Source organism: Vicugna pacos, chromosome X, assembly GCF_048564905.1.
Source record: "Vicugna pacos chromosome X, VicPac4, whole genome shotgun sequence".
Taxonomy (NCBI): Eukaryota; Metazoa; Chordata; class Mammalia; order Artiodactyla; family Camelidae; genus Vicugna; species Vicugna pacos.
In genome coordinates, this window is record NC_133023.1 from 16,287,167 (window position 1) to 16,575,524 (window position 288,358).

A 288,358-nucleotide genomic window follows, 5' to 3' on the forward strand; every position below is an offset into this window, starting at 1 on the left:
GAAGTCAGACGAGCCCACGGCCGAGGTTCAGTGCCACCAATGGAGACATCAGTGATGGAGAAGCAACTTCAGAAGCTGTCATTTCCCAATCAACGTTTACACCGTTTTCCTCTCACTTGCTTCCTCCCCATTCCCAATTTCGCGAAAAAGTAGGTAACAAACTTGAAAATCCACGAGCTTTCTCTTCGGTGCTGAAATGCAAAGCCGGCCCTGGCTCCTGATAATGGACATGACAATTCTAATGGATTAAACTGCAGCCTTAGAAGAGTTAAGAAAAAGGCGGCAGTACTTTTAGGCTCTAGGGTGGATCCCAGCATTTTATTTTCTGGGCTTGGCCAGGAAATCAGAGGGGCCTGGGCTCGGGGGCCAGTCTGGGGAAGTGCAGGGGTGGGCCCCCCGGAAGTCATGCGGCGCTGTTTAAACCTAAGGTGACCTAACGGATGGTGGGGACCGCCCGCCCGATCCTCGGCGCAGGGCGCGGCCATTGGTGACGCACGCCAGGGAGCACAGCGCCCACGTTTCCACCATTGCCTTAGCGCGGCCTCACACCCGGCGCTCGGAGTTCGGGGCGGCGGGCGTCCTCAAGTCCTCCCTCCCGGAGGCGGGCCCGACCCCGCCCCCGCGCCCCGGGTGGCTCCCGGCTGTCCCTCCCACCTCCTACCCTGGGCCTCCCCGGCGCGGCGCACTCCCCGCCGGCCGCAGCCTGACACGCCTCGCGGCCCCCTGTCTCCCCGGCCGCCTGCCCTAGGCATGGCACAGGGCCTCGCCTCACTATGGCAGCAGCACGGCACAGCACCCTCGACTTCATGCTCGGCGCCAAAGGTGAGGGTGCGCGCTCTCCACCTGCCCTGCTAGGGCCGGCGCCGGCGGGGCCGGGCGGGGCCGGGCGGGGCGCGCGCCGCGGGCCGAACAATGCGGACGGCCGCGCGGCCCCGGCTCCGGCGCGGGCGTCTCCGGGGCTGCCGCGTGCACCGGCGCCCGCGCGGAGGCCGCGCTCCTGCTCGCACTGCGCTCCGTCCAGCCGGCGGGGGCGGCGCGGGGCCTGGAGGGGCCCGCCAGGTCCCTCTCCGACCCCGATCGAGCCGCCCTTTGGGGCCCGGGTCGCCCACCCGCGATCCCCGCGGGCTTGGCTGCCCCCCGCGCGGGAGGAAGACTCCCGGGGTCCGCAGGCCCCCGCCGGGGCATGGGCACAGGGGCGGGGGGCGTGCAGGGCCGCCCGCGGGACCTTTTCCCGTTCCCCGAGGCGGGTAATTCCCCCCCGGGGGCGGGGGCTCCCCTCGTGGGAGCCGGGGCTGGGGCAGGACCGCGTGGTGCTCGCAGAATTCTTAGCTGTCTGCGTAGGAGACAGATTCCCCGGAAAGGGACGGGGCACGGGAAAAGGAAACGATGATCATATTATTGGGGGGGTTGGTGAGGTCGGAGCGCGGGAACTGTAAACTCCCCGAATCAGGGAGGCTCGGAAGAACTGATAGGCGACCAGAACAGAGGGCTGGGAAAGTTGGGACTGACGGTAGGAATTGTGGCGAGGAAGGGTATTTTGCATGCTTTTTTGTGGGTGCGTCTAACACGGTGGGGGGGAGGGGTAGGACTTTCTGGTGGCTTTTAAACCTGTGACTGCCAAAGACTTGAATCTGCTTCCCGTACCTCCCACTTGGAGCGTTGCGTCCAGGTCTTGCTTTTTCAATTGGCTGGAGCCACCTTTTCTGTTAGTATTGAAAACATTACTGTCACACTTTCTCTCCTTTTTTTTTTTTTTTAACTTCTGAGTACTCACTTTGCGTTTTTCTCCCCCAAATTGAAAGGATTTCCGAAGGCATAAAGTGAGAAAAAGGAAAAAGGCTTTGAGGATTTGGAGAAAGACGTAGGTTTGCTCCCTGTCTTGGTGAGCTCTGCTTGGGACTTCGGCTTTATTTCTCAACCTTTCTGAGCCTCATTTTCTCTGTGGTAAAAAAGGGAAGGGTGGTGCACACTTCATAGGGCTTTTAATATTAAGGGAGTTGCTGTAAAACACCACGGGTTGTTAAGTAATATCAGCGTATTTGGGTGGGGGGAGGTGACGAGGAGAAGACAAAGCATTTCTTAGTTTCCTCCTTTCTTAGGTGCGGCTGCAGGGGAGGGAAGCGACTGGGGAGAATCAGGAGATAAAATGGTGATTGGAGCTAGCTAAAAGCTTTTGTTGACTAGTTATCCTGCCAGCTTTAGGGCTTAGTGAAGGTGCTAGCATACTGAATTTAGAGTTGAGGAGGGTGAGGCTTGAGGAAGAAACCGTGGTTCAGGGTCACCCAGGTGCTAAGAGTTGACTCTAGGAAGTCTCTCTGGTGGCAAACACGTGGGAGCACTCACCTATGCTTGTTGAGCGTGGGTTTTCTAGGCTCTGAAGAGGGTAATCTCAGGATGAGGCCGGAAGCTTCTGGCACTTCCCTCAGTCTGAGTGTCCTTGCCTGAAGCCTTAAACAGTTTTTAGCTTAATTCAGGTGTTGTCTGTTGAAATTGTTGCCCACACTGGGCTTCTGTGCTTTGCTGTAAAAGCGGGAAAAACCTTCACTTAACTGTATGAAGAAAAAACGAGAGAACGTGAACATCTTGGGTGGACACTGGCTAGAGAGGGAGAAAGAACCACGCATGGACTGTTTGGAAGGGAGCAGGGGGAACTGGCAGGTTCTAGTGGGCAAAGTGTGGAAGTGGCATCTAAATAATTTAGTTGTGCCAAGGGAAAGTTAAAATAAGAGAGAGAATTCCCCGCTAGTTATTCTTAATTCCCAGATTAATTTTAAAGATGGCAAGATGAAAAACATTCTAGAAAGAAACCATATTAAGGGGGATGTGTAGGTATGCATCTGTGTGAGAGCTTGAGTCCCTACAAAACTGGGAAGTAACAAAGCTGATTCTTACTGCATTTCCCCCAATCACTTGGTTTTGAGGGGATGCATGTCACCCTTGCTGTCCGTAGGTATCTACAGTTGTAAAGGGGTCTGGCTAAACGAGAATCTAAGGCTTTGGTTTTCATTAAGGGACGCTTGGTGAGAAATCTACCACCTGTGAGGTCTCCCAAAACATTTATTTTAATTGATGATAATGAGTCAAAAGGCATTACTCTTGGCATGTGAGTATTGGATGTGACTCAAGGGTGAGTCAAATGCCCGTGGAGCCTGGAATCATGTTCTTTTTCCCATTTGTCAGTAATCCTTCCTAATGCTCCAGTTCCATGATGTGATTTTAGAGGAATTAAACTTGAACCACTTTGTTATGTTATTATGTTGCGATTCTGTATAACTTAGTTACCAGTGCAAGCCAGCTAGTATCCAGCAGCCACTGGGCCACTGAGGGCAATTATAGGTTGGGCTGGCGGTACCTGTTTGGTTCAGGCTGATGAGGTAACTCAGTGAATCTTAATTTCTGCTGAAAAAAAATCTCATCTTTGATCATGTAAGTGAAGTATTGGACTCGAGGACTCTCAAGCCCAGAAAACATTTTGTGATTTCTCAGCCTGAGGCAAACAAGAATAAACACGTCCTACATTTGTATAGTTGAAGCATCTCTGGGCTGGTGGAGGATACATGGTTGGTTTATGCGCAGCAGTGAGCGAGCGTGCTGCATGGACGGCGGTGAGTGAGGTATGCCCGGCCTCTGCCTACCCTGGAAAGGTAGCAGTCCTCCTTTCCATGTCCACTTCTTCTGGGCTGGGAGTGTCCTTGAAGACATACCTTCAGGGTCTATCCTAAACACAGTTCTGATACATCAGAGATGTTTGAGAAGTCCTGGTTAAATGAACCCGGTGGGTGCTATGGTAAAGGTGGAAAGCTAGTTCAAGTCCACTAGGTGAAAACAAAGCACACATTTATTTACCTTTAGAATTAAGAAGATAGCGAGTGGGGGAAACCTGGCTGATGCTGAGGGTCTTTTGGATCACTGATCTATAGTTTAGGGAAATAAAGTGACTTGTGCCGTTCAAATCAACAAATTAGTTTTATAACAATAATCGTGTTTAAAACATTAAGAACAGAAGGCTGCTTGGGAATTACAGGCTTAGCTGAAAAAGGTTTAGCATGGGGGTTCTTAAGTTGTGTGCCTTTGACCCTCATTGGGGAAGCCTGTGGAGCACTTCTCAGAAAGAATTTTAAATGCATAAAATAACTCAATTATTTAAATTAAAAATTCCAAAATAAGCCCCAAATAGGTGACATAGTAAATAATCATAGGTGCTTCTTTAGTAAGAGATTAAAAATGCGGTCTAGCTGCAGGCCTTCATGACTTTCATAATTTTGCAGTAGTGCTGAGAAAGTCAGTATTTCAGCTGTTGTGTGATCATTGGTGACAATGGCCAGATATAGTTGATGTGTGGTTTTACAAGCATAACTGAAGAAAATGTTAAATTTCAGTTAGTGGAAAATGTTTTCCCATCCAAGTTCGCAGACCCCCTGAATTGTGTCCACTGGCCCCTTCGGAGCCCTTGGACCCCAGGTTCAGACCCACCCCCCACCCCCACCCCCCGCAAGGAGCTGGAGAGATAACTGGGACTATCATTTCTGTTTGTTGTTCCTTTTGGGAGTCGGTTTCCATTCAGGCCAAAGCTATAAGCAAATACCCCTTGTTTCTCTTCAGAACATCTTTTTGAAAACAAAAAAGGCCAATATTTACTAAGTGCCTCCTGGGCTAGCCATTGCCCTAAGCGCATAACACATTTTATATAATCCTCATAACATCCCTATGGTAAGTCCTGTTATTTCCATTTTGAAATTGAATAAATAGGCCTGTTGAAGTTTTTCACCTTTTAAGTGGGATATCTGATTCAAAGCCATGTCTATTTTATTTCAAGGCCTTTGGTAATTACACTACTGCAAAGCCTTTCAGTAAAGGCAGAGAGTTTCTATGCCCCTGTTTCCCTCTTCCGTCCCCCCCCCCCCATTTGATACTATCTGGAGGCATTTTTGGTAGTCTCAGCTTGGGGACTAACATCTAGTAGGCCAGGGATGCTGCTGAACATCCAGCAGTGCACAGCATTGACAGCTCAAAAGAGCACTGGAGGATCCCCAGTGTAAGTTCTAACCAGTTTGGAGTGATCTGGATGACAAATCATCAGGAAAATTTATCTGGTTCTTTTCGAAGTCTGCGCTGCGGGGAGGGAGGATGGGCCAGACCTTCCTCCGAGTTTTGCGCTGGAGTTGGTTAGCACTTCCTACCCAGCCAAGGCCTGTGGCTTCAGGTGACCCTCCCTCCCTGAATTCCTGTACCTCTCCACCAAGCTCCCTCTCCCCCACGTATTTATTGAGCTGCTTTCTGGTGGAAGCATATTGTCTTTGTGTATTTAAAAATAGCTATAACTTTAAGCATAAAACCTAAAACAATCCAGGTTTGATTGCATCTAGCTTTTTTGTTCTTTTGTTTAAGAATAGAAAAAAACTTTCTCCCTACCCTCTTATCACTGTCCCTTGTCCCACCACACTTTACCCATCATTTTGATAGACAGCAGCACACCCACACAGCCGCCTTAACAGGGAAACCTTGGGCGGCTGGTGACTGGGAGTGGGAAAATGGATGCGTGGGCCACACTCTAGACTGGCTTGAATAACAGTGTTTGAGGGGAGAGTAGTACCTGGAGTTTGCATTTTTAACCAGCTTCCTCCCAGTAATTCTGATGCTGATTAAATATGAGAACCACTACAACTGGATCTTCATTAAAAACAAAAAACCCCTTGTACCAGAAACCTTTGAGGCACCCATTCATGTCATTAAGTCCTGTGGGTTCTACCTGCTACCCTCTCAAATTCCTTGCTCCCTCGGCTACAGTTCTTAGCCATAATCTCCCTCTTTGTCTCCATTTTTGGGAAGGGCTCAATCAACAGGAGCTCAACAGATGCCTGTTCCTTTCTTCATTTAAAAACCCTGCCGTGGGTTGAAACTCATTAACAGCATTCACAAGGTCCATGATGGTCCAATTCTCCCTCTTCACCCAACACACTTGAGTCTCATACTTCTTTTGCTTCCAAGTAGCCAGGAGGCACCTGCACTCAGAATTTCCTAACAGCTTTGGGGAATGTGTTTTTTGTCCATTATGTAGCTACCTTTATTGTCTTTGACGATGTTTTCTGGACTGCTTGGGGGAGGTCCCTTGTTGGAGTCCACCTTTGACATGTTCTTTTGCTTTGTTGGGATTTAAAAAACCCTCCCTTTCCCCCAACTCTGCAAAAGATTCTTAATTGCGCTGATCATGCACTATTTGACTACAGGCTGAATAATTGCACATTGCTGGGAATTCATTTTGTGAGATTGCCATTAAAAAATTGTGTAAACCTTAATGGGTTTTTAGAGTATAGTTCCAAAGTCGTAGCCATGTCTTTAAACCTGTAGAGTATGGTAAACCTGTAGTGTATGGTAAAATTATTTTGTGTTTTATATCAAAAAGCTACCTCTAGTTTTCACTTAGTAATTTTCTATTGTTTTAAAATGCTTTGGAAGGGATAACAGCTGTTTAAGAAATTGATTTCATAATCCAGGCACTAGAAACAATCCCCACCCCAAGAGAGAAATATTTTTTTCAAGTAATCCAAAGCTCTGCATGTGGTGTTTCTTAAAAAAGAGCATTTTTCAGTTTAATAACGAACTGGTAGATGATTTGTCTTGTGATTTTTGTTTGTTCTGTGGAGGAAAGCTGGTTTTGTTTGGCAGTGGAGGAGTTACCGATTTGGAATCTTCTTTGTAGCCTCTTACTTGTATATAATGAAATTGGCCGTATTTGAATCAGCACTTGCAGGCCTTTGCCTCCTTCTTGGGAGATAGACTGAAGTCCTGTGGTCTCCCATAGCTGTGAAAAGCTAGAGCTTTTGGTGTTGGACTTGGGACCCTGGTAAGATTTGGAATTACAGGCTTTATAGTTTGAATTGAGACCACTGTGGTTATACTAACCCTTGGCAGGTAAGGATTAGTTAGAAAGTGACTGAGTTGTGGTTGGGCGTCTGTTTAAAACCATGTTCAGTAAAGCTATTATTGAGTTTAGTTTTTGGAGTCACACACATTCTGGGCATTTTAATCCACCATTTCACTGCAGTTGTAACCCAAGCTTGCTGGTGTGCGCTGCGGCTCCAACCACCATTTCATGGTAGTTTAATTACAGGCTCAGTTCTTTTGAAAAGTTGGGAAACCTCCTCAATTGAATTCTGCAAACCAAGTATGTAAACCATTGCACAAATGCTCTTTGAAACCCTTATAACTAGGCACTTTTCCAGACCCCATGAAAAAGGATTCTGGAGCCCTGAGTTGTGGTCCGCCTGCATTTTGGTAAACAGATAATGTCACCTGTGTCATGGAAAGAGCTGCTGAGCTAGTGGCCATGCTTACGATCAAAGGCATTTATATGCTAAGTCACAAAGTCAAAAGGAGCTGATAAGAGCCAGTAGAGCATTCTAGGTTCCTGAGCTGAGTTGACCCTCTGGGTAGTTTCCCATGCACCTTAATTTCACCCTTTGCTTGAAGATGCTAATGATACCAAAATCCCACACACTGTGTTGTTGGGTGGGATGTCCAATAAAATGTTTGGAAGAGTGTCAAATGATACATAAAACACTTAACACCAATTGCAATACTTAGCGCTGAGTACTTTGAAATGGTGCCAGTGGATAAAGATGCTCAGCTATAAAGAGGTGTAAATTTAACTTACTGAAAGATAAGGAAAGTTCTTCTGGCAAAAGAAGAGGCAGAATATAATGGGTTGGCATGTGATTTGAAGGTTGATCTACTTTATTTAAAAGACCTCTCTAAGTTATTAAAGCAGAATTTTAAAAAGATGTTGATTTTTAAGATAGCACTTCCATGGGTTTGTGTTGCACGACTCCATTTTCCCTGGAATAGATATTTCTCCAATGAGACTCCTGAGCAATTTCTAGGATATTGTTAATAACCAAAGTGTCTCTTCTGAAGGACTGCAGGTCATAGTGGTCAAGCAAAACTGATAGGCTAACGGGCATTCTGAGTTTCTAGAAGTGAATATTAGGAGATGTCTCAAATTGGGTTCAACATGGGGCCCTTCTTTTTAATTGAGGTTATTGACACGTAACATTGCATTAGTTGCAGGTGTACAACATCACAATTCAGTAGTTGTATACATTGCAAAATGATCACAAGTTAACATCCATTAACATATGTAGTTTCAAAAATTTTTTTTATGATGAGAACTTTTAACATCTATTTAGCAATTTTCATATATGCAATACAGTATTATTAGCTATAGTCACTGTGCTGTACATTACATCCCATGACTTATTTATGGGACCCCTTTTCTTAGAACTGGAGCCGTGGGTCATGCTTTGAGAAACAGTAATGGTGTAGGTTTTATAAATGGTTTAACACTGAATCTTTGAACTGTTGAGTGCTGCAACTAAGTGGCCCAGTCGGTTCTGGGGTTTTGAGGAAGAGGGTCATGGGCCTGTCTGTCCAAGCGTTTGATGTTCCTAAGTGGAATTTGTCTAGGTTGGAGAGAAAAAGTGCTTACCACCAACTTGGTCCCTTTGGAATAGGATAGGTCTTAAAAAATTTTTTTTGGTGAATGTTAAATTATTAATAGAGCCCCTGTGTGTGCTTTTTTTTATCACCTTTGAGCAAAGGATATGGCTTTACTTGAAGAAACTGCAGAAGCTGTTCAAGTAATGGTTTATGCATTTGTCTTTCTACATTCTTGTTGTTGTCATTTAGGTCATGTGCTGATTTCAGACGAGTACAGGGTGTAGAGAAATAGAAAGAAAGGGGGAAAGCCAGATCTCTAATCTTAGCACACGTAGATAACCACTGTTGATGTTTTGTGTATAGGACAAGGGGCTTATTCTTGTTCCATCTATAACTAAGGGAAGCAACACAATGTCATGGTTAAAAGCACTGGATTTTGGAGCCCAGCTGCTTTGCGTTTGGACCTAGCTCTACCACCTACTGGCTGTGTAACCTTGGACACATCTTGGCCTCTTGGCCTTATTGAGCTGACTACACTTTCGTTACTTGGTTGAGTAGCAGCAGTGAGAGCGGACGTCCTTGCCTTATTCCTGATAGCACTCAGTCTATTGTCATTGAAGACGGTGCTGGCTGTCGGTTTTTTGTAGATGCTCCCTATCAAGTTGTGGACATGCCCCTCTGTTCCTATTTTCTGTGTGCTTTTCTTTTGAATGGGTGCTGAATTTTGTCAAATACTTTTTCTGCATTGACCAATACCACGTGATTTTTTCTTCTTTAGCCTATTAATACGGTGGACCACATTGCTTTTTAAAAAAAACTGAACCAGCCTTGCATATCTGGAATAAATCCCACTTGGTCATGTTATATAATTATTTTCATATCGATAAATTCTTATTAAGGATTTTAAGGATTTGTTAATGAGTTTTGTTTCTGTTCATGAGGGATGTTGGTCTGGTTTGTAGGTTTCTCTTTTTGGATTTTCTGTGGTTTTGGTGTTAGGATAAATGGCTTTATAAAACAAAATGAATTTGGAGATATTCCCTCCTTTTTTATTTTATGAAAGAGATTATATAGTATTGGTGTTAATTCTTTAAATGCTTGGTGGAATTCTCCAGTGAAACCATCTGGGCCTCAAGGTTTTTTTTGTTTGTTTGTTTGTTTTTTGGCGGTGTTGTAAAATTACACATTTAATTACCTTAGTGTGGTTATAGGGCTGTTGAAATTATCTTTCATATTGGTGAGTTGTGGTAGTTTGTGTTTTTTGAGAAATTTGCTCGTTTCCTTAAATTATCGAATTTCTGTCTAGAGTTGTTTGTAGGATTCCTTTATTATCCTTTTGGTGTCTGCAGTATCTGTAATGATATCTCTAATTTGATTCCTAATTCTGGCAATCTATATTTTGTCTTTTTTTTTCTTTGTCATTCTTGCTCTAGTTTTTCAATTTATTGACCTTTTCAGAGTAATAGCTTTTAGCTTCATTGATTTCTCTATAGTTTTTCGTTTTGTTTTTCAATTTCATTGATTTCTGCTGTTATCCTTATTCCCTTCCTCTGCTTGCTTTGGGTTAATTTTTTTTCTAAGTTCTTGAAGTGGGAGCATAGATGAGTGATTTGAGACTTACATGGAGGCTGGTACTCCTACACATTCTTATTCTCTGGCGTGAGGAAGTTCCCATTAGCTGCTAGCATTAGTTCTCTGTAGTTCTTAAGACACGGAGGTCCTAGTTACATAGCTTATTAGCTGTAATTTTTCCCACATTTACTAAGTTGCTCAGTTAAATGTAGGAAATGTAGGAAATGTTCTCAGATTATTCTCGTCTGAAATTCTAGAAGGTCACTTCTGGAAATCCAGAATTACAGCTGAGTGTCCCTGTTAAGAATTTAGAGCTGGAAAAGATTTCAGACCAGGGATCAACAAACTAAGGCCCTTGGGCTAAATCCTGCTCTTCTGGCTTCTTTCTGTACAGCCCTCCAGCTAAGAATGATTGTTGCCTTTTTAAAGGGCAGTAAAACACGAACATACATTGGTGACAGGACCTGACGTGGCCTGCCAAGCCTGGCATCTGTCCTGTGTGGCCCTTTGCAGAGCGAGCCTGCCCACCTCTGCCTTTAGACCATCTGAGTCCCGTGGCTTGCCTCAAAGCCACCTGGAAAAGTGCACAAGTACAGAGCCCAGGCCCCTCACACGGACTTGTGGCCTTTGCATCATCTGGAATCTGCTGTAGCACAGGCCGCGTCCCAGTGTCTGGGGAGTTTGGGTCCTTTTCTGTACCGTTCTCCAGTCATGCTTGCCTGCCCAGCGCCTCCTGGGTGCAAAGCAGTCTCCTTGGAGGGCCCTTCTGAGGGGCACAGACCTCAGTGCTGACCTGGTTGAGTCTGCCCTGGCCAAAGCCAGAGCAAGGGACTTCTCTGAGGCAAATGTGATTTTTGACATCACAGATTCACAAAGTCTAAACTGCTTTATCTCTGGAAATACTATTTTCATTGTTGATTTGCAGTCTGGCATAGCAGCTCTGGCAGAAACCTTAGAATTTTTTGTATAGAAATACAACTGCTAAGAGGTCTGACCTGTGAGGGTTCTGCCCACCTAAAGTTAGTGGCAGGAAAGCTGGAGATTCAGTGTTTAAATGCTCGGAAAACATACTTCATCCTTCCTGGATTAAAAAAAAAAGTCCTGCCATTTCTACTTTGGGAAAGAAATCTTGTTCTCCTTCTGGGTGGAGCTGAAGGAAACCATTGCCAGCCCACTTGGGGCCCGCCTGTCCCCTGTTCTCATCCTGCTGCTCTGTGAATTGAGGGGAGGTGGCACGTGGTGGTGGGAACCCTTTCCATGCCTCTCAGTGGACTGTGGACAGCAGTTTTGAACTAAAGGTAAGGGCTTGTCCCGTTTCCTGGGCCAGATGTCTTAAGTCTTCTGTCCTGTACCCTCAAACCCTGCAAGTCCCCTCTTGCCACCTGCCTGTCCCTTTTATGATGCTGCTGGGCCTGGTTTCGCTTCCTTTAACTCCTACTTCCTGTCAAGTTGAGGCCGGCCCACAAGAGGGTTCACTGTGTCGTGACCTCTTCCTGTGTCCTCTGCCCGGCTCTCTTCCCCAGCTCCAGCCAAGTTGACTCCTTCCCACGTTCCATGGGGTCGTTGTCCACCAGATGTTCCTCCAGTGACTCCTTCTGGGAGAGGGCAAGTGGCCTGGTGTTCAGTGTGTTGTGGCCACAAACTAACATGTCAGCTTTCCCCCAGATGAAAGCCAGGGTTTTGCCTGATCTCTCTTTCCTGTGCCTTATTTTAAAACTCTTGGTTAGCCTTCCGGGTGGGCTTAGAATGTGAGGACAGGAGAGTTGGAGCCACGTGACAGCTCCGTGGAGGTAGACCCTGCAGTGCCACCTGTTGCTTGTGGCTACTTTTAAGACTCTCCTAAGCAGGCTCGCAGGGCATCAAGGCTTTTGCTTTCTCAGTGCTCTGTGTTCTGATGAGCCTGCCTGTAAAGATAGACTGAACCTTTGACTGGACCTGGGTTTTTAATTCTCCCCACTGCCCACTTGGGGTACAGGGAAGTGGGGATGCTGGGAGGGATCTTAGGGACAAAAACATCTGGAATGTGCTCTTGATGTCTAAAATAACACTCTACCTTTGATTAAAGAACACAAAGGAAGAATCCTTTTCATCTTGTTTGACTTAGAAAACAAATAAACTCTATAAACATGGAAAAAAAAAAAAGACTCTCCTAGTCCTGTGGGGGAAACTGGCTTACCAGGAAGAAGATCCAATATTGTATTAGCGTTCTGATTCCAGACTACAGAGGGATTAGCATTGTCTCATAAAATCTTTGTTTGTTTAATAAGCACTTTAATTTCTTTAAGGAGATTGGCTCTGGGTTGGTGTTATTTTAAAGTAGAGTGAGGCTCCTGCCCCCTTTCCAGTAGGTGTTGGGGGCCCACGTGTCTGTGGGAAATACCCCTTTAACTGCTCTCTCCTGCAGTGGGAAAGGGAAGGCAGGGCAGTGAGATAATTGACAGCATGTTTACAGTATACCAAGCGTACCGCAGTGTGAGTTTTAAGAAATAGTCATTGTGGCTGGTAGTGTAAACAGTCCCATATGGTTTTCCTTAAAGCACGATTGCATGAAAAGAGCTGGGGTGTCATTTCTGTGTTGTGTGGCTGTCAGTCCAACTTTGGTAGGTCTTTTTTCTTCTTTTCTGTAATTAACTTTTCCTGGTTGGGTTTCTCTTCTCTGTGAATACCAAAAACTGCTATGAAAATAAGCCCTCCACGTTGTTTATGTCGTTGAACCTTTCAGTATTTTGCAGCCCCACTTCTGCTGTTAATTATTTTTAATTGAAATATAATTGACCTATAACCTGTTTCAGGTGTACAACATAATGATTCAATATGTGCTGGAAAATGGTCTCTGCAATGTCTTCTTAACATCTATCACCACACATAGTTGCAGATTATTTTCCTTGTGATGAGAACTTTTCAGATCCACTCTCCCAGCAGCTTTCAAGGATACAATTCAGTATTAATAACATCAGTCACCACGGTGGCGGCGGCTGCTGTGATGGAGCCTGAGGCATCGGCGCTGGCCGCAGGCACGCTTTACTGGCTGCAGCCCTGGGATAGTGCCCACACAGAGCGACGGGTCAGAGACAAGCTATTCAGGGGTGGGTGGGGATGGACAGAGAAGACTGCCTCTTGAAGCCCCTTTAACCTTGTGCCTGGAGCCTGTCTTATGGTTGATTGAGGGTAGAAACTGGCTTCTGGAACTTTCTGTTGCCTTGATTACCTCACAGTAACTGAGAATCTAAAAGTGCCCCTTGTTTGGATGTTTTGGGACAAGTTTATTGAGCTATAACTGATGTTTCACACAATTTGCCTATCTAAAGTATACAATTCAATGGTTTTGGTATATTCAGAGTTGTGCGACCATCATCACAATTTTAGAACATTTTCATCACTCCGGGAAGAAACTCTGTACCCCTTAGCTATCACCTCCATTCCTCCCAGGTCCTGGCAACCACTTAATTTGCTTTATGTCTCTAGGGACTTGTTTTTTCTGACCATTTCATATAAATAGAATCACAATATGTGGTCTTTTGTGACTGGCTTCTTTGGCATCGTGTCTTCAAGATTCACCCATGTTGTAGTATGTGTTGGTACACTTCATTCTTTCTTTGGTTAAATAATAGTCCATGGTGTGGATATGACCACATTTCCCTTTTCCACTTACACCCTGATGGACAATTGGGGTGTTTTCACTTTTTGAGTATTATGAGTCATGCTGTTTTGGACATTCCTGTTGGCTTGGGTTTTGTGTGATGAGATTAATCATCCTGCAGCTGTTGTAAAAAGGACTGGATGTAGAATATAAGACCAAGCTGTTGTACCTAAGACAGGCCGAGGAAGCACCTGCTTGATCTTCACTTTAATCCCTGGAAATTCATTAGGCTTTTGAATGTCTGAGAAATCTCCTGAGGCACAGACTCTTTGCTAAAATTTAAAAAGATAATAAAATATAATTTTACATTTAAGTGTTAAGCTGTTTCTGATTGTGAAATACGAAGTCTATTTCTGTATATCATTTGATTTCAGTAATCTAGATTTGTTGCCTCTCAACATTAATTTTGTTGTTGTTGTTGTTACACCTAGCATATTCAGAATGAGTTCAAAAGATGTTCTGGAACTCAGGCTGTTGTGAGCAACTGGTGTGGGTGAGAGGGGCCCATGAAACGAACGTTATGCTCGTTTGTTCTCAAGAGTGGTTGTGTCAGTGGTGGTGGTAGCTGTGGAACAGATTTTTTTTACCTTGATATATTTTACATAGAGTAAATTTAGTGTACAGTTCTGCGTTTTGATCAAGGCATAACACTGTCAAGATGAGGACATCTGAGAGGATTTTTTAAAGCAGATACTTGAATGATTCCAAACTATTGGAGTCCAGTTTCCCTTCTTTTAGATTTGAGGTTCTATCAAGAAGATCAGAAAGCTGGTAAAATGGGCACAACCTAAGTCCAACTCTTAGGTTCTCTGACATCAGAGTCTCAGGTTTGGGGAAGGAGGCCTGCATTTATGCTGCCCCTTGGAGGGAGGAGCAAACGGATCTGCCACCAGTTTCAGGGCCATTCTCTCACTAAGAGAGCAGATCTCTGAAAGGAGGTGGCTGGGCTCCCTGACTTGGATGGTAAATGGAAAGTGTGCGTGGAGAGGCAGCAGATCAGAGGGAGCCAAGAGGTGCGGACAAGTTAGGGCATGGAGCTCTGGAAATGTCGGGGTCTGGGGAGTGGAAAGTGGGCTGGATGGATGCTGGGCTTTGGGCCTCACCACTTGGGCATGGTGCAGCCATGGGAGTAACTAACCACCCCTGGGAACTTCAGTTGTTTGAGCTTTGTGGGAGGGAGACCTAGAAGACAATATAACTGGGGTAGGGGGTGCGCTTGGTGGTGAGGGGTGGAATTTCCAGCCCATGTAATTAAAGATATTCTTGGCAAGCATAGGAATTCATCTCCTAATTTCATAAGCCAGGTGCTGCTTGAACATGAGGAAGCAGGAAGGCCCGCAGCAGCCTGACCCCCAGAGGAGGCGGTGCAGCCCGGGCCCACAGCTGGCAAGGTGATGGCCCCGCAGGCCCTGAGACTTGGCCTTGTGGAGCTTAAAGCCCTCTCACCTTCTGTCCAGAGTTCTCGTAGTTGAAGCTTCTGCAGCTGAGAAAGACTTAAGAGGCACAAGTCAAGGTCAGGAGTGAAGAGTCCAGAGTTTTTCTGGAGGTGTGAAAATTGCTTATTTGTTGAGGGCATCCTCTCTAATGGAATTCACTTTGTTGCGAAGGTTATAGTATTTAGCTTCTTAAAACTGAAGAAGTGGGAATCTAATGGAAGCATGTTTTCCTGTCTTTTTGCCATGGTGCCTGGTGTCTTAGGCTGTGGTGGAGGGCCTTTGGGGAAACGTCTGGGGCCATGAAGGAGGATCTTAAGCAGCAGGGGCATTGTCCATTGATGGGAAGGTGTAGGGAAGTCTGAAGCCGGATTTTGATTCTAGATTTGAGATTGGGACAGGGTGGTGAGCATTTGTGGGAGGCAGATTCCAGCTGGATGTAGACATTTGGGATTCGGCCCCAAATTTGTGATTGGTCTAGAGCTTATGGTCAGGGTCCGAGGAATGAGGTTCATTATCCAAGAGAGCCCTGTAAATGGATCTCGGGGAGAAATTGAGGCTTTCTTTTTCTTCTTTGTATCGAGTGGTTTAGATCAGTGGTTCTTAACCGTAACTGCACATTGGAATTTCCCAGGGAACTTTAAAAAATCATGATGCCTGGGTCCCACCCCCAGATTTTGATTTAATTGGTCTAGGATGTGGCATCAGAATTTTAAAAACTTCCCAGGTGATTATAATGCACAACTCGGATTGAAAACCACTGGTCTAGGTGTTCTAGAAACCCTGCAGAGATACAGTAATAAGGATGACTTTTTTTTTTAACGTTTTTTATTGAGTTATAGTCATTTTACAGTGTTGTGTCAAATAAGGATGATTTATTTAGCCGAACGCAATTTTCCATTACCCCGAAACACTTACTGAGCACTTAAGATCAAGATGACCAAGGAAGCCACCTTGTTAAGGCTAGTGAGCCCATGTCTTTGGCTTCCAGTTTTCATTTTAAAACTTTGATTCTGGCAGAGAGCTGCTAAGCAGTTGTTTCAGCTCCAGCTCCCCTTTCTGGAGTCTTCCCCAAGGGCTGGGAGTAGTGTGGGTGATGGGAATGCCCAGGTCAGGAGGAAGGTGACTATGAGGTGAGGGGAACAGTAGACAGAACGTGGTCTCCCTACCCGTGGCTGGGCCAATGCACACAATGGCCGCAGGCACTGGACAGTGACAACAGCCAGAAATAACATTTAGACCCAGTGTATTTCTACTGAACCGTGGGGTTGGGGGTGGGGAGACCACAGAATAGAAATAAAGTAAACCTCTAAATTGCATCTCTTTTGTTATGTGTTGTTGTTGTTGTTGTTGTTTTCCACTTGAAACCTGGCCGGAGGGCCTCCATTATCCCACTCGGTGCCTCTCTGCTGATGGTGCCAGTTGGAAAACAGGGACAGCCGCCATGCTGGGCTTGGCCAGCAAAGACACCCCTTTCCCTGCCCAAGGGACTGAGTTTGCCCCAGCTCAGCCCCGGGGCCTTTGTTCACCACACAGCCTGGCCAGTGACACGCAGGGTGGCCCCCGCCTGGACAGCCCCTTCACCAGCACACGCGGTTTTGTTTTGCAATGTGCCAACACTACCCGATCTTGAGGCCATTTACCGGGAGTCATGATTTGTTTTATACACTTTCAAAACAGAAAACATCTGTTCTGGCCAAGGAGGGATTGAATAATTGCATAGTGGCTTTCCTGTTCACGGTTCAAGGACGTGTGGCACGCCGGCATGCTGGGTGCGCTGGTCGTCACCGCCCTGCAGCTCGGTCACTTCCACGGTGGCCTGACTCCACTGGGCTTCATTGACAAACACTAATGGAACAAGATCAGTTCTTTGCATTGAGTTTGAAATGGAAATTTTTTTTAGGGGGACAGAATTCAGTCTTAAAACCACAGTTCTGAGGGATATAATTCAGGTCTCCCTCTTTTAATTTGCTGAAAGCAATTTCAGAATAGTGAAGCCAGCTAGATTATTTTTTGCCAAATGAGTTTCCCAAAGGCATGGTTTGCTGGGACCGAGTGAGACTTGAATGAGACCTGAGGTCACTGCTCGCCTTGGGTGATGCTTGTGTTCTAATGGGGCTGCGTGGATGCAGCTCCAGTGGTCCCTTTCTGATGGGCGGCTTTTTCCTGCAAGAGGCCTCCATTCCTTTTGGCCGTTCACAGGGCTGCGCTACCCCGACACTGCCCCTCCCTACCCAGGTCCCCGTTCTCATTTGTGTGGCCTGCTGGGCTCTGCCTCCTCCTCAGAGGAGGCACCTTCCTCGCCAGTGAACCCTTGTTGGCATTGGGGGGGGGTTGCAGTCCCTCTGCTCTGCTCACTGACTCCTGTCAGAGTTGCTGGTAGCACAGCGGTCCCTGGGCTGAGCTGCTTGTCTCCACCTACTCCTTTCGTGCTGTTAGGGAATACAGTGTCATTTAATTTTGAAATTTTCATGTGAATGTTGTCTGTGAGGTTTGGTTGTGGTATCCTAATTTCTCTCTGGAAATTGAGATTAAAAAAAATCACTCCTTCACTGCCATTGATACTACTCCATTTGCTATTGTTCATTAAGCAAAGCTAAAATCCGCATTTTGGTGAATGTATTAGCCAGGCTAGGGCTGTTGTAACAAAATAACTACAAACTGAGTGGTTTGAAACTACAGAAACTTGGTCTCCCTGTTCTGGAGGCCGCAGTTCTGAAAACAAAGTATCCACAGAGCGCCCCTCCCTCTCAGGGCTCTAGGCTCCAGGGCAGAGTCCTTGCTTGCCTTTTCCAGCTTCTCTTAGGCCCACGTGTTGTTCCATGCCAGTCTCTACCTTTGTCTTCATCTCGCCTGCTCCTCAGTCTCCCTGTGTCTTTCAGTCTTCAGTCTCTGATAAGGATACTTACTGGATTTAGGACCCACCTGGATGATCTAAGATGATCCACCTCTCTAGATCCTTAAATTACCCACGTCTGTTTAAAAAAAAAAAAAAAAAACCTTTTCCAGATAAGGTCACACTCCTAAATTCTGGGGGTGAGGATATGGATGTATCTTTTGGGGGGGGCACTACTCCACCCCCTGCCATGGGGGTGATGAAATCTGTTTTTTAAATGGCAATTAACTTACATTTAAAAAAAAAAAGTTTGTGCAGGCCAGAATAACACATCTCTGCTGCCCAGTTTGGACTCTGAACCCAGTTTGTGCTGGAAGGTCTTGGGAGCATAGTTCCACGTGTCACTGGAGATGGACTGGATGGAATTTTTCAATCTACCCAGAGTCTAAGTTTTGGCACTCCTTAGTTTATGGAAGGCATTCTAGTGTAATTTTCTTGTGAAACTGCACTGCGGTCAAGTGTGGATCTTCTTGTTTTTTTTCTTCTGCTCTCAGTTCAGTTCACAGGGATGCTTCAAAACGAGGCTTTGCAGCCTACGCTATTTTTTCTTTCATGTGGAAAAAGTACCAGCCTGTGGAGGGCTTATGGGACAGTACAGAATCATTATTTTTGTCTCATCTTGGTTCTTTATCTTACCCTTCTCAGGAAATGAATACTTTGGCAGATACAACTAGAGAAGGATACATTGTATTTTGCCTTCCATCCATTCCAAGTGTTGTAATGTTGGATGTTCTGGCAGATGAAGGCTTCATGTAAACCTGCAGAGGTTAATGCATTATCAATAACCTTGACTAGTCCTACCTGTGATCACTGAGCTCCATTTGGGTAGGAGAGGGGGTCACACACCTAGCAGCTTGTCCCTTACTGAATTGTTGCTCAGTTTCTGCCATTTAGTAATAGGTTACTGAGTGGTACCAGTTATTTTTTTTTTTCCAGTTATAAAAGCAAGCCATCCTTACTGTAAAACACCTGGAACATAAAGCCAAACGTTTTGAAGTCATTTATGATACCCATTAGTGGTGGATGGAATCTCTTTTCTAGTACTGTATATCCTCATTAATTTATTTAAACTGAAGTGGAATGTCATTTACTGTGTTTGTATTTCTGATTGCTGGCTAGGTGGAATATTTTGTTAGGCTATTTCTGGTTGGCTGAACATCTGTCTGCATTTCTGGCACAGCTGTTTTGTGGTTGGTGTTTGTGTGCTTATTGTGTTACCTGGTAATCTGCAGCCTATCCCTGCAGGACTGAGAATGTTCGTAGCTCATAATGAAGGGGATGAATGATGCTGGCTACTTTGTTCAGGTTTCCTTAAAAAGTTAAGCCGTCAGACTGCCTCACTGACTTTGCTTCTCAGCGGCTCACCCTGACCATCTTGCCTTCTCCCTGTTCTCCAGCTGATGGTGAGACCATTCTGAAAGGCCTCCAGTCCATTTTCCAGGAGAAGGGGATGACGGAGTCGGTGCACACCTGGCAGGACCATGGTTATTTAGCGACCTACATAAACAAAAATGGCAGGTGAGGTGGCGGTTGAGTGCTCGTCTTCAGATCTCAGCACTTCAGCGGTGTGAGGGTGTGTGGGGGTTGTGTGTGTGTGCACAAAGGGTGGTGGTGGGGTGGCATCCAGTTTTTTTTCCTTTCCTCTTTTGACATCATTAGGGAGGGGGCTGGAATTCAGTGCTTCTCAGCTCTGGCTGCACAGCAGAGTTGCTGGAGCGCTTTCACAAAATCCCAGGCCCAAGCGCTCCCTGCAGAGGTTGAGGTCTCTGGGCACCACTGTTTCTCCAGAGCCCCCCAGGTGATTCTGCTGTGTGGCCAAGACCCAAAACCCTTGGGCAGCATAAGCAGCGTGAGCCCGCAGGCAGTAATCGGAGTTGTTTAAAACACAGCTTGCCATGCTGCGCTCCAGAAGTTGCTGATGCCGCAGGGCGGGGGAGCACCCCAAATAGCATTTCTGACAAGCTCCCAGCTGCCAGTCAGCTGGCCCTGCCGTGAGTAGCACTGTAATAACTGATCATCAGTTAATGCAGACTGCAGTCAAATGTGGGATGGGAGTCTGCAAGTAGCTTGATAGGAAACTGAGGGGGGATCCAACAGTTAACAAGTTTTTTTTTTTTTTGCCCTTAAGTCTTTATACCTAATCAATATGTAAATGAAAGTCACCGTGAGAGTAGGAAAGGAGAAGATTGACACCAGAAGAGACTGGTGTCTCGAGCATTTTGTAGTTTTGTAGTAGGTTTGTATCATCTGGACTGTTTGCTGTACAAAACTATTAAGATTCTTAGTAATTCACACTATTAACTTTAAAATGTGAATTCTTGGATGTTTTTGATGGCTTTTATTCCATTCTCCCAATGTATACTAAGTACTAGAATTCCTCATGTCTTCATTAATGTGCCACATTCTCTCCCTTGTTTTTCTAATTAAAAGAAAACACCCTCTACCCTCTTCTTACAGAGGCCCAGAAGACAGTGCTGTAAGATGAAGGAAACTTGCACTTTTGAACTCACCCTTCCCTTTCCATTGTTCTCTTTATAAGTCTACATACATGGTCCACCCCTGTGGCAACGATTGGTGTTTCCTACCCCGATGTCTCAGAGACATCCTAACCCCTCTCCTCTAAGACCAGATTTGTATTTCTGGTGACATAGCCGTCCTCAGTGTGAGTAGCAGCTATCTCAGAGGTATCTAGAAAGATGTCTTCTCAAGGGTGACCCCAAATCAGTACCACTGCAGATCCTCCACTGCCTCCGTCCTCGGGCTCTGGCCCAGTTAAGGTGAGTCTTCTGGAAGCAGAGGTCTGCAGCTGGCCTTAAGCCATCCAGCTCCGCAGCCCCTCTGTTTGGTCCTCTTCACCCTCCCTGCCATCTCGCTGTCTTTGTTGTGGTCCATCCTTTGGGACTTTTCCTCTCTTACCACCTCCTAATGGCCTTTGCAACCTGGCGAGGCCAACCTCTCTATGTCACTTCTTGAGTCTTCTACCCTAGCACCAATCCCAGCCTTCCAGAAGGCTTAGAATTCTTCCTGGAAAGGAGTTTCTGAGTGACAAGAGGGGTTTGGAAATTGCTTCTGAAAGCAGAAAAAAAGTTAACATGCTTAGTTAACAAAAAATTGTTTTCAACGTTGGCCTTTCTCTTCTCTTACTTGGCCATCTGGGCCCCATCTCCATGCTGCCTGTCTGAATCCTCACTTTTCTTTTCCACGCCCAGGCACTGGCCCTGGGGAGGGCCTGCAGCTCCACACCCCGGCAGCTTTTCCTCTTTCTTAATTTTGGTTTTAAATCTGGTTTTAATCTCATGATTAACACTTCCAGTGTTCTCCATGTTCTGCGGTTCTCAGGCATAGGACTCTGCTAGAAGCAGCCAGGTGGTTAAGGGCTGGCATTTCTCTATCCTTCACCCCTGGCTCCTCTTTTTGGAGGAGGGGTGGGGGGGATGATCAGCTCATTCAGGTGTAGTAGATGTCTGTGGAGCCCTGGGCCCTGAACTTGATTTTGAGGCTATCTAAGGGCTGAAGGTGAAAATTAACTAGTTGTATTTATTTCTTAATCAAGGCACACTACCTGTATTCTCTGAACAGAATTCTTCATCTTAATTTAGTATTTTTCAGATGTTCATATCATAGCCCTGCACACACATCTGCATATGTGCGATACAAAATATATATGTTTAATTGAAACAAGTTTAAGATAGTTCTTAAGCATGTGACACTATTTTATTTTTACTTCATTAAAAAAGCTGCTTAGATCCACTAAATTAGGGGTTAGAACCTTTTCTGTAAGGAGCCACATAAGGTCCCTGTCACATTCTTTTTTTTTTTTTTAAAAACAACTCTTTAAAAATGTAAAAACCATACTTCGTTTGCAGGCTCCACAAAACGTACCTTTGCAGGCTCCACAAAACGTACCGCGGGCTGGATTTGGCTTGGAGGGCCCAAACTCAGTGGATTTTAGCCACCACCTGCTTGCAGTCAGAAAAACATGGTTTTGAACTCTGGAGGGTATTGGGAAATCCCAAATTGCTCTTCCCCACCCTCCCTTCCTTTCAAGTAGAGCTTACTAAGGCTGGCGAGTCCCTGCTGGGGGGCCTTCAGAAAAATCAGCGTCATAGAACTTGCTGCTGAATCACTTTTTGGGCCCAAGAACCTATTCTGAAAACCCTACCATTCAGTGACCCTAAAACTTTCCCTAAATGATTGCCTTCGCTGCCCCCATGAAGAGGCTCTAACAAGAAAGCAGCCGGGTTTATATAATTAAGGGAATAAGAGCAGTGGCTTTCCCTGTTAACTGGGTGGGCGTCTTTCCTTTTGAGTGCGATGATATCAATTCTTACCCCCTAAAATTATGCTTTCCTCTGCAGCTTTGCCAATTTGAGAATTTACCCACATGGACTGGTGTTGCTGGACCTTCAGAGTTACGACGGGGATGCGCAAGGCAAAGAAGTTGACAGTGTCAGTTGTTCACTTTCATTTACTCAAGTATTTGAGAATCACAAAACTGCTCGGTTTAATGACGTTAAAATTAATTTCATCGAATTGCTGACTTCCCAGTTCACTGAATTTTAAACTCGTCTCTCTTCAGATAAGTGGTTTTAGAAGAAAAACAGTTGTTTTCCAGTAGCTTTTAGGAATCTAGCTGTCATGTTTCCCTCGACTGCTTGAGTACTGAGTAATGATTTCACCTTCCACTGAAGGGAATGTAAGCCTTTAACCAGGATGTTATGTCTGCAATATCTTTGAGCCTTCCCATTTCCCGTTATTCTGTTGGTACTTTAGGCTGAAGTTAGGCTGGCACCACGAGGGCTGACTGTGTGGGAGTGTGGAATTGGGCCAGGCCTGCAGGCCGCTCTGTGTAGGGCCGGGGGAGGACAAGTGTGTTTGGGTGTCAGCCAGTATCACAGCTGTCAGCATGGTCTCAACCTCTTGGTCTGTACGTTAGCTGTTCCACTCGGCTTATTCTATAAGCCCATTAATTTCTTTTCTTATAATTGTAGCTTTTGAACAAAGTAGAAGAAAGAATGAAAGAATTGAGTCAGGACAGTACTGAGCGGGTGAAGCGGTAAGTCCATTCCTGAATGCCCTTTTATATTTGGTTAATCGATAAAAGAATCAGAATGGTGAGCAGTGTCTGCTTAAGACATGGAGAAGATCAAAGTCAACTACTGCTCTGGCAGCAAGGTAGACGGAGAGAGTAGGTGCCTCACCCCCAAAGGAGACCAAGTGTGTACGAGAGAGACACAGACACAGACACACAGGGAGAGATGCTGAAAGGAGATGATTGCAGAGGCAGAAATGGAGTGATTCCAAGGAGCTGGAACTGTATGAAAGCAGAGGACCACATGGGCCTGGCACCTCAAAGGGGAGCCAGAAAACTCTTCCCCGACTCTGCCCAGTAAAAGAGAAAGGATCTTCTGCCTTTTCTCAGAGTTCTGGGCCCCAGAGTGGAATTAAGCAGTGTTAAGAGACTTTGACAGGATGGGGTGACAGAACATTTGCCTCAGTGCTTTCAGGCTGAGATAACATTTGAGGGTACTAAGAATCTCTGAGGCCACCCACCTTGAGCAGCTGCTGGTAGGTTCTTTTCAAATGATAATTAAGACAATTAAGCTTTTGTTTCAGAGTGCAGCCACTTTGCCACATGTGACTATTTAAAACTAAGTTAATAAAAACAGTTCCTTCCTCAGCCTCACCTCCTGCGGATAGCTAATGGCCAGTGCCTGCCATATTGGATAGCACATATACAGAACATTTCTGTTGTGACAGATATGAAAAGAGCTTTGATAGAAGTAACAGTTTTGACCTTTATGGGGAAGGATAGAGTCTGGTAGGTCCTGGGAACTGAGAATGTGAAGTCAACATGGATGCCCAGCAAGTAATTCTGAGCAGTATTCTCTTGCACTACCTGGGTGGATCCTTGTCAGGCCGCCCAAAGTAGACCCATCCCTTGCTCCTAAAGACAAATACATACATGCAGAGACACGGGGAGTCTTGACCAAGATCAGGCCATCACTGATGGAAATGACCAGAATACAGATTTCTCCAATTCAGGGCACACTCCAGAAGAAGATATCTTTGGTGGCTGGAGCTAGGATGTTTGTCCTTAATGACTCATCATGCTAAGTTAGATCAGCCTGGAGGAAAGCCCTGGGGCAGATGTAAGATGACTGGAAAGTTGGATAGAAAGCCTGGAAACTGCAAGAAACTTGGCCCCTTTGTTGAAATCTTTCAGAGCACCCTGACTTGTTGACCCCACCCAAGTTCAGTTTAGGTTTCCTCAGGCCCTTCCCCATCCTTGAAGAACTTATTCACACCCGTACTTCTTTCAGGAATTTCCCTTTTTCTGCTTACAAAGTTTTCCTAATCTGCATTCATTTGAATTGAATGGGTTCCCACTGTGTCTTCAGGGCGGTGATAATGAATTGGCCAACATCAAAATGCCTGATTTTCTTTTTTTCTTTATTGGTCTGATTTTTCTCAGGGTTACTTCTAGGAGTGAGTAAATAGATGGAGTGCATTTATTGTCTTCAGCATTCATGACAAGTCTAGATCCTTGGTGGTGTTGGTTTGGGAGTTTTCGAAGTGAGTGGAGGTACACTGCAGATTTTCAGTTCAAAACACAGCATAGGCCTTGTTTCTGCTTGTTGCTGTTTTTACATCTTTTCATAAAATTAGAGTGGAGAGAACAGAAAGTTGTAGGCGCTTTGTTTTTGGCCTCAAAAGGACAAGAATGGTGCCACTTTTCTATCTGGGGAATGACTTTGTTAGAAATTGAATCATTAAATGACTCAGTAACACTAGCTAAAATGATTACTCCCCTGTGATCAATGAATTACATCTAAATTTTCAACTTAGAAGCCATGACTTTTATGAGAAAAAATTTTTTTGCTTTCTACTTTTCAGAAGAAAAGGAACAGGAAAACGAGCTCGCATCAGTTGTTTTGTTGAAAAGACAAATTCTTGTAATTTACACAGTGTACCTGAAGCCTAGGGCATATTCTAACTTCTTCTCTATGGTCCAGTTTCAATTTTCAGCAGTGAAGATTGAAACAAGAGCTGTGTAGGACTCCAGAATATCTCCCAAAGCCCATTTCAGGGAGATACACTTCCTGGTAGGATGAGTACTTCATCAAGGTGATGCTTCCCCATCCTCAAAGATCGTTGCTTCTTTGCATGTCTTTGAAAAACCATTGTGTTGTATTGGAGGAAAGAGTTCTGTACCTGAGCCAAGGCACCATTGACACAATTGACAATGGGCAATGTTTGTTTTCGGTGGGTTTGATTCAGTAATTGCCTGTAGCTGGCTGTCTGTCAACCAAGGGGTGGGTTCCCTCCCTTGAAAGCCTGTGACTTGTTATTTGTCACCGTCATCCAGTGTCACAGGTGGCTCACTCTCCCACCTCATTCCACCCATCAGCCAGGGGTAGAAGAGGCTTTCCCCCAAGTCCTGTTTGTCTGATGGGGGCTCCATGTTTTACAAGAAAAACCTCTGGTCTTCTTCATTCCAACAGCTGAATTTGTTGGCTTGAAAGATGAAGTAGTTAAACCGGAAGTTGTTTGGATTAAATGAGAATTTATGGGAATTTGCTTTGTAAATTCAGTGCTTTTTACAGATACTAGTATTTCCTCACAGAAGGCCTCAAGCACCTGTGACAGGTTCAGACTGTACTCTTGGAAACAGGTGAGCGGGGAGAGCAAAGACTCATCTGAGCAAGTCAGAGGTAGCTGATCCCAGTGTTTTAGGTGCCTGTGGCTGTCTTCCTGTGAATCCCACTGTACTTGAGAACACAGGACTTGCATGTGGTTGTGTTGTGTGTGTGCTGAGTTCTCGTATTGTTAGTTCCTGTTAGAGTTGCCAAGCCCCTTTTCCAGGTCTGGTTTTCCCGTCATGTAGTGTCCTCTGCTGGTAGTTTCTAGTACATTCACCCTATCTAAAGCACTGAGTATTTACAAAAGAATGGAATTAGAAATCATCGGTTGGCAGCCACTCTAGTAAATTATTGGTTCAGGCAAGAATCTTCTAGATGCCAGAGCTACTGGTGAAGGTTTATTGGGAGATCAGGACCTTCACCCAGTTTCAGAGGACTGCCTACTTAGTAATTTCAAAGGAAAAAAAGGTACCTTTGCAAATGGAGGGATCTGGTTGGCATCGCCTGTAACTGCATGATCACTCTTAGCATCACCACCAATAGGACAGGCAAACATCTCATGCCCCTGATGTGATGCTTGTTATAATATGTGCCAACCTGACACTAATAAAGAGATCCTCAGGCAAACCTACTTGAGGGATTGTCTGCAGAGCACCTGGTCTGGACTTTCCTGAGATGTGAATGTTATGCAAGACATGGCAGGGGGAGAGTGTCAGACTGTTCTAGATTAAGTGAGGGTTAAAAAAAAAGAAAGAAAAAGGGAAAATACAGTATACGATTCTTCAAAAGTAGAAGAGCTATGAAAGGGATTATTGGGGCAGTTGGGGACACTTGAACATGGATTCTGTGCTAGGTGACGGTATTCCATCTGTGTGCACTTGCATGGATGTTGGAGTGGCAGTGTACACAATCTTAAGAGATCCTTGCTGCAGTGTTTGGGAGTGAAGTGTGATGTCTGCCATGGTCATTTTCTCCTTTAACTTTTTATTAGGGAAAATTTACAGCTTGTCAGAAAGGCTTTTTAAAAAGTAAACTCTTACTGTACAACAGTGTTGAGGTTTGGCAGTGGCCATGTTTGTATAACCTAAAAACCCCAAGCTTTAGATTTGTTGTGTACTCTTTAGAAGTCTGCCTGGGGTCATGTGGCTCCTGCGTACTCTGGCTCCCAGGTCCTCTTTTAAGGCAGCCTCACCGTAAGAGTAGCATTTGTTGTAAGACTCATTCCTGTTTCCCTTATTTTACAGCTTACCACCCATAGTTCGAGGAGGGGCCATTGACAGATACTGGCCCACTGCCGATGGCCGTCTGGTTGAGTACGACATAGATGAAGTGGTGTATGATGAAGACTCACCTTACCAGAACATTAAAATTTTACACTCGAAACAATTTGGAAACATTCTCATCCTTAGTGGGGATGTTAGTAAGTATTCCATCCCTAGCTACCCCAATCATGTAACAGAGCGACCGTGTGTTAGATTAGGGTGCTTTCCTGACAAATACCACTGTTGTGGATCTGTCCAGGTTTGTCCTTGGCCCTGCTTTTTTTGTTTGCAATGAACATTTGCATCGGATTAACCTGGGCTTTCATTGTCTGGGCTTTCATGTTTTATAGCAGAGCTGTGGAAACTTTGTCTTGATAATCTCTTTTTTTCTCTTAGTTTCTTGGTGATGAGTATTTCAAAGGAATGTAATTACTTCTTTTGTTGTTGTTTTTTTGAGGGGGTAGGTAATGAGGTTTATTTATTTCTTTGTTTTCAGAGGAGGTACTGGGGATTGAACCCAGGACCTTGCGCATGCTAAGCATGTGCTCTGCCTCTTGAGCTGTACCCTCGCCCTCCTTTTAAGAAGTCTATGTTATGGACAATTTCAAACCTAAGTAGACCAAATAGTATCATGAACCCACATATACTCACCATTGAGTGTCAACAATCATCAACTCCTGGCCAGTCTTGTTTCTCCTAAACTCTAGTCCACTTTCTCTCCCTCTCATTATTTTAAAGCAGCTCTGACATCTTATTTCATCTAGAAACACATAATTGCTTTTAATTATTTATCATATCAGAAGAATCTTGAGACTGAATTTTCTTCCCACTGACTAAACTATGTATGTGTATAATCTATGTAACATATTGGGTGTTAGATGAGCAGGGTTAATGAAAGGTCCACAATCCAAAAAATTAAAAATACCTCTGTACATTGTTGATAGTTTTTAAACATTGAAAATGAAAAATTTTGCATTTTAGGCTAGATTCCAGCACTTTGTAGTATGATAAGTAGGGTGGTGTGTACGTTTGGGTAGAGTCACCATTTTGGATCTGTTTCTCCTCCCTAGATTTGGCAGAAAGTGACTTGGCGTATACCCGGGCCATCATGGGCAGTGGCAAGGAAGATTACACCGGCAAAGATGTACTCATTCTGGGAGGTGGAGATGGGGGCATATTATGTGAAATAGTCAAACTGAAACCAAAGATGGTCACTATGGTAGAGATATCCTTTGTTATATAAGAGATCCAGTTAAGTGGGCTTCATTTTCTTCCTCTTTTTTTTTTGTCTTAAGACTCCAGTTAATGTTATGAGGCAAATGTGTTACTAAGACTACCTTGAACAAACATTTCAACTTAGTATCAATAGCCTTTTTATGTGGCCACCAACTAAGAAACAGAGTTGAGAATTAAAAAGTAACCTTTGTACCATGCCTACCTCTCAGCACTTGCTGAAATGGCTTCTTCATTAGAAGAATATTCAATTCCTTTTGAGTGTTCTTGATGCACAAATTAAATCATCTCATTCATCTTTTTTTTTTAAACTTGTGATACCCACATTAGTGTTGTGTTCATCTTAACCTTTTTTTTTTTGAGGTGTTATATTTCAGAATTCTTTCATAAATCCAATTACAGGGGAAATTTCTCCTTAACCTCTTTTGAACATTGACCAAATGGTGATTGACGGATGTAAGAAATACATGCGAAAAACGTGTGGCGATGTCTTAGACAATCTTAAAGGAGACTGCTATCAGGTAATGTTCACCAAATAATGATTTTATTAAGTGAACTGATAAGATTATTGATCAGAACTGTGCTTTCTTAAAACTGCTCTAAGTATGATTGGCCAAGAACGTAAATCATCAAGGTGATAGATCATCTTGTAGGGGAGGAAAAATTTCCCTCTACTCTTCTGGTTCTTGCCTGAGAACCCCTGTAATAAAGATTAACAAGAGGAAAAACAAGTTTATTAACATGTTTAACTCATGTATATATGGAAAATAGGCAGAGAAAAATAACTTAGAAGTAGCTTTTGAATTTAGCTTAAATGTCATCTTAATAGGGAAAAGGGGGCGTAGGTGTCTTAGGGGGGAGTATATGACTTAGGAAAAATGAACAGTGCCCTTAGAAGTGTAGATAAGGAGGTGTGATAGTTTGTGACAAAGTTTGTCTGGGTGTGGTGTCGGTCTCCTCTTCTGTGATAAGAGGCCAGCTACCCTGGATGAATCTCTCAGGAAGGGGATCTATGACAATTGAGTTGCTTTTGGAGGCTCTGTCTTCAGATAAAGAGTTCAGAGAAAGTCTCTGGCTACATTTGCTTTTTTCCAAGTGCTTACAGCTCAAAATAGTCAGTATGCTAAAGCTTCGTATTTTGAGGTGGCCTGTTCTGCCATCATCCTTCATTCTCTCTTCTCTGAGTTCTCTATACATTTGTATTCAGGGAAGGTGTGTACCTATCATTAAAAAAGGAAATTACCAACTCCAGATTCTCTGAATTTAATAACATTAATTCATTCTTGTATAAAAGATGTCATGTACCTTTTTATGACCTGGCATTCCACCACCCTTGTCCCTCTAGCCTGATGCTCTCTGTGAGTCTTTCAGAGAGAATTCAGAGATTTAATTGGAAGGCGTAGATGATTAAAATGTTTGATGTTGAAATCACTGCTTCTTGCACAGCAAGTTAGTTTCTGTCCTAAATTCTGCTGTGCTTCCAAGTTATCCAATCATTACAGTTTGTAGGATAGCTCTTATATTGCACTTGCAGGATGCATATGTTCAGTGCTCATACCTACAGTGCTTGGTAGAGCAAGATAGCTAAGCAAATACATGTTTTATTTGACCGAAATCTTAAATGTGTATCTACAGTTTTATAAACAATCTCGATGAGTGCTTTAATTTGATATATAAATAACTAACTTACCCTATGGCATCTTCTGTGTGTGCCTCCAAATTTCATTTCATAGTAATTTTTTCATATCACATTAATTTTTTAAGCCGAGAGAGGAATTATGTCTATGTTAAAATGCAGTTGAGATGGTTTTATGGGGAAAAGGGAAAGAAAGATACATATTTCACTCTCACTATTTGAAAGGTTAAAAAGGGAGGGAGGATCCAGCAATTCCACTCCTGGTTATTTATCTGAAGAAAACAGAAGCACTAGAAAAGATACATACACCCCCCCACCCCATTCATAGCAGCACTATTGACAATAGCTGAGATATGGAAGCAACCCGAGTGTCCATCAACACATGACTGGATAAAGATCATGGTGTGGTATATATATGCAATGGAATTCTATTCAGCCATTTAAAAAAAAAAAAAGAAATCTTGCCATTTGTGACAACAAGGATAGACCTTGAGGGAATTATACTAAGTGAAATAGCCAGAGAAAGAAAAATAATGTATGATTTCACTCACGTGAAATATAAAAAGATTTTTAAAAAATAAATGAACAAACCAAACCAAACCAAACAAAAATACATAGGTACAGAGAATAGAGTATTGCTTCTGAGAAGGCGGTGGGGTGGAGATGAGGGGGTGGGGAGGGTGAAATGGGTAAAGAGGATCAACTGTATGGTGCTGGGTGGTGAGAAGGCTGTAGTGTACACAGAAGTCAAAATATAATGTACACGTGAAAGAACAAAAGGAGAAATGAGGGTCTTTAGAGCATGATAGACTTGTTTGACTGTGAGCTAAAAATTACCCTGCCTGAAGTGTTTAAACGTTTAAACCTCACTCACACCTGTGCCAAATGTTTCTAGTCTTATGGAAGACAGTAAGCGGAGAGTTTTGAAGGACATTGATTCAAGGTTGTGGGGTAACTTTAGAGGAGTGATTCAAATTCATGTCTTCCTGGCTCCTTCTGTGGCTTCCTTATATGGATTAAGAAAAAACTAACTAGGACCACAAACCCAAAGCTGCAGTACTGTGTTGTAGACTGCTGTAATTAGAGGCCAGATACAGATATAAGTGGGAAGATTTACAAATGGCCCCAGCAAACAACTTCTCACCTTGTGGCTGCATCTGAAGGTAGAGTACCAAAGGCAGATAGTGACATAAACAGAGGGGCATTTTAGAGAACACAAAATATTTTAAACCGCACCCCGTCCCCACCTTTCTGGAACAAAACCACCACCAGGGGGAGCCTGGAAAATTCTTCTGAGGCGGAAGAGTTCCTGGAGCTCGAAGGGTGGGTATTCCTGCTCTGTTGGGCAGCAGTAGACAAACCCCTTAGCCATTAAAATACTGCTATTAAAACAAACCAGGTCCTTGCAGCTGTTTATCATTGAAAAAATAGTTAATTACTGTGTTAACCTTTTCTAGAAAATAAAAAATGTTTCAAAGCACTCCTATTCCTTTTATAATGATAGATTTTAATACTAAAATCATTAAGGCAGTACAGAAAGAAAACTAAAGATTTTTTATATATGCACAGGATTTCCAAGTAAAAGAGCAGTAGGTTAAATCTAGCAGTTTAAAGACTTACATATTATGTCCAAATAAGATTTAGTTAATAAATGTAAAGATAAGAATCTTAACACAATTTGGTATATAAATAGTAACATTGGTATTTACAGATGACAAAGCACTTGGGAATATTTAGCAGTCTTAATAAAGACTTGTTTGGTAAGATAAAATTGTAACAGAAGGGAAACTACCTAAACATAATAGAATCAAATGTAAAAATGTTATATATTTTGCCATTTGATGTAAGGCATTTCCACTAAAATTAGGAACAAGAGGAGGATTGTTTTATTTAATGTTTTTTTTGAGTCATTAATGCAGTAGGGAAGGAAAATAGTATGAATATAGAAAAAATCAGATTACTTGCAGAGGATATGAATGCTCAGAAAATTCATCAGATTTTGGTGGTGTGATTGGATAAAGGCAGACAAACTTTTTTCCTTATTCTAAATGCAAAAGCTTAAATGGAAATTGAGCATGGAGGGTGGGCCGGAAATCCTATTCAAAATAATGACCAATTGTTGAGTATGGAGGAATAAATTTAACAAGAATGGTATTGTGAGGCTGATAAGAATTAAGATCTTGTTGAAAGACAGCAACTAAAGTGTGAGTACATGGAGAGAGATGTTATTTCTTGGATGAAAATCAGAATTCCAAGGGGGTTTTTAGAATTAGACCAAATCATTTTGAAGTTCATTTATAACCATAAATATCTAAGAATAGCCAAAAAAAAGTTTTTTGAATAATCATAGTGAAGGAAGATTGGCCCTTTTATTTACTGTGAAGCATAGTAGACAAGAAGTATGATGAAAAAGAAAGAGGGATGGCACAGAGACTTGACAATGTCTGAGTGTGTATTTGTACACGCAAAGCTAATATACAGCCTAAGGTGTCTTCAGTTTGGGAAAAGGAGATTTAATAAGTGATGTCGACACACTGGGCCGTCCATCTGCATGAGAACAAACTTAACTGTAGAAGGCAGAGGAAAACTAATTTCAGATGGCTTAAGCTCTAGATACAAACACTGATACATTTAGGAAAATTTAGAGTATTTAACCTTGGAATCGGGAAACTTTTTAAAGAAAGCCAAGAAATCCAGAAACTGATGCCAAGTTAATACCATAAACAGCCAAAAGACAGACTGAGAAGAATACTGGCAACAAACATGACAGGGAGTTAATCCCTTTATTAATGCAAAGAGCCCCTTAGTACTTAAAATGTTTAAGAAGTTAAAGGTGTGAAGAATAGGAACTGGTGGTGGTGAAGCCAAGTTTGTGTGCCCAGTGAGGACAAACCAAAACATCGGAGTTTGGAGCAGAGAAAGGTTTATTTCGGGGCCAAGCGAGGAGAACAGGCAGCTCATGTTCTGAAAACCTGAACTCCCTGATGGTTTTGGGGAAGCGTTTATTATAGGCAGAATTTGGGGGAAGGCCTGTAGGGTGTGTGACCTTCCTCTGGTTGGTGGTGTTTCTGAAATCTCAGTCATCAGCCTTCTGGTTCCAGTGGGTCCCGGGTCCTTGTGCTTGTGCTCAGCCAGAAGTTACCGGCCTCCCCCTGAAGGCCTTCATTCCCGTGGAAGAGCTCAGGGTTACATAGCAGGTTGTTACGTATAGGGACACAGAAGGGCTTTTGTACGCGGGAGGGACCTATAGAGCCCTGCTCAGTTTCACTTACTCCTTTTCTTTGATATTTATGAATCTTGATGGGAAGAGATGAGGGACAAAAATGGAATAAAATTTTCGATAGAGAGGTCAATCATAAACTCGACAGAGGGATTCGGCTCTAGGGGGACTTGATCTCACTGTTAGTTCTCAGAAGATAAAAGTCAAATAGCCTGCAAACTTAGGACAAAATGCTCACTCCCGTTGGTGGCCCATGAAGTTCTTGTGAAAATTTTTGTAAGGAACTTGACAAAATATGAGAAAAGGGACAACCTCCAGTACTGGGATGGATGCAAAGACACAGGTGCTTGCCTGCATTGCTGGTTGGAGCAAAAATAGCCTTCAATTAAAAATGAAAGTACACATGCCTTTGTCTTGGCCACTCAGTGTTTGAGCATCCAGGCAGCAGCCATCTATACAAGGAGTTTTGTTTTGACTGTGTTTAGGAACCAAGGCTTGAAGGGTACATTTTTAGTGGAATGATACCCTTAAAAAAAATCATTACCTGGAATGGTGTTGGGTGAAAATTTCCGAGTTTACAATGATGTGTGTGATCCTCGTTCTTACAAAAGAGTACAAGCATTTGTGCTTATGTGCAGGTGAGTGTTCACAAGAGTCTATGTGAGCACAGGAAAAAACAGCATATTAAATAGGTCTGATACATAGATTGAAGGCAGCTGGGGTGTTGCTGCCTTCTATGCATGGTTGCACTTGATGAAATTGAATGAAGCAAGTTATAAAACAATAGGATGCTAAGATTATGTTTCTTTAAAAAATTTGTGATTTTTGAGGACATTTGTAAGAAAATTTCTACGAAAAAATCTAGAATGGACTATTTTAGGGGATTGGATCAAACTTGATTGAAACATGTAGTTTGTAGCCAGAAAAATCAAAAGACTAGGAGAACAACTCCTGTCCAGGTGAAGAAGTTGCCTACAGTTGGGTGGGTCTCCAGCATATAGCTTCAGTACTTCAAAGACACAGCAAACCCCAAACTGATGTCCTATGACAATTCCCGCTTCTGACTGCTTACCTGCGCTCTGACGGGGGACTATGGCAGCCACCATTTATTACACGGCTTTAGTACCTGCTGTACTTGGAGTGTTAGAGGAAATAAAAAAACCATAGGTTTTTTTTTAATAGTTCAAGGTAAGATGCAAAAATAAATCCATAGACAACAAAATCACTCAGCGCTTAGTATAAAAGGACAACTAAAAGTAGAACAATGTACGTACAGTAGAAGAGGCAGCATAGATGACTATGAACTTGGTGTTCAGATCTAGGTTTACTTCTTGGCTCCATTTCTGATTGGGTGCCTTTGAGCAAACTTGGTGACCTTTCTCGTGTGTTTCTTCTCCATTTGTAAAATGGGGATGATCAAGAACCTGAAATGAGTTCAGGGTAAATGAGAAGCACTTAAAGCCAGCGCTGAGCCCTGAATTTCAGCCAGTAGCAGGCGTGAATGGAAGCCATTTCTGTTCAGTTGGCAGGTGCTGTGGATCTCAGCCCCAGTGTGCATCTCCCCCTTCCTTCTACACGGGTTTAACTACTTCCACGTGTGTTGGCTCACCCATCTCTCTTCCTGTTCTCTCTGGAAGGTTCTAATAGAAGACTGTATTCCAGTCCTGAAGAGGTACGCCAAAGAAGGGAGAGAGTTTGATTATGTGATTAATGATTTGACAGCTGTTCCAATCTCCACATCTCCAGAAGAAGGTAGATTCTGTTTTGATTTTTTTTGTTTTCAACCAAGGTAATGTTGATGGAAATGTTTTTCTTGGCACCATATGAGAAGGAAAGGATCTTAAGAGATTATCTAGTGAAGTTCCTTCATTTATTAAAGGTAGTTAAACTGAGGCCCAGTGTGGAAAGATGACTGGATGTGGCTTTGGTCAAATCCTGTTCTGCCACTAAATGAACAACATTAACTCAGTCATTTAAAGCAAACATGAAATAAAATGATTCATAATCATACCATTGAGGCATTAGCTTGTTTGATCATTGATTTACATAATCTGATTTTTTTACCTTATACTGGGACAATCTGGTGACCTTTCTAAGCAACACCAGACACAATTTCCCTTCTCAAGCTATACACTCAAAATCACTGCATGCTTAGGATTTCCATGTTAATGTTTTTTTATTACCTGGTCTGCCTGCTGAGTTGCCAGACTTGGGTCCACACCTCGTGACCCTTGCTGACCCTTGGGGTTTCTCTCTCAGGATGCTGCTGCTTTCCCCCTTACTTAAAGCTGTTGTCTTTCAGATTTCAACCACTGCCTTTGTGTCAAATCTTGCTGGGTATTGTGAGAACAGTGCCACGTACACGCACGTTTGCTTTTGACTTTGCCTGTACATGCATGTATGTGCACGTGTGTGCAGAACACAGAATATATGACGGTACCTTACCATCCACAAATAAGCTCTCGAATATTAGATCTTAAGCGCATGACTATTTTTTTGTATTGTTGAGTATTCATGTGAATGTTGGACTTTAGATGTTTCTGAGGCATGAAAAACCTACGTTTATAAAACAATTTTTTTTTTTAACATCCAGATTCCACATGGGAGTTTCTCAGACTGATTCTTGACCTCTCAATGAAAGTATTGAAACAGGATGGGAAATATTTTACACAGGTAAAGACTACTTAACTGTTTTTTCCTCAAACTCAAAGATAATTTTGTATTTTGTGTTTCAGACAACCAAAATACCTAGAGAGACACTGACATGAAGACTAAGTGGTAGCACTAACTCTAGTTAACTTGGAGATGAAGGTTAAAAGGAAGGAGGTACAGTATATGACGGCTATGTGCTCTGACAATGTAGAGGTGGCACAACTACTACAAATAACGGTGGGCGGGAGAGAATGGGACAAGCATATGCAAACATCTTTATGCATTTTCAGTAATCATATTGGAGGTGATAGAATTAGTATTGTTATTCAGAGGTGGTTGTATTTGTCATGTGGCATACAGCAATTGAGCAGTTATGCAATATTTTAATTCCATCATGCCCAGCATTCTCAATATGAAAGAAGGTAGTTGAAGATGTAGTATAGAAGTGGATAAATAAAGCCCTATTGTACCGGGGGAAAAAAGAGATTTTATATTTTGAAATTTGAATGCGTATTGTTGAAATTTAGGTTTGTTAAGGATAGAACAGCATAATTGGATTATATTCTCTCAAGCACTGAGTTTGTAAATCAATGACACGTTATCTTTCGGGAATTAATGGGTTCAGTTGTGTCCTGTTAACGCAGCTGCCCCCATTTATCAGCTTTGGGCTTGGGCTGTAGTATGAGCTGCTGCCACCAGATGGAGACAGAGATTGTGTGTTTTTTTTTCCCCCTCCCTACTCATCCTCTAGGAGATTCTTAATGGAAAAGCCATCAACAAAAATTTCGTAAACTGCTTTGGCTGTAGTATGAGCTGCTGCCACCAGATGGAAGCGGATTGTGTTTTCGTCATTTTCTACAGGATTCTTAACTTTAAAAGAAAGGTTGAAGTTAGTGTTTCTCCTACTGAAGTTAGTATATCTCCTACTGAAGTCCTGAAGCAAAAGCAGCTAATTGATGATTCATTCTCTTTACTGGGTACAAAGATCCCTTGATCCCTAAGCAGAAGAGAAGCATTTACTTAGTATTGCCCTCTGGTCCCTGTAATTCTTAAGCATTTTCAGGAGACTCCTACATCCCCCCCACCTTTTTTTTTTTTTTAAAGCACTGGTATATTTAAAAGTCAAGAACTGCTAGAGAGAGCCTAACCTTATTCTCTTGAGGAGGCATTTTTAAGCAGACCCTCGACAGCTGATGAGATCTAAGATAATCCCGAAAGCAACTTGGTAACTCTGAGAGACACCTTGATTTAGTGTCTAGCCCAGCCTGTTTTCTTCCTCCTCCCCCTGCACGTAAGCCCCCCCAACACGTGGCAGATTATTGTAGACCTCACACTTGGTGACAATGTTGGGAAGCTTTGAGAAGAGGCAACTGTCTGTGAATGGATTTTTTTTTAAACCCCTGATGTTTTGAAATTTGAAACACATTCTAGAACTGACTGTTTAAAAGCAGGTATTTGTGAAGCATGGGCCACATCTCACCTGCTGCTTGTTTTTGCAGTTTTCTTGGCACACAGACACGTCCGTTCATCACAGCAGCTCTGGCTGCGTTCGCGCTCCAGCAGCAGCTTGGAATACCCGTGATGAACAATAGGACCTGCAAAGCCTAACATGTTTTCTGTCTGGTTCTTGACAGAAGTTTGCTGACCCCTGCTTTACAGGAAATCTACAGTGAAACCTGTTCAAAGTCGTCTTATTCTTGTAAAAGCAACCCAAATTCATTGAATTGTGTTTTTCATGAGTGGATATTTCTCAATCAGAGCATATATTGATAGAATTTAGTTCTTTTTATGTTCCTGCCAATAGAAAGACATCTCAAGGAACTTAACTGGAGGGAGAATGAGGCTCTGGGGTCTTTAATCCAAAAAGGCTGAAGAAGTTGGGATCTACTGCAGACCGGTCAGTTTGTAGAAGACAACAGGTGTAATGAGGAAGAAAGCGTGACTATTGTCTTTTGTTGTGACTATTTGCCTGGTAGACTGCTTTTTTGGGGGATTGGCTTTCTCAGTATGGACTAGTCATGGAAATGCTTGCTTGACAATTGACCACTGCCCATTTGTAATTATAATGATCGAGGTTTTGATAACTTCCCCTTGCCAACCAACTTTTACCAAAAATGCCATTAAATACTCAGGGCTGTGCTGGTTTCTAAGAATTGTCCGAAACATGTATTAGGACTTGTTTTATGTCCCTCTGTTCATAACACTTGGAAACTCAAGGCGATCCTATTTTATGATACCCAGGAATCCCACTAGACCTTGGGTTGTTGAATGTGTCACGCAGACTGGGGTCATAAGCCTTTGAAGAAGCAGTAGTCAAGTCAGGAGCGCAGTGTGGTTTGACTTGGGATGTACTGATGTCATTGCCACAGTGTAATGTTTTCTTACGCTGCCACATGGTATGCTCAGGAGATGGCCTGGATTCACAACCACCCTCTTCCCTGAGCCTGTAGCTTAAGAATGGAATAAGGTTAAAGATGGGATGAAAATGTTGGGCCTCTTACTTGGTGACAGACAAAAGCTAAATGTTCCTGCCTAAAATTGCTTGCATTACAGTGGTGAGTTCCTGGTGTCACTGGTGTCACTGTGGCTACCTGCAGACAGCCTTGTCAATGGGCCACAAAACTAGGAAAAGTGTCCTGGAGTGTGGGGGTGCAGCCACCTCTGGCAGGTTGGCCAAGGCAATTTGAATCTGGGGAAGAATTGCTTTTAGGGATGACAAGTCAGATTCTGTGGCTTGGCCTCCCTCCCCCTTTTACCCTACTCCCCATTAAAAACAAAACCAAAAACTAAGTTATTTGAAAGTACAAAAATATGTATGCGACATTCATGTGACATTCATGTAACTTATGATACAAAAATACTAATCGCTCACCCCCTGCAGACCTGGACAGTACCAGTACCCCTGACATGTCTACTTCCCCCCCCGATCTCTTGCCCACCTTCGGGAGTAACTCATCTTTAGTGTTATTTTTTTTCTATTATTCTGTGCTGTTCTTCATAGATGTTTCACGTATGTGTGGTTTCCTAAGTCATCGTAGTATTTAATTTTGCTTGCTTTTGAACTTGATAAAGATGGTATTACTAAGGATATATTCTTCCAGAGCTGTGCTGTTTTTTTTGTTTTTGTTTTCTTTAACATTACAGAAATCACACAAGGTGTTTAAAAGGTACAATACTGAAATCTATAAAGTAAAAAAGCAAATGTCACCCACAGGTAACTTGGGGCAAGGAGAACCTTCTAGGACAGAAACTACTGTATTGGGATTTACCCACTAGGGGTGCCTGTATCTTGCCACATTATTCCCTTCCTCTCATCCTTAATAGATTAATTATTTTCTATTAGATTTTTGTTCTGCATCTCCCATGTGCCTTAAGAACAATGTAGTTTCATTTAAATACCCAGGACAGTGAAATGTATCACATCACTTTTTTGGGTAGGTATCTATGTTTTTTCTTTTTCTTTTTTAAACTGCTTTATGACAGTGTTGGGGAAAAACAAATTGAAACTAACCTATTTCCTTACCACATTCTTTATTAGGCAGTCTTCCCATATACCCTCTGTAAAGAGAGAGTGTGGTGTCAACTTTAAGATGGCAAGGAAAATCTTAAACTGTGAACCTTGGTGGCATTTCCATTCTATAGCTTCCCTAGGAGTGAGGTGTTCTAAAAACAACCAGGCAGTGTTTTCTATTTGTGAATCTTAAATTACACATGTGGTGTTTATATACTCTCGTGGTGAACTTGATGTTGAAACCAAATTATATGCTGGTGAAGGGCACTTTGGCCAAATCCCACTGCAGGACCCTAGATGATGGGTTACTAAACAGGCTGGCACTGAAGGATGACAACATGCTGAGCGAATGTGCTAAGTTAAAACCGCCAAGGCCAGCTCTCGGAATAGTTCTGTCTACCCACTTGCCCGTGGCTGGCTGGCTGGTTGGTTTGGAAATGCCATCCTGAGGAATGCTTACATCACAGGCTACTTTATTTGTGAATAATTTTCATCTTACACATTGTACTTGGTTATCTTGAGGCATACTGATAGTGAAGTTCTTATGAAGGAATGGGATCAGCACATATATTCAGTATTCTTCCAAATGTTAACTTCAGAGGTTAAAAGGAAATAGGTAATATTAAAATACCCATCATGTTTTCCAAATCCATTATGAGAAGCCCTTGGGGGAAAATTGTGCTCAAATGATAAGCCCTAGCCCAGACCTACTGAATGAAAATCTGCATTTTAACAAGGCCCCCGCTATGATTCATATGCACATTAAAGATTGGGAATCACTGCTCTAGAACTAGGCAGATACTGTGTTTGTTCAGCAGCTCTACTGTGTCTTGGTCAGCATCTGATTCTCTTCATCTTTTTTTTTTATTTTTATTTTTTTATGGTCACAGTGGCTGTTGCAGCTCCAAATAACACATCTAAGTTATAGGCTGGAAGAAAGTTGAAGGAGCGGGGGTTTATACTTGATTGTCCTGAACCAAATATCACGTATGTGGAACCTAAAATATAATACAAATGAATTTATATACAAAACAGAAGCAGACTCATAGACATAAAATTATGGTTACCAAAGGGGAAGAGAGAAGGGGAAGGATAAATTAGGAGTATTGGATTAACAGAGACAAACTATACATAAAATAGATAAGCAACAAAGATTTACTGTACAGTGCAGGGAAATATATTCAATTTTTATAATAACCTATAATGGAAAATAATCTGAAAAATATGTATATGATTGAATCACTTTGCTGTACACCTGAAACTAACACAATACTGTAAATCAAGTATACTTCAACAACAACAAGAAAAACTTTCCTGGCAGAATTCCACTGTCTCTTTGACCACCCTTAGCTGCTGGGGAGGCAAAAACAAACAAAAAAACTGACAAGAAAGGGAAAAAAGAACCATGAAGTCAAGAGAAAATGTTTGATAAACACTAGAACTGGGGAATATCCTTAGTGTATATATCCTGAACAGACTTTTGTTCTCTTATACCTTAAAATAAATCTCAGGTTTAGGGGAAGGCACAGGGGGTATGAATATAGTTCTGTGTCAATGTCTTAGACTCTTAGGAGGGTCATAGTTTAAGCCATTCTGGAAATCCAGAACATTATCTTTTTGATACTTCACTCTCAACACAGTGGCGACTATCGGGAAAACTTATTTTGAATGGATTATGTGTCTGGATCTTTGCTAATTGCATGGTGTTGATATAATGACTGTGTCACTAATGAGAAATTGGTCTCACTGCTTTCTATTGCTTCAGACTCTAATACTTTGAAAATGGCTCGGTAAATGAGGTAGAAAGATAATGAGCGGATGGGTCTATAAATAGAACTCCGTGCAGTTTGTGAAAGCACTAAAGCCTTATCTCATTTTCAGAGATGAACTCTTACCTAAAGCTATAATTGTTCTCATTTATTGGAGACCTTAAAATGAGTGGGACCCTCAGAAGGACTTAGGAATCCTATTGTTTGCTTCTCTCTCTTTGATTTAGGGGAACTGTGTCAATTTGACGGAAGCCCTGTCACTCTATGAAGAACAGCTGGGGCGCCTGTATTGTCCTGTGGAATTCTCGAAGGAGATTGTCTGTGTCCCTTCATACTTGGAATTATATCCTTTGACCATATCGTTCTGTTGCCAAATCAGAACATCCATATAAATCCCATGCCTATTTAACATTTTAAACAAACAGAATTAGTTCTGTAGTATATAAGACCCTGGTTTCCAGACTTGGCTGCACATTGGAATTCCTGGAAGCTTTAAAAAAAATACTGATTCCTGGGTCCCACCCTCAGATTGTAGAGTGCGGCCTGCCACAGCTTCCCAGGTCGTTTTAACGATCTGGCCCCACAGGTTCTCACAGGCAGTCCCTAGAACTACGGCATCACCTGGGAACTGGTGAGACCTGCAAATTCTCCAGCCCTATCCTAGGCTGCCGCCCAGTTAGAAACACTGGAGAGCGGGCCGGGACCTGTCTCCAGCAGCCTGCCCAGGGATTGATGTGTGAGGTTCAGCCCTAAAACACCACCCTGGCTGTAGCAGGCTGACTGGAGAAGCTCATTCTACTTTCATATGAAAATTACCCTACTTTAATATTCACTTCAATTGATTCTGGCTTGCGGTAGAGACAGAGCTAAAAATAATGCTGAGGATCGCCAAGTTAATGTTGGGGTTCTCCATTAGTTCACTTAGTAAAGTTAGTCCAGAGAGATAAGGGAAGAACCCAGAGAAGAACCAAATGAGAGCATGGTCATTGGAAATTTATAGTGCATTTCCTCCTAAAAAATGGACTGGAGTCTGTAGACCAAAGCCTCCTTACTGGAGGTGGCAGGGTCCAGCTTCCTGTGACAGCAGCTTTCATTCTCCAGGGAGACCCTGTGACTGCTGCTGGCTGCCAGTGAGGCCCCAACCTGGGAGCCTGAGCTCTGTGACCGAGGTTGGGGGGTGGGTGGCGGCTGGCCAGGCTCCTCACAGCCTGTGGACCTCCACCTTCGTCAGGGTTCCTCTCCAGAGCGCTTGTTACAGTCAGGTCTTGGTTGATAACAATGTTGAAAGCCTTTAGAAATCAGGTGATAGCATTTGGAGAAAAGGCTTCCACCCTCCGGCTCCCCTCCTCTTACTCTCCATGCTCCCCCCTTTTTTCCTCTTCCTCACTCCCTTGCCTTCTCCCACATCCCCCTTTTCTCTTTTCCTCCCATCCCCCCTATACCCTACCTTTCGCCTCCCTCTTGTCTTTGTCTCCCCACTCCCCAACCAATATGATTCCTGAAACCATTTTAGAGTCCTTGTAAGCAGTCGTGTGACCTGAGAGAATATTTCTGTCCCTTTAACCTTTTCTCTGCTCTCCCCCCCTCACCCAGTGTCACAGGTGGTAGGCGGCCTGGCTGCAAAGTGGCCTTGTTTAAGGGGCCTTCGTTCTCATTACCACAGTGCTGTAAGCACTGAAGCTTTCATCCATCTTCCAATTTGTAGGCCAGTAAACAAATTTTAAGTGATGCCTATTCTTCGTTGAATTACCTCCTCTTATTCCTTGACTCCCTGTCCAGGTGGGTATTTTACACTGTTTGGAAGAAAGCTAAACCTTGAAAATCAATTTCCCCTAATCATGTGTGCTGCAAATAGCCTTCCTGACCTTCATGTGCTGTATGTGACATCGAAACGAGTCAGGCAATTGATTGTGAATTCCTTCAAGTTTCTTTTTTTAATTATTTTTTTAATTTAAAAATCAAATGGAAAATGTATATTTTGATGAACTAGGGTGTTATTTTTTTGAAAGTCAGCTGAAGGATGATTAGACAGCACAGTGAAGGCTGCTAAATGCACTGAACCCCTAGAATGTGATTTTTGTTATTTTTTTTCTGTGTGGGCTTTTTTTGTTTTGGTAGACTTTGAATTGGGTTGTTTGGAGGGATAAACATTGTTTTCTTCTGGAGGGAAGTTCTTGATGGAATTTCTTCCCCCCCCCCCCCCGCAAATTGATACAGATATTAAAATTTGGTGCTTATAAGAAAAGACTTAAAAAAATGAATAGCAATGCTTCGATTAAAATTAAAATGAGAAATTTTGTGTGTCTGTTGTTTTATTTCGGCCAGGTCCCCTCTTTCTCACTTCTGATCTCACAAAATAAAAGTGTCTCCTGGTCTTTTTTCAGTTCTATCACTGGGTGCTATTTATCTCTTTATAATAGGATGGCCTTGGGGCCTTTTTTGAACCATAGTAATGACTTCATTTAGCACTGTGGTAAATGGTAAACAACCTATTGCATCTACCAGCTCTTCATTATAGAATGGACCTGAGGATAGGAAAGGATTTGGCCTTACTGTAAACTTGAAAATCAAAAGCTTATTTCTCTTCCCACTCTTAGCGGCATATTAGATGTAAAGATAAAGATTGCTTTGAGTTGCTGCTGTGAGATTTTTTTGAGAAGTTTTTTGGATGATAGATGTTCATTTGTGGAGAGGCCCACAACCACAAGAGCAACTTAAACTCAACTAAGGAGGCGCATGTAACAGCTTGGTGGTGTGTTTCTGGGTGCACAGTCCACATCAAGGGTGAGGTTATATTGACTTGGATTGTTAGAAATCACTGGGTTATGCTGTTGTTTTATGAAAGGTTTATGCTTTATCAATGGAATGATTTCATTTATGGTGAATTTGCAGTGAGCAAAACATGAAAAATGAAATAGCCAATGTCTGTTTTGAGATAAAATTAGTGTCAGCCTGGAGCACTTCCTCCTGAGAGAGGTTCATGGTGTGTAACATTCTTTAAAAAATAAATATATGCCTGCTTTTTCTTTTTTATTGGTTTGGCACGGGAGAAGAAATAATAACTAATAAAAGGAGAGTCATGTCGGAACTAGATTGGCTTTCAGCAAATATTTTTCTTGCACATAGAGGTGTTAAAAATGGCATTGGAAGTCCTACTCACCCCCTCAGACTCCTCTAGAATGCTTTTTAAAGTCTCTATACTGTGTAAGATTAAAAATGATGGTACTATTGTAATGTTAGAACACAGTTTTAGGTAAATAGAATTTTTTTTTTCCATTTTAGAAATAAGCCAAGTATATCTGCCATCTGGATATGTTGTTGTTAATATGTGGCATAACTTTATATTTGAAGGCTAGCTTGAGTCTGAGGCTAAATCTGCTGGTGAATTTGGTGACACACAGGTCCTGCCAAAAGCTGAGGGTTAGAAATGAAATGTATCAGATTGGGCCAGGCGGTGGAAGACATCTCCAGGAGACAATAAGGTATGTAGTATGTGAGGAAGAAGGGAAAGAAACACATTTTTGACTTTGAGTGATAATGGTGAATTCTGACCCAGTTCATTTCTTTGTATTGGAGAAAGGGTGTCTGATTGTTTTAAACATCTTTGTAATTGTTTTAAAAGAAAAGCATGCAAATTGAACCCTTGATAACTAAAACCAACCTCAACTTTTGCTGCATTTTAAGGAAATGTTATAAGATCTAAGCAGTTATATTACTTTAATGGCTGTAGTGTTATTTAGTGTTGTAGTCTCCTTTATAATCTAAAATAGAATATACTGTAGTATATAGCTGCTTTTTAATTAAAGACAAGACAAATGTGGCTGTAGTTTAAATTCTATTCACATCAGCAGGTATCAAGTATTCATTTATTTAAAAAAAAAAAAGAAATGCTGCTTTCTCCTGAAAATGTGATTGAATATTTAAAAACCTTGATTGATGGTGATCTGCCTGGGCTGGAGGAGGCTGGGCTCACGCTGTTTCTGCTGGGCAAAATTAAAATGCTGCTACTTCCTGTGCAGTTGAATAGTCTTTGCTTAACTGTTGCTTATGTCAGAGTGTGTGTTCGTCTCAATTGATCAATTTCATTCTTTTCCCATGACTCCTGGGATAGGGCGAAGGAAGTGTGTGTGTGGGGCGTGATGTGATGTATCCTTGGCCTGTGCCCAAGACTCTAGAGCAGTGCTACTCAAAGTCCTTCAACCAGCTCTTTATTTTCTAAGCACTTTGTTCTGTTTGCTTTGGCTGAAGCTTTTCATCCCCAGCAAGACTCCCTCAGTGAAGGAAGCAGTATGTTGGTCTACACTGCAGCACACACTCCTTACCTGTCTTGGAACAGCACCATGTGAGTAGCACTGTTCTCCAGGCTGGTTGGGCAGCGTTATTTGACATGAGCTGCTATGAGGCCTTAAAGAAACACTTAACCTCCTTCTATTTCACCCTGTTGCTGCGTGCCTTTATACCACGTCATCTTTTACATCACTGTGCTTTGGGTTAATACACAACTTGCCTTTACATTCTCTTGCTTAGTCTTAAAATATCTTTGTGAATTGAAGGTTAACATCACTGAGTAGGCCAGCCGTCAAAATCTGAAATGTGCCCAGGGATCTCGTGGCTAATAACAATCTGAATTTGCTGTAAGAAAGCCCCCATCCGGGTCCTTAACCTTTTTAGTACCATGGACTCCTTTGGCCGCCTGGTGAAACCTGTGAGCCCCTCCTCAGAAACATGTTTTTAAATACCTTATAATCATATCTGCTTTACATAACAAGTTACATTGTTTTTCAAAGACTTCAGGTTTAATATTTGTGCTTTAATAACTTGCTATACAACTGGATCTAGTTGTGGGTCAAATACAATTCTGAAGCATAATGAGTATAAACAAGATCTGTAGCAACTGAAATATGGCAAGAATGCATGTGACTTCTCGTTAACAAAGTCATAGGTACTGCCAGTGCTAACATGGTTTGTCACCTACACTCATGCTTAAAGGAAATGCTGGATTTCAGTTAGAGGCTAGTGAAAATAAAGCTACATAGGTTTTTCCTATCCAAGTTTAGGGCCACAAAGAATTCTGTCCATAGATGTCAGGTTAAGGACCCCTGACCTACAGTTTTTGCTTCCATCGTTTCATTGTATTTAGATGGTGGGGAAGGGAGGCTGGGTCCCTTCACTCTGCTGTCACAATCTCAAAGCATTACTGGCAGATCAGTTCTACTCGGCCAGAACCATTTAAAATCTCAATTACCTAGCTCAGTCATTCCACTGATTTCAGGCTTTACTTGTTATTTCAAAAATGAGAAATAGAACATGGGTGAGAAATAGCCCAGTACTTTTGGAAAGCTATTTGAATACTCTCAGATGTGATTTCCCTGGGAAATCAGATGATAAATGTGGCTGGACAGGTATGCGTATCCCTGTATTTGGGGGTCCCAGCGATGCCCTGGCCAGCTAATTAATAAAGACCTCATCGGTGGGTGGCAACCAATCACATGGTGGTCATTTCAGTGAATGCTTCCTTTAAGGTGAAGTTTTAGGGAACAAGGCCCTCTCTGTGCAACAATGCATGGTAATAGAATAAAAGAGTCAGGAGCTCTCCTGGGTGAAGCAAGCTAAACAAGCCAGGTCAGTTTTGACAGAAGCCCTCCAAGATCCAGAGGGAGGACTGGGGGTATTGCCCCCCACCCCTCGTTGCCTAGAGATGAAAGGCCAGGACTGCACACGGCGAGGCACTGTTTTCTGTAGATGTGGGTTGTGTTACTGGAGTTAACTTGGTAGAGATCATTCCTGGTTCCGCCTATTGGAAAATCCTTTTTTCTTGTCCTAGTTCTGAAATAGTCTTCACTTAGTGGTAGATGATGATGCTGGTAACTCAGGTTCTCAGTAAGTGATTCTGACAGCTCTAAGTTCATTGCAAAGGGACAGATATGCTCCTTAGACTCCATGCTGTGTCCTCTACTTTCAGACAACCCTGCCTTGCCTGCTTCCAGTTGTCTAAGTTGAATACGATACGTAAAATTACCCATCTGTCCTTCCTCCTAGGGCTTAGGGAGCTTCAGATCCTGTGTGTTCATCCCGTGGTCCCTTCACACTCAGTGTTTCTGTTTTTTTTCTTCTTAGTCTTATTAGTCTTTATCCCTTATCTTATTGGCCATAGATGGTTAAATGTTTCATGTCTGAAGAGATAGTGTGTCCTGCTGGGAGAGGCCATGTGAGTGTGGTTTCTGGCTCTGCCACGTGAGAGCTGGAGGCCTTTTATGGAAGTATGGGGGCAGGGAAGCCAGCCCTTCAGCCCAAGTTCAGTTGACTGAGGCTGGAATGGAAGCTCCAAGGGCCGTCACTCGGTATCTCTTGCTCAGGCTGGTCTGGTGCTCTGTGCACGTAGTTAAAGTGCACTCTTTCTGTAGTAAAAGGGAACTCTTTGAATTTGCCAGGTGGAACCTAGAAGAAACAGGCCAGTGTGAGGAAATGACGCAGGGTTGGGAATGTTCAAGAAGAAAAGCAGTGGGGGAGGGCAGAGCTCAGTGGCAGAGGACCTGCTTAGTGGGCATGAGGCCTCGGTTCAGTCCTCAGTGCCTCTGTTAAAAAATAAATAAATAAAAACCTAATTATCACCCTCCCCCCAAAAATTAAAAAGCATTTTTTTACATCACAAAAGAAGAAAAGCAGCCAACGATGAGATGCTAAAGGGAGAAGCTGCTGGGGCTTCAGGCATCGAGGGAGCGAGTCCACCTGCCCTGCCCTGTCCTGCGCAGGTGAGAGTGCTGTGCTGGTGAAGGGGGTCCTTTCACCAGGGCCTTGTCTTACGGGCTCTTTCTGGGTACCCCCAAAGGCTGAAGAGGAGCAGAAACTCAGGAAGGTGTGCCCGGAAAACCGAAATGGTGTGTGGGATCTGCGGCCATTTGGGTGTCAGCCATTGCTGTGAGTCTTCTTCATGTTTGTTTGTGCCCCACCGTCAACTATGTCATTTTTTGTTGTTGGGTTTTTTTGGTGGGGGGAGGGAGGTAATTAGGTTTATTTACTTATTTTTTTAATGGAGGCATGGGGGATAACTGTCATTCTTGAACGTCTCTGCCCTTGGTGACGTCCTACCCACTGGCTGGAATCCTTACACCGGCCTCCACTTTGGTCTGGATCAGCCTACGGGGGGCTGTGGCTTGGGTTACGGTGCCAGTTCCTGGAGGCCAGGCGGCAAGGCCACGACACTGATCCTGTCCGCTTGTGCTTAGTTTGAGCCAGCCCTTGGTTCCCACTGGGTTAATCCAGAAGGGTTTGTGCCCTAAAGGAAAAGCATAATAAATTGTAAACCATCAAAAAAATTGGAAGTCATGAGATTGTATGGAAAATAAATACATAAGTAAGTGGAGGACACGAATATACAAATAGGTGAGACCCTTACTATAGAAAGCTCAGTGCCAACCAGTAGGGGAGGCAGCTGAAAAACTAGCATTTTGTAATCACAGTGGAGACTGAATCAGGCAAGAGTCATCCACTAATGTAAATAAAATCTTGGGGTAAATTGTCAAGGAGCATATTTGTGTGGTTTTTCAAGTGTCACCAACACATTGCTTATGAGTTATATAGCAGATTCCTGTTTCCACTTGAACAAATTAGCAAAAACTTAGTTCTTGAAAAAAACACAAATTTACCAGGCCACAAGTCTGAAATAAGTCTTCCAGGGCTCAGGTCAGGGTGTTGGCAGGGCTGGTTCCTTCTGGAGGCTCTAGGGGAGAATCTGTTTCTTGCCTTTTCTAGTTTCTAGAGGCATTCTTTGGCGTCTGGGCCCTTCAGTCTCACAGTCGGCAGCATAGCGCCTTCAGATCTCTTTCTCTTGTCACGTTACCTGCTCTTTCTGACTCTCTCTGCATCCCTGTCAAGGCAAAGTCCCTTTTGCAACATAAGGTAACATAAATTTCTTGGATTAGGATGTCAGCATCTGTAGGGGTCATTATTCAGCTTACCACGTGTTGCTTCTGTGGAGAAATGGAACAACACCTTGACCAAGTGATGAAAATCAACTAGGGTCCGTAGCCACCTGTGCAGTGCTAGGCTGAGGCTGTTACCTGAATGAGCATGAGGGAACATTAGACCCAAAATGAGAAACATACTATTTTTAAAAGGTCTGTATTCTTTAAAAGTACTAGTGTCAAAAAAGAAAAGGCTGTGAAGAGGTTTCCAGATTAAAGGAGGCTAAAGAGACAAGGCAACTAAATGCAGTATCTGACCCCACACTGGCTCCCATATTGGAGGACAGATCCTTTAAAGGGCATTATTGCATAGAAAAACAAATTGCTATATGCATGGTAGTTTTGATAAAGTACTGTATCAATATTAGCAAGTTCTTATTGCAGCTTTTCTCTATGCTTGGAACTATTTCCAAGTAAAACGTTAAACAGTAAGAAAAAATAAGGGAGGAATTCTCATGGCACAATTGGGCTCGTGTCTGCCTGTGGGACGTGAGAGCAAGATTTGTGGACATAGGATCAGAAACCTAAGAGTAATGAGGCTCAAGGGGCCAGGGAAGTGCCCGCATGAGCACATGCTGCTTTTAAGATCTAGCTTAGGACACAATAAGTGTGATGCTCCTGAGGCAGCAGCAGTTCTCTTGGCTAAATGATATCTTGTGGGCTTTCTGATGGCCACACAAAGAAAAAACCATACCTGTGAGGTCTCCCACCGGCGATCCCTAAGGCCAAGGGCAGTGGTGTGCCAGCGGCCGTGTTGTCTGCTGTGGTCCGTCTAAATGGAGATGCTGGTGAGAATGGAGGACAATGTGGCTATTGGCTCCCTGTCTGCACTCGAGTTCTTGCGGGTCCCACTGGCTTAGAGACAAAAGGCCCCCTGGCAAAGATCTTGCTCCAAAGACCCCCCACTGTTTCTTTGCTGTTAAATGTTCCTGAGCTTCTGCTAAGACACTGCAGGGCTGAAGGGTTTTCTGTTTTTCTTTCCCCATGTATATGGCAGAAGAGGAGAATGCAGAGTGAGAGTTGGTCTGAAGCCTTCTTTTTACTTATGGCAAAAAGCCCTGTTTTGTAACATGTTAAATTTGAAAACAGGGTCACGTTAAAAAGCTATTCAATTAGTTTTAGGAGAAAACTTGCTGAAGACTTAAAAGATTCATCTGGAACAGTAGTTGTCCTGCTATTTAGAAATAGGAATAGAAAAACTAGGGCAGTGCTTCTCAAACTTGAGTGCGTATAAGGAGTACCAGAGGGTCTCCTTAAAATACAGTCTGATTCAGGAAGTCTGGGGCAGGGTCTGGAGTCTGCATTTCTCACAGTCTAATCAGCGGATGCTGCCGGTCTGCGGACCACACTGTGAATGTCTCTGGGCTAGAAGGCTGGTAAGAGGAAGGTCAGGTAGGTGGCTTTGCAGGAAAAAACCACAGAAAGCCATTGCATGAACCACTGGGAACTGAAATGTTTTTAAATATCAGCATTGTTAGAGGCGGCCTGAAAGCAATAGGTGTTGCCACAGTAATTGCTACAGTGAGTTCCTGTTTGACTTCCGAGGGTTAGGGTTGTTCTCATGTATTTTGTTACAAAGGCAATTAGATAAACCATCTAGGGCTCGATTTTAACCTCACAGTGCTCCCCAAAGGGCATTTATACCCCCAGCATTTGAAAAATTACAAGACTGGCGGTGGATGGAGGCCAGTTAGTGGAGACCCTGTGCAGACAGTGCAGACAGTAAGTTGTCCTCATAATTCTGAAAGGATGTTTACCCGGTTCAGTGTGCAGACATTGCCCTGACAGCTAGGAGGTTCTGAACATAAGGATAAAGGATTCTGCTTTTTATTCAACTAAACATTCAACTTCCTGAAGCCTGGATTGTGCTTTGATTTTATGGGTTTAGGTAAGTTTGTTTATTTTTGCAGAGAGTAGAACCAGAACAAATTTTAATTCGTGCTTGGGTCTTTTGCAAGTTTATTCAAAATACAAAGAAAAATAAGGAGGAAGGATTAGAGGTCACATGATTCAGTCCTGACGTTGTATTAGAACAGCTCTCAGTAGCATATCTTGGTCACTTTTGCCGCAGGCTCTGCTTAGAGGGTCCTAGAAGACAGTGTTGGATATTCAGGGCAATGTGTAGAGCAAAGAACACGTGGGTGGCCTCTTATGCAGCAAAGAAAAATAAGCAGAAAACACCGGCCCAGAGCAACAGGACACTGTGAGGGCTGCTGGAAATAGAAGCATGAAGGCGAGTCAGTGTAGATGTACTAAGATAAAGGCTATGAAGAAAGTACACATGTGTCATTTAAGGGAGGAGTAGAGATGAAGGTGATTTACTGCAAGTGCTTTAAACATTTATGAGAAGACAGCAACACCTAATATGGTTGACCCTTGAATAACCCTGGGGTTAGGGGTGCCGACCTCCCACACAGTTGAAAATCCAAGTATGACTTTACACTCCGCCCTCGGTATCTGCAGCTCCACATCCTCGGATTCAGCTAACCCTGGTGGATAATGTGGTATTTACCACTGAAAAAATTCTGCTGGTAAGTGGACCCAGGGAGTTCAAAGATGTTGTTCCAGAGTCAGCTGTTCTATTTCTCTGCTCTACAGCTATCTAGAGATAAACTCTTAGGTTTTCCATTAACCTAAAGGCCATCAGGCCCATCCAGTCTTATTTCTCCCCCACCAGAAAGACATCTGGGATGGTGTTATGGGTTGAATTGTGTCCCCCACAAAAGATGTTGAAGTCCTAACCTTCAGTACTCGTAAATGTGGCCTTATCTGGAAATAGGGTCTTTGCAGATGATTAGGATGAGGTCATTAGGGTAGGCCCTTATCAAAATGACTGGTATCCTTATAAAAAAGGGGAAATTTGGACCTAGAAACACGTATGATGTAAAGACACAGGGAGAACACCATTCTACAAGCCAAGGAATGCCTAAGGAGAAAGGCATGGAACCAGTTCTCCCCACTGCCCTCAGAAGGAACTGAACCTGCCAAGCCCTTAATTTCTGACATCTGGCCTCTAGAACTGTGAGACAGTGCATTGTTTAGGTCACCCAGTTTGTAGTACTTTGTTACATTAGCCCTGGGAAACTAATACAGATGGTCTTCAACATATGGCAGATGGAGGAGGGCTTATGTATTAGTCAGCTATTACTGCAATAACTGCATAACAAGCAAACTTGAAATTTCAACAGCTTACAGCAGCAAGTGTGGATTTCTCTCTAACCCATCTGTGGGTTGGCTAGGGTTCAGCTGATCTAGCCTGGGCTCTGCTGTCAGCTGTGAGTTGAGTCAAGTCTATTCCACCTCTCTCTCCTCCTCCTTGGACCAGTACCTACCTGAGACATGTTCTGGTGAAAGACGGAAGTGCAGGAGGGCAAGCACGATGATGCAGGCAACTTTTCCACCTCTGTACCACATCTGTCACTGTCCCATTGGTCAAAGCACATTGCATGGCCAAGGCCAAGGCTGAGAGGCAAGGAAGTCTGCTCTGTCAACCCCAAAGCCATGACCATGAAATGAATGACAAGGGAGTGAAAAATTGAGAACAGTAAGTCAATCTACCATATTTGACTTCTGAATGTAACGTAAAATCCAAGGAGTGGTAATGCCCCCTGTTTAGAATTCATGGTGTTGAAGGAAAGGGGAAAATGTCTTATTCAGCCATAGCACGAATGGTCCACCTTGACTCTGACAAACATGTGAAGACTGAATCTTATAGCTCTGGATGGCACTTTGAGGGAAGCAGGCAACAGATGACCTCTTATTAGCAAAGAGATAGTAAAATCTTTGAAGGAAATAACCAAAAGCACTAACAGGTACATCATGAGTAAAATAATACCATGAATTTCACAGGCACCCTACATTGGTGTGAGGTGCTGAAGTCTGTGGCTTCCTGGAAGGAACATTGTTCTGGAAACTTAGGAAAGGTGCCATTTGGTGAACATATTTTCTTAGTAATTAGGGAGCCCAAAACACAAGACTGAATTGTATTTGCTCCTTGGACATGGAAGTCACGAGTTCCAAGCATTCTCTCCACTCCTTACTTTTAGTAATATCAAGACTGGCTTGAGAAACCACCCTGAATTTCCAAAGAGAAAGTCAGTAGTGCTTCACACGTATTAAGTGTTGTTACAGTTTACTCATCACATTTAGGACAAGCAGTGCCGACTCCTGCAAAAACAATTTACTCATGGGATATGCAGGATGTAAAAGTGGGCCCAGACCACTGGATTCATTTGTATCCTGGCTCTAGGGCCTTGGCCCTCTGTGCATCTGTACAATAGGGATGATAATGGCTCCTCTGTCTTACTCCTTTGGGCTGCCATAATAATACCATATATATATAGAAATTTACCATTATAAATAGAAATTTCTTTCTCATACTTCTAGGGTCTGGGAAGTCCAAGATGTTACACCAGCAGATTTGGCATCTGACAGCTGTCTTTCTGGGCCCTCAATGGCAGATGGGTCAAGGGGGCTCTCTAGAGTCTCTTTTCTAAGGGCGCTAATCCTATTCATGCGGGCTTCACCCTCATGACCTCGTCACCTCCTAGGGGCCCCACCTGCCAATACGGTCTCATTGGGGGTTAGGATTTCAACATACAAACTTGGTGGCCACGTAAACATTCAATTTGTAGCAACCTCCTTCTGGATCATGTCAGGATCAAATGAAAAAAATCTATGCTTAGAGCTGTGCCTGGCAGAGTAAGTGCTCAAATGTTAACTCTTTTTTTTAAACATTTTTTATTGATTTATAATCATTTTACAATGTTGTGTCAAATTCCAGTGTTCAGCATCAAATGTTAACTCTTATTATTTACAAGCAAGTATCAGCTTTCAACAATGAGTTATACAAAATCACAATTTATACTAATGGCAGTCAAACTGCCTGTTGTGTTAAGATACTGCTGCTTTTAAAAGAAATTAAGTGGTGGAATCTTCCCACATGTTTGCTTCTCCAGGCTTCAACTTTTTTAGATATCACCAAATTGCTTCCAAACTGGGGTACCAGTTATGATCAGGGCATGAGAGTTGAAGTTGCTCCATTGCTAACACTGGGCCTTGTTAGACTTTGAAATGTTTGCCAATCTGGAGGTGTGAAATGGTAATTTCTTGTGGTTTAAATTTTTATTCACCTGATTATTAATGAGGTTGGGCCCATTTTTATAAGTTAATTGGTCAGCCAATGTTCCTCTTTGGAAAAATGCCTGTCTTCTGTCCATTTGGCTTTTGGGCTTTTATTTTCTTATTGATATACTGTATTTACATCTTCAGGACTATAGTCCTGTGTTGCTTATATAGTTACAAGTATCTACTCCCAATCTACGCTTGTGAAATCTTTTTAAGATGCACTTCGTTTTTTGGTTTTTGTTTTTTTTTTAATTTTTTGGTGGGGAGGTAATTAGATTTTTATTTATTTTAATGGAGGTACTGGGGATTGAACCCAGGACCTTGCGCATGCTAGGCACACACTCTACCACTGATCTATACCCACCCCCTGCACATTGTTTTAATTACATTTTATACTCATCAGGAGACTAGTTTTGGCTATGCTTTGTCTTTTCATTTATTAATGATATTTTTGATGCACAGGAATTTTTTATTTTAATGTAGTCAGATTTGTCAGTCTGCTTCCTTTATGGTTTCTGTTTATTGTGTTTTATTTTAGAAACCTTCCCTGGCCTGATTTTCTCATACACACACACACACACACACACACACACACACACACACACACACACACACACAATTCCTGCCCCCCCCCGCCCAGTATTTTACACTTGTGCTTTTCATAACTAGGTCTTTCTCTTTTTTTTTAACTTTTTTTATTGATTTATAATCATTTTACAATGTTGTGTCAAATTCCAGTGCAGAGCACAATTTTTCAGTTATATATGAACATGTATATATTCATTGTCAACATTTTTTTCTCTGTGAGCTACCATAAGATCTTGTGTATATTTCCCTGTGCTATACAGTATAATCTTGTTTATCTATTCTACAATTATGAAATCCCAGTCTATCTCTTCATAGCTAGGTCTTTCATGATCTGGCATTCCCCACTCCTTTTTTTGGTAGGCTGTGAGGAGGATTTTTTGTCTTTGTTTTTGGTGTGCTATGGATTGTGAGGGTATTTATTTCCGTAGTGATCATCACTTGTCCCAATACCCTTGATCAAATTGTCCATTCATTCCCCAATGATTTGAAATGCATTTGTTGTCCTACATTAAGTTATTCATTTATTCATGGGCCTGTTTCTGGGTCTAATGGTGTTTCTGGACTTTGAGAAAGTGATAGTTGGGGCTATGCCAAAAATGTACTTTAAAAAGATACACAGATGGCCATAGAATGCCAATGGATTATATTTTATTTTAGAATATTACAGAAAGGAAAAATATGTTGATCACAGTCTAGATGAAATTTTTCCTGATGGCCCACTATATAATTTATTTTTAAACATTAAATTTAAACATTTAACAGCTAAGTTATGTACGATTGGTTCTCATAGGCTAACTAACTGCATTGTAACAAATTACCGAAGGTGCTCTGAATAAAATATTTTACCAAATGTGGTGGTTATACCTGAGATTATTAAGTTTGTGGACAAAACACTTCAGCATATGAAATCCACCAAAAAAAATAATAAAACTGTATCTTGGGAACAATTCAGATGCTAGTAAAATGCACTAAGCCAGGCCCCACCTTAACAAAGAAACATGACTTGGTTAGTAATGACCACAAAATTGTGCTTAGCTGAGCACAAAACCCACGTGGTTATCTGTGTTTATTCATGCTTTATAACCCTTCTATTCCCCAAAGTGATCAGAGGCCGTGCACAGTGTTAAAACACTTAGAAGAGGAGAGCTGAATGGAGAGGAGAGGAAAGGCGTCAGCTGCTATATTGTGTTGGTTACTTATTCCAGCGCCAGAGTGATTCCCTTTGAAGCATTTCCAGAATCTGATGTCTTTTCAATTTCACCTCTAAAAAATAACCTTGGATTAAGTGCAACGTTGTACAATTTCTCAAAGCATAGCCAAAGCTAGTCTCCTGATGGTTGTAAAATGTAATTAAAACAAAGTGCATCTTAAAAAAGATCTCACAAGGGCATGTCTCGTCAGCCCTGTCTTTGCCACTAAGTTCTGGGAGTTCTCTGTATGTCATTACCTATCTGGTGGGATTTGAATGAAATCAACCAGAATCTTCTATCTAGACTTTCTAATTTTTAGAGTCTACACTTCAGGGGTCATGCACTGGGTTCATTCATTTCTGTGGGGAACTGATTCTGATATTCTTTATGCCAGAATAAGTCTCAACACTACATAGTTCATGAAGGCCACAAGGTGATCATGTGTTTCTTCAGTGACATTACAGATACTTCCATGTGTCAGGCCCTGGCAGGGTACCAAGCAAACCAAGATGACTGCAGGCCCTCAGAAATGTCCCCCAGTCTACTTGGGGGACTACCTCACAGACATAAAATAATGGCTGGTGTCTCATAATCCTGCATGGTGTGCTCCATGGACATTTGAAACAGTGCAAATGGCCAATGAGGGAGAGGAAGGAGGGAGGGAGTCTTTTTCAGCACTGGAGCGGAAACTCTGATGGTTAGGTGGACGATACAGTGAAGGGTTAGCTGTATATTTTCCAGGTTTCTGGTTTTTTTTTTCTTCCTTCATCATTTCAGATAGAAATGTTTAAGGGAAACAGCAGGGAAGGGCTGCCAGGAACATAGCAATTTGGTTTACCGAGATCATTATATTTAGTACTTTAATGTCTAGCTTTTGAGGTGGGGGTGAGGGGTGTTGAATTTAAGAAAAAGTAAACAGTTGTTCTTAATTATACCATGCCACAGGACGTGGTGTGCCAGCTTCTAACAAAAATAATCCAGCCTTTTCACCATGACAGGAACATCAGTGATTCAACGGAATCGATCGTCTGAGTAGTTACGATTGGGGGTTATTTCAGTTAAATAATGCTAAGCCTTTGAGATGAGCAGTAAACTCCAAATGGAATTCATGGCTAATAATATCAGTGAGGCAGTCTGTTGTGTAATGTAGTATTTATCACCTCCTTAGGAAGACAAATGGTCTTTACTGTTTGGATAATGTATTAGATTTTTAAAATTCATATATCACCTGATGAATTATATACAATACTAATATGAAAAAATGTTCCTGGAATTCGACACTTTGAAAAACATTGTCTCCTTAAACAAATGAACTTGTGTGGATTATTTAAGAATGCCTGGGGTCTTTTCCTTTTGGTTTGAGGTGTCACAGCCCTTAGTTGCAGTGGAGCTCATCCCCAACACCTGAGGTCTGTATTTCTCTTTTAAAAAAACTTCTCATAGTTTAAATCTATTTGGATAGGTTGAATGTGAAAGGCTTTAAATTGTAAGCTGTGGGACTAGGGCTACAGTTTTGCCCTGAGAAGTGGTCAAGGAGGATCCTGCCCTGGGGCCTGGGCTCAGGAGGGCTTCACTCAGGCTCTCCTCCAGCCGTGCCCCTCACCACCAGGGAGGGGTCCGAGGTGCCAAGGGGATGTGCCTGTGTCCCTCCCAGAACACAGTTTGTATTCCTAAGACTGGAAACTTCCTGTTCAACTGCTCAGCGCCCACTTCCAGGGCTCCTGGGGGTCTCTTTCTCAGTTTAACAAACCACAGCCTGTTGGAAGACTGCCCACTGCCCACGCTGAGGGGCTGCTTGTGGTGGGGGTGTGAGTGGAGAAAAGGGGATGCTGACATGGTTTTGCATGGAACTTCACAGAGTCTGAGAACTTTGAATTGGAACCTGACCTTCCAGGTGGGTAAGAAGTGTATTTACAAATTAGGGGGTTAGAGTGTGTTTAGCAGTTTATAAACATGGTTTCCAGCTTGAGATGATATGTGGATAGACCTGCATTGGTACTCTGTTCTCACCATGTGAAAATGAGTTTGAGGAACTGTATTGTAATTTTTTAAAAATATAAACAGTAAGGACTCATGTTTGGAAAGATAATGGCAAATATTATGTTGTGTCAAACGGAGCTCCTTTTAGAGTACAAACCTTTAAACTGCATTATGAAAGTGAAAAGAATCAGTTGAAATCTGAAAATCTTAGTTCCCTTCCTCCATTTTTAGAAGATACCCTATTTAATGTGCACCCATCCTTTTTTTTCTTCTTCTTTTCCAATGAGTATTCTATTGACAGAAATTCTAGAGAACAGGGATATGTCTTCATTTGATTAAAAAAAAAACAGGCTCTGTGCACCCAGAGAGCACTTGATATTAAGAAATCCAATGGCGAGTTATGGTAGAAGAGATGTGAACAAGTTACGTCGGCCACTATCTTGAAAGAAATGATCTCTTTTGTCTTTGATCATGTCTAGTAACTCCAGAGAAAGGATCCGTTATTGCTCCTCTCAATTCCTTACTCTTCTTCCAGCTGCAAAATCACATTCCAAACCTAGCCTTTCAGGCTGACTTCTGTCATCTCATTGGGATTTCAGTTGCATTCATCCTGCAGTGTTAAATGCTTTCTTCCTCCAGTCCTAGGGGTAAAAAAAGTATCCAGATTGTGATCTCAGCCAAGCAGCTCAAAGATGAGAGGAAGCAGACAGGTATATATTCACACTTTACTACCAATTGGGAACACACCCAACTAGGATTGGAGGACAACCGGGTCTGTGGTGAAGAGACCAGAGAAGAGGGGACATTGTTGTTTAATTTGCATTTCCTCAGTGACTAATGAGGTTGAGCATCTCTTTGTGTGTTTATTGGTCACTTGGATAACTTTTTATTGAAGTGTCTTTTCAAGTCTTTGGTCCACTTTTTCCATTAGGTGACCTGTTTTACTGCTTTGTACATGTTCTTTCTGTATTCCGGATATGAAGGACAGGCACCATTTTGATAAACCCTTTGGGCAGAGAGAAAACCATTAGGATTGGCTTTGGCAGATTTAATCTCTGCATCTGGTGTTGGAGAAGAATGGGAGTTGGTGTGACTTGAAGATCACGGATGAGGAAGGGAGCCACCAGGCTCATGTTCTGTTGGTAAGCAAGTGTGTGGCTATGCTGAGTCTTAAAATAATGAAATAATTCTATGCTGCTTAGAAAGTAGCTGCTCCCCTAGCCCTCAATCCCTTCCGTTTCATGGGCCCTCTCCCCTTCCCTTCTCCTCTTCTCTCTCTTCCCCTTCCCTCCCCTCTCCTCCACTCCCTTCCTCTTCCCCCTCCTTTTCCTTTCTTTTCTATCCCATTCCTCCTCTCCTCTAGCAAATTTGCACCGAATACCTCCCACGGGCATAGACAGCCCTGAATGAGAATTTAAAAAAAAATAGAAAGCATGTACAGGTATATCTATGGGTAACAAAACAGACGACGTAGTGCTGGCAGCGAGCGCTTAGCTGAGCTACTCCATGGCGCTGCCTGCCCTTTTGTTTGGCCAGGCAGCCTGTGGGGGCCTGAAACTGACAGCCACCCCTCGTGCAGGCATGCGCCCTAGGTAACAGCCCGCACTCTGCACAAGCAAATGGAAGTTCCTGATGCAACTGCCCCTCCAAGGGCAGCCCTTGCGATGAACAGTCTCCCCGCCTCCCAGTGCCGGCCCCTGGTGCGCCCCTTAGATAAGACCCTTGTGGAGCTTACCAGCCCTGCTCCTTTTGGATGGAATTGACCACTCTGGCCTTAGCTCAGTAACTCCAGAGCACTCCACCTGAGGGTCCTAAGGAAGGTACGTGCACCAGGTCCTGCCTCTCTGCATTCACCTCCCCGGGTGGCCCCTCAAGGTGTGCCATGCACTTCCTCCAGGACCTGTGAGGAATAAACTCCGTTTCCATTTCTCTTGCGGTCTTTTGTTGAACCAGGCTCACCATCTGGCACTCTGAGCTCCACTTCACACGTGTGAATTTAACATAGTTGTAACCGCCTTGCCACAGCAGGGGTCCCTGAGACTAGCCCCAGTACCCTGGTCAGTACCATGCCATACTGATTGTTAAATATATAAATATTTATTGTTTTCTGCGGGGGGGGGGATTAGGTTTCTTAATTTATTATTATTACATTTTTTTATGGAGGTACTGGGGATTAAACCTAGGACCTCATGCATACTAAGCATGCACTCGACCATTGAGCTGTACCCTCCCCTCTAAATATATATATATTTAAAATTTATTTTATTTAATTTTTTTTTTAATGGAGGTACTGGGGATTGAACCCAGGACCTTGTGTATGCTAAGCATGCATTCAACCACTCAGCTATTACCCTACCCACATTTTAAAAATATTTTATTGGCTTTTTTTTTTTTGGTTAAATATTTTGAATGTCATCCCTGGTTTCACTACATACGTTTAATGTTTAGATTTGTTAGTTCTTGAGTTTACCTTGCTGCACTATAGTCAATAGTTTCTCTAAGCCAGTGGTTCTCAAAATGTGGTCCTCAGGCCAGTGGTGTTAGCATCACCTGGGAGTTTTTTAGAAATGCAAATTTCCGACCAACTCAGACCTACTGGATCAGACACCCGAGGGTTAGAACCCAGTGGTCTGTGTTTAACCAGCCCTCTCGAAGATTCTGGTGCCTGACCACTCACATTTGAGATCACTTTTCTATATGCCCCTTCCCTTCATAAACATCTGCATAAGCCATCCTTGAACAGTTGGCTGTGACTTCTGTAGGTTAGTAGTCTAACTGAGGGGTCAGGGTGGGTCTGATCAGTTTGAGGATGTAGCCTGTAAGCACTAGCTTACAGGAATAGTTACTACATTCTAATAGAAGTATGCTTTGGAAAAGAGCTTATGGGTTTTGCAGCTGGTAATTGTGTTTTTTATTTTATGAGTTTTTGACATATTGAGGCCTTTTGGACCCAGGGAGGGACTGCCCCTCCAAGGGTTGCTAATTCCTAGAGAGAATGAGTGACTTGCCTTCCACAGTGCCTCTGAAATGCAGACCAACCAATCCCAAGTCCATGCCCCGCACCTGCGTCCTTTCATCAGGCTCGGGCAGTCCAGGACACTATCCCCCTGCCCTAATCACCCCAGGGCCAGGTACTGGACAACTAGAGACCACTCTTATAGACCAGAGCCTGCTGACATGATTCCGATCCTAAGCCTGCCCAGTTGCTTACCCTGCCTTGCCCACTTCTTCTCTTGAAAACTACAATGAAAGCTTTTGCCTATACTTTCCCCTCACTCCTTCTGCCACCTGACCATCCCTGGTGCTTCCCATGTGGCCCTGTGTGACATGGCGTGCCCCTGCCTCTTGAAAACTGTGAGCAATGAACCCTTCTTTCAAAGCCTGTCCCTCTGTCATCATATCTGTTTAAAACATGGCAAAAGATTCTTATCATAGAACTGCTGTAAGGATTGGTGATAATACACTAAGGGGAGGCCATACTGAAGGCATAGTAGCTGTCTGGCCCTGGCGGTGAGAAAACTCGGGGGTAGAATTCCCCTCTAGGCTCAGAAGTAAACAAGTACAATTGTGGATAGATAACCTTTCAAATGTTTACATCTTTCTTAACACTCAGTACTAGCAGAAGCAACTTGGGAGATATTTTATGTATTGCTATTTTTGTCTCCAAACTGAAAAAACTCCCCCCCCCATATTAAATGATGGCTGCAGTTCCTGTTAAGGAGATAAAACCTGATAATTAGTCTTTTCAACAAGAGAATTAGAGGAAGCATAGTTTATCGCTTTTTCTCTGTTCAGGTGTCATTTTGACGTGCTATACCTACCTCTGCTAATTACCTGAGGTAGATAAACAAATTTATCAAGTAACATGGCACAGAGAAAAGGGGGTTGAATTTGAAACCCATCAGGCCTTAAGACAAATACCTGCTCTGTGACCTTGGCCAAATCACTTAACAGCACCAAATTTCAGTATCCTCATCTGTATAAGGAGAGAGAACACCTAGCTAAGAAAGATATTTGAACAGATCAGATACAGTGTAAGTGATGAGTCTCATTAGTGGAAGGGCCAAGACTCGAACCCTCCAGAGGCTGAAAGACCAGCCAACAGGTAATAGAGCCCCACCACAGCTCCCAGCTCTGACTTGTCAGCGTTTAGCGTCTCTCTCCATTGCTTCCCTTCACTCTCTCTCTCCTTCTTCCAGGGGACGGATGAATACATTTTTCAGGATTTGAATCATTTCCTTCTTTCTTACTGAAATTGTGGCCCATGTGGGATTTTATTGCCAGAAACAGAAGCCCCCGAACATCCAAGTAATGACCAGATGCATTCATGTCTAGCACAAAGGCTCGCCTTCAGTTGTCCCCCCTGTCCTGGAGTTGGGCTGAGGTGGCAGGATTCACTTGTTTTGGATCAGTCATCTCACTGATGAGTCCTGCAGGTGGAGACGTACATGCCCAGGCAGGCCCCATCTCGAGGCTGGGTTTGACCTGTCCAGAACCCTTCCCTTTTTTTCCCACAAGCTATCCATTCTTGCGGGTCCTCCTTCTGGAAGTCTTCCCAACAAATCTACCACCCAGGGATTTCTCTTTCTCTGGACACTTACTGGCTTTTAGTATTTCACTAAGTGGCCAAGGGCTTTGCATAGTTTCCTGTCCAAGCCCAGTTTGCCCAGTTCACCAGTCCCACATCTCAGGCACAGAGCTTCTTCGTCTTCCCTCAGGCCTTGCACAGGGCCAGGCATCCGAGCAAAGTTCAAGAAGCTTCTGTTGACTCATTCATTGATTCCAGTCAAGGTTCATGATAGTCCTGGAGCTTCTTAATTGAAACAGTTGAGTGGGTGCACAACAGACTGAATAGGCTTATGTGCCCAGTGACTTTTCACATAACTTTTTACAGCTCTTGAAAAAGTATTTAAAAATTTTTGACAACCCCTCCCCTCTTTATACCACAATAATGACTTTTCACCTCAAAACACACTAAATAATATGCTGTAGTTTGAATATTGCAGTTTCAGGCAAAGACATGTGGATGAATTTCCCTGACACACCAGCTTGTATTTAGAGAACATTGAATGGAATGATTTTGAGAAGCAGGTCGAGTGTGGATGAACGTTTTGCTTCATGTCTGTGGGATGAAGAGGCAGCATCTTGTATTGCTTGTTAGTCCAGGGGTTGGTGAACTTCTGTAAAGGGCCAGAGGGAAAATATTCTAAGTTTTGCATAATATCTGTATCACGAGACTACTCAGCTTTGACTTCGGAGCCTGAAAGCAATCATAGATCATACATAAACAAATGGACATGACTTTGTTCTAATAAAACTTTATTTATAAAAACAGGCAGTGGGCCACATGCCCTCGTTTGCAGATGTCTGCTTTTGTCCTTTGTGAGTGCTCGTTATTTCTCTGTACTTGGAACTTCTTTATTTGGCTCTAAAAGGGTTTTTCTGTGTTAAATGACTATATTTTTAAGTGCAGTTTGAGTGCAAAATAATCATCATCTCCCAAAAGGTTGAAAAATTAATGCAGAAAATGGCAGAGAATGAAGAATGTGCCTGATGATGAATGACTCACCTGCAGCCTTTTTTCTGCCAAGCCCCACCCACTCTCAAGTCTTCCTTTAGTCCTTTGGTGAGTAAACAAACCTTCATTAGATTATATGATATCAACAAACTATTTATTTTCAGCATCTTAAAATAGACTATTTTCACTGTTCAGTTACTACTTTTTTCTGTCTGCATTTGCATATCTTAGTTTGGGATAGAATGCATCATAATTTCCTATTAATTCATGGGAGTATTTTTTGGTTTAATGGCTTTTCACTTAGCAGTTGAATATTCAGGAATGAATTCATGTGGTTAAGTGATGGATAGGTGTACTTCAGAGTAAGACCCAATTGCCCTCACCTCTGGGGAAACTGCCAGTTAAAGGTGGGTGAAGGTGACTCCAGCGGGCAACTCACGGTCACCACTGCATAGCAGTCTGGACCGGGAAAGGTGTGAGGAGATGTGGAGAAGGAAGGAAAGAGGAAAGAAGCGGGCCCTGGTGTCATGCTTATGTGGATGTCGTCTCCCTTGTGCACAGGGAGACATGCTGTGTCTGGAAGATGCTCTTCGCTATCTTTCCATTTCCTGGTTTTCCTCTGTCACCTGAGGCCAGGCCTGGGGTCGCAGTGTTCTTAGGGGTAAAACAGAGATAGAAATACCTTTGCTAGCAAGTATGTAGGTTTACCAGGAGGTTAAAATAGGATATGAAAGTGCTATACCCATGTGAAGTATCACTATCGTTTAAGCATTTAGAAGGAATTAGGAGGCTGACAGACCCCAGACACTAGCATCTGAGGGTTATGAAGCTGCTGTTTAGGAGTCAGTGGCTGGGGCTAACTCGTATAATGTTCATTTCTCAGCTTTCTCCCTTCACTGCTATAGGCCACAAACTGTAGGTGATGGGGCTGCAGCACTGAACTTGATGGACATGATTCCTGACCTCATGGAGCTCACAGTCTAAGTATTACAGAGTCAAGTCCACAACCTCCTGGGAGGACCCCATCCTAGGAGCCAAAGGCCTGCTGGGCTGTGTTACGGAACAATCACCAAATAACATCAGCAGCTAATGAGCACACAGTGTCCTACGAGACACCATGACGTCGTAGTTTGGACACAGGCTATGCTTTTCTGACTTGGGGGCAATATGAAATGAGCAGAAAATGAAGTAGGGTGGGTTACAGGGCCACGTCATACTGGACTCATCAGTGTCCCTGAGCTTTGGTGTGACCACCACCCTCCCACCCCCGGGCCTCGGGCAGAAGTTTTGCATGAGAAAAGTGCTCTGCTGGTTTCTAGAGGAGCCAGAGCCTCCAGCTCCACTCCTACTGTCCTATGACCTCCAGCAAAACAAAAACAGGGAGGTGGTAATTGTGTTGTGAATTAGTATCTGTAGGATTGGATAATAAAGTCTATTTCATTTCAACAGCACTGCAATATTGGTTGCCCTGCCCCATGGAGAGAGCAGATTTTCATAATTAAATCATTAATATAATCAAAGAAATCAAAGACCCAGTTATTAATCAGTCTTTTCGGTGAAACCAGTCACCTTTGAATTCATCCTGGGGAATCTGCTGAAATGGGCGCTTGATAAAAACAAAAACATACTAACCAGTGGTCGGACTGGAGGACGAAATACATTGGTGCACTTTTCATCAAAACGTGCAGAGAAAAACCTTTTACTGTAACTTTTGTGGTTGCTAATGAGCTTAATTTGAACACTTCCCTGCCTTTTGTACAATTCTTAGCACCACAGAAAGGAAGTGCTTTTCCTTCTTCCTTAAAAAAAAGTTCCAGTCCAAACCATCAGCCTCTGTAGGTTGTCTTAATTGCTACTTTGCACTGCACTGGGCTGTGACTCTGATTTTTGGCACATGCTGTCATACACAAAGTTCCTAAAATAAAATGCTCCAGGATATCCCAGGAACTCTTAGAAGGCTTTAAAAAGGGACTCACACACTAAAAGAATATCTTTGATGAGGACAGTTCAGGCGAGCAGAATGATTATGGCAAAAGAATGATGTGATTCATTGATCTTGAAGTGGGTCCGGAGCATCCTTGCCACCTAACTTATCATGGTTTGGGGGATTTTGACGAGAATCCAGTTTTGATAAAGACAATTGTTTTTTCCTCCCCAAGTGACTATACATTTAAATCGCTAAAACATCTGTTCAGCAACCTAGTAAAACATGTACACTCGGAACGCCTGAGAGAAGAGGCTGCCAAACAATCGGTTGAGAGGGACTTTGCTGGGGGGAGAGCACCAAGATAAAGCAACCGCTGTTTGTTTTGTCTGGTCAGGGGGAAAGCCAAGGCAACCAATATTTCGGGTTTCTTTTCTTTCATTTGTGAAGAACTATTTGAGAAGGGGTGGCGAGAGGACATTTCCTGACGGGATCTTTTTTAACCTGTCTATTAGTAGAAGAGCACGAGAACCTTGGATGTCAACACCTAACAGGCTCTTGAGACCAGCCACCAAACCACAGAAAGCAACTTTCTTCTTGCCTGGCCTCTACATCTCTCTCGATGGAGGCAGAAACGGGGAGCAGCATGGAGAGTGGAAAGACGGCCAACAGAGGTACTCAAATCGCCCTGGTCGTGTTCGTTGGTGGCACTCTGGTGCTGGGCACGGTCCTCTTTCTGGGTAAGTGGGGGCGCTGGAGGCCAGGGAACTGGGTGAGTGCAGTGACGTTTCCTTGTGCTTTATTCTGGCAGACCTTGTCAGGATGCAGGTGGAGGGCTGTTTGCTTGTGCTAGTAGGTGGTGCATCCTTAGTTTCTCTTGAGTATGCAAATGAAAAGAAGCTGTTTCTTTAGGAGGGTAAATGAAGAAATACACCCAAGTACCAAATGCATAGTCCAGGATGTGAAGTGGGTATAAAGTGGCTTTAAGTGGCTGGAGGATCTGGTGGCACTGGGCAAACATGTTTTTTATGCATTACATTTAGCAAAATGACTATTTATGATTTCATAGTCAGATACTTTCATTTATTTAGTGAGGAAAGACTTTATATCGTGATCAAACCATGTTGGAATTTCTTTCCGTTTGATTTCTGTCAATGTTTGCCTGAGTCAATCATGAAATTTAACTCACAAAACACAAAGTCTTTAAAAATGCACCTTTAATGATATTCAATTCATTTCTAATCCAGTGAGTCTGGTGGAATAAAAATTTAACTCTGCCTTTCTATTAGATTTAAAAATTATTATGAAGGAAAACAGAGGTTTTCCTCCCAAGATTTGAAAGGTATTGTGATTCACTTATTTTAATGAAGTACCTAGGGAGTATATATGATGATAAAAGCATATTCTTATGAGAAGAATGAAGTGTCTTAGAAAGGGGAGAGGGACGCTCTAAAATTTTGGGCATTTTGAACCCTTGACTATTCTCCTTTATTTTTCTCATCCAGCCCATACTATTTCATTAGCTTGAACGTTATATAGGACCAAGCCCTGTACTTAGGAGATTCTCGGTGCAGTTTGAAATGCAGCAAGCCTGGAAACATACCTTGGCATATACAGGACGCAGGAGTCTATGTTTATCTTGGCAGGGAAAAACCAGTAATTAAACTTTCAAAGAGTTCGGGCTGTGTGGTTGAAAAACTCTACTAAAACGAGCAAACCATCTTTCCATGTTTTCTGTGGCTGAAGATTTAGGAAATTAGGTGGGTTTCTTGCTTTCTGGTACAGCTAAACCTCCTACTCCTGCAACTGGATTTGAGGCTCTCAAAAACTGTTGTGAGATTTCTTGGCACTTTGGGTTTAAGGGAGTGTCTTATCCTGAAATTCAAAACTGGAGGAAAAATACTATGGGCATGCCAACGGACTACGTACTATGTGAGAAGTGACTACAAAGTTAGACTACTTGTGTTCTGCAAATACTTCCAAACTTAAAAATCCAAATGATTATTGTTGATGTAAAAATATGTGCTCTTTTTAATGATGTTACTGCTGCTTGAAACTTTTTCAAAACTCACTGTTATGATTACATTCCGAGGCTGTAGGATACTAGGCAGAATATTCTTGAGGACAGCAAATCTTTGTTTGAGAGAAGATGATTCTTTGGGATCAGCTCTAAAGGTTTTAGAGCACAGTAAAATTCATCAAGTCAGGCAATACGGATAAGGAGGCCGCATAAAATTGAAAAAGTAACTTTCCAGTGTGCCCAGTAACTTGACTCTCACCTCACATCTTTAAGAGGAGCTCTAACAGTACTAGACAATAAGGATGTGGCCTCTCTCTGCCTTTGCGACTCAAAGTGTGGTCCACAGACCAGCAGCATCACCATCACTTGGGAGCCTGAGCTCCACCCAAGACCTACCAATTCAGAATCTGCATTGTCACAAGATCCACAGGTGATTCATTTGCAAATTAAAGTTTGAGAAGCACTGCTTCAGGGGACCCCGTCCATTTGGATGTATACATTCAGAGACATTTGCTTTAAAATAAACACACTCTCAAATTAAAAAATAAATGATATTTTTGGCAAATGTCTCTGCACTATTTCTGACTCCCTCCCTTCCCTCCACCCCTTTTCACTGTGCCCAGTCCCACAGGCTCTGCTGCCCACCTCCACTGTGCACCTAGCAAAGTCCTTGTCTGCAAGTCTCCTGAGACCTGCCAGGCAGTGCTCTTTATGACAATATTCTGGTTAAGGTCCTCTTCTCTTCCAAGAGCTTCCAGGTAAACTTCTGGTGTATTTTTCTGCCTATGCAAGTTCAGCCACATGATTGTAATTTCTAGCATTCCTTCCTACCACTTTTTTGTATTTCAGGCTCTGGAGTAATCTCTGTTTTTAAACTTCAGTGTTTTTACAGTAATTGGTGTATAACATTATATAAATTTCACATGTACAATTATTTTTGGCTTTCTGGGCCATATTGTCTCTGTTGTGGCTACTCGACTGTGTTATAGCACAAAAGCAACCGCAGACAATAGATACACAAATAGGCTTGGCTGTATTCTGGTACACTTGGATTTCTGGATATTGAAATGTAGATTTCAGATCATTTTCACATGTCTTGAAACATTCTTACGGTCATTCCCATGCTCTCCACCTATAGACGACCGCACTGCATTCGGAGGTCATTTCTGCTGGTTATAGAGCAATCCAAAATAAGAAACCAAACTGCTCTTTAAGTTTTTTTAAAGTTCCTAACCAGTCAATAGTGATATTTTCATTTTTATATTAAAAATGTTTTCTTTGTTGTCACTGTTTCATTGACTTAAACCTTCACATTATCTGGGCTTGTTGACCCTTCTTCATTTGCAGGATCTTAAGATAATTACTCCTGGATATAATGCTCTTCCTTGAGGGATTGGGTTTGTCTGTGTCTCAATAAATTTAGCTTAAACTTTCCTTTAACTCATCATCAGGTAAAGATATTTTAGTTCTGCTTCACTAGAGGTTTTGGGTCAATAATTATTTTCCATGAAATAAATCTTTAAAACTTTTAAAAATGAGATATAACTTATATATAACATTATTATATTGGTTTCAGATATACAACATAATGATTCGATATTTGTATATATTGTGAAAAGATCACCATAAGTCAAGTTAACATCCATCACCACACATACATATTTTTTTCTTGTGATAAGAACATTTAAGATCTACTGTCTTATCAACTTCCAAATATATAATACAGTATTATTAACCATAGTCACCATGCTGTACATTATATCCACATGACCTCTTTATTTTATAACTGGAAGTTTTGATCTTGAAAGGAATAAATTTAGATTAACCATTTCATTATCTTTTTTCTAAAATAGAATAAGGCTACTATCAAGAAGGTATTGTCCAGAATCTTAAAACTATTATTATTTACAGTAAAGTTTGTTTTCTCATTATGAAAAAACCCCCACATGCTCATTAAAGAACATTTGGTAAACATATAGAAGGAGACTGAAGGGAAAATTTACCCCATGGCTCCACGGCCAAGGCATATTGAAGTATTCCCTACTAATCTTTATGCTGCACGTATATTTTTTCACCTTCTTAATTTTTTTGCTTTCTAAAGAAATCAAAATGTAACTTTACGCTAAGATACTTCTTTTCTCAAAAACAGGCCTGAGATGTTCTATAGGCAGTTTTCTTGAATCTCTAATGTAACACAGGTAAAAAGGCTGTTTGGAGGATGGCAACAGAGAAAAGAACAAAGGAAAAGCAGGCTCCTCTTAGAATGTGGGTTAAGAAATAATACAAATTGCCACACTGGGAAGTGATGTACAGGTCTTCCATCTCCAGCAGAAATACAGGTACCACCATGCTTTCTGATCCTGTTTCTCTGCTGAGGATACCATGAAAGGCCTTGGCCCCCCCTTTACCCACCACCATCCATCTCCCCATGGCCACATCTCCAAATGATTCCTTATTTCTGCTCCCAGAGTACAGCAATAATGAATCTCCACAATTTCCTTGGCTACCAAAAATACTTTTGAAATCTAAACTCACATCTGCTAACACCCAGGTGCTACCTGAAGTTTACAAATAGGACACCCTTCTATACTTCTGCAGAAATCCATTTAGATGATATTACCAGCCAGATTGGGGGGAAATTGAGCCACCATCTCGCAGGGTTTTTGTTTGGTTTTGTTTTGGTGCAAGTAGTTGGAAGCTTGGTCCACAAAGCTGCATCTGTCTGGTAGCTAGACGGGGTTTGGTGGGAGGACGGTGTGTGGGATATGAGGCAGGTAGATGACAGAATTATATATAGTATATTTTTAGTCTCCCTCCCTTTTATGGGCCGCATCTGTATAGATGGTTTAAATAAGATGCAGAACTTTAAATGCCACACCTGCTTGCTTTCACCTTCAACTCTATATTTGGTCCAAATGACATAGTCTGTGTCAATTTTCCCATCACTAAAATGAGAATGTAGTTATAAACAAAAAGTGAAATTATGAGACTTAAGCCACAGATAATCAAAGATAGAAAAGATTAGGGATCATTTAGCCCAGTGGTTCTCAAACTTGAGTGCATCAGAATGACCTGGAGGGCTTGTTAAAACACTGATGGCTGGGCCCCACCAAACAGTTTCTGATTCAGCAGGTCTGCGTTAAGGCTCATTCCTAATTAGCTCCCAGGTGATGTTGCTGCTGCTGCTGCCCTGCCCCTGCCCCTGCCCCAGGGACGACCCCACTCTTAAGAAGCACTGGTCTAGTTGTGCCCACTTGTCGAGAGAACTAAGTTTGAAAACAACTGAGAGTCTCACCAAAGTTATTTAGCTAGTGACCAGAGTCTGGTTCTGTGATACTGAGCCAACTGGATTTTTGAATTCTGTTGTGAACACTGAGAAGGATGAACTGATATCAAATGTGTCGCATATGTGTCTGACTACAGTGGGTTACCTGCTGGTGGTCTGCTGCGAGCCAGTCATTTCTTTATTTTGGCCTGTTTTTTTTTCAGTGAGTCAAGGTTTCTTAAGTCTCCAAGCTAAACCGGAGTACTGCCTGAAGCCAGAATGCATTGAAGCTGGTAAGTCAGTTTTCCATCCTGTGTCAAGTTATAATTATAGTACCTTGGGGAATGGAAGAGAAAACAGGTGGTATTTTTAGTATTCTGTTTGCTTGAGGTTTACCAAGTATGAAATGCAATTCTGATGAAATTTTAAGTTTACTTGCAAGTCTTGGTGTGAAGTCGTGGAATGTAAGTTTTCTTTTTTTTCTTGCAATAAAACAGCTGTGCAGCATTCCAAGTCATTAGAAGGAAATCAGGAAGGGGCTTGGAAGGCTGAATGGCTTCTCTTGAGACCTGAAGACAGAGATCATCAACCTTCCTATCACTTTAGCTGGATATAGATTCCTATTTATCTTAAGCAGTATTTCTGTATCAGTGGGTCTGACTTGCTTGCATCTAAGCAGGGACCCTCTGTAAATCCACCCTTTCACTGTCACCTGGAATCCCTTTGGGTCTTTCATTACACATTACAAGTTAAATTTTTCCTGAAGTGATAGGCTGTGTATCAGTGGGTACCCCAAAGTGAAGATGAGTGGTTAAAGTTGCCTCAGTTTTACCACCTCTATTAGATACCCTCCATAAACCAGGGTTAGGGCGTAGAGTTGCAAGACCTGGATTCCAGCCCCAACCCCATTTTCAAAGTGGCCAGGGACTCTAGCGTGTTTTCCAAAGGGAAAGTGATAGGATAAGTTAAGCACACGGCCCTCTCACTTTCGTCTTGGCTTTAACAGAAGAGATTAATGAATTAATTCACCAAATATTTATTGCACTCCAGACACCGAGTTAAGTTTTAGAAATTCAGCAGTGAGACAGAATGGTCAGGTAAGGGAAGAAAGAGACAAACACACAAGGCAATTAATGCACAAGAAAAATATTAGCTGATAGTACATGTTAGACAGAAAATTATTAAAATAGAATAATGTGGGGGCAAGTGGTAGGATGGCTAGATTGAAAAGTCTAAAAAAATAATGATGTTGAAGTGGCCCTTGAATAATGACAGGGGAGTGCTGTGTGAAGATGGAGGAAAAGGCTTTCTAGGGTAGGGGGATGGGGGAAGAACCCGGTAGAGGAAAGAGCTTGGTGGACTTGAGTAGGAAGAGCATCTGGGTAAGGGGCAGAGTGCAGGTGATGAGAAACAGTGGGGAACCCAGGTGCCAGGGAGTTTGAGGCTTTCCTAAGTGTGTTCAGAAGACCCTGGAGGGTTTTCAGAGGCATTATCTTATTAGCATTTAAAAAGATCTCTATGGATAGCCAGACTCAGTGGAGTCTTTCTGGGTGGAAGACCGACCACAGGGAGCAAGAATGGAAGAAGGTCGCTCAGGCAGGTGGTCACTTCCGTAAGCTAGGTGAGAGGTGATAGTGGTTTGAATTCAAGAGATGGGAAGCGAGACTGGAGGGTTTAGTAGGAGATAGAAAGCTTCCTGAAGGGTTGGATGTGGGCTGTGAGAAAAGGTGACGCTTAGATTTAGAAGCTAAAAGCTGCCCAGGGTCATAGCTTGAATTAATGGCGGGCTGGGCTTCAAGTTCCCGTCTGGCTCCTCTCCAGCTGTGCCTTGGTGCTAGAGGCCATGCCAGGTGACTCTCTTTGACCCTGGTCCTGTCTTGCTTTTTCATAGTATTAGAGCTACTAGTCTAGTGACTAGACAGCCATTTCAGCTTTTTGATCTTGTCCGTGAAAAGGTGAGAAAGATGTGGGAATTCCCAGGCCCTTTGCTTTTCCCAGCTTGAGCAGCTAGCTGCCCTAGGGTTTTCTCCAGCGGAGCGAGGGTGATGTGGAGTCGGGTGTGGGACTATCAGAGGACAGGTCTTAGAGGTGATAGCACCTTGTGCTTTTGTTGTGGAATGCTTCTTGCAGATGTGTGAAACTGAAATTTTTGAGCTCAAATTTTCAATTTGCCTTGAGTCAACTTTTTTTACACAGAGCCATGCATTTCATGAGTTTTGTGTTTTTATTAGAATCATAATAACGCTGAGTAAAATTTAAAGAATGACACTGATAATGTTGCCTCCTGCCAGCTAGCTTTTTGCCTTGCTGTCCTGTTTTTAATTTTCACCTTGGTGAATGGCTTTCTAATATTGAAAAGGATACTTTTGCTGTTTCTGTAGCGAATGGCTCGCCAGGGCTAGTCGTCTTTGGTGCAGCGTGAGGCTCGCTGTGCGTGTGCGTGGGTGGTGCGTGCGTGGGCGTTGCGCTGCGTGCGTGCACGTGCGTGGGCGGTGCGCCGCGTGGGCGTTGCGCTGCGTGCGAGCGCGGTGCGTCGCGCCGTGTGCTTGGTGCGCGGCGGCTGTGTGCTTAGGCGCCGCGGTGCGTCTCTTCAGGATGAATTCCGGGAGAGGTATGTTCTGAATCTTTTCTGACCAGTTACCAGTCCTTTCTGAGCAGGTGCCAATCTTTTCTGAGGTGCCTCATGCCTTTAACTCTTTCTTCCTTGTCTCTTGTTTCCATCTATCCTAGTCCTTCTTTCAGAATAAAAGGTGGAGAAAGAAAACAAACAAACAAGGAAACAAGGGCATGCTAATGATAGTGGATAGGAGCAGACAGGCTGACTTGGGTTGGAAGCGTGAGCTGGCCTCTTACAAGCCACATATCCTAGGCTAAATCCATAAAGCATCCTAAGCCTCAGTTTGACCGTCTGTAAAGTGGAAGTAACCGTTTTTACTTGTCTTACTGGTTGTGAGAATAGAAAAAAATAGTGATGGTGGTAGTACTGGCAGTCAAGGTCCACAATGCCCAATCCTTCACCCTAAACCCAGAGAGCATTGTGACTCTTACTTGGCAAGATTGGACCCAACTTCAATTCTTGTGATGGCAAAACGGGGTCTTAACTCATGTTAGGCTGTTTTAGGCTTTGTTCATCCCACTTTATATATGCATTTATTTCCTATGTGGTTATTAATGTGCTTGCTTCAGGAGTGCAGCTCCAGACATTGCTGGAGGTATTGTATAATCTATAGTATATGCACTGTATTGCTTTTCTAGAATCTATGAGCTCTGAAACATTTGGCCTCAAGAGTTTCAGATTAAGCGTGGAATTATAATAGCAAATTTATATGTACGGTTGCCAGATTTAGCTACATGCATACATTCAGGATGCTCAGTTAAATTTCAATTGCAGATATACAGCAACAATTTTTTTCATAAACATGTCCCATGCAATATTTGGTAGTACTTATGCCATAAAAGTAGTCATTTATCTGAAATGCAAATTTCACTAGGCATTCTATATTTTATCTGGCAACCGTATTTATTTGGCAATGTACCTGACGCAGTTGGAAGCACTTTACACATATTTATTCATTTAATTTTCAAGAAGATCCTGTGTGGTGCTAATATTATCCACATTTTACAGATGAGGAAACTGAGAGGCCAAGTAACCTACCTAAGGTTACAGGGTTATTGTAGGGTGTTGTTGACATTCAAACCCAGGTGGTCTGGCTCCAGAATCTGTGATAAGTCTGTACTGCCGGGAGAGGGCTTAGCATAGTTCCTGGCACAGAGGAAACGCTCAATATTTCTAATTTTTATTGTTACCACCACCACCCTCTCCCTGAGCCCTGATTAAACTTAAGAAGTCAGGCTGGTATATGGGGCAATGCCTCCGCCTGTACTGCATAAACCTAGTTGGAGACTGCATAACAATTTACCTTACATACAATGACTTGAGGAAATACACAGTCTGGCTTTTCACAGACTTCCTTCATCGTCATATTTCTTTTATTAAAACAAGACTCTCTGGGGTTTTTTTTCTCCATGGAGCTGAATGGGGGTAAAGGAGTTTTGGGGTCTTGACAACTATGGTCCCTTGCAATTAGAATTCACAGTTCCCTTGCAGAAAGTGTAGCCTTGTGCCCAGCTGTGGATTGTGAGTGATGAATTTAGAGGCTGAAGCTAGAGTTTTTCCACTTAGTGGGCTCAGCTCCAAATTCACTGTGAGTGATGTATTCTCCCACTTTGTATCAGGGTTGAGGTCAGAGCTGATCTTGCAGCTTAGGTACCTGCAAGAACACTGAGAAGATGGAGAGGTTACATTGGAAGGTTGGGGGCAGGGGGAAGTTTGGGAAGGTGGCCAGAAAACAGTGTCCTTATGTGAATAAAAATGTGTGGGAGGGCGCCTCTGTGTGACTCTAAATATTGTGTGGGATCGCAGCATGTCTGATCCATGTCCCTGAGGTGTCACATAGCAGATTCATTCTGTGGTTGCAGAGCCAGAGTAACTACAAATACAAACTGAAATGAAGATTTTATGTATTCTAGCATGTTTGCTTATTAAATAGTAATGATAAAATTGTAGCAGTAAGTAAAAATCGGAGACAGTTGAATTAATTGTGAAAGATGGAAATATTAAGACAGTTTTAAATTTATCAAACTTAGATTCCAAACCAATTTTTGTTTTTTTGAGGTGAGGTGGGGAAGGATTGGGAATGGTGGGGATTTTGAAGTTCTGTAGAGATTAGGACGTCTGTACTATTCACTTCATCAAAGACAAAAAGCTGTTTGAAATTTTCATAGAAAGACTAGGCTAGAAAACTATGTAGCCTTACTCTTAAACCTGGAGGAATCACACATATAACCGAATTGTAATATGTGTATCTAAATTTATGCAGATTATACTTTTTTGGCAAATCATTCATATTTAGCTGAAAACTCATTGGGTTTTCATTACTTCAAACAAATGTATTCTGGCATTAGAGTATGAAAATTACCCAGGATGTCATCTTTCTAATGCCATTAAAATATTGGCTGCCTTTAAAAAAAAATCATTTGGTGCATATCTTTGTGCTTTATGAGGAATTTTGGGGTCTTATTTAGTAATGAAAGACTTTTTCTAAAGCTCATGGGTATATATTTAAGTATGCACAAACTTCCTACGAATTGACTGTCTTACATATGTAATCAGTTGTGGGCTTAAGAGGAAAGAATGGTAGATCAGTCTCTTGTGTTTTTCTGTTAGGTTACACAAATACTCAGTTCTGCCCCTAGACCTGGGCCCTTCATTTAGAATGTTCCACTTTGCCCTGCTCTGGCCATACCTCTCCCCGGTCGAGGAGTCTGTGAGGCCAGGGCAGCAGCCCTTTCCTTCTACAACGTGACATACCCTGCCGCATGGCCCCAAGCCTCCTTTCAGGGCCTGTTTGGGTCCCTTCCAGGGAGTCATTCCTCCATGAGCTGCACTGTATGTCAAGGGCCTCAAGAATTCAGACCTGGCTCTGGAGGTCTTTATGAAGGTATGTTGTAGATAGATCGGTTCAATACTTAGAAATGACATGTGGGCCTCTGTGTCAACCTTTGTTGTGGACCAACCACCCCAAACCTTAGAGACCTGAAACGAGAGTGATTTAATGTTTCTCTTGATGCCTTGAGTTTGGTGAGGGTTCTTCTGCTGAGATTGCCTGGGTTCTTACAGCTGCATTTAGCTGGATCATGACCTGGAATGTCCATGATTGTCTCAGTCATGTGTCTGGTAGTTGATGGTGGCTTGGTTCTTTATGTGGCCTCACCTCCTCCAGGAGGCTTCTTTAAAGGATGCCCTTGGGGCTCCATTCAAAGGGAGTTAACATGGAAAGTGAAAGGCTTCTTAAGGCCTGGCTTCGAAACTCATGAAAAGTTTCTCTGCCACACTCTCTTGGCCACATCAAGTCCCAAGGCCAGCCCAGATTCAAGGCAGGAGAAATAGATCCTTCTGCTTGGTGGGAAGAGGGGCAAAGTCACCTTGCAGAAGGACGAGAGGATGGAAGGAAATGTCACACGCATCCTTGCAAACAATCTAACATACACTCCATTTGTATTCCTGTCCCAGGCCCCACAGATGTTAGGAGCAGTCTTGCAGAAGCCAGAAACAATAATACCACCAAACTTTTATCTGCTCACTCTGAATATAATAATTGAATGTAGTCAGGTTGACTTAGGGAGTCATTTGAGGGGAAATGTAAAAGCCAAGACTTGGGAACTGGTTGATATGAAATTGTTGTTTAATTTGGACAAGGCCAGTACACAATATTCAGTGCTTGTCATTAATCCTATGATTTTCTTTTTAAATAGCTGCTTCCATCTTGAGTAAAGTAAATCTGTCTGTGGACCCTTGTGATAATTTCTTCCGGTTCGCTTGTGATGGCTGGATAAACAGTAATCCAATTCCTGAAGATATGCCAAGCTATGGGATTTATCCTTGGCTGAGACGTAATGTCGACCTCAAGTTGAAGGGTAAGCTTCTGGTGGGGTTTGGTGATGCTCTTTACAGAGAGCAATATTTGACACGAAAAACATAGTTTTGGGTTTGAAGCATGACTGCTCACTTTTTAACTATACTAAATTCATTTCTAAGATTTTTTAAAGTGGAAGATTGAAAGGAAAATTGTGGAATTCCAGTCTCCCAGATTTCAATGCAAGCCTAGTGTAGCTCGTTATGTTCAAGTTTGATAATAGTAAGTTCTGCTACTGAAGGATAAATAGCATTTGACTGAGGTTAGGAGCAAAGGGATAGTTAATGAAAGTCATGTTATATCAGTATACTTATTTGTCTGTTGTGTTCAGAACAAACTTCATCACTTGCTGATTGTGTACTGGATTTTCATAGTTCACAAAATGTACTTTACACTTCATTGTCTTTTGACATTACTTTTGAGAACTCTGGATGACCTTGTGTTTGTCATATTGTTCCTCTTAACTTCTAAGTTGGCTCTGGGGAGACTGTCCTTTCTCGTGTGGCCTCTCTAGCAACGACAAGCTCACACACACATACTCACATATGCATGCGTGCACACACACTTTTCAAAAGCTGGGAATGTCTTTTGCCAGAGGATCTTCTACTCACAATTGATCTATTTTTTTATGCTGAGCTGCTGTAGAAAACCACTTCGGGTTGGAAGTAGGGAGATTTCAAGGCCAGGTAAGGTATTGTTTTGAGAAGGCAAAAATAGTATTTTTTTTTGTCCTCTTTCTGGTAGCTGTGAATTGTGCCATGTAACTTGCATTCAGTAACACATCTGCAAAGAATTTTTGAGAATCATTATTTTTGTTTCTTCCCCATATCCTTTTCCCCAAGACTTTAAGTGTATGAAAGTTAAATATGTATCAATTTATATATGTATAACAACTGAAACCACTGGCAAAATACCTATTGTCAACTGTAAGGGAAAAATGTGCTTAAATTTCACAACTGGCTGTCAATCATATGGACTTAGATTTTCTAGTAGGAGGCTCAAACTTAGTCTTCATAAGTTATAAATGAGAATTCACAAGAATGTCAGGGTTTGTCCATAACCCCACAGGTGAGGTTTCTGTACTGCAAAACTGTAAATAGGACCTTAAGGAAAGAATTTACTAAGATTTATTTCCCTGTAGGACCATCTTGTGTTGGTCCTTTACCTACCATTCTTGCATATTTCCTTTTTCCCTTCTCTAGCTCTTTTCTTCCTAGACAGAGACATGGTGCATGCACACTCACACACACACACAGTCACACAAGCCGAAATACCGCTGAAGGATAAGAAAAAGTCAAGCTTTCCAGGTAGGTGATCCTTTTATATTAGTTATAGCCCAAAGATTTCTATCTTTATATATAACTGCATGAAGCAGTTATAGTAATTTAAAGAACTTTCTGAAAATGTCTTAATGTAAAAACTACAATCAGTATCGATGAACTTTGTTTGAGGAAGATTCTGTATATGGGCTAAAATTCATAAAAATAAGAGTAAATTATTCAGAGCAGCACAAGTTTTTTTTGGTTTTTTTTTTTTTTTGCTTGCTACTTTTAAAAGTGAAAAATTTTATGTCCAAGTGAAAATAAAAAACAAGAATAGCATGCAAAAAATAAGAAGAAAGTGGTACATAAATCCACCTCTAGAAATAACTGCTAATAAAGCAATTGGGTATATATCTTAACAGTTTTTTTTTTCTGTGTGTGCACATGTGCATAATCTCGTATGCAAGCCCCTATATTTTAAAAAATTAGCTGATTATGCATGCTACTCTGTCACCTACTCTAACAAACGATGCATTCCTCATAGACATTGGTTATGTCAGTAGATATCTTCTATTATAAATAACACTATAATAAATAGCCAAGTTTACACATCTTTATGGCCTTATCTAAATGTATCCTTAGGGTAAATTCCCAGAAATGAAATTGTTGTGTTGAAAGAGTATTCACTGTTTCATTTTTGTTGCATAAAGCGGAATTGCCCTTTAGAAAGTGATTTCTAGGTCTTTATATAGTTTCTTGCTGTTTTAAATGGTAACTTTTCTTTATCAAATTTTTTTGTTTGAGGGAGGGGTATGACGTAAGAGTCAGCAAGCTGTGGCCTGTGGGCCAAAATCCAGCCTGGTTTTGTAAATAAAGTTTTGTTGAAGACTGCCATATCCCTTTGTTTGTGCTTTATCGATGGCTGCTTCTGCACCACAATGGCAGAGAGAGTTGAGTATTTGCTACAGAGACCATATGGCCTGCAAAGCCTAAAATATTTACTGTCTGACCTTAATGGAAAAAGTTTGCCAACTCTTGATGCCTGTTACAAACCTTTGATATATCTATATTGGATCCTATTAGAACTATTTTATTAATTAATAGCTTTTTGGTGGCTTCTTTGGGATTTTTTTGATAGGTAATCGTAAAATTAGAAGTAGTTATAATTTTTGTCTCTCCCTTTCCTTTTACTGTATTGACTGGAGCCTCAGATCAATGTTGAATAATAGCAATGATAATGGGTATAATTTTCTTATTCCTAGTTTGGGTGGTAATGCTTCTAGTATTTCTCTCCAATGTATTTTTCCTTTGTTTCTAATATTTTTTTAATTGTGTTCTGTTATTCCTACTATGGAAAAAGGTGTTGCTCAAGAAAAATGTCTCTTCACTATTAAGGGGGTATCTTTACATGGAGTATCTTTCCTCATGCTGAATTAACCATATAATCTTGAAATAGATCCTACTTATGAATGGCTTATTATTTTAAGACATTGCTAAACTTGAATAAGCTAGTATCGTTTCTCACATTTGTGTCTATATTTATGGTTTGAATTGATCCATGGATTTTTGTATGCTAGGTTTGTCAACTCCTGTTATCAAGGTTGTATGGCCTTGTGAAACAAAATGGGAGGCTTCTCATATATTTCTATGCTCTGGGAAAGACACAACCCAAATAAACTCCAAGTTTATTCTGTGACAAGCACTGTGAAGGATGCATTCAAAAATCAACTATGGGGCTCTTGCTTCAAGTGCCAAGAAGGAGAGCAAATGGTAGAGTAGGATCTCTTTAAATTAGCGTCATCTTGTACCAGTTGTATGTGTTTGAAATATAAAATATGTATTAGTTCTTTAAACATTTAAATTTTGAGGTAATTCAGACTTAGAGAAAGTTGAAACAATAGCACAAGGAACTCCCATACGTCCTTTACCTAGATTCCCTGATTGTTATTGTTTTGCTTTATTTGCTTTATCATATTATTCTTTCATTTTCTCTGTCTATAAACGTATAGATATTGTCTCATTCTCTGTACCTGTACATTTATACAGATAGAAGTACTATATAAATGTACAGATGATATTATTGATAGAGATTTATAGATATATGTATTTTTCTGAACTCTTCAAGTATGTTGCGGATAATTAGATATTCTTAAAGTGTATAAATAGAGCTTTTCAAATATCAGATATACTGACAGTCTTATTTTTTTAAACACCAGATTTTTATTTATTTATTTATTTTGCATGCAAGTTGTTTATTTTGGGAAGTGATCCCGGGAAATAGAGGTGGGGGACTGGAAGGAGTGAAAGAGGGAAGGGAGGAAAAGCCAATCCAAGAATTAAATACTAGATCTTTAAACTCTATCTGTATCTCTTTATTCTGTGTATATCTGTGTATCTCTCAGTCTGTCTACTCACCCATCTAACCATCCAGGTAACATAAGCTCATTGTAGACCAACTATAAATAACTAACAAGAAGAAACATCAGATCCCAGTACCCCGTGATAACGTTTCAAATGGAAGTATACAGGAAAAATTATATATATAGATCTCAAAAAGGATCATATACTCTATTTTTATGAGCTGATCTTTTTCCTTGACATGTTAATGTCTTTTCAGGTCAATAAAATAGACCTATACCATCATTTGCCATGACTGCTTTATACAGATATATTATAATTTGTTTAATCAATTCCTGTGTTGCCATTTAGGTTGTTTCCAGATTTTTTTCTCATTGTAAGCCAGTCATAGCATGAGTTTTGAAGCCACAGAGCTAGATTTGAATCCTGTTCCCTTTCATTCCTCTTCTATGTCACTTTTGGTCAGTTATTTAGCTTACCAAGCTCAGCTTTCTTGTGTTTCAAATGGAGAGAAGAATACTCATTTCATAGGATTTGTGAGGATAATGGAGATGACCTACATAAAGTACACAGGCCAGGTTCTGCCATACAGCAGGCCCTCAATTAATGTTTGTCCTTTTGCTCCTCCATTTTGTCTCAAAGATAGCTCTAAGGCTCATGAAGTAGTGTCTCTCAAGTGCTTTAACTTTTTTTCTGGTCTTATCCTCCACAAATATCATGTGCTTTCAAAAATACTGAATCCTGTCTAGATATTTTTCCTCACCCTTCATAAAAAGAGAGAACATCCAAAAATAAAACCCAATACTACCAATCAAGAGAATACCATTTTCTTAGGGCTGATAGAGAATACACAGATACGGCTGTCCAATTTGTGGAAGAAAATGGATTTGACAGACCTGGCTGATGAAAAATTGCCCTCTATTGAAGTCAGTAATCTGGCTTCATGAATTTTTTCTTTAAATGGCATATAAGGCTCAGATTTCTACTTGGAAAATAAAATTATTTCTTGTTTGCTCCAAGACTGGTTTTTTGTTTTTTTTTTTTTAAAAAGGCTGAATTCAGTCATGTGTTTGAATGTATTAGAATTTGCTTCCTATAAAACCTCCCAAATTTGTCTTCATGTGACTATGAAGATGACACAGCATGCATTGCTTATGAACGAGCAGATGAAAATTTTGCAAATGAGCCCTTATGAAACATGAGGCAATGAGTGAGATAGAACACTTGTGTCAAACAGAAGACAGATGAGTCAGCGTAGGGCCAGCTCATCTCTATTATGGAATAGCGATCTTTGCCAATATTTTATAAAGAAATGCAGTACATTATTATGTTCAAGCATAGACAGCACCAGCAGAACAGTAAGATGAACTAGGATCTGTGCATTAATGAGCAGAGAAAGATGATTTTGATTCATAGATTGGTTATTTATTTGTGAATACCTGCTGGCTGAGATTCAGATGATTCTCATAATTAAATACCCGCCCCCCATAATCTTGTTTTTCCTATTAGTGATCTTAGCCCAATCATCTTTTGCAGATAATAAAAAGCTGAAGACTTCAGTTCATCTCCTGTGAAGTCATTTGATAATTAGAAAGTTCCTATTACTGGAAACATTGTGAATTGTGTCATTTTAGTCACTATAATGATGTACCAAATTGAGCCTTGACATCGTTAAGCTTTTTGAAACAAACGATTTCAGACTGGAAAAAACAAAACAGGGATGTGGTGGGGAAGTGCTAAGGAGCAGTCAGCCACTGTGGTGCACTTTTTATTGCTGATGAAAACTCGACTCCTGTCAGTCTCAGTGAGTCTGCTGTTTGGAGTGAGTGTGCCCACTCAGAGCAGATTCCTGTTTTTCTGACCATGCTGGTTCGTTGTCATGTGGCCATACAGGGAGCAACACATTGCTGGATTCTACATATGTCATCATTGGTCCTGCATGCACAGAGGGGTGCTGTGTAAAGATGTGGGCTTGTATCGAAGACTTGTAGGATATGAAATGAAATGATTTTACTTGAAAAGTCTGTTGTTGTTGTTGCTTCCATTTTTCTTAATTGCAGTGCCCCATTTCAGCATGAGTAGGGTGGCAGTGTGAGGAAGGGGAAAGAAGTTGTCAAATTTTTAAAAGTTTTGCAATTTCCTGTTGGGAGACATTCACTTCAAATACAGAAATGGGTGGGAGGTGTAGCTCAGTGGTAGAGTGCATGCCTGGCATGCAAGAGGTCTTGGGTTCAATCTCTGGTACTTTTATTAAAGATAAATAAACAAATAAACTTAATTACCCACCCCCCAAACCAAAAAAAATTTAAAAAGAAATGAATTTCTTCTGGAAGGCTCTGTGAAAAATGTGCATTTAGCTCTAGGGTATGACCTCTTTCTAAATAGATTAAGGAAGTAAAGAGGCCATGAGAATGGCCACTACGTGTAAAAGCTTGTGTTATGGTAGTTCCGACAGCATTTTAGATTTTCTTCTTGTGTGTACATTCCACCCCCCATGCATGTCCTTGTCTTACTTTTTGACTCTCTCCTGTTCCAAGCTTTTTATTTTAAGATCTAATCTTTTCCCTTGTGGCTTTAATGTAGCTTTTCTTTCATAGTGGTTTATATTACAAATAAGTTGGGTACGGTTGATAAGAACCAGACCTATTCAATTACATTCATTCTGAGTTGTATGTTCTTTAATATGAGGGAAATGTGCTCACTTCAAATAGATTGAACTACACAGCATTTTGATTGTATTCATTTATCTGTGAACACAGGACTCTTTACTGAGCTTTTACTTTTTTCCTGGCACCAGTTTCTTTTAGTCACAGGTAACAGAAACACCAACTTAAGAAAGAAAATTTGTTGGCTCATGTAACCAAAATGGCTAGTAATAGTGTGGCCTTCAGGTAAGAGTTGATCCAGCAGCTGAACTATGCCATTAAGGATTACATTCCTTTCTTTGTGTGTACATCCACTGTCTCATGCTTATTTCTAAGTCTGCTTGGTAATACGATTGTTGCCGGTAGCAACCAGAATTTGCATCCAGCAAGAGGCATTGTGTTGGGCACAGGAGGTTGCAGAAGTTAATGAGACCCCCAAGACTACCATGTGGAAATTAAAAATCTGCACATCACAAGCTATCTCAATAGGTATTGTAATCAAGACTCTAGAGCCACTGTTCAACATGGTAGCAACAAGCCACATGTGGCTTTTGAGCCTTTGAAATATGGCTACTTGGAATTGAGATGTGCTATAAGTGTAAAATACATCCAAATTTCAGAGACTTCGTTTAGAAAACATATAAAATATCTCACTAATAAACTGATGATTTATTTCATCAATTCCATAATGAAGTGATATTTTAAGATACATTGAGTTAAATAAAATCTGTTATTAGATATAATCTCACCTGTTTGTTTTACTTATTCAAATACAGTTAAAAGAAAAATAACTATTACATATGTTGCTCAGATAATATTTCTGTCAGACAGTGCTGTTCTAGTGTCCTGAACAGGCCATTAGAAAGGTAAGCTATCTGGGAAGAAACTCAGATTTTTTCCACTGATAGAGAAGGATCAGAGAACACCTTTATTAAAAATAGCTCTCTCCTTCCGTCTCCAGTTCCTCTCTTTCCTGTTACCCTATCAGTGTCCTCTGTGGTACTTATAACTGTCTGAAATTATCTTGTCTCTACACTTGTTTACTTGTTTTTCTCATCTCTGCTTGCTGCCCTCCCCGCTTCTCCCATGGTATATTTCCTGAGAGCCAGAATCTTGTCCATTTTAGGCTTCACTGTAACTCGGCACCCAGCATGGTGCTTGGCACATAGTTGTTGCTTAGTAATACTTGTTGAAGAAAGAGAAAGATCGTGCCCTCTATGAGTGGCTGAGTGCAGTGTTGGGGTGAGTGGCTGGGTGGGTTGGGTGGCTTTCTCTTCTCTTTCTCCCCTCCTTCTGTGCCTGGGGCTGGCATGCTGTCCTAAAAGAGCCCTGAATTGCAACCAGAGCTTGCCCCTGATTGGAGGTGAAGGCTAATTGTCAGTTCTTCATTTGTGTTTTAGGTATCAGGAAGGCAGGACAGGGGAGTGGATAATGAGATAGGCTAGAGCCCTTCCCGGGACTCCAGGACTCCCTGGCGGTGTGATCTTGTGTAAGTTACAGCAAGAAAAATAAGAACTCACAGGATGGTATTCAGGTTTGGGCTCTGAAAAGAAATTGGGACTCTGCCACTTACTGGCTATATGATCACAGGCAAACCACTTCCTTCTGAGCCTCCTTTTCTTATCTGGCAATGCTGTTGAATGAATTCAGTGAAATGCATCGGAAGTCTTACAGGGTTCAAAAAGTGGCATCTGTTGTTATTGTTAATTTCATGAGGATTAAATTGACATTTTAAAAGCACTTGGTACACTTGATTCAGGACTCTAGGTGCTTAAGAAAGGTTAGTTTCCTAGTCAAATAAAATTAGAACTTTAAAATATGAAAACAAATATATGTACATTCATGACTGGGATATTATGCTGTACACCAGAGATAGATTGTAATTGACTGTACTTCAATAAAAAAAAAGAACTTTAATAGATAAGAAAAATTTAGCAACATTATTATCGAGTGAAATGTCGTGATCTAGTTTTTTCCAGAAGTCTCATTATGCCTGTAAATGAGCAGCTAATCCTGAAAGAAGCAAGCCCAGGCATGAAAACAATAAATAGGTTAGGATATTTGTGTATATTCCCAACGTTTATTGCCAAACCTTGGTCATGAAACCTTGGACGGTCTCGATAATAATCTATTGGTCAGACAACACACTCATTGGTGTACATGAGTTTTAAATCTCTCCTACAGGGGAACAGAGAAGAGGAAAGGGGAATTGGTAGAAGAAAAAATGTCATCTTAGGCTGTTGTAAATCCTCTCAGATACCACTATTTTTTGTTGTTGTTGTCGTTTTTGTTTACACCAATTTCCTTTCTCTCTCTTTTTCTCATCCCTAGGGGATCTTTAACGTGGACCCATGTCTTCTCAAGAGAGCTTTTGATAAAATTCAGGGACTTGAATAGGGGGGAAAAATGCACCTTTATTTTTGCAAACCTCTGGTGGAACTTTAGCATCTTCTTTAATTATGAATGTAGGCTACAATCTCTGGTATTATTAGCTTTGACTTTGTTACCAATGGGAATCGCTTTTAAAAATTTTAATACAGATGTTGCAGGTATCTTGAAATATTATCTACATACATCACCAATTGAAAACCATAGTAGTGGTTCGACTTGATGCTAGGTCTTATTTAGTGAGTTAATGAAGTGACACATATATCACGAAGTCAAACAGTAAAACAACTGTTTTGTTAACTGTGTTGTGAAATAACTGATTCCCGTTGTAAACCTGTATTTCTTATGTTCTTACAAACATTATTTTGAGAATGGCCCATAGGTTTTAAGAACCTGTCCAGGGGGATGTATGGCATAAAAAAGATGAAGAACCCCTGCCTATGTAAAGATTGCTGGGGCAGGCCTCAAGAAGGTATAGTTTTATTTCACTCCAGCCTTTCAGTGCATCTTAATTCAGGTGTTTCTGCTGGAGATGACTAACTATTACATGGCTCCATGAGTCCACTCGTATGCAAATCTTTGAACAGTCCACTGTCTAGAATCCCTGGATAATGAGCACATTATATTTTATTTATTTATAAGGATATTAGGTGAAAACAGAGGTATGTGTTTGGAGATTTGTGCCAATGCCAAAGCTTGCACTGATTAAGTATGAGCTTTATGGGGTTGCCTGTGTCATGAAACAGATACATTTATGGATGAAATTACTGTCTGTTCTTACATACCTATTATGAAAGCAGAGAGTTAAAGGTCAATGCCCAACTAAAGATGATACAGCTTTTGCCATGATGTAGTTAAAAATAGTTATAAACAGTGCAAATAATTGAAAATACTAATACACAAAGTAGTGTCTTCAGAAGCACATGTTATGTGGTGTATGAAAGAGCTCGCTTGTTGTCTGATCTTGAAGACAGGTGCTCTTGTTTGAACTTGGAAGGACGGGGTAAAGGGGAACTGGAGGTGCTGGCGTGAAGTTCCAAGGAGGAGACCAAATCAGTATAACTTGGCTCTGTGGGAAGGAAGGAATGAGCAGGGCTGTTGGTGAGAGCTGACAGGAGTGAGATGGGCGGATGAAGGAAGTCAGAATCCATTTGTGAGATTTTTGACTTGTGGCAGGAGATGCTGAAGTTACTGAGAAGTGGAGCGACAGCCTGGAAATGCTATGCATGGGACTCTTGACTGAAAAAAAAGGAGTGGAAAAACAGATGAGGGGGCATTTTTGTAGCATAAATATTGCAACACATTATGAAAAGTTTCCTGCTAGTTAGCTTGAATGTTGTAGGAAGATTAAAAACATTTTACTGTAGAAGACTGTCAACTAAATTTAAGTTCTTTGGACTAAATATAAGTTTTTTGGCACAATATGCACATCCTGAGAAAGACATATACACCTACGACACCACTTCTCAACCTGCCCACACCCATGCCCTGTTTTGCATGGTTGGCGTGTATAACGTATTTTACTTTGTAGTTGTTCAGAAGGGTTGCGTATTTTTGAAAAGCCACTTCCTGAAAGAGGATGACTGAAAAGGGAAGAAAAATCCTAGCTGGCTTTAGTGGTTAGAATTCGGAGGCGTACTCACGTGAGCTTTGGTGGTAACTATTCCTGATGCTCCCCTAAGTCCTCACGTGTTCCTGCTGTTCATTGCCAGAAGCCAGAATAAAAATGGAGCTGAGAATACAGGATTTTTGCAGGAACTTCCAGGGGTCATCCAGATTTCACTGCAGAAGCAGATGACTCAGATTTCTTGGGCATTGAAACCTGTGTCTTTGAGAAATGGAATGATCACTTACTTTTACTACACTCCTTTTTTTTTTTTTTTTTTTTTTTGTGGAGATACTGGGGATTGAACCCAGGACCTCGCGCATGCTAAGCATGTGCTCTACCACTGAGCTATAGCTACCCCTTGCTTTTACTACATACTCCTAACTGGTCAATGACAAAACTCAGGCACCAGAAAAATTAAAAAGTTGGTTGCACACAAATGCATGCTCCAACAGAGTTGAAAATTTGATCCTCACATTTCCAAACTCCCTGATGGGATGGCTTCAGCTGTGTGCTCACCCTCAATTCTGAAAACTTTTTAATGGCAACTTGAAGGTGTGGATGAGTTGAGCGTTTTTACGAAGTGGAAAAATTCCCATTTTCCCGATTTACTACTAATGGGGGTATTTCTACTCATTACTGTGAAATGACCCTTTAACATGCCAAAAAGAAAAAAATGTTCACAAATTTGTAAGAGTACATCACATAGAGAAGGGCCTAACAGTCCAGGCACATGTTAGAGGTGACTTTATTTAATAAATACCCTTGTTACCATTTGTTGAACTCTAACCTGAACTCAACAAGCCTATAATATGGAAGGTTTATCCGCATTTTGCAAATAAGAAAACAAAAGCAGCCCAGCAGGACAATAACCAGCCCAAGGTCACACAGCTAATAGGTGATGGAGCTAGGATTAGAATTCAGATGGTTTGACTCTTAGTACCCGATAAAACCTCTGAAAACCGGTAAGATGGTATCATCCCACTTTACAGCTGTGAAAGTTGAGGCTTGGAGAGGTTAAGTAATTCATTCATATTCACAGCTAATGACCTATAAAGGTACCTTCCAGAGCAGTGATGTCCAAAAGAAATGTTGAGTCACCACAAATGCAACTCACATGAAATTTTACATTTTTTCTTTTTTTTTTTAAATAGATTGAACCCAGGCCCTAGTGCACTCTCAGCACGCACTCTGCCACTGAGCCATACCCCACCTCAATTTTACATTTTCTTTTTTTTTCTTTTATTGAGTTATAGTCAGTTTACATTTTCTAATAGCTACATTAAAGTAAACAGGTGAATTTATATTTTATCTAACCCAATATATCCAAAATACAGTCATTTCATGGAATCAATATAAAAACCTTGTTTTCAAGACATTTTATATTCTTTTTTACCTATTAAGTCTTTCAAATCCAGCTCGCATCTTACACTTGCAGCACGTGTCTGTGTGGACCAGACACATTTCAGGCACTCAAGCACCCTTGTGACTACTGCTTTTGTGTCGGGCAGAGCAGTTCTAGACCAGTGCTTCACAAGCCTGGCTGCACGCTGAAATCACTGGGGAGCTTAAAAGACGCAGATGGGGGAAGGGTATAGCTCAAGTGGTAGAGCACATAGTTAGCCTGCATGGCGTCCTGGGTTCAATCCCCAGTACCTCCTCTAAGAATAAATAAATAAACCTAATTACCCCCCCAAAAAAATAAAGACACAGGTGCCCGGGGCCCATCCTCACAGGTTCTGATGTAATTGGTCTGGGGTACAGCCTGGGCTTCTGGATTTTTAACCACCCCTCCCCCACAGGTGATTCTAACATGCAGCCAAGTTTGAGAACCTACTCAAGGGCAATGTCCAAACTAACCTAGTAGAGAACTGTAGCTGCTGTCTATTAGAGAATATTCTGTGAGTTTTGTGAAATGAGATCCATTCAAAATAACCAGTCTGGCAATATGCTTTGCTAGTTGACATTAAAGAATGTCGGGCAGTACCCCAACTGTTTTATTAATTTCTCTCAATTTGCGTTTCCCAACATTTTGGTGAAGTCCTGGATAATGTAAGAAAAGAGACTTCTTTTTCCTCCCTTGATACACACCAGTGCAAGTTAATTAAGACATACAAATTCTATTATTTTAATTGACGTCAGAAGTGTTGGTGCCAGTCTGGAAGCTCTAAGCTGTGGGGAAGAGGAAGTTGGGGTTTGAAAACTGCAAGTCATTGCCAGAAGGAGGCATGTCTAGTGGGGACCGCGCGGGAAGTGCTGGGTGAGGAAAGGAGGCGATTGTGGCTCTGGCTGAGGTCTGAAGGCTGCACAGCCCACGGGGTGGCGGGACGCCCACGGGGCTGCTCTTGCCAGAGGCCTCACGCCTGCCTTTCTGCTCGGCCAAGCTTGTATTTTTGCCCCTGAGACCTGGATGTGAAACCCAATACTCAGGAATTAAAATGTCTCATCTCACCCGGAGATTCACTTGTCCTTAAAATGCTCTTGGACTCATTTGGAGTAATTTTTTATTGCTTTCTTTTATTCAAATCCAAACACAGCTTGAATATTCTGGACACATTTATTATTTCCCAGAATGAAAAATACTGAGTCTTCTGTAGTGGTAATGCTATAGTGACATGCAATTTTGTTGGTTATATTTATTGACTTAAAATTAAGCAAGAGAGCACACAAACACTGCTGAGTTTTTCATAGCCTCAACTAAATTAATACCATATTTCATTGAATCAAAAAGACTGTCAGCTGTAAGATGCACTGTTGTTTCATGTATACGAAACAAGACTAAGCTATTACACATTGGTTTCTTATAACTTTTTATTTCATATTCATTGCAGGTTCTTTTAGACTTAGACATTAATTTTTATCATATATTACTCTTTTGCATTAATTAAAATAGAATATGCAAGCAAAAGAAATGGGCTAAGTTATTCCAAAAACTTCCTCACAGTATTTTTTGATTTGAAATCATCAGTACTTTTGTTTTCTCACAAAATATTATTCTCTTTCCATCAATAACGGCAGTGATTCAGCATTTCTCTAAAACATGCTCTCAATCATCTCAGGGATTTTCCTCCAAGACTGCCTTTTTGAATATGTAGTAAGTTTTAATTTCATTGCCAAATTGTAGGGAATCTTCCTGAAGAAACGTTAAGTGACAACTTGCTAGCCATGCAACCAACTCATTTGAAGTGCCGATGATGAGAGCTGCTAGGTCAAGGTCACGCGTGGGCAGGTAATGGCATCTACGTCGTGACTGTGCCTAGCTGACAGTTTTAAGATGGATTCCAATTTCAGAGATGTTAAGATGTGAAAAAAAAAGCTGCTTAGATTTCATGAAATGTGATATGTAAATTGTATTTCTAATAATCCAAGTTCCCCAACTTCTGTCATATCCACCTTGTTTGTGTACCTTGAACAGTTTCAATGAGATTTGCATGATTTCCATCCTCAGCACACCTAGGCTTTAATGTTTAGTGACGTATAAGCAACACTCCCCCTCTTCCTTATATGCTAGTTTGTAGCTGCAAAGCTGTACTTTGATACCATTCTCAACCTTGAATGTGTATGTGGATAACATGGGAATCTTCTTAAAAAGCAGATCATGTTTCAGTAGGTCTGAGAAGGGACCTGAGAGTCTACATTTCTGGCAAGTTCTCAGGTGATGCCCCACTGCTGTTCCAGGGACCAAACATTGAGCAGCCAGGCTTTGCTACATTTGAGGACGTGGTATATCAGTAAAGCAGCACCTCTCCAGGGTGCAGGGGTGGTTTGTTTTTCTTCCGTTTATATTACTATTTTGATGAAACCCTATATATTGCAAGTGTCATTGTATTGGGTAAGAACAAAGATTTCTTAGGATAAAAAGAAAATAAGAATTTTGTGTGTCCTCTCTTATGGTACAGGGAGAGGTATTTCTTCCCTTTAATTTGTTTTCTGAAAGATTTGTTCATTTTGTTTTCCTTTGCCTTTCCTCCTCAGAAAACTTGGACAACTGGAATTTATTAGGAAATCTGCATGTAATTGCAGATTAATAACCCACCCATTAATACCACATTAGTTCATTGTGATTAATAGCATCTGTGTGAATACTAAATGAATTAGTAATGACGGACTATTTGCTTTAAAGTGTCAAGAGAACATTCCATGTAAAAAGGCACTACCCATAACAGGAAAATTAATTGTAGGCTGGTTGGATAATAGCTTGTCACAAACAAGATATGTTTGTTTGGAAAGCCTCATCGGTGTTGATATTTGTGCAGTGACAGATACTTTATAAGACATGCGTGGACCTTTTAACTTATAAAACGAGAGGGGAATTTTATTTTCAACAACAGTTGAAATACGTGTGGGAACTTACATTTCTGGGAGAGAAACATACACACTCACATACATGCGCTAGTACACTCACAGGTCTGCCTGTGGCACTAACCAGAGATTTCCTGTAGTGGCCTTTTAGACTGAGTTCCAAATTGAACTACTTCTCCTACCTGCTGTCTGTTCTGAATTCATAAATTCACTTCCTCAAGGCCCATGCATTTCTTGTTACTAATTTTATTCCTTTAGTGAATCATTTGTTTTCTCTATGGTTCCTCATTCTAATTCTGTGATGTTGGCCCTCATTGTTTATTTCTGTCTTTGCCCTACATCTGAGGAAGCGAAGGTCAAGAAAATTATGTGACTTGCCCAAACCAATCCAGCCATATAATTTGTCCCCCACAGATTATGGGTCTAACATTTCAAATGTCTCCAATTTTAACCCACGCGGAAAGAGCTGCATGAGCAGAGCCTCTGTCCAGCTGGTGCCTTTCAGGAAACCCAAGAAGCCCGGTGTGATTGGAGCTCAGAGCTGGAGGGGAAAGGGGACACAAGATAGAACTGAAGGGAGAGGAACGGCTGGAGCTCGCAGGCCTTGTAGGCAGTGTAAAGATTTCAGCTTTTATCCTCGGGCAACAGGAAGCCATTTGTAAATGTCATGTCAAGGGGGCAGTGAGTGATGCATTTTGCCGGAGCACACGGACTGCATATGGGGGATGGCTCAGAGGAGGGGATTGATGTATGAAGATAGTTCAGAAGGCCCTGGCATGCTGTTGTTTTCTAGCTTGGGACCCAGATGAAGGTAGAGTTTGTTTTCCTTGTTACAGAAAACCTCAAGTATTATTTGGCATCCTTTTCTCTCTTTTATTCTCAGTTCAGCATGAAGGGTCATTTTCTCTTCTTTGTGGCCCCTGTTTTTTTTGAAACACCCCCAGGCACTGGGCAGAATCAGTGAGGGGAGCCGAAGCCACAGCCAATGGGCAATGAGGTTAATTCTGGTCCCCCCACTCACCCACCCAGCCCTTTGGTCCTTTGGCCCTTTGGGTCCTCTGCTCCTGCCAAGGGTGCTGTTGCTTCCCATCTTTTGCAGGAGAGGATTCTGGATAGAGAAGGAAAGAGAGCCCAGCTCCGAACCCCTCACTGTCAGAAACCCACTTTTAGAGGACAGCCTCCCTCGACCACACACTGTGGTTTGAACAGCCAAGAATAGAACCTCTGCTGCTCTCACCTCCTCAGGGAAGGTGGGAGTGAAAACAGGGGTTAGTTGGGAAGTGGCTTTTTAAACCTATGTTTACAGTGTTTTGATGCCGCTGTCGTAGATGAGAGAGGAATCATGAAGTCTGGAGCTCAGATTTTTTAGGATCCGGGATGCAGTATTTCTTCTTCTTCGTAGGGTGTGGTATAAGCAGGAGTTGAAAATAGCTATCCTGTGTTGCTTTTTCATTTTGGAAGTCTTTCCGGCATAGTGCTGATTTTTTTTCTCTCTTAAACCAGTGAATCGACTCTCACCTCAAAACCCTGTTGCATTTCACCTTTAAGAAAGGAACTTTTTAAAGCTGAGTTTTGCAGAACTGAGGACTAACTTAGACCTAAATGGGCCAATGCAAGGAGAGTGTTTCCAGGACAAGAGAAAGTAATGCTCTCTGTAAAGAATGTTGACACTGAATTAAAATGGAGCTGCAGAGTGAGGAAATCAGCAAAGAAAGGCTAAAACTCCTGATTTGACTGGGTCACTAGGGAATGGGGGAGGAAGGAATCTGGGCTAGTTAAGTCCTGGGCTCACAGACATCAAAGGACTGCTAATAACTGTCAACTATACTTCAGTAAAGTTTGGGGGAAAGGGATGGCTGGTGAGTGCTGTTGGTTGAAAGTACTGGTTCTCAAAGTACGATCCTCTTCCTGTAGCATCAGCATTTGTTTGAAATGCAAATGTCTGGGCCCCACCCCAGACCTGCTGAATCAGATGCTCTGGCAGAAGGACCCAATACTCTGTGTTTTAACAAGCCCCTCTGATGATACTGATGCATGCTCAAGTTTAGAAACCCCTGGTTTAGTCTAGGACATAATGTAAAGTCATGCCTTAGGGATCAGCTCATTTTCTTTTGATCTAACCTCACCAGGGCTCCTGCCTCTGGCTAGGTGCCTCAGGAGTGTGTGTCCCTGGTCACAAATAGGGTGACAGGGCAAAGGGTGAAGATGGCTTAGCACAGAGTCACTCCACTGCAGCGAAAAACAAGTCTTGGTAAAACCAGGGAAGGCCTTTCTTCCAGTTACAATGGAGAGATCTGTCAAGAAAGTCCCTGAGTGCGTTGCTGCCTCTGGTTTAGCCATCTGGGGGCCTTGTTCTCATGCAGGAAAGTGCCCTGCAGAATTTTACTGGTGGGTACCTAATGGTCATCTGAGCAAGAATCAGAGACTTGGGTCCAGATCCAAGCTCTAACCTTTACTAGCTGAGTTTCGTTGGACAAGTTTTTACAGTTTTCATGCCTGTAGAATAGGGTTAATGGTTCATGCTGTTTAGGGTTGGTGGGGGATTAATTGAGGTCATTAATACAGTACGCCTTGTTCAGAGCAGGTGCTTAATAAATGAACACTGTCACCAGGATCCTTGGATGTCTTGGGACTGCTCAGGAAGGACCACTGCAGGGACCATATAGCCATACACGGACTTTTCCTTGTAATGTTAAGATGGTAGAAATAAGCAGGTGATATTAAGGTTCTTATTATAGGAAAAAAACTGAAGATGAATTTTAATGACATTGAGTTCAGCACAGGCCTTCCTTACATTAAATTATCTGTTATGATACAAATTATCTGAACAGAGAAACTTTTTATGAGTTAAAATATCATGTTGGCAGAATCATTGTAATGATATACTATCAAAGTAATCTTAAAATTTAAGTTAAATTATTTTGAAGTGTGACCCTGGTAAGTGTAATCCTTAAAAATTCACTTATAAGTCAACATAATAAAAGAGTTGCCTTCTATTAGACTTTTGTAGTGTCTGGCAGTTGTATAAAATTGATTTCATTATGGACAAAGAGGTCTTTTGTGTTAAAAGGGGGATATTTTTATGTTATTTGGTAACCCGTGATTTAGATCGATGACTTAGAGGTTTTTAATGCCTTTAAACTAATCCCTGTCCCTTTTTCTTAAGCTAATGCCAGCCAACAATGATCATGTATGAGGTGATCATAAAAAATGAACAGAGAAAAGCATTCTGACAGCTTCTCTCCCTATATTTAGGTGGGAGTTTTCCAGAAGAATGAGAAATATCAGCTCTTATTGTCTTTTCAGTATGTCAGACAGACTCAGTTAATCCCATGCTTGACCGGCTATGTGGCTGAAGAACTGCAAAGTTGAGTGTCACACAATCCGTGGTGAAAACATGAGGGTTATGGGATCCATAGACCATGACTTAGTTAACTGGAATTTTATTTTTTAATGAGAATAACAACGGCCTTTGCAAGCTGATTTAGAGTCTCCAGGTCTAACTGCATAAGAATTTAATACCCATGCAGTGTGAGTTAGAAAAATGAAATTTCTCAATATGGTAAATAAACTGAGGAGCCTGGAAACCAGATTGAAGTCTGCAGCCTGGAAAATCAACAGAGACTAAAAATAGTAAGATTAGAGGTGACATTAGAGCCGTGGACCATCCGAAAGTAGTTTTAAAGTACCACCAAAGGAGAAACCAGGCAGGCTATGATATGATAGATTTTTAAAAAAATATATGTCTAGAGAGCATTCTGTTTCTTATGTAGGTGTGGAAGGACACACCTTCCCTTAAAATGTAGATTTGGTTTTCCAGAGTTGATTTTTCATGTTCTTTCTCTCACTAGAATTAAAAGGATGCTCCCCCTGATTTCTAAGGGAAATGTTGGCATAATCTACATGAAATTGAGAATGCACCTGGATGATGTTTGACTGGAGGTTCTAGAATGCAGTTGTTGTTTCTATTAAGCAAATCAGGCAAACAGCTCCAGCATTCATTGATCTCTTAGCACGTAGCCAGAGGATCCCCTTTAGAATAGGCACATAGAGGGATTACAGGGTCTGGAGAAAGAACAGAAAGGAGGGTGTTTTGAAAGAGTTCCCGTGCTCTGAGAGCTCTCTCCTTCAGATGGCATCAGCTCAGTGCCGAGGTTCTTGGTAGGTGTTTGCTCACGGGCCTGAAAGTTTGTGTGTGTGGAGTTTTTGAAAACAGTGTTAGTTAGCAAAGTCCTGAATATTTCCCAAACTCCACATGACTGGCCTGAGGTGTTCGTGACTGTTGTGAGCTCTTGCCTTACCAGGGGACTTCTCAGTCCTCGGGAGTATTGTCCTTCTTCCTTTGGAATTTCTTCTTCCTGTTCCAGAGCTCTCAGTAAAGCCCCGTCTGAGCAGGAGAAATGGGATGAGTGAGTAGAATTAGTAATCTTACCTGGCTTCTGAGCTTAAAGGAGGTTCAGTGCCAACTAAGTATTCAGCACCCCCCTCCACAGAAGAGCAGGAAAGTGGAAGTGGCTGATTAACCTGAGACCAGTGGTGAAATAAGACTTGGGTAGCATAAAAACTGGTATTTTCAGAAACAGACACGACCTTGGATGTCATTGTATTGTTGCTACAGGGACTGGAATGTGAGAAAAGGAGATCATGGATGTTTATGCTATCAGGACACTGCTGATTATAAAAAGAAATAATAAAAGAAGTTAGTCCAACTTCTCACATTTCCTTTCCATTTGGGTGAAAAACTCTCAGACTTTCTTTGCCAGGAATTTAGCTGCGCAAACATTGAACACCAGCCATGCCAAGCACTAAGCCCTGGATGTTCACAGATGAATGTGAGACCCAGTGACCAAAAATACCTTCTTTACTAAAATTTTCACATGATTCGTCCCCTTTGAGGCCAGGCTTATGTTACAATGGCATGGCTGTCCACAGTGGGTGGGCAAAACCAATTTCTATATGGACTGTGGATCTAAATGTGAAACAGTAAAGATTCTAGAGGAAGACATTAGGCAGGATCTTCATGACCTCAGGGTAGGCAAAGATTTCTTAAATAGGACACAAAATATGCTTGCCATAGATGGAACAAATGGTCACACTGGACTACATTAAACTAAGTTCAGTTCATCACATGATACCGCTAAGAAAAAATGAAGTCTGTGGAATGGGAGATTTTGTAATACAAATATTCAACAAAGGACTTGTGTGTAGAATATATAAAGAACTTCTATAAATCAATACGAAAAAGGTAGATTACCAATAGAAATGTGGGAAATAGTTGAGGAAGCACTTCACAAAAGAGAATGTTGGTTGTCTTGATTGGAGATGGTGACTGGAGGGAAGCACAAGGAGCTCCTGGTTCTGGTCATAATGTTGATTACATGCATACGTTAACTTTGTGAAAGTCCTTCAGATTTATGACAGGTGCACTTTTCTCTGTATATGTTATAATTGCACTGAAAAAAGTTTACAGAAGGAAAAGACTTTGTTGTCTGTGATGAGGAATGGAGCCAGATATTTTCAGAGTTTCTCTCTTGCCGGAGCATTGCCACTACTATGGAAGCAGCAGAGATGCTGAGAGCATGGGGTTTTGCTTGGCTCTTAGGGCAGGTCCAGTTGATGAAAGAGTCCTGCACAAGGAGTACCAATGTCTTAGGTTAGCAGAAGGCCTTTGGAGACCAGCATCCTGAGAAGGGAGGAGAAGACATTTACGGAGGAAGCACTAGAAACAAGCTTGATGACAATTTTGTGTATGGCTGACTCAGCCTGGAAGCCGGTTTAAGCCACCATTGATTGACTGATCACTTGCCATGTGTTATGGCATTGAGATAGGGACTTTCTGTGCATTAAAGTGTTCACTCCTCACCACAGCCCTGGGAGGTAGGCACCAGTATTTATCCAGATTTACAGATGAAGAAATTGAGGCTTAGAGAGATTAAGTAACTTGCTGAAGTTCCAGGTAGACAGTAGCAGCAAGCTGCATCTGGAACCCAGGTCTTTGTGAGTGAGAGCTCACCCCCTTGACTATGTCTATTATTTTGCCTTTTTTTTTTTTGGTAAAACCAATTTTATTTGAGCATAGTGAGAAGAAAACATACTTACATTATGTATACACAGATATATACATATACACACACACATATATACGTGCATACACATACATACATATATATATATATCAAATTTTGATGATCAGAGACACTTGAAACTGATTTTAGAATCTGAGGTTTGTTGCGCTATAGGTTATTATGAACTAGAGTTTCCCTTTTCTGTTGTCACTTGGTTAGAATACCTGCATGGGGGTGAGGGGAGACTGAGAAATCTTCCAAGAAACAACACAGATTATGATGGGAAAGCCCTTGTATGGGTGACCCATGAGCCCGTCTCAATGCTTTAGGGACATTTTAATAACCTGAGTAATTGCCTTTGAGAGGCTTTGTTTTCTGCTCATTAATGACTCTCCAGGCTAGATTGAATTCTTCTTGCCACTAATTCAAATACAGAGATAGATAAAATGGATGCTGCCAACTGATTGTCACAACACTATGTGCATATCAGTGCTCTCCTGCCTGCTTGGGTATGAAGAGGAGGAGAGGAGAAGGGGAAGGGTATAACAAGAAACCTGTGATAGCTGAATGTGTTTTAAAAGCCAAATTCTGGCACAGAAACCAGAATTCTGATGTATACAAATTATTGATGGTTGTGCATGGCCAGGGTTTGGGGATTGCCCTATTTTGTATATACATGTCTTCCATCTTCTCGTGAGACACAGTGCCTTGGGTGCACACTCAGGTACGTACTTAATACTTTAAGTTCTTTTGTTCTATGGCTTGTTTTTGGTCCTCAGGGTATTCATGCTTGCAGCCTGTGGAGTGTTTATAGTATCAGAATAATGTTACATCCCGAAATGAAATGAAATTTGGATTACTTTCAAATGTCTCCCCCCAGCAATCCAGTGACTGTGGAAGCAATATGGTGGAAAGGCACATGATCTAATTTGAATAGAAATATATGTGGCTATGGTTTTAGAGATTTCTGTTCATTAAAAAAAGTCTCCTTCCTTTATCCTTGGGGCTAGTTATCCCACTTTTATTGCTATGATAATACATAAGAAATGAACAAGTTGAAATAATTGATAGGCCCATATCCAGTTCAACTTTAATTGCATCTATCTAGTTATATGAACTTGTTTGATGTACAGGTGCTTATAGAAAACTGGACAGAAGCTCTGGGTTGCATTGTTTTTGAAATGTAGAACTTCTAGTTTAGAAGTAGATCCCTCTTTAGGGAATATGTAATTATTTAACTTGATTACCACTGTACGTTGTATCTTGAAAGCTATTCCAAGTATTGTAGGAGCATCTGTTGTACCATCATTTGGAGGCTGCTAGGGTGTTTCAGAGGTAAATACCAAATGCCTTGACAATTGCAGTTTGACATAGCTCGATGAAGGGAGTGCCGTGGTGCTTTGTGGGGATTCTTTGTATTGGCTTCATGTCAGTAAATTGATACTCTCTTATACATCTAAGGTGGTATTTTTGGGGCGGAGGGTAGTTTTTATTGAGTCTTGGCTTTCCTAGTTCCTTATTTCATGAAATAGTGACAGGTATCATTTTCTACCTTCAAACAATAGCATCAGTGATTTTATAAATAGAAAGTCATTCTTCAGGTGGGCTTATGTCCATACTGGCGACCATTTTATATACATGGCCTCATTTTAAATGGCCAGGACTTTGAATGTGTAAATGGGCAAGTTTTCAGGCAATCTGGGTAGGCTTTCCATTCTTGCTTCTCCATTTCCTGTCTAAACAACGTCTTTCGTGTCCTCAGTGTGTTTATGCAACATTGAATAAAACTTCTAATAGGAAATTTCTTCCCGGTGACCTCCCTGAGGGGCCGGGCTGTTAAAAAATCTTAAGAAACTCGACCCTGATGAAATTGCCTCCGTTGAGAATATTACTCAGTGCAGAAACAAGAAATGGAGTTCAGTTGTTTTTGGTTCTTAAATAAATGAATTCTGTTTCTTTTTGTGTAGGTGGGAGAAAACATTAACCCCTGTGGAAGGTCCAGTCTCAGTTGGAAATTGAACTTTTGGTTTCTTTGAATTAGGAGAACCTTGGAGAAGAGAATGTTAAATATTTTTTATTCAAACCTCAAGCAACTTGGAATAGGTTCTTCTGTCTGAGTATCTTTTATAGATGTGTCTTTTGCAGAGTTGTCTGTCTTTACATTTAACTTTCTGGAGACTGTGACTATGATTATTAGATGACCTCCAACTCAGCACCATGTGTAGGTGGATACTAATGAATCCCTTTTTACCCTTTCTAGTGCTTTTGGAGAAATCAGTCAGTAGAAGGAGGGACACTGAAGCCATACAGAAAGCCAAAATCCTTTATTCATCTTGCATGAATGAGAGTGAGTAATAAAGAAAATAAATAAAATATTTACCACCCTTATTCTTCAGAGTTCTATTAATGGTTATAGATATTGTTTAAGTAAAAAGATAACTACTAAGATTTCTATTAAAATGTTGTTTAAGGAAGGAGCAGTTGTCCGAGACTGAATTTTGACTAGCCTGGTCTTAATGTCCTGTTCCTGGCTTGATGGCGAAAATAAGAAAATTTTATTTCTGTGGGTGGTTTGGATTCTTTGGGTTAGTTGGTCCATGAGAAACTTGGACAGGGTCAGAAGGGCAAACCCTCCTGCATGTGGTGCAGAAACCGAAATCTGGAGGCTACGTCTGATTTGAGGAGGAGCCTGGGAGGGAGGGCACTTGAGACTGTTGCTATGTCCCATGGAACCTCCTGGGGCTTAGAGAAACCCAGATCCCCAGGTGGGCCAGGCTTCTTCTGCTTCTCCATCAGCCTAACAGGCATCTTTGTTGGGTGCTGTAGGCTGGTCTCAGCATCCTGGGTCTGATTGGAGTTAAAGGAGACACTTGGACATTTTACCTGGTTTGTTTTGTCAAGACCATTGCAGGAAGAAGCCAGTACCTCTGGGAAGCATGTTAACTTGTTTAGGTTTTGGGGTATTACTTGGTGAGCTAGAAGAGGGCAGTCAAAGCTGATGAAAGAGTCTGAGGCAGTGATTCATTTTTATTGGGGAATGATTAGTTTTATCGAGCAGTTTCCTTTAGTTAGGACTATTCTATAGTCTTGCAGAGTGTTGTCAGCTTCACAGTGCTTATTGGCTTGGGTCGATATAGTGAGCCTGCCTTTTATTGGAAATGTTGGGCAGGTTCCCTAGTCAGTTCTCCTGACAAGAACACTAGGTTTAGACTGTCATGTTGAAGTGTGAGTCATGGGTAGTTCTGTCTCTGTGGTCATGCTCAATCCACTGCACCTCTCCCAAAAAGTTAGGTCGGGGCCTTACTGGAATTTTCTCTTGAGAAAGATATACTTGCTTTCTAGTTTGGTGATCCAGTTCTTTGCAATTCTAACTCTCCCTTCATATTTGCTCCCTTTCAGAAGCGATTGAAAAAGCAGATGCCAAGCCACTGCTACATATCCTGCGGCACTCACCTTTCCGCTGGCCTGTGCTTGAATCTAATATTGGTCCTGAAGGGGTTTGGTCAGAGAGAAAGTTCAGCCTCCTGCAGACGCTTGCGACGTTTCGTGGCCAGTACAGTAATTCTGTGTTCATCCGTTTGTATGTGTCCTCTGATGACAAGGTGTCCAACGAACACATCTTGAAGGTATAGTGAGGACTTGTTCATGTTCTCTGTTCAGTCCGAGGTTGACCTTTTGGGTTGCCTTCCCAGGGAAAGAGACTCTTACCATCTTAGTGAAATGATAGGGTTAAAAATTCTGTTAACCGCTAGGATCTAGACTATCCCCTCTCCCTCCCCCACATTTACAGAATGTATATCAGGAACAAACTGGTTTTGTCAGTCTTTCAGGAAGCCAGTGAATGAATTTCAAGTGATCTGTGATCTGGCCCTCAAATATCTACCCTGAGTATGTGTGGGGCCCCTAAATTCCAGGGGGGACAGACCTGCAGAGACTTTCTGAACTACTCTTCCTCTGATCTCCTCCCTCTCCTGATGGAGGAGTGAACCTGTGCTGTGAGTCCTTGTTTTCCTTTCGCTAACATCTTGTGTACATGCCTGAGATTTCATTGTCAAGTATAGTCTTGAGTCTCTTGTCCTTCCTTTCAAAAGATAAGAGAGCTTGCTCTGGTCTAAGTGGTTGGGTGCATTTTTGGTTGGGAGAGTAAACATCTCTTCCATAAAGGAATTGGCCATGAGAACATACTGCGAGGTGGAGTATTACATTGGTCAAATCAGGAGACTGTCGGAAAACTGCCAACAATGAGATTCATCAATGAAAGAGCTTGGCAGGAATACAAATAACACTTCTCAAATTGCTTTGTGTTTTGATCTTGTATTTTTTTTTTTTTTTTTTGGCTTCATAGTTACTTTGGTAATGAAAATTTTGTCGAGTCAGTGATTTTCCCTCCCAATTCTGTTCTTTGTTGAACCAGAAAATAATGATATATTGATATTTAAATCATTGAAGTATAAAACCTTTAGACTGTATTATCCTCTCTTGCTACAAGTCAACTTTTAAAAATTGACACCCTGGAGTTTATTTTTTGATTTATACCAAGGGGCATTCAAATGTTTTTCTGTAAAGGACCAGATAGTAAATATTTTAGGCTGTGTGGGCCATGCAACAACTCTGCTGTTGTCCCCGGTGAAGCAGCTGTAGGCAGCGTGAACATAAGTGCGTGTGGTGTACGGCGGGCTAGCCTGCGGGCTGCGATTTGTCATCTCTAGTTTAGGCAGTAGAAGTCTCAATAAAAAAATCTTTAGTCACTGAACGAATTCCCATCTACTCAAGAGCAAATTCTTAGTTACAGAGACAGCTGTATTTCCACGTTGGGTGATGGAACAACTGCATGGCACTGAGACATATTCTAATACTATCCAGATGAGACCTGCTCTTCAGTGGTCTACATGATGGTGATGGTCCAGGCGACCGCTGTCCCATGTTGATAGATTGCTTACTTAAACAAACACACCAGGTTTTAAGACTTTCATGCTTAATTCCAGAACTAGTATGATATCCTTTCTAAACTCCTTAAGTGGTGTTTTGAAGTAGGCTGGAGACTCTTTCAAACCTAAGTTTATGCACTCTGTTGCATGATGGAAGATCTTGATTCACACACAGGCAAATGATAACCATTTCATTTTTTGCCAATTTCTGGACCTAGTCTAACGATTGAATTTATTTATTGAAAATAATACAAATAAAAGTAAGAAGAACAGTACAACAAACTCCCATGTACTCATCAACCCAACTTCAACAGCCAGCAACTTTTGGCTCTTCCTGATTTGTCTAAACCCCTCCTTTTGGAGGGGAGGCTGGAGCATTTTATAGCAAATCCAAGGTATGAGATGATTACACTAGTAAATGCATCAGTGTTTATCTGATGGAAAGGACTATTACCACAACCAAAAAAGTAATTATAATTCCATAATTAACATTTAATACTCAGTTAATTCTCAGTTTTCCTAATTGTCTCAAATACATCCTTTAAAAAAAATTAAACTGTTGGTCTTTGATTCAGGTTTCAAAAAAGAATCGCGTTGTGGATTTGGTTGATATGTCTATTTTAATATACAACATACTGGATTTGACTGATTTCAGGGTAACCTAATAGCTAATGAGGGAAAATTCTTTTTTTGTAGGAGAATCAGTTTTAAAAATGCAGGAGGAATAATAGGATTAAAAAGTTACCATTTTTAAAGATCCCTAATGAAATAAAGGATCAAGGCCGCTATCACCAATAGCTGCTGAAACTATTAGATGAATGGTTGTTGGGGAAATTCAGGACAAGGAGATCAGACTGACATCAGAAGAACTCATGTATCAAATGGTAGCATTGCTAAAAGTGGGGCAACCAGATTTTGTGTGCCTCCTGATACCACGTGGTGGGAAGCATACACTATCACCAGTGATGCCAAAAGAAAAGAAAAAAAATGAACCCGGATCTAATCAAGCCTCTAGTTTTACTATCAGCTTATAGGAAGCGTGGGAAATAGAGGAACATGGTAATCAGTTTTTAACAGCTTGCCTTGCACGCTTAATATTCAATTAAACTGATCCTAGAAACACTGAACTGTCAATGGTGGAACACTCTCAAAATGTAAAGAGGCATTCATGTGCTTACTGCTGCTCTCGTCTGCCAAGATGGCAGCTTCTTCCAAACTGATGTTTGAGTGTGGCCTGGCATTTGAGTGCAGTGCACGTTTGCTTTAGTTATATCCCTGTTCTTCCGTGTGGGTACCGTTTTATATGTGTGAATATTCAGACACCTGCATTAACAGAACAAAGCTGCAGTCATCCTAATGATGACACAGCTGCAAGAAGTTCAAGCATGTGTCTAGATACTGGTAGGAAAAGCTTTCTTCTGAGAACGGCATAAAACCCAGTGAACCTGACAAAAAAAAAAAAAACTAGTGTATTGATGGCTGCCCATGTAGTTGCTTTTATTAGAAATAGTTAAGACTTTAAAAAAGCTAACAGCATATTTGGAGCCTTTGAAGCACCTTTTAGGTTTTGTGGAACATAGTTTGAAAATCACTGCTGTAATGTAAAAAAGAGTAGGCTTTGGAGTTAAAGAGATTAGGTTCATGGTTTGGCTTTGTGATTTATTCATGGAATGTCTTTGAGCAAATTGTTTTACGTCTCCCAGTCTTTTTCCCTGTGTGTAATGAAGAGAGAATTAGAATTTACTTTTCACTGTTGCTGTGAGATTTAAATGAGCTGAATTTGGTGACAGTTTACAGGAGAGATACTAGTATACAGTGGCACATGACAAAGGTACCTTTCCCTTAAAGCATGACCAGGCAACTGGTCAGAACCATTTGGGGAATGTTTCTCTTCAGTTTTTGTGCCAAACCCACCTCTCAGATCTCAAGTTCAGATGTGTGAGAAATAGGCATTTTCTTTAGTCAATCTCATCTCTGATTCTGAGCTTCCACCTCACCTTTTAGTTGGAAACAGAACCAGTCTCGGCCCTTCCGCACCTCCCATCTACCCCATTTCTCAGGTTTCTCCAAGGGCACTGGGAGGAGTACCCTCCGATCATCAGTTACCTGTTTCTGAAAAGAAACCTGCCATCCCAGCCCATGTGGCCCCTTCAAGTGTGCCTCTCTGCTGCTGGGGCCCTGGACCTCCCACCCCCTCTCGAATCCTGCCATTTTCTGGGGGCACTGACTGGTCTCTCTGCTCACGAGAAACTGACTTCTTTGGCTGTCAAGGAGATTCTCTTTTTGCTCTGGGAGAACTCTCTCTTACCCCAAACTCTCCTCCCTCATTGTACTTAGACTTCCTTTTCTGTCATGTTCTACTTTACTCAATGTTCCTAGCTTTTCTAATCTTACAAACCCATGGAAATAAGAAAAAGGACTCCTTCGGGAAGACACAGCACTGTGGGCATACTGTTGGGTGAGCAGGTGGCGCCTTTGGGTAAAGAAAAAAGGCACCTTTCCAATGGGCAGATGCACTCTCACACCCAGGACATGCAGTTTGGCAACAAGGGTTGCTCAGATGCACACAGTGGTCCTCTGTGAAGTTCCCGCTGTGGCAAGGTGGCGCAGAATTGGCCGCAGGCTTAAATGGGAGAAAGGAAGTATAAAAATGCAGGAAACAACAGAAGTTAATGCCTCAAAACATATTTTGCTACATATGTTTGGGTTTATTTTGTGTAAGGAGATAGCAAGAATAAGGATTTAAGGAACAATAAAAGACTTGAATATACATGATCCTGAAAGAGTGTTTGGAAGGCCAGAGTTGTCTCAGTATTTGTTACTGAAACAGTGACTTAAAGTCATCATCACCCAGTGGCCTGCAAAATCCATAAGGATGACAAGGAGAGATTTCCTTGGAAACGAACTTTTTCTAACTTCTTTGTCCTTTTTCCTACATCACAATTTGTGTGATGTTTCTTTTTGTATTACTACTTTGTTTCCTAATCTGTGGTTTATTGCAGTTGGCAAAAAAAATTCATATTTGAGTTCAAAATATTGGATTTCCTAAGCACATATTTCCTACTTGCAATATTCATATTAGTTATAAATGCTGGGATTAAAAAACCTCAGGTAGCATAGTGTCCTAATATTGGCCTCTTGAGAAAGCCTTTTGCCTCAAGAGTTTGTATGTGTCTAATGAGATTTGGTTAACTGACTTTATTCAATCTGTTTGGTATATTTAAGATGTTCCCTAGAAACCATAGCAATCTGAAGGTTTAAAAAATGTCTGGTAACTTCACTTGGATCGTCTAAACTTTTATAATAAGGGGATTTAACTTCATTTCATCAGAGGGAAGCTTTGGCTTTCTTGATATTGTCTACACAGTTTCCTTTCCTTTGAGACTAAAGCTTAAAAAATTCTCCAAGTGGTCCAAATCTAATTGAAAGCCAAAGCATCTTAATCATAATATTGTGTTTCATCTTCCTGGCTTACTAAATTTTTGGAAGAAATGGTGGTATACTGGGAATTGGAATACAGTGAAGCCAGGCCGGCTTGTGACTTGATTGTTTGAGGTCAATTAGGGAAGATCGAACACAATAATTTGAGGTTTTTAACAATACATACAGGCATGATGGATGTTATAAAAACATCTTCTTCCCCCTTGAAACAAGAGCAATATGTTTCCTTGAATTTTTCATAACTAACTCTTAACTTGGCCTTTGTGGAATTTCTTGGGTATGAAGGGGATTTTCATAGAAAATGATGATCCTATACAGAGTTTATGTATTAAAAATTTTTTGAGATTACAGTAAGAGAAAGACGAAATTAGAGGAGATAGATCAAAACAACGTAAAGACATATAAACTTATGATAGGGGCATGTAGGATCCAGTTTTTATTCAGGTGCCACTAACTTTAGATTTATCATTTAGATTTTGTATTTTATTAATGTGGCTTAACTTTTTTTTAAATGTGAGTAAGATTTAAGTTATAAAATCTGCTGTTGGGATCAGTTTTACTCAGTCCTTGGGCAGTTACTAATATTCAAGAAAGAACAGCCATAGATTTAGAGAAGTTCCTGGACCTTTAAAAAATTTTACTTATTTTAGAATTTACATACAGTTAAATTCACTTTTTGTGATGCACAAGCCTTTTAAGTTTTTACAAATGCATGGAGTCATGTAATCACCACCATAACCAAGAAAGAGAATAGTTCCATCACTTGCCCCAAATTTACCTCATGTTGTCCTATTGTAGTCATCCACTTTCCCCATCCCCGAACCCTATTTTCTGTCCCTGTAGTTTTGCCTTTTTTTGGAATGTGATTAAAATTTGCCCATGTTGTTGCATGTATCAGTAGTTCATTCCTTTTTAGGACTGAGTAGCAGTCCATCGTGTATCAGAGTTTATCCATTTGCCAGTTAAGGAAAATTTGGGTTGTTTCCATTTTTTGGTGATAATGAATAATGTTACATGTAGGTTTTTGTGTGAGCATACTTTTTATTTATCTTGGGTAAATAGCTAGGAAGTGAGAGGTCATACATAGGTGTATGTTTAACTTCATAAAAAACTGTCAAACTGGTTTCCAAAGTGGCTCTGCCATGTTTCATTCCCACTAGCAGTGTATGAGTGATCCAATTTTTCCACATCCTTGTCAGCAGTTGGTATTACCAGGTTTTGGGTTTTTTTTGGCCAATCTAGTAGCTGTGTAGTGGTGTTTTATGTGGGTTTAATTTACTTTTTGCTAATAACTAGTGATGTTCAGCATCTTTTCATTAATTTATTTTCCATCTGAATATTTTCTGTGGTGAAGTGTCTGTTCAGATCTTTTGTCCAGTTTTAAATTGGGTTTGTTTTCTTACTGAGTTGTGAGGGCTCTTTATATATTCTGGATACAAGTCCTTTGTCATGTGATTTTCAAATATTTTCTCCCTGTCTGTAGCTTGTCTTTTTCATTCTCTTAACAATGTCTTTTACAGAACAAAAAATTTTAATGATGATGAAGTCCAATTTATTTTTTCTCTTATGGCTCTGATTTTTGTGTTGTTTCTAAGAACTCTGTCTAGAAAGAGTTTGGGGCACTGGGAGTAAAGAAAAGTCACCTTATGGGAAAAAGATTTTCCTCTATGTTTTCTTATAGAAGTTTTATAGTGTTAGGTTTTACATGTGGGTCTGTGATCCATCTTGAATTAATTTTTGTACAAGTTTTGAGGTATGGGTTGAGATTAATTTTTTTGGCAAATGGATGTCCAATTGTAGCACATTTTGAAAAATTGAAGTATAGTTGACTTACAGTGTTGTGTTCGTTTCAGGTGTACAGCAGACTGATTCATTTATATATGTATATTGTTTTTCAGATTCTTTTCCATTATAGGTTATTACAAGATTCTGAATATAGTTCCCTGTGCTATACAGTAGGTCCTTGTTGCTTATCTGTTTTATATACAGTAGTGTGTATGTGTTAATCCCAAACTCCTAATTTATCTCCCCCCCCTTTTGGTAACCATAAGTTTTCTATGTTTGTGAGTCTATTTCTGTTTTATAAATAAGTTCTTTTGTATCTTTTTTTTTTTTAAGATTCCACATATAAGAGATATCATATGATATTTGTCTATCTGTGTCTGACTTCACTGAGTATGATAATCTCTAGAGAAGAAGGGTGGGTCTGGTGACAAGAGACAATGATTCTCTGAGCTCTGCCTAGCTGTGTTACTGTTAACTTGGGGAAGTCACATCACTGCCCTGGATTTTGTTTCTCCACCCATCAAATAAGGGGGAGAATCAGATAATCTCTAAGACCTATTCCAACTCAAATAGCTTTGATGCTATTCAATATTGATAGAACCTCAAAAGGGTTAGAAATCATGAAGCAGGGGCAGGTCTCTGATACTTTATACTATCTTTCATTGCTGAAGTGCCTGTTTGCAAGTAACTCTGAGCGTAGTTAATTGTTTTTCTAATGGTGACACATGCTCAAAACATGGCTGGGGTGTAGATCTCTTGACTCTTGTTACCATGGTACTTGAGAATTTATGCTGCAAGCAAAATGCTTTGTATTTTGTTTCAACAGCTGGACCAAGCAGCGCTCTCTCTAGCCGTGAGGGAAGACTACCTTGATAATAGCACAGAAGCCAAGTCTGTAAGTTTGACTGCACCTTGTCGGGCATTGTTGGGTTCGTAAGTTGTTCTCGGATCCCTGACTCTTTACTAGAATTGAGGGAATTGAGCAGTGTGGGTGTTTGATGACCATCTTCCCAATGTAGGAAGCAAAGTCCTTTTATTCAGGCCGATAAATGACACTCCCTGTTTCCTGAAAGTCTGGGAATGAAGGCTGTACAAGTCACTGTGCTTAGTGCCCTCATGGTTGAGCTGGGAAGACACCCAAAAATGGAGTAACCAAGGAATGAGCTTGCAGCCATTCCTCACAAGTGCAGAGAGCTCACAATATATTGTAGAAGTGTGGGGATGGATACCCAGTCGACAGTGGTTCCCAAATTGATCACCTGAGAAATTTCTATTCAATGTTCGTTTTTCGGCCTCAGCCATGGAGAGTCCAATTTAGTAGACTTGAAGTGGGGCTCAGGAATCTGTTTTCTTAACTTGTGCTCCAGGTTAATGTAAGGTTAATGAGAAACAGATGGGATCAATCTGGTTCGACTTCTTGGGTTGGCTTGGAAACCTAGTAGTTTCCTGGAGATTGGATTAGAGCTGGTTTATTCCTGACACTTTGAATTCATTTTGGAAACTTTATTAAACTTCCAAAGGAGCCTCAGACCCAGGGGACCCTTAACCAGGGAGCTCTCAGGTTTCTGGCTCAGCCTAAGAATGCAGGAACTTAGACTGGGAAGTGCAGGCTTGCAGTGGAATTCCCTGTTCCTTTGCTGATAGGAAACCCTGTATCTAGAAGGGTCTGGCAGGCAGAAAGCTAGCCAAGATCCTAGGCAACTTTCTGGCTGAGGGCACTCATCCGAGAAAGTTGGCAAGTTTTTCTTCTCGATAGTGGACAGAGTGAACTTTTGCCAGTCTGTTTGAACTTTTGGCATCTCTGTTTCTTCTGGGGTCACCACCCTATAAACAACCAGGCTTGATATCTTCTCCCCGCCCTATAATCAGTCAGTCAGGTCTTGTAGATTCTGCCTTCAAAATATCTCTTCCACCTGGTCCCTGCTTTCCGTACTTACTGCCCTAGGTTAGAGCCTTGTTAACCCTGACTTGACGATAGCCAGTAGCGTTTTAACTCTTTCCTCCTCCCCTTCATTTCTTTGCCTTCTTAGCCCCACTTAACAAGTTCTCTTCTCAAAGCATAGCTCCCAGCATGCTTCTGCTTATAAGCTAGGCTCTCAGTTCCTGAGGGGGAGTTCAAGGCCTCTTCAAGACCTGGTCCTAAACCACCTTTGCTGTCTCATCTATTTTTATTCTTCCCCCCAACAAAGGCAGCTCACCCACCTCACAGGACTCCTCACTGCTCCTGAACTTGTCTCCTTCAAATACTATGTCCGTGGTTTCTCAAGGCTGAAATTGTCCTGTTCTTGAGTTTCCAAGCACTTAGCAACTTTATTAAGAAACTTATTTTGGTCTTGCTAGTGTTACAGTTAATAATGACCTGTTTATCTCCCTCACGGGATCTCACACTGAGGACCAGACTCGAGTATTATTTAATTTTTCATCTGTACACCTCATGCGCACAGAAGGACTAGCAATACATCTTGCATGTGTACTGACTGAATAAATATTTTTGGAAATGAACTGCGAATTGCAAAACATTTCTAATTATAATTATTTGCAAAGCTTGCTTACTGATTCAACAAATATTTATTCAGGGCCTGCTATATGCCAAGCACTGTATAGGTCTCAAAGTCATGAACATTGTAAGAACAGCTCTACAGAATCAAGGTGTTTGTTAGAAAATCTTATTCTCATAGCATAAGTATGAAACAGTTTAACACCTGGTGTATTGAGTTCTCACAAATATATCTGAAAGGGGAGGTGACCTCCAACAAGATTCCTCATTTCCCATAAAGTAAGGTCCCCCACTCCAGTAACATATGAATAGCTTGAAAATGGGTTTATGAACATGCAGGGAGGAAATTCTATATTTGCTAGGTTTCTCTTCATCATTCCTCTCTTCTCTCCCTTTTTCCCCTGAGTTAGTGAGGAGGACTTTGTACAAACCATACAAAACTGAAAAGACATAGGGCTGTGATCGCTTGTCCTTTGTTTCTTAGTGTGAAGGTGGGTAAATTGAGCTGGAAGAGAATGAATCATAGTTCCCACCAGTCTTCATGGATCATGCCTCCTGCTTTTAGCAATAGTTCTTCCCCATTAATTTTTTAGAGCCTTACTTGCCTGGAAAGAGGAGTCTGATTTTTAACTATTCTGGGCTCATTTGGAGATGTTTCATGTATCCATAATATCTGTGGTTGCCAGAAAACCAGTTCTCTGGTGGCTGGACATCTCTGTCTCTCTTGGAAGCAGTAACTCAAGGAGCCATCACTCTTCTTTGTCCCAAGTTGGCAGGTGGGTAGTTGGTAGTGCATAATGCCTATACCACACTTTGAGAACAGAGTGAAAATAAAGGGCATTTATTTCCACCTGCTGTTTCTGCTCTTCCGTGTCCCTGAAACATACTTCCTAATAAGCTGTTGTCATGGTCACTTGCTTTTTTATCTCTTACAGTATCGGGATGCCCTTTACAAGTTCATGGTGGATACTGCCGTGCTTTTGGGAGCTAATAGTTCCCGAGCAGAGCATGACATGAAGTCGGTGCTTAGATTGGAAATTAAGATAGCTGAGGTAAGTCTTAATCTAAAATCTTTTTTTTTTCCTTTTCCTTATTTTAAAGGCAGTATACCCTGAATGAAAATATGAATAAAGAAGTGTTCTGTGACATTGTCCTTTGGGTCTAAGGTAGAACTAATATCATCCCCACCCCTCCTCCCTGGGAAGTAACAGGAAGAAAAACCATGACAGAAAGAAGAGCTCTTCATTCCTCCTGCCTCTCTGTTTGAAGCCCATTCAGGACAGCAGCAGGGAGAGACACTTATTTTCCTACAGAAACTCCTATTTGGCTTCAACTGAAGAATATATATTTAATACATCCTTAGTGATTTGGCTTGAGTAGAAGGTTATTTTTAGTCTAGTCCACTCTATACACCATTCCTACTCAGAGTCAGTCTGATCTAAGATTGGAACTTTGGGATGTCTATATCCACCCATAGTGGATACATAATTTGATACAGAAAGTGTATTCAAGCATGTTGGTAAGTATTTTTTAGCTGTCTTTCTATTGCTGCTTTGTCCCCAGGCCTGTTTTTCATTCTTTTCTTGCCCCAGTTTAACGAATGTCATTTTGTCATATGCTGTGTTCTGTATAGGTCACCTTTTAAATTCGTTCAGGCTCATGGTGGAGACAAAAAGATATAAGAAAAAACTTATGGGAGAATCATGAGAAATCCTAAAAGAATAACTTTTTCTAGAAGAAGCAAAGTATAAAGTCTGTATACATTCCCAGGACCAGAGGGAACAAATATGGTGAAATCTGCTTGTGTAGATACCTGGTAGTGAAAAAAAAATGATCCTTTTGTCAAGAAACTGTTGCATATTGGTTGGTAGTGTTTTATAACAGAAGTTGGCCAAAACCCTGAAGTGCATGTGAGTCTGAGTGTTGCTGGGTTTGTGTTTGGCGAGGTGGTGGTGGGGGGCGCCGAGGTGAAGAGTGGGGTGATGGGCAGGGTCAGGAGGAATTGTTCTCTCGGCGGCGGCGGTGTGTGTGGATCTTTCTCCAGATGGCTCCTTGCAGCGCAAAAAGTTCATTCCTGCATGTCACCTTTGAAGACTGTGCAAGGACCGCTGCAGATGTCCTGGAGTCACACACTGCCTCTAAGCCATGTCTAGAGGCCATCTGGGTTCCCTTCCCAGGCTAATTGGAGACCCAGAGATCCAATTTGGACTGAAGCTCTGAACAGCGGGAAAGGCCTTGCTATGAGCCAGGGATTTGGACCAAAAAGGGAACTAAAAACAGCTGGGCTGAGGCAAGACTGGGAATTGTCAAGAGGCTAAATGAAGTGACAAATACATGGGGTGGGACAATGTAGCTGGCAGAGAGCTGAAAACAGCTTTGAGGCCAGAGGGCTCCAACCTGGGCCTGTGAGCCTGAGTAGAGGGAGGAGGAGTGTGGATGTTCTCAGAGGCAGTGCCTCACCTAGAGCCAGGAAGCTGTTTATAAGTTACATGAAGTCTCTCTAGTTGAGGGCGAGGAGGGAGAAGCTGAGGGCACTGAAGCATTTAGGAAAGAGGGGCAGATGTCTGCCACTCAGCCCTCTGTGATTTTGTCTTGAAAAATTTGTGATTTGAGGATTTTTGGTCCACCAGTAATGCTCACCTTTGTCTCTTAAGTCCCAGGTCACTAGGGACATTGAAAATTAGTGGGGCACGTAGTCCTAGGGAAATTTCTGAAGCTGGGGAGACAGGAAAACCTAGCTAAATACAAAAAATGTAAATACAGCCATGGAAGTTTGCATTAACTGATCCCAGCTAGAGAGGTGTATATAAAGGGAGGTCTTGTTGATGGCGTGTCCCTTGAGATTAGAGCCAAATGGAGGCTAATTGGAAAGACTTGAAAGAGAAAATGAATCACAGGCAGTCTTGAATTATAGTTCAAACCATGAAGGTGGTGATGGTGGATAGGGATGCCAGGGTAAGGAGAGTCCTGTGTGAGTTGGAAGGTGGCAAGTTTAATGTAAGGGACTCAGGTGATGGAGGGCCTTAAGGCAAAATCATAGTGTGGCTCAGGGGCATGGGGAGCTGCTATCTGTCCATGGAAGTGATTAAGATGGCCCTTGAGGAAGGTCATCATTGTTGCTCTTCTTAGATCAAACATGGCAGAGGCCAGAAGCTTAGATTTGGCATTGGCAAGTTGGCCAAGAGCATAAGTACTGGGAATGGAAAGAGCCAGGGCTGGAGATGGAGAGTTGGAAGTGTGTCTGACTGGTGGCTGAACCCACACCCCTAGCAGTGGGGCCAGGGGAGTCTTAAGGCCAGAGAAACCAGAGGGAATAGGAGACGTGAGGAAACGAGCTGTGGACAGAATGGTCACGGGTGGCAGTGCTGTTCAGACAGCTCTTCAGTGACACTGTTCCTCTAGGGATGAAGGGGTGGTCTGTAGTCCATGAACTACTGAGGTCATTACCGGGACACCACAGGTGACGGCGGGATGTTTGTTTGTCTCAATTGCCCAACCTTAGTTTGGCTGTCAAACCTGAGCCAGTAATAGATTTTGTTCATCCACATTATAGGTTAGGGAGGGCTTTGAGTAGTTATTTTTGTACCAAGGACAGTGTTTCACACTGAACAGGACTGGAAAATTTCTTTTTATTTTCTTAATCTTGCCTAAAGTGGTATCTTTTTTTCTATGTCTCAGATTTGGCAGCACACCAAAATCTTAAAAAAGTTTATGATACTATGCAGATGTTTTGGCACATGTAGAAAGTAGTCATGCAGTAAGAAATGGTTCATTTGAAAAAATAACCAAAGTCTCTTTCCAACAGATAATGATTCCACATGAAAACCGAACCAGTGAGGCCATGTACAACAAAATGAACATTTCCCAGCTGAGCGCTATGATCCCCCAGGTTGGTGAAAACGATCGAGGAGATTTTATCTTAACTGGTCATTTGACAAGCAATTCTTTTTCACCTCTTTGTAAATTTTTGACTCGTAAAACCTACCATTGGTCTCTTGGGTCATCATCCTCTTTGTCAGTCATCACGTAAAATACCTCTTATCTGTGCATCAGAATGCCTTCTTTTAAAGGTTTCAGAAAACCTTTCCAAGAGTGGCTTAAAAACTTAAAAGCCCATTTTCTTATTTGACAAAAGTCTAGACGCAGGTGGCTGTACTGGTTTTGCTGTTGCCCGGTGTTGTCAAAGAGCCAGCTTCTTTCTTTCCACTCTACTCTTCTTAGTGTGTTGGCCTTTTGATGTTGTGTTAGATAACTCACAGTTGTAAGGTGGCTGCCACAGCTGCATATGTCACATCTGCCATCAGGGCAGGAAGAAGGAGGAAGGGCCAGTGAGGGCCATGTCTATCTCTTATACCAGAAAAAACCAGAGCCTTCTAGAATATTCCCAGATGTCTTCCCTTTTTTTCTCACTGAGTAGGATTGGGGCAAGTGGCCATCCCTACCTACAGGGTAGGCTAGGCGAGTGAGTAATTGGTTTTCCATTTCAAAGTAGAGGCAGACAAGGGAGGAAAAGAAGAGAAAAAGAGTGGAAATGACTTTTGGAGTAGCCAGGTAAAAACACCAAGATAGTGGTGCTGTGAGAGGGGACACCTTTTTGTTGCTGTTTGTGTCCCCCTGTGTAAGAAAGACCATGCCAGAGAGAAGACCAGAGGTGTGCTGGGGCATCTGTGTCTGTGGAATAAGTATGGTGGGGGGGGAGTACAGGGGGAGGGAGGGGAGGGAGAGTGCCAGAAGGAAGGAGGGAGCACACAGGAGAGGAGGGGAGGAAGGGGGAGAGGGAAGACGGGGAGGGAGAGTGGAGGGGGTGGAAGAGCAGGGAGAAGAGCGCTGGAGGGGTCAGGGGAGTGGGTGATGTGCGCTCGTGCGGTCCATATTGCAGGTGGCTCTGAACACGTGCTCCATTTATGATTCCAGCGATAGGTCTGGTCTGGGTGGCAGTGATCAGGCATTCGTTTTTTAGATTTGAGCAGTTGCATCTTTAATTATTTGGTCTGACATCACAAAGTGTGGATTATGTTCACTGGACTCTATTTTCCTTTCTTATGGCTTGTTGCCCCGCAGAAGTTCACTCACTTGGTTTTTTTTTTTTCTCTCCTTAGTTTGACTGGCTGGGCTACATCAAGAAGGTCATCGATACCAGACTCTACCCTGAGCTAAAGGACATTGGCCCCTCAGAGAACGTAGTGGTCCGTGTCCCTCAGTACTTTAAGGATTTGTTTAGGATATTAAGCTCTGAGAGGAAGAAGTAAGAGCTTTCTTGTGCATTTTACCATGACTTTTATTATTCCTTTTAAATTATAAGGCCTTCCCTCTCATGTCCTTTGAAAACTGTTTTTAAAGAAAGTTACCTCACAAGAGTCTTAGGAAAAATAGTGGTGCCCTTTGTGACAAATTGGCCAAAACCATTGTCCGGTGTGATTTACTTGCTCTGATGACAACAAATACATAATGTTTTTGCCCCTTATTTCTGTTCTTCATACTTTTCTCTCTGAAAGACGAAATTGTTTATTAGTTTGGGGAACTAGTTATGTAATGATGTTATTTTCTGAGATTTCTATATGAAAATCTTTTCTGCCCCCTGGTTCATTCTTGGTCTTTTGCTGCTGGTTTTTTTTTTTTTTTTCCTTATTTCTATTTAGCCAGTAAGTCGCTTTGTGGCAATAAACCTAAGTACCTATACTGAAAAGATGTAAGACCACTCTGAGAACCGTAGAAAAGTTAAACTGATGAAACAGTGTCAGAACTGTCAGGTTTTTCTTATTTTAAAGAATGTTTTAGAATTTGTTGCTTTCTTCCTTTTAGCACTATGAAACAAGGAAATTCTGAAAATATCCAGGGAAGACTGGAGTCAGATCTTCATGGAGCCATTCAGATTTGACTACAGAAAATGAAGCACAGGAAGGTCAACTAGTTTACAAAGACAGTTTACTAGGCTAATTGCCTGGCCAAGATTAAAAATTATACTTTCTTATTTGGACTTAGACAAGGCTGTGTTGCTGGGAATCATCATTGCCAGGAATTATATTAAAAAAGGCACCTGCAGAAGTCCTCAGAATAAAATTGAGCATCCACCCCACCTATGAAAACACTTAGACACCTTTGAAGAGCTGTTCATTTTAAGATGATTTTTTTTATGATGAAAGCAATGTGTTCATTGAGGAAAGCATATAGAAAAGTAAACATACAGAAAAGGGAGATTAGAAACAATAAATTCACTTTAGATTCTACCACCTAGAGATAAATAGTGATTCTTTAAAAAAATTTCTAAGTGGCAATCGAATCTAGAGGTAGGTAAGTATACGTGTGTACTAGAGCCTTACTCTTCAAAGTGTGCTCCATGGACCAGTAATACCAGCAGCATCACCTTGGGCCTTTGGTAAAAATACAGATTCCAAGGCCTTCCCTCCAGAGAGACCAACATAGTAGATCTGGGGTGAGGCCTAGGAGTCTGTATTTTAACAGGCACCTCAGGAACCTTATAATTAGTTTTATTCCCACAAAAGCCTAATTTATAACTAGGGGATAGATAGGCCCTGGTTTACTGTATTAGAAAAATAATCTTATGGTGACAATGATACTTTAGAACTGCAGGACCTATCATGACAAAAAGGACCAAGAAAGACCATGATTGGAGGGGGATTTTAATCTGCTTCTTGTCAAAATCATAACTTGGACAGGTGTAAACATAATGAACTACAGTAGAAGAAAATGTAAATAGAAAAATTACCTGCAGAACATTATATACATAACAAAAAACCCTCAGATGTTAAGAAACTTCATTTTTAATTAAAGACAAAAACCAAGTCTCTTTCACATAGTTTACTCTTCAGCAACCAGTTCATCAAAAACAACTTACGTTCTGTGTATTTTTTATGTGATTTCAAAACGCTGTATGAGAAGTTTGATAACACTTCATTTGCATAGCACAGTAAGTGTTTTAGACTGCTAATCATCTTGGAGTCTCACTAGTGTTGCATCACGAGAGTGATGAAGGAGATGTCCCCTTAGCTTCCTTCCTGTTGTTAGCATGTTAGTCAGGACAAGCCAGACACTGTAATAAGCCCCTCTAAACTCTTGTTGGCTCGTACAATAAAAAATGTACTCTGTACTTATGGAAAGTACAACGTGGGTGTCCCTGTAAGGCAGCTTTCCTCCAGGTAGGGACTCGGGAACCCAGGCTCCTTTCATCTTGTGTCTTTGCCTTCCTCGGGAATTTTGGAATCCTCCCCATTCAGCTGGTGGATGGGGAAAGAGAGTGGAGGATTGCACAGGAGGTTTTGTGGGGAGGCCTAGGAGTGGTGTGTGTCACTTCTACCCATATTGCTTTGGCCAGAACTCAGCCACATAACCCATTTAACTGCAAGAGAAGCTGGGAAATAGAGTCTGGCAAAATATCAAAAAAGTTATCCAGTTTTATTATTTAGTCCCCCCATCCCCACCCCCATGACACAGTGAGCACCTGACGGTGGGCACTCTTGTATTTGCCTTTGTAACTTCAAGGCCTAGCATGGTACTTTTCATATAGAAGATACTTCCTAAAAATTTCTAGAAGTAAAGCAGATACCTCAATCACCACTATACAGGAGGTGACAGGAGCAGAAGCTGAAAGGATAAGGAGGGGTTTTCCTTAGGGGAAAACTAGGGGCCAGGTAGGGGAGAGTGGGAAAAGAGGATGTTGAGCATGTTGGGTTATGCAACTGGCGTTAACCTAGATGTTGCCTTTGAAGCAGGAGTCTGGAAAGCTGGGGGAAGCTTCAAGGGGCTGGTTCGGGCTCAGGATGTATAGAGGAAAGGCATCAGCTTCTGGTTTCCAGCATCCTTCTGCCTTTCCCCTGGAGGCACCACTGAAGAGAGAGTCAACCTGTCTTCCTCAAGTTGGGTGTGTCTTCCATGCCTCTGTCCTGAGAATCTGCCTATGAAAATCACATATGGGTTATGGTCACGTTAACCACCATTATGGTTAACAGTTATCTTTGACCCTTAAAATAATTCTGTGTTGTTCCCATTTTACAGATGAAGAAGCTGAGGTTAAGCAATGTGCCCAAGGACACATCTCTAAGAGGAGGCAGAATTGAAATTCTAAACCTTCCCATTTCTGCATCCTTTCTCTTTTCCATACATGTCCCTGGGTAGAAAAGAGATGCTTTTCAGATACTTAACTGCTAGTTTTGAAGATAGACAACACTCCTGCCACTTTCAGGGTTACAGAGCTGTCCTGCGGTGGTGTCAGCTGCATTTCTTGACTGCTGCCCCCCTCCTTTATCATGCCCCTGCCAGCTGGTGGGATTAGGCCCCCCACCTTCTGACTGACTGGCTGTGGGGGTGGTGGCACTGGCTCTGGCAGGTAGTGTGTGGCACAGAAATTGTGTAATGACATTCCCCCAGACGTGGTGCCAGAGACTGTTGGCCCTTGTGGTTCAAGGGAGTACGTGACCAGGCAGGGCCATTTGGAGGCACGAGCTGGAGGCTGCCAGTGGGGAAAAGGAGTTGGTGTTCAGGGTGGAAAGAGGGTGATGTGATGGGTCCCTTGAGTGACGAGCATCTCTTTCCAACTTCATGTTGAATGATCTCATGTGCGTAGTTTGAAATCACCTCTGGTGGGAATATTCACACCAGGGAAATTGACACATGCTGTGAATCATGTTTTTCCCCTTGGCAAGTCGACTGTGAACCGTGTGCCAGCACGTTGCTGCTTGAGGGGCGCTGCAGACTCCCCTCCCTCTCTGCCTCCCTCAGCTCTCCCCCTAGCTCTTGAGGCTGCCTCACATACTCACCATTAATTTGGTCTGAGGAGCACGAATGGCAGTGGGGAGAGTCTTAGGAAGGATGGGTTAGAGAGATTTGACTTGGGGTGTTCTTCCCGGCAAGGTCTGGCCTAGTGGTGGTCATCTGCAGCAGAACTTTCTTTTAGCCATCTGGGCTAAAACAAGTCTCTGTGATCTTTCCTGTCTTCAGTTCGACAATCATATAAAACATTAAAGTGAGATGATTTGTGCTGGACGTAGATGCTCCTGGAGGCTAACCTGGAAAATGTGCCCTTCCGTGGGGCTCAATGCTGCTGAGAGTAATACGGGGCTTTGGTTTTCCAAGTATGGCCCACAGAGAGCAGTGTTGGCCTTGCCTGAGAGCTTGTTAGACACACAGAATCTCAGGCTCCGCCCTAGACTCGTTGAATCAGAAGCTGCCATTTAATTAAGATCCCCATGGGATTCATACACACATTAAAGTTTAAGAAGCACTGATTAGGGAAGTCCTAGTTTAACTGTGTACAGAAAGGTGAGAAGATGATGTTTTCCTTGACCAGTGGTTCTCAAAGCTGACAAGCATCAGAACCCCCTGGAGGGTTGCTTAAAACCAGACTGCTGGGCCCCACCCCGCAGTTTCCGATTCAGTAGATTTGGGGGGAGGTGCAGGAATTTTCTTTCAAGTTTTCTGATGACACTGAAGCTGCTGATCTGGGGACACACTCAGAGAATCACTCACTGCTTGAGGCATACCTCTGGGCAGTCTCTAGGATTTAGGAAGATCTCTTGGCTTTGAGAACCTTTGAGAAGTACCTGTTCTTACTTCAGGTAATTTGGCTCAGAGGAGCACACTGCAAGCTGTGGAATCTGAAGACCCAAATGTTAGTCCTGGAGTTGATACATACTTGGAAGTCCTTTGACTTCTGACCTTGCTTTTTCTTCATCTGAAATTTGGGGTGATAATAGTAACTACCCCATAGCTTCCTTCTGAGGATCAAAAAAGATACTTTATGATAGCTTAAATGCAATACAGATGTCAGTTGTCACTGTCACTAACTGACAACAAGGGGCAGCAAAATCTTAAAAATCTTCCTAGTCGGAGGCTTTGAGGAAATGATTTCATGTTGCCCTCCTAGTGGTGGATTCTCTTCTGAGATGCTTTGCTTTCCTCTACTTATTGCCATTTGGGGAAATTACCATACTGCTGAAAATGCTTTTTTTTTTTTTTTAAATTATGTGTTATTTTCAAGGACTATTGCTGAGTCTTATTTTTGTTTCGTTTTTTGATGCACCTGAGCATTAACTGGCAGTGATTCATTCAGTGCGGTCAGATCTGTTCCTGGTGTGGTAATATTAGCATGCCAAAGCTGTGCTCCCCAGCATTCTGTCTTGTATTTATAACACGCTGGAGCAGCTCATCAGTGCCATTGTCTCACTGTGCAAGCTCCCTGGATTCTGTCTTCCAGTTCCCATGGGTCTTGTGCTGTTGTCTCAGTAATGCCTTGCCTATGAAGGCCTCACACACTATTCTTCCTTCATATCCACGGATTTCTGTGAAGTGCCTTTGTCAGAGTGTTTTAGGGTCTCCGTGACTGGCTGGAAGTCTTTGCAGAATTAGAGGTGTGGCTTGCACGTTGAGGTGCTAGGATCTGCCAAATCATTATTTAAATACTTGCCTTATTTCCCCTGCTTGGCTAAAAGCTCCAGGAGATCAGGGACTTTATCTTTCTTGCCTTTCCATCTGCCCAGCACCTAGAACTATTAGTACTTATCTGGGTGCTCAGGATGTGCTGAATAAGTGAACGAAAGAAGGATCCCTTATGTACTTACTGTGTATCCCATTCAGAAATAAAACCCAATTTTATAAACAAGCTGAAATCAGAAGTCCAGTGTCCCCTAACTAGACTCTAAGTTCTCTGAATGTAGATGCTGTGTTCCTGTTTCTTTACTTTCCTCATGGCATCTGCAGTGATACTTGGCCAACAGGAAGTGCTCAGTGAGCACTTCTTATTTTGCTCAGGAGTAGGGATGTGAATTCAAAAGATCCAAATGAATGACCTAAAACTACATGTTTGTTATAGTAGCCTCAAAAGAGCATGGACATGGGTCAGACTTTGCTGATGAGAGTGGTGGTCTCCAAGGGGAAGTGTGCATACCTGAACAAGATCCACTGGGTCTGAGAAGAAAATTTTAGAACTTTTATGTATATTTTTTCCATTGAAAAAAGCCTAGGCTATATTGAGGTCTGCTGTGTAGATGGCCGTGGACCCTTCATTTGATCTCTAGGGTATGTGGAGGGGGACAGTGTCACCCTCACTGGTTAGTTTTCATTCCCAATGCTGAAAATAATCTCACATCATTTACATATACCTTTAGATACATGAATTCTATTATTGGTTTAATCCTCACAAAATGGCCAAGTGATTTAAAAAATTGTTGCAAAGAACCAGGAATCGAAGCTGTTACTAATAGCGAAAGCACAAAGTGAATGGCAAGAATAGCAGAAGTGGCCCTTTTCCCACTCTAGTTATGCCATCTTGGTTGGCCAGATGACAAGGTGAAAATAATGGCGGTCTAACCAGATCTGGCAAGGATATCGTCAGAATGTTGTGCAGTAGTCAAGACGATTATATGAGATGTTGATTTACGTTGACTGTCATTGTATTGACCTAATCCTATGTGCATAATGTGTCTTGAGGCATTAACTAAAAGTATTTGAAGAATTAAATAAGGGCTTTTGAAAATAACTTTATATCATTTTCTTTCAAAATTTCTCTATTAAAAACATTTCTGATATGTTAGTCTATTAGTATATTTCTACGTAAGTTAAAATAACTACATAAATTTGGTATATATGCTGAAGTGTATTTAATTGCTTAGAGTGTACATCCCCTGGGTTAGCATACTATGCAAATGAGAGTGTGGGTTGTTCTAGATGGGCCAGTTACTACCATCATCATGTCACACTGCTCCCACACGGCTGGCTGACCCGAGAGCCATCTCAGGAATATGTGTTATTAGTCACCATGGAAATGGCACAGCTGGGAGGGGATAGGTCATTAAAAATTCATCATCATTATTGAGTTAGAAATTAACTCAGATCACACATCCTTCTGAGGTCAGGGCATTTTTTTGCTTAGAAAAAAGGCAACACTTAACAAAATGTAATAGATTTTAAAAAATATGTGTTATGGACATTGCACAGTGTATGGGGTTGTTCATATGTTTGGAAGTGAACAATGATAAAAAAAATCCGAAATTTACTCTTAAGCACTTTGTTATTTATTTTAACTTCATAATAACCCTATATGGGAGGGGTCATCCTCTTTGTATGACAAAGGAAGATAAAATCAATGAGCTTAAGTGACTTGCCGAAGCTCACACATATGGAACCAGGGCGCATATCTAGATAATTGGTATTAGCCAGTATATTGCTGTTTGTTTCCAAAGGTAAGAATTCGTCTGCATTTTATCAAGTCATCTAATAATTCAAAGGTATTGACAATTTCTAGATGTGAAAGGTAGGGCAACAGTGGACTCCGTATCCTGAGAGAGAAACCAGGATGTTTGTGCTCAGGCCTGGGGCTGGAATCCTCATATCCTCTATCTGTATTAGGTGGTGAAAAGCAAGCCAATTTTGGTTGAGTTTATTGACGTTGTATCATTTTATGTCATTTCTCAAGTGAAAAAAGTTCTGTAGTTTTGTATGAGTAAGAGGTCCCTCCATGGAGTTTTGCCAACACATTTCCCAAGGTGTTCTGCAGAGCATCAGCTATCAACCTCAAGACAGTAAATGTGCATCTATCTCTGTTAACAGGACCATTGCCAACTATTTGGTGTGGAGGATGGTTTATTCCAGAATTCCAAACCTTAGCAGGCGCTTTCAATATAGGTGGCTGGAATTCTCACGGGTAAGTTTTGAGAACATTGCAGTGTTACATCACTGGATAACTTTACATGCCGGAACAGTCTATATATTAACTAATCCAGTAAAAATCATCTTTAGGGATTGGGCAGAGGGAGTTTTGCAGCTCAAGCTCTACTTTTTTTTTTCTTTATTTCTTTTTGTTGAGGTAAACCTTACATACAGTAAAGTATACTCAAGCTCTACTTTGATGAGGCTATATAAGGATATTTAGGGTAATACTTAGGACCACCACATTGTTTTGACTTTACTATTCTTATCAATTTATTACCTTTTGCCCCAGTGTTTTTAACTGGGTCACTGTAATTATAATTGTAATATTTCTTAGTGATATATTTGTAACTATCTTTCATTTCCAGTATTCTGAACATTCAAAATATGCATGATATATGTATTAGATGATAAAGTTTCATCTTCAGGATAGAGTTTTGTCTTGAACCTTACCCTGATCTTCAGTTTTTCATTCATCCTAATTCTGCTAGGCCCAAGAGGCCTAAATTTAGTCTCCTGTGAGATGTGACTCAGCTGCCCAAAACACTTTTTTTCTCCCCTTCTTCTCCAGGCTCTGAGACCTTCTCTTCCACTCTTGGTCTCCTCTGAACTTATATACGTGTGACTCTTTGTTTCGGAGGCTTTTGCCTATGTAATTCTTCTAATTCAAGACTTAAGAATTTTGTGGGGTTTTTTTACATTTAAAAAATTTTGTGACTTAAAAAATACTTTAAGTTCATTTTTCTCCCATTCTGAAATTAAGTAATGACAAAGTTTATAAGCTGTAATTTCATTTAACAGACATTTTAGTTATTAGAGAAAGTGATAGGTAGAGAACTTCTTAATGGGTCATTACTCTTGAGGAATAGCAATTATTTTGGATATATTGTGGCCCTTCAAGTCACTAGAATATTGAGCTTTATAGAGCACATCATAAAACAACTATATATACTGAGGTCACATCAAAGGGTTAAGCTACAGAACAAGTAGATTATATATATGTGTGTGTCTGTCTTTTTAACTCCCATGGATCACATAAAAGATGGTACCCAGCTGCTTTCCACCCTCACTGGGAAGAGAATAAGAGGGAGAGGTGTCAGAAGTAGTGTGTGAAAACTTGAGGTTTGGTATGAGGGGATGTTTCTTGAGTGTAAAGTGCTAAATATAATACTGAATTGCCAGAGAAGATTGTAGGATCTCTTTCTCTAGAGGTTTTAAAAATAGATTCATTTCTTACCTCTGAGAGGGGTTGTGTTATCAGAAAATAGAGGAGGTATATATGTACTTCATTGTTAACCCCATCTGCCCTGTACCAACAGCCTGTGTCTAACAGTGTTCAAGGGACACCTCCAGCCACCATTCTCAGGGCCTCGCTTCCTTGCTGTCTGCCGTCACTTTTGCATTATGAGTGCGCCAAACTCCCGACCTACAAGGGCAGTTTAAATGAGATTTTTTTCTTTGCTTTCATCCCCAAGAGTAAACCTTTGAGCCTTCCAAGTCCTGCTTTGGAACCTCTTTATTTGTTTGTAAATGTTTTCTTAAAGCTATTTGATTGGGACAGATGGGAAAAGCATTTACATGTGTTTTTTACTTGGTCATCAGTATGTTCTGTTACGACACAATGTAAATACACTTCCTGGGTGGTTCATGGTGGGCGTGTTCTCCTGGTCTGCCTTGTGAGTGTACTTCCCAGAGCTGGGCAGGAACTTTGATCATCTATTGATTTTAGACCTTTTGTGGTGGAACTTCAGTTCTCAATAGATATTAAATACTATTATGTGACAATGAGTGTGTATATGTCCATGAATGACTGAAAAATTGTGCTGAACACTGGAATTTGACACAACATTGTAAAATGATTATAAATCAATAAAAAATGTTAAAAAAAATAAAAAATAAATAAATACTATCTGGGCACTTGGACAGCATCCCTCATGTCCCTGCTAACTGCAGACAAGCTATGCTGTTGTCCAAATCCTTTGTTTAATGGGGAAAATTGGAAGGAAAGGAGGACTGTATTAATTTCCATTCTCAAAATATTTTCATTTAGTTTTAAATATAACTGGGACAAACAGTAGTTTTCTTTGATTGATTTTATCTTTCACTTTACTCTCTGACACATGTATATTGGTTGGAGTATGCAGTGTTTTGTACACTGTTTTCTTCAGATTGTTGGCATTTTTTCAGCCATGGGTTTTATCTAAGTGAAGCTCAATCTGGATCAATTATCTCCCACAGGTAATCCAGGGGACCACAACTTTGTTGCCTCAGTGGGACAAATGTGTAAACTTTATTGAAAGTACCCTCCCTTATGTTGTTGGAAAAATGTTTGTGGATGTACACTTCCAGGAAGACAAGAAGGAGATGGTAAGTGCTATTCTGTAGCTGATAAAAGCAATGCTGGTCAACCAGATTTGGCATGAATAAGGTCAACAGGCCAGTGTCAGCTTTCCAGCTCTTAGAGTGATGAATCTTGTTAACAGTTTTCCTTCAAAGAGGAATTCCTGCAGTACCATATTATCTAAAAACTCAAATTCAAATGTAGAATGTTACGAAAATTAAGAAAATTTAGAAGTGAGTCAGTAGGGTGAAATCATGCCACATAGAGCCAGAATTTCTCCTGTAGAAATTATTTTACTTTTTTGTCGGAGAAGGTAATTAGGTTTATTTATTTATTTACTTTTTAGAGGAGGTACCCCCAGTACCAAATCCAAGACCTCGTGCATGCTAAGCATGCGCTCTACCCCTTGAGCTCTACCCTCCCCGCTTTCCTGTAGAAATTAAATGTGTTAGGTCAATACTTAGGAAAAGAGAGGGCCTAGATAATTTTATGATTGGATATTTGAACTGTTGTAATTACAAAAAATAGAGATTTTTCCAGTCAGACTTCCTTGTTTTAGAGTTGAGGAAACTGGAGACCCAGTGATGAACTGATTTGTAATATATTTAACACCTCTTAAGTGATTTAGAAATAGAAATAAAATGCAGGGTTTTTTTCCCCTCTCCTTACATTGTCTTCTCAAAAGTATAGAAGTGTGACATTTATCTCACAGAAAACACTGTCAGACCTTCATAAACGTAAGAAATCCTTTTATTTTGTAAATTTCTAAACTTATATGAAAATGGAAAGAGCATTGTAATATACTTCCAGGTACCCACTATCCGTGGCTATTTGTAGTTGCTGTAGTGGCATTAATGGCCCAACCAGATACACCTACTAATAAAAGCTGAGCTTTAATGCCATTCATTTATTCAACTAATATTTATTGAACACCTGTTATAGACCAGGCACTGTTCTTGGCATTTGGGATGCAGCAGAGAACAAAGATCCCTGAGCTGACATTCTATTGCGGGGGAAAGACAAAAAATCAACATAATGCATATGTTAACAAGTGTATTAGAAGATGATGAGGACTCTGGAAAAGAGAAGATCAGGATAAAGACAAATAAGGAGTGCTGCAGGGTATGGTTGTGTGGAGTGGGTTGTAGGACTGAATAGGATGGTCAAGGAGAGCCCCACTGTGAAGATGACATTTGGCAAAGATTTGAAGGAGGTGAAAGAATTAGATATGGCAGCCATCTGGGGAAAGAGTGTTCTAAGTCCATGAAACAGCTCTAAGGCAGGGGTGTGCCTGGAGGCCTCAAGGAAGAGCAAGGAGTTCCACGTGGCTGGAGCAGGGTGAGTGAGGGCGAGAGAAATAGGCACTGAGGTCAGAGCAGTAACAGGGATGGTGGCATTTTATAAGACCTGCAGGACATTGTAAGAATGTTGGCTTTTACCCTTAGTGAAGTGGGGAAATAATGCAGGTTTTCGAGTAGACGCCTGATGCAACTTGATTACGTTGAGAGTATTATCCTGGCTGCTGTGTTGAGAAGAGATTGTAGCAGGTCAAGAATAGAATCCCTGTGCTGTATACCAGAAACTAACACAGCATTGTAAATCAACTGAACATCAATTTAAAAAAAAAGAATAGAAGCAGGGAGGCCAATTAGGAGACTATAGGTGGGACCAGGCAAGAGAGGATGGTATCTTGGACCAGGTGGTAGCAGTGGACGTTGTGAGACAGGGTGGTATTCTGAATACATTCTGGAGAATAGAACCAGCACATTTGCTGACAGATTTGATGAGAGACCTGAGAGTAAGGGCTCTAAGTCTGATTAAATGGAAATCCAGAGCTACTGTTAACTGAGAAGGTGAGTACTGTGGGGAGAATCAGGTTTGGAAGGAAAGATCAAGAGTTCAGTTTTTGCCATGATGAATTTGAGATGTTACCCAAGTGGAGATGTCGAGACATTAGGGTATGAGTCTTGAGGACAGAGGTTGAGTTCCAAGGTGGAGAAGAGGGAAGGATTTCTCATCTTGGCTGTGTGTTCTTTTCTGTCTGTTTCAGCTGTGTTGGAGGAGATGGTCTATTTTGAATTAGACGTTTGAATTTAGTTAGGTTTTTTTTTTTTGGTATGCATTTTCTTTGTGAAGAATTATATTTTCCAAATGATATGAAACAAAATATTCAGGCATGATTAACTAATAAACGGGAGGAAAAATAATTTTTCCCATGTTGTTCTAGGTTCTTGGCTGACACCCCCTTGTAGTAAAAGATTAGTAGGAGATAAAAAAACAAGTTCAATAACATGCATACTTCCTGTATACCTGGGAGAGACCCAGGAAAACTGAGTAAATTCCAGAAATAGCCCAAGCCACCACCTTAAATTCCAAGTCTAGCTAAAGATGAAAGAAGATGTTGAGGGGTGGGAGAAGCCAGTTATGGGTTTTACCAGACAAACCACAGTAAATAAGGGTACGAGTGTTATACAGATTTAAGTCCTGGCCTTCTCCAATGGTAAGAATTTCTTGAGATTTAGCTCTCTTCCTCTTCTTGGTACAGAGAGGGACATACCCTTACAATGGAGATTTCCCTTATAAATGTTAGTTTCTCTCACAAAAGGGTAACTTCAACTCTGTTTCCAAAGATTGTCCTGTGTCTGCAGCCTCTCAAAAATAATCAGCCCCAAATAATCAGTATGCCAAAGGGGGATATTTTGGGGTGATATATTTTGCACCCATTCACCGATAGCAATCCACTGTGGTCAGTCAGAGACAAATATGTAAGCAGCTAGGATACAGGTGGTCATTAAACACTGAATTTAAAGGCAGAGACATAAAAAATCTGTTAAGTCACAGTAATTCAACTGGTTGGTATCATGTGTTGCTATGTATTACATAACTATGTACTAAAGTTTGCTTTGGAACACCATACATCTAAGTGCATTTACTTGAATCTTTCTGATTTTTGTACTTCGGAGAATTTTCTGCCAAGTTTGATACTTTATATTTGAACCTGAAAGTCCTCTTCTTGCAAATAATTCCACTGAAGAATTAATGTCTTATTTCAAAATACTCAGTATTCCCTTTGTGTGTGTTTTTTTTTTTCACTCTTTGGTCAGAGTAAAGGGATTGAGAATTTATCAGATAATCACAGTGGTTACATTATAAGCCCTGGGAAGGATATAAAAACAATTAAGGGATAATGGAGGTGTTTTTTTTTATATAGCAGGATTTTTTTGGCGGTAGAAGACTTTTAAGTAATATGAAAGGTATGTGGATTGATTTGTTTTTCTCAGTTTTGGTGTGAAAGACCCTTTATCATGTGTCAGGGTGTGACACTCTAAAATTAAGTTGATTTTGGCAGTTCCCCCCTTATTTTGAGGTACATGGGACACGGAGGTAGTGTGATAGTTACGCAGATACTCATCTGTTTTACAGAAAGTATTTTGCTCCTTTAAGCAGAAGCTATTTGCCTGAGGGAATACTTAAGTTGGAAACTTATAAGAGAAATATCTGGCTTTTTATAGCCATGTTACAGGGCTCCCATCCAAGAACCACCTGGAACCACTGATTTACTTGAAAAACATTCCGTATTATTAGCTACAATCCAAAGAGAAAAACAGAAAGATCCCAGTGGGACAGATTTCAGAGATACTAACTCAGATGGAGGGCTGCCATTGTTTTATTTTCAAAAACAGTTGTTAGGCAAATGAATACAGTTAGAAGGTTAAACTTCAGGTACTTTTAAAACTTTAATGTGTTCAGGAATCACAGGAGGATCTTCCCGTTAAAATGCAAAATCTCGTTTTATTTTAATAAGGATCTTTTAACTGGGTCTGGGTTAGGACCCAAAAATTTGCATAACTAACTCCCAGATGATGCTGATGCTGCAGGTCCAGGGATCACACTTGGAGTAGCAGGGTCTTTGCATCATTCATTGGTTTGCAAGCCGATACTAAATGCAGCCTTGCATTTACGTCATGTGAGTAGGGCAGGCATTTGACTCGGGACAGCAGTACTTGGTTTACTAAAACCTATTGCATTAGTGCAAGTGACCACTCCGATTTTCAGATCTTTGAGAATTTCCCTGATTTAGATTGGTTTAAATGGACTGGGCCAAACCCTGTGAGGGCCTCCAGGCTTGTTGTTGCTGTTGTTTTCACTGAGCTATTTAGTTTTCCTTTGACAACTGGTACCTAGGTACCTGTTTCCATAGCTTGTTAATGGTGGGTTGGCTCAACTGCCCCTGGTTGGCACCCTTACAGAGAGGGCGGTTCACTTTGTTTCCTTTCTAGAGGAGAAAGCATCCGCCCCCATTCTCCCAACTTACCAGGGTTCTCTTCCTTTTCATTGGGGAAAACACAATTTCGCATTACTGTTTCCTTATGACTTCCCGTATGCAAGTCTGCACGTGCACACATATACACTCATATTCATTCATTCACTCATGACTATGGGAGTTTTACAAATTTAATTAGAAACGGTAAGAATAGTGTTAGTGGATAGTAAGACCCCTAAATTAGGAAGCCCACCAAAGTGTGGATTCTTGCCGCTGGCTGTGAAAGAATTCTCAGAAGAGGCAGAGGGACAAAGTGAAAAAAAGCCGCTTTATTTCTCAAAAGAGGAGAACGAAAGAAAGTGCTCAAGCGGTGGGAGGCAGAGCTGGGGTTGTGGGGGGAGAGGGGAGGCAAGGCACTCAAGCAGTCAGCTGCCCTCCGGACATTTATGGGAGATTTCTGCCATCATGTCTTCCTTCTGGGCCAATCGCCTTGTCTTCCCTCCTTGTATGGGCTTTTCCGGTTGCTGTCATGGCAGTTTTGAGCTGTCATGGCCCTGGTGGGTGTGTCATTTAGCATGTTAATATAATGAGGCTTAAGGTCCACTGGAAGTCAAATCTTCCACCATCTTGGGCTTTGAAGGTTCTAAGCAATTCTTACTGTTTCTCTTTGCAGCTGCCTCCAGAGACTTAGATAAGAGTAATTGGTTTCTATTTGAGGGAGGGGCAGGGGTATGATCCTAGGAGCCACAGTCTTAGTAACAAAAGGAAAGTTGCTTTTAATCAGAATGCCTGCAACCTGTTGGACCCAGTGTCCCCCAGAAAAAAACTGTCTCTGAAGGTTCTCATCAGCTATAAACAAGAGGCAGGGGTTGGGGGGCCATAGTTCCTACAGAAGCTGAAGATACTGAGGGGGAACCAGGACTCTGCCCCAAGGCTGCGCTGTTGTTTCCTGGCCCTTCCTTCTGCATCCCCTCCCTTCCCAGATTAGCAACTGTTTGAATCTGCCCTTTGGAACTCAGGGATAGTCAAGGAAGCCTATTTCCTACAAACAAGAAACGGGGTGGGGGGGGGATACGGAAAGATTTGTACCAGGGCGGACTGCACAGGGTCCTGCTCAGTATCAATACATGTAGAGAAAGGAGAATCTTTCCACAGAAAACTGTGTAAAGAGGCCATGTGGAACAATCTCCTATATTTCAGATAGTGAGACAGGGCCTTAATCCACGTGGGACTGCCCGCAGACTTGACCTGTCTTAGAGGGACAGGTCCCTGGAGTGAGAGTAGGGAGTCGCAGAACTCTTCGGACAGTGGTTACCTTTGTTGCCTAAAGTAGCACTATCCAACAGAACTTGGTATAAGCCACTTAGGTAATTTTACATCTTCTACTAGCCTTATTTAAGATGTAAAAGGAAGCAGGTGAAATTAATTTTAATATATTTTGTGTAACCAAATATATCTAAAACATTATTCCCCATGTGTATTTCATATTTCTAGCACATCTCAGGTGTTCAGTTCCCATGTGTGGCTACCATTTTGGACATGTGGTTACCATATTGGACAGTGCCTGTCTAAAGAATTGAAGAGGGACCCCTTGAGTTCAGCATGGCAGAGCTTAGTCCCTGGGTGAGTGAGTGCTAGTAACCAGGACTGGGAAGGTGGAGTTGCTGGTATCTGACCAACTGGGTTTCTTGGAGGGCTCAAATATGAGAGGGGAAGGACTCAAGCAGCATCACACGAGATTCATGATCTGGGAACAGGGTTGGGAATTGGAGTCAAGCTGCTACTTGGTGAAGATGTTTTAGGTTCTCTGAGATACCAGCTTAGAGGAAGAAGCAAATTCCAGACTCTCCTCTGACCTAAACACCTTGGAGGCTTGGTTCTCATTGGCTTAGGGACTGGGTGGTATGGATTTGGCAAATTAAAGGTGTTTAGTGCCTGAAAGGTGCAGAGAACTTGGTCAAGTCAAAAGCCAGGGGTTCCAAGCTCAAATACCCTCACAACCCACGAGGAACTTCAAATAATGTACAGTAGTAAAGCTGGCTGGGTGTCAGCAGAAGCCAGGGCAAGGGCAGTGATAAGTGACAGTTGCCCCTGGTCGTCGGTGTCTGGGACACAGTAGTGGTGAATAGGAATGAGTGTGCTATTCAGCAGTCGGCAGGCTGTATTCATGCAAGGTCTCTATCGAGGTTTGCTAGGTTTCTGGGTTTGTGTTTTGTTTTTTGAGAGAAGTCAGAAATACGGATTTTTATGTGAAATCTCCCACATTTTAAATCTTGGTCAATACTTTGGAAGCCAAACTGAATATGTCCTTGGGATACCATTTTGTGCCTTTTATACTAGCATTTTCTTGCAGTTCTCAGAACCAAAAATCAGGACTTTGTCTGTCAGAGAACTTCTTTGATTTTAAAATCTTATTTAGAAAAAGATAATACATATTTAAAAAATACAGCATATTAACTAAACATTTAACAAGTTGCTTTTGTGGAAAGTTATATACAGGATATGAAAGTGGAACTCTCAGAATTCACACTGGATTGTCACTATAAACAGAGATGATGCTCTCGTTCTACTGTGACAACTGATCTGTAGGCTCATGACCTAAATGACAGGAGAGGGGATTTAGAGGTATGTGTGTGTGGGCAGGGATGCCTAAAGTTGTTACTTATTATTTTTCTCTTCCATTTCCTTTTTATTATTAATGATAGTTTGTATCTGTATTGTATGAGTAAATGCCCCAGATAGGTATCCATGTCCATGTGAAGATCGCAATGATGGATATATTATGTTCATGAAATCTGGTGATGATAATAAAGTAGCTAATTTTCATTGAGATTTAGTTGACTGTCTAGTACTCATTCTAAGTGCTTCTGGTGTATTAACTTATGTAATCCTCACAATGGCCATACAATTGCTATTATTGCCCCCATTTTCCAGATAAGGACACTGAGGCTCAGAGTTTAATTCCCCAACATCATACAGCTTGAAAATGGTTTGGGTGGGAGTTCAAACCCAAATAATAATTTGTCTTTAAGCCAGTATTCTGTTACATTGCTTCTCTCAGAAAAACACTCGAGTCTTCACCATTTTTTATGACTGGAATGAGAACAGTCATAATGAGGATACTTCTTAGTGCTTGTCCTACAATTAGTTCGCTCTTATTAGGGAATTGTTTATTCATGTATTACAATCTTATAAAAGGCACATATTTCTTATTTCTTAGCATTTTAGAGGTAAGGAACAGTTGGAATAGATTTTTCCTCTAGTATGTCAGTATTTTAAAGACAAATAGAGTGAAAGCTTAATTCATTTAACCAGTTGACATTGCATTTTTTGTGTTCATTTAATTTTTAGAAGAAAGGGAAACAATAAGAAGCAAGCTGATTATCAGAGATTGCATCTAAGAGCAACATTTGAGGTGTATCTTTGACTCAGTCCATACACTGAGCTCAATTTCCAGTATCTTCTACATATATCATTCTGAGGAGTGATCCCTGATGTTTGGAATGGTGACCCAAGGCTCTGTAGGATTTCTCATCAAAACAATCTCTTAAAAATGTTTACCCTTTTTCAATTACTAAGGCAGACACAGATGTAAACATCTGTGTCAAAGAAAAATTTTCTTTTGTATTGATGATGAAAAGGGAAAAAAAAGATCTTTATGCTTTGTGCTTTAATTGTAGTTCTAGAAAATTTAAGGAAATTGGAGTTCCCATTTGAACATTTTGGCTGAGCTAAGTTATTATACCACATGATTTCATTTCACTTTAGACCTGTCCCCAAATTACTTATCTTTATTCATATATCTCAACTCTGCCAATAGGCATTTTGTTGCTAATCCCTCATATTTTCTGTTTTTGTTATAGGCTCCTGTTAAAGAAAACATTATTCTGATACCTGTTAAAATGATAAGGAAGACTTTATTCACAACTATTGCAAAGGGTGTTAAGACTTTCAAAGTAGGGGAGAGAGATTGGGCTCAACTCTGAATATGACAAGGACAGCTGGGGATTTATGGCCAATGAGCAGAGTGAGAGGGCCAGTGGGTGGAAAATTACTACGAGGAAACCCTTAAGGGTCAGGCGACTTTTGCTGAAGGCAGGCCAGGGTGCTGAGATGTCACGGGTTGGGTATAAAGAATTTGACCAGGTATGGAGGGTGCTCAGATATCAAGGGTGGAGGGAATTCTCTCTGAATTGACTTACCAGAATTCTTGCTAAAACTGGGCCATGCAAACCTGGCGAGGACAGGATGGGGCCAAGGTCGAGGCCTGGTCGAGAAGGGCTCAAAGGAACTGGACTGAAGTTTGGTTAAAGAGAGACTCTTTCTCAACCCTCAAATCAAAGGTAAAGTCACCCGTCTCCTATTATACATTAAAACATTCTGTATGCAGAAGGTTAATTTAGTTAAAGAGGAATGAATCTTTCATTATCCTTCAGATTTAGACTTTATTAAATGCAAAATTAAAACTTTACTTAGTGTGTAAAACAATTCACTGATTTCTCCTGCACTCTAGCAGCTTATTCCTTTTTCCCTTTGTGGTAAGGACATTGTTCATGTCCCCAAGTAATGCCATAGATGACCTGCAGTATCTTCCAATTCTCTGAGTGCTCTGCATGAGCAATTCTGGTAGTAATTCTTACCCCAAGAACAGTTTTCTCCTCCCACCCCATAGTGCTGCAGCTGGTGCCGAAGACTTAAGTACCCACATGGGTCCAATAGCAGTGGTGGAGTTTGAACTTGCAACCTCCCTACACTAGGAGTTCACCTCATTAGTTAGCCGAGATAATTGAATTGATGTACTGCCACTAATATTCAAGTTCTTCAATTCCCCTGCTCACCGTTTCTCTCAGTGGTTGAGTAAATGAGATGTAACTCTAACGTTAGTGGCAGAAGTCACATGAAAGTCAGTGTCATGCATTACAGCAATGCCCTTATACTGAGGGGTTCTTCACTCCTTGAGGATGCTGCTTCTCTCAAGGGTTGCTCTCAGTCCAGCCATTGTACTGATAAAGATAAAGCTTCCTTCAACACAGCTCCTACTAAGAAAGGGTATTCTGCCAGGCTATCAAGTGTCCCTGTTTCTGTTTGCCTAGTTGATGGTATCAGCTATAATGTCAGGATCAGTTTCTATGGGTCTTTACGGAAGACCTGTCTGAATTAAGGCAAACGAAATGATTTGAGTTTTAAAGGGCTTTAATATTGACCTCATGGAGAAGTTATATCTGATTTTCTGAAAACTTGAGTTAGCGTCTCATAGTGTCTCTGTCTGATGATACATGAGTTTCTGCTGTTTCTGCTACAGTAGTAATGCTGGGTACCACTCTCAAAGCTTCAGTGGCCTTCACCAATCAGCAGTTATGGCTGATGCATCTGGAGTCACTTGGTTGTCCCCTGGGCAGCTCTGCTTATCTTGGCTAGACTTCTTGAATGTCTAGGGGTTGGCTGGTCTTAGCTGGCTTCGGCAGAGGGGATCAGGATGACTCGGCTCTGCTCCATGTGCTTTACCTCCATTAGCCGGCTAGCCTGGGCACGTTCTCCCGGCCATGGCAGACGTGCAAGTGAGCCTGCTGAGGCACATGAGGCTTCCTGAGGCCCAGGCTCAGAACTGGCATAATGTCATTTCTGCATTCTGTTGTCCAAACCAAGCCACGCGGCCAGTCCAGATCGACAGGGGGGGAAGCAGACTGCGTATTTAGCTAAAGATCTCACAGCGGAGGCCGTGGCTAGAGGCAAGGGGGTATAGAGTTAAAGCCGCTGCTGTAGTGAGTTGTAGATAGGAATACAAACAGTGCCTACCTGGCTAGTTTGTGATGAGGCCTGCGTGAGATAATCCACGTAGAAGGCATAGCACCATGTGTGCCTGGGGATGTCAGCTACTGTTAGTGCTGTGTTCCGTGCCCAAGGCTAATCCTGAGGGGAGAATTCACACCGTCACAGAACTGTGGCAACTCTCCTGCACTGCAATCTCTTCTTTCTAATTTATCTTCAACAGAGTGAGGGTGAGGGAGCTGCCTGAGGGGTTGGCTGGTCTACTCCATACGTGCCCAGTGCAGTAGCTTCCGGTTGGGATAAAGGTCCTTTTAATGCTAGTGCCCTGGCCACGTTCCAGAACCTGCCCTATCATTTAATGCTAAATCTGTCTCATAGGAGAGTCTCATGAAACTACGCAAGGAGCCAAATATAATTTCTATAACAGATCCAGGTTTCACAACTCTATGCGGGCTTAAATCTTATTATAGCAGATGTCATCAGACCCCAATCCTGACAGCTCTTTTTAAGCATCTTTTGGTAAAATGACATCCAGCAAAACAAGTAATTTAGAAAGCTCATTGGGAATTCTTTCGAAAAAAGTGTGGACACTGCTTGTACCCTTGTCCTCAACTGTGCTGTCATGGTGATGACACATTTGGCCCAATGTTCTTGTTTGTCATCTCCATCTCTGGATAACGCTGGATACTGTTGCATTTGTCACATATTATCAGCCACAGTCTTTTCAAGCAGATCCGATCAGACCTGTGGGCCATGAAGACCTTGTACTGGAAATTCATTCACTGAAAGAAAGCACTTGGACCCTGCAACAGAGCTGAGTTTTGGAAGTGACCAAGCAGAATTCCTTGCTGGAGGGAGTTTATCCACAGCCAAAGGACTAGACCATTGTGAAACTGGTTGACTTCTTTTTTTTTTTTGAGACTGGTTGATTTTGAAATATTATTCTACTCTCTGATCCGTTTCCTCTCAGAGTGGGAAAGTAGGAAATAGAAAAAGATGAGTTATAAAATTAGAACACAGTCTATCTGTTCATACCCAGTAAATATGATTTACTTTTATTACCTGCACCCTAGCCTTATGCTTTTTGGTAAAAGGACATGCTAAACTCCTGCACCACCAGACTAGCACATAGCTTTATAGCATATCTGGGGCCAAAATAACCTGATATTCTTTTTTTTTTTCTTTTGCCAGCATTTTTAATAACTTTGCAAGTTTGTTGATCCTGACAAATTGGTATGATTTGTTTTATAGCTCGCATGGCTGCCAGAAACCTCAGCATTTTCTAACTATCCTTAGTTTTTCTGACTCTACTACTTTTCCCAACCTTAATATGGATCTCTTCTTTACTTGTTAATTCAATGCCTTTATTATATTTTTATCAGGAACCAATTCAAACTCATTTTTATAAATAGTTACAGTATAAATTATGAGTCAGTGGACAGTTAATATTTATTAGTACATTGATATATTTAATGTCTGTATTTCTAGTAAAGTGACAGTTGCCAGAAAGAAAAGTTTTAGGAACTTCCCCTAGATTAGAGCCTATTCCTTCAGTTAGTCACATGAATTGTTGATAATAATTTTCATTTCTCACATTCACTAATCAAGTGGTTACAACTTAAGGAGCCATGTCCTGCTGTAGACCAATGGGGAGATTGGAGACTTTTTAATCTTATGTTTTATTAAGATACTATTTATAATTTCTGAATATATTAAAGAGAAAAATCTCTTCAACATTAGGCCTTTTAAGAATTTCATTAAAATTACATTATTTTAAGATTAATACACATAATTAAACTTGAAGGTTTTTTTCTTTTTCTTTATGAACTCTATCAGCCAACAGCTATTTCTATCAGATATACACACACACACACACACGTGTGTGTGTGTGTGTGTGTGTATATATGTTTTTTAATCCATTCTTAACTATCTGTCCTGTACTACACTGTCATCATCAGTCTCAGATGGACTGGACTAACTTATGGAGTCATTTGATTTCCATTAAAGTTTATATTTGGAATAACTGCTAGAATAACTGTTGTATACTAACATGATATTTGATTAAATTTTACTTCTTTGCTAGATACCCACATCTATATATGTATTATGTGAGATACGAAATTATATCATGTGCAATGTCGTATCATGTGAGATATGAAATCATAAAACTTAACAGTATAAGATATGAAATCATAAAATTAACAACATAAAATTTTCAGAACACTGTAGGGGAAGAAACATTTTTCTCTTTACCCTTCTACATTCTTGTTTGAGACCTCTCTGTAATGAAAAAAAAAAAAAGACGCATTATCAGGAAACAGACGTTTTATAGCATGTATACTTCCTGTATACGTGGGTGAGACCCGGGAGGACTACCTAACTCCCCCAAATGGCCCAAGCCATCCTCTGAAATACCATCTCAAGAGTCAAAAGATGTTGTGGAGGAGGGAAGCCAGTTATGGGAGATTACTGGGCAAAGAATAGTAAACAAGGGTATGGTTGTTATACAGATTTAAGTCTTGCCTTCTCTGTTGATAAGAGCGTCTAGAGATTTAATCATGACATCTTCAGAGTACAGAGGAAGATACTCTTTCAAATGATGATTTCCCTTATAAATGTAAATCCTCCTTATAAAAGGGCAACTTTTTCATTTTCTGAGCTTCTCTTAGACTGCTGTTTCCTAAAAATAATCAGCTTAAAATGTAAAATAATCCTCATGCCAAGAATGTGTGTTTTGGGGTGGCAAATTCTGCTCTCCTTCAACAGTTTTTAGTTTGCTTACATGTCCATGATGTCATTTGATCTAAATCATGATTCCTGTTCTCATAGGTTGTGGATTTGTTGGGGAGACCAAATAAATATAATGGCAATTAAACACACATCTATATTGTTCTGATTATAAGACTAACAGGAACTCAGAGAAGGGACTGAAAGCGTGGATTTAAGTGTTTTGGATTCATAGGTATGAGGTAGGATCTTAGTTGACCGTGTAGGATTTCTTTATTGCCAGAGACAAAGCTTTGGAGGAAACTACAACTGACAGTGAGGTGAACTGACCTCTTCTGTTATCGAACTGAACTTGAATTTGCTCCCCCGATGTGCAGCAAAGTCAGTCTACTGATGCTGGATTGTGGTGAATGAAAGTACAGCATTTATTTGCAGGGTGCCAAGCAAAGAGAGTAGGCAGGTAATTCTCACAAGACCCATACTTCTTGATGGATTTTGGACAAAGGTTTTAAAGGAAACATTAGGAGTGAGGGTCGCAGAGTGTGTGATCAGCTCATTGACATTCTTCTGATTGGTTGGTGGTGAGATAACAGGGTGATGTTATAAGAATCTGTCATCAGTGTTCTGGTTCCAGATAGTCTGGGGTCTACATGCTTGTGGTCAGTGGTTTCCATCTGGTGGGGTCTTGGTTTCTATAAACCACCTCAAGGTTATGTGGCAGATTGTTATTTATATCCCTTGAGGAGGAACTAAGAGTCCTGTGACTCTGTTTCTGAACTATTACTTAAACTATCATTACTTTTTGCTTGATTGATTTTCCTTTGTTTATGCATTCCCTCACTTCTCTCATTATTAACTGCTTGAGTCTGCTGTTTGGAACTTGGGGAAGGTCTGGGAGACTAAAGCTTTTTCTTCAAACAAGAAGCACGGAACACAGAGGGGTCTGTCACCAGGAAGGCCCTTCAAGGCCCAGCTTGGTTTCACTTATTCTCAAAGCAATATTGGCATATGTCCCTTCAAATGCATTAATAAACCCATCTTGACCCATTTGTATAGAACACAAAGTTCCGATGTCTAAGTGAGGGGAGAAGGGGTAAAGAGGGGTCAAAAGAGGAAGTTGAGACAGTTTTAATGTACTAACTCAGAAGAATCTCTTTTTAAAAAAAACCTTTGCTGGAAAGGTAACAGATGTATGCATATGCATTTGGGACTCACCAGGGTCTGGTGTCTGATGTAGGATGCTGTGGGCAAAACCCTGGAGTGCAAAGAGTGAAAAGGGAAAATCACTTTTAAATAACATTAATTGAGAAAAACAATTACCAACTGCCCATAGGCTGACCAAATGAGCTCTGTTTTCAGTGTGGATTCGTAAAATCTGAAAGAAGTAGATGCTTAACAAAATGCTGCTTTACCTGGAGGACTCTTATCCTGAATGTGGCAAATTTTGCCATAACACTTGGGTTAATTTTTATATGTTATGTTTTGATTTTTGACTCTAAATAAATATTTTCTATGGATAACTTCACCTTATGACTTCCAATTTAGGTGATTTCTATTAATGTTATAGGCTGGCTGGTTGGGGCATTAGGTCAAGTTTTGGTGAAGAAATAGTATTTCTGTCTTTTTTTCTTATTTAAAAATTATATCAGACTTTTTCTGCCTCAGGGAACATGACTTGACTGAAGGCGATGTTATTATGTGATGGTGTAGAGTAGTCTGAAGATAAAAATCAGAAGGGTTCGGTAATTTATCTTCTAGATCCAGCATACTAAAATCATTATTTCTCTTATTTGCATTGACATGCCAACCAATGACATTAATCACCTTCAGAGATTTCCCTTGTTCTTAAAGTCTCCTGAGGTAGTTCAGTACCATTTCACAGAAAATGTTATACAATAAATGTGTAACGTGTGCAGAAAGAAAAAAGCTGAAAATCTGTGATGGGGCCTGGGATGGGGAGTGGTGGTGCCTCAGAGGACTAGGGCAGAGACCAGCCAAGGCTCACAGGGAAAGAAAAGAGGAGAGCGATTACAGCCATCCCTCTGCATTCGCGGGTGATTGATTCCAGGACCCCCTGCGGATACCAGAATCTGTGGATGCTCAAGTCCCTAATATAAAATGGTGTAATATTTGTGTATAACCTACACATATCCTCCCATATACTTTAAATCGTCTCTGTGTGTTACTTATAGTATCTAGTACAATACAAATGCTATAACAATAGTTGCTGGGAGGCTGCAAATTCGAGTTCTGGTTTTTGGAGCTTTCTGAAAATTTTTTCCCTAAATATTTTCAATTTGTGCTTGGTTGAATCCATGGATGTGGAACCTGCAGATACAGAGGGCTGACTGTGCTTCGATTTTTACATCTGTAAGAGGGTCACAGAAAGATTGAGCTATCAAAGCGCAGGTTTAGGGAAGTTAGAGGTGGTAATGATGTTGGAGAATATAAGTTCTTGTTTTGTCGCACAGGAAAGAATTCAAGAGCGAGGCATAGTAAAGTAAAAGCAAGTTTATTCCAGGAGATATGTACTCCACAGACAGAGTCTCAGATGGCAAGAGAGAGCGAGAGCGACTGTGAGTGGGGTTGTTAGTTTTCATGGGCTCAGTAATTTCATATTGCTAACAAGTAGGAGGGTTATTCCACCTATTTTGGGGGAAGGGGTGGAGAGTTCCAGGAATTGGGCCCCCGCCCAGTTTTTGACCTTTGGTCTGGAAATTGTCATGGCACCTGTGGGTATGGCATGAGGCTCAAAGTCTACTGGAAGTAGAATCCTCCACCATCTTGGTTCTAAACAGTTGTCCTGTCCTCAATGGCTGTGTCATTCCTTCAGTGGTTGTGCCCTGTCTCCTTTCCTCCTGTCTCAGTAAGGGGAGGGAAGGGTGCAAGAAGGAAAGGAAGAGGAGGAAGGGAGCTGCATATGAATCAACTGTTAGTCATTCTTCATCCCAGCAATAGGCTGAAATGTTTTTGTCACTGTATTTCCATTTAGAATGCCAATCAGCAAGGTACAGACAGAGAGCTTTGAAAACTATGCAAAATGATTAAAATGTTAATGAATTAAAAAGCCATTGTTAGCACCCAGGAATGGCCAAGGAGAGTCCTAAGAAGCCAAGGTGCTTAGGGAGAGGTATCTGGAAGCACTCAGCCTATTTTAATAATAATCCATACTTCATAAAAATGCTCCAAAGAGAATAGAGGCAAAATGACCTTAAGATTCACCATGAAAATCCCCAAATTCCAAAATACACATTTGCCAAGATCTCTTTGGCTTGGAGAGTGCTTGTTTTATTTGATTAACTAATTTATTTTCAATCATTGTGAAAGCAGATTAGCTTTTGTACTCCTTCATATAAATATTTTCCTTGGATATATTCAGCTTTTTACATATTCTTTAGGGGCTTTCTGTTATGGTGACATTTTGGATAGGGTTTTGAGAGGAAACCTTTCATTGCCCTCTTTGTCCTCATCTGTGAATACCCCTCTTCCTACCAGTATGTTTGTTACGGAAACGACAGGCCAGTCAAGAAACAAGCACCACTCGGACGGTTGGAGTACTCAGATGTATTACGCCGGCGGGCTCAGAGGGGCTTCTGCTCCGAAGCTCTGAGCACCTCCAAGACATGCACATGAGGTTTTGTAGGGTAAAGTACAAGCTTGGGGTATTAGGCCTATAGGCATGGAACAGCTTTAGCAGCATTATCATCACAAAAGTGGAGGCGGGGAGGCAGCAAACCAACATTCCAAAGCCAGATATGTATCTTTGAAAACCCAGCTGGCTAGCAAAAAAACATGAACAGCAAACCAACACTAATTAACCTAGATTTACAAGTTAGTCTAGCAGAACTCAGATCAGTATTCCAATACTTAGATTTGTGAGTTATCCTGCCAGCCCAGCCCAGCCTCTCCTTCACGTTCCTAGACTTGTGAGTTATCTTGTTAGACCAGCCCCGTTTTTCCTTCAAATGTTCATGCTGCCAGGATGTGTGTGAGGAAATGGAACTTTTTAGAGAGACTTTCCTTTTAGCAGATGATCTTGCTCCTATTTCATAGAGAAAAGACATGCCATTCTGCTAGGACTCTCACCTTTCCACCGTCTTATCTGTAGATTCTTCTACATTCCTGTCCATCATTTTATGCTTCTCGCCTCTCATAATCCTGTCTCATGTTTCAGGTGAATCCTTCCATATATTCCCTGAATCCCATCCCCCTTTGCCCTCTCAGGGACCATATGTGTCTTTTTTTTTTTCTCCTGTGTTTTCACCACCTCCTCTTTACTGGATCCTTTCCATTGTTTTTCTTCCTTTTTTTAAAATTTTCTTTCCTGCAAAAGACTTTTTTTTTTTTAAAGATTTAATTGTTTTTAGAGCAGTTTTAGGTTTGCAATGTAGGAGGAGGAAAAAAAATTCCCTCTCCCTTTCTAGGTTCTTAGCAGAGACCTTCCTGTAATAAAAAGACAAATAAGAGGAGAAAAACGGAAGTTTAATAACATGTGTATCTCCTGTATACATGAGAGAGACCCAGGAAAACTGAGTAGTTTCCTAAAATGGCCCAAACACCTTAAATACCATCTCCAGCTAAAGACAAAGAAGATGTTTGCGGGTGGGGGAGCAGTTAAGGGAGGTTATCAGGAAAAGCACAGTAAACAAGGGTTCTGGTTGTACACAGATTTAAGTTTTGACTTCTCCACTGGTAAGTTTCTAGAGATTTAGTCAACTTCCTCTTCCTGGTACAGAGAGGGAGACACCCTTACGGGTGCAAATTTCCCTTATAAATGCAATTATCTCTTCCAAGAGGGTAACCTCTTGGTTTTCAGAGCTTTTCCTGTGTGCTGTTTCTTGAAAATAATCAGCTTGAGATAATCCTTACACCAAAGAATGTGATGGCTGGATTGTATGGTAAAAGTATGTTTAGTTTTGTAACAAAGCTACCAAACTGTCTTCTAAAATGGCTCTACTGTTTAGCATTCCCACCAGCAGTGAGTGGCCCACATCCTCGTCAGCACTTGGTATTGTCAGTGTTGTGGACTTTGGCCATTCTAATCAGTGTGTAGTGATATCTCATTGTTTTAGTTTGCATTTCCCTGATAACATGTGATATGGAGCATCTTTTCATGTTTATTTGCCATCTGTAGGTCTTCTTCAGTGATATGTCTGTTAAGGTTTTTGGCTCATGTTTTTTAAAGCAAGTTGTCTTCTTGTTGAATGTCCATCAGTATTTAAATATGGTAAAATCTCTCACATGATCAACAACCACAACTGCAGCAGCAACGAACAGATGCACACAACCCAAACACAACACCCTTAGAACCCTCTCTTAACCCTATATCCTCTTGTGCCCTGTCTTTGCTTTCTCTCTTTCCTAGACAACCCTCCTCGACTGGGTCATCTAGACTTGATGTCTCCACTTCCCCCTGAGGTCTGGCCTCTGTCCTCAGCCCTCTTTCTGTCCCAGTGACTGTGGTTTATAATGCTGAATCGCATGTTTGAAAGTTGCTAAGAGAGTAGATCTAAAAAGTTATCACAAGGGAAAAAAAATTTCTGTAACTATATGTGGTGATGAATGTTAACTAGATTTATTGTTGCGATCATTTCATAATATATACAAATAGCGAATCATGTTGTACATCTGAAACTAATATAATGTATGTCAGTTATACCTCAATTTTTTAAATGCAAAAAAAAAAACCACACAAAAACAAAACAAAATAAAAACAAAGGAAAGAAAAAGAAAATGGTGGCAGTATCCACCTAGTTGCCTGTGCCTGAAGCCTGAAAATGAATCTGACTGTTCCCTCCTATTCCTCACCTCCCCACATAAAATTAATCACCTGATTCTATTGATTTGGTTGGTGAATTAATGAACACACCCATTTGTTTCCGTTCCTATTGCTCCTCCCTTGTTTGGGAAGATACTGTTTCTCTTTTTATGTGAAGGTGATGGGCTGGCTGATGTGTGTTGCTGCATGATGATGTCAGGGAGGAAGAAATTTCCCTCTGCCCTTCTGTGAGTTCTTCTGTCTGGCCTCAGAGTTACATTGACGTGAGACATATTAACAGGAGAAAACCATACAAAGTTTAATAACATGTGTATGTGGGAGAGACCTGGGAAAACTGAGTAACTCATCAAAATGACCCGAGCCCTCACCTTATATACCATCTTCAGCTAAAAACAGAGGATGTTGGGGGTGAGGAGAATCAGCTACGGGAGATTACCAGGAAAAGCACAATAAGCAAGGTGATTGTGATGCAGATTTAGGTCACTGCCTTCCCCATTGATAAATTTCTCCAGATTTGGTCATCTTCCTCTTCTGGGTACAGAGAGGGAGACATGGATATAGATGTTTCTCATAAAAGAGTGACTCCTACTTGGTTCCCAGATCTCTTCCCATATCTGCTGTTTCTCAGAAAATAATCAGCTTAAAACGATATACCAAAGAAACATATTTTAGGTTGGCAAATTTTGCTCCCCTACAGTGATGTCATAAAGACTTAACGGGTGCTGGTGGCTGCACAGGCAAAAAATGTAGTCCCTGAAGATTTCCTGGTTGGTTTAGCACCCTCCTTCTGTGGGGTTTCTGTTTGAAATTGTCACTGCCGCGTCTCTTGGTTTTCTTCTACTTTCTTAGTATTTTCCTCTGATTTATGAGGAACACCTCTGTTGCTGCTGGAAGTTCTGAGCTCACAACTGTCATTTAGCTTTGTGATCAGGTCCTGGCTCTGACCCTCCATACCTGTAAGAGCTAGGACAGATTGTGGACTCTCTTGGCTGTTAATTTCCTTGTCTGTAAAATATGGGCTTCACTTAGCCCAGTGAGTCTTCATCCTGGCTGCTCAGTAGAGCACCTGGGGGGCTTTAAAATCCCAGAGCTCGGGCCTCATGTTGCAACAGTGACGTCATTCAGCACCCTGAGGCTCAGGCCTCAGGTTTGTTTAAAGCTCCTCCCAAAGACTCCAGTGTACAGACAGGGTTAAGAGCCAGTGACTTAATGATTTCCCTTCTGTCATTTCATGTTTTTATCATGCCCCAACCCCAAGTTCAGATTTCTTTTCTTTTAATATTTTTACCAAGTTGGGAAGAAATAACTGTGAAGTCCTCCCCCTTCCATCTGCTGTTTGTTCTTATTTACATATGATGGAACCCAGCCCACTGATTTACAGCTCTCTTACAACTGTTATTGAACTGAAAACAGAGCTGAAAACTTATTAAACAAAAAAAAAAATTCTGCCGACAGTTCATTCTAGAACCAAGGAAACATCTAAACTTCTTTCCTTCCAGAATTAATGCCAAAAAAGGATTTACAATCCCATAAACTCCAATGGAAAACTTAATTTTGGTGCCAAACCTAATATTTTATTCTTTCTTGAGTGTCCTATTAGGAAAACTGAAGCATCTGTGCAGGAGAATGGCATTTCCAGGGATTTGCACCCCTAGACAGGCAGGTCCTCCCCAGACTGCTCCGTGTGGACCTGTGAAGTTAAATGTGAACATCTCTACACAGCTCCACTCCCCCAATCCTCTCTGCTGACCCTTGTATGCTCTAAGAAAAGCCAGGGCAAAGGTCATCAGTGTGGGTGTGGTCTCACTGTTGGAAGACTTTGAAACAGGTCTTTCAGAAGATAGCCTTTCTGTTGCAGCCCCTTTCGACCTACCATTTTAGATTGGAAATAACTGAAGACTTTTCTGAGCTGTCAGGGAGGAGAGATGAGAGGAGGAAGATGACAGCCAAGCATTTGATTTAAGCACTGGCTCTAATTTGGAGAGAACTGGGGTCCTGCGCTAAGTCTGATTTGTGTCAGAAAAGTGTCCTTTGGGGTGCTGGCTCTCCCTGCCTGTTTCTCTGTTAACAGTGTCTTTTTCAACTGTTCACTTTCTTCTGCAGTACTTGTCTGAAGTACACAGCCCATGCCTTGGCTTGTTTTTCTCAAACCCTTAGTAAACTATTAAAATTAGTTGCATCCTTGATGAGGCTGGGCTAATATAGTATCTGCAGTTAAGTTATTAGTCATAACCTATGGCAAATTCTTTTCCCCATATAATCTTTTTAAAACTGAGCCATCAAATTGTTCTCAAGGAAAGAAATGGTTAGTTTCCTTCTAGCAATGGGGGGAAAAAGGCATTTTCTCAGGAAAAGAAATGTGGCCAGAGCATGGAATCAAGCTGAAAGGAGCCTTTTCCCCACCGTGTTTAGCACTGAACTGTTTCTTGTGGCCTAGAAAACCTGTCTGGAGCTTCTTGGTTTTGACCTGCTTCTTTGCATATTTCCTTGTAGATGGAGGAATTGATTGAGGGTGTTCGATGGGCCTTTGTTGACATGCTAGAGAAAGAAAATGAGTGGATGGATGCAGGGACAAAATGGAAAGCCAAAGAAAAGGTAAGGATTCCTTTTGATGAAAATAGTATGACTTCTGACATAATGAGTTTTCATGTTCCACATTGACCATGTAGTGGATTTTTATATTGACTGAGCTGTTGACTCTGAATGACCCCAGAGTTCCGTGTCTGTTTTGAGATGAATACATAGATTTTATTACCAGGAGGTAAAAGAAAACAAGATCTGACTTTTTCAAACTGTATTTTCAAACACCTTGTAATTGGGCCTTTCCTTCTCTCCTAATTGCCGTCTGTAAGAGCCACATGGCTTGTGGCTCAGCGAATTTTGCCATAAACCTTCATTGGCTGTGGCAGAATGCAGAGCGGTGGGGAGCCAGGGGGAGCAGCTGGCAGAGGAGCCCTCAAGGCACACAGAAGAAAAACCCATATTGGCTGTGTGTCCTTCTGCTCCTTGCACGATGTGTGCTCATGTCCTTGGGCAAATCCTTTCCTGTAACCAAGCAGATCTACTTTCTAAACCATCACTTTGCACAAGTGATCCAAACGGCATGCTTTTAAACTGTAGACCAATAGTAGACCATTGTGTAGGAATCCAAAAATATTTCCTAATAGAAATGGACGCTTACTAGGCCCTGTAAAACTTTCTGGTGCTCTGCAACAGGATAAGGAAAGAAAGTAAGAAAAGTATCAGGAGCCTTGCTGTTTAAAAATAAAGAGTGGGACCCATCTTGAAGTCTAGGTATTCTGATGGAGCTGGAGCTCACTTGGGTAGGAAACACCTGCTGTATTCTTAACGGATGCTGCTCTGCCGCTGGGAGACTGAACTTCGGAGTATTTCTTCTTTAGAGAGGTATTTTTGAAACTTTTCCTCATGATAGCAATCACCTGGGGTGCCTGGATGATCTATAGCTTTCTGGGCCCCTCCCTAGCAAGGTCTGATTTAGTGGATTGAGGGTGCAGTCTGAACATCTGTGATTTTAACCAGTCTCCTTAGTGATTCTTGCCGCTACACAGGCCTTGGGAACACTGCTTAGAGCCACCATACTGAGTCATGCTGAGCACAGAAATTTTTGCGTTATAGTCAAGAAATGAAGAAGGAGAGGAGTTTTAGAGCAGGGAGGCTCCTCTGTATGATGGTGGATACATGTCATTATACATTTGTCCAAACCTATAGAATGTGCAGCACCAAGAGTGAGCCCTGATGTAAACTATGGACGCTGGATAGTGATGATGTGTCAGTGCAGTTTCTTTGATTGTAACCAGTGTCCCACTCTGGGCGGGTGGAGGATGTTGATAATGGGGGAGGCTGGCATGTGTGGGAGCAGGGGTATATAGGAACTGTACTTTCTGTTCAGCTTTGTGAACCTAAAACTACTCTAAGTAATAAAGTCTATTAAAAAAAAAAAGGTAACATTCTGGGAATGCTTAGCCTTGTTGAAATAAGAATGTGCAGAGGTTTAGCACAGATATTTTCTGGAGCTTTAATACACCTGAGGTGGATAAACATTGCCATAGATATTTTTGTCAATAGACACGAAAAGGCTGTTCAGTGTTTATAGTGAAGAAAGAACTTGGGTGGTGGGAAGGTGGGGGTGTTGGAGGAAGACAAAGGGTATGTTTGATTTTTTTCCCTCCTTGAGAATCTGTCAAAGCTGTCTTAAGTCATGTAAGGCACAAGCTGATGAAGGCAGGGGCACGCGGACTGTGATGAGAAGTTTTGCAGATAGTAGATGAAACTTTCTGCACCAACATATTATTGGGGTTTTGTTTTTGTTTTTGTTTTTTGAAGGCTTCATTTCTTTGTTGGGGTAGCTTGTGATATCTGGAACAGAGCATGTCTTGCACTGGGCAGTTGAGAGCCTAACACACTGGGAGCTTGATCTGAGCCTGACGCCTTGTTGACTGGGGGCCACTGATGTGGGGGTGGGGTGGTGAGGACCGTGAGCATGTTATGAATGGATGGATACAAGGGGAATGTTCTGGGGACTGCAATCAGTTCTTTGGAGAGTATTGCTGGTGATTGCTTTAGTGGGCGATCTTCTGCATTGCATAAGGGAATGGGTGCCTTAAAATGGGGCCTTCTAGAGAAGTGGCCATGCGTCCTTCTTGAAGGAGGATTGTTCTGTCCTTCTAAAACTAGACACATTCTCATTTGCCCTCTGAGTTTCTCTCCAGTCTTAGATTTTATTTCAGTGAGAGCCCTTGCTTTTTCTTCTAAAAGTACTCTTTGAACACTCTGCTGTCTTTGAGCTGAGTTCAACCTGCCAGGAACTCAAACTAGTTCCTCGACAGGTGCAAATATGAGAGGTGGTTGTCTTGCTGGATTTCACCAGGTTCCCTCTTGCATTTCAGAGTTCAGAGCGGTTCTTTTAGTGAAAGGCAAGAAAGACGGAATGTTGTCCAAGAATTTCCAGCAGTTCTCCAAGGCTGGTTGTGCTCTGGACCCCAGAAGATGCAGATTTTCTTTTTCCAAATTAAATGAACATGCAGATCTGGAAATGACCTCTGGGTGGAGCTCATAGCACTCATAAAGACAACACTGAAGGTGCTTAAGGCTGTTAGGCAGCTTTCTGCTATGGGATTGTTTTTGAAAAATTATTTTTTTCTTACCCTTTTTCTGTGCTGTTCTCTATTTGATTGCCTTTTAATAGTCAACAAAAAAGGAGAGGTTCTGCCTATTAATTCCTTGAATCTTAGGTGGAAATCTCTGACAATCTGAAGGCTTTGTCTTTCTGATGCTGAGTAGCCCCTGCATTAAGACAGGATTTGCCTGCATCCGAAGTGGAGGTGAATAATTCGCCTGCTCTTCCTGGTATGACTTGGCACTGTTCTTTGGGCATGTGTTGTATGCAGTATATCACCCAGGCGGAAGATTTCTCATCAATAATAGTGCCCACACCGGGCCAGTGCTGAGTCACTTGGCAACCCATTGGGAAAGCTGGAAAAATGTTCCGATTTGTGGGGGGGAGAAGCTTTCCTTTCCCTCACCATCAGGCTCTGGACTGCAGTTAATTACAGTGTCTTCTAAGGTGTGTTGACCTCAGCATTTCCTAGTGACCTGCTTCCTGGTTGGGGAGAGGGTCCAGATACCTGAAGTGGGCTAAGTACTAACGCTTCGGCTTTTGTGGTGGTTACTCTGGTCTCAGAATGGAAGTGTGGAGATGTGGCTTTGTCGTGCTCTTTGCTAAGGGGGATCACTGTAAAAGATAAACAAGGATGCCTCTGCTCCTGTGAATAAAGTGTAAATTTGTTATCTCTGTCTCCCTGTCTTTCCCCTCTCGTTTCTCAGGAAGTCATGAGTGGTTTTGTGTTGTGAAACCAACAGTATAGATTTCGACTAGAAATTTAGTATGGTCAAATAAGCACCAATTTTTGTTTAGAATTCTGTGTTCCCTACAAGTATGTGCTTTTATTGTAAACAAACAGCAAAGGACAGGAGGCCTGTTATTTTTTCTGGTTATCATGGTTATTGAATGAGTGTAAGATGATACAGATTATTTTCGGGGAATGTCTTCTGGAAGATTTGCCTTTTCCAGAACAGAGGAGAAGGATCTCAAGGTCACTACACTAGTAATGATTCCGAGGCCTGGCAGGAAGGGATGCAGCAATGCCTTTGGCTGCCCTGTGGCAGGAGCTGGGCTTGTGCTAGTGAGCTCTGTATCAGATCCGGAGGAGCAGCTTCCTGAACTCGGCTGGTCCCCAGCTGGATTGAATTCTGTAGCCAAAAGGTGGATTTTTTCTAAAGTATTTGTGCTCTCTGCCCCTGGGACCTTTGTTGCCCCAGAGGAAAATACCCTGATGGAACTCTTAAGGAGGCAGCATCCTCAGGATGCTGTGAGTGGCCTTAACCTTGGCCACAGCAGATACAGAGAGTTCCTAGGAAGTCTGCCTAATGGTCCCAACTCCACTGGCATATGACTCCCAGGCACAGGCTTTAGGTGAGGTGGGGGAAGAATTTTCCTTCAGAGGGCCAAACAGAAGTTTAGCTCACCTCTTTGGCTTTGTCTCTGTTGGAGAGGAAATAAAACCTTCTGTCCTTCTAAGTTCTTGACTGGAGTCCATGTAACAAAAGGTAGATTAACAAAAGAAAAGCAGAAGTTCATTAACATGCATATCTCATGCATATGTGAGAGAAACTCAGAGAAATGAGTAACTGAGAGAAGTGGTTTAGAACTCTGGCTTATATGCCATCTTCAACAGAGAACAATAAGTTTGTAGAGAAGTGGCAAGCAAAGGGAGAGTGGTTTTAGACTTCCAAAGGTGGGAGATGGTGGGGATGTAAGTATGTGGGAAACTAATGGTAGATGCAGGCTCATTAGCAGAGTTCATTGTGTAGGTTCCTCTGTGAGTGTCTCCAGGCCTGTAGGGTCTACAGTTGTCTCAGTGACTCCATTTTTGTCCTTCCTGGTAGAGAGCAGAGGAAGGACGACTTTGAAAATTTATGTCCTGCTTTTAGGAAAGTTGGAGGAGGGCAGGAGCTTTTTTTTTGGATCTGCCTCTTCTCAATTGCCTTTAGCTCAAAATAATTTTTATATCAAAGAGGTGTATTTTGGGGTGTCATTCCAGTTTCCTTTATCTTTATGCTCCGCCCAGCCGTAGGCATTGGATTTGCCCCTGGTATCTAGTCTGTACCAACCACGTTGGTGTCCTGCGCACATCCGAGCCCAGTAGTTTTCAGGGTGTACTTCTAGACCAGCAGCAGCAGCCTCACCTGGGGAATTGTTAGAGAAGAAGATTTTTCAGGACCACCCCAGATCTGCTGGGGGTGTGTGGGTGGGGGACCCACTTCCTTGCCATTGCCATTTCACTGCACACCTGTCTGACTTCAGCTGCCAGCACCTATGTTTTCCGCAAGAGCTTTCTCTTCCCACTGGAGCCCACTACGCTGCCCACACAGAGGGCACAAAGGTCTGTGGAATGAGTACAACCCAGTGATTGATGGGAGTTGCTGTGTATGTGCCCCAGCCCCCTCCTCCCTTGAGTGTGTTTCTCCACAGGCTCCCGGGGTGTCCTCAGTGGGGTAAACTCCAGCCACTTATATGGACAGTTGGCTTTATCACATACCCTTTGTTGACTGCCTGTCTTTCTCCACTCACTTCCCAGTCCCCTATTGGTGTTTGGTGTTTCTTTCCTGTCCTAAGTGAACTGCTTGCTCTTGAATCCTTGTTCCAAGATCTACCCCCGGGGGCTCCCTAACTAGGATGCAGCCTTTGGGGTGTGCGCTTTTCCCATCCTTCCTCGCCTTAAGGTGACAACCCATTTCACTGCATCTGGATGCTAGCACTATTTCAGCAAATTCAGTTCCACAAACATTTCCAGAACCTACAGCATGCCAGGTGCCGGACTAGGAGCTGCAGGTTCAGAGATGATAGTTGTAGTCCCTTTTCTGCAGGGGTTTTCACACTCCTTGGAGAGCACAGCAGTGACACGGATGCCAAGAAGATGGGGAGAAGTGTTAATTAATGCAGTGGAGACACAAAGTAGTCACGGGGGTCTAGAGGAAGCCTCTAAGGAGCACACACACCCCGTGTGGGGACAGCTGACTTGGGGAGTGCCCCTTCTGCCTCCTCTCTCTTCCTTGTCACTACCCTTGTCCATGCAGCCTGTGGGCATGGCTGCTTCTGGCTCTTCCTTACTTAGTAATCCCAACAACTCTGCATCGAGCTGTCACTTTCCCTGGGTACCTTCACTCCTGCTTCATCTCACATATTCCTTTTAAATTGCTTTGTAGAAGAAAGGAAGGGAAGGGCTTCTGTCAAACTGTCTCGTGCCCTTGCCTGTGACAGATTCAAGCCTGTTGGCGTCACTGTTTGAGAATGCAGTCACCCCAGTTCCTGCATCCTTTCTAGTGCTCACCCATGGGCACAGGGAATGACAAAACAGCATGTAAACCGTCTCTGGGCTCGCCCCACTCCCTCTGGATTTCTGGCTCACACTTGCTGCCATTTTGGGCTGGCTGGCACTGGCCTGCCATGTCTCTCTGTCTCTCTCACACACACATACAGGCTGGAGTAGTGGCCTTCACACTTGTGTCTCCCCTCCCTTCCTGACCCAGACAGTAAAGAAGCTTCCAGACCCTGGAGAAAGACTGCCTAGACTCAGAGTCTATGACTACCCATTATTAGCTGTATTACCTTTTGGAAATTACTTAGCCTTTCTGACCCTCAGTTTTCACATCTGTAAAATGGCAAGATTAGTACCTACCTAAGAGATTTGTTACAAGGAGTTAATACAACGAAAGTCTTTATAAGAGTGCCTGGAGCATGAGAAAGGCTTTCCAAGTGTACTCAGCTGTTTCTTCCAGCCCTGTCCTGTGTAGGAGGGGAGGGAGATGGGAAGTGAGATTCCGTGTGTCCGGGTCATTGTGTTTTCCTCAGGGTTAGGAAGGTAGGTGACATAAGACCCCAGTCTCTGAGGTTCTTCTCACCCCTCAGGTGCTTTGGTGCTTCGTGTCGGAATCCTGTCCTTCTCGGTACCGCATCCCCCCCCCACTCCCTGCAGGGTACTGCTTAGTGAGCAGTGCCTGCTGAGAGGATGATGGGGGGGGTACATTGCTTTTCTCTGTGGATTTTGGATTTTCTTGTTTTGAACAAATTCAGTATTATCTTTGTGATATACATTTTAAACACGAAAGCAAATATTTGGTATAAGGAGTAGTTTGCTGCGTATACTTATCAAAGGCATGTTATTATATCTGATACCTTATTGGAGTGAGTTTACCTTAATCAAGTTTCAGTGTTCTAGGTAGAGCCTCATGGAAATACTGTTTTGGGCAATGTTATAGGTCACTGGTTCTCACACTTGAGGTGCACTGGCACCATCTGGAGGGCTTGTTAAAACAGAGATTGCCAGGCCTCACCCCCGGAGTTTCTGAGTCAGTAGCTCTGAAGTGGGGCCTGGGAATTTGCGTATCTGACAAGTTCTTGGTGATGCTGTTGGTCTGAGGCCAGCGCTTGGAGAGCTCCGGGTGATTTCAGGTGAAAGTTCCCTTACGCCAAGGCTGTATTGCTAGAACTAGGTAATGTTTATTAAGTGACTACTTTGTCTTGCTCCTTATAGGAATCCCCATTCACCATCTCTCCTGGGGAGTGCCTTCAGTGAGTCCTGAGAAACTCAGAACCCCACCAGGCCACCCACTCCATTGTTGCTCCAGGAGCTACAAAGCCCTCTTGATACAGATCCAAAGGCTCCATCTTGGTCACTTCCACCCCCTGACTCTGTGTCTGTCCCCAGGAACTGTGAGGAATATATCTTTCACAGAAAAGCCTTTCCAGTAGATGAAGATGTTTAAATGTTTTTCTATTTCAGATGAAATGTCTCCAGTGTTCCTCATTAAATTAACAAACATTATATACCAGGCTAGATGTTCTAATGCCTTATAAATATTAACTACCTCAATGCCATATCTTTCAGAGGTCAGTCGAATGATTTCATTTCACAGATGAGAAAACTGAAGCACAGAGAGGGCAAGCAAGCTTGCTCAAGGTCACACAGCCAGTAGGTAGAAGAGCTGGGACTCAGTCCCTGGCAGTCTGGTTTCAGAATCTGTGCTTTTATCCATAGTGCAAGTCTGTCTGTAAGTGTGGTCCTCTGACCAGCCACATTGGCATCACCTAGGAACTAGCTAGAAATGCAGATTCCTGGCCCCACTACAGAGCTGTAGAATCAAAAACTCTAGGAGGGTACCTGAGAATCTTGTGTTTTAATAAACCCTCTGGGTGATTCTGATGCAGCCAAAGTGTGGGAATCACTGTTCTCTGCTGTGGTTCTGATGCCTCATCCTGCTGGCTGCTCTCCAGATTTTCAACATCTTTTTTTAAAGCTCAAGTTCAGAGCTGAACACAATATTCTAGATATAGTCCAACTCACACAGCACAATGGGAATATGGTTACTGCCTTTGTTTTGCATACAAATTATATTAGAAATCTGAAGTTTATATCATGGCTATCTTTTTCCCTCAGCCGTGTCACTGTTGGCTCATAACAAATTTACAGTCAGTTAATTTCTACATCTTTTTTTTTAATCTCACAGGAACTGTTGTTAAACCCTGTTGCTCCAGTCGTAAACTTGGCATTTTGTTTAAACCCTCATCCCAGAATTTCACATTTATTATTAAAAATCTATTTAGCTTTGGTCATGGCTCTTCTTTTTAAAAAGTATATGTTTCTGCATCTTCTATATGTTTTAATATTTTTACTACAAAAATCTTTGCTTGTTATAGAAAATCTGCAAGGTAAAGGATAAAAGTAGAAAGAAAAAAAATCATTGCTAGTCCTAGCACCCAAGCATAACCACTGCTAACATTTTGATGTTTTACTTTATTTTTTCCCTATATGTAGACTTGAACAATGCTGTATATATAAATTTGATTTCTTTGTTTTTTCTTTTTTATATTTTAAATATTTCTCTTATTACTACATAGTCTTTATAAAAGAATTTTCAGTTATTGCGTATTCTTCCAGTGGTTATGCAGATTACTTAAACATTTCTCCATAGTTGGGTATCTAGGTTGTATTATTATTGATACTACTGTGATAAACATCTTGTGTATAATGCTTTCCTCCCAAATTTAGGACTAATTCCATAGAATCACATCTCAAAAGACCTTTAAAAATCTCGTCTGTCATTCAGTATATCAGCTATTGTCTCCACCTAGTTCATAATTTGATAAATCCGCTTTTTGGTTTGATTCTTTTTCTGGGTTGATTCTTTTTCTGGGTTACTAATGAGCGTGCTCACAAAATGAAACCGGAACCTACCTATTTGCTCATCCAGTGGAGACTCCTTCCAGATTCATCTATTGAGCAGATTCATGGAAAACCCACTCAATGGCAGGTCTTTTATTAGGTACCTATCAATTCATTAACCATGGATTTTTTAGTCCAGTTGTTCTACTTTGAACAACTTCATGGAACTACCGTCTGATTTCTCCATTTTGCCTGCAGAGATCTTGAGATATTTAGCAATGCCTTGATAGAATCCAGTTACACTGTATTTAGGGTATTCCTTGATTTTCTAATTTACTGTTCTGTTAAAAAAGTGGGATCTTGGTGAAATTGAACATTCATTGGGCTCCCATTCTTTTTAAGGTCCTTTGTTGTCCTTGGTGGAGATTACATCATTCCACGGGACTCCCAAACCAGAAATCTCAATTTCCCTTCCCAACCAACTGGAAGCACTCAAATCCTGTTGAGTCTTCCAAACAGTTTTCTGATCTTTACCATTTTTGTTTCATAGTTCTTTCCTTCCCTAGCGGCTCATCCATTTTTCCTTTTTTATTGAGGTAAAATTCAGGTAACATAAAATTAAGCATTTTAAAATGTACAGTTCAGTGGCATTTGGTACGATCACAATGTTGTGAAACTACCACCTCTATCTAGTTCCAAATCATTGTCATAACCCTCAAAGGAAACTTCATACCCATTAAGCTGTCAGTCCCTCCTCATTCTTTCTTTCTGCCAATCCCAGGCTACCACTAATCTGCCTTCTGTCTGTGAATTCACCTCTTCTAAATATTTCATATGAATAGAATCATACAGTATGTGACCTTTTGTGTCTGGCTTCTTTTGCTTAGCATAATGTCTTCTAGATTCACCCAAATTGTAACATACATCCTCTCATCCTTTTTAGTCCACTTCCCCATGTATGGTCTTGGAAGGAGAATAACAAACCATTTTAGCATTTCTAATAGTGAGATCTTACCTGTCTTCTCTGAACTTTTGAAATAGCATCAGAGTGTTTTTAACTGAAAAATTCTCCCCGCAAAGTATGGATTACTGGATTGAAGTGACCCCTGTAAGGGGAGGAACTGTGGCCGGCTGGTTTATTCTTGTATGCTCAGAACCTAACATGGCTTCCCTTCGTTGGCCACTGGGCAGAGCTTTCTAAGAATCACGGCTTCACCAAACACATAGGCAACATGCACAATTGGGGTTGGGGGCTCAGTTTCCTCACCCATGAAATGAGAATAAATGAACTGTATTCACAGAGTGTTTGGGAAGACTTAAACAAATAATGTATGTATAGTGACTAGCAAAGATGAAATACTCAGTAAGATGACATGTTCATTTTTTCCTAAGTTTCCTTTTATTTCTTCCTCACCAAAGAATGTAATGCTCCATGAAAGTCTCCTAAAATCGGGAAAGAAAAGCTGATGCCAGTTACATTGGTTTCTTTGAGGTGGAGGTACAAAATGGACTTTTATTAACTTTGGCTCTGTTCAATATTTTTAAACATTTTGTTAATGGAAATTTTAAATGTGCGCAAAGCTGTACATAACAAACCCCCAGGTTCTCATCATCCAGCCTCACCAATGAGCAGTATTTGCTATTTGACTTCATATTCTCCCCACCCCATCTGTTTTTGTGCTTGAGAATTCTAAAGCTCATCTCAGGAATCACTTTACTATAAACATTTCATTATGTATCTTCAACAGATGAGGATTTAGAAAAACTAACCGCAGTACCCTAAACACACCCAACAATATTAACAACAATACCTCATTAATTTGTATCTTGTCTGTGTACAATTTTCTGTAATTATCTCAAATTACAGATGTTTTTGTTTTTTAAATGGTTCAAATCTGTATTTAAGCAACGTATACATATTGCAGTTAATAGGTCCATCTTTTAAGGCTTTGAAATTTTTAAGAGCTCCCCTCCCCTTTTATCCATGAAATTTATTTGTTGGACAAATGGTGTCATTGGTAGAATTTTCAGCACTGTTGATTTGGCCGATTAATATCCTATTGTTTTTATCATGTTCTTCTGTCCCTTGCTTTTCCTGTAAATTGGTACTTAAATCTAGAGGTTTGATTAGATTCATCAGTTTTCTTTTGGCGAGAAGACTTGATGGGCAGTGCTGTGCGCTCCCTGTGTGACCTCCAAGAGGCACAGGACGCTGTGTTGTCCTGCTTCCACGGAATAGGTTGATCAGTGCGTTCAGGTGTTGTCGGACTGCTCCTTCCTCTTTAACTTCCACATCAGCCTTTCCCCTCAGGTGGTGGTCTTTTTTTTTTTTTTTTTTTTGACTGTGCCTTCACATCACCCCCGGGGAGCTTAAAACGTCCAAATGCTCAGGCCACACCCCAGACTAATGACATCAGATTCTCTGGGAGTGGGACCCAGGCATCAGTATTCAAAGTTTCCCAGGAGATGCAGATATGTAGCCAGGTTTGAAAACCACTGTTTTAATCGTTTAAGCGGTTATTGATATAGTGCATAGATACATGAATTCATTAGGGATTGAAGCTGGTGATTTTCCAGTTCTGTTATTCTTTCTGCATTTATTAGCTGGGATTTTTCTATAAAAAAGGATTTTCTCTCATCTACCACTTGATTATGCTGACATACAGTTTATACTGATACAAACTGCTGAAAGGCAGTGTAAGTGTCTTTGTCTTAATTTATTAATTCTCACAGTGATTTGGTGTCCTGGTACTTCCAAAGCTACCAAAGCAGTTTGTTTTTTTTTAATATCATGATCAACTCAGGGAATTCTGTATAGTTGATTTGTTTAGATTCATTGCAATCATTATTCTCTTTTAGTACAAATTGTCCCATTTTGGCCAACATGAGGCTCTTCCTTTAGGGACTTCTGACATGACTCCATTTGTTCCTGACAGCGTCTTTGCTTCCTGGCAAAGAAGATATCCTTTAATGTTTGACTTCTATTTAGTCTCAAACTGTTTGGAATAATTTATAAATCAGTGCCTTAATTAGTTTTTCTACCTATGAGCAATATATTGATCTTTTGTTGTCCTTATGGGGAAGGAGAGAGACTCCTTACCAACTTGAAATACAGAGTTTCAGTAATAAGCAGATTTGCAGAAATTTGAGTGAGAGATTTATGTGAATTATCATTTATAAGCGGCACTAGCTCATGTCAGTGGGTATACATGTAATATATACTCGATGGTTTTTGAAAGTTTCTGCAGTGTTGCATTCTCAACACTGATCATCAAGAATATAAATAAGTATGTAACTGGTGTATGACCATGCCATGCATTAAAAATTAATGCTAATGTCGAGTAGAACTAATTTGAACAATGTGTAACAGTAGAACTATGTTAACAGATGAAACTGAGAATAGTGAGTATTCAAAAATGTTAATATCAACAAGCAGCAATAGTTTAAACGTGGTACTGTAAAAGTGTTTAGTGTTCAAGTGTATATTAGGGGTTATTTTGGATTATAGGATTTGTTGGTTGTAGGACTTGGAAAGCAATTGGGAAATGCTATGATAGCCTCAGAGTGAAATTGCAGAGACCCAGAGCAGAGGGCTGATTTTTAAAAAATTATGGAGAATATTTATTACCTTTATTCATGGGATGGGTAGGGGAGGTTTAAGGCCTATCTTTATTCCTTTTTGGTCCAAGTCCAAATTGAATATGTTAGGAATTCACTTACAAATACATATTTGGCTTGATAAGAAGAATCAGTTTTGATATATTGATTTTTAATTTCATGGGAAAAGAGCCCATTAGGAATATTTGAGATCTCTGTGTATATTTTGTGATGCTGCTTCTCTTCTTCGGCCCAAGATGAAACTAATAGCCATGATGTGTCTGCTTATCTGCTATCTCTGGGCCTGTGCCTGCCTCTGTCAGCGGCTCCCTTCTTATCTGGCTGCTGGGCCTGCGCAGTCAGTTGTACGGGAATGTCAGTTCCATTAATAACCCAGGGGCCGGACAGGCAGATAGTGGAAAATGGGCAAAGAGAGAAATTGCATTTAACCTGGTGTTCAGAGTTGTCATTTTCTAGACCCTAGCATAGCTGGGTAAAGGCAGGCTAGAGGGCGTGGTAGCAAATCCACTTCTGACAGAATCTCACTTAGGAGCCAGAGAAACACCGTGATACCAAGAGAAGAAAGAATAAAAGAAACTGGGAAAAGGTAAAGATTTGGGATTGGAAACACTGGAGGAAGCAGTGCTAGGAAGAAATGGCATGATCAGAGTGTTCCGATAGAGGTGCTGACAGCTTTGTAAAATAAATTTCATTTTGATTTAAAATATTATAATTCTTGGCATTTCACATGAACAAAATGCATTTCTGAAAAAGATTTTGTGGAAGGATTGATTCCTCCTCTTAGAGGATTTGGGGGTTTTGTGCTGTTTTGGTTCTGAATCCATCCATTGCCACAGGGAAGAGAGCAGATTTTAATTTTCTTCATGTGGGTAGAATGACTCATCTTCTGCGGGAGCTTAAAGCAGCAAGTATTCTGTTATTTCCCATCATTCTGAGGATTGCCTGGGGCTCAGCTGGGTGGCTCTTCTGCTGGTCTCACCTGGAGTCTGTCAGGCAGTTGCCATCAGATGGCGGCTATGGCTGGACATCCGAGGTGGCTTCTTCACTCTTTTTCACCTCAGTGTTCCTTATGTGGCCTCTTTCTCCAGCAGGGCAGCATGGTGCTCTTATGGGGGAGCTAAGGGCTCCAAGAGGGAGGAAGCAGAAACCGCTAGTGTTCTTAAGGCCTGGGCTTGGAGGTCCCGGAATGTTTCTTACGCTGCATTCTTTTGGTCAGAGCCAGGGACAAGGCCAGTCCATATTCTGTGAGGAACAGTATGAGCACATGGGCAGGGAAGATGTTATTGGCAGCCATCTTTGCAAATTACCTACTTACAATCTGTGTCCTTCGCCTCTCTCATCTGTGTTCAGTTTTTCATTGTTTACAGTAGAGAACTTTGAACTATCTTTGCTCCCTCTCTTTAACACTTGACCACTGAGTGTCATTAAACTTTCCCCCCTGTTTTCTGTTTGATTGGATAGATTATTTCCTATTATTGATGGGTTTTTTTTTTACTTAGCTCAAAACCAGTAATAAGTAAAACCACCAGTAATAATAAGTCAATATATTGACTTACAAAACTGTTTGAATTATTGAATTGAATTGAATTTTGCATAGGTGTAAGAAATACCTACTAGGTGTTAGGGCCCCAGCACCAGACTAAGTCATAAGGGTCCCAACCCACTCCCAGTAGACACTTCATTTTTCCCCCGTTTTACATTTGAGTTCCTTAGAAAATAAATGTAATTTCAGTATAGATACTCCTGACACCAACTTCCTGAACTTTATAGCCAAAGACTCAGCATTGCAAAAGGCCATGCCTCACTCTGTGTCCTTGCTGGCCTAAGGTAAAGGGGACAAATCTGCTGCCTTAGGTATATTTCAGTGTTGCCAGCGCTGAAGTCACTGTGCAGGCTAACGAGAGCCTCTTTGCAGGGGTTTGTAAGGATTAAACTAATGAGCCGAATGGACCTGTCCCAAAGCAGAGCAGAGTCAAGGTTGTGTCCTTTAGGGCTGCAGAACAGAGCCTTTGCTTAATTCTGATGTTAAGTCATAAAATGCATTTATGAGTGTATGGAATAATTCGGCTTATTCTGCCAGGCTTTTGAAAATCAAAGTTGAGTTTTGGCAAAGTGGCTTGTATAGATTTGTAAAAAGATGTGTTCTAATGAGGTCCTATGAGTTGTCCTAAGTCATTTCTGATTTCCATTAAAAATTACTCACAAAAAAAGAGCTTGTCAGAGAGAGCGATTTGGAAATGAGGAAACCTGACAGAGTAGAAGAGAAAGTCCATTCCCCTTCTCTCCTCTCCCCACATCCCTGATCAAGGGATGCTTATATTTGAGTGTCCTCTATCATCATCTAATGAAAGTGAGAGCTATGTGGGGTTGCCACATGACCTTGTGAGGAGGAGCTGGAAGCTCTTGCAGACTTTCCAGCCTGGAGTTAGCTCAGACACAGGCCATCAGTATTAAATCAGAACAAACAAAACAACTCCTCAGGCGATTCCAAAAAGCAGCCCAGCTTGAGAAGCAGAGCCCTGTTAGAGTATTGCTGCTCAAACTTGGATGTGCACACCACTCTCCCAGGGACCTTGTTAAAATGCAGATTCTTGGTAATTTTGCATTTCTAGCAAGCTCCCAGGTGAGGCTGGTGTCCCTGGACCATGGACCACACTTTGAGCAGTGATAGTGTAGGGCAGGAGTTGGCAAACTTCTCACTTAAAGGACCCGATAGTAAAGATTTGGGGGCTTTGCAGGCCATGTGGTCTCTACCGCAGCTATTCAAACCTACTGCTGTAGCACAAACGCAACCATAGACATTATGTGAACAAATGGGCATGGGTGTGTGTCAATAAAACTTTATTTACAAAATCAGGCAGCAGCTGGAATTTGGCTTTCAGGCCATAGCTGGCCAACCTGATCTAGAGCTTTTCTAGTCTCAAGTTTTTGACCAACACCTAGCTGCTTTCTTCTCTTGTTGGGCTAAACCTTGAGTAAGAATTGAGTGGGTTTGTAAGAGGTTACTCGATGGCTTTGTTGAATGATGAATAATTGATGATGACATTTAGGCTGCTGTTGACAAACAGCCTACATTGTCCCTTGGCTGTTTCTCATTGCTTTGACTTGAGTATAGGTGGCCTTTCAGTTTTGCTTCCCTAGACTGCCTTTTCAGAGGTAGAGCAAAATAGAGCTAAAATTTGTTCCAAAATATGGCCCATAAGCACCCCAGAATAAATAACCAGGTCTGAATTATGACGGCTTATCTGTCTCCTACCATTCACTTCTGGAGTTTAGTCTGAAGGGATGGAGGCTGGTCCTCTGGCTGAGAGGTAGACAGCAGCAAGGTACATGGACCCACGTGGCTCACGCTGATGTATGTCCTACCCATATGTGTGTCTGCTATGGCAGCAGAAAGTTACATGTTGCTGATAATATATTCTTACAAGCAGATAATGCAGGATCAAGTTGCCAGAATTTGGGGGGACCCGGATTTGAAACTGAGAGCTCATCTCTCAGAAGGCCCATATTCCATCTCATGGGCTTTGAGTAAGGTCCAAGGTTCCTGGTCTGCTGCTTACGGTATATTCCTGCATTTCTAATCTCACAACCAGTACCTGATACACAGTAGAGGTTTAACGAAGAACATTACTTTTGTTACTGCTAAAGCTGTTATTTCTACTGTTACTGATTCTGTTTAGCTCAGAGTGCTCCTCTTTGAAGATGACCTTTTCTCCCAGGTCCTTTCCCTTCCCTCCCATCTTTTCTTCTACATTCTTCTGTTTTTGTTTTTGCATCCCATTCTCCACCTGTGACTGACTGTGAACTCCTTGATGACAGGAATACAGTTTGTTAAACTGTGTATCTCAACTCCTACTACACACAGAACACAGATGGATTTCATAGATGTAATGCTGAGATGAGAGAAGCCAGACCCAAAAGTACACACTTTTTTTTGAAGTTCAAAAACAGGCAAAACTCATCTGTGGTTCAGAGGTCAGAATAGTGGTTATCTTGCGGGAAGATGCCTTATTAACTGGAAAGGCACCCGAGCTAGCCTTTGTATACTAGAAATGTTTGAAATCTTATCTCAGAGCCACTACCACAGGTTTGTGTATGTTTAAAAACAAGTCTTTGATTTGTACACTTAATATTTGTGTACTTTGTGTGTAACTCAAAAAAATTTTTGAAGAGATTTTCCAGCCTGTGGTGCTTCTTTGGCAGTTAGTAATCACTCAGTAAAAGATGGGATATTGAGCAGATATTACAGTGAAGGAAGTGGTCAATCTTGATCACCCTGTGACTAAGGCCAAATTTTAAGGAACAGGTAACATACATTTTGAAAAACATGGTGTACATAGTTCATAATTAGAGTTCACACTGTTATTCACAACACTGCTGGAATCTTCACCTGGCTGTTTCAGAAAATTCAGTAAATGGGGATGGCAGGACTTGTTGTTTAGAACGGTTTATGCGGGTGGTATGGCAGGGAACAAAGGAGAGAGAAGGATACAGTTCCATCAGATTGGTGGAAAACGTCATTTTTAACTGAGTCTCTATTGCTTCTACCTTCCTCTTTTCCCCTCCTCCCTTTGTCTTTTATGAATTTTGCTTTGAGATGAAATCTGCAAGTCTCATAGATGCTGCCGACACTTGTGTGGCAATTCTAGCAGATGGTATTTGAATCTTGGGTGTTCTGTGAAAAATGAAAAGACCAAACACATGAACAAATAAATGAAGGTTGAATTAATCTTTATAATTAAATGGAATATTACCCTGCGATGACTGATTTTTGCTTTCAAACTAGATTGCATGCTAATTTTTCAGTGAACTGTAATTGTATTTACGTGGCTTTTTAGATGCCTCAGAGTACTTAAAAATAGATTTTACCAAATTACTCAGAGAAAAGTTACTAGAACTTTTAATCTAAACATCTCTGAGGTATGGGGATATATTTGCATCATGACTTATAGTTCCAGAGCACCTTGCTGTTGTTGGTTAATTCTGTGTCTCTATCTTCCTGGGATTTAGGTGGCATTAGCCAGAAATTAGGTTGAACTGCAAGTACCTGAGACACATTAAACAATTGGTGGGAGAGCAGATCATGGGGTTTTCTCCATAAAGTATCCCTAATGGCATAATAGTGGTGACTATTAATGAAATGCCAAAGGAATATGGAAGCAGTGGATGAGCCCTCTTCTTATGAATGGATAATACAATGTCAGGAGTTCTCCGAAGTGGGTCCAGATACCTTGACAAGTACCACAATCGACATCAGAGAATGTCTCAAACTTGAGCATGCATGAGAATCCTTACAGCAGTGGTTCTTAACCCAGGGTGATATTGTACCCCCAGGGGGATATTTGGCAGGGTCTGGAGACATTTTTGGTCACAACTGGCAGGAGGGAAGAGTAGACTGGCATCTAGTGGGTAGAGGCCAAAGATGCTGCTGTGCATCCTAGAGCTGCACAGAACAGACCCCTCACAAATGAGAGGAATTCCGCCTAAATGTCAGTAGTGCCGAGACTGAGAAACCCTGCCTTATGGTAAGGTTTATTACAGTGCACATTCCTCAATTGCAATGCAGTCATTCTGATTTAGTAGGTGTGTGGAGGGTCCATGAATTTTCATTTTTAATGAGCTCTCAAGTGATGCTGATGCTGTTGGTTCAAGGACAGAGCTTTGAGAAGTCTTGTACTAGAAGACTCCAGTGTCAAAGGAACAAGTAGTATGTGTGGGAATTGGCTCTACAGCATCCCCCTTTTAGGAAAACTATGACATTTTACATTTACCTAATTTAATAATTCAGTGAAGTTATCTTGTTTCATCACTCTCCTACGTTATGAGGGAAGTAGTTTGAAGTTTTTTTAGTCTAGTAAAGAATTGTTTGCGTCAGAGGTAGACCTCAGTGGAAAGAATGAGGACAATTCTTGTTCAGTTGGACTGTTGGTGAGAGAAGGGATATGTTATTTAAGTTAATCTCCAACTTGCCTCCTGCTTAAGTAAGTAATTTAACAATTAGAGGAGGATTAAATAGCTGATTAAATTCATCTGAGAAATGTTAGGTGTTAGGGAGTAGGTGTTAAAAAAGGCAGCCTCTTTTTTGGTCGGGATGGGGGGGTTGATTGAACTCCAAGTGATTGAACACAGGACCTTGTGCATGCAAGCATGCACTCTACCACAGAGCTATATATACCCACCCCCCTGGGGACTGTGTGTAAAATGTGCATTTCTAAACCCTTTGAATCTTGACATTTGAAAATGATTTTTAATAATTTGTGTGCTTTTTTTCTTTTTCCCCCAAAGGTGCATTGATTTTTCCATGGTATTAATTCCCCATTCTGGTTAATATTTGTATGCTGATTCTGCTTTAAAATTCAGGTATTTACCTCAACAAAACATGAAGCATGATTACACGTTTAATCACATTTATATTTTGATGAAACTGCCCCAAAAGATTAGCCTTTGTCCCTTATTTTTCCCTTGCCATCTTTACTATTAGTTTTGAAAAATTTGGAAACTTGTTAGGTAGAAGAGATGTTGGCAGACTTTTTCTGCAAAGAGCCAAATGGTAAATATTTGAGGCTTTGGGCACCTTGTGGTGTCTGTTGCAGCTACTCCACTCTGCAGCTATAGCGTGGAAGTGGCCCTAGACAATACATAGGTGAATGAACGTGGTGGTTGTTGGAGAGGAAAAAGTTCTCCTCTACTACCCTTTGAGGTTCAGTGTTCGGGGAGTCTGCAAATGAAACTGACAGAAGATGGATTAGCAAGAGAAAAGACAAAGTTTATTCCCTTAGATATGTGGGAGCTCAAAGAAAATGCCGCTCAAAGAAGCACTGAGAATTTGGGCCTCATATACTATCGTTTTTTTAAAAAACATTTTTCTTCTTTATTGAAGAATAGTTGATTCACAATATTGTATATCAGGTGTACAACACAATGGTTCACAATTTTTAAAAACTATACTCTATAGTTATTATAAAATATTGGCTATATTCCCTGTACAATATATCCTTGTAGCTTATTTATTTTATACATAGTACTTATATACCATCTTAAAAAGGGGAGGGAATTAGGATTTCCAGGGACAGTACATGGTGGGAAATGACTGAGAAATATATGGGGGAAACCAACAGAAGGTAAGATTTGTTTTAGTAAGGTCTGTTTATGCAATTTCTCATCCTGGCGCTGACTTCTCATCTCTGGTGGTAGGAGTCATTATGTTCCCCTGGTATGGGAAGCCTCCCTTAACAGGGATTTATGACTGGAATTCTTTTAGAAAATCTGCTTTTAGGCAGATAAGGGGAGGGCAGAGTATATCTGTTGAGTCTCCAATGCCTTCAGCTCAAAGTAATTCTCATGGTGCAGTGGGATATTCTGGATCCCTTTATCATGTTCCAAAAAGTGTTTTTTTTTTTTTTTTTTACAAAAACAGGTGATGGTCTAGTTTTGGCCTGTGGGCTGGGCTGTTGCTTGCTGACCCCTGATATAGAGCCCTTGTGTGGAACAGAGGAAAATACCATTTACTTTGGCCCATATCAAAGCCTAACTATAATACAAGATTGTTCCAGCTCTTGGGCTTTTATTATCTTGACTGTGTCTGGACAAATGGATTTGGTTAATTGAGGCTTAGGAGATTTATCTGAGCAGGTCTAGCAGCTGTTCTGTTTGGGCAAATTTTGTGAGCAGTTTTCTACATGTAATTGAAAGTAATAAAAAGACATTGATTTTTAAAAAATTATATGATCTGGCTACTCTCCTATTCAGCTTTAAAGGGAATACATGAGAGTTGCCATTATTTTTAAGATAATACTGCCCGTAACCCTCAGAGAGATGTGTTGTTTTATGGATTAATCATAGGATGGTTTTGGGTTCTTAAGTCTGCTACTCCCTGCTCCATCTATCTACAAAGAAGACCCATATGTTGCCTTTTTTTTTTTTATAACTTTGCTGAGTGGAGCGTTCACCCAAATGGGAGGCTTATCACAAAGATACCAGGGAAATAATTAGTGCTGGTATGGCTAAATTATGATTTACCTGTGCTGGAGGAGTTTCCTTTTTCAGACTGGAAAAACTGCCCACCTTCAAGATACGTGGAGTAGGTGTTTTCAGGAGAGAGGATGGATGGATGGAGCTTCTTTGTAATTCGGAACGTACCTTTTTAGAATGTTGTTCATATCTCCGTGTGGGAGAGAAATGGGGATCGTCTGCTATACTGGGACATTATTCACGCAGGGTTAAGGATGGAAGACCTGAAATCTGAGCATTCCTGTCTTCCAGCTCTTGAAAAATCAGAACTGTGACTTGCACTTATAAAGCCCTCTGATTCATGGGGGCACTTATCTTTTTTCCACCCAAGCATGATGCATGAGCCTACAAACCACACCCAAAAGCAATTTGCAGAATTGAAGTTTTTGAAGACGCATAATAAATCACTGCCATCCTTATCAAGCAGATAAAATGTGATTTGTCAGATAACTGTGTTGTTATTATTTGTGGAATCCAGAAAGCCCCCAAAGATATTAAAGCCTGTTCCCCAGGCTAATTTTCATCAATACCATTAGCTCTGCTTAGGGTAATATCTTCAGCCAAGGCATCTATACTAGTCAGTCATTTATTTGGCATTATGGAAATTGCTATTGTTTTGAAGGATAGTGTAATTCATGCACAGTCTCCTGAACTTTCAGGTGCTTAAACCTCAGGATTTTGATTGATGTTTAATAGTTATTGTAGAACTCATCAGAGAAAATGAGACCTTGGCGTGGTTAAGCCTGACTGAAGCTTTCAAAGCCATTGCAAGTGTAAGAAAGTTGTGCTGTAAATTTCTTGTAAAAGAGCAGTTGATCATCAGTTGTTCTATTTTTTTATGTTAAACTGGTAAAAAAGAAAAAAATATGCTAAGTGACTTACCTATGTAGAGGAAACACAAAGCAGTTTAATTAAGTGATTAAAGCGATCCCTTTGATGTAATAAATGCAAAACATTAGCGAATTTACCTGACTCTCCTAAATGGCCAAGTCAGTGGGGATTAAAACAACTGAGCTTTCTGTCTCGATTTCTGCTGATCAGCTTAATACTAAGTGGCTTTGGAAATTCCGGAGTAAAGCAGTCAACCTAACCAAACTTTATATCAGTTTGGTCATCTGTGTAAAAATTATACATTGTTTAAGTGCTCATAGCCAAATCAAGCAGAACTATAGTTGGTTCTGTTCTTCCCACCAGCACTATCAGGTTGTAGTATACCTTGTGGAAAATTCTGGGAAGAAGGGGTGACTTGGGAGTTTAAATCCTGTTGTGTTTTCAGTGTTCTTTGTTTTTCTGATTTCATTTGTGATAGCTTTTCTCTCTTTCTCTCTCACTTTCTCTCTCTCTTTCTCTCTCTTGGTAATAATCTTTGCCTTATGAACTGTCTGTTGTCTCTACAGAAATTAATTGTGATTTTTTAAGTTCTAGCCCTAAGACTTTAAGGCAAGGAATAAACTCCCAAGCAACTAAGATTTGTTGTGTATACATATACACGTTAGTAATAGCAAAGAGCAAAACAAAAACAAAAAACTTAATAGCTAAGCCATGCACACACACGCACACACCCCATCCCATTCAGGGTGGGTCAATTTGACAAGCATTGTTGAGCACTTACTGTGTACTAGGCCTTGTGCTATTAATTGAGGCAACTCAATGAACAATCTACCCTCATTGAATTATCTGCCTCAGCCCAGCAAACTATGGCTTTTGGGCCATATTCAGCATGCCACCTGTTTTTGTACAGTCCACAAAGGTAAGAATGAATTTTACATTTTTAAATGGTTTTAAAAAGTCAAAAAAAAAAAGAGAACAATATATCATGTTACATAAAAATGACAGGAGATTCAAATTTCAGTAGTGTCTATAAATAAAGTTTTATTGGCACACAGCCATTCATTTATGCGTTGTCCACGGCTGCTTTCCCAGGTACAAGGCAGAGTTGAATACTTTTGACAGAGACCATATGGCCTGCAAAGCTGGAAATATTTACCATCTGGCCCTTTACAGAAAAAGTTTATTAACCCCTGATCTAGGTAATCCGAATTATCTTTTCCCAATTCCTTTGTTATCCAAATACTTTTTTCAACTCTCTATTTCACTAAATTAGTATTAGAAGCAATTTTATTCACGTTTTACAGATGAGGAAACTGAGGAACAGAGAGGTTCAGATAATTAAGGTATCACTGATACTTTGTAGTAGCGATCATGGCAAGTTGTCATAGAATGTTTTTCCTCAGTTTTTCAGTACAGATACAATGAAGCTATGGATTGTCTTATATATTTTTATATTCCTTTTGCACTGAGGGGAGTTCTGAGCCTAGAGGGCATTCTCAATAAGTATTCATTAACTGAAATAACTTATATTAAAAATATAGTTTGAGGGGGAAAACTGGCAACAATACAATAATTGTAGGGACTGCAATGCTTTCAACAAAGAGATCATCTAGACAGAAGATCAATGAGGAAACACTGGACTTGAACCATACTTTAGACCAAATGGACCTAATAGATGTATATAGAGCATTCCATCCAACAGCAGAAGACAGATATATATGTGTGTGTGTGTGTATTTTTTTTTTTTTAGTTGCCATCAAGAATCAGTTCTAATGGATTTTAAACGTTGCTCCATTTTCCAAAAAGTTCGCTAGGTTCTCACAAAATCTCTTTTCTCCCCCATTTTTTTCTCTTCTGGTAAGATTGGTTTATATGGATGTGTGCCTTGATGGGAGCAGAACTGAATGATGTTCTTGGTCGTATGTTAGACTATAACCTTTTATATTTTCTGTTAGTATTGTTGACATTGATCAGAATGGGTTTACCATGGGTGTTCCATGTGGGGAACACAATGATGATTAAGTGGAATAGATCATTAGCTTGATTTGAGTAGTATCAGAAAGAAGGTTGTCTCAGCTAAAGAAACCTCCTTTATAATGTGATTTATTCCTTTGGTTAATGAACTACTCTTTTAAATATAGATATCTCTCCAGGTTAATACATTAGATTGCTATTAGTCACTCACATTTCATTATAAATTAGTTTGAGGTCCCAGTGACAGATAATGAGTTAGCTGCTTTGAGGGAATAACAGTTTTAATGGGGTGAGGAGGGAAGAGGGAGGGAGCACAGTGTATTACCAAGGAAAGGCCAGTTTGAGTATGATCAGAGAGCAAGTGGTGTGAACGCACAAGGCCTGCTAGGTGTTGGGAGGAATGGATATAGGAAAGAGAAAGGAGGGAAACACAGAATCCAAGATGGTGAGTGCTGAAGGAAACCTTTTCTTTGATCTTTTCTAGAATTAGCTTTTGTAGTGTTTCTTGTGTTTATTTTCTGAGGTGTGCAAGTAGTGGCCCTCAAAAGAATCCTCAGACTTTTAGGGAGACATGAAGAACCTGAATTCTCCTGGCTCATGCTTAGAGTCTGGCTTCACTCGTGAAATCTTCCACCATGCTTCAGGAATCTCATGGGTATATCTGTCTCTTCATTGATCACAGGGTTGCTTCAACACCTTTCTCCCTCACCACACGGTGTGGCCCCCTGAAACTGCACCTGTGGCTAAAGAGAGTGACATTATTCCCCAAGAGAGTTCAAGTATTTGGTTAAGGATATAACCTGGCCTCGGCTCCCCTGAAAAACCCTCCAAACTGGTACACAACAGTGTTATTCTAGATCCTTAGAAGAAGTCATGTTCCTACTTTCTCTGGGTAATCTATGGCCAACATTTATTCATCATGTACTCTGGACCAAGGCATACAAAAGTGCTTTGTGTGCAGTGTCATCCTGAATCCTTGCAGACAACCCAGTGAAGTGTAGGTACTGTTTGTTTGTTTTTTTTCTCAAGCTACTTCTGATGAAAAGAAGAGCATGTTAGGATCACATTCTGCTGCAGCTAGTGGAAAACATGACATATAAGGCCTCAAACAAATAGGGGTTTATTTTCCTCATGTCACGGAGTGGGAGGGAAGGCAGTTCATGCCTGATACGGTGGGCTCCAGATGTCACTGACTCTTCATTCCACCATCTTTAGCATGTAGATTGCTTCTTCCTGTTAGTTGCCTGTGGTTGCAGGATGACTTCCCTACCTCTGGCATTGCATCAGCATTGCAGGAAGGAAGAAAGAGGAAAGGCTAAAGCAGTGTTCCTACCCAGTGGTCAATTTTGCCCCTAGGAGACATTTGGCAATGTCTGAAGACATTTTTGGTTGTCACGACTTGCTGGGAGGTATTGCTACTGACATTTAGTGTGTAGAAGCCAAAGATGCTGCTAAACATCCTATGGTCTACAGGACAGCTCCCACAACAATTATTATCTGGGCCAAAATGTCAGTAGTACTAAGGCTGAGAAACCCTGGACTGAAGGCAGAGAGCATGTGCCCGCTGAGTCTTCGTCTTTTAAAATGGATTCCTGAGAGTGCATTAAGGACTCTGAGTTACATGTCATTGTCCGAAATCTCATCCCATAGCTAACTCGAACTGTAAAGGAAGCTGGGGGATGCAGCTATTTTTTGTTGGGTCCGTTGTCATCCTGAGCAGGATTGGGGTCTGAGAGTAAGGGAGGGAAAGGAGGGTGGATATTGGGTAGATAATAGGCAGTATTTACTTCAGAGGGGTTAAGTATTTTGCTCAGGGTCTCGCGAGTAGTTGAGATCATTTGAGCTTCCTCTGTTGAGGAGGGATGTCCAATTGTCATGTGCAGCCCTTTCTAGAGGTCTTTGTGAATAAGGGATAGAAATGCATACACTAGTTATGGAAAACTCTGGAGGTTTTGATCACCTACAAGCAGCCTAGGAAATATTTCAGGAGATAACATGCAGTCTTTTATCCATTTATTCCACTGTTCTCTCAGTATTTGCAGTGGGACGTGCCTTGCCTTCTTGTTATGTAACCCAAGGAGTAATTGATTTCAGGCCTGCCCTTCATAAGCCATCGTACTATTGGTGCTTCATTTCTTCCATTCTGAAAAAAATTAAAAAGTGGTGTGATCGTTATTTGCTTTAAAGGGTATATCAGAGTTCATTTGGGAAAATGGTCACCCTTCTCAGTGTGTCAAGCAGATGAATGTTTAACGTGGGGATGTGGAGGCTTGTGCATCATTAGGAGGGCTGGGGAGTGGAGGGCAGAGCCTGCCAGTGATCTCTAATGCTCCCACATGAAAGGGGTCTTCTCAGGAGAACCTGAGAAGCTGCTGCCAAAGCACTCTGCTCGGCAGACGCCCCGGTGCCTGCCCACAGCTTCCAACAGCGAGTGAGTCCATGGTGTCTCCTCCTCTTCCACCTTTCCAGTCTCCTGGCGGCGCTTCTCCTGGGCAGAATCTAGCCTGGAGCCATGTCCTGTGGGGTTTTGGGAGATGTAGTTCGGAAGCTTCTCAGGGAAGAATGTAGAATGAGGTGAGTGGGGAGATGTGAAGTGACAACAGACTGTCTGGCAGAAGGAACACTTGAGTTGGAACACAGGCATGTGTACGTATGTACACAGCACACTTTTGGGGAAGAAGGGCATTCTTTTCAGATGTTGGCAATGTTGCTACTAGCATTATTACCTTATTCTGTCTTTGTGTTTTTAGGAGATGAGTAGAGATTCTTTGTACCTCTGTTCTGGCTCTCTTCAAGTCATGTTGTTGCTAAATCAATAATAAAACAGGATTCAATGACCTGCATCTATAGTGCAGAAGGTAATATATTCTGTGAAGCTCCACAGTGCAGTGGGGGTCCCAGAGCGTGAGGTTTGAAAAACAATGCATAATTTACCACCATGCCCTGGAAAGAACAGTGTTTGGAAAATAGTTATGGATGACTCAGCTTACATATTTCTTCATTTTTTAAAACTATCTGGAGCTCTTTACTTGTTATAGTTATGTGTATGACTTGTGTTGAGCTGAGGAAGTATAGTGAGGAATTAAATACTATGAGGGAAGTAATAGAACAGTCTCAGAACAAGGTAACATATAGACACATGGTGTATTGTTTGCTGTTGGGGGAGAGTTGTAACCTCTAGTTACCTGCTATCTGGGTCACATCAGGCTTTCAGTGTAATCCACAGGGTTGGAAGGCAGAAGTTGATCTGTTCTATATTTGAGTCTGTGGAACAGCAAAACCCATTATGACTGTGTCCTACGGCACTTGTAAAATCCTCTCTGAGTCTTGAGTTTCAACTTTCTGCTGATATTTAATATTTGAATTATCTCAAGGAAGATAAGGAAAGCATACCATCTTATTCTATTTGTTTCTTGAGTGAGGAAAGTTGAAAGGGACTAAAGGGGGAAAAAACCCATTATTAAGAGCAGTGTGCGAAGGTCACTGGTTTTGCTTTGGTAGAATGAAAGCAATGTGTTTGAGGTTGCCTGGTGTCTTATGTTTGGTCTTCTGGAGGCAAAGTTAGAGATGAGTATTCATGTGCAAGTGATTTGTGATTTATTCAGCAAGTGCTCCCAAGAGAAGCTAGCAAAGGAATAGAGGAAGCCAGAGAGGGAAGGGTGAGAGACAGGCCAGGGTGCCATTTCAGGGGAAGTCTCAGTTAGCCTGATCCCATGGGGAAGTCTGGAGTGCAAATTATACCTCATAGTTTGTCCTGAATTGAAGCAAAGGAGCTGGACTTTCATATTCCTGCTACAGTCAGTCATTGGCTGAGGGATGCTGGGTTGGCAGTGGGGAGGGGGCCCAAGGTGGATAGACTCGCAGGAAGTAACTGTTTGGAGTGCCAGCAAGGTATCCTTATAGCCCTGGGGAGGCCTTCAGAGTCTCAGGTGCTGGCCATTAGAAAAGAAAAAGAACAGGGGTGCTGGGGAGGGATAACAGGGATCCCAGGGGACCTGGGCAGAGCTCCGCCCTGTACCCTTTGAGTAGGCTATTCTTTTGTTTTTGTGAAACCCAGCATCTGCGGAGAGGAGAGAGACAAATTTTCACCTGAAACTGTAACATTTCTCAAGAGCAAGGGTCGGCAGACCCTTTCTGTAAAGGGCCAGAGAGTAAATATTTAAGCTTCGTGGGCCTTAGGGTTTCTGTCCCAACTCCTCAGTTCTGCTGTTGTAGCGCAGAAGCAGCCATGGATTCCATGTAAATAAGTGGGCATGGCTGAGAGCCAGTGAAACTTTATAGAAACAGATGGAGGGGGGAGGGGGCAGAGACCGGATTTGGCCCAGTGGTGGGAGTTTGCCAGTCCCTCCTGTGGAGGCTCCATGTATGTGCCTAAGGTGATTTTTCCTTCATCCATTCCCTATATACTGTGAAATGGGGAATAACTAGTATGTCTATCACAAGGATGGTAATGACGCATCTTAAATTAGTCTGGACCCCTTACCTCCAGTTTTTCTGGCATCCTGGCCATCATTCATTGAGTTGTACAGTAAATCTTGCTGAAGATGACTCATCTTATGTTACTCTTGCTAAAAATATTTTGTTTTCTCTGGTCTGTAAAATAAAATACAGACTCACAGCATGGTGTTCAGGAATCCCTGTGATCTGGCCCAAGCTGGTTTTCCGTTCTCCACCCCTCGTGCTTTCTAATCCAGCTACAGGAAGCTACTCACCTTTTCTCTGCTGTGCTCTTTGTTTCCATCTCCTTGTCTTTGCCCCTGCCGTTTGCTCTCCTGGGAATGTCCTTCTTCCTAGCTCTGCATTTTGAAATCCCTACCCTTCTCAAAGACTCAGTTTGGTCAGCTTCTCCAATAAGCTTTTTTCCCCAAGAGGAAGTAGTCTCTGCTCTCAACTTTGATAACACTGTTGCCTATAAATAAAAAATTGTCTACTTATAAACAATATTGTCTAAAAATGAAATTTTATCTTGTATTATATGGTTATTTGCTACATTCACTATATTTTTAGTATACTGGGGGCAGGGACTAACTTAGATTTTTTTTTTCCTTCGCACTGGGCTCCATATAGTAGATATTCAGTAAACTGAGTTTTCAGATGAAGGTTGCATTTCTACATCCTGTGATTATTAATGATTTAAGTGCCGAAACTCTGACTTCATTTTTCTTTTTCCTCCTTGTAGGCAAGAGCTGTTTTGGCAAAAGTTGGTTATCCTGAGTTTATAATGAATGATACTCATATTAATGAAGACCTCAAGGCAGTAAGTGCTAAATTTACTCTATTGTTTTTTTCTGGCAAGTTTTACTGGCCTCATGCCTTTCACCTAACTCAAGTCCAGCAATTAAATCTGGTGGTGCCAAAAAGCACCAACTTTTGATTCATTCCTTGGCTAGGTATGAGCCTCGTTATGCCAGGCAAATCACAAGGTTTAGAGCAGATTCAAAACAAAGGAAGTGTCAGAAAGAATGTATAGCTGAGTGGGTGCTATAAAGCAAATGGACTTGGATTTGGTCTAATTTGATCATAAAGGAAAGAATTAAGCAAACTGAGTATTTTACAATTAGTGAGCATGATCTAATGTTGACTGAATGATGTTTGTTGTTAAACCATCTTTATGTGCTTCGTTCATGTTAAATGACCAGTAATAAATCTGCCTGTCGGAAGTTACCTGCATTAAACTTTATGAGTGTTTTGGCAAATTAAATGCATATACATATGATGATAATTTATTGTGAGTTGGTCTGTATATTTGCAGTGAGTTACTGATGGAGGAATAGTACTTTTTTATTCCAATATTTTGGGGCATATATTTTCCAGTAGATATGTTCATTACAGGTCTTTCTAATCACCCACTGTTATTTTCTTTCCTACAAATAGTTCTGATAAAGAACTATTTTTCCTTACAAAAACCTCTGTTTTTATCATTCACTAGATTTTCTTGAAAAAGTAGTTTTTTTGGAATTTATTAAATAACTATGGTTCTGAGGTGTAGTTCTTTCCTGAAATTGTGGTTTAACAAGTTGCATATCTGAAAGCAATCCTAGCTTTGTAGATGCACATCGGAATTTTACAAGATTATTCAAAAGTGACTGAAAACTTTAATTAGACACTTTCTCCATTGGGCTCCAAGATATGGCCTTCCAAAGCATCGATCCAGTTGCCATGGAGGAAAATAATTACGCTTCACAGAATTCCAGTGCTCATGCAGCCCAACTTAGTATACATTGTTTCCATACTGAAAAATCTAACTACTGCTATGATAATTAAAAATACTGACACACTTGCCATATTCATGCACATTATCTTTTTTTTAAATTGAAGTATAGTTGATTTACAATGTTGTCTGAGTTTTTGATGTACAGGATAGTGTTTCAGTTATATATATTCCTTTTCATATTCTTTTTCAATATAGATTGTTACAAGATATTGAATGTAGTTCCCTGTGCTATACAGTAGGACCTTGTTTATTTTATATATAGTAGTTAGTATCTGTAAATCTCGAACTCCCAATTTATCCCTCTCCACCTGCTTTCCCCTCTGGTAACCGTAAGTTTGTTTTCTATGTCTTTGAGTCTGTTTCTGTTTGTAAATAAGTTCATTTGTGTCACTTTTTTTTTAGATTCCACATATAAGTGATATCATGGTATTTTTCTTTCTCTTTCTGGCTCACTTCACTTAGTATGATAATTTCTAGGTCCATCCATGTTGCTGCAAATGGCATTATTTCATTTTTATGGCTGAGCAGTATTCCATTGTATATCCAATCATCTGTTGATGGACATTTAGGTTTCTTCCATGTCTTGGCTGTTTTTAATAGCTCTGCTGTGAACATTGGGATGCATGTATCTTTTTGAATTAGAGTTTGTCATCTGAAAGCCAGATCTTTGTACATGCACCCCAGTGTTCATAGCAGCACTATTTACAGTAGCCAAGACATGGAAGCAACCTAAATATCCATCAACAGATGATTGGATAAAGAAGATGGGGGTATATATATACACACAATGGAGTACTACTGAGCCATAAAAAAGAATGAAATCATGCCATCTGCAGCAGCAACATTGATAGGCATAGAGATTATCATACTAAGTGAAATAAGTCAGACAGAAAGAGAGAAATATCCTATGATATTGCTTATATGTGGAATCTAAAAAAAATGATACAAATGAACTTATTTCTAAAACAAAAAGATTCACAGACATAGAAAACAAACTCATGGTTATCAAAGAGGAGGGTGGGAAAAATTAGGAGTTTGGGATTAACAGATACAAACTACTATATGTAAAAAAGATAAACAACAAGGTTCTACTGTATAACACAGGAAACTATTTTCAGTATCTTGTAGTAACCTATAATGAAATAGAATATGTATCTGTATAACTGAGTCACTATGCTGTAGACCAGAAACTAATGCAATATTATATATCAACTATACTTCAATAAAAAAATTTAAAAAAAAGTGAATACCTGAAATTTAGGAATTCAATGACTGTAGTGTATTTTGTGAAAAGAAAGCAGGTGCCCAACAGAATGCAGTGTTGGGTATATTTCCTAGTTTCTCCAGGGCCTGAACTTGAAGCTGTTAGATAACAAGCTTTTTAAGCACTTTTGTGAAGAAATGGCTTCCATCTGACTCACTGCCAAAGCAGACACAATTACCCCTAAGAGTTTCTAACAGTTTAAAAAACAGACAGTGAAAAAAATCCAAATACTTGAAAGAAAGATACATTTCTATTCAGAAACTGATAGAGAAAACTAATAAAACCCAACCTGAGAATAGATAAAGGATGCTTGATGTGCTAGATAGTAATAGTGTCACTGACGTTAATAGCAGAAGGACTGAAGTATAGCTGATACACAATGGGACTGTGTTTTCAGTTTTGGGAAACATGTAGATAAGGACTACTGTAGGGCCTATGAGAAATTTCTGGTAATACAAGCTCTGAGCATGAGAGGCTGCTACAAATGAAAAACAGCTTATGTTATTTGATGCAAGTGAAGATGTGATTCATCAGGCACAGATGCAGAAAGAAAGAGGATAGAGGTTGGGAAATGAGCTGGAAGAAGATCAAGGAGAAAGACTGAAAACTGAAATTGGGCTCATGTGTAGGTAAGGGCAGATGGAAAAGAATTTAGAGGCAAATGTAAAGAATTAGAAATTTTTTTTCTCTTCTGAGGATAAGGTAAACTGCGATACCCAGCGAAGTGTTTCTGAACAGCAGTCTTTCTATAGTCTTTGGAAAGAACAAGGAAAAAGGAAATGCCTTTTGTGTGGACCCCTGGGTAGCACACAGGAAAGCCTACTAGTTAGCCTAAAAAGATAGACATCACTTTCAAATAAACTGTATAAAGTGTACCTTTACTGAATCTTGATGGAAATTGACTCAAGTAATTTGATACCAATTGTGGGAAGATTTCTGTATCAGCCAGGAAAGCCAGACCACACTAGGTGTTTCAAGGAGAGGAGATTTAATACAGGAAATAGATTGGAAGGTGAAAATCATGAAGGTGAGGTAAACCAGAGATTAATCAATTTTTTAGGAAGCAGTTACCACTCCTGTGTATAGGGACTCAGAAGGGAGGAGGTCATGGTACCATTGCTTAGAAAAGCAGAGGAGGAACTGCCACTCTGGAGGAGAGCTGGGACTGAAGATTCTTCCAGAGCCATTGTCAGAAGAAAGAGGAGAGAGAGCAAATGAAAGGGGACAACCACAGCATCCTTTACCCTCCTGCCACCTGCTGATTTCCCCCAGAGCCTCCTATTGACAGGAAGCCAACTGGCAATGGAGCCCAAGAAACATGGTTTTCAGATTCTCAGCCCCAGCATTATAGAGCAGAGTATAAGGGTGGCCATGTGTCTGAGAGACAACAGTAAATAATCAACACCATTAGGCACTCATTCTTGTGAAGGCCAATGGAGAATTGCAGTAGAAGCTGAAATCAGAATCACAGCTGGCCTCCATTTACTTAGGAGAATTAGACATGGATAATTTTTTAGGGATGATCAGTGTTTCTGGTGAGTGATATACACATACACATATAGACATAAATATGCATATAGAGATACATAGGTAATATGTGAAGCCATGTAATATTCTCAGGGGTGGGTCTTGATCTGCTCTGGCCAGTGGAACACTTGGGTGTTTCTGTGTGTATGTTTTGTGTGTGTATAAATTGACAGGGAGTACTGCTGCCACTGTGCAAGAGTAAGGTGATATTTAGGTGGAATGCTCCAGAAAAATAGGTTGTTAAAATATTGAAATAATTCTGTGGGTTTTTTTTTTTTACCAAAATGAAATTTTGCCCCCAGCTCTCTAGTGATCTCTGGCCACCACAGCCCTGGAGAGACAAGAGTGGGCACTGGAGGGAGGTGCACTGGTGCCCACCAACCTTCTAGCCAGTCTTCCCTACCTATCACACCGGCCTCCATCTCGAGTGTTCCACTGGCCAGAGCAGACCAAGATCTCCCCTTACTCCTGGTGCTGGCAACAGGGCACCTGGTTTCATCTGGTTCCTGAGTTTGGTGTGCTAGCTGGTGCTCCCTCAGAGTGACCTTTCTGTGTCTCCTTATGTGAGGTGTATCTTCCATGGTGTACTGTCTATGTAGGTTGGTAAACATTTTGAACATCACTCCTGTATGTAGGCATGCATATATGTATACATACGTACTACTTACAGGCATAGCCACCTAAACATGGCAGTGTTGCATATTACTTCATTATTTAAGTAAAGCAAAACACGAATCTAAAATCCAGATTCCATTAAGTATTCAGAGAATTCTCTGGGTGCCTAACATAAAATCTTTCTTAGAGATATTTGGATATATAGCTGAGTATCTTTAAGTGGATTCAGCTTAAAAAGGGTTCTAGATCTGTACTTCCTAATGGCTTATGTAGATTCTTATCAACTTGTATTTACTGATCCTACAGAGGAGCTGAACACATTTCCTTCTTATGCCCTTATTATAATGGTGTTCCTCACCATGGGGAGGATAATAGCTTTATTCTTCCATTTAGCCTGTGGCATTTGGTGCTTGGCATCCAGGATAGGATTTCCAAGAAGAGAACGATTCCCTAAATTTTATGATCTGGACAGCTGTTCTTAGGAAATGATATGAGAGCCCCAATTAATTCCCCGAAAGTCACTCAATTGAAAAGTCAGGCAATGGAAATGATTGAAAGTCATTATCAACTTGACCTAGATTTTCAGCAGTAACTGAAAGGACAAGAGACTTTTGGGCCAATTATTGTCCTTTTCAGAGCTTAAACTTTTTTTTTTTTTGAAGATTACAAGTGGTTCTAAAATATTCATGTGCATTCATTCTTGTTGTCTCTACAACAAGTAAAACTTTCCCGGTGATTACTGCATTTCATCATTTTTTCTCACTCAAGGCCCTGTTGAAAATTTTGAAATTATCAAAGTATTATTGCATGGTGGAAAATTTGGGCAGTAGAGAAAAGGAATGAAAAAGCACCCTTAATGTTTGTACTTGAACATAGTAATACATACTTCTGTTTTAGTGTATTATTTTCCATTTTGGGGAAGCTATAATTGATGCTTATGTATAATTTTGCATACTGACCTCTACAGGTGATGCATTGTTTTGCCTTGTCTTCCACAGCCATCATTAGGATTTTAACAGCTGTCTGATACTAAGTAAACTGTACTCTGACTTATTTAATCACTGCAGCTCTTCCCACCCATAATTCTTACCTTCTCCTCCTCCTTCCTTGTACTCTTTTTGTTGAATTGTCACTTTTTTTTTATTAGGACGAATGAAAATAACACTGAAGTAGCAGCCTAATGATTTGGACTTTACGACTTTGCAATGTTCCATAATCTCTCTGTCTCTGTTTCCCATCTGTCATGCGAGAATAACAGCGGCAGGCCCTTCCTGTCTTACAGGAGAAAGTCAAAATTGGTCCCTGTGATTTCCATTAAATAAATGGACTACATCAACTCTACCAGGCTAAGAAATAGAAAATATTCTCAGTTTAATAATTAAAACAATTAAAAACTTATCCTTCTAAGCATAGATAATCTGTTGTCAAATTACTTGCCCCTGAGTTTTACTGCCCATGATTATTTCCGTGGCTGTGGTGGAACCAAATTTATTTAAATTGAAACTCTTCTTCTTTGAAATTTTTGAATGGTTTTCCATTTAGTGCCTGTAGAACAACCTGAATATCAAGATTCTTCTTCTTTTTTTTTCAAATGAAACAGGAGAGTATCACCATTAGCAATCTCTTCTAAAAGTAACAGCTTGACCCCATTGATATTACCAAAAAAAAGTTAGTATTTTTGAAGGAAATTCCTTTGGGAGAGTTTCCTGGAAAGTGCTCTGAACCCAAGAACGTATCTGAATTTTCTTTCAGTTACAGTCACATTCTGAAGGTTCTGGCAGAGCTGTCTTGGGAACAAAAGCTAAAAAGGGTTGAACAGTGGACACCTCTTTAAACTATGTGATCTGGGAATGCCTTAGGATTGCTAGTTACGATTGCCTCTTAAGCAAGGAGCTTACTCTGTTTCTTCTGAGGCTGAGTATAAACATCTATCAAAATACAATTGACTGTATTTCTTTTTATTATGAACCATCTGAAACACTGGAAGAGTATATAAAATCATATTTTGAACACCTCTGCCTTTAACAAATATTAAACATATTGTCATCTTAGCTGTGTACATGCACACATACATTTTTGATGAATAAACAGATAGATTGGAAATTCTTTGTGTAATCCTCCTTGACCTAACATCCTTCCTCCCTGCCTATGTCCTTCCCTAGGTACGAACACTCTATTGAATTCAGTGTTTCTCATTCCTATGCATTTCTTTATGCTTCTGCTACAGAGCTATGTATCCATAAACAACATGTAGTATTGTTTTACATGTTACAGAACTTTACATTCTCTCATACATACAACTTGCCGTATTTACTCAGCTTTGGTTTTGAGATTATTTCATGTTCACACATACAGACTATTTGTTTAGACTTCTGTATGGTTTTCCATTATGTGACTATACCACGATTTATTTATCAGCCATCCCCCCTGCCCCAAGAGGACTGAGGGAGGAACAATAAATCATATCTTTGTAACTTGTTGGCTAAGTAGAATACCAAGGATGTCCGGAATTGATACTTTTATTCCTGCCTTTCTCCCTGTGCCTTTATTTTACTCCTTTCTTTATATTTTGGCTTGCCCCCAGGCCAGAGATTGCTAAGATGAATGATTAACAAAAGTTACTCTGCAGACAAAGTGAGTACCTGTGATATGTTAGGGAAGAGATCAGTCTGAGCCAGACATTGGCCAACACGTAGTCCACCGTCCAGTCTGTAATCGTTATGTTGTATGTATTCATTCATATCTATAATGTGATGCCTGTGGGTTTCATATACACTCATTTGCCACATTGTAATTTTTGCTTTTAAAAGAGGATCATGGCTTAAATTCATAAAAATATGATAGATAATAAGAATTTGATTACTCTTCATTATTTGCTTATTCAAATATGTATTTTTCTTATTTCATTTGCCACAGTAATATATTTTAAAACCAAAGCATTAGGGATGACTGCAAACCATTGCTTTTACTGTTACACAGATATTATTTACAATATTTAGGTTAAGTACTGCTAGTTTTGTACACAGAGTGCATATACAGTTAAAACTGTCTGCCATTCTCCCTCCAAAAAAAAAAAAGGCAAACTCAAGGATCAGTTGTCTTTTTCCCTATTTTAATAGACAACATTGTCATGAGCCATCAACTTCCTGTTTTTCCATGCAAGCTATAATCTGATTTGCCTCTGTAATTTCATTAATTTTAATGACCAGAGCATTTTTTGAGTGTTAACAGATAGTTTCTACTAATAATTAAATTATTCTAGTGACTCCATTGTGCTTAGGGTAGAAGATAAGTCTGAATCACTTTCATTTTTTCCTTCGTGAACAAATGCTGATTATAGTAAATTGGATTTCAACATTAGACTAAATCATCATCTATAAACTAAACGAGGTTTCAGCTAACCAAGCTGAATGTTATTAGAAGGACCTATGTGACAAATAAAATATACATTTTTAGAAAAGATCAAGGACTCATGTGGGCAAATTAATTTCAAACTTAAGGTAATATGTTTTATAAAAGGTTAAAGTAGGTTTTTTTTCAAGTACAAAGCAAATAAAGCATATTGCAAATTGCTGGAGCTTCTTTTGGTTTTTTGTTTTTACTGTGATCCAGAAATGACCATATTGATTTTTGAGCTTTTTGTTTTAAAAGAAAATCACTGAGATTAAATTTCATGGCTTTGTGAATACTGTGTTAATGGGTGACGGCTGAGAGATGATGTGAGGAGTGCTAGCTTCTCCACTGGTCACTTGTTTGGGTGCTTAAGTCTTTTTTCAGAGCCATCTCTTATCTGCACTTAGAACAATGATGGTTGTGGTTTGTTTTATTCAGATCAAGTTTTCAGAATCTGACTACTTTGGCAACGTCCTGCAAACCCGCAAGTATTTAGCACAGACTGATTTCTTCTGGCTGAGAAAACCTGTTCCAAAAACAGAGTGAGTAGAAAAGAAAAAGAAATCAAGAAAGAAATAATGAAAAAGTGAAATAGGTGAAATAGATAAATATTTTGGTGGGAAGTAGAGTCTCTTTAGATAAAACTTTGCAATTCCCCTCAAGTCAGAGTAGCTGGCTTGCCAGTTATCTTGGCTTGGCAAAATCTGTTATGTTTTGGCAACTCTTATTTTTGATACTAAATGAATCAGTTGTTCAATCCAGTTGTGGCTCCCTCACTCCTAGCATCAACACATAGCAAAACAAGGCTTATTAAGATGCAAATGTTCAAATCATTTCTAGATCTTGTTATTTACATCTATATAGATATAGGAAACAAATTTCTTTAGAATTTCACACTCAGGCAGAAACTGATAGATTTTTTTAAAAAAAGCAAATATTTAAAAAATAAAGTATGATTACAAGTGTAGAAGTAATTGCATACAGGCGCATCTCATTTTATTGCACTCAGCTTTAATGCACTTCGCAGATAATGTGTTTTTTAGAAAATGAAGGTTTGTGGCAACCCTGTGTTGTAGATGATGGTTAGCATCTTTTAGCGATAAAATATTTTTCGATTAAGGTATATACATTGTTTTTTAGACATAATGCTATTGCAAACTTAATAGATTACAGTATACTGTAAATGTAACTTTTATATGTGCTAGGAAGCCAAAAAAATTCCTATGACTCACATTATTGTGGTATTGACATTATTATGGTGGTCTGGAACTGAACCCACAATCTCTAAGATATGCCTTCGATTATGAAGTAATTAGAGGATGTTTGTTGAGGTAATGAGTGTCAGAGAATTGATAGCTTTGTTATTTTCCTTCAATAGCAGTTATGATGTATTGCCTTCTTCCCACATGCTGGTAGTAACTTTTTCTACAGGTTAGAGAAGTTTCCTTAGGAACTTTTGGGGTTAGGGCCAGCCATGATTTTCTTCCATAGCAAAACATGTATGATAATGATGATGATGATGATGGCAACTAAAATTTATTACATATTTACAGTGTGCCAGGAAGTGTCTTACATTTTTTAATTCATTTTATCCTCATCAATTCTGTGAGGTGTAGGTACTATTTATTAGCCCCATTTACAAATGAGTAAGAGGCTTACAACTGAGAAATTCTTCAGCTCAGATTTAGATTACTTTCTGTTCTGCTATGGTCCAATTTTCCATGTTTTTTTCTCTTTGTTCTCCAGAGTGCATAATTTCTATTGATCTGTGTTCAAATTCACTGATTCTTTCTTCTGCATTCTCAGATTTACTGTTGACCTGTCTAACACATTTTTCATTTTGATTTATTGTATTTTTCTTTTTCTTTTTAAAAATGTTTATTTTTATGTTTTCAATGGGGATACTGGGAATTGAACCTGGGACCTCGTTCATGCTAAGCATGCACTCTACCACTGAGCTATACCCACCCTCACCTTTACTGTATTTTTCAACTTTAGAAGTTTCATTTATTTTTCTTACAGTTTCTGTTTCTCTGTTATAATTCTTTATTTGTTGTCATTGTCATCATATTTTCCATTAATTGTTTGAATATAGTTTATTTTATTAAACTAATTTATAATAGCTGCTTTCAAGTCTTTGTCTGAAAAATCCAGTCACTCACTCAGTTTTTATCAGTTGCTTTTTTTTTTTTTACATTTTTTTCTTCTAACATCATTTTTTGTCATTGTTGAAAATGGCATTTTAGATAATACAGCAGCTGTGGATTCTGATTTATTTTTCTGAGGCTTTTTAAAAAGTAACTTTCCTGGACTTACACTGTGGAATCTGTCTCCCCTACACTATGTGGCCATGGATGTCTCTGCTTATTTTTTAAATTCTTATTTTTTAGCCTCCCTTCATAGAGATTGTCCCTGTGTCTACATAGCTGGGTCCTCAGCCAGGGGTCGTGGCAGAGCTTGTGCTCAAACGTTTCAGACCTGTAGGGTTTTTGCCCTCTGCCCGTTGATCTGCATGGGGCTTGGGAGTGCATTCAAAGTCACAAGGACTTTTCAGTCACCCTTGGAGTTTACTTGCCACTGGGCTCTCTTGGGTCTCCCTGCGCACGTACCTAGTTTCCTAGTCAGCCAGAGGTGTATGGAGAACTTATCTCACTCATCTGTGACTCTCTTAGCTCTAGGAGCTCTCTTTTAAATTTCTGGCTGGTCTGTCACTCTCCTCAGTGATAACTGTAACTTCAGGCTAGGAAAGCTGTGGGTTTTCCTCATTTGTTTTCTACCAAGTGTATCACTTTTAGTTGGCAGGGTTGCAGGTTTTCACCCCACACCTAACTGAGTCCACCCCTGTGGCAGCAAAATGGCAGATTCTCTAGTCAGCCCTATCCTAACAAAATAAGTTCTCACTTACTGAGCTGGGAGGGATGGGAACAGTCCCGGGCAAGAAGGCCACAGACTCCTGTTTCACTTACTCGTAGGTTATTGCAGTTTTTCAAAATTAACATTTTTCAATTTGTTGTTTGCCTTTGATCAGTTCCCAGAGCCTTAAAGTGGTTTTTTGTTGACAGTTTTGTCCATTTTTATACTTGGTTTTTGTGGAAAGGATTTGTTGACCTTTTCATAGTGTCATAGCTGGAAGCCTGACTTCCACGGCCTGCTTTTTTTTTTTTTTTTTACGGTCCACATTTTGACCTTGGCTGATATTCTGGTCTCCAGATCTTTAGCTGCCTCTTTTTATGGTCCCTGGGTCTCTTGTTACTCTGTCTTCCAACTCCCTGCTCTGTTCTGGCCTCTGGAAAAACTCTAGCCCCTGTACCCTCCGTTGGCTTAAGCTATGATGACCGCCTCTCTTTGAGCCGTGGCTCCCATCCAGCCATCCTGCCCTCTCCCCTTCAAACTGTCTTACAGTATGCACCTCCAAAGTTAGTTAAAAGTGTTTGACTCTAAGGAGTAGGCCTAAAGCTGAACCACTCCTCTTACCTATCCCTGACTCCACTCAAAAATACAAAGGAAGAAAGCAGAAGACTGTAGAACTTGTTTGGAAATGACAGAGAGCTGGTATAAACCCATCTGCTCCACTGTCCTTGACTTTCTCCTTTTACCACAGTATCTCTCAGTCCATCTCTCCTGTTTCACTCTCAACTAGAATTATTCAATAGAAATTTTGGATTTAGGGTTCTGAAACCAGCTTCTCAAATCACACGACTTCAGGTGGTTTTCAGTATCTCAGTGAGCACCTGCATGTAGTACATAAATCCTCCTGCCCTTTCAGGTCCACATCAGATAAGTTCAAACTCTGTTGTAGCAACTTGTAAAACATTCAACGTTCTCACCAGTATTTTTGTGAATTTTCAGGGTCTTCTCAGGGACCCTTCCATATTGGAGATGCTTCTAAGTTGATATTCTTTAACTTCAACCTGTCATTACTCGTTTGGGCTTGTAGCAAGGCCTGGGTTGCTAATTGAGAAACTCCTGAATGTGTCATTTTTATCATCCTAACATACTCGTGGGCTGTACAAGTCTAATGGCCTTGACTATTTCTAATATTTGTGCCTTGGAAAAGTGCTGGCTGACTTTATGGGCTTAAGCAAACTGTGTGATTTGTGTTGCTTTCTTCTGTCAGTGAACACAAATACTTCTTTCACAAGGACATGAAATTGGATAATGTTTCTGGAAAAGTTCTCTAGGAATGAAAATCAGTGCAATGCTACTAATTCCTCAGACTGTGTCTATTTCAGGAAAAGCAGCATTAAGAAATTGAAGGTCCTCTTTGCAAGATAAAGTGATATGATAGTCATTTGTTTTAGAAGAAATTTTGGGCTGGCCCTTTTAAGACATTGTTGGGAATTTTAGCTTCATGATATACATCAACTTTAATTGACATCTTTCAAGTCTGAAAATTCATGAGTTAATCGAGTGAGGATGATCCTGGAGTAGCTCCACTACACTGGTTTACTTTGAACGGCACATCATGATTATATTTCCACAAAGCCCTGAAATAACATTTTGCTTCTTTGTGGGTATAGGAGATAAACACCCTTTATCTTTCATTCTCATGGAATCCATTTTAGCTGCACTAATGTGCATTAAGACGTTTCTAACATGATGGGAAATGTCATCAAGAATGAAATTAATTGGGTGGTCATCCCTGAAGTTACATATTTAGGGGTTAGTTCTCAGAATTGTCACTTCATCAGCTTGCTTAAAAATAGAGTATTTACTTCACTGCTCAGCTTGAGTCAAAAGTAATTTCTTTCCCTCAGGATCCTCTTTCTTTGACAGAAATGATTTTAAGCCAGCCTCCCTATTAACTCACTATCATTCTGCTGTGAACAAACATGTCTGAATTTTTCTCCATCTTTTGAAAAATATGTAAAAATACATCAAATGTACAAATTATGGTCCTGCCCAGAAGTTTTGTTTGCAAAAGCATTATCTACTGCATGGAATAGGATGGATATACTTTACAGAATATGCGAAATAAAGCAATAAATACTCTGTGATTTTTCCATTCCATCCCTAGGCTATCTTTGAGTTGATAAGTAATATGTAAAACTTCAGCCTGATGTATATCATTTTATATGGTTCTTTTATGTATCGCATTGTCCAATACATCCCCATATATTTTTGGATTTGAAATTTATATGAGACCTCTTCCTACTGAATACTTCCCCAAACACAAACTGCAGGAACACCCTGAAGACACAGTAAAAAGAATTTAAAGCCCTTGAATGACACTCTTTGTTTATTCAAGTACATGTATACATAGCAATAAATAGATTCAGTGACTGTGCCCAGCACATACCACTTGGGCAATTCTCTTAGCCTATAAGGAACTTAAAATCTTGTTGGGAGGTCAGTTGTGCAAATTCAAAGGCCTTCAGGGCCCATCAGTTAACAAATGATGAGCTGGACAGGTATAAATGAGAGGGCGTGGTGAAGACCGTGGAGAACTAGTGATTGCACACCTCGTTTAAAGGAATTTCATTTCAGTACTTTTAAAAAAACATTGTGTTGGACAAACAAAACGTTTTTCTGGGAAAATTCAAGCCATTGGGTAGGACTTAGTCTGTGGACAGCCAGCTGCAGTTAACTATTGCTGTATAATGAACCATCCCAAAATTTAGAGGGTTAAAGTGACAATAATTATTCATTTTTCTCTCTCATGACTGCTTGTCACTAGGCTCGGCTGGGTGGTTCTTGCTCATGGGCCGTGTGTGTATGTTGTGGTCAGGTAGTGGCTGGGGCTGGAGTCACGTGGGAGGCTTCCTCTCTTACGTCTAGTGGTTGATTGCTACCTGTTGGCTGGAGCGCCTCCTGTGGCCCTCCCCCGTGTGTACTGGGCTTCTTTGTGGCATGCTGATTGAGCACGAAACTTTAAAGGGCAAGTTTCCTGAAAGAGAGAGAAGGAAGGAGGCCCGTGTGTATGCACAAGGGGGAGGTTGTATTGCCTTTCATTGCATAGCATTGGCAGTCATGTGGTGTCATTTCCACTGCATTTCATGCTTTAGAAGTGAGTCACCAAGGCTAGCCCATAATCGAGAAGGGAGGAATTTAGAGTCTACTTCTTAATGGAACAAGTGCAAAAAAAAGAAATTGCAAACACTTACTAAACCAGTACATATGGCCTTACATTAGAGAATAGTAAAACTAAATATATAATAAACTTGGATATAATCAGGGAGATATACAAAATATTTAACAGCTGGCTTGGTGTGGATACTGACCAATCAGAAGAAATAATAGCATCCGCAACTGGTAGGCTCCATTAGTGCAGTTACTTAATATCAGGGTATAATCAGGGCTCCAAGCATGTCCTGGAGTCAGCAGGAGCTCCGGGAAGTCAGGAAAGGTGAGATCCTGAGTCTGATAGGAGATGTTTTAGGAATTCTTGCTGAAGCTTCAGAGGCCCCATTAGGCCCCATCTGGTTTTTTGATTTCTTTGTTTTGTCTGTCTTTGTCCATCAGCAGTTAGAAACATTGTTCCTACATGGCTCTTACTCTAATGTTTTGAAAGTTTATTCTTTGTAGGAGAATAGAGCTCAATGGTATGGTTTAGCATGCAGGAGGTCCTGGGTTCAATCCCCAGTGCCTCCATTAAAAAATAAAAAGATGAAAGTTTATTCTTTGCTAAAGGGAGGGGAGTTGGGAGAGATGGGATGAGCTCCAGGAATACACATCATCTTATGTGCATATTGTAGCTCAGTCCAATGCCATTAAGAAGCCAAGTTGAGAGGCATCTGGATTCTCTCCTCTTGACCCAAAGAGCAGACAACCAATTCTGGGTTCATTGTGTATTAATTTTATGTTGCTGCTGTAATGAATTACGACAACATTATTAGCAACTCAAAACAACACAATTGTATTCTGTCACAATTCTGTAGGTCACAAATATGGGATGGCTTGGCTGTTTTCTGAGCTCCAGATTTCATAAGGCTGAGATCAAGGTGTCAGGTGTCAGCTGGCTGGACTCTTAGCAGTAGCCTCTGGGAAGAATCCTCTTCCAGTCTCATTCAAATGTTGGCCCAGTTCCTTATGGTTATAGAACGGAGGTCCCTATTTCCTTCCTTGGATCCTCGGGGACTCTTTCTGGTCCTTGCACATGGCCCCTACATCTCAGAGCCAGCGACAACATGTTGAATCCTTCTCACCCCTGAATCTCTGACTTCACATCCTGCAGTATCTCTTTTGACTTTGTCCTCCGTTGCATCTCTGGGATTCCAGTCAGAGCAGGTTCTCTGCTTTTAAGGACTCATGTGATTAGATTGGGCCCATCTGGGATAATCCAGAATAATCTCCCTATTTTAAGCTCCTTGACCTTAATTATATCCGCAAAGTCCTTTCTGCCATGTAACATAACGTGTTGACTGGATCCAGGGATTAGGACGTGGACATCTTTTGTGGGGGCCATAATTCTACCCACCATGGGTAGTGCCATTAGGTCAGTAAAGGTGCTTTCCCCTGTACTTTTTCCCTCAGGGAAGTAAGCCAGCCAGTAAATTTGTGTTAAACATTAGGGTTTATTGACATGCTAATCCTAAATTTGAAGGAAAAGAATATACATTTTATGGAAATGAGTATAGGTTTCGTCTCTGACAGAAAGAAGCACTCTTTCTTCATTTCCAGTGATGTCTCCAGTATAATATAATGCTTACTAGAACTGGTTTGAAGTCAGACTAGACCTTGTGCAAGTATATAATGCTTGTAAGTCTCATTGTCCTTATCTGCAGTGATGAGGAGAACAGGTGGCCCAACTAGAACCAACACGTGCTTTTTCTACCAGTTTCCTGTTAGTCTGGCATAATTATTCTATTAGACATAATTTAGTAAAATGATTATTCTGAAAAGGAATTTATACACGTTTCTTTTGGGAAGTTTAGTTTAAGACAAATGCTTGGGTTTAACCATAAAGGGCGGTGCCCCTCACTCACAGGCATCTAAGTCAATGGGTCAGCAAACTATGGCTTGAGGGCTGAGTCTTGCCTTCTGCCTGGTTTTGTACAGCCCATGAGCTCAGAATGATTTTTAGAGATAAATGTTTGCAGTTGATGGCAGGACACACTAACTTTGAACACCAAAGTGAAATGTTCTCCTGCCCCCAAAGAATTTCATTCTTCTCATGGATAGGCCTGTGCCACCAAAAATTGTACTCGGTTATTATCATATTTTGAATTTCATCAATAAAATTCTGTGGAAAAGTTTCTTTCACTGTAAAAGTACCTATATAACATCCTTGATTTTACCTCTTGGCCCACGAAATGCCTGACTAAATGTTTACGATCTGACTGTTTACAGAAAAAAATTTGCTGAGCCTGATCTAAGTAGCCTACTGTGTGTTTGAAATGGAGTGTAGACTCTTCATAGTTAGAAGGTACTCCCAAGGTCTCTTAATGCAGTGTACTAGTTTTAGAGCTAAAAATGAACCCCGGGAAGGTAGGCGACTTTTCCACCACAACTCAGCAATTTAGGGATAAAGGCAGGGCGAGCTGTTAGGTCTTTTGGTGCTTAAACCAGTCAGCTTTCTATGGGAGCAGGCAGACCTTTCTTCATTTCTCTTTACGTGAGATTGTCACCAATCTCAAACCTTTAATGGACAGGTCAGAGGTGATGCAGCATGGAGAACTCAGCTGTCCCATGGACCCATTGAACAGAGCCTGCCAAACATCAGCGTCTTGCTGCGTTCCCATCTGTGGGGAGGAGAGTCCGTTAGATCCTAGAATTTTTCATTAAGGCGTTTCAGAAGCACTGGTGCTTTTCCCGTTAGGTTAATAACAGTGAATAACCAGGCATGTTAATATAGTCTCATTAAACCATGTTCAATTTCGGATGAGATTTTTCACTGGCAGACCAATAGCCCCAAACTGAAGTGGTAATTTCCCTGTGCGCCCCACTTCCCCATTGTTCACTGGTGGTTTGCTGATAAGTCCTGGCATGTTTGTTCTTGCTGCTCTCCTGCCTGGGTAATGATGATCACTTGGTGATACTTGTTCCTCTTTCTACAGGTGGTTCACAAATCCAACAACCGTCAATGCCTTCTACAGTGCATCCACCAACCAGATCCGTGAGTACCGTCTCCTTGTCTCCTTGTTAATGTGGTGCAGAATGGAAGGACCTTTTCCAGACTGTGATTTAAGAGCAGGGCATACTATATTTTCCCCCCAAAATGACCAGGTGTGTTGGCAAAGGAAGTTTGCTTCCCTAGCCATATACCCAGTTTTCCTCATTCTCTTTACATTGTAAGTTTTTAAAAACGCTTTATATCACCATTAAGTTAAAGAAAATAGCTACAATAAACACTACAGTGATGTTGGCCATGAAAAGGAACAAGCTTCCACTTTCCTTTCTTAATGATCTTACTGATTTTTGTCTATACCGTTTTATTTATTTTTAAGATTGACAGGGAAAACAAGCAGGTAACTGGGCAGATTTTAGAAGCTGAGGGAACTATCTGTAAGAGAAGCTTTGAAATACTCTAATTAATCCTTGGATCTAAAGCCTTTAATTCCTTTATGTACATGTACTGGGTATATAATTACAAGTACCCTGATAAAGTAGAAAAATTATTAAAGATCAGATTTGCACAAATTAAAACTCTGACAGTGCTGAGTGCTGGCAACACGTACACATAGTGCCTGGTGGAAATGTAAATTGATTCACTCACTTTGCAGAGCAATTTGGCAACACCTAGAAATGCCCAAGATGGGCATGCGTATCTCTGAATATCATTTGCCCTCTTGGTATGTGCCCAAATGCCGCTTCTCAAAGTGTGGTCCTGTGACAGCATCCCAAGGGGACTTGTTAGAAGTGCGGATTCTTGGGCTCCACCTTAGAGCAGTTGTTCACAAACCCTGAATGGGGGGCTCAGAAATCTGTTTTATTAAGCCCTCTAGGTGACTCTAACATAGTTTGAGGCCTGCTGCCTTAGAGAAGTGTTGCAGGAGGAGGCCCATGTGAGGATGCTCATTGCAGTGTTGCTTATAATAGCAGAAAAGGGAACGTAACCAGCATGCCTCTCTGCAGCAAAATGAGTCGCATGTGTCATTTTCACACAAGGGCATGCCATACTGCAGTGGACAGTGAGTGGCCAGAGTGACATGTATTAACTTGGGTGAAGTTCACAAATAATAGGTTGTGTGTGGGGAAAAAAAAACTTGGGAAAATATATAGAGTGTGATACCATATAAAGTTGAAAAGCCAGCAGAACAGTTTGTATTGTCTGGTGGTCCATTCATATGTAGTGAAAAGTATGAAGACGGTCAGGAGGATGACACACACAAGTTCAGGTCGCAGCGACATGTGGTGGAGGCCAGGCTGCCCCTGTGCAGGCCCTTGCAGGCTTTACATCCCCCTGCACCCCTGCTGGTCTCCACCTTCCCTCCTGTGCGTGGGGAGCACATCTAACCTCGTGGTTTTAAGCATATCTCTGTGCTCCTTGTTGAATGTGGGGCATGGAATTTATAAAGACTTGGTACCTTTGACCATGCCCCTGCCGTCTCCTCACTGGATGCTGATCACAGCCTTCTCACTTGCCTCCTTGCTTTCGAACTTATTCTCCCTTCAGTCTATTCTTTATGAGGGGGAAGTAATTAGGTTTATTAATTTATTTCTATTTGGAGGAGGTACTGCAGCCTATTCTAAATATAGTACTGCAACCATTTTGAGATGTTTTACAGTCATCTCATGTCCTTTCTTTGCTCAGAATCAACCAGTTATCAGCATTCCCCCCCGCGAAAATAAAAGCCAAATTACTTGAAATGTCCCAGAGGCCTCTTACCGTGCTGCCTTTGTCTCCTCTCTGTCCCAGAGCATGACACACTCTTCCCTCTGGGCATTTGTACTAGGGATTCTCTTTGCCTTGGAAAACTTCCCCAAGTGATTTGCAGGGTTTGTGTTCCCACTTCCTTCCAATCTTTGCTTGAATGTCACCTTCTCAGTGAGGCTTCCTGTCTGCCCACCTGCCATGGGTCCTCTGTGCTGGCCCTCATCCTGACAGGACTCCCTGGCCATAGCGGACAGCCCACTCCCAGCAGACACATCTCCTTAGAGTTGCCCTCGTGTGGCCATTTTTAGGACTGGCAGTCTCTGCAAGACTAGTCTGGGAGAGTAGTGAATTGAAGGAAAGCAAGCAGATGGTGGTATATTATTATCATGAAAATACCATTGCTTTCTCCCCCCCCCAGCTTTATTGAGGTATAATATTTATTATTTAATCTTTATTTATAAATAAACATTTTATATATTTAAAATGCACAGCATGATGTTTTGCTATAGCTCCAAGTTGAGAACTAAGCTGTGCTACATGGGAATTTCTGATATTCTAGATATTAATTAGAACTGCTGTTTATAATACTGTAAGTTATTTGTATAATATGAATTAGAATAATATCACCTGGAGTAACTTATTGGATGATAGAAAGTTCTTTAGATTTTCTGTTTTAAAATTTTACTATGTACATGCAAAAGAATATATATAACATGCTAGAACCCATAAAGTTATAAAGTATATTTTATATGTTTATCAACCCACCACCCATCCAAGAACTGGAACATTCCTGATGTCATTCCATCTGCCTGTGCTCCTCCCCATCCCTTTCTTCTTTCTCACCATAGCAGTAACCACTCTTCTGATTTTTGTGTTTATCATTTTCTTGTTTTTTAAAAAAATTAATTTTAAACCACTTATTCCTAAACAGTATATTGTTTATTATTTACTTATTTTTAGCATAAAAATGGTATTATATTGCATGTAATCTTAAACAGCTGTGTTTTTTCAACCAACATGTTTTTAAGATTCATCCATGTAGCATGGGGCAGTAGGTTTTTCATTTTCACTGCTGTGTAGTATTCCGTTGTGTGACTGCACCCCAGATTACTTACCTGTTCTACAGACCTGTGTGTTCCCCCTGAGATTTTTGCTGTTATGAACAATGTTGCTCTGAATATTCTCGTACATGTCTCTTGAAACAAGTGTTTGGAGTATACACTAGGAGTGAATTACTGGCTTGTAGGGTATGCAACTACTCACCTTTACCAGGTAACACCAAATGTTTTCCAGGATGAGTGTTCCAAGGTACGGAAATATTTTCATCAATTGTCACTTTCATCATTTTCAGGCATTGGTAGACAATTTTCACCAATCTAGTGAATATAATAGATCACTTTTTGTGCAAGAAAAGGCATTGAGATAGACTCTTGACCAGTGTTTCCACACTCACTTTCCCGTGTCAGTGAACACTTACTGGTCTTTTTGGGGTTTAAGTGTGCCCAATAATATTTCTGCCTCCAGGATTTACCCTGGGTCAGCCTTTTTCTTATCTGGGAAGAGCTGATCCTCTCAGAGGTTTACTGAAGAAGCAGCCATTTCAGGGTAATCCACTGGTTTCCCAAAAGCTCATGAGCAGAGAGGGTTTGGAATGAACAATTTGAAGCAGTATTTTAATTAAGAGATTCAAGCTGTTTCTGTTTTCATAATGACCAGTGCTTGCTCTCATTGTAAATTACATTCCCAGGCAAGATGACAAGGAATCCTGTGGGTGACTTCTTTTTCTCTCTCCTCTTTCTGATTTTCTGGACTACAAATTAAGACAGGTGGAGTTCCTTCTTATACATTTCCCGACTGACTTTCCTGGGGCTTCCCCCAGCCCCCAACTGCCTTCTTTTCTGCTTCACTGAAGAAGTGAAAAATTGAGGTGATTTTCTAAAATGAACATCTTTATTGATTAGGGGTGGATTCTGACAGCATGTGGCCATCTGTTTAATTGGGTTTCACATCTAAGATGTAACTATACTTAGTAACGTGATTTATGAGAATTTCATTCAGTTCCCATTATCATTTTCTGATTTATGTCATTTAAGCTAGCATGCAGTAGAGGTTTGAAAAGAAAATAGAAAAACCTATAGGTTTTTTTGTTTTTTTGGTTTTGTTTTTGCAGATCCATGCCTATGATTTGTGGCCATCTTTCAATGGTAGATTTTTGTAGGGTGGTTATAGCTTTTTATTTTTCTACCCTTGTCAAGCTGGGTAGCATTGTCCTCAGACACACAGTGTGAAAGAATAATGATGTAAGTCTGCTGTATGGGGAGTTATACTCAGAAGCAATTGCAGAATTTAGTTATATTTGAACTGATAAGGTGGTTAAACAGGAAAACAAGGAGCTGAGGTAACTGGTGCCTAAGCTTGTGTGCTTCCCTAACTCTGTGATAAATGCACAGCTGGTCTTCCTGCTTTTAGTAGGGAAATGATGAGAACCTTGATGGAAAACCTTAAGTGCCAGTGATGTAGTTGTATGACCTTGATCAAGGCGTTTCCCCTTCCTGACCCCTCTTGTCCTCATCTGCTACATGTTGAGGTTACTTAGTCCATAGGGTTTTTGGTCATATTTAACAAGATCAATTTGAAAACTGCAGGCACATTGCCAAGATCAGGGTTTTGTGTATCTCAAACTGGCCCACTGGTAGTCCCATCATAGAATGCATGGCAGAATCTGAAGATTGGGGAGGGGATGTGTTTTGAACTTTTGCTCTCAAAAGATTTTGTACATTAAAACAATATTTTTGTACATAAGAAACAACTAATTTGGAAAAGTATTTGGCAGTTTGTTGATGTCTCCCGTTACCCAGAAATTCCACTCTTGATAAGATTCATGGATTCTCATGCCCAAGAAAAGACACAGGCATGAATATTCATAGCAGCTCTGTTCACAATCATAAAAATCTGCAGGGAACCTCATTTCCATCAACAGAAGAATCAGTAGATGAATCGTGGTGTATTCATACATCTAAATATTGCCCAGCAGTGAAAAGGGGCATGCGGGTCCACGCCGCGGTATGTAAGAATGCCACTGACTCCGTGCTCAGTGGAGCACCGCGTGTTCCTTTTATAGACGGTTCAAGAATAGGCAGGCTAACCTGTCACCTCAGTGATAGAGGTTAAACTCATGGCTACCTTTGCTGGGGGATATTGACTGGGAAGAGGCACAGGAAACATGGTCTGGATCTGGGAGGTGGTCGTGCTGGTGATGCATGTGTAAAAACTAACTGTGTTCTAGCATTAAAAATTGTGCCTTACTGTATGTATATAATACCTCATCATAAACAGTAACACCCCTTTCCCCCCGTAACATTTTTAGGATAGCATGTAGCATGCATAGACGGTTGGGCTTACAGCAGGTTGCCGCAGGTGAAGCCGCCAGAGGTGTGGACCAGGAACTGGCAAACCTTTTCTGTAGAGAGCTAGATAGTAAATGTTTTTGGCTTTGCAAGCTGTATGGTCTCTGTTGCAAATTCTCAACTTTGTCATTGTGGCCATAGACAGTTCATAAACAAATGAGCGTGGCTGTGCTCCAGTAAAACTGTTTCCGTGGCTGTAGTCTGCCAGTCCCTGGTGTAGAGCACCGAGAGGATGTGTTCTGACCCAGCTCCCAGACTGCTTTGGATCTACTCAGGTGGTGGTATGGGGACAAGACGGTCATGGCTCGTTTTTGGTTTTCATTTCTACTAACACAGACTAGTCTTTAGAATAAAATTGATTTCATGTATTTAGTGTTGCGGTGTAGCTGCCTCATGCCTCATTTCCATATTAGTTTTTTGATCTTCATACGTCTCAAATTATATTAAGGAGTTATTTTAAACAAATAAACCCTTGGCTTGAAAACAAGCAAGGCCTAAGGGCTAAAACCAATGATTTTATTGTCTTTGCTCTTATATGCAAGGGATTTAGTTGCCTCAGTTTAATCACAGACACTCTGCCACAGAAGTTAAGCCTTTGTCCGGAGGCTGGGCTTACGCTGGCATGAAACTAGAGAATTAATCCTGAAATCAAACATAGACTTGTTTTGCTGTTAAGGAAATAACTGTGTTTCAGGCTAGGAGAATTTCTCATAGTTTGCTGACTCTGCCTAAAACCATAAAGTGGGAGCCGAGTTGGCAAATACTCACTTGCCTGAGGCCTCTACTGGAATTTAATGAAATTAAATCCCTGAATCCACTTCACACTGTCTTTTGGGGACAGTTTGAAAAGTCTCCTGTAGTTTTGGAGCTGGAAGGAAGGAAACTTCAGTGGCCACCAATTCCAAACTTCTCATTATCTAGAAGAGACCGTGACACTCAGAGCAATTCTTATTTTTTCTACTTATTCAGTTAATATTTATAGAGTTCCCAGTGATTCTCACCTCCTGGTGTTTACACCCTGTGTAGCCCCCTCCAACACTGGATCAGGCTGACTTCTGTAACTAGTAGGATTCAGTGAACATGATGGAATATGACTTCTAAGGCTAGGTCATAAAAGACATAGTGGCTTCTGAAGAACCTTGCTCTCTTGGGTTGTGCAGTCTGGCGGAAGCCAGCAACGGTGTCAGGAGGGCACTCAGGAAGCTGGTGGAGGGGTCCACATGTGAGGAACTGAGCCTCCTGCCTGTGACTAGCGCCATACGAGCATGGCACCTTGGAAGGAGATCCTCCAGTCTGGCCAAGCCTTCAGATGATTGCAGCGCAGGCTGATAGCTTGATAGCAGCCTCACAACAGACCCTGAGACAGACCACCCGAATAAGCTGTTTCCAAATTCCTGACCCAGAGAAACTCAGATATAGTAATTGTTTATTGTTTTGAGTCACTATGTTTTAGGCTACTTTGTCATACAGCAGGAGATGAGTTACGCAGACATTGCAGCTTACCAGGTACTGAGTTCAGTGCTAGGGTTTATAATATGGTATGGTGTAGTTGTTTAGGGTATGGGCTTTGATTTTGAATCCTGACTAGTGACTTGCAACCGTGGGCGGGTTACTTAACATATTTAAGCCTCAGTTCAGTTATCTACAAAATAGAGATAATAGTAATGGCTATCCTATAGGGTTGTCATGAATATTAAAGGTGATAATGTATATAAAGTGCCTGGAAGAGAGAATGGTTTGCAGTAGGTAGTCAGTAAATCTTTGCTGTAAAGAGTCTTGCTTTTGAGGAATGGGGAGAGACAGACTTGTTACCAGTCATTTCTAAGACATCATGGTGAGTGTGCAACAGAAGGGTGTGCAGTGCATCCTGGAAGACACAGGGCAGGGGTCATTACCTGGGGGAGTCAACATTGGCTTCACAGTGAAAGTGGCATTTGAGTGGGCTTGGAAAGGGAAAAATTCTGTACGCAAAGAACATAGGTTGAGACATGCAGAAGTACTGCCTGGTGCAAAGGCAACAGACACAGCAGAGCATAGAGCAGGATCAGATAGTGAGATGGTCACAGTTGCTGGGGCACAGACCACATGTGGAGCAGGGGAAGAAGGCGTGATGGGAGATGAGATGGGGAAGTAGTAGATGAGGGCCTTGTTAGCCATGTGGAGGAACAGGCTGTAGGGAACTAGTATAGTTTTTTTGGGGAGGCAAAAAACTTCAGTTTTGCTTCCTTGATCTTAGTCTTTTTTTTTTTTAATAAATATGATTTTTAAAATTGAAGTATAGTCGGTTTACAATGTTGTGTTAATTTCTGGTGTATAGCAAAGTGATTCATTTATACATACATATTCCTTTTCATTATAGGCCATTACGAGATATTGAATATAGCTCCCTGTGCTAATCAGAAGAACTTTGTTGTTTATGTATTTTAAATATAGTAGTTATTATCTGCAAATCCTGAACACCCAGTTTATAACCTCTGCCCCTCTCCCCCCCACCCCAATAACTATAAGTTTCTTTTCTATGTTTGTCTCTGTTTTGTAAATAAGTTCATTTGTGTCTTTTTTTAAGATTCCACATATAAGTGATACTATATGATATTTTTCTTTCTCTTTCTGGCTTACTTCACTTAGTATGATGATCTCCAGGTCCACCCATTTTGCTGCAAATGGCATTATTTCATTCTTTTTTTATGACTGATTAGTATTCCACTGTGTGTATATATACCACATCTTCTTTATCCAGTCATCTGTCGATGGACATTTAGGTTGCTTTCACATCTTGGCTTTTGTAAATAGTGTTACTTTGAACATTGGGGTGCACGTATCTTTTCAAATTAGAGTTTTCTCCAGATATATGGCCAGGAGTGGGATTGCTGGATCATATGGTAAGTCTGTTTATAGTTTTTTAAGGAATCTCCACACTGTTTTCCATAATGGCTGCACCAAACTACATTCCCACCAGCAGTATAGGAGGGTTCCCTTTTCTCCACACCCTGTCCAACATTTGTCATTTGAGGACATTTTTTTCTTTTTAAAATTTTATTCATTTTTAACACCTTTATTGTGGTATGATTCCTGTACAATGAAATACACATATTTGAGATGTACAATTTGATGAATTTTGATAGATGTATATGCCAATGAAATCACCACCACAATCAAGATAGCTAACATTTCCATCACTCCCCAAGAGGTGCAAATTTCAAATTCCCGATTTATCCCTTCCCACCCCTTTTACCTCTGGTAACCATAAGTTTGTTTTCTATGTCTGTGAATCTATTTCTGTTTTGTAGATAAGTTCATTTGTGTCCTTTTTTTTTTTTTTTAAGATTCCACATATAAGCAATATCATATGATATTTTCCTTTCTCTTTCTGGCTTCACTTAGAATGACAATCTCCAGGTAAATCCATGTTGCTGCAAATGGCACTATTTTATTATTTTTTATGGCTGAATAGTATCCCAGTGTGTGTGTGTGTGTGTGTGTGTAGGTAACATCTTCTTTTTTTTTTTTTTGGTAACATCTTCTTTATCCACTCATCTGTCAATGACCATTTGGGTTGTTTCCGTGTCTTGGCTATTGTAAATAGCCCTGCTGTGAACACTGGGATGCATGTCTTTTCAAATTGTATTTTCCCCCAACTATCTGCCGAGGATTGGGATTGCTGGGGTCATGTGATAAGTCTGTTTTAGTTTTTTGAGGAGTCTCCGTATTGTCCTCCATAGTGGCTGCACCAATTTACATTCCTACCAACAGTTTAGGAGGGTTCCTTTTTCTCTACACCCTCTCCAGCATTTATCATTTGTGGACATTTTAATGATGACCATTCTGACTGGTGTGAGATGATGCCTCATTGTAGTTCTGATTTTCATTTCTCTGATAATTAGTGATATTAAGTATTTTATCTATGTCTTCATTGGATAAATGTTTGTTTAGGTCTTCTGCCCATTTTTGGATTAGGTTGTTTGTTTTTTCATATTAGGTTGCATGAGCTGTTTGTGTATTCTAGAAATTAAGCCCTTGTCAGTCTCATCATTTGGCAAAGACTTTCTCCCAGTCCGTAGGTTGTCTTTTCATTTTGTTTATAGTTTCCTTTGCTGTGCAAAAGCTTGTAAGTTTAATTAGTTTCCATTTGTTTATTTTTTCTTTTATTTCTATTGCCTTGATAGACTGCCCTCGGGGAACATTGCTGCAATTTATATCAGAGAGTGTTTTGCCTATGTTCTATTATAGGTTTATGGTGTCTTGTCTTATGTTTAAGTCTTTAAGCCGTTTTGAGTTTATTTTTGTGTATGGTGTGAGGGAGGGTTCTAACTTCATTGATTTACACGTGGCTGTCCAGCTTTCCCAACACCGCCTATTGAAGAGACTATTTTTTCTCCGTTGTATATTCTTGCCTCCTTTGTTGAAGGTTATTGACCGTAAGTCTGTGGGTTTATTTCTGGACTCTCTGTTCCATTGATCCATGCGTCTGTTTTTATGCCAATACCATGCTGTTTTGATTACTGTAGCTCTGCAGTATTGTCTGAAGTCTGGGAGGGTTATTCCTCCAACTTTGTTCTTTTTCTTCAGTATTGCTTTTGTGATTCCATCTAAATTTTAGGATTATTTGTTATAGTTCTGTGAAAAATGTCCTGGGTAATTTGATAGGGATCACATTAAATCTGTACATTGGTTTGGGTCTCATGGCCATTTTAACAATATTAATTTTTCCAATCCAAGAACATGGAATATCTTTCCATTTCTTTAAATCATCTTTAATTTCCTAATCAGTGTTTTGTAGTTCACTGTATATGTCTTTCATCTCCTTGGTCAGATTTATTCCTGAGTATTTTATTTTTTTGCTGTAATTTTAAAAGGGATTTTTTTTTACTTTACTTTTCTGATATTTCCTTGTTAGTATAAAGAAATGCAAAAGATTTCTGTATGTTAATCTTGTATCCTGCTACCCTGCAGAATTCGTTTATCAACCCTAGTAGTTTCTGTGTGGAGTCTTTAGGGTTTTCTATATATAGTATCATACATGATACTATATGTAGAATATATATAGAAAAAGGACCCTTCCTACACTGCTGGTGGGAATGTAAATTGGTGCAGCCACTATGGAGGAGATATATATAGATAGATATAGATGAAGATATATATATATATATATGTATATATATAGATACATATACACACACACACACATACACACACATATATATCATGTATATATATAGTATATGTATATATAATAAATGATACTATATATAGGCTATATATCCTATACTATATATAGTAACATAGTGCATATAATGACAATTTTACCACTTCTCTTCCAGTTTTGATCCCTTTTCTTTTTCATGTCTGATTGCTATGGCTAGGACTTCTAGTACTTTGTTGAATAGAAGTGGTGAGAGTAAGTATCCTTGTCTTGTTTCAGATTTTAATGGGAAGGCTTTAAACTTTTCACCATTGAGTATTATGATGGCTTTGGCTTTGCTATAAGTAGCTTTTTCAATGTTGAGCTGTGTTCCCTCTATGCCCACTTTGGTAACAGTTTTTATCATGATGAACCTTGAATTTTCTCAAATGTTTTTTCTGCATCTATTGAGGTGATCATCCAGTTTATATTTCTGCTAACAGTAGATGAGATGATTTTCTTTTATTGAGTTATGCAATATAAAGATACTCTTGGAGGAGGTGAATATGAGACTTCGGGTGTTTTGTTTTTGTTTTTGTTTTTTTTTTGTCTAGTTGATAAGGGCAACACGTGAGTCACATTTTCATTCTTGAAACCATTATCTCACAGCCAGATTTGAATCAGTGACCCAACGCAAGCATTGGTTGAGCATCTGCTGTTCTCCCAGGCCTGGACTGAACATCACTACCTCTAGTATCAGTTTTAAATACCTAGCAGAGCAGTTGTATGTATGAAAGGACCTGTTGGCACATGAGTAGAATATGAGATGCTGAGCTTCATAGTTAGAGGAAGTTCGTGTTTCCTCTGTCAGATGTTGAACTTTAGCAGTAGTTCTCGAAGTGTGGCTCCTGGGTCAGCAGCATCAGCATCACTTGTGATAAATGGGCATTACCTGGTCCCACCCCTCATCTATGGAATCAGAAACTCTGGGGGTTAGCCCAACAATTTATGTTTTAGAAAGATTTTAACCATCAAACCTCTGCTTGATGCTGAAGTTTGAGAACTGCTGAGCTATGAAAATGCAGCAAATGCAAAAGAGGTCAAGCTTGGTTGGATAAAGGTAAGAAGACTAACTCTTCCTGGTTTGCTTGGGACTGTTCTGATTTTAGCACTGAAAGCTTCGTATCCCAGGAGCCCCCTCAGGCCCGGGTGAGCAGGAGTGGTTGGTCACCTTGGTTAAGAAGAGGAGGCTTTCTTTGTTGCAGCCTGGAGGTAATTATGGCAGGAAAAAAAAATAGAAAGACCAGAAGAGAAGGTTTCAAAACGGAGGGCAGAATTTAGAAGCTGCTTTCTGCTTGTCAGTTCTAGGCTGATAGATACGGTGGCAGGAGGTTACCTGCAGGAAACCAGCAGATGGCTAAGGCATCTTGCTGAATCCCTTGACATGAGTCACAGCTGTTAGAACTTGATATTTTCTGGAAAGGGGAGGGTTGGCATTCACCAAACTACTGCAAGATGCCAAATTGAAAAAAAAAGCCACTGTTAATCTTAGCAGTGATGACAATGAAATCCCTTTACAGCAAAAAACATAACCAAAAGTGCTTTGTAATTGCAGCAATTGCCATGTCCCAACTGATGGCCTCCTAGATTCTAGAAGAATGGTATCCGGCTTATCTGATTATAAGAACTAATCCTGAGTAAGATGTAACACTCATTCTCTCTTAGAGTGAGCATTCATCTTGGATTTTCCAAAGCAGTTGCAATTAAAACTATTTTTGTCTTTTTATACAATCATAATTTATAAGCCATGTGAAGTTTCACTTTTGAAAGAATTGTCTACAAAATTATTATAAAATATCTAATCATATGTTACAAGCACAGTGCTGAGGAGCAGTAAAAAGAGGAGAATGAGACAGGAGGGCTGATTTATATACATCAGCTAAGTTAAATATAAGCAGTTTCTTATCTTTCCTAAACCAACTGAACTTGTTTGCATGTTAGAGTAACCTGGGGAGCTTTTAAAACATACTGATGCTCAGGGCTCCATCCTGGGCATTGTGGCTTGATAAGTCTGAGGCAGGGGCTTGGACGTGGGTATATTTTAAAAAAGCTCCCCAAGAGATTCTAATGTACAGTTGGGGTTGAGACTCCTTATCCTGATCTAAGTCAGTGGGTCTCAACTAGAATGTACCAGAATAACCTGGAGGCTTGTTGAAAACTCTAGACTCCCCCTGACCTTACAAATGTTTTGCCCATTAGCATACACATGTGTGTAGATAACCCCTTTCCTAAAACATGCCTATGCATCTACTCCCATGTATCTAGTATTTCTTTACTGAGTTTAAGACATACTTCAATTAAAAACACATTTTAGAGAGCTTTGGTATCAGTTCACCTTCCTCTTTAGATTTTGCAAAATCAAATTTATTTTTCTGGTCACATCCTTTTCCCCTCACTGGATTGTAGTTTCTTTGAGGACATTTGTATGTTCAAAGCTTACCTGTGTGGCTTGGAACACCAGGGTGCTCAGTAAATGTTACTGGGCAGTGGTTATGTATGGAAATTGCATCATCATAACCAAACCAAACTATTTCCAGTAGTTTTTATAATGGTATTTAAATATATTAACACCTCCCAAATTAAGGTCATAAAATATGTTCCCTTAGTGAACTACAGAACTTGGAGCTATTGCACAGGACAAGTAAGATAGTCAAGTAAGTCAGCAGAAGTAACTACAAGTGAATCTCAACAAGAAGTGTAATAATATTGCTAAGATGATGCATCACCATTAAGTCCTGGGATGTGGATTGATAAATGGATTAGTTCAGTAATATAAGCATACACTTATGACTTGAAAATAACTGTCATGACATTTACTAGAATAAAGTCACATTTATAAATAAATAAATCCACATAAATAAACCCATGCGAAAGACTGAACGTCGTATTATTTGACAAAGCTGATAATACAATACAGCGTATTGATATAGTCAGCCCATGAATTAAAATATCACAAATACCCACCGTGAAAGAAAACACAGATACACACTCAGTGGAAAACTCAAGCATCTCTGGAGAAAGCACGTACAGCAGATATGGAAGCAGATTTAATTAAACAGTTGAGTGTGCACTTTGGTCTTTACATTCTCAAGCCCATTGGATTCTCCTTTAGAATTTCCCCTCTGTCCCCCTCTTTTGGACTGAATTTACTTTGTCATTTGCTTCTGGCTGTGCCACTTCTGCCCCCAAGGCTGCTGGAGGGATACTAACTGAACAAATTCAATCATGCTAATTTCTTCAAAGGAGTCAAGAGAGTGATTGAATTTAATGAACTGCTCCCAAATTTAGATGGAATTTAAGATGCCTTGTACTTTACAGTTAGCCCTTTGTATCTAGTTCACCCAACCAAGTTTGAACTGGAGGATATTAGTAAATTTATAAAAGTTTGATGTGGAGAATGGGAAGAAGCAGGTGGTCTGGGTTTGGAAGACCTGTAGTGAAAGTTGAAGGCCTCCCATTTTATTAAATCTGACCAAGCGTGGGAACAACAGGAAATGATGTGCCAGGCTGACTATAGTTGTCTTAAAGTAATCACCATTTGTAAGCATCAGTATAACCCTCCCCCAACCCAACTTCCTAATAACAAAACTTTGGAAAGTAATGCTTTCTGAATATTTGCCATGTGATAACTTTGCTGAACCATACTTATGCGTATGGAACTTAAAATTAATGTGGCAATTACATGGAAGCATACAGAGAATGTAGGGAAAAGAGATTATGTTTGTTTAATATTGTTAGGACCAAAGGACTCTGATCTAAATCAGTACTTTGCCTGATTTTCTCTTTTTAGCATATGACATAACCATAAAAAGGGCAACATCCTACTTTTATTCCTTGATGGTAAGCAGAGCTAAGAGGACATGGGGTGATGGAACTTGCAGGGAGCTGGGCAGGGCTGTTAATCTTCTTAATACCTGCATTGTGATTGAAAATTTACTGAAAAAAAAATGTGCCAACCTCAAAACTGTACTAGTTCTGTGTGAATGCAAGGGAATGGAACCAACAGAGTCCCTACTCTAGAAGGAAAATGAAAACCAGAACTTGAGTAATGGAATCTATTTCCATTCTGGTATTGAATGTGGGAACTTCAAGAAGTAGCACATTGGTGGCACTAATAGTATCGTGTAATATTTTAGACTTTGGCTAACAGCACACACTCATAATTTATAGGTAATGCTTAACCCCAGTCACCCCTTAGAGTTTCACAAAGTGCAGATTCCATTCACTCAACAAATATTTATTGAGTGCTTACCACATGCCAGGCATTGTTCTAGCTCTGGAGATACTGCAGTGAAAGAACAGTAAAAATAAATAAAAGTTCTTTTGTCATGGAGCTTGCATTCCAGTTAGGGAAAGACAGGCAATAATTTATAAAGAATAAGTAAAATGTAGAATATCATAGATGGTGGTGTTATGGTGAGATATAAAGCAAGAAAGGGGGGGTAGGCTAACACCTCTTTCCTTTAAAAAACACTAGGGAAGGCGACATTTGGGTACATATCTGAAGCTAGCTATGCAGCCTGTAGTGGAAAGTTCCAAGTTCGGGGGAGAAGGGTAGGAAGAAAGGGAAATTACTACTTTTTGTTCATGTCTCTCCATAGTTTGAATTTGCTATCCCTGAGGGTTATGCTTGCTTTATTAGGTCTGAGCTGTGGAATAATGGGCTAATTTTGTTTTTTTCTCTATAGTGGACTATACCAAAAAGCCTAATTAGTGTGATTTTACACTAATAAAATGGATACTGAAATTCAGGCACATTGAGGCATTCAACTTTTCCTGAAAAGTTGTAGCTACAGTTAGGATATAACTTTATGATTTTAAAGGTCAAATACTTGAACCTGACCCATTGAATGTGATCAGTTCTTTGACAGTTGTCTCCTAATAAAAGCACTCTGTCTTTTATGGTCAGCTTTTTTGCTGAGAATCCAAGTAGGTTAGTCAATGGCCGTTGATAGGAGAGTTAAGAGAAACTCCAATAAAAGTGAAAGGCTGACCCCAGTAAAAAACCAAAGGCAGGCCTTGTGATTTTCCTACATGCAGATTTGAAAGAGAATTTTTTACTAACAAATAACGAGGTTCTTACAACATATAGATACCAATATTTATTTTTTTGTCAGAATTTTAGCCTTTAGGGTTACATAGCCACAATCTGTATTTTAGCTCAAAATAGGAACGAAGTTTGCTGGTGTTGACAGATGCAAAAGCAGAATACTACTATCAAAGCTTAGTTAACTGTAAACCATTTTTGGATAGCCTTTAGAAGAATTTTCTGCAATACACATGTTTATTTCTAAAAGAGTTCATTTTAATTACACGAGTTGATTATCTTTGATTAGTCAAAATCTAAAACATTAATGTCCAAAACCCCTTTAATCACCTACCACCCCAAATCCCAGTAATCTCTAAGAGGTAAGTAACCACTATGATCACTTTGATACGTATTTTACAGACCTTTTCTGTAAATTTTCATACATATACTCACACTGATAGGGTACTTATTTTAAAAATATAAATAGTATTTATATATCTATGTCTGTACCTTGCTTTATTCCAACAGCATCTCTTGGAGGTTTTCCCATGATAGCATATGAAGACCTACCTCTTTCTTTCCATTTGCTACATTGCAGTCCATAATATGATTATACCATCATTAAGTCATTCCCCTCCTGTTGGACATCTAGATTGTTGCACACTTTTCTCAGTTACAGCAATGCAGCAATAAACACATTTCACCATGAGTCCACAGTGTGTGTGAGCCTGTGATTGGACAATGGTTCTTAAAGTGTGGTTCCCAGACCAGCAGCATCAGCATCACAAGGGAACTTGCTAGAGGTGCAAATTTTTAGCCACCTCTCTGGACATACTGACTCAGAAACTCTGACAGTGAGACCCAGCAATCTATATTTCAATAAGTCCTCTAGGTGTTTCTGATGCATGACAAAATTTGAGAACCACTGGCAGGAATGTATGTGTGTCCATGTACACATAGATACATACGTGTACATACATAGTCAGTTTTGCTATAACGTAACATATGTGTTCCTAAACATCACAGCACTATGCCAGACTGTGCAATAAAAGCCACAAGGCTTATGGGAGAAATGGGGTTAGGGACACAGCAATCAAAAACTTTATGAAGACAAAAGCTAGGAGCCTAATAAAAACGATAGCATGGTTTTACCCATGTTAAATTGGTAAATACATAAATGCTACGGTAAATATGGTGCTTTCCCTTGAGAAGACCTGTAATTTGCTTGGGGAGGTTGATGTCTGAGGTCTTAACAGTTTGTGAGTTATTTTGCAGTGGTGAAAGTATGTTTATCTGAAATTGGAAGGAAAATTTTAACACCACAAGCTGCGGGGTATGGCTTCTAACTCTTGGACAGAGGTAGCCGGTCCATGTTGGAATGTATGCGTTTTGTGTATTCCTATGCGGCTCAGTTTATTTGGGTGCAGTTTTTTGCTTTCATCTAGAATTTCTCATGGACAAAATTGCGCACATGCAAATGTGAAATTGGCATTATGTCTCATCCTTTTCTCTAATATATCAATCACGTTGGAACAAATTTGCCTTTTCAATACAAGTGTTATAGCAGACTGACTCTATGTACCTGTACATACATTTACAGATCTTGTACACATAAAAGGACCCATTCACGACTGGATGCTGTTTTTTCACTAAATTTTTTTGTTGCTTTATAGTATCTCTTAGAGCCTTTTCATTATCAGCACATACTTACTCATTTTTTTTAAATGGCATTTAAAGCATTAAGAGATGACTAAATGGCTCTCCAAAGTGCTTGCAATGTTTACACTCCCACTAACAGGCTTCCTACACCCTGGTCAATATTACCTATTATTAAATTTATTAATTTTGGTCAATCCAGTAGTTAAATTTCTCTTTTCTCCCTCTCCCTGCCTGTCTCTCATATTCTTACAGATGTGTCTGTGTATGTACACACACACATTTACACTGTGAGGAATTCCTGCCATAAATATTCTAAGAAAAGGGGGCTTGAAAAGTGTGAAACAGGTAGTGAGGCAGTGCTGAAATGGAGAGAAAAGGAAATAAAATGGATATGCAAGAAAAGATTTTTAAAAGCCTATAAAAAAGGGAGAGAAAAAGAAAAAGAATTCCCTTTCCATTTATTTAATTATTTTGCTCTTCTGCCTTTGCCAAATAGAATTCACCCCCTTTATGAGATAAGATACTGAGTTGGCCCTGTTGGGACTTGATCTATCACTCTCGCCAGTTGACATCTCCAAAAATGCAGCTTAAACTGTTAATCCATTCACTTCAGCAAAACGGCCCTAAGGGCATCAGATTCTTCTGTTCATCAGTGTTGGATTCCATGGCCCTGACAAGCTGTGAAGATACAGCTGATCGGGGAGTGTGATGGCTGTGCCCAGCGAGTCTGCGGCCTCCAACAGCAGCAGCGGCAGAAATGGAGACTCGTGCAGATGTCAGATGTTTTCCTGTAAAGGGCTTGGCAGTGGGCATAAATGCTTCCAGCTGGGCACAACCAAGCAGGAAAGCCATAATGATTTAATAATTAAATCACATTGGTTTATGATCATTGTTCTTATTAGGAAATATCATGGCTTTTGATAAAATATTGTGTGAGAGAGTTTTCATATAAACACTGATTTGCATATATGTGTAATATATATTTGCATATATATCCAATTCAGAATGACTTACTAAGAGTAATTACCCAAAAGAGGATGGAATATTGATGTAAAGATGCCAAAGATATTTAAGAAAATGTGGAAATCGTGAAGATTAGTATGACGTTGCCCCTTCAGAGGCAGATGCATCTTCCTTTGTGTGAAGGAACAGAGCATTGCTAGCTGTACCTGTCTGTGTTTTGCAGTTAGGTTTTTGCACCTTGAAATCTCAAACTATGATTTTATTAAGAAAATGTAAAGAATGTATATATGAATTACATAGAATTAATATTTCACGTCTGAATTAAGAACATGCTTTTCTACCTACACTTCTCATGGTATCCTGTCCTGGAGGGTAGTATTCTTAGTATTCTTTGCATTCTCAGTTGTGATCTCTTGTATTGATCCTTGGATCAATGCCAGGGTACAGAATTTAGTGGTGAATTGCAGTGATGAAGCAAAGCGAGGGATTTCTCCACTTGTCTGTATTCAGGGCCAGCTATGTAATTCGCAGGGCCAGGAGCAAAATGAAAATATGGGGACCCCCTTATTCAGAAAGCAGGAAAAAGTGCTGTAAAGGGGCTAAAATATAAAGCTTTGTTCTGTGTTCCATGACCTCTCTTTCTCTAGACTTGTCATGGGATTTTTAATTTGCTATTCACTACTATTTTAAGTTGTAAGAAAAATTGCAATTTTGAATCATCGACACAATATTACCACTCATCTTTTTTTAAATTAAAGTATAGTCAGTTACAATGTGTAAATCTCTGGTGTACTGCATAATGTCCTAGTCATGCATATACATACATATATTCATTTTCATATTCTTTTTCAAGATATTGAATATAGTTCCCTGTGCTATACATAAGAAATTTGTTTTTAATCTATTTTTATATATAGTGGTTAACATTTGCAAATCTCAAACTCCCAATTTGTCCCTTCCCACCCTCTTTTTCCCGGTAACCATAAGATTGTTTATTATGTCTGTGAGTCTGTTTCTGTTTTGTAGATTAGTTCATTAGTGTCCTCTTTCTTTCTTTTTTTGGATTCTACATATGAATGATATCATATGGTATTTTTCTTTCTCTTTTTGGCTTACTTCACTTAGAATGACATTCTCCAATTCCGTCCATGTTGCTGCAAATGGCATTATTTTATTCTTTTTTATGGCTGAATGGTATTCCATTGTAGAAATATACCGCAACTTCTTTATCCAGTTATCTGTTGATGAACATTTAGGTTGCTTCCATGTCTTGGCTGTTGTATGTAGTGCTGCTATACCATTCATCTTGATATTGTACAATGCCAGTTTTAAATATGAACGTAAGAACTTTTAACTTATATGTGGAATCATCAAAATTATAGTTTGTATTTTCTAGCTTGTATGTGCATATGTACTTTGTTCTAACCATAACAGGGGAAACACTGCATAAAACGAATTCAGCTTTTATTCCACTTCTTACTATGTGTACATTCTACGAACACTCTACTTTTGGCTTACTATAATGAGTAAGGAAGGACAGAAAGGGGAAGAAACTGTGGGTAGCCCTACCTTTCCCTTTCTTTCTTTGTCATACTTTTCAGTATATGTGGTTGACTAGTACAAGGACATAATAGGAATAAGCAAGACTATGACAGAGTTTCTTGGTCACTCATGTTTCTTAGAATGCCACTACTGCCTTTTGGTGATCGCAGTAAATTCTGGCTCTGACAGCAAGAGTCCTCATGGGGCTGTCATCTGTTCAGTCCTAGATGAAGCGTGCTTACCTCGTACTCTCCTTGAGTCTTGCTGAACTCACACGCACTGGGGGTCTACTGGGGTTTTGTGCTCCTGGGAGCATCGTGGACACTGTGTGCATGCAAATGGGGTATAATAGAAACCACGGGCAGGAATGTGGTGCATGGCTCCTTTGCTCACATTCGTACTTCCCTGTCCCCTTGTTCTCCACTCCCAAAATCACATTCAAAGATAAAATCATTAAGAGTTTCAAGACAGTGACAGCAGACCATTAAATCAAGTACAAGTCCAGAAGGCTGCTTGGGGGGCCCTGTGTGACTGCACAGGTTGTACGTCCATAAAGCTGGCCCTTTCTGCATCAGAGAAGCTACTAGACAACTGTAAGCCTCTTGCATGTGCTGTGTATGAAGGAACCCAGTTCACAGCAGGCTGGACACTGCCCATAGTGTATCCATGCAAAATGGTCTCCTTGAAACTGATGTAATGCACTTATTTCAAACTCAGTTGAATTAATATCATCTTAGAGACTGTTGGATCTCTTACAGGGCTCCCAGCTTCATGAGAACTACCTTTCAAATTGACCTTTGAAACTTCAAGGCTAAAGCTGGAACCCGACCCTTATCATGAAGTAAATCTCTGTATCCCTTCTAATTTTGTTTGTTTGTCTTTCTTCCAGGATTTCCAGCAGGAGAGCTCCAGAAGCCTTTCTTTTGGGGAACAGAGTATCCTCGGTAAGTAAACTAATAAAGAAACCAGTTAATAAAGAAACAAGTAAGGAAGAACATGCTACTTCGGTAGAATATAGGATATAATGTCAAAAAAAAAAAAAAGCCAGTGGTTATTTAGCAGAAAGAGGGCATGGAACCTGGAGTGGGGTTGGCCCCACTCTGACTGTTTTAGGTATCGATTTTCTGAGTCTTGTTACCAGGCTGTATGACTGGACAGGAGAGGCAACTTATACACAAGTAGCTTTCATTTTTTATGCATTTATTCATTTATGCATTGACTCATACTGCAAATACTTGGACCCTGAAGGATCATTGGGATTTGAGTTGATGGTGATGGGTCTAAAGCCAGTCCAGATGGAAGAAACAATGTGAGAAAAGGAAAGAAAATTGCTTTTAGAATAGCAAAGAAGCTAGTTTGACTGATCCAGGCGGTATATGAAGGGAAGTAGTAGAAAAGAAGTCTGGAAAAGAATGTTGATGTTTGATATTGGAGGGCTCTGGATGCCAGGTAAGAAGCCTGGACATCAGACAGGAGAAAGCATTGAAGTTTTTGAGTAAGTGGAGATAGTTAAATTTGTCTTTAGAAGTATAACCTGGGTAACAGTAGGTCAAAAATTGGCAGTGTCTGGACTTAGGAATATCAGTTTAAAGGCCATTAATAGCAAGAGATTATAGACTTACGTAATTCAGAATTTATATATAATGAGAATTCTGATAATGTTCATTTTCAGTAATATCATTACTTTTATTATGTGCCTTTGCTTGCTCTGGTGCTTTAATGCACAGAAAATTTAATCTTAATTTTAGCAGTCTCTTGTGTTTTGGTTTGTATAAATGACAATTTCGGTATGATTATGCAGGTTAAAAAGACAGAGGATCACATACATATATAAATAAGAGAGATACGGTGGCAGGGTTTTGATTTGGGCTTCCCCAGAAGTAGATACTGTAACAAGGATTCAAATGCAAGTAGTTCTTTTGGGAGGAGACACCAGAAAACGCCAGTAGGGGAGTTGGGAAGTGAGACAGGGAGGGGAGGAAACCGTCTCTTAAATTGTGTCGTATACATTTTCTGTGACTGCCATAATGAATTAGCACAAAGTTAGTGGCTTAAAACAACGTCAGTTTATTAGCTTATAGTTCTGTAGGCCAGAAGTCCAACCTAGGTCTCACTGGGCTAAACACAGGGTGTTGGCAGGAATACCTTTCTTTCTGGAAGCTGTAGGGAAGCATCCTTGCCTTTTCTGGCTTCTAGAAGTGACCCACATTCCATGGCTCAAGGCCCTCTTCCTTCATCTTCCAAACTTGCAGTTATGTTTTTCTGACCATTCATCCTTAGTCACATCTCCTTCTGACTCTCGTCTTCTGCCTTCTTCTCCACATTTTCTTTTAAAAGTCAGTTATCACTGTTGGCCACTGGTGCTTAGTCCTGCTGGGGGATTGTAGAACGTGCTTCAGCGTGATCCTGCCTCAGGGGCAAGGGAGCTGGGACACTTATCTTCCAACTCACTTTACATCATTGATTGAGGGCTGCCGCCAGGTGTATTAACTCCCTGGCATTGACCAACCTAGGCTGAGTGGGCTTTGGTGGCCCGAAAAAGCCCTCAGGCAACTAGTTTCAGTTGCTGGCATTGATGTGCTTGAAAATGATGAGTGCCGAGGGATAGGAGCAGGCACTGATAGAGCCTAAGATAGGGGAGCACCATCATTAGCTTAAATGAAAATTCTCAGTTTATAGTCACCAAATCCATTAATATCATCCTAGGTCTCAGCTGCATAGTTTTCATTAGTGTTCAGATATTTGTAGTCAATTTTCTCTATTGTTAAGATTAGAAATTTATATATATATTTCCATAAAATTAAAGGTTGAGGCTAAATATTCTCTAAGCTTGCTTCACACTAAAAAGTCCTAGAATTCTTTGATTCTACTTATCATTAGCAATTTAACTGAGCTTCTATTACTGTGGTTATATACCTGGAGACTTGGACATATTCTGGTTAGATTTTGAAATTATTGGTTCAGTAAATTTGTTTATTGGGTCCATGAGATAATTTCCTGATACAGAAGTCAAAATTATAGACTCTTAGCCAATATTAGTGTCTGTTAGTTCAACCTTATGCTGAGTGGGAGAGAAACTTGTCTTTTTTTCCCCTAAGAGTTCTGTGTTTGTATTGAAGCCATTCATCCTCTTAAGATACCCATTCACTGAATAGTTATTAAGCATCTTTTGGGCATTCTGCATTGGAAATACGGAGATGCTGGAGAGATGGGAATCACAGTCTAGTGAGATAGGTTCCCATACATCCATCTATTCTGGATGGATATCCTCCAGAACCAACAAGTGGGTATCCTTTCTGCTCACACTGGTCCGCTTAGCCCTCCCGTGAATGTTGGGTCTAATTGTGGGGACATCAACAAGCTGAACTGTTTCCTGAGTAAAGACTCAGGATTGTAAGTGGCCTAAGACAGCATATCCCAAAGTGTCATCCTCCCCTTCCCTTTGTTCTGGAGAACCACAATACTTAGAAGCATAAAAATTCCCAAGAATTTCTGCAAGAAAAACCTATCTAAAATGTGTTTAACCCAGAGATTCCTAAACTCCCCCTTTCTCTGTGTTTTGGGAAATGCTGGTCTGGAATTCATGACTGAAGAAAAAGAGTTGAAAGAACTCGAGAACACTTGAGGGAGAACCTCATAACTGTCTTTTAACATTTTTGAAGGAAAGTTAAGGTGGTGGAATGATTTACTGTGTTTGGAAAGTGGGTCAGCGGGTGTCCAGCTAGAACACTTTAGACCACTACACTTGAGGAATCAATAAGAAAGAAATTCTAGATCAACATTAGGGAGTGCTGTCTTATTTAGAACTGAGAAGAGGGAATGGGCCACCTCAGACGGGGTATTGGAAATGCCCAAGGAGAATCTTACGACCATTTGAATGGGCTTTCGTAGCGGAGCCCCATGCCTCTGCTAAGGAGTTGAGCTAGATGACCTTAAAGCTGCTTGCAGCTCTGAGACTTTTGTGAATTTCTATTTCAGGCATAGAGTAGCCTTTACTTGATGACAGCGTGAGATCATGGTCACTCCAGACAGCAGTACCATTGTTTCCCTGTTGACAGCAGATCCTGTGCATGTGTTAAACTCATCGAGTAGTAAGAACAAAAGAGAAACTGAGTAGGTGGAAGAATTGTTATCTTCCCCATTTTATTTTTGGAAAGCTAGATTTTCTCTGCAGGAGTCTTCTTGTTTCTGGCCAGCCAGTCACATTTTAAAAGGCAAATGAGTTTATTTACTTATTTTTATGCCATGCTAATTTAAATCATGCCCATTGATAAAATGGAAGATGTGAATTTAGTATTATGAAACATTATCACTGTCAGGCTTAGTCATCTAAAATTACTTTTTCTTTGTCTCTTGTCCAAAGGATTGTGATTATGTAACTGAGAATTGGAACTTGCAGTGATTCAATCATTTCCTGAATTCTCTGTTACCATTTGCAGATAGGAAGCCCATTGGAGCAGTCCCTCTGAAGGGACATTTATTGCAGAGCAGTTCCTATAAGCTTCTGTTATTCATCCCTTCAATTCATCCAGTCAACAGCATTGACCAAGGCTTGCAGAGGACCATGTACTATTCTCAGAGCTGAGAGTCCTGGAAAAACGAAATGTTACAGGCTGCATAGTGATAGCTACTGCTGCAAAAATTAGCACTATGTAAAATTACAAGTTTGTCCCACACTGCTATGATAGCTCTATGATTGAAATGCATAATTTTACTCTTACTTCTTTAATGAAGGTTTGCAATGATGGAAAAACAGTAGGAAAGCATTTTTTCAAATGTAAATTACCTTGCAGGAAAGAAATAACAAAGGAAAGAATTGCCACCAAGGGGAAAAATTAAATCTTACAGCACTTCCTTGGGTATAGTTGAGACAAACAATTAGCATGTTAAGGATCATTATGTCCTATAATAACATACTGCTGTAAAAATTTTCGTTCCTTCCACTTACAGGTCCTGTCTGTTTCCTGGGTGACTTTGATGTTGTATGTCAGGAACCAACTGCGAAATATTTTTAGCATAATTACAAATACAAGGAAGAATCCTTGTAACGAGGATTTTAAGTTGTTTGCAATCCTCATGCATACGTTAAATGACTAAAATCAGTTACATATTGATCTATCACTTGCATGAAATGATAAAGTTAATTAATCAATTAGTTAAATCATTGTTATTTTTTACTGTGTACCAGGTACAGAGAATTTAGCTGCAATCAAGTAGGTAGGGGTTTGGCCTTCAGGGAACTTTTAGTTGAGAGAGAAGATCCCAGACACACACGTATGGAAGCCCCCTTACTGATTTCCTCATACGTGACTCACGTGTTCTGTTTCGGTTATCTATTGCTGTGTAACAAAGCACCACCACTGTTGGCTCATGATTCTGCAGTTTGGGCAGGACTCAGCTGAGATAGCTTATCTCTGTCTGCTCTGTGTGGCATTGGTTGGGGCAGCTCAACTAAGGCCATAGGACCTAAGATGACTTCACGCACCTGTCTGGTGCCCTAGTTGGGCTGGCTTGAATGGCTGGGGCTTAGCTGGACCTCTCTTCCTTCAGAGTCTTTCAACTTTTGGCATCTGTCACTTGCTTCACTTGGCTTCTCTCTCCAGCTCATTACTCCCACTTTTTTGCATTGCAGCTGCCTTCCACAGGGGCAAAAAAAAAAAAAAGGAAGCTACAAAGCCTTAGCCCAGAAGTCACACATGGCGCTTCCACTGCATTCTGTTGGTCACAGCAAGCCCCAAGGCTCGTCCAGATTCAAGGAGAAGGAAATAGATTGCCCCTTGGTGGGAGGAGGGGCACATGTGTTCAGGGTGGGTGAAGCTGTCGTTGGTCACCTTTGTAGGTAATCGACCACATGCTTCTTCAGAGGTGAAGAGAAATAAGATAATGCTTTTTGCAAACCTAGTTAAGGCTTCACAGTCTTGGCTGTTCAGTTGTGAATTTGTCACAGAAGCAGAGGAACGTGACTGCCTTTGAAAGCAGAGTGATCCCTTTTAATCTCTGCTCTATTCCTGTTTTATGACTACATTTGGAAAACAATTTAACTTCTAAGTCTATAGTGATTTTTCAGCAGTTTCTCAGATAAAAAATAAATGGTATGTTTACTGACAGGATCTTTTCAAACCCTACTGCTGCTCGGGGTGTTTATAAACTGCAGCTAGGGTGGATGTAGAACCATAGGAGCCTTAGGGCTGGAAGGGACTTTAGAAACCATCTCTTTCACATCCCTAATTTCAGAGGGTTGGAACTACGGTCCATACATGGTCACAACGACAATGTTAGAAGTTATATTTTCTTTGTCTATTTCAGTGAGAAAGATTTGTTTACTTCTTTACAATTTCATGGTTGTGGTTAGTAGATTATTATTACCGTGGTTACTAGAAAACAATATCTCGACTTTTCATTGCAAAAAATTGAAGGATTATGCTCTGAGGTTCATGCTTGTAATTTTCTCCCAATTATATATTTATGCCATAGATCTCTGAGTTATGGCGCTATAGGAGTAATTGTTGGACATGAATTTACACATGGATTTGATAATAATGGTAAGTATTGGTTCACTGTAAAAGCTGATGCTTTTATGGTCATGTTGATGATATGGATGTTAATTGTTGCTATTATCTTTGCATAGTGGCATCATCATAGATTGAAGATTATCCAAAGCCATATAATTGCTGATTGAAAGCTTTCCTCCATGTCTTGCTGTGATAGCTTGCAATAAATAAATAGTTGCTCCCATCGGTGATGGGGCAGAATGAAGAAAAGACCTTGTAATTTCAATGAAATTAGCTTCACGTTTAGGTCCGGATTGCTCTAGCTGCACCAATAGTTATAGGATTTGCTTTATAGCTTCCCTTCCTTTCACTTACTTATTCACCACTTTGAGATGCTCTCCCTGGAGGTGTGAGCTCTTCTCTGAAGATGATTATACATGCTGCCAAGTTAGGACTCAGCGAGTTAGGAGTCTGTGACTTGGCTGACTGGTTCCTTTATACCATTTCAAGGATTATGCAATGCTTAATCTCTGTTTTTCTCTATGCTGGCATATATTCAGAATTTTTTAAGAAATGCTATGCTTTCCTAGTGATGTATAATATAGAATATGCTATGTATCCTGATGACATTTAAGCAAAAGGAAAGAGCAGAAAATGGCATAAACTAAAGAAATGATTGCCCTTTGAGAATCATCATTTTTTGCTGTTGTTGATGGAGTTTAGTTGATTTACAAAGTTGTGTTACAACATTGGTGTACAGTATAGTGATTCAGTTATACATATATATATTCTTTGAAAATTCTTTTTCATCATAGGTTATTACAGGATATTGAATGTAGTTCCCTGTGCTATACATTAAGACCTTGTTGTTTATCTATTTTATATATGGTGGTAAATAACTGATAATCCCAAACCCCTAATTTATCCCTCCCCCTGCCTTTCCCCTTTGGTAACCATAAATTTGTTTTCTATGCCTGTGAGTCTCTTTCTGGTTTGTAAATAAATTCATTTGCATTGTTTGTTTGGATTCCACATATAAATGATGTCATAGGATATTTGTCTTTCTCTGGCTGACTTCCTTCACTTAGTATGATAATCCCTAAGTCCATCCTGTTGCTGGAAATGGCATTATGTCATTCTTTTTTTATGACTGAGTAGTATTCCATTGTGTATATATACCCCATCTTCTTATTATGGCTTCTTTTTTGTGGGGACAGGTAATTAGGTTTATTCATTGATTTAGTTATTTTAATGGAGGGATTGAACCCAGGACCTTGTGCATGTTAGGCATGTCCTCTACCACTTAGCTATACCCTCCCCCTATACCCCATCTTCTTTATCAATCATCTGTCGATGGACATTTAGGTTGCTTCCATGTCTTGGCTATTGTAAATAGTGCTGCTATGAAGATTGGGGTGCATGTGTCTTTTCCAGTTAAAATTTTCTCCAGTTGTATGCGCAGGAGTGGAATTGTTGGATCATATGGTAGAGTCATCATTTTTAATCAGCACTCCTTTTTCCTTTAACTCTTGAGTATCATTGGAAAGCTACATGAAATCTCTGAGACTTATGAATTAGCAGCAAATTACAATCACATCCACATCCACAAAGTGACTTACAGGCAGACTCAATGAACCCCTTGGCCCAAGGCAACGTTGTCTAGAGGGACCTTTTTCTTTCATGTCTGTGATGTCTCCAGCATCCTTTCCTAGATGCCTACAACACGACCAGAGACTCTTTTGGTTCCTCTCCTTCTGAGTGATTCTTCCTGTACTCACACCAGCCTTTCCTTAATCATCTAGGATTTTTGCTCCCCTGGTCTCCTGTCCCAGCTTGAAATGTAGCTGCCTTGTAGTCACCTGACTCCCCAGAGCTACACTTTCTGTCTTTGCATGTTTGTATTATCTGAGAGGAGAGTCTTAGCTACAAAACAAAAGCCAGCAGTGGTCTCTTGGTTCTGGGGCTTTTTTCCTGGGAAATTTAAGTTTAGTTTTCCCTCAGAATCTTTTGGAAGGCTTCTGGATTCTCTCTTGAAGGACAGAATCTGAAGATGGCATTTCATTCTGTAACCAATACTTAGAACACTGCATTACACATATAAGTACATGGCCAGTAGTAACTGTTCAATGATTGGTTAGTGAGTAGAGAACAGTGACTCTGTGCGCTCTCGGGGAGGGTGGGTGGCATCCAGCTTTTCTGAAGAGTGTTGGATTGTTTCACTTAACACCTTTGCTTTGGGGACTTTTTTCTAAGCCCAATGAATAGCTCTCTGCATAATTAAATTTAAACCTATAGTGACCTTGAGTATAGAAGATGGTCTATACACCAGATACACCCAAACTTTTTTTTGGAAGGATGTAGAGGAAATGAAGAGAGAGCCCATAGCAAAAAGCATGTGTGACTAGTCTTTTTTCCCATTGTGTTTTGGAGATTTCCATTCTTGTTCCAAGTTCTCTTTTTAAAGCAACCTTCCTTGTCAAAGCAGGACATCTGGGCCTTCCATCTACACCAGTGGCTGTGGAGTGATTCATAAGAGAGGTTTTATGTGTCTCTTGGCTCCTGGCAACTTGGAGGAAACACGTTCCTTTTGGGCTGAGTCAGGGGCTGTGGTCACAGGGTGCGAGTGACTCAGCGGGGCTGTTCCTCTGGGTGTTTGGAATTTCAGTGGTAGTGGTGCTCTGACTTGCTCCATGGACTTTCTGAATGAGGCCATTTCATTCATAGTTAGAGAACATTTTGGGTCAGGGCAGGTGAGAAAAAAGGATCCAAGACTGGTTAACAATGGTACATGCCATAAATTGATAAATCTTATTTCTGAAATCTTCTTTGGTGCTTAGAAGGAAAGAACTTCCTCAGACCTCTTTCTCCTTTCCTCACGTTTTGCAGTTAACCTGTGACACGGAGAGAAGGCTGAGCTCCTTCCAGGCCTGGTCCCTGCTGCTGGGACTGCTTTTGCAAGGCTTGTCGAAGAGAGCTTGTCAAAGGAAAGAGGAAGAAGTTAATTTGTTTCCACAACTAATACGAGTTATCTTTTAACTTTCCTTGTTACCAGGTAGAAAATATGATAAAAATGGAAACCTGGATCCTTGGTGGTCTGTTGACTCAGAAGAAAAGTTTAAGGAAAAAACAAAGTGCATGATTACCCAGTATAGCAACTATTATTGGAAGAAAGCTGGCTTAAATGTGAGTACAGCTGTGGTAAAGGGGGCATCTTGTGAGTAATCTTTCTTCATGTGGACCTGAGCTTGCTTTAGACCATTTGTTCTCAACATGTGGTTCCGAGGCCAACAGCATCAGCCTCCCTAGGGGACTTGTTAGAAATGCAGATTCTTTAGTCTTACTTACTCCAGACCTACTGACTCAGAATCTCAGGGGGTGGGGCCGGGTAGTCTGGCAGTCTGTCGTTCCATGAGCCCTCAGATGATTCTGATATAAGCTGAAGTTTGGAAATCACAGGCCTAAACTTTAGTCTGTTCTCCTAGATTTAGACTAATGTAGAAAATTCTGTAGCAAAGATAAACAGTAAAATTCTTACAAATCTCCATATCATTAAAAAGATTTCCTTCCAGACTGCTGCTTAGGTTTAATTAATTGAAATAAAAACTCAGTAATTTGAACTAATGACTCTGAATTGGTTAAGAGTTCTTAGAGAAGTTTGAACAGAAGTAATGACTTTTAAAATGTTGATTTTCTAGTATATATACATACATACATTTTTATAAAAGCACAAATATAATTATATACTCGCTTGTTGTGTGAAATGTTGTTCATTTCTTTTTTGTCTTTGCCTTCATCTTCCCCTTTACCTCTCATCGCTATTAATGTCCCTGCCTATAATCCCTCTCAGTAACCCTGATACACTTTTCCCCATGCTCACGTAGAGATACACACACCCCTCCACACCTTGCTTCATTGTCTTCAGTGGCTGCCTGAAAGTCCACTGAAAAAAAGTGTGAGTGTCCTGTAACATATTCACCTACCCTCTTGTTGAGGGGCTATGCTCTGTCTCCAATTATTTCTCCACAATAAATGCTGCTGGACCGAACACTCTTATTATGTACATATTCTTTTTTCCCCCTGTACGATAGATTCCTACTGTCACTAACAAGTTATAATATTTAATATTCCCACCAGTGATGTATGAAAGAGCATTTATGTATTGAGTTATTTTCTTGTCAATTTATGAGAACTTTAAAAATACTATAGATGTTATAATTTTGTCTGTTATTCACAGTATAGTATTTTCCCCCCAATATATTTCTCATCCTTTAGACTTTTTATATGGTATCTTTTGACATACAAAATTTAAATATTTCCATGTGGTCAAAGATACCTATCTCTTTAAAAAAAAAGTTTCTGCATTTCCATTCTCTATCATATATATAGTCTCCTAGCTTTTCTGGGAAGGTTTTTGTTGTTTGGTTATTTTGCATTTAAATATTCATGCATGTGAAACTTATTTGGCTGTGGAGTTTAATATGAGAGTTCACTTTTATTTTCTTCCAAGAGGATAGTCAGTTAATCCAGCATCACTTTAGTCATGATTACAAGGCATTTTTTCCTTACTGAATTAGATGTTTGTCAAATGGTAGAATCTCATATAAACTGGGATAAATTTCAGGGCACAGCACCTAAGAGAAGCAGAGCACCACAAAGAACTGGAGTAGACCAGTATACCTTCACATGGTTTTCCCAGAGCCTCTTGGTCCTTTAGCCAGGCATGTACTCCATCCTGATAACTTACTGGTGCTGGGAAGGCACCCGAAACTTTGCTGTGCCTCAAGTCCATTTTTGGTGGGGTGGGGTGGGGTAGGGGAGGTAAGTAGGTTTTTTACTTACTTATTTATTTATTTAGATGGAGGTACTGGGGATTGAACCCAGGACCTCGTGCATGCTAAGCATGCAGTCCACCACTGAGCTATACCTTCCTCCGCCTCAAGTCTATCATACTAGGGTTTATTTCAGCATTCCAGAATTCAGGTAAAAATCCATGTGCTTTTAAAGAGAATGTTTATAAACACTGAGTCGGTTCTCCTGGTTCTTAAATCATACACAGCACAAGGGAGGCCACTCCTTATCCAGGAGGAGAAACCAAGTCTGTATCCTTGAAGGGTACTTCTGGCTCCTTCATCAGTGTCCTGGAAAGCCCATATTTTTTCTGCCCATATTTTTAAAAATATCTACAACTGTGTCATGGGAAGAGCTAAAATGGGCCCTTCTGTGTATCTGTTTTCATTTCAGGGGTTATCACGTTGTGCAAATCCATCTAGAATATATGTTGCTTCAAGAAAAGCATAAGGGAGGGGTTGTAGAGTCAGACACAGGTCCAAAATTCGGTTCGGCCAATTGCAGGTGGCAAGCTTTTTTGAATTTGGGCAAGTTCCTTAACATTCCTGCATCTCAGAGTCTTCGTCTATGAAATGGGTAACTATTTCTGAGCTCACTAACTTGTTGTAAGAATTAAATGACTGAGATAATGTAAATCACCAGCACGATGCTTTATATGCAGTAAGTGCTCCATAAATTGTATTTAATATTCCTAATACTTCATCACATACTCATAGGCATGCCATCCCAGGTGAGAACAGAACAGTAGGGGGTGAAAAAAAGAAAAAAACAGTAGAGGAGCAGTTTTCTTGGAGGAAGGGAATGCATTTTTCCTGGTGATTATTATATGCAGGCATGGGAGTTGGACTTTACACTTAATTGAAACAAACAATTCTCATACTGGTTCTGAGAGGTGTACATATTACTAGCCTGTTTCACACATGAGGAAACTGAGGCTCAAAGAGATTAAAACCCATGGTAGAATCTACATTAGAGTTTAGATTGATATGACTCCAAAATCCCTACTCTTCCCCCCATATCATGCTCTTGTTCTCATATATTCAGTTCATTTTATACCTGGGTGATGTGTTAAGGGGACTATTCTACAACATCCATTTTGGTCAAAGTGTCAGAGACTGAAACTGAATTCTGACAAATGTGTACCTTTGCAACAAGGACGATAGAAAGGACATGCCTGTCTCAGCATAAATCCACTCAGCCGCCAGAAAACAGCTTCAGTCTCATTCTCTGAGGAGAAGGGGTGGCTTCCATTGTGGATATGAAGGGCCATGCTTTATTTTTCTGGCTCCATTCGTAGAGGCCAGTCCTCTGTGCCTGAATCCTCTGCTCTGAACTAGGGGGAGCTCTGATGGAGCACTCCAGGAGCAGACTGTTAGCAGCTGTTGAGTCCTGAGAGGCAGAACCAGGGCTGTATAGTCCACTGAGGTGGTCCACAGTGGGAGGAGCCAGGGGGTGAGGCTATTCCCTGAACTTCTAATTTAAATAAGACTTAGAGGAACAAAGAATATTACATTTGGGCATGAGTGTTTATAAACAGAAGTACTAGAGTCAAGAGGAGGTAAGACTTGAGAAGGTAGCATATTATGAAGCAGAGGCTCTGAAGAGAGACTGCTTGGGTTTGAATCCCTGTGAAATGTGGGCAATTCACTTAATTACTCTTAGGTCAAGTCCATTAGAAGCAGAGCTCAAAAAGGGTTTCTTAGATAAATGATATATTGCACAAGTAGTTTCAGGAGAAACCTGTAAGGTGGTGAGGAAAACATAATTAGTTTCAGAAGTTTAGCCTCAGTCTGATCCCACAGAAGATTCTGGAGCATCAGTTGCACCACAGAAATTATTCAGCCTGAAATAAGGGGCTGAGCTATTCTGACTGCACATCAGCCAGTTACTGAGAGGTGGCGTATCACCTCCCAGTAGTCTCCAGGTGAGAGGAGTCCCTAAGCTAAGCCTAATCTTCTGGAAGCAGGAGAGGTGCAGGAATGGGTGCACAGTCCTGGTAGAAAACGGGATCTGGTACAGCACCAGTGACATCTGCAACACATACTCTGTGTTTTAGATTCCTCATTTGTTAAGTAAGGATGGTGATAATAGTACTTACCTCTAGGATTGTAGTAAAAGAAAGAATGTGTGTAAAGCCAGAGTGGTAACTTTTAGGGACCAAAGCTGGGAGGATCCTGGGTGATTACGTAGGTTAATGTTTTCTGAAGACTGTTTTTATTCATCGGTATTGCTTGGTACCTGGGGTGTTTGGGCTAGCTTGAGAATGAAGGATTGGTAGGATCCATGGGTTGAAAGTTTAGAACAGTGTGTATTGGTTCGCTTTTGCTGCTATAACAAATCACTACAAACTTGAAAGAATACAAATTTATTATTTTACAGTTCTTTATTTCAGGTATCAGTGGGCTAAAATCAAGGTGTCAGCAGGACTGTTTCCCTTCCTAGCTACTCTAGAGGGGGGACTCTGTTTCCTTGTCTTTTATTTTTATAGCTTTTAGAGGCTACCCACATTCCTTGACTCCTGGCCCCTTCTTTCTTCAAAGCCAGCCGTGACCAGTTGGGTTGCCTCACATTGCATCACTGACACATTCACTCTCCTGGCTTTCTTTCCCTCTACTTATACAGACCTTTGTAATTACATTGGACTCACTTGGATAATGTTGGCTAATGTCTGCATTTCAAGATTCTTAATTTAATCATAGTTTAAAAGTCCCTTTTGCCACATATGGTGCTATTTCCACAGGTTCCAGGGATTAGGACATAGACATCTTTATTATTATAGAACATTATGTTGTCTCCAGTGCAGGGGTTGGCGGACTTTTTCTGTAAAGGGCCAGATAGTAAATAATTTAGGTTTTGTGGGCTGTAAAGTCTCTGTTCCAGCTGCTCAGCCCTGCCACCGTAGTGGGAAAACAGCCGCTGACAACATGCACTTGAATTAACGTGCCTGTGTTCCAATAAATCTTGAATTATGGACACTGAAATTTGAACTTCATATAATTTTCACATGCCACAAGATGTTAACACTTCTTTATGTTTTATCCGCAACCATTGAAAAATATAAAATGTAGTCTTACCTTGCAGCCTGTACAAAAACAAGCAGCAGGTTGGATTTTGGCTTCTGGGCCATTTTGGTTTAGAATATTTTTGTCCTCACCTATTTAAGGGTTTAAGAAACAATCTTCAGATGTTTGGAAGAATTTCTTCATACTTGGCTGGTTGTCACACATACTGCAGACCTTGACCTTGTGGTCTGCACTACTTCTATTTGATTTTGATTCCCCATGAGGACCTCTCTTTAATATTTCATGGAAATTGCTGAAGGTAAAATGGAAATAGTTGGTCTTAAAACTTTGGTCCAGTGTGGTTGGTAGATTTTGGGAAACACAAGCCTACTGAAAAGAATACTGAAATTATGTGAGTTAATCAGAGAAAGTAATCTGTATGTTGACATTTCTATGTTTTCCCCATTAAACCAGAGTCACTCAGAATACTGTTAACGTTTTGTTAGAGTTGGCTAAATTGGTGTGAATAGAGAAGTGGGTGAGAAGGAAATGTGTAGCATAATAAAATAGAAATGATATTCAGGAGCACCTTTCTGGGGTTAGTTTGCCATCTCACAGTATATTCTATGACTACCTCTGATTTATTGAATGCAATTTCCTCTTTAAAATATGGCTTTTTTTCTTGCTATCATATTTATGCCTCTTGCTGAATGATAGTTGGCTGTGAAACACTTTTTTTTTAATCTTTTTCTTTTTGTTAGGTGAAGGGGAAGAGGACTCTGGGAGAAAATATTGCCGATAATGGAGGTCTGCGGCAAGCTTTTAGGGTATGCGCTGCAACATTTGCTGTGATTTTAAAAATTAAACTATAAAATACCATATGAGTACTCCTCAGTTTATACCACAGACATTTTCTTGAGGAGTTAGATTTCTGTAAACTGTGAATTTCTGTAAATTGATTTATACTTCCCCATTGACTCTATTATAGTCTATTATATGAATACGGCTGCATCTCTCCCTTTTTTCTTTTTGGGGTGTAAAGTCACCCGAAGGAATAATATTTGTTATTAGGAATCATGTATTTAAAAGATAGTTTCAGAAGATACATTCACAATAACATTAAAACATGCTACAGAATCCCCTTGGGGCTAGGTTTATAGGAGTTTCTTTGAGTACACTCTCTATAGCCCTCTGTGTAATTTTCTCTTAAAATATCAAACTTCTTAATTATGGCCAGAGGCAAATAGTTCTCATACAGTGGGCCAGGTAAGAGTCCATAATAATGTTTTCATCATCCAGTGGTCCATGCTTAAGCAAGACATATAAGGATGATTGAGAAAGATTTTCATAAAGCTAGGTGCATTCAATATAAAGACTAAGCTGTTATCCTCAGGTTATAGTCTTCCTCTATTCTACCTAAAATATACTTTATTTTATAAAATGATTATGATCGAAGATCACAGTTTTCCCTCTTACTTGTCAAAATAAAAAGTTGTCAACAGATTGGCCCCCGAATTTATTTCCATAGGGCTTGCCATTGTCTTAAATTTGTCTGTTCCCTGGCAGGCATAGAAAGAATAGCTTTTTGAGGGGAGGGGGAGTTATTTAACATGTGACCACTTTGGCCAGCTGCTTTGGTATCTGTTGACTGAAAGGTCTTTTTGCAAGTGAACCTGCCTCCGTGTTAAGCAATACAGCGTTGACTTGCATTTCCAGGTGTTTGTTTTCTTAAAGGAAAATGTGACAGGATGCATTTTGCACGTGAGGGAGGATATATTTAATATCTCTGCAATGGATTAGAAAAGAGAAAAGCCATTATTATTGCCAGAGGATCATCTATTCTTCTCTTACCAGGCTTATAGGAAATGGATAAATGACAAGAGGCAAGGAGTTGAAGAGCCTCTCCTACCCGGCATCGAATTCACCAACAACCAGCTCTTCTTCCTGAGTTACGCTCACGTGAGTAAGACCAAGGAAGAAATGTCAAAGATGAAATGTGAGACTTTGGCTTGCTCCCTAGATCAAAGGTTTAGAACCAGAGTTTAATGGCATAACTTTGATTTCAGTGGAAATTTTACCTTGCTGCTTATTTTCAGGATAAATGTCACCTTCTTAATGTTCTTTGGAACGTAATCGGTTAACTGATTGAATCAAAGTTTATTGGTATTTTTTAATCAAGTGTGTTACCAACCCCGTGGTAACTCACTTGTTATTTCTTTAATATATCCTGACTTCTTAATGTATTTGATACTGTTTATAATCATTTCTAGTGACTTGGCTTTCTTAGCCCTGCCCTTTCCTGCATTTCTCCTCCTTCACCTCATTCGCTGACCTATCCCACCACTCTCAACCTGTGGGGGACCCTCAAGGCTATGTTCCCAACTGCCAGACGCGCATGTGAAGACGACTAGAGCTAAAAACAACAACAAAGGCCAGGAGAGTCATGTCACTTGCGAGTTTAATGGGCTCTCTGAGCAGAAATTGAAAGAAGACGTGTCCTCAATAAGGCACAGTTCTGAGTATCTGGCCAGTGAGGAAAGTGCCAGTTGTTCTTTTTGTTGTTGTTGTTTGTTTGTTTTTGAAGGGGTTTTTTTGGCTTTTTTATGGGGGAATGGGAGGGAGGCAATTAGGTTTATTTTTATTTATTTATTTTTTAATGGAGGTAATGGGGATTGAACCCAGGACCTTGTGCATGCTAAGCATGTGCTCTGCCATTGAGCTATACCCTCTTCCCAGTTGTTCTTTGTTATTCGGTTATTGCACTGGTTTATGTCACAAATATGTAGGCCTTCTTTTCAGACAATTCTGGGATGGGTCGACGAAAGTTCTGATGCGTGACCTCACAATGGGCATATCTGTTTGTATATGCTCAAAACTAGACAAAAGTTTTCACCAGTACAACCTTTTGTTCCTAAGTCTTTTCATTCATTTCTCAGTAAGCTCATTCCTTTCCATGTCTTCTTTGGTTGACTCTGGTTTAAGGATTCTCACCTATCTGGGGTCTTTTATTTCTTAAGGCTGATGTGACAACAGTAAATAAATAATCATGTATCACCTTGATATCAGCAGAGCTGGAATCAGCAACAAATGACTTTCCTTTTTAGTTATCTCACTTCTGTCAACACACCCCCACCCTCAGTCTTTGGGTCTTCTTGCTTATAAAACCTGGATTCTTAGGTCTTATATGATTTATCTCTCCTCATTTTTCTGGCATGTGTCCCCACAGCTAGATGTTTCATCCTTTTAAATGCTCTTCAGATTTAGCCCCTCTTTCTTCCTGTTACCCTGTCTTGTCATCTGTAGACTAGGCCTCATCTCCTTTGGATTATCCCAACAGCCTTATGGCATGTTTTCCTGCCTTCGGCATCTTTCCACCAGTGTCTGTCTTACATGCTACTGAAATACCTCTTTTATTTCATCACTGACCTGCTGAAGGAACTGCAGTGGCTCCCACGTGTCTACCACATCAAGGCCAAACACCTTTCACAGTTCTCCTCTGTCTTACCCAACTCTTCCTAACCAGCTCTAAATTCCCATTGCTCCACTGGACTCACCCTGAGCCTGGCAGGTGTTCTCACTTCCCCACCACAGTGTCATGCTCACTGTTTTCTCTGTGGTTTTGCTTTTGATTTTCCTCCCATAAAGTGGTCCCCTTCCTACTTCTCCTCCTCAGACTATTCACTTCCATCTTTACCGTTCAGGATCCATGCCTGGTTCTACCTCCTCCACATCTTCCACAAACTTCCTCAAAGATTCCATTTCTCATTAAAAAAAAAAAAAAAGCAAAAAACCTCCAACTCCTTTGCCCTTACCTTCATTACCATGCAGTTGAATATTTAATTGTTACCAAAATGGTGAAGACTTTTAGTTTTATCTCTGTAGCTAATCTTCTGAATTCTTACACTTCTTATTTATCTCCGTAGCATCCAGCAAAGTTGCTGGGTGTATTGAAGACACTTGACGTTTTTAGATGAATTTCTTGAAAAGGATAAGATTAACACAGTTCAACTAAGGAGACTTCCTTTTGGGTCAGTACTGGGTCAGGTATCTAAAATAAGCACACAAATATAGTCCAGCAGGGGTTGGCAAACTAGAACCTGTGGGCCAAATATGGCCTGCTATCTTTTTTTTGTAAATAATGTTTTATTGGAAAACAGCCATGCTCTTTACCTGTTGTCTGTGGCTGTTTTTGTGCTACAGTGGCAGAGTTGAGTAGTTAAACAGAGACTTTAAGACTGCAAAGCCTAAAATATTTATTGTCTGTCCTTTTACAGAAACCGTTTGCTGTCCCCTACTCTAGAGGCCAAAGTACAAGGCCCATCAGTTCTTATTTAGATTCTTACTTACCTAAGGTCCATCTTAGTAGGTGAAGTAAACTAACTGCTGTCACCATTACAGTCATACTTTTGAAATGTCTCCAAATAAAATTTCAAACTATATATAATTTACTTTAAACTAAAGAGATTACGGAAAAATGGCAGGCTATTTAGTATTACTTATGAGAAATTTGTCTTGGAGCTTTTCATACTGACAGATTGAGGAGATTTTCAACCTTTTGTACTTTGGAATAAGTCTGCTTATAAAAGGAGTAAAATGATTTTCTCTCCTGAGAAGTTACTAGGAAAACAGTAAGAACCAAAATGTGTGTTTTAGAAATCTCTTAAATGATATATGAAGCAAAGACAATGCTGTATAATAATGTAAGAATATAAGAAGAAATAACATAAGAAAAAGTGAGGTCAAATTGATTGTGAGAAACGGCTTCATGTTAGCCAAGTTCGGAGGAAGTGAAGGACTCATTACAAAAACTTCAAAGTGAAATTCAGAGCCACAGTGACTGATGGTTTATCTTCATCAAAAGCAATAGCATCGTGTCACCTTCCCTGCTTCCTGTGGTTCAGTGACCTGTCCATCCTCCCCTCATATAGTCTTCTTCCCCTCCTACTTCTCTCTGTTCTCGTTGCTACTTACTTAGTGGACATTTATTGGGAATCTTCCTGGGGCCCATAAATGTTCTTCTAACTAGTCACTGATTTCCTCCTACTACTATACCCATGTCCAATAAATCTTTTAAAAGTAGATTTTTAAATCAAATCTGTGCTCAAAAACAATGTTTAAATATAGTTTGAAGACTTCAGCCTTTTGCTGAGGACTTGAGAACTCCAGCCCCGGCCTCGCCCTCCTCTGCTCTCCCATTGCTGCCTGTCCAGCTAAGCTGAATGGCTTGCTTTTTTTTTCCCCTCTCAGATATGTTTTTGTTTCCATTTTCTCCTCCATTTGGAATTCCTCCCATCATATTCCTGTTTCCTACTTCTTTTCCTACTTCAAGCTATATCATATTTCAAGACACAGTTCAAATTAGAATTAAGTAGGTTATGGTACTGAACAAACAGCACAAGGAAAGTTTCTTTTTTTCTTGCTCATGCTCCATGTCCAACATGGGGCAGCAGTGGGGCTCTGCTCACGGTCACTACTCAAGGACCTGGGTTGTGGAGTCTTAATCTCGACATGTGCTTCCATGGTCACCACAGGAGTAGGAAAGAAATATGAGGAAATGTGCACTGGGTCTTAATGTGGCATCTTAAACTGTTCTTAAGATTCTTAAAACTTTTACCAGGTTTTTAAAGCTTGCACCAAGAAGTGACACCTATCACTTCTGCTCACATTTTGTTGGTCAGAGCAAGTCACATAGCCTGCCTAACTTCACAGGAGCAGGAGCAATGTCCTCCTATCCAGGGCCTGCACTGCAATGAGGCAAGCAAGGCACCCAGGATGCAAAATACTAACTTCTCGTGACCATGCTCAATAATGGGTGATTGATTTATTTTATTAACTCAAAGACGTATGGTTCAATTTGATAAGGGTTATTCTACACATTATATTAATTGAATGAATACATTGGTTGATTCTTGGGCATATACACTATTCTCTTGATTTAAAGCATTTGTCTGGAAACCTTCCTACTTACTCAAATTGTGGAAGTATTCACAATCGGTAAAACCTTCTACTTTGGGGATTGGAGTAATAGATGTTACTACTGATGAAGGTTTTATCTGATCTACTAAAACTGTCATCCACTGAGTCTAAAATTACTCTTCAGTATAATTTGGAACCATTAAGGCAGTAGAAAATGTGTAATTGAAATGAAAACAATTATTGGGATGCTTTTCTCTTCTAGGTGAGGTGCAATTCCTACAGACCAGAAGCTGCCCGAGAACAAATCCAAGTTGGTGCTCACAGCCCTCCTCAGTTTAGGTAAATAGGCAAATGGGTGACACTAGTTTTTAACTGTGCATCTCTCCACGACTCCACTACCCAGCCATCCCAGAGCTCTACAAATAGGTGATCTCAACAAAAGCCTGCGTTGTGAACAGTGATAGCTCCATTTCACAGATAAAAAAAAAAAATCTGGCCAAACAGACATGAAGCATCTTCTCTAATTAGTAGGAAGCTGATTTAGTCAGCATTCTCTCCCCTACATACCTGTAGTAGGCTTTTGCACACATCTCTAGTATCAAGTGATCTATGAGATTGTAGAAGATTGCCACAGGTAATTTACAGGTAGTTTAGAGTCCAGAACATAGCTTGAGTATTGATTCCCATTTATTATCTTACAACTTTTGAAAGGCAGCTATCCATTTGCTATGGATGCACCATGGGTACTCAGTAAACAGGCATATTTGATATCTCCAACCACCTACTTTTTTTTTTTTTTAAATCTGGGCCAAAAAGTTCTCTTTTCTTAGACAAGGATGAGATCTTATGTACTGTGCCTTAAAACACCTAGAGCTCTGGTTTACTTTATGTTGTAGAATATCCTATTTAATGCCTCTTGTTCTTTCATGCAGCCAACCAACAGACATGAAGGACTACCCACTTTTTGAATAGCTCTGAACACAAAGGAGGATATATGGTGATATTTAGCTATTGTAATTCATATCTAGAGGCAAAAGCTCTACATTTTGGCTTTTAGTTTAAGTCATATTTTGAAATAGTTGCTTATATATGAAGGGGAAAGAATTATGAATTAGTCTTATTTAATTGTCAGAATGTATAGAATATTAAATAAAAATAAAATTAAGGTTAATATTACTTGCCCCTTGCTAGGTTTCTAGCTTAGTTTGAGGGAAGTTTTCTATAGTAGGGGACAGAGAATTATAATAGGAAGTCCAAGAAATCATGATAATTTATATTTATTTGTTCTTTGCTTACAACCTATTATATCTGGATAGCTTTATATTTAATATTTAAATGAATCCATTAGCATATTGCCGGAAAGTCATCTAAAATTTCTCCTATATTTTAAAATCATATTCCTAAAACCTTGCCTTAGAAAAGTTTCAGAAACTGACTATAAATTACCTGATAGCATAAAAATCTAATCACTGTGTTGGAAATTCTCCCCCACTGGGCTAAACTGTCAAGAATGCTGACAGTCTCTAATGGACTAAAATGTGCTTCCACTGACAAATGATGCAGATGAAACCACACGGTAGATTAATTACTCAACAGATGAGTTTTTAGAAACTAATTTCCTTTTACTAACTAGTTGCGTGTAATGTTGGATTTTAGCTGATAATTTGCAGACTATACTTGTAAATTGTCAGCTAAATTCTATCCTTAACACTTGCCCAGGGTGAATCACACTATGAAATACACATCTCTCCCCATACATCCCAGCTAAAACACAAGAGGTTGTGGAGATTTTTGGATACAGGCCATTATATTCATTCAAATGCCCATAGGGAACAAAATCATTAGGGAAAAGAACAGTCAGTGACCGAGAATGCTGTCTCCAGTCAACCTTTTGAACATGCAGTTGAGTAAGAAATAGATGAGGGAGGAGGTTTTTTGCTGGCCTGTTAGTGATGTCTGCAGTAACTGTAGATTTTGAGTGCAGCAGAAATCACACAATGGAAATACCACTTCCAAAAGGCAGTTACAATCAAAGTGCTGAGTAGAAATCCGCAGTCTTTACTGCAGTCGGGAAACTTGCAAGAACACCAGACTTTGGAGCTAACTCCAGTAAAGCATTACTCATCTGTAACAAGTAGGCACCATTCATGAGTTTATTGTTGCATGAACCAAACTCTAGGTAAATATGAGCCTTCAAATGTAATAGGAATTTATAGAAAGTGTTTTTGTGAGTTCTTTAAAGATAATTTAAAGACAGCAACAACATGGATGAATCTTACAGACATAATATTGAGTGAAAGAAGTCAGAGACAAAAAAGTGCATGCTGTGTGATCCACTCATGCAGTTCAAAAACAGGCAAAGCTAATCTGTGACAATAGCAGTCAGGCTGGTAGTTATCCTTGGGGGTGCAACTGTTAGGGTGCACAAGGGAGCCTTCTGGGTGTGGAAATAGTCCATGTCTTGGTCTGGGTGATAGTAAAATGGATGTATATATATATATATGGAAAAACCAGTGAGCTTTATATTTAAAATGTGTGTGCTCTATATCACTTATATCTTCCATAAAAAGTTGAATTAAAAAATAGAAAAGCTAAGTATTGGTAAATCTTATTGTTTGTAGAAATTTGAAATTTATAGGCATGTACAACCCTAAATATAATTTATAGGAAATGTAAATCCTACAGTTTCCAGGAATTTGAAGATATTTGGAAGATGAATAGCATTTGCCTGATTCTAGTCTCAGCTCTTAATTTCTTTGGAAATTTACTTAACCATTTTGGGCTTCAGTTATTTCCCTGTAAACAGATTAAATGAATGCCACATCGCATCAAGGAATATGCTCCTGCAGTTTTATCCAGAACCTACTGATACGTAAGAATTAAATGACATGGACATTGACATATCTTTTTCAGGGTCAATGGTGCAGTTAGCAACTTTGAAGAATTCCAGAAAGCTTTTAACTGTCCATCCAATTCCACGATGAACAGAGGCACAGACTCCTGCCGACTCTGGTAGCTGGACTGCTGGTTTATGCCATCCTGAGAGAGCTGTACAGTGCCAGCAGAGGCAGCTCCGAGCACTCATCACCTACTGCTTTAGGCCTATGTCCCCCCGAGGATGTTTATTTTTCATGCATCTTTATTATTTGGGTATTGCTTAGATCTAAATAATATCTATTCAACGTTGTAAGGCTTAGAAAATGGAATATGAAAAGTGAACCAAGTATGTTTCTTTAGAAAACCAAACCAACACAAATAAATCCCTAGGCTACTTTGTTAAAACACTATCTGCTGAATTGTAGCTATTGTCCATTTTAGTATGTAAGCCACAGCTAAATGGTATGGACCATTTTAATCTATTGCTTTGCAGGGGCCCTAAGTAAAATGTATCCAGAAAAAAATTCAGTCTATTAAACTTGTAACCCTCAGTGAAGTAGACATGGGCATGGATACCTGGGAGGTCTTCCTACTCTGTGGAATGCAGTGCTAGATTTCATAGATCGTTGTAGCATAGCATTGATTAACTGTAAGGTAGTTAAGTTGGAAATATGTTGAATCTTCATTTTACAATTTTTGATGAAGTTCTTGCCTTCAGCTTTGGAGTCTATGGGGGATGAATACGTGCCTCACAGCTTGTATCTGATGTAGCCCATCACCCTGTTCAAATCTGCATGAACAAAGTGGGCAGAAGGCCAAGGTTTGAGTTTATCAAATAGAAAGAAGAGGGTATATCGTTAAGTGCCAGAAGAAGCCAGAACTCCTAGCCTCGCAACAGCAGAGACATGAGAAGGAGGTGAAACCTCCAAAATCCAAACCTGGGTGATGATGTCCAAGTGACAGACACTTCTCTGTTTGTCTTCTTATCCTTATATATGTGTATTCTCCTGTTTCTGAGAAAATGATTTTCAGATTCCCCATTAGGAGTGTGTGGCTTTCCTTCCCTTTTAGTGCAAAGGGACAAACCCCACACTGAGGAAGGTGCCCTTTTGTTTTGGCTCAGTTAAAGTGACCTCTCTTTAAAAAAACCTTTTTTGAAAAAGTTTCTTGATTGAAGACATTTTAGAAACTATTGATTGAATTTAAAATTCCCTGCGCTGTCCTAACAAACGTAATTTTTATTCTTCAGGTCTTCCTCTCAAGAGTCTGTCAGAATAGTAGTATGTTTTTGATCCTCAGAGCTTTATCCTTTCAAGTGAACTCCTCCATCTTTAGGAGAATGTGTGTGTGTAGGATAAAATTGTAACAGCCTTAAAGTGGTTCCCTGGCATTTTTGATTTCTTACAGGAGCCATCCCCTCTTCACATTATTCCTGGTACATGTAGTTCTGGGTTAAGTGGACCAATGGGAAGGTCTCGAAAAGAAAATGACAAATTCAGTCTGACCATAGGAAGCCATTTTGCATCCTTGGGATTTGGCATCTTTTTTTTTTTTTTAAAGTATAACTGTATGCAACGTCCTCTTGTAACCATGGGAACTTGTAAAGGGAGAAAAATGCAGTGGCGCCATCAGGAGGAAAACAGTTACACTGCCTTAGAGGAGAGTGATTTTCCCCTTGACTTCTTCCTCTCCGAATGGATCAACTCCTGAAGGGCAGCTGCCTTTTCCTCCTCTTAACCGTGGCTTCATGTGACCTTAGTTTGTATTTTAAAAGCAAGCAGTTAGGGGTGCTGGAAACTTATGTGCCTTTTCTCTGGTGGAATCATTCTGATTTGGTTTGGACATATAAGAGTCTCCCGGTTTTATTCCAGTACTTGAACATTTAAAATCAGCTGAGGTTTTTTTAAGGCTTATGTGAATAGCATTTCCCTTCTAGATTTCGCTTTCTAAACTCTAAACCAATAAACACATTCCTGCAGGTCAGAGAAAGTGTTTGATAAAAGCATAGAATTATGACTTTGGAAATGGGGCTCATTCAGTCACTTGTTGGTTTAGAAAAATTGGTTGGTAAACAGTTGGGGCCCTCACAGTTTCTAAATGATGTGGCTACCTTGTCCTGATTAACTTCATTTGATGTAACTCATTTATACTGAAAGTTGTAGATAGGATGGCCATTTTAAAACAAACCCAAAGCAGCCCAAAATCATCACTACTGCTAGCTGGAACAGTTTTCTAGTAGATCAGCTTTCCAAATACATGCTCACATTTAAATTTTCAGAGTACATTCTTTTTGCCCCTTCTCTTCGGTACAGATTACTAAAAGCAGCAGACTCTGATACAGTGGTAGAGGGAGGAAGGTAAAATGCAGCTGGAAGGGAGAAGCTGGCCCAAGAATGTGACTCTGAAGTGAACACAGGATTTTGGCACTCCTTACTAGCACATCCACTGGAGTAGAGCCATGAAGTTTTACAAAAATAATTACGGTAAATTAAAAGGAAATTAGATATTGGAACTCAGACCAGGATTGCTGTAACACACTTCTCTTGTTCATATCTCAGATGTCTTGCCAGTTAATGATTGTCTGGGCAGTGGAAGGAGTTAGGGTTTGTGTGTGTGTGTGTGAAATTCTCCTGGATTAGTCCACGATCTGATGTATATGAAATGGTCTTGTTTGGGCTTTTCATCATTGCCCAAAGTTTGTTGAGCTTTTCACCAACACACAGTGTTGGCCTCCTATTTCCATTTTTTCCTTTTATGAGATGGACTTGGAAATGACTAATGCAAGCTCAGGATCCATAAATTATCTTGAAGTTTATTCAGTGCCTTTCCTCAATGGAGCTTAAAGCACAGCACATAAATTTTATCTTATTTAGCCTCGGAGCATCACTAAGAAACAACCAGGAACTATGCCTTGCCACACAGGTTATGCTTGTGCCAGACCAGTGGAGAGGTTTGAAATTGCTTGTCAAGTATCCCAGAGTCAGGAAAGGCAGGCTTTGTTTCTTGGGCCGCTGACATTTGCATTAACCTTCATCCCTCAGGTTACCCCATTTCTGAGGACTTTTATTCCATCAGTGTTTCTCTAATCACCGAGCATTTGATAGGCTTCTTCCTTGGTATTTTTAGCATAATGTGTCAGTTGCATATTAAATTATGGAAGAATATATGATTATTTCAAGTAACACCATTATCATTGTCAGTGGCAGTGCCCCACTGGCTTAAGAAAGATGTGCTTGAATTCTGCATTTTACATTTAAATAGTTGTTGTATTTTTTCCCCCTACTTGTGAAACCATGTGAGTAATCATTTTAAGGACAATAAAAAGTTGAAGATTTTCTGTTTCCTCTCTTTTTAAAAATGTATTAACATTTATTACATCTATAACATATGCAGTTCTGTTTTAGACATTATTTGCCTACAAAGTACACAAAGCACTGCGGTAGACTAGGTTTCTTGATTTAGGGAAGTGAAATTTGAATGCACTAATTTTCTCTGTAGACAACGAGAGACCTTTACAAGGTGGTCATTGTATTTTCTTCCAGAATATAAGCAGATGTGGTTTATTGCTTCTGCAATAATACTCCTATTGAAGAAAAGAGAGGCTTCTGAGGAAATTATCAACCACGGTAAGACTGGTCTTGCAAAAGTGACAATGAACATTTCTCTGTATGCTATCAGCTTTATTTAACAATCTAGTCAACTTATAGTCACTCATTCAGTTCACAGTAACTGACTGCCATTATATTTAAATCACTTAACTAGCTGTATTTAAGCAGATCACATGCAGTCTCTGGGCCTCAATGAACAGTCTGGTCTAACATGGGAAACAGATATGTAAACTGTTACAGTCACCCTGTCTCCTGACAAGGGTGATGATCTACAAGGACATCAGGTTTGGTGTGCAGAGAAGGGCTTATTCAGTTCTCCTCCGCTGGATGCGGTCCGTGTTCCCTCTGCCCAGACCCCAGCACATCCCTTTGACGGGGCACACCAACCTCACCTTCTGTGTGCTTTTATTTCTCACTGGCTCTGGCTCTCGAGGACGACTGCCTTCATGCTGCTGGAGCTTCTGTGCCTCAAGTACTTTGGGAGAACTGGAAGTACCTGGGAGCCTGTATCCCCTGGCGACCTTCAGACGACGACTGAGTGGTGCAGGATGACGATGAGCATCTGGCTGCCTTGCCTGAGTCCAGACAAATCCAGAGGCATACTGTGGTATTCATGCTCACTCCTCCCTGGGGCATTTTGGGATTAGGCTGCAGTGCAGCTAGAGCCCCCGCTTGATTATTTCAGGCATCTTTCTGACACTGAAATGTTCTAAGATCTGGAAAAGTCCTGGTTTATAGTAGGGGTGCCATTGCATCCACGTACAGGACATGGAAATCAGACTGCAGAGCTGGTGGGGAATAAATGTCTGAGTATGGCCTATTAGTGCCCCTTGTAGAGAGTTTACTCTGGCTTCTGAGCTGATCCTTGAAATACGAGTTGTATATAGGCTAGTGGCAGAAGGAAGATGCATAGAAATGACAGTTTCTGAGTGATCTCTGGGGCATGGACAGGAAGGAAGGGCTTTGGGGAAATGGAGGGAAGAAATCTAGAATCTCTCTTGCTGTGGTCTATTTCACAGGTTTTGAGGTATTGAGTCTGCTTCAATTTTTAGATATTTATCTAAGTGGACCTGATTAAAATTTGAAGGAGGCTGATGTTTCCAATTAGGTTTAAGATATTTGCATGTCCCTCAAGTTCAGTTGCTTTCTTTTATAAGTAAGATCACCCTAGATGTTGAAACAGATCACCTCAATGGTTTAACCCAATTTAAGGTAATTTCTTGTTTTCATTACATAGAAAATGAGTATTAATGATCAGTGAGCTTCTCTCCTACAATTGGTGATTTAGGGACCCGGGTTCCCTTCCATATTGTGATTCTCCTGTTTTCAACACTATTGAATACGTGTTCATCTGCAAGAAGCTCATGGAGGAGAAGAGACCATGGAAGATACTGAATGTAAGGTTTGGTCTAGTCCAAGAATTTATCTGTGTCACTTCTGCTCATACTCCATTGGCTGGAGCTCAACCATATGGCCTAGCCTAGCTGCAGGGGAGTCTGGGATATATAGTATAGCTGTGTGCCCAGAAAGAGGAGGAAATGGGTTTGCTATCAGCTAGCAATACCAACCACACCTTCTAAAGTGAAATACCAGGCAGTAACTTTGAGCTCCTCTGAATTTAGGAAATTGCTTTTGAGCACAGCATAATGAAAATGTTAAATGCCATTGGTAGCCTGCAGTTTATTCTGTAGGAATCTTTTTAATTAACAGCTTAATTGGATAATTTAATCCCCTTTAGAATTGGAGATAGGAAAATGAAAATGAGATATTCCATGTGATCTGACAATACTGTGCTTTAATAAACACACCAAAGTGAGCCCGGAAATGAGCACCACAAAAGCATTACCATAATTTGTGATCAGTGAAAGAAAACCTGATCTATAATTTTAATTATTTCTAAATGGTTTAGCTACATGTTTCATTTCAATGTGTATTTTGTTTTGTTAATTGTCTCAATTAGGAAGATAACAGAATATAAGATTCTGTGGCTATGCCATCGATTTATAATACATTCTAAGCTTTTAAAATATATCCCATTGAAACAGTAAATAAAATATCCTATGAAATAACATGTAGTGCTAGATCTTCTAGGATTTTTAGAGAATTTATATGAAAATTATTTTCTCCATTGATTAGAGCTGAGAAATGCTATTCATCATATTCTTGTTTTATGCTTTCTCCACTTGAAAGAGGAATTGAGGCTCAGAGCCCAAGAAACAAAGATAATTGTCTATGTACAAGCCACAAAAGTACTGTTTGAACTAATTCTGGCTTGAGATGCCACTTTACAGAGAAAGAAGAACTAAGTGATTCAGTTAAAATTCCAACTGTAAAAGCTAGATAAAATATTGGGTATCATTTATGCTGCCAGTTAGGCTGAAATATCTGCAGGTGTCCTGAGCGAAAAGAACAGTACAGTTTACCCTTTAGAAGTGCACTCTGTCAATTTCCAAACTGATTTTGAAGAGAAGTCACTGGAATCCATACCTTGGTAACAGTCACATAACCTTTCCACCCCAGTGACATTTGATGAATGAAGAAATTAGCCCAGAGCAAATTTATTCTGAGATTAGCCAGGCATTTGTAAATGATTTTTTTTTGCTTAATAATCATGATGAAAACAGCAAACATTTCTTGACACCTACCGTGTTCTAGCCACTCTGCTAGGTTCTTGCCCTGCATTATAGCCAGTCCTCACAACAGTCTTGCAAATGGTTGTTATAATTTCTACTTCACAGCTGGGGAATAGTTGTGTGACTTGCCAAGACCACATTAGTAATTGGAGGAGCCAGGCATAAAGTCAGTTTTGTTTGATTTCAAAGCACATTCTCTAATGCTCTACTGGGCAATTGGAGCAACATTCCGAACCAGCCTTTGACTTACGACTTACTGAAGATTTCAGGCTATACTCCACAGTCATCTGTTGGAAAAAAATGTGAAGGAAAGAGTCAGTTGACAGGTATTTGTACTTGAAGATAGTTCCATCTTGAGTCCTTCAGAAAGCTCTCCAGAACCTTACCCCCATTTAATAGGTGGGAACCAAGGCTTGGAGAGGTGAATAACTTGCCCATCATTATTTAGCTAGCAAGCAACAGGGCCAGATTTGAATCCGGTTTTATCTATGTACTCCCTTAGGCAAACGTATAGCTGTGGTGACCCCAAGTCCTGGATCTCTGGGCTGGGATAGCCCACTTCAGTTGGTAGACTCCCCCTAAGTTTACCTGTGTTCAGCCCTGTGATTGCTCATGCCCTCTCTTTTGAGTCTTCTGAAACCAAAATGTCTCCAGGTCATTTTCCCCAGAGAACAAAACCTTTGTGACCCTGCCTGTGGGTAGCTGAGGGCCTAAGAAAGTTGAAGACTCTCCAGCCATCACCCTGTTGGTAACCGAGTCGTGCATCCTGACCACTGTTTCTTCAGCTTCCAAGGCCTAAGGCCTTTTGGTATCCGCAGGCCACCGCAGCTTGCTTCTAGTAGGGGGTCTCTTATTTTGCCCACATGGCCTTTTTAGTATTTTTAGTATCCCTTTGGTGAACGGGAGATTAGATCCATATCTGAGGAACCGGAGGTCTACGTTTTGTTTTCTAATGGGAAAATATAACAAAAATTTATTTTGAAAGAAATACTGCTCTAGATAAAGTTCTACTGAATTATTGCCTTTACCCAGCAGTATCTGTAACTGAAGAGTCTAAAGCTTCCTTTAAACTGCTGACTATTGGAAGAGTTTATTTTACATAGAAGCCAGTCCTGTTTTTTTCTTAGTTATTTTAATACAACAAGCATGCATAAGCATTTGGTATTTTCCATTTCTCCTCAAGACATATAACAGTCTTTGGAGAATTCATCTGAGGTGAAAGAATCTTCTCTGCCCATCTTTCAGTGTTACCTGGGAACGCATCTAGGAGAATGCTAGGGTGGATTTGTCATGAATGCTTCAGAGGAAATTTTTACCTATCAACAAGGGTCCTTGGAGATTCACATTTCACCTTTCACTTGCATACACATAGGCTCCGGTGCAGATTGAGTTTGAGTTAATGCACATAGCTTGTTGGGAAGAAATCAATCAAAAGCCTTTTTAAGCATAAATGGTTCTTTAGGAACTGAAACCTCAGTGCCTCAATTTTATTGTAAGCATCGAATAAAAACCACTCTAAAGCATTCAGCATATTAAAACTACTCTACAAACACTAGTAATAATGAAGCTACTCCCTCACCCAGGGCCGTCGGTAATATGTATGAAGTAATACTTATTGTAGAATAAGAACAGTAAATTGACTATCATTTAAGATCCGCCTCCAGCACATGAGGCAGAGTGCTAGCTGTCATACTGCATTTTGATTAGCCCAGGACTTCGGTGACTTTAGCCCCAAAGTTCACATGCAATATTATGATAACAGCACTGTCATTCCTGTTTTAAATCCTTCAATGATCTTTCCATTGCATTTACAGTAATATCTCAACACCGTACCCAGACCTAAAGGCCCTGTGTGACTTGGCTCTCCCTTTTCCATTGGCATGTCTCCATTGCTTTTTCCCCAGTTACACTGGTCTTCTTTTTGTTTCTCAAATTTACTAAGCTTTCCCCTATCTTCTCATGGGAAGCACATTGGAGACTTTTGAGCAGAAAAGTGCCAAGATCTGACTGATGATTTCCAGTATGATTCTGGCTATGCTGAGACTAGATTGTGGATGAACCAGGGAAGATGTAGGAAGACCATTTAGGAGGCTTTGGCAGCCATCCAGGTGAGAGATCATCGTGGGTGTGTCTAGGGGAGTGGCAGGGGGCGGCGTAGTGAAGGAATGCATAGGAGCAACATTTAATAAGGAAACTCTGTTATAATCCAGAACCTTAAATTCTCTAATTATTTCTTTTTTATTTGTCTTCTCCCATGTTGCTCCCTGGATCTTGCATAATTATATGGTATAATTTTAGTCAGAGCATAATATGATTTGTATGTTTTTTTTCATTTAATAGTATTGGCATGCATCCATGGTGTTAAATACTCTTCCATTTTAATGGCAACATAATATTCTTTAGTGTTTCTGTGACATTTTATTCAATCATTTGTTTATTGTTAGAAATTTACTACAGATTTCATTTTTAAACTGTTGTAAACAATACAGAGTTAAATACCTTAATGTGTAGAATTTTTTCCTTTCCTCTTGATTGTTTTCTTTAGAATAAATATTTAAGAATGAATCCACTTGATCAAAGGGGGCATGTATAAGCTTTTGAAATATACTTACTGACAAACTGCTTTTTAACAAGATTGTATGTATGCGGGCATATACATCATTTTACAATAGAACTAGATCAGGAAAGGGTCCTGCCCATAGGAAAGTTACAGTATACTGGGGGAAGTCAGTGTCTAAGCCAACAACTATAATATCAAGCATCATGAAGAACAATATAAGAAGATGTCACATTTAGTAAAACCTGAACAGTTCTAGGTATTATTAGTTCCAACTTTGCTAATATTTTACACCTATTAAGTATATAAAAGTGTGACTGGTTGTTTAATTTTACTAATTAGCTTTTTGGTTTTTACTTCTCTTGATGCAGATTACCTACACAGCAGTGCCTTTTGCCCATAAAGCTATTAAGATCTTGATTTTTTCTTTTTAATTATATGAGGTTGTTGTTGCTTATTATTTGTAGTCATTATAATTTAAATAGAAAAATTCTGTTGCTATGCTCTGATTATTGTCTCTGTACTTTTGCAACTAGAGTTCTTTTGTAAAGTAGTGGAGACAGAAGCAGAATGCTCTACTTCACAGTTTGCCTTGCTCTGACATAAACTTTATACAATGGGATATAATAATAGTTTAATTCCAATTTAGGAAGAATACTATGTTAAATGCATATCACTTAACAAATATTTCTTGAAACACCTGCTAGATATTGTTGTAGGGCTGGGAATACAATGATGAATAAGAGTTCTAGCTCCCAATTATTTCATAACTTAAAAATTACTTGTCGGTTCATAAGGAAAAGTAGATTTGTAAATAACAGTTCCAACAGTGTAATATATCATAGGACAGAGGTGAATACAGAGTTGTTTGAGAATAAAAATGTTTATAGAGCTAAGCAATGGAAGAATTACAGTGCCCTCAGCCATGAAGTCAAAATAATAATAATAAATTAATAAGACAGACAACTCAGTAGGAAATTGGGCAGATGACTTGAACTTGTTCACCAAAGAGGATATGTGAATTGCCAACAAATATATGAAAAGGTGCTTAACTTCACTAATTGTGAAAACCGTAGCATGATTTATTTATACATCCCTCCTTGCAGAATGGCTAAAATACAAAAGGATTTAGAACAGCAGAACTCTCATATACTGCTGGTGTGATTATAAATTGTTATGGCCACTTTAGAAAACTAGTAGGCCAGTATTTTCTAAAGCTTAATCTACGTGTAACCTATGACCCAGCAATTCCACCTCTAGGTATCAGTTGCCATCTTAGTAAGTCGAAAATAGTTGAATATTGGCAGTTTCATATTTTTCAACCTAATGTTTACCCAACAGAAATGCACACATATGCTTGCCAGAAGACATGTAGAAGATGTTCTTGGAAGCACTATTTGTAATAGTCCAAAACTGGAAACTACCCAAATGCACATCAACAGTAGAGTAGGTAAATACTTGACTATTAGTCTACAATAACAACGAAGAGACCACAGCTGCATACATATGAATGTTTACCACAAACATGATATTAAATGAAAGAAACCAAACACAAAAGAGAACACATTTTATGACTGGATTTATATGAAACATTAAAGTATGCAAAACTAAACTCTACTATCAGAAGTCTGGAGAATGGTTGCCCTTGGAGGGTTGGTGACTGGAAGGTCCCACAAGGGGGCTTTTGAGCTACTGGTGATATTAGGTTTTTTGATCTGGGAGGTATTTACATTAACAATTTGTGTGTGTGTGTGTATATATATATATATGTATATATATATTTCACTATAAAAATTTTTAGTAACAGTAAAATAAATACAGCAAAGTCCACGTAAGTTCTGATTTTTTTCCGCCATGGTAACTACTTTGATGCTTTTTGAGGGAAATAAATATCAGAGTCTTTCCGAAGTCTTTTCTGTGCTTGTTTTTGAGCTCTTGCTTTGCTGGTGCTCTTGGTTAATCCTGCAGCTGTTAGAGGAATGTATGTAAGAGACAGGACTGGATGTGTGGTCTCTTGGAAGAGATGAAGCCAGACATGAGTCTTGCAGTATCCATCAGAGAGAGCTGTGGAGGGGCAAGCAGAGAGCAGAGAGTTCCAGGCAGAAAGGCCAGGCTGCTGGAAAGCATGCAGATGTGGTGGGGAAAACCTGTTGGGAGGGGCTGGAAATGGCTCGCTAGAGCTGGAGCTTGAAGAGTGGCTGAGGAGGGGTTAGTGTTAAGCAAATTAATTTAGCAGAGGCCAGAGGGAGAAGAGCCTTGAAGGATTATGTTGCTGCGTCTGGACTTGATCCTGTAGGCATCTGGGAGCCACTGAACAACTGAAATCAAACCAGTGACACAGTCAGATTTCTGTTTAATGGGGAGTAAGCTGGTGACGGTGTGGAGTGCACTTGGAGAGGGATAAGACAGAAGCCTGAGGGGCCAGTTAAGAGGCTGTTGCGGAGATAGGACATGCTGGTGGCATGGGATGGAGTGGTGGGGACAGATGTGAGAGCTATTGAGGGGACAGACTTGTTCTGATGGGACTTTGTCATTGGTGGGTTTGGAGTTGATATGCACATATATAGCCTTCCTGTCTTTCTTTCCCCCTTTGGTACCTTTCTACAGTTGCATTCAAAGGATGTTGCTGTGACAAACAAGAGGAAGCTTACCAACTACTTACCATTGCTTCTGAGAATGGAAATGCAATGACACATTTCACAGTTTTTCAGTGGAGAGTCAGGTAGGTCATCTTGTACACTAGCACGTAAAGTTTTTGATTTTGCCAAACCAGTTAGTTGAGAGGGAAATGGTAATTAATCTGAGAAGCGCTGTGTTAATGCTGTTCTGGAAATAGAAGTGGTATTTATATACATTGTCATATACTATTGTAAACAAAAATATGCACACATGTGTTTATATGATGATATAGGTACAAAAGTATGTATCTGCACGTACGAATAACCATGCACATGTATATATATTCATGTGCACATATATTCACACTAGAAACTTACAGCTATGTAATATCCTGGGGATGTTAGATACAGAGGTTATCTAAGTACGTGAAGTTACCTAAGTATATAAAGGATAACATGAAATTTTATTTAATTTTCCTTCTCTTTTTGAGGGCTATGTTTGGGTGGGAGAGGATCTGGAGGATATTTTCCTTACTTTAATTACCTCATTGCATCTCCTTCCTTTCAATTTTAGTTTTTATAAATGGGAACACTGTATTAATCCATTCTAATTAAAAACCAGCCATGCAACCCTTCAGTTAAAGAAATAATTCTTAGTCTGCCTACAGTATCATTTAGTGAGAAACTGCTTCTGTGACTTTTGGAATTATCCCCACTGCAGTGCTCTGGTGACCACTGGGGCAACAGCTTTTCTAGCTGATTTTATTCTAAAAATATCAGGAATTGGCCAAGAGCCTTTGCTCCGGAGAAGGGTTCAGAGCTCTTAAGAAGAGCAGAAGTTATGGAAGGGGCGGCAGGAAAAGACCTAAGTTCACCTTCTGCTTGTCCACATAACACCTCTTCACCTCCCGGCTGCCAGAGAAGCTGTGCTATTCTTAGCCATCCCCTGTGAAGGTAATTACATAAAACCCCTCTGAAACCCATTTCCACATTTGTCCAGGGAATTCTTTTATCTTCCATAAATCCCCTGAGCTGTAACTAAGCCCTTGGTCTGCCCTTGGCCGGATGGGAGGACTTTCTCCAACAGAGCACTTTCTGTACCTGAGGATGATGATCATCATCATGTCACCCTCCTTCCCCTTCGCCATACGGAAAATGTTCATAGCTTTTCCCTTGTCCTTCTCCTTTTCATATCTATGATCCCTTTCCTTTTAACTGTTGCCAAGCACTTTTCAGAACTGGACCTAGTACTATACGAAAAGTCCAGTTGATCTTCTCTCCAATTGATGCGGAAAAGGGAGAGTTTAACAGGATCTGGGAGAGCAAGAGAGAGTCAAGGCAGGTGCCTGGTAGCCACAGCTATGGAGTAAAGCCAAGTAAAATTGAGTCATGGTTCAGTGAGCCCAGGTGTCAGTACAGAATCAAGGCTCTCAATCCAAGGTAGTATCCTCAAAGAAACAAAGCCAAGTCCAAAGGGATTGTTGGTCCAAAAGCCCAGGGAGAATCCAGCAGAATTGGAGCAGCCTGGACGTGGGCTGGGGTAGTGAGTGGACACCTGCAGCCTTAAAATTCAAGGCTAACTGCCATGGAGTAGAGGAGGGCAGGCAGCCCCCAAACAGCTGAACCATTGATGAGTAGTGAGTTCAGGATACTGCACCAATAACCTTTTTAGGCCCAGACAAAATTCCTCCATGTCACTTAAACATAGGCCTCAGAGCCTCTGGTGGACCAGGGCCAAACTTACAGGATATTTAGTAAGCAAATGTGCCCCAGGCCGAACGATTCCTTACTGATTGGATCATGTGATAGTCTTTTGGGCTTAAAAACTTGGGAGTCATCTCCCTTTCCCTCCTTGGTTGCCTCCTCCCATTAAGTTAGTCACCAACCGTGGCCTCTTGGTGTCTCCCACATGCTCATTTCTTTTGGCTTCTATTTCTCACCCAGACCTGCACAATCTCAGTCCTGAGCTATAAATTGCTTCCTCATAGGACGTTCTGATTCCTGTCCCAGTTTGCCAGTCTGTAGTATGCTCTGCTCGCTTTCTTTTATATCTTTCTTCAATGATTTTGACTTGCCTGGAGGGGTAAGTTTATACTCCTCATTAGTCCATCCAAATCCTTCAACATTTGGCCCTGAACTGCCTTTCCCAACTGTATCTCTCATTACTTCCTTATATGAGACAAGCATAATCCCTTGAACACATCTACTTTCCACATCTTTGTCCACATGATTCCCTTGACTTGGAAGGCTAGTCACTATCTTCTCTGCCTATTTAAATTCTGTCTTTAAAGATGCAGCTCTAGTCTTAGTTCATCCAGTACCATCTTGACCAGAAGTTCTCTACGTCCCTCGAATTCTTATAGCACTTCATGTCTGTGTCCCTAACCCAACTCTGTACTATCCTGGGCCATTGGTTGGCTTTCATATGTGTGTATTGACGCCCCTTTCTAGAGTTTTAAATACTTTGATGGCAAAAGTGGGCTTTTCCTGGGAAGGATATTACTCTAAACAGCTTAGCATTGTCCCAAAGGTTCTGATTTTGCTGTGGGTTCAGTGTAGTTACGCTACTACATTGCAGTGTTTCTCAATTTTTTTCAAAGATAAAGATCCCTTTGTTCCCTTTTCATTGTCAAAAACTTTTCATCTCCCACATTTGTGGGATTTATTTGTTGTGATTCATTGATTGAAATTAAAAAAAACATAGTGATAATAGAGCTTTTGTGAATTTGATAATGCTTTACAGTGAAGTTTTATATAAGTATAGCAACATGCTCATGTATTTGAAAAGAAGTGGTGTGGTATTTGTAAAACGTTTGTCTTTATTTGTGCTCTAGGTAATTCTTAGGGGCATGGGCTATTGCTGACCTTTGCAGTAGCGTTGGCTCCCCATGGGTCCTGCTGCCTCATTATTTGGATATATCATTATTATTATTGTTATCTGATAGGGCTGTTGTGAAGATTAAATGAGAGACCATACATTAGGTGCATGGCACACTGCTTAGTGTATAAGTGACCTTGATCTTTCTTTCCCTTCTCCATGCCACCATCAGCTAATTTTGAAAATAGGGACAGTCTGGGACCTTCTAGGCAATTTGATTTGGATGAAACAGAGTTTGGGGCAGTGAATGTGGGGAATGCAGTGTCTCTGAGGGGGAAGGTGACAGAGCGTTAAAGATCAGCTGTAGCAGCTCTTAGACATTTCACTCGCATGACTCTTCTACCTCTGTTGTGAGGACTCAAAAGAGCTTTTGTTTATGTGAAGTAGATCAAGAAACTTTAAAATATTTATTATTTCATTAAAAAAATAACAAGCCATTACACATTAACATAAATTACACATTTTTATGAGAAATAGATTTTACAAAAGAAAAAAGAGTGACACTATTTTAAATTTTTGCAAATCTTTTTAATGTCTAGGTTAACAGAAGACAACTGTGTTCTCATATCTTCTTCTGAGTTCAGTCTTCTGGGATGTTTGGTTTTGGTGAAACTTAGGAAAAAAATCCAGGTTCATACAGATATATTGTTGGAAAAGAGAGGAGTGTTAGGATAGCCTTTCAGGTAATTGTGGATATTCTTCTTGTAAACTAAACCAAACTCAGCAAGTATTAGTTTCTTAAAGGTTAGTTGCAATATGGAATCTGAAACATATCAGTGAGGCTTTCATACTCTGTTACACTCAAATCCACTGCTGTCTTGATTTTAAATGAGCCTTTTAACCATGCATAATTGTGTAACATCAACCATTGGTCATTTGGAAAATACTGATTCACTGAGTTATGCATAATTTCCAAGTGTTGACATATTTCATTATACAGTTTCAAAAACTACATTCATTATTAATTACCACTGATCTCATCAGATAAGCTTTTAGTACTGGGAAGCTGCCAGGGTCATGGTGGCAGATACAAGATTTTCAAAATAATAATTTTCATTCAAAAGCTTAAATTTTGTAATTGGAAACAGATACTGTCAGTTGTTTTTCTTGAGGTGACTGGCTAACTTTGTTCATTTTTGAGAAAATGTCTGCCAGATACCCAAGTTTGAATAGCCATAGCTTGTCAGTTGTTCTTTCAAGTGAAAATAATGTTCCACAAAAAAAAGCAGAGTTCACCTTCTAACTCAAATGATGGTATACATACCTTTCCTTGAGACAGCATCACACTTCGGTATGCCCCCAAAGTGCTTTATATATACTTTTTTCCATTTTGTCACACAAAATATGAAAAAGATGTGTACTCAAGGGTTGAGATTTAATAAAATTAGTATTTTTAAGAACTTCATCAGATACATTCTTAAGTGAAACACATTTTCTCTTTACTGCGTGGCAGTAAAAAGATCCAGTGACTACTAGAATAGTTTGGTACCACTGCCTTGATTGGTGCTAAGCAGCCAGCAGTTTTATCCACCATTGATTTTGCACCATCATCACAAATGTCAAATGGTGGAAAAGGCAAGTAACTTCTTAGAACTATTATGGAAATGGTTTTGACCCCCAGAACCCTCAGAAAGGGCCTGGAGAATCCCTAGGGGTCTGTGGACCACATTTTGAGAAGCACTGCTCTAAGCTTTTGCAAATGGCCAGCCCTCCCAGGATGTAAAAAATAGATACGTGGAAGGAGAGCTGAGGTCTTTTTCACACTGGGCAATTTGCCTTACTTTTTGGAACCCAAGATGAAATTTTTATTTCTTTGCAGAACTGAAGGCATCCAGCTTGGGAACATGATTATTCTCCACTCACCTTTAAACTGCCTCAGCTATTCCAAAGTCTCTGGCAGTGATATGTTGATTATGTGAATTTAAAGCCCACGGGAGCCAGAGGAATGACAGATCAGATTCCCTTAAATGAGAAATAAAATCCAGGAGCCTGGCAGCGTGACATACGGCTCTCACTCCTGCCGACCTTTGGTGTCACTCTGGTAGAATGACTGCTCATGGGCCAGATGGCATGTGACTTAGACCGAGATGTCTCAACCTGCTTCCTAGCATTAATTGTGCACATTGATCCTCCTTCATTGTGCAGTCCATAATTCTTCATCATCAGTGCTATTGAGATTTCTTTGGAGGCAACTGAATTCTAATGGGCCTACATGAATCCAAGCAATTTCAAAAGGTCCAATTTTCTTTTATGTTTCCAAACCCAAACCTTTTTATATCCAATCGTTGTTACAGGTGGACAGACACCAAATCTCTCTTTCGTCAGTGGAATGTAAGCCTAGCAACTTGTAAGAGAAATTAGTTTGTAGGACAGAGTCTCCTTGCCCTGAAGGAGGTGGCTGAATGGAAGCCTATTTAATGTTTTGTTTAAAGGTACTAAATAAGGATAAGTTTGTAAAGGCAGCTTTTCTAGTGAGGCAAGATAGCTTCTTAAATCTGATGGGGATAAATGGAAGGCCAATACCCTTTATCTTATCAACAATTTCACCAAAAGAAAATTTATTAAGGCCTTTCAGGTCAGGCTTCTCAGCTAAAAACCAGCAAACACTCCAAGCAGAGCTGTTGGTAGGGCTGAACCAGAACAGCTCCTGGGCGGGGGGTGTCTCGAAGTTAACATGGCTTGTCTGTAGTAAAGCATGCTTTCATGACTCAAAAGCTAAACTCAGAATTTATTTCTAAAATAATTTGAAGAAGACCCAATGAGCAACGTAAGCAAATTTAGCCAACTAAGAAAGAGAGCTGGCTTTTTTTCACTGAGGGTCATGTGTAAGGACAACGTTCTGTCATATGAGAAATGTCTCAGTTTAGACAGAAAAACACTGGTTCCAGGAAAAAAAGAGAAAATAAGTCATGGACATTTTATTTGACAGACTTTTCCCCCCTTTGTATTCATTGTTTTTGAATTATAAGCATATCACTAAAAAAAAAAAACTGAACCTTCATAAAGAACCTAGAAACAAGTAACTGTAATTGTAAAACAGGAACATTTGCGCAGGCTTTAAAGCTGTAAGTTTTAGGTTTTACTTAGAATTCTATTTATAATAGGGGCAGAACATTCATGGCTTTGTAAGAACCACTTTGGCTTATGAAAAAGTACTTTTTTTTTTAAAAAGCCAATTAAATTTCAAATTATCTAAAATTTAAATCAACAAGATTTAATTTGGGAGAGTTGGTTTGAGAGAATAAAGTGTACTGGCCTTAGTGTTCAGGCAAGTTAGGTATATTTGGAGACTCCAGGAGATGGACCCATAAGGAATTTTTTTTGCTTGAGGAATGAAATTGCCTCCTGGGAGTGAATGAATCCTAAGAGAAGATAGCATTGCTGGAATACTGAAAAGGTTGAACTAGGGGAGGGTGTCAAGTGAGTAGCACTGTATATTCAAGTTTATTTTATTTTTTTAATTGAAGTCATTTTACAATGTTGTGTCAAATTCCAGTGTAGAGCACAATTTTTCAGTTATACATGAATATACATATATTCATTGTCACAATTTTTTTTTCTCTGTGAGCTACCACAAGATCTTGTATATATTTCCCTGTGCTATACAGTATAATCTTGTTTATCTGTTCTACATTTTGAAATCCCAGTCTGTCCCTTCTCACCCCCCGCCACCTTGGCAACCACAAGTTTGTATTCTATGTCTATGAGTCTGTTTCTGTTTTGTATTTATGTTCATTTTTTTTCAAAACTACAATGAGGTGATACCAGCCACCTCACACCAGTCAGAATGGCCATCATTCAAAAGTCCACAAATGACAAATGCTGGAGAGGCTGTGGAGAACGGGGAACCCTCCTACACTGCTGGTGGGAATGCAGTTTGGTGCCGCCACTGTGGAAAACAGTATGGAGATTCCTCAAAAGACTAGGAATAGACTTAACATATGACCCAGGAATCCCGCTCCTGGGCATATGTCCAGAAGGAACCCTACTTCAGAAACACACCTGCACCCCAATGTTCATAGCAGCACTATCTACAATAGCCAAGACATGAAAACGCCTAAATGTCCATCAACAGATGATTGGATAAAGAAGTGGTCGTATATTTATACAAGGGAATACTACTCAGCCATAAAAACTGACAACATAAAACGCCATTTGCAGCAACATGGATGTCCCTGGAGAATGTCATTCTAAGTGAAGTAAACCAGAAAGAGAAAGAGAAATACCATATGAGATTGCTCATATGTGGAATCAAACTCCCAATTTATATTCAAGTTTAAACCAGCTGCCATGAGCTAGCACTGCCTCACAAGGCAATAATGAGCAAGGAAAAACTTAAAGGGCAGTTTCAGAAAAATCTGTTTAACACATTGGTGAGTGTTAATCTGAAGTGCTTTGTAGCCATGTAATAGAGGGACTGAAAAGAGGAGAAGGAAATAGGAAATCCATTTATCTTCTTAGACTTTTCAGCACCTTCAGTGAGTATTGTTTCTTTATTGGGGCAGCAGTGACTTTGGCATTAGTGGGCACTGGTGCCGTTGGTAGCTCTGTGGGCATTGTTATGTTTTCACCATTGGCGTATCCAAGAATCAACGCCTGAACAAGACAGACCAGACAAAAAGAAACCAACATAATTCCCTGTCACCATGTAAAACAATAATTGGACAGGGGATAATTTTCTGTTCCTATGTTAAGAACTTCTGAGAATAAGCAAACTTAGCTACTTGTTCCAGGAAGTACTTTTTCCTGAAAGATAAAATTGTGAGCCAAATAAAGAGTTTACTTAACAAGAATAACATATTCCCTGTTAATACTTGCTTCAATATTCTCAACTCTCTGTGCCTGCTGATCTTTAGCTGTCATGCTATAAGATCTACCCATTTCTCTTGCCCTAAAATCACCCAGACCAGTCCCTAATATCCCCCTTCTGAGATACTCTTTAGACTGTATTAGTGTTCTCCTATGTTGCAGTAAGTCCAGAAAACTTTGCTTTCCTTGATCATTGTTTTTTTTTCCCTAGTGTTTTTTGGAGAGACTTGACAGTTGACATAGCCAAAAGGGTGAATGTCTACACATTCAGGAGAGACCCCTAAGGTGTAGAGGAGTGACAATTATGGGTGGGGTAAAGCCAAGTATGTATGGCTTGTTGTTGTTTTTGTGGTCCAGTTTCTACTTGCAGGAAGGTGAGACCTGGGAAATTTGGCTTAAATACCCATAATCATTTTTTAAGCAAGAGCAGCAAATGTCTAGCACTGTGAAATTACCATGTTCACTACTTCTTGCATGATTCTTCCTTGATAAGATAAATACAGTGCTCCCCTCCACCTAGGGCAATTTTATATTCACTGTAGCATGACCAAATCTTAAAGGTGTCTATGTATGTATGTCTATATACATACATATGTACACACACCCCCCCCCATGAGGGATTTAAGGCCATTAACAAAAGTGCAATAAGATAAAAATAAACAAGGCAGCCCCAGAAGGCAGCGCTCTGTGGAGTCTGCTGGGAGCTTATTCTTTTGACTGCTGCTGTGTTCCCCCACCCCCATTCCCATCAGTCGCTTTTCCCACATTTCCACATTTCTACATGGCACACGAAGAGCAGCCTTGGCGACCCCTGAAGCTCTTTCTCCCCCTGTCCAAACTATGCCTGACTCCACCAGAGTAGTGAGATTGGCTGGGAAAAGGAGAAAGAACCCCTCGAAGTTCAAAGCTACAGACACAGGGGAGGGATCTGACCGAACTTCCTTCTCTGGGGCGTGGGGAGGCTTGTGCTGCGCATGCGGAGTGTGACTTCACTCCCGGGTGGCTTCCTAGCTGAACAGCCAAACATGGATCCAGCTGACGCTGAAAGTGAGTTACCACACACCGAGAGTTCTGGATCGTATGGTGGCCTTGATGTTGAATACGAGTTCCTTTAAAGCTCATTTCCAAGCAGGTGAGCAAAATCAAATCTGTGTCTCAAATTCCAAGGACTATGAATGGGATGCCCACTGGTGAAGAATTTGAATGTAATAGAGGAGAGCAGTAAGGTTGTAAAGGAGGTGAACTCTTGGGAAGAAAGAAAATTTCCTGAATGCATTTGGGAGGACTTTAAGATAACCATCATAGGTGAAAAGGATGATTTACTAGTTCATTTCTGTGACAAATGTGATATGCCTATTATGTCTTTTAAAATCAACGGGCGTATAATTCTTTGCAAGCATGCGTTTTGCTATGACTGTGCTAGTTTATACCCCCCAAAAAGAAGATAAGATATGTCCAGGCTGTGGTATTCCTGTGCTGCAAATTGAGGAGCACATGTGAGGTTCTGTCTTCATGTGTAGCACTGTCCAAAAATGCAGGAAAACTTACTTGTCTCAAAGAGACTTAAGAGCTCATAACAACTACCGCCATAAGAGAGCTAAAAAAAACCCTGTCACCCGTGCTCTGCTTAAAAGAGTTCACCCTTCTATTGCTTCACCAACAACGGAAATCCGTGAAATGCTGCTAGATAAGGACCACGTGAGCCATTTTCCATCAGAGCTGTACACCATTATGTCACCACCTCCTGTGCAACGTGTGTCACACAAGCACAGTCATCAGCCACACGAGGATCTTCATGGTCCTCTAGCAAAATTGTCGCCACCCCCACCTCTTTTGATACATCAGGAAACCATTAGAATTTCAAGAGGAGATCACAGCAATTTAATAATCCTCCCTGTTCAGGGTGACTCACATTCTGGTGTCAAAGAACTATCACCTCCTGCCCCAGTACCTGCTCACCATCATCCTGAATATCACAGTCAGCCAGTGGAATTGCATCCTTATAGTATGCCTCCAGAAGAACGTGCACGACCCCCATCTTCTCCACCACCAGGATGCCATCCATTGTCATATTTTCTCCAGTATTCAGGTACTCCTCAGCTGGGTTGTAGTCAAGTACCACCTCCACCCATGACTTCTAATCCATCACCTGCGTGTGTTACTGCCCACATACCACCTTATAGGAATCCTCCTCCTCTGGGATCTCCTTTGTCTCATGATGGTTGTATACCTGTAAGTGAATTCCCCTGTAACTGTCATTATCTGAACTCTTTAGCCCAATTCACTGAAGAACCAGAAACTCAGAGCCCTCTGTTTACACAACTGGATAAAACAAATCCTGGTATGAGGCTTATATCAAAAAGACTCTTATTACCTCCTCCACCAGTGCAAGGTCCACCTTCCCTAGCCCCCTTTTCTGGATCATATCATTCATATCAGACAAGATATAGATCCTATGAATAATGATAATAGTGGTTTGAACTGAAGAACTGATGAGAAAAAAACCCTTAAATATAGCCAACCTTTTAATTAAACTTTGCGGAAGGAAGAGCACCTCTTACAGAGATAGCTGTAAAACACAGGATCTTGTCTCTTAAGATGGTTTTAAACCTGGACGTTAGGATTTCTTTCAAGTTCTGTACTGTAGTGTGGATAAATGGCTCAGTGGAGCATTGCTGTATTTTAACACCTTTGTTCCCTTAGTGTGGGAAATTGATCCAAGGGTGACCTTTTATAATTTGAGCTCCTGAAATAAATTGGCATTGTTCCACTTTCAAAAGGTTTCTGTTGTTGTTGTTGGTTTTTTTTTTGGTGATATGTCTTGTTAACCTGTATAAAAGGATTAAATTTCAACATAGTAAAAATGCTATTTTTCCATGAATATAAGCACAGTCACAGTTTATTTCTCCCAGTTTTATTAAGATATAATTGACATATAACACTGAATAAATTTAAGGTGTACAGTAATGATTTGACATAGTGCTTTTTTAAAATGATGTTTTACCTCTCATTTCCCAAAGTACAATAAAAATCCTGGAAGTCACAATCTCGAATATAGCGTAAGGCAGACAGCTAAATGTTAGACGATTATTTCACATTTTAGGCACTGAAATTTTGTGATATAATAAGTATATAATGAATTTCACTTGGATACCTTCTCATTTTTAGGCAGCCTCAGAAGCACCAAAATACATCAGAATTCCAGTACTATGATAGATTTATGTTTGTAATGTTAAAAGGCATTATTAAATCATTTGGAAAGCTATGGTCAAAGTTATTGATTCTGTAAGCTCCAAGCTGGTAGGGATACTGTTCCTTGTTAATACTGTTTTTTCACAATGGTTGGAATCACATAATGCACCACACTTACTAGTCTTAAGTAACAGTATGTTATTACACTGTTTAAATGATGTCATTCAGATGAATTGTGTGCTCCTCTGCTCATTGTCTTGAACTAAATATTTAGAGCTGAATAGATTTTATTATTCTTCATTTCATAGTAGAGTTTGTCCTTATGGTTTCTTGTGTATTAGATTTTAAACTACGGTTTAAGTGTCATGGAAGTATTGGAATAATATATTAATGATCATCATTCTTATAATAACAAATTCACGTTTGCTTGGGTTTCATTATTGTATGAAAAGTCTTTTCCATCTAACTTGAGAAAATAAGTATTATTTCTTATTTCTTTTATTGGTAAAGATTCTAAACTTAGAATCTTTTAGCATGAAGTTAACAGTAAGACTACCGGATGACTTTGTATTAGAGAAAAGTAAATGATATTAATGAATGTGACTAAATTGTATGAATTTCATTGCTTTAGAAGGTGCCCTTAGAATCATTTTTTGCATTATAGGGACTTGTTATGTTCCTGCTAAGGTGGCTACTTACACTTCATTCAGAATTCATACGTGTGTGTGTATATAAATTGACATTCTTGGGTATTATTATATATCATTTGAATAAACCCTCATGAAGTTTTTCCTCTCCTAAATGGTACATATTATAACTATGAAATGTGTAGTATATGGATATAATTTATTATGTAGTTTATAATATATAAATTTAGAACATATTTCTTTTTGGCAAAGAATGAACTTATTGCTGATTGATCATTTTATTCTGTTGGATACAGGAAAAACAAATTCTCGTTTTGGCTGATCAGATGCAAGCAAGCTTAGAGCTGAAATTAGAAATAATATAAATGGCCATTTTAACCTTGACCAGCCTAAAATAAGCAGTACGTTTTTTTTAAAGTAGGTGATTTTTCACACCTGGCAATTTGAAAGTCCAGTGTTAATACAGTATTTCTAGTGAGAATGCTTTGATATTAGGAGTACAGACTGCTGTAGTATGAAATGTTGGTGGTAAAGACTTCTGTCATATTATTGTAGGTACTTAGACTAGTACAAACTTGACTCCCTTTTTTTGCCCGAGTTTAGGAGCTGTTGAAATATTTCTGTTAAGGTACAATACCGTTCTTTGTTTCTTGTAATAAGAAAACAGCCAAATTCACTTTAAATTTTCTCCACTATCTATAAAGTGCTCTCCTACTTTTATTGAAATTCACTATGGTTGAATGTGGTATGAAACCACTTAGATAATGTAATGGACAGAAAAAATCAGTATCATGATAAAATTCCCATGGGTTAAAAGAGGTAGACTTATTTTTAGTTATGTTTGGGAAATATATGTTATGCAGCAAAGCAGGTCAGATGAATGTGTTGTAGCAGACAAAAATTTTAAATAGCATTAAGTGTGAGCTCATCCAGTTACTGTTTGAATGACTGTGGTGGGTAGAAAGATAACAAAATAAATGTTTCATTTAAGGAAAGAGATAATGTGAATCCCACCTTATATCAGAGAAGGCTTTGAAGTTGTAACAGGTATAAGTCTAAATTACATGTACGTACAGTGCATTATAGTACTCTGAAGATTGCCGAAGTGGCAGTTTAATTCTTAAAAATGGTAAAATGTATGCATAAATACTAAAAATAGTATTTATAAAAAATAAAAATAAGTATCAAGAAAAGGGAAAATGAAGGTAGAATAAATAGTAAAATTAAGCCCAAGTTAAAGTTGAAACCAAAAATTTGAGCCAGAAAGTCCTGCACTGTTGTTAATAACAGATGAAATCTGTTTAAAGCAAAGAGGCAAAATAAAACATGTACATTTCAGAGAGCAGAAGTTGGATACTGAGCAGAAGTTCTTTTGTGGGTGCTCATAAAATGGCCACTGTGTCATGAAGGGTAGTGATTCCTGACTCTGACAGCAGGAGAGAATCTCGTGGAAAATCAGCTAAAAATAGCAGCCTTTAATTTATTCCCACAAGATTCTTGTTCAGTAGGTTTGAGAGATGGATGGGCTTAGTAATATAGTCCTTCAGTAGGTATCCAAGGTGATTTGGAAGCTGCTGCCTGACACATTTGGTCACTGGTTACTAGTCTCCATTCTCTCGGCAGCTACCATCCTTTCTGGACCCAGCAACCAGGGTAACCATGGGAGGGTGGAACTCGGCCCTCAAATGGTTTTGCATTGCACTGCAGGTCCAGGACCATCTTGCCACAGATCTTCCTCTGGCTGACTCTCTTGCGTCATGTTCCTGTTCCAATGCCTGCCTTGCTACTCTGTGGAAAATAGCACCATCCTACCAGCGGTCTGTAGCTCCTCACCCTGCTTTATTTTTCTTCATGGCACTTATTATTATATAACTAACCACTTTTCTTATTTTTGTTTCCTCTATGAGAATGTCATCTTTAAGAGAGGTAGGTCTCTGTACTGGCCCATCATAGAAAGACAGAGTAATGTATAATTATAAAACAATTTTATCTTTGTTTCCTCTTTTTACATTTTACTTTCTCCCAGGTGAAAATTGGGGTCATCTCATGACTTTTCTCTATACATCTATATAGAAAGCCCTGTGGTCGGTAATTAAAATGTCCAGTCCGATGTGATGGTTAAACTTTAGTATAGGTTTAAGAGTGAGGCCTTTGCCCACTTCCCCAGCTGTGGCTGGTGGAGATCTAGCAGTTGGGGGAGAATGTTGTGGTCCCCTTCTTGCCTTGCCCACATTTGCTTTGATTTCTTCTCCCCTGTTTCACTAAATAGAGGTCTTGGTTCTCCAGAGTTAGAGTGCAGGGGGTCGAGGAGGAGAGGCGAGGGAAGTAGCGAAGGTCTTACTTGATTGGCACCAGATGAAACTGGGACAGTGCTTTCTGGGCCTGACTACAGTTTTTAAGAATTGATACTTTCTTTCACGGACACTTTTGTAGTTGATAAAAATTGCTCTCATTGCTTAGGATCTCTCCCTGTAGTTCCTTGATGAAGATGAACACATCTTTTTCCCAGTTCATTTCTTATTTCCTGTTCAGCCCCTGAGAACCTGGCACTTCCTACAGCTTCTCTCCAGTGAGTTGTGTTCATCCCTCCCGATGGTCCTCTGGGGCCAGACAGAAGATGACCTTCACGCTAGCTGCTTCTAGCGAGGGGCAATATCTGGCCCATGAGAAATACTTTCTTTTCCCTGATCAACTCTGGCAGCACTTGCCAGTCCCAGTCTTGCCAGCTCCCTGTTCCTCAGCTATCAGAGAAATCAGTCAGCTTGTTTCCTGCAACTTAGACTTTCCAAACAACAGTCTAGAGTATCTCTAATGCTCTGGAGAGCACACGTTTAGCCCTCTCAAGGGTCTCATTAATGTGTCTTTCTCCTGGGAGGTGAAATAGGGGCATCTTTCATCCCTCCCCTGTGAGTGGAGAGGTGGGAGTGGGGCTCACAGCAGAGCAAAATCCCGTGCCAGACTGTTGTGATTGGTCAGTGCCCCTGCTGTACTGCTTGTCAAAGATTTTTATTATTTCTCTGGATTCAGCTATTCTTGATTTTCAAATGGCTCAGGAGTCACAAATGGAAAAATGCAATCTGCTTGGATTGTGTCTATAAAAACTAAGGAAGAGGAAAGAGTAGGTCATTAATTGGATAATTTAGGAAAAAAATGCCTCAGGTATTGGAATTTTCTTGGCAAAGTTTTATCTGAGTCATTCTGAAAAGTGTCAGAATTTGGCACAGCTCATAATTCCAGCAACATTATGCTGAATGCAGTAATACATTTTTTTCTTTGACAGAATCATCAATAGGTATATTTCATTTCCAGTAGGAAGAACTCAGTTATATTTTAAGCATCTTTCAAGGGCAGCCCTAGTAAAAATGTGATATAGATGGAGTTCATATTTGGCTGGGATAAAGTGGAGATTCCTCTGCTGAATGAAACTTTTTTTTCATCATGTCATCATGCATTAGGAAAGAGATGGATTGCTTACTTCATTGGCCATCACTTGTTGTGTTTTAACTTTTTTCCTAATATTTGACTTGGATTTTCTGTTTGGTTTATGTCTGTAGCAGACTGCAAAATTAATTCTTTACCTCTCCCTATAGCTACACTCTTTTAGTGTGTCTTCACAGTTTCTCTTATCAAGAGATGGAGTCTGTTTTCTCACCACCCTGAATATGGGCTGACCTTGTGTTTACTTTGCCCAACAGAATATGGTAGAAGTGTCGATGTACCAGTTCTGAGCCTGGAGACCTTGTGTGCTTCTACTCTCTCAGAACCCTGTCAACAGAACAAACTTGGTCTACCTTGCTAGAAGATGAGAGAACACATTGAGGAGAGCCATCCTACACCAGCCTAAAGTCAGCCAACCTCAAAACGTGTGAGTGTGTAGCCAAGCTTAGCAGAGCTTCCAACCCAACCCGCACCTGACTGCAGACCCAGGCAGGAGCTCATCTGAGACCAGAAGAACCACCCAGATTACCTGTAGTTTTGTGAGCAGTAATATAAATACTTGTTGTTTTAAGTCACTGAGATTTGGGATGCTTTGTTATACAGTGAGAGCTAACTCATACTAGCCATTTTGCCTTCACTTTCCCCTGTGGTCAGAGAATTGCACATTGTCCAGTTTTACAGTTAAAATTTGGCTCTAATGTAAGGTATTTTTAAAAACATGAATTACAAATATCTAATGTTAAGACATGAGGAGAGTTCACCTTTGAAAGAGTTTAATATACTATACATTTTCTTCAGGTTTTGTCATCTTCATGTGTTCATTTCATGGTTTACTCATTAATATCCAAGTTATAAGGATGATTAACCTTCAGTAAACTGTGCAGTAACACTGAACAAATGGTGGAGGACTTAGCTTTAGCAGATATTATATTCCCAGTCCTGGTGATCAAATTACTGAAGACTATATGCAAAGTATTGTGCTTATCAGCATAAATCCTTATTTCAGATTTTCTCTTCTGAATTGGTGTCTTGGGATCTCCTAAGTTGTGGGAGCTATTTGTGCAGTAGCTGAGCTATGGTGGCTGCTCTTACCTTGATGACCTAGCCCTATGCTTTATGACTGACAAATCTGTCTTCAGGGAGTTTATAGAGTCATCATCACCATGGTGCGCATTCTTGATCTTTGCATCTAAACAGGCTTAAGTTAGCATGGGCTGCCTTGGAGAAAACTCCTCCTTTTAACCCATCCATCCATGGTTCCCAGCAATCTGAAATGGCTTTCTAAATTGATGCCCTAAAGCTTTCCTTTCCCTGTTTAGTTCAACCTTTCCATCTCTCTCTGTTATATTTCAGTCACATATGAGCAAGCTATTAGCGCCCCCAGCTCTGCATAAGCCCAGATGTCTGTCACCAAGACTGACATCACATTTGGATACCGTTTGGCTGCATTTTAGACAGTGAGGAGGTAGTTGGGCAAACATCTGTTGTAGGGACAGATGTCTGCATAATCTTAGGTTTTCAGTTTAGAATATGCTTAAAAATATATTTCAAAATACTTTAATTTTTTATTAGGGAAAATAGCCTTAAATAATTTTTGTGTTTTAGTTTAAAAAAGCAATACATACTCATTGTTTAATATTTATATATTATAGGAACTGATATATAAACATTAAAATTATCTGTAATTCTGAAGGTCATTTTTTTGTATGTATTTTATATGCATTTATATGATACTCTGTGAAAAAAAGCTTTCAAGTTTCTACCTTTTCTACAGTCTCTCTTATTAATTAATTGTTTAAATTAAATTTGTTAGAGAGTCAACGTTAAGTTTTTATCTTTTAAAACCACATGGTGGGGAGGATATAGCTCAAGTGGTAGAGCACATGCCTAGCATGAACAAGGACCTGGGTTCAATCCCCAATATCTTCTCTAAAAAATAAATAAATAAGTGGACCTAATTACCTCCCCGCCCCCCGAAAAACCTTTAAAAAACCACATGACTTAGTTGCATTTTAACATCACATAGCACTTGCTATGTTTTAATTAGTGCTCAGTATACATCAATTATTTAGATTCTTTTTTTATTGAAGTATAGTTGATTTACAATGTTGTATTAGTTTCTGGTGTATAGCATAGTGATTCAGTTACATATATTCTTTTTCATAATAGGTTATTACAAGATGCTGAATGTAGTTCCCTGTGCTACACAGTAAGACCTTGTTGTTTATCTTTTTTTATATATAATAGTGTGTATATGTTAATCCCAAACTCCTAATTTATCACGCCCCCTCTTTCACCTTTGGTAACTATAAGTTTGTTTTCTGTGTCTGTGAATCTCTTTCTGTCTTGTAAGTAAGTTCATTTGTATCATTTTCTTCTAAGTTCTACATAAGTGGTATCATAGGATATTTGTCTTTGTCTGCCTTACTTCACTTTGTATGATAATGTTGCTGCAAATGGCATTATTTTATTCTTTTTTATGGTTGAATAGTGTTCCATTGTATATATATACCACAACTTCTTTATCCAGTCATATGTCAACAGACAGGTAGGTTGCTACAACATCTTGGCTATTGTAAATAGTGGTGCTGTGAACATTGGGGTGCATGTGTCTTTTTGAATTATAGTTTTCTCTGGATATATGCCCAGGAGTGGCATTGCCAAATCATATAGTAAGTCTATTTTTAGTATTTTAACAAACCTCCATACTGTTCTCCATGATGGCTGCACCAAATTACGTTCCCACCAACAGTGTAGGAGGGTTCCCTTTTCTCTACACCCTCTCCAGCATTTATTGTTTGTTGACTTTTTAAATGATAACCATTCTGACTGGTGTGAGGTGATACCTCATTGTAGTTTCGATTTGCATTTCTTTAATAATTAGCGATATTGAGCATCCTTCCATGTGCCTATTGGCCATTTGTATGTCTTCATTGGAGAAAATGTCTTTTTAGGTCTTCTGCCCATTTTTGATTGGCTTGTTTTTTTTGGTTATTGAGTTGTATGAGCTAAATTATTTAGGTTCTTAATGCAATATCTATATAGTTGCTTAAAATTGAAAACATTAACTCTAATTTACTCCACACTTTGCCTATGTTTCGTTGCAATCAACATAGTTGGTTCCCTCTTTAGGGTAAAGATAGAATATATCCATAAGTCCTTGTATATTTATAGGGGAGAAGGAGCAAAAGTAGTAGCAAACGCCACAGCATGTGCTTTGAGGAAGAGCACCTACCAGTATAATTATCATTAGGTGTATTTTATCACAAATAAATAATTTTAACTTAGTGTCCCTTCCTTTTCCCGTTCTTCTTTCCTATGCTGTTGACTCTGAAGGGGGCCAGCTGTACCTTAGACCAGGGAGGAGTAGGAGGATGCTACACACTGTTCTACAAAAATCATCTGATGAAAATAAAACTACTTTTGTTACTTTAAAAAAGTCTATAAGTAAACATTTGTTTGATTTGAACATTAAGTTTCATTTTGGGCTTTGATATACTAGCATCTCATAGCTGTTCACAACTGTTATCTGGACGACTTCCCTTGGATGTAATCCAGGCACTTCAGCCCCAGTGAATCCATTACTGCATCATCACCTCCCTGCCAGCAGACTCCTCTTCTAGTGCTTCCTCTCCTGGTGAATGGTTCCCTGAGCCAACTCACTGTACAGTCTAGAAGCCTAGTCCTCCACACTCCTGCCTCGCTCCCATATTTAACTGGTAATCAAGGTCTGTAGATTCTACTTTTATGCTTCCCTCACAGCTATGCCACCCAAGCCATCGCCTTTACCATAGTGCATGCGTTCATCGCTTCTCTGGACGGCTGGAAGTGCCTTCTTATTGCTTTCCCTGCTTCTGGTCTCACCCCCAGCCTCACTGCCTCACTTATCTGACACAGCTGCCAGGTAAGCCCTCTAACATGTAAGTCTGTTTATAGACACTGATGTACAGCTCTAGAATTTGGGATAATGTTAGATCCCTTTGCTTAGCCCAGAAAGGCCTTCATGTCTGACCTGTCTCCCTCTCTGGCTTCATTTCCCTCTACTGGCCTGTGGGCATCCTCTTCTCCAATTGTGTATTTTCAGTGTCCTAAAAAAAGCAGTTTCCCCACCTTGTGTCTTCTCATACAGATTTCCCTCTACCAGATATTTCTCTTTTTGTTTTCCCCCATCGACTTTTCCTTGTCGTTTCTGTTTTCTTTTTAAAGACATTCTTCAAGCCTCAGCAGAAACATTACTTCTTTCTAAAACCTTTCTCCAACCAACTGCAAGATTTTGATGCTTCTGCACAGTGATTGCTGTACCATTTGTGTAATTACATCATGTCAGTTATCACACTATGTTTTAATTGTTTATATGCCTTTCTTTTTTTTTAATTGAAGTATAGTCAGTTACAATGTGTCAATCTCTGGTGTACAGCAGTGTACCAGTCATGCATATACATACATGTATTTGTTTTCATACTCTTTTTCATTAAAGGTTACTACAAGATATTGAATATAGTTCCCCGTGCTATGCAGAAGAAACTTTTTTTAAATGTATTTTTATATATTGTGGCTAACATTTGTAAATCTCAAACTCCCAAATATATGCCCTCCCACCCGTTTACATGTCTTTCTATTCCACTAGACTAGTGGGTCTCACAGTGTGGTCCCCTGCAAGGTGTTGCTGGTATAACGGTGAGCACAGCTGCCTTCAAAGTGTGGTCCCTGGACCAGTAGCATCAGCTTCCCTTGGGAATTTGTTAGAAATGCAGATTTGTGGGCCTTACTCCAGGTTAGAAACTCTGGGGGTGAAGCCCAGCAACTGGTGTTGGCGACAGATCATTTAATGTCTTATGATAGGGGAAGACTGGCTGCCCAGAGCGGTAGGCTAAGAAATGTGGGAATTAATTAGAAGGAGATGCATGAATACTGCACAAATTCTGTTCTCCATGCCAGCTTTTCTTAAAGTGACTGGCAACATCAGGGAAGTCCAAAATACCCCAAAGCACGTCAACACTTGTATTAATTTGCTGTTGTAACAGATTACCGCAAATTTAGTGGCTTAAACCAACAAACATTTATTTTCTTATGGTTTTGAAGATCCGAAGTCTGAAATGGGTCTCACTTGGCTAAAATCAAGGTGTCAGCAGTGCTCAGTTCCTTGTGGAGGCTCTAGGGGAGAATCCATTTCCTCAGTTTTTCTCGATTGTGAAGCTACCTGCCTTTCTTGGCTTGTGACCTCTTCCTCCATCTTCAAAGCTAGCAATGGCTGATTGACTCTTTCTCATGATGCCATCTCTCTGGTTCTGATCTTTTGTCTTCCTCTTTTGCGCTTAAGGACCTGTGTGATTACATTGGGCTCACCTGGATAATCCAAGCTGCTCTCCTTATTTTAAGGTCAGCTGATTAGCAAACTTAATTCCATCTTGCTATGTAACATGACATATTCAGAGATTCTAGGGATTAGGACATAGACATTTTGGGAATGGAGGCATTATTCTGCCTACCATGACATTTGTTCTTGACTTTTAGAGATTTAAATAAAATTGTTATTGCCTTTTATCTTAATGCATGGACTCTTTGGAGAAATCTAGGATTTCTCTTTTTCATTGTTATGTCTTGTGAAGAAAGTGGTTTGAAAATTTTGAGATGATTTAGAACATTTATTGAAAAGAGGACCTCCCCCCTCTCCATGACTTACAGCTGTAAATGTAAAATCTGAACTTCACTCAAGGTTAACCAGGAAAACAAGTCCCAGATGGCAACTGGAGACCATGAGGTCTATGGAAATAAGTGTGTCAATATATTAAAAAGAAAACAGTTTCAAATATTTTAAAAAGAGGAATAACGTGTTATAAAATAATAGGTTTTTGGAAAGGGGGCAGGCAAATGCTCTTTAAAATTTTTCTCAAGAGCCTGGTTTTAGACCAAACTTGCCAAGTCTTTTTCTTTTCCCAACTGAAGATAGGTCTACAGAAGCCCTGCAGACACGTTGTAGGAGGCTCTGCCTTGCAGGGACTTGGCAGAAGTTATTCTAGAACTCACTTATACTGCAGGATAGTTACAACCTTCATGTCTTTCACTTGGACAAGCCCGTGCACTAGCAAATAGCAATGGAAATGGAATAGTAGAAGTGCATTTGATGAAGGCTGTGAACTTTAAATATTGAACTTTGATAAGGTATCATTTGGAAACTGAGAATACTTTTCAAATGCAATACATAACACCTCTGGCATCAGGCAGTACAGAAATGTATTTGTGGACAATGCACCAGGAACACTATGAGAGAGGACATGAATTGCAGAAGCAAGTGGGCAGTGTTTTCATCCATTTCCTGGTGAGAAAGAATTGGTGGTTAAACCAGATTCCCTCTGAACCTCTCTGTGACTGTGCATGCCCAATAGCTATACTTGCTTGTTTATAGAATATGAGTAACTGTTAAGCAGCTGAGTTTGTCCTGCACTGTGAATTCAATACTTAATTTAAAAAATTTTTTACAAATCCTGAACTGCAAGCCCCCGCCCCCTGCCCCCTGGTATTGTTGTGAGAACAATGTGTACTAGGTAGGACACCACTGACATTTCTAGTCACCACCTTACATCAAAATGGAAAGCCCTGGCAAACAGCACCTTTAGCCATTGAAATTAGCCAGAACAAAATGTCCTTCAGATTAAGTATGGTGGAGATGGCAAGGATCGTGATTCTTTAACCAATGGAAGAGAAGTTGTGAGAAAGTTAACTGGGCAGTCTAAGAAAAACCCCCAAATTCTTTGCCTCACCTGGCTTTTATTTTAGGACAATATGTTGTTTTGTTCTGACCTTGGATAACTTTTTGACTTTGCTTTGTTAGAACCACACATGATCACCCAGAGCATTATAATTGCAGACATTGAGGAGCCACGTTAGGGATTCACTCTGGAAGTGGAATATGTTGGTAGTAACCCAACCAACAACTGCATAACCACCTAAGAAGTGTTAACCTTGCGTTAGACCCCTGGACCACTCACTTATGCAGGAACACAGATTAGGAGAGTGACGTAAGAGGACACTGATATTCCACATGCCTATAGCCCTTTAATAAAGGGGATTTGTAAGGTGTGTTGCCTTTTAACAGACCAGCTTTCATCCCCTTTGTTCGTGATTGTGCCTTAGAGAAGTTGTTCTCACTTGTAAGAAATGACTTTGTTCCTTCCCGGGCTCTGGATGGAAACTTTTCAAGGCCATATTTGCTATGAGGGATATTCATCATGGAAGTTAAGTAACTTACACTTTAATTCAAGTGTCCTCTCAGCATGGAGAATAGGTTATTTTCTCCAGGAGGCCCAGGCAGTTTCCTGTTTTAAAGAAATTGAAAAGAAATATATTGCTTTCAGCAGCCCCAAAATCAATACAGTTTCAAATACAGATGGGACCAAGTTCCTTGTGCTTCTTGTGTGGGCTGAAAGATGGTGCTGACCCGAAGTCCTGTGTGATCTTAATACTTAGATGGAAGTCATTGTGCTGTGGGGTTTGAATGATTGCTGCTCATGTCTTGCTGTTCCAGATTAAGGTGACCAACCCTTGTACACACCACAGTAATGATGGCCTCCCGTCCATCCATCTTTGGAAACTTCCCTAAGGAATATATTTAGAACCAGACCATTTAAACATCAAAACGTATTCCTTTTTCTTCAGCTCTTAAAAACGACATAAAGCCCTAGGGCCTTGCCAATCAGTGTTATTTTGAATAGAGTACCATGTTTATGATAAATACAGCAATAAGCTATGAAGTCCTTGAGAGTTGGGGTACCAGTGTTTTTTTGTTCTCTGTTTTTTGTTATAAGTCTCCCTCAATATCTAACTGGCTTGTACAGAAAACTAGCTCAGTATCTGCCCCTTAAATAAATGAATCAAAAATTTTACATACCAGTGCCACAAAGGACATCCACTTGTTTTTGGACTTAACATGTAGCTTTTTGGTACTGGGAGAAGGACCTTGATTCTTTTATATAGTTTCTATTTCTCCGCTGCAATTGCTTTTTATCTCTTTGAATTCGGTGAGCACATTTAAAGTGTTTGTCTGGTAACTCCAACATCCTCCCTTGTTATTCTACTTTTATTTATTTTTTCCTGCTGGTCTTCATTCATGTTGTCTTGTCTCCAGCCTGTTTGCTTTTGTTTGCATTTTCGACATTGTATTTGAAAACCTGTTTGTAGAAACAATCTGAGGCCTAAGATGATGCTGTTTTCCTCCAGAGTGGATTCCCATTTGTTCCTGCCAGATGCTCAAAGGCATTAGCAGTTTTGATCACCTCTGTCCAATTTCAGAGGGGATCCGAGGATGACCTCTGAATCAGTAGTTCCTACACTGATCCATGTAGTTTCAGTTCACACTAATTTTAGGGTGCAGATCTTTGGAGAACCAATCCAAAGTGAGGAAACTTGACCAGTGCCACCCAACCCCTACTTTCTTGGTGGCTCCCAGACACCAATGTCTGTTCCTTTAGCTCCCAGGTTGATTCAATTATTCCTTAGCCTCTCAGCCCCTCTCTTGTCCCCACAGAACCATCAAACACTCCTAGGAGTAGAGACTCTAAACACCAGGTTCATTTCTCAGGGCATATCCATCCTCCTCTAGATCCTGTCCAGGTTATACTTCTCTACCTTGTTAACATTGGGAGGCCTTTGGGCAGATTAAAAAAAAAATAGTTGGTCATACCTTTCTAGTGGGAGAGTGTATCTAAATTACCTAATCTGTTACTAGCAGAAGCACAAGTTCAGCCATCTTATTTTTGGTCATAGTTGCTTGTTTTTGTATCTTTAAAAAATCCTTTATTGTTTGGTCAGTTTTATTTCTTGTTTTTTGTGAGTCTGTTGTGGTAATTGGAAATGTTCATATATTTGTTTTGGTAGCTAGCTTTATAATTATAGCTTCATATAGTGCTTTTTTAACCTTTTTTTCCGAAAATATCTATTAATCTTTTATTTTGAGAAATGATAAAATTAGTACACTTCTTTCTTACCCTACTCTACTACTTGATTTGAGTTGATTGCATTGTATTATCATGACCCTGTTACATGTAATTCTGTTGTTTAATTTTTCAGTTTAATAAAAAAAATTTTTTTTCATTTTGAAAAGTAGCATTTGGCACACAACTGTGAAAAAGGGCAGACAGAATATAAGTAATACATATAGAATAAAAGCGAAAGAATAGACTGGGAAAATGCTTTAAAGTAAAATATTACTTTTGAAGGCTTAATTTGTACACTGCATAAATAGTCAATTAAATTTAATTCTCTTAGTGTAATGATGGATCTATCTACCGCTTTTAGTTCTGTCGATTTTTACTTTACACATTTTGAAGCTATGTTACTGGGTTCAGATAGCTATAGACTTTTAGTATCTTTCTGATTTATTAAACCTTTTATTGTTACAAATTATCTTTCTTCATCTCAAATGTTACTTTTTACCTTAAAATCTATTTTTCTGATATTAGTATAGCAATACTAACTTTCTTTTGGTTATTTTTTTCATGGTGTATCTTTTAAAAATAATTTTAATTTCAGACTTTCTGTGTTCTTATATTCAAGATGTTTCTCTTATAGGAATCATATACTTGGGACTTGATTTTTTAATCCACTAAGACCTGTTACATTTAATGCAGTTACTGATGTATGTGAATTTATAGTGTCTCATATTACTATATGTTTTCTAATTGATCTACCTGTTCTGTGATCCTTTTTCTCTCCTTTCATACCTTCCTTTGGGTAATCAGTACTTTTTATTACTCAGTTTTCCCCCTTGATTAGCTTGTTAGTTACATATCCTTTTGCTACTCATTTAATGGTTACCATGGAGACCATAGCACACTTCCTTAATTTATTAGTTTAATAAAAGCTTTTACTTTTTCCACTTCCCTGATAATGCGAGGTCTTGGAAGAGTTGACCATTATTTGTTTCTTTTTTGCCTTTTGTGATATTATTGTCATGCAATTTAATTATACATATATTTTAAGCTCCACAAGAAAATAAATCTTTTTGTTATTTTTTTCTATGTTCAGTACTCATTTAGATTTACCTTCATATTTACTTTTTTGTTGCTCTTCATTCCTTTCTGTATTTCCATGTTTCTCTCTAAGATGAATTTTCTCCTTCCAGAAACTGTTTTTGGTATTATAATGCAGGCCTGCTGGTGATGGATTTGCTTGGTGTTTGCTAGAAGACATCTTTATTTCCCTTACATTTTTTGAAGAATATTTTACCTCATGTAGAATTCTAGGTTGGCAGTAACTTTCTTTCAGCACTTTAAAAATGTCACTTCCATTGCCTTCTGGGCTCCATCACTTCTTTAGAGAAGCCAGCTATAGATCTTAATGTTTTACCTCTGTGTATCTTCTGACCTCTGATTTTAAGGTTTTCTCTTTAGCTTTGATTTTTACAAGCCTTACTATTCTATGCCTAGCTTTGGTTTTCCTTGTGTTCATCTTGCCTGGAGTATGCGAAGCTTCTTGAATCTGTGGGTTGGTGTTTTTCATCAATTGAGAAAATTCTCAGATATGACCTTTTCAAATATTGTTTTAGCCCCATTTTATCTTTCCTTTTCTCTGCGACTGTGTGTTAGACATCTTACTTCCCCCATAAGTGTCTTATATTCCTTTTAATATTTTCCACTCTTTTCTCTCTGTGCTTCGGTCTGTGTATTTTCTATTGACCTGTCCTCCAATTTATGAATCCTCTTTTTTGCTATGTCTTATCTCTTGCTAAAAGCAACTGTTCAGTTCTTAATTTCAGATACTCTATTTTTCAGTTCTAGAATTTCCATTTGATTCCTTTTTATAGATACCATTTCTCTGATGCTATTTTCCATCTTTTCATCTATTCTTTCTCTTTTCTGCTATTTTTCTAGAAGATACTAATCTTAGATATTTCGAAGCTCTTGCTTGCTAATTCTAAAATCTGGATAATCTTTGGGTGTTTTCTTCTTGATTTTGGGCCTCTTTACTTCTGATATTATTTGGTTAAATGTTAGATATTGTGTGTGAAAAGTTTTAGAGGGTCCGGATGATGTCATTTTTTCCCCAGAGTCGGGGGCGGGAGGTGCTGATTATCTTAATTTAATCAGAGACAAAGATTCAAGGTTGGGTTGCTTTTCCTCAAGTGTCTACCAGTTGTTTGTTTCATGCTCCTAAGGTATAGTCCCCCAGGGTTCTGAGAACCTAAGGTATTCCGTGAGGCTCCTCTACTGTTGTTGATCCCAAGCTCTTGGTCTCCTTAGTGTGGAAAAACTGTTAAGTACAAGCCTTTGCTTTTTAGAGGCTTTCTGCTTACCTTCTTGCTTCCTGTCTTGTACACCTTCAGAATTCACCAGACATTTTGAGGGGAAAATTGGTCAAGTAGAAGATTCAGATCTCTGTTCCTTTCTTCTCTTTGGGATCCTAGACCATCAAAGCTCTGATTGTTTCTCTGCCTGTTAGTAGAAGTCCTCTCTCTGGGAAAAGCCTGCATCCTCAGCCTGTTGCCCTCAGGGAAAAGCAGATGAGGAACACCAGCTCAGTTCTCTGCAGCTTCCCCCTTTTTAGAGTTTTGTTTGCCTTAGCACCTCTGATGCTTTCAAGTAGACCTTCCTTCCTCCCTTCCCCCCTCTATCCCTCTCTCCTTCCTTCCTTTCCTTTTTCTCTCTTTTTTAAACCATTTTTTTCTAGTGTTTCTTGATAGAAATTTGATCTTCTGTCAGTTACTCTTTCACATCTGGAAGCTCACTCAAAGTTTTTTAAAAAGCAAGAACATAGAAAATAAGTGTTAAAGAATGTAAACATTCCTTCCATTTACTTATTTATTTATTCATTTATCCAAGAAATATGTGATGAGACACTAGTCTAACACACAACAGATAAAAAGATGCAAAATATAAAATCCCTGCTCTTAGTAGCTCATTGTGATTATAATTATTAAAATGTGAATGTCTTGCACTTTATGCCCTGCATTATTTTTATCTTATCTTTAAAAATAGATTTGCTAATTTTCCAAAGATTAAGTATTTTTCTTGCAGCTTTGAGATATAATTGATATATAACATGGTTTAAGTTTAAAGTATACAACTGTAATGATTTGATACATGTATAGATTATGAAATGATTACCACAGAGACATTAGTTAACACTTCTATCACCTCACATAATTATTTTTTGTGGTGAGAACATTTAAGATCTATTCTCAGCAACTTTTGAGTATACAGTGTTATCAATGATAATCACCTTGCTGTATGTTAGACTCCTTAGAACTTACTCATCTTATAATTGAAAGTTTGTATCATTTGACCAATATCTCCCTGTTTCCCCTACCCTGCTGACCCCAGGAAGCCACCATTCTCTCTGCTTCTATGATTTTGCTAGTTTTAGATTCCATGTATGTGTGAGATTATGCAGTATTTGTCTTTCTCTGTCTGACTTAGCTCAGTGTAATACATGTTATCACATGTATTACATGTGATAACAAGGTTATACATGTTATCACAAAAAGCAGATTTCCTTCTTTGGACTTGTATGTATATACCACATTTTTTAAATCCAGTCATCTTTTGATGGACACTTAGGTTGTTTCCACGTCTAGGCTATTTACTGTGAATAATGCTGTGATGAACATGGCATGCAGATATCTCTTTGAGACAGTGATTTCATTTCCTTCGTATATATACTCCAGAATTGACATTGCTGGATCACTTGTTAGTTCTGTCTTTCGTTTTTTGAGGAATCTCTATACTGTTTTCCATAGTGCTGTACCAATTTACATTCCCAACAACAGAGCACAAGGGTTCCCCTTTCTCCACATCCTCACCAACACTTGTTATCCAGAGAACTGAGTCTTGAATTGATCAGTTCTGATATGACGTTTTCAGATTTGTTTTCTATATGTCTCTCTTATTTCTGCTTTCTCTTTCCTTTAGTTTTCTCTTGAGTTATTTTTGTGTTTTTCTTAAGATAAAACTGATCTGGCACATTTGATTTATTTACCTCACTGTGGACTTCCTGGATTACAATCACTTTTATTCCTACTAAATGGTAACAACCCACACCCAGAGTTATAATAGTGAACACTTACGAACAACCTACCATGAACTATTCTAAGTACTTTACATACATTGACTCAGTTAATCACCACAACGTAATTTATGAGGTAAGTACGATTATTATCTCTGTTTTACAGCTGAGGGAACTGAGGCCCAGAAATATGAAATAACTTGTCCGGAGTTACATAGTTAATAAGTGGCAGGGTTGGGGTTCATACTTCAACAGTCTAGCTTCAGAGGCTGAGCAATTCATCTTTTGATACCACTTTACCTCTTCCAGTGATTCCTACTCTCAAATTCTCCTCTCTGACCACAGCATCCTAACCTTATACCCCACACCTCAGGATTTGGTTTCCAGCCCCGTCCTGTGCTACAAGTCTAGTTACTTTCCCCTAGATCCTCTCACCACCTAACACAGCCTGAAACTTAGCTTATCTTATGTTATGAATCAGTTTTCTGGGTTCCTTGATCATCTGATCCTCTCACAGCTCAGCCCTTTGCCCAAACTGCTTGATATGTATTTTCTCCTAATCTTTGGTCTCTGGGCCCCAGTGGAGAGAATTGTGAGTTTACCTGGATGAGCCTCATCACAAATTATGCTTCTCAACCTCGGGTAGTTCCTCCTGCTCTAACAATTCTTTTATGTTTTCCACTGCTGACTCACTTTCCCATTGTCCTGCTGTGACTTTCTAAACATTTGTTTCTCTCATTGAATTTTCTGCCCACCTCTGCCTCCCACAGAGAAAGAAGAGAGAGACAGAGCAGATAACCCCAGTTCTTGTGCCCTGAGGAAAGAAAAAGTCAGAACTGAGCTTTCTAAACTTTTTCCTCTGCCAGAAAACTTCTCTCTAGTATCATCCATTCTTTCCTTCTCTGCTCATACGTGTATTCTTTTTCTCCTTCCCTCTCCTGCTTGTTCTCTCCCTGCCTTCTCTCCTTCCTTCCACGACTATCTGTTGAGTATCTACTCTATACCAGGCACTGTTCTAGTCTCTGTGTGTACCACAGTGAATATAGGATTCCTATATTCAGGATTCCTGCCCTCTTATAGCTTGCATTCTAGTGGGGGAGACAACTGAGAAATAAGTCAGTGTGTATCATCTTAGGTAATGATCAGAGCTTTGACAATAAATGAAGTGTGAGGTAAAGGAGCTAGAGAATTCTGAGGGGAGAGTGCTTCATTTTTATATTTGATAGTCAGGGAAAGCCTTCTCCATGTCTTGAAGTTCGGGGTGCAGTGTTTAGCAAATAGAATTACCAGGTGTCCAGTTACATTTGAGTATGAGAGAAATAACTAATAATTTTTTTAGTATGAGTATGTTTCATGTAATATTGCAAGTTACTCATTGTTTATCCACAATTAAAATTCAGCTGGACATCCTGAATCTTATGTGGCAACCTCTGAAGGAACTATGGTGATAAACTGTGCACATATCTGGAGGAGAGGTTTCAGGCAGAGGGAATGTCTTTGGGATATTAATTTTCTGTCTGAAATTGTCCTGAGCACTGGAGATAGAAGAAAATCAATAAGACAGTGTTTTGCCTCCTAACTGGTCTAGCTGTGTCACTCCTCTCTCCCCTCTAGTCTTTTCCACATGCAGCAGCCAGAGTTAGCCTTTTAAAAAACAAATCATATCCTTTCTCTGCTCAAAATTGTCCAATAGCTTTCTTTCTCAGAGTAAAAGCCCAAGTTTGTAAAATGGCCTTCAAAGACCTAGGTCAGGGGTTCTCATATTTTGCCACATATCAGTCGCCTAGGGATCTGATGCCTGGGTCCCACCCCCAGATGATGATTAAACTTGTTTGTGCAGCAGCCTGGAATTTGGGATTTTTCAAAGCATCTCCTGTGATTGTTTTATGCATTAGTTTGAGGTCCCGTCCCATGGACCTTAGATGACCCTACCCTCCAGCTACCTCTTGGACCTTAGCTCAGACAGCTCCCCTCTTGCTCTTTCCAGTACAGCCCCACTGGCCAACCCACTGGCCTCCACTCTCTTCCTCACACTCTTAAGTGATGCTCATGCTGCCTCAAGGCTTTAATTCCCCACTCTCTCCTCTGTCTGGAATGCTCCTTTCAGGATGTACATGTGACCCCTTCCTCCACTTTCATCAGGTCTCTGCTTAAATGTCAATTTATCAGCAAAGACTTCCTGATCATCCTCACCCTCCACTCTGGTGCCCTCATCCTCTTTTTATCCTGCTCTCATGACTACCTTTTCTCTTAAATATTTATGTCTTTATTTATGCCTATCTTCCTGTCCCCCACTGGAAGCCCTGTGAGGGCATTTGGTTCAATACTTTAGTGCCTCAAACAGTGTCTGACATATAGATTGAGCTCAACAATTATAGGTTCACGGAGGAGTTGAGTCTAGTGGAAAACTTTAGACCCATAAACAGCTCATTATAAAGCAATAGGAGAAATCATTATCAGAGTTTAAAACAGAATTCCCTAGGGAATATAATGCTGTTGATTCCTGATTCTATCCCCTTCCTGTCCCTCTAGGATGTCATTTTCCAACTTTATTATTAAACATCTCACTTTCCACAGTCTCCATCCCCTCAGGCTACAGGCCCTCCTCTTCCCCACAACTCCCCATTTAGTGATTGCTTAGGATGTGCTAGGCATTACATTAAGCACATTATACAGATCATCTCATGTAGCTCTCAAGACAATCCCAGCGTGGGCATTAGTATTAATCCCATTTTACAGATGAGGAAACTGAAGCACAGAGAAGTTAGGAAAGTCACGGAAAGTGATTGGGAGTCCATGCATGGGAGCGACCCTCAACCAGGAAGGCTTGGGGATAGGTGGATACATACCTCAGCTTCCTTGCTGTCATTCAGACGACTCTGAGTTTTGTTCCATACTCTTTCTAGGGGGTTTCCAGTGGGATTATGCCCCAGTTTCCCACAGCAGTAACTAGTTCATTTATCTATTGTTGGCTTCTTTCCCTTTTCTGCCTGCCTGGGATCCTCTCCCAGGTAGTACTCATACCCAAGTCCTTGACTCAAGATCTGCTTCTGGGAGATCCCAAATGGATAGAACATCACACGTTTCCCTCTAAGGAACAGAAAGAAGTCCTCAGACAACCACCGGCACCGTCTCAGTTGCTGCTTGACTTGGGGAGACTAAATGGCTTGTAGAGACCTTTTCTGTATGCCTTGGAAACAGCCTAAACACCTCCCCACACACAGACCTTCCTTTTGACCACTGAGATTCTAGCTATTTTTGCAAATTTCCTTCTGTAACTGTTTGAAAGTCAATTTTGGTGTTTTTGTTCATATTAGCCACCCATTTGATTCACAGAGATGGATGGAAATTTTGCCTTGACCAGTCTGTCATCCAAGACTATTGTTGCCTAGGTAACAGCCAGTGTGGGTATGGAATTAAGGATAATAGTCCTAATGCTACATATGAAAAGAGAACAGATTGCCTGTTAGAAGAAGGTGCGTTAGATTTCTCAAGCAACTTGAGATGCCATTTAGTTCACTGAAAGAGGCTATTTTCTAGGCAGTTGGAGGAGTAAATGACTCAGTAAGAGATGCTGTTTGACAGTAGGGATTTCTGTAAGGGGATTTTCCATCTTCTTATTCCAACTTCTTTCAGTGCAGTGTAGTCATGAGGGAAGCTATGATGTATATATACACATATATAGGGAAAATACAAATACCTGAGAAAGAAAGATAAACATACCAGGTCCTGCTTGTGTAGGTCATTCCTTCACGCCCTGTTGGATGGGAAGGATTTCTGGACAAAGGCAAATACAATCTTAATTCTGTCTCTCTGCCCAGGGGATAGCTGTTAAATCAATATTCTGCACCTCTAGGAGGAAATAAAGAGTCTTTATACTGTGGACTCAGCTAAGAATATGTGTATGTGTGTGTGTGTGTGTATATATATATGTATATACATATATATATTAGAATTTGTTGAGCTTCCTGGCCCTGATGGCACAAAACAAGCACCATATTGCTTAGTGCTTTGCAGCCAGCTTGAAGCGTGAAGTGAGAAGATTTGTTCAGCCAAGTTCCACATCCCAGAAGTCTTCTGGCTATCTCATTTGCTCACCTACCTTTAAAGGTGCTGGTAACAAACACCCTGTGTGGGATTCCTTCACACCAAAACAGCGTGGAACTGGATTTTGTGGAAGATTACTGTCCCCCAGAGATTTTCAAGGCAGCCCTTGAAAACCCAGGTGTTGGTGCTGCAATCTCAAGAAATCATAAGCCAACAGGATCAGGGATTTAAATTTCAGAGATAGCATCTTTTTGTCTATGATAAGGATTTTGATTGTGATTTCAGAGCTTTGATAATGTTCTCATCACTTCAGGGTTTTTGTATCTAAAATGATAATGTCTTTCCAACTGCAACTGCGCTTCCCTCTCCTGTCTCAGCATTTATGATCTTCTCCATTGCATTCAGCCTCACCATTAACCTTGCCCAGAGAGCAAACCCTAAACCCTGTTTCTGTATCTTCCTGTCTTAATTTGCATACCTTTGCTGCAAGTTCTTAGTATGGTGCATTGCAAAGATTCTTCAGGATAATCACCAGTAAATGTGCTGACATTAGAAGGAAATGGTATGATTCAGTTAAAGAAATTTTCCATGTAGACGAAAATTATACATGTGTCAACATTTTATTTATGTTAATTATTTGATGGAAATTTTTTTGTTTTTTTTTAACATTTTTTATTTTTATAATCATTTTACAATGTTGTGTCAAATTCCAGTGTTCAGCACAATTTTTCAGTCATACATGGACATATACACCCTCATTGTCACATTTTTTTCTTTGTTAGTTACCATAACGTTTTGTGTAAATTTCCCTGTGCTATACAGTATAATCTTGTTTATCTATTCTACAATTTTGAAATCCCAGTCTATCCCCTCCCACCCTCCGCCCCCCTGGCAACCACAAGTCTGTATTCTCTGTCTATGAGTCTATTTCTGTCCTGTATTTATGCTTTGTTTTTGTTTGTTTGTTTTTTAGATTCCACATATGAGCGATCTCATATGGTATTTTTCTTTCTCTTTCTGGCTTACTTTACTTGGAATGACATTCTCCAGGAGCATCCATGTTGCTGCAAATGGCATTATGTTGTCAGTTTTTATGGCTGAGTAGTATTCCATTGTATAAATATACCACCTCTTCTTTATCCAGTTACCTGTTGATGGACATTTAGGTTGTTTCCATGTTTTGGCTATTGTAAATAGTGCTGCTATGAACATTGGGGTGCAGGTGTCATCCTGAAGTAGGGTTCCTTCTGCATACAAGCCCAGGAGTGGGATTCCTGGGTCGTACGGTAAGTCTATTCCTAGTCTTTTGAGGAATCTCCACACTGTTTTCCACAGTGGCTGCACCAAACTGCATTCCCACCAGCAGTGTAGGAGGGTTCCCCTTTCTCCACAGCCTCTCCAGCATTTGTCATTTGTGGATTTTTGAATGACGGCCATTCTGACTGGTGTGAGGTGATACCTCATTGTAGTTTTGATTTGCATTTCTCTGATAATTAGTGATACTGAGCATTTTTTCATGTGCCTATTGATCATTTGTATGTCTTCCTTGGAGAACTGCTTGTTTAGGTCTTCTTCCATTTTTGGATTGGGTTGTTTATTTTCTTCTTATTGAGTCGTATGAGCTGCTTATATATTCTGGAGATCAAGCCTTTGTCAGTTTCATTTGCAAAATTTTTCTCCCATTCTGTAGGTTGTCTTCTTGTTTTACTTCTGGTTTCCTTTGCTGTGCAGAAGCTTGTAAGTTTCATTAGGTCCCATTTGTTTATTCTTGCTTTTATTTCTACTAGGAGAAAATTTTTGAAATGTATGTCAGATAATGTTTTGCCTATGTTTTCCTCTAGGAGGTTTATTGTATCTTGTTCTTTTGTTTTTTTTAAATTCAATTTAATTTTTAAAAATTGAAATACAGTCAGTTACAATGTGTCAGTTTCTGGTGCACAGCACAATGTCCCAGTCATGCATATACATACATTTATTTGTTTTCATATTCTTTTTCATTAAAGGTTATTACAAGCTATTGAACATAGTTCCCTGTGCTATACAGAAGAAACTTTTAAAATCTATTTTTATATATAGTAACTAACATTTGTAAATTTCAAACTCCCAAATTTATCCCTTCCCACTCTCTTTTCCCCAGTAACCATAAGATTGTTCACTATGTCTGAGAGTGATGCAAATTTTTAATAATGTATTTCTGTCCTCTTCGATTCCTTCACTCGAGAATTCTGAACATGGTCTAAACATTTTGGATAATTTAGGATCACCATGACTAGCAGCAGTGGTGGTGAGTCTTCAGGCCCAACTGATATAATCAAAGGGCTTTGATCCCTTAAATGGCCTGTTGTGACTGTATCTATTGAATTCTACCTTGCGTTCCCTTTTTAAGTTGCTGTGACTTTTCTCTCCCTATGATCCCAGTCAGTGTGTCTGTTTCTACCACTCCCCGCTTCAAACTAAGTCACTCTTATTTTTAATACAGCAACCAGATAACTTAAGTTTGTTGGAACAGCACATCGAGTTAGAACACAAATTCTAAATGAGGCTCGTTTCTGAATGAGGCTCGTTTCTATGCATAAAGTGTATGAGCTTTACGCATGACCTTGTCACCATCTCTTTTGATTGCTAAGATTTTTTTTCCCTTGTAATTTCCTATTTTCTGTTTAGTTGAATTAGCTAGACAGCTAATTAGAAGAGAGGAGAATATTCTGTGTGTGTGTGTGTATGTGTATGTACCTCCCTCATAAAGTATTTATTCTGAATTTAGCAATTGTAGCACCATTTCTTTCTGGTGCTTCAGTCGTTGACTCTGCATCACATTTCCTTCTATCTCAAGCATTAATGCTCACCAAGCCCTCCAGGTCCAGCTCATTAGATGGGTAGCTTCTGTGGTTCTGATTGGAGTTTTAGAGGGTGTCCCCGACAGACTTTGTATGCTGGGGTAGACTAAGATTTTGCAGATGTTTCTTGTTGAGTCAGCAGACCCACATGAGAGTAGGAGATGATTGTAATGGACTTCCTGGTTGGATTTTAGGCCCTCATTTGTCTCCAGGGTCCAAGCACTTTGGGGAGTTTCTCTTGGGCAAGAAACTTCCCCCAAAGCTTGAGCCCTGGAAGCAAACGCCCTAAAACCCCACCAGAAAGTCTGTTACAATCACCCATACTTGTCTTAGGTGTATAGTTGTACTTTTAAGTTTCTTTGTTTGCTCAGGTCAAGCCTGTGTCTTTAGAGCAGTGGACTTTTTAGAGGCTTTGAAGTTCTTCAATGAGCATTTTACAGATGGCAACGCAGGAGCTCTTAGATTAGTGTTCCAGTCAAGTTCTAACCCCCTAGTTACTGATGGAGATGTGATAGCACTGGGTCCCCAGATTGGTTTTGTTATCTAGTGTATTTAGAACTTAAGTCACACTGGCTCTTCCTTGTGAATTTTCGACGTTGTAGAGGCAGAAATATACTTGCAAAGTCAGCCCGGCTTTCTTGTGATGAGTTCCTCCTCAGCTCTGGAATGACTGGAAACCCTGCACTCACCACACAGTAAATTCCTGATTTATTTAGTCAAGGATCGGAGACTTTATAGAAGCGAGGGGGCTGCAGGTGTAGAAAAGAGACCTCAGCAGAGCAGCCTTTGATACTTTTGACCCTGAGATGAGGTTTGGTATTGTTGGACTGGGAGAGCTTCCTTTTAAATGCTGTGATTGTGTGTTTTACAACTGGCTAATGTGAGCTTTTGGGGAAACTTTCCACAGGCAATGCATATATAGGTAATAGGAAATACGGACAAGTGTCTGGGACCCTCCTGAATCTTAAATCAGACTCAGGGTCAGCAGGCTGCATCCTCATTGTGGGGAAAAGAAGCTCCCAGGTCCAGGCAATGTGTGCAGTGGTTAAACACCCACATTCAAGAGTGGAATCTGAGTTTGGGTCTCTTAGCTGTCACTCAGATGCTGAGAGACCTCAGAAAAGTTATTTTTAATCTCTCAGCATCTCAGTTTCCCCATTTATCAAATGAAGCCAATAACAGTACCCTCTCAGAGGGTTGTTAGGGGCATTAAACGCATTGGTATTTGTAAAGTACTTAGAAGGGTGCAGAACAAGAGCTTGGAATATTGTGTTAGTTGTTACTGTCATATTTCCTTCTTTCCCAGCATCTCATTTCCCTGTAGGCTGTACTTGGGGAAGATGCTCATATTTAAATAAATAATTAGCTTTTGGAACAGATGTGTCAATGAAGTGGAAGTTATACATTTGACAAATGTTTTCTTCCATTATGGATGTAGCTCCAATTTTCTTACCAATAAATGCATAAATTAAGTACAATAAATTTTAATTTCTCTAGAATGGTTATTGAAAGGAGTATTCTGATAAAGTTTAAATGCTACCTAGCCTTTAGAGCATAAAAACCTAAAACGAACCGTTTATAATTTGCAAAGTATTCTTGCATATAATATTTCATTTGACTTATAATACTTTGCTACGATATTATTAGCCCCATTTTACAGGTGAGAAGTTTTTGAGGCTCAGAAAGTTTAAACAAATTATCCCGAAGTGAACTGCCAACGGGTCTGGACTTGAATCCAGGTTTTCAGTTCCTGAGGCCCATGGAAAATTCCTCTCATCCATCTACAACAGACAGTTTTCAAAGAATCTTAATATATTTCTTTCAAACCAGAAAACTGACTTTCTCTCATAATTCAGAAGATACTTCGGGGTATGTAACACGTCAAGCACCATCTTGAGCATTTGTGACTGTGGAACATTACTGCAAAGCAGTTCTGGCTGTTAGAACTTTCTGGTGGTGTGCATGCTGGGTAAATGAAGCTTTACCCAGATAAACAATAATTTGTGATTAGAGACTAGAAACAAAGCTGATTTTATTACATAGCCAACCTAGTATATTAATTAGGAGAAATGCTTCTGTGTTGTGCATGTGTCCGTGTGTGTGTGTGTGTAGTTCTGTTGTAAACTTGCTGTTAGAACGGATACTAGAGATGAACAGTGTGAGAGGGTCAGAGAAGGAAAGCAGGTGTCTGTTTAATGGAAAACTTCAAAGTCCGTAAATTGTGTTTTTGCTTCAGAAATTGTCACACAAACCGAGTTGCTGACCCACACATATCAACAGTCCGCAAGCAGCGGCTGCAAGTTGATGCTTTCAGAATTCCTCTTCATGAGATGACCAGATAAACATAATAGGGTTTTTGTTTCTATTACAAGATAATTCCAGCTGTCCTCTCCCTCCCTGATTGCAATGACAGAGCTGTCTTTATCTTATTTGGGGCTCTTAGAAATGCTTTCCATACCTGTATATCACTTCATATATTATTCCAGAGAGAGACACATTTAATTTTTATTAGCTGAGCTCTATGAGTCATTCCGCTAACTGGCATCACCAGCCACTTCCCCACCAGACTGGCCTTTGCCGAGGGCTCTAAATTTAGAAATGGAATGAGATTGCCTCCGGGTTACATAAGGAGGCGAGGTGGTTATTTTTAGAATGCCGTGATACCTAGAGAGCCCTGTGCTGCCATCTGATTTGTTAACCAGGAGCTGGAGGAAAACGTGATTACTGATTCTCTTCACTTGCTGTTCGGGTGCTGCACCCCTCAGGACCAAACGACATTTGCAGTTTTGTTTACTTGCAGTTCCTCATGTTTATTTCTTCTGTGCTATAAACGTGCCGGAAATCAATTGCATTCAAACACAATGGCAATAATTTTTACTACCTCCTTTATTTGAGGAGACCTCCCCAATATACATTATAACTTTATCTTTCCTTTCTCTACCCCCTTCCCCCGCCCATCTTTAAGAATGGAAAGAGAGCATTTTGGCTGCTGCTTTTCTAAGGCTGCTGTCAGAGCTGAGGATGGCATGAGTCTGTCTATACCAATGGAGCTTTCTCTGTGTTTTCCTTACCAGGCACTTGTTTTTACTTTCTTTAGCAAGGGGATCACTGCAGCTGATTGGGAAAAATAGAAGTGGCAAAGCAAACATTAGGAGGCATGATGTCATCTGGGTGGGAAATTAATGGATGCAGTAGTGGCTAGAGGCTCTGGACAGAGGCGATGTTTTGCTTGTCAGTGTATCTCCATTGTTTCCCAGCCGATATAGAAAGTCAGCATTAGCCCCTTCAATTCTTCTAGGTTATATTTTAGCAATGAAGTACATCAACATTGGAATTTTAGTGCAGTGATGGTTAATCTCTCTGATTTATTTAACTATTTGATTTTTTGTTATTTTTGAAGGGATTGGGTGGTCATGTGGCTAGTTGCCTAGGAAATCTGTCTACTTACCGTCACATTCTTTTCTGTAATCAGTGTAAGTAGCGGAGGTTTTTAGCTGATATGTATATGCAGAGTAAGGAAAATATTGTAAGAAAAGGAAGTGAATGGTACACACATGAATGTGAGGGCGGACGTAGCAATGAAATTAGAACTGCTAGCTGAAATAGTTCACTGAGACATTGCTGAGGCTTTAGAATGCTGCAGGGGGTCTGGGATGTAGGGAGCTGATGGTACAACAGGTAGCTTACTTTGGGTAGCCTGGGCAGTGAGCTGGCTGGACTGGGACCCTTCTTTCTCCCAGCAGGAGGGTCTGGGTCCTCAATATTCATTTGCTTATCCTTTTTCTATCCTTGCTTGTAAAATTTTTTTCTAAAAGAGAAATCTGATCGTGTCTCATTTGTTAAAAAGGAAGTGGGTTCTAACTGCCACTCAATAAAGAAGATAAGTAAATGGCAACCAAATAAAAAGCAACTTACCTATTTTTATTCATAAGATTTACATAAATATGGAAACAGGCTGTATACTATATGAAATAAGTCATTATATTTCTCAGTAATGGAAAGAGAGAAAGTTCTGGCAGTATCATATTCCTGAGTATAAGACTCAATTCCGCCTAGTTACTGTTGTTTCGCCCAGTGGGATTGGCCGCTCCCAAGCTCGGTTTCCCACTAGTGGGTCCCATACCTGGACAAAGCTGGCTGTAGCTTCCCATGGGTCCCCTGAGGCTCCAGATACCTGCCAGTTGGTGGTTCCAGGCAACTCCTCTAAACAACCGGGACCCAGATCTAGTCAGTTTGCTGCCCAGGAGTGTGTTTGTATTCTCTCTGGAAGGACTACTTTCTCACATATTTGCTGTAAGATTGAGAGTGAAAGGCCCAGAATCTTTTTCCTGGAATGCAAACCCATGCCCTGTCCCTGGGCTACCTCTCCATGTAGGTTATGAGAGGGAGGGCATTTATGCCCTCTCTTCTCTTATGACCCTGGCCTTGTAAGTTTCCACTATCTCTGTATGGTGTGACAGTGTGAAATTTGTTCTGAGCCTTTTAACACAACAGATGATAACCACAAATGGACCTACCTGGCACATCAGGTGAGGAACATTCCTATTGTCCAGGAGGAAAGGGTCCCTGGATATAGGGGATACCCCTCCTGAGGTTATGGACAAGGTACCTGGAGGGCTGGTGAGCAGGGTCATGTGAGACAAGGGAAGGGCACTGGATGACCAGAGTAATCGTGAGTCACCATAGCCGCTGAGAGGGCAGGCCAGGCTCCTCAACCCAGGAATGAGCAGTGCTTTAGTAGCCTCATGGTTCATCTGATGTTGACTGGAACTTGGAGCAGCCAGTCGTTTGGAAATTCTGGAGTGCTGGACCCGCTGCCGTGAGAGCAGAATCCTGGGTACTGAAGCGTGGCCCCAGGTGGCTGAAGCAGCTTCCCCTCCTCCCTCAATAATCTGAAAGCCTTGTGCCCTAGGAACAGAGAATGGAGAGAAAAGCCTCACCCAGGATGCTCTCTGGGCAGCAGGGCATCCTAATCATACCACCGAGGAGGTGTTTGGAAAAAAAAATCTAGGACAGATAGAAATGGAATATTACCAGGAAAGAGAATCAGCCTCCCTCCAGGCTAGCGCCTCGCTTTTGGCTAGAAAAATTGCCAGAAGCTTGATTGCTTGTTTCTCTCTGTAAAGCTGAATAGTGGGCAGCAGGGAGGGCTTAACACAGGGCCCCTACTGCAAAATAAATTGCTACAGTGAGGGTATTGGACATATCTTGTGCCCAGCCTCATTTCCTCTTGGCCCAAGTCTCTTCCTGTGGTGGCAACCAGCTATCTGCAGATGGAACCTAACAACATCTTGCCTTAATGAGCTGACCTAAGGCTTCCCTGCAGCCTCTGTGTTCTGAGGGTATGCACAAACCTTAAGGGAGCTAAGCCCCAGGGGAAAATCCTTGATCGCTGGGGAATGGCAGTCAGTAGGAAAATATTGGTTCCTAGGGCAGACAGTCCTGAGGTGCACTCTACATGGCCCCTCCGGGGATCTCCAGAGAGACTGAACTCCAGTTGCTTACAGTGGTGACAGCTTGCTTAATAATGTGCCCTTAGATTGGCTTTGCAGCCTCTCTGTTTCACTCTTCCTAGTATCCTCATTTCTGTTCCTTGGGATCACTTTCTAAAATAAACAACTGATACGCAAGCCATGTAATGACAGCCTTGTCTCAGGCTCCGCTTTGGGGGAGAACTAAAATCTGAAGGTAGGAATATGCCTGTCTTACTGTAGGATGCAAGATTAACAGAGCAGATCTTTTGGAATTCTGAACCTACTTGGAGAGAGACCACCATATTGGCAAAGTCCCTTTCATGCAGGATTTTTCAGCGTTAGCACTGTTGATACGAACCCAATAGTTCTTCCTTGTGGAGGAAGACCTGTCTTTTGTAGGATGACTAACAGCATCTCTGGCATTTACCCACTGGGTACTAAAAGCACCCCTTCTGATTGTAACACTCAAAACTATCTCCACACACTAGCAAATGACCCCAAGGCACAATTCATCCCTGGCTGAGAAGCCCTTTTCTAGGGAAGCACAAATCCGTACTGCATGCCTAGCAGACCATCCAGGTCTCAGGATGTCTCGTATGGAATAATAGGAGGATGGGGGACTTGTGGATTCCCTTTTACCCCCAGAAAAGCCTGTTTCTTAACTCATACCATGTGACACTGTGGAAATCCTGCTGAACTCTTGGCACGTAACTGACAGTGGTTCAGAAAGTGGTTTCCATAGCTTATATGAAAGTGGTGAGCATGAAGGGATGTGCGTGTGTATACATGCGTGTATACACATGCACACATTTGCATACTAGCTCAGGGAACCTGTAGACCCCCTGAAGACCATCCATGGACATCCTAGTCCACAAATCCCAGGTTCATAATGTGTGTGCAGGGAGAGGTTTTTTTCCCCTAGGAAGTCTTAATAAATTTGGATCACAGAAGTGGTCAGTTCCACTTACCCAAATGAGTACGCACATCTGGATTTTGAATCCCTAGATAGTGTCCACCTCAAGTAGGAGGGGTTAATCTCCTGCAACAGTTTTACTTTTCATTGTTGTGTGGGAATACGTCTTTCTCCCAAAAGAAAACTTGGCCTGCCCTAAATCACCTGCCATCAAAGGGCTGTTCAACCTCAAGTCATCCCCCTGCCCTTCCTCTCTAAGACCACCAGATACTCCTATCTTGGACTTTCCCATGGAAGATGATTGATTCATTCTGAAGTGGCCTGGGAGAGTTTATTTTCATTACTAAATACATAATGAATCACCAAGAATTAAGTGCAGTATTTGAAATTAGGGATTGAAAGATCACAGTGCGTGGGGGTCTGGGGCATGGGAGAAGGGTGGGAAGAGGCATACTTAGCAAGACTCTGCCATAGTAGTGGTAGGTTGCTTTGCGAGATGGAGTTTTAACCTCTCCTTAATTTTTTTCGGTTCCTGGTGCAAAGAAAAAAATTACAGCCATTGCCATTATATGTTCTAAAAGCTAAGACTTATGGAGCACCATGGTAAATATATTAGCTGTCCACCAAGTATTTGTGCTTTTCCTTCCATGGTGTAATAATGTTGATGGAAAGCAGCTGCCCAGCCAGAGACTACATTTCCCAGACCCCTTTGCATCTAGGAGTGGTCATGTAATTGAGTTCTGGCCAATTAAATGTAAATGGAATTGATCTATACCATATCCATACCTAATTCTTAGAAGCTTCTCAAGGGATCCTGTGCTCTCTGTCTCTCTCCTCCCATCTGATAGCTGCTTGGCAACACCCAAGGTGATCTCGGAAGCCACTTGTTGGAGAAGGCAGAAGAACCACCTTCCCGCTGAACCTTGAGTGACTACCCGGAGCAGTGTCATCCTTTCCTACCTTCAGCCTCTGAGTGGGCTTCTCATGAACGAGAACTACACTTTTCCTGTGTTAAGCCAGTTAGACTTTGGGGCTTATCTATAACAGCAGCTAATGTTATTTCAACCAAATGAAGCACTTAAAAGATGCCACATTAAGTTTATGCACTATCTGTTATACTTCTCATCACATTCCTATTATATATATATATCTGTATATCTGAATTTATACACTTATATACCTAAATTTATATACATGTACACACATATATATCATATACCTAAATTTATAGATAAGACACTAGACATAGAGAGCTTTTGTCACTTTCCTAATGTCACATAGTAAGTAAATGGCTGAACTTGGATTCAAACTCCAGTGGTCCATCTGTGGAACCTGTGTTTCTAAACACACTCCCACGCTATTCCAGTAGAAGTACAGCTGTCACTGAGGTTTCATAACACCTTAAGGTGAGTTCACATGTCATCCTGTTTCATATTCCAAACAGTTAATCATTTTTCACCCCTCTGGGATGTTAGAACGTTATGTGAGAATTTTATTTTTAGACACCAAAGAGGGGCTCACTGCTCTGTGATAGAGACAAATCTATCTCGTCCTCCCCAAGACTATGCTGGTTTA

The 288,358-nt window shown here is 40.5% G+C and overlaps 2 protein-coding genes and 1 pseudogene across 7 annotated transcripts; all 3 read left to right on the forward strand.

The window, feature by feature from the left end:
• The first annotated feature begins 435 nt into the window (after positions 1-435).
• Positions 436-43,191, forward strand: SMS (spermine synthase). 6 transcript variants are annotated; one of them, XM_072956789.1, is made up of 12 exons: positions 438-822; positions 19,375-19,495; positions 22,336-22,426; positions 22,969-23,033; positions 26,865-27,040; positions 27,953-28,107; positions 28,547-28,636; positions 34,609-34,723; positions 35,565-35,644; positions 36,375-36,533; positions 40,025-40,121; positions 41,131-41,246. In XM_072956789.1, exons 1-11 carry the CDS (start codon positions 774-776, stop codon positions 40,076-40,078), a joined length of 1,155 nt encoding a protein of 384 aa, XP_072812890.1. In that variant the 5' UTR covers positions 438-773; the 3' UTR covers positions 40,079-40,121; positions 41,131-41,246. The 6 variants fall into 6 exon arrangements, 4 of the variants coding, with proteins under 4 accessions (XP_072812889.1, XP_072812890.1, XP_072812891.1 ...); XM_072956788.1 differs by lacking the exons at positions 40,025-40,121; positions 41,131-41,246 and adding an exon at positions 37,123-38,713 and having other exon boundaries at positions 436-822; XM_072956790.1 differs by lacking the exons at positions 36,375-36,533; positions 40,025-40,121 and adding an exon at positions 42,683-43,191 and having other exon boundaries at positions 444-822.
• A 22,625-nt stretch (positions 43,192-65,816) lies between these two features.
• PHEX (phosphate regulating endopeptidase X-linked) lies at positions 65,817-234,272 on the forward strand. Its single transcript, XM_006213000.3, has 22 exons — positions 65,817-65,934; positions 70,704-70,772; positions 76,795-76,956; positions 99,842-99,928; positions 100,981-101,207; positions 108,562-108,630; positions 111,168-111,284; positions 114,038-114,121; positions 115,332-115,477; positions 122,794-122,887; positions 125,131-125,259; positions 146,266-146,367; positions 174,628-174,705; positions 182,900-183,003; positions 191,458-191,516; positions 211,889-211,943; positions 217,474-217,541; positions 220,543-220,673; positions 226,102-226,167; positions 227,195-227,299; positions 231,519-231,595; positions 234,170-234,272. The coding sequence occupies exons 1-22, from the start codon at positions 65,817-65,819 to the stop codon at positions 234,270-234,272; spliced, it is 2,250 nt and encodes a 749-aa protein (XP_006213062.1).
• A 19,989-nt stretch (positions 234,273-254,261) lies between these two features.
• Positions 254,262-260,803, forward strand: LOC102542255 (E3 ubiquitin-protein ligase Hakai-like; annotated as a pseudogene).
• The last annotated feature ends 27,555 nt before the right edge of the window (positions 260,804-288,358 follow it).

Coding starts and splice junctions, on each gene's coding strand:
- PHEX (XM_006213000.3), top strand. CDS start 65,817: ATGGAGGCAGAAACGGGGAGCAGCATGGAGAGTGGAAAGACGGCCAAC. Junction 191,517..211,888: donor TGCATCCACCAACCAGATCC/GTGAGTACCGTC, acceptor TCTTTCTTCCAG/GATTTCCAGCAGGAGAGCTC. Junction 220,674..226,101: donor GGAAGAAAGCTGGCTTAAAT/GTGAGTACAGCT, acceptor TCTTTTTGTTAG/GTGAAGGGGAAGAGGACTCT.
- SMS (XM_072956788.1), top strand. CDS start 774: ATGGCAGCAGCACGGCACAGCACCCTCGACTTCATGCTCGGCGCCAAA. Junction 823..19,374: donor CTTCATGCTCGGCGCCAAAG/GTGAGGGTGCGC, acceptor CCTGTTCTCCAG/CTGATGGTGAGACCATTCTG. Junction 28,108..28,546: donor AGATGGTCACTATGGTAGAG/ATATCCTTTGTT, acceptor CCTCTTTTGAAC/ATTGACCAAATGGTGATTGA.